Raw genomic sequence first — 260,593 nt, forward strand, 5'->3', positions numbered from 1 at the left:
CTGTGCCCTGCTGCTTCCTCGCGCAGAGCCCAGGGGGCGATGCAGCCTTACACCAGCGGGGATCTGGCCCGTTACACCAATGGGGCGATGCAGCTTTACACCGGTGGGGTCTGGCCCATTGACTCCAATGGAGCGATGCAGCTTTACACCAGTGGGGTCAGGCCCATTAACACCAATGGGGCGATGCAGCTTTACACCGGTGGGGTCTGGCCCATTGACGCCAATGGGGCGATGCAGCGTTACACCAGTGGGGATCTGGCCCATTGACTCCAATGGAGCGATGCAGCTTTACACCAGTGGGGATCTGGCCCATTAACGCCAATGGGGCGATGCAGCGTTACACCAGTGGGGATCTGGGCCATTGACTCCAATGGGGCGATGCAGCGTTACACCAGTGGGGATCTGGGCCATTGACTCCAATGGGGCGATGCAGCGTTACACCAGTGGGGATCTGGCCCATTGACTCCAATGGAGCGATGCAGCTTTACACCAGTGGGGATCTGGCCCATTGACTCCAATGGAGCGATGCAGCTTTACACCAGTGGGGATCTGGCCCGTTACACCAGCACTGGGGCAGGGCTGGCCTGAGCGGGGGGTGCGCAGCCAAATCCAAGGGTCCCTCATGTGAACGCAGCTCCCCTTGGCTAAGTAACCGCGCCGGCCCGGGGCGGGGCCCAACTCCCGTTGCTGCCGGCCCGGGGCGGGGCCCAACTCCCCCTGCTGCCGGCCCGGGGTGCTCCCAGGTGCAGTTTCTGCACCTCTCTGGCTGCAGGGCAGTGCACGGGAGCGGGCAGGGGCCTATTTTACTACATTACCGGGGGGGTCGGGGCACTGGCTGGGGGTCAGAGCACTGTCCAGGGTCCCATGCCCAGGGGGATAAGGGCTCTGGCTGGGGTCGGGGTGCTGGCCGGGTCCCATGCCCAGGGGTTGGGGTGCTGACTGGGGGTCCCATGCCCAGGGGTCAGGCGCTGACTGGGGCTCGGGGTGCTGGCCGGGGGTCCCGTGCCCAGGGGTCGGGCGCTGCCTGGGGGTCGGGTGCTGACTGGGGGTCCCATGCCCAGGGGTCGGGCGCTGGCTGGGGATCGGGGTGCTGACTGGGGTCCCATGCCCGGGGTCGGGCGCTGACTGGGGGTCCCATGCCCAGGGGGTCGGGGTGCTGGCTGGGGATCGGGGTGCTGGCCAGGGGTCCCATGTCCACGGGGGTCGGGGCGCTGCCTGGGGTCGGGTGCTGACTGGGGGTCCTATGCCCGGGGTCGGGGCGCTGGCTGGGGATCGGGTGCTGACTGGGGTCCCATGCCCAGGGGTCGGGTGCTGACTGGGGTTCCCATGCCCAGGGGATCAGGGTGCTGGCCGGGGTCAGGGGCGCTGCCCGGGTCGGGGTGCTGACTGGGAGGGGTCCCATGCCCAGGGGGTCGGGCGCTGACTGGGCGGGGCCCATGCTCAGGGGTCGGGGCACTGGCTGGGGATCGGGTGCTGGCCGGGGTCCCATGCTCAGGGGTCGGGCGCTGACCAGGGGTCCCATGCCCGGGGATCGGGGTGCTGGCCGGGGGTCCCATGCCCAGGGGGGTCGGGACGCTGACTGGGGGGGGTCCCGTGCCCAGGGGGGTCAGGGCGCTGACTGGGGTCCCGTGCCCAGGGGTCGGGCGCTGGCTGGGGATCGGGCGCTGGCCGGGGTCCCATGCCCAGGGGTTGGGGCGCTGCCCGGGTCGGGCGCTGACTGGGGGTCCCATGCCCAGGGGTCGGTGCACTGACTGGGGGTCCCATGCCCGGAGGGTCGGGCGCTGCCCAGGGGGTCGGGGCGCTGACAGGGGGGGTCCCGTGCCCGGGGGGTCGGGGCGCTGACTGGGGGGGTCCCATGCCCAGGGGGATCGGGGCGCTGGCTGCGGGGTCCCATGCCCAGGGGTCGGGGCGCTGCCCGGGGTCGGGGCGCTGACTGGGGGCAGCCTGGGGGCCGCAGCCCGTGTGCCCTGGGCTGCCCCAGCACCACGAGCCCCGGCCCGGTGGTCCCGACTCCCGAGCCCAGGTCGCCGCGCCCCGAGCGCTGAGCCGGGCAGGGGTCGGGCTGTGCCCGGCGTGGGGCAGGTCCCTGGGCTGGAGCCGCCCCCCGGGGCCGCCCGGCAGCGCCGCAGCCCCCAGCCCGGTTCCCGGCAGCGCCGCGAGGCTCCGCGCAGGTGAGTGCGGGACCCGGCGCCCCGGGCTGGCGGTGCCGGATAGACCGGGAGGGCGCCCCAGCACGCGGCACAGGCAGGTGGGGTGCGCGGGGCACCTCGATAGGTGCGGGGTCGGGGCTCACCCCAGCAGCAAGGGGGCTGGGGCTGTGTGTGGGGGGTGAACGCTGGCAGTAGGGGTTGGAGGGAGGGTGCGCGCCAGAAGCACAGGGGCTGGGGCTGTGTGTGTGGGGTGAACGCTGGCAGTAGGAGGGGTGGGGTGAACGCTGGCAGTAGGAGGTTGGAGGGAGGGGTGCGCCCCAGAAGCACAGGGGCTGTGGCTGTGTGTGTGGGGTGAACGCTGGCAGTAGGGGTTGGAGGGAGGGGTGCGCCCCAGAAGCACAGGGGCTGGGGCTGTGTGTGTGGGGTGAACACTGGCAGTAGGGGGGTTGGAGGGAGGGGGGTGCGCCCCAGAAGCACAGGGGCTGGGGCTGTGGGGAGTGAACGCTGGCAGTAGGGGTTGGAGGAGTGGGGTGCACCCCAGAAGCACAGGGGCTGGGGCTGTCTGTGTGGGGTGAACGCTGGCAGTAGGAGGGGTGGGGGTGAATGCTGGCAGTAGGGGGGTTGGAGGGAGGGGGGTGTGCCCCAGAAGCACAGGGGGCTGGGGCTGTGTGTGGGGGGTGAACGCTGGCAGTAGGGGTTGGAGGGAGGGGTGCGCCCCAGAAGCACAGGGGCAGGGGCTGTGTGTGGGGGTGAACGCTGGCAGTAGGGGTTGGAGGGAGGGGGTGCGCCCCAGAAGCACAGGGGTTGGGGCTGTGTGTGGGGTGAACGCTGGCAGTAGGGGTTGGAGGGAGGGGGGGTGCGCCCCAGAAGCACAGGGGCAGGGGCTGTGTGTGGGGTGAACGCTGGCAGTAGGGGTTGGAGGAGGGGTGCGCCCCAGAAGCACAGGGGCAGGGGCTGTGGGGAGTGAACGCTGGCAGTAGGGGTTGGAGGGAGGGGGTGCGCGCCAGAAGCACAGGGGGCTGGGGCTGTGTGTGTGGGGTGAACGCTGGCAGTAGGAGGGGTGGGGGGTGAACGCTGGCAGTAGGAGGGTTGGAGGGAGGGGGGTGCGCCCCAGAAGCACAGGGGGCTGTGGCTGTGTGTGTGGGGTGAACGCTGGCAGTAGGGGGGTTGGAGGGAGGGGGGGTGCGCCCCAGAAGCACAGGGGGCTGGGGCTGTGTGTGTGGGGTGAACACTGGCAGTAGGGGGGTTGGAGGGAGGGGGGTGCACCCCAGAAGCACAGGGGGCTGGGGCTGTGGGAGTGAACGCTGGCAGTAGGGGTTGGAGGAGTGGGGTGCACCCCAGAAGCACAGGGGCTGGGGCTGTCTGTGGGGTGAACGCTGGCAGTAGGAGGGGTGGGGGTGAATGCTGGCAGTAGGGGTTGGAGGAGGGTGTGCCCCAGAAGCACAGGGGCTGGGGCTGTGTGTGGGGTGAACGCTGGCAGTAGGGGTTGGAGGGAGGGTGCGCCCCAGAAGCACAGGGGCAGGGGCTGTGTGTGGGGGTGAACGCTGGCAGTAGGGGTTGGAGGGAGGGGTGCGCCCCAGAAGCACAGGGGCTGGGGCTGTGTGGGGTGAACGCTGGCAGTAGGGGTTGGAGGGAGGGTGCGCCCCAGAAGCACAGGGGCAGGGGCTGTGTGTGGGGTGAACGCTGGCAGTAGGGGTTGGAGGGAGGGGTGTGCCCCAGAAGCACAGGGGCTGGGGCTGTGTGTGGGGTGAACGCTGGCAGTAGGAGGTTGGAGGGAGGGTGTGCCCCAGAAGCATAGGGGCTGGGGCTGTGTGTGTGGGGTGAACGCTGGCAGTAGGGGTTGGAGGGAGGGTGCGCCCCAGAAGCATAGGGGCTGGGGCTGTGTGTATGGGGTGAATGCTGGCAGTAGGGGTTGGAGGGAGGGGGGGGTGCGCCCCAGAAGCACAGGGGGCTGGGGCTGTGTGTGTGGGGTGAATGCTGGCAGTAGGGGGAAATGGAGGGAGAGGAGAGGGTGTGCCCCAGCAGCCCCTCCGTCTGCCCCATGGGGAAGGGCCCTCTGCCCCAGGCAGCTCCTTGCAGAGCAGCTTCCTAGGAAGTCCTTCCCCCCGCTAGCCCGTGGAGGTGCTGCGGGGTCCCCGCTTGGCCGTTTAGGGAGCCCTGAGTATCCAGGCTCCCCCAGTCGGGATGTGCCAAGGGACAACGTGGCCTGTGCCCTCCCTGCAGCAGGAAAGGGGCAGAGCTGGCTCCGTGGGTGGCCCCTGGGGACCTGTGCTCAGCCCCACCTCCAGCAGCTCAGGGTAGGGCTGCTTTGCGAACCCAGGTGTGTTCTGGCCCCGCTAGCAGCGCAGACCCAGCAGCGCGGCCTGCAGCCTGTGGGGCACAAGGCCAAGCCTGCAGGGCAGCCAGGGGTGGATTGGGGCCGCTAACCCAGATGCCGCGTTAGCTGCCCCGTGCCAAGCACACACCTGGCGTTAGCGTGGGCGGGCAGGCCTCTGCCCCCTCGCCCTGGGAGCAGCTGCAGCCAAGGGGGGGACGCTATGTTTCCCGGACACTTCCTGCCCCCGGCAAGGACACGGCGTGGATGGCACTGTGGGGCTGAGCCAGGGCCCAGGGACAGCGCTCCCTGCTGGGGAAGCTGCCAGGGGAGCCGCTCGCCGCTCGCCGCGGGGCTGTGCCATGCGCTGGGACCTGGGGCTGAGCCCGCTGACGGGAGCTGGGTGGTCAGACCTGCCCCTCCAGCTGGTGTCTGCCCCAGCAAGTGGGTTGTGCAGGCGTCTGCTGGGGCTGGCTGAACTGAGCCCCCGCCCCAGTGTCCTCACCCAGCTGCTCCTCCCCCGGCCATGGCGACGCCAGGGGGTGCAGCCCTGCAGCCTCCCTCTCCCCCTTTGTTCCCACCTCCCGGTCGGGTTTTGTCCCGGCTGCCTGGCTCTAGGGCTGATCACTCGGAGCTGCTGCTGCTCTGACGCCCTTCCCCTCGGGATCCTGCCACAGCCGCCTTCTGCGGGGCACCCAGACAGGCGAGTGGATGGCGCCTGCCGCCCGCCCCCTGACATTGAGAGACAGCGAGGGCTAGTGGGCAGAGCTGGGGCCCTGAGTCCTCTTCCCAGCCCTGCCACTGCCTCCCTCAGCAGGGGGAGCGGCCAGTGTCTGGGAGGGCTGGGACGGGATGGTGGGCGGGGTGAAGCCATCTAACCCCCCCCGGGGCCCCTTGGGGCCCCTCTGCAGGGGGGGAGACAAACCATGACAGCTCATTGCTTTCCCTCCAGGGGCCGAGGAGTCAGGCTGAACCAGGAGAAACCTGCCCCGAATCCCGCGCCTTCCCAGCATTCCCTGCGCTACCCCCTTTGCAGAGGCAGGACTCAGCACTCGGCTGAGGGGGTCGGATTCTGAAGCTGCTTCGGCAGTTCTCTTGGCCCAGCTCCTTGGTGAGGCCCCCCGGCAGCCTGGATGGCCCCGAGCTCCAGCCCGAACGGCTCTGAGCCCCTGGGTGCTGGGGCCAGTGAGTGCCTGGGGTACCTGACTGCTCAGAACCGGTCGGCCCGGAACAGCATGGCGGGGGCCCACGTGACCCAGCCAGACCCCCAGCACCTCCTGATCAGCGCCCAGCAGCAGGAGCCCGCCTACGTGGCCATCCCCGTCACCGTCTTCTACAGCCTGCTCTTCGTCTCCGGGCTCCTGGCCAACGGGCTGAGCGTGCTGACGCTGCTGCGGAGCGGGCGCATGAGGGCAAGCGCCGTGCGCTTCTACCTGCTAAGCCTGGCCACAGCCGACGTGCTGATGCTGCTCACCGTGCCGGTGACCCTGTACCGCTACTTCTGGCAGTACTATCCCTGGGCGCTGAGCGACGCCGTCTGCAAACTCTACTTCATGGCCCGCCAGCTGTGCTGCGCCACCACCAGCTGGACCATCGTCGCCTTCACCACGGAGCGCTACGTGGCCATCTGCCACCCCATGTGGGCCATCACCGGCCTGCGGCAGTCGCGCATGGCCCACCTGCTGGCGCTCATTTGGCTGCTGGCCCTCGTGAGCTCGGCGCCCCTCACCTTGGTCTACGGGCAGGCGTCGGCCTGCATCCTGGACTACACCTCCACCCGCCGGGAGAAGAGTGTCTTCCTCTCCACCGTCTGCGAGATGCTGGAGCCCGAGCCCTACGCCATCTACAAGAGCATCATTGAAGCGCGCAGTGTCCTCTGCTTCCTGCTCCCGCTGGCCGCCATCGTCACCTTCCACCTCCTCATCTTCCGCCACCTCAGCCAGACCCGCCGGCAGCGGGAGGAGATGGGGCTGACCCAGCCCTGCTCAGGGGGCTTCTCCGTGCAGGTCAACCAGCCGCCCGGGAGCATGCCTCCATCAGAGAGGAAGGCCCGGCACCTCATGGGTGAGTGACAGCCTCTGAACGGCGCTCAGTGCTGTCCCAGGGCCCTGCAGCATTTCCCTGAGGCAGGGCAGGGTCTTCAGCCCATTTCACAGGTGGGAAGGGGGAAGACCCAACGCTTCCATACGTGGCCTCTCATCCCCAGTTCTAAGAGGCCATCTCTGAACACCTGGGGCCTGATTCTCAGAGCTGCTGCACACTGGGAGCCCCTGGTCAGCGTGAATGCTCGGCACCTCTGAAATCCAGGCCCCAGCTGGCTCAGACCGAGTCCCAAACTCAGAGGCCACCGGTCTGGTGGGCCTGGGATGCGCCGGTGCGGCTGGGGCAGTCCAGCGAGGCTGGGACAGTCTGGTGGGCCTGGGACAATGTGGGGGCCTGGGAGGGTATCCTGCACCTCCTCCAGCCCCTTTGAAAATCTAAACTGGTTTTGAGACTCGTTTTAATCAGTAAAATAAATAATTTGTATTAACGAACTGGAGGAGTGAAAAGCTGCATAAATCCGACTGCCACATCCAATATCCAGGGTGCACCTAGGAGTTAAGCAACCCCAGCGCGGGGAGAGAACGCCAACCCCATACATGCTCCTAGCAGAGTCATCCTGACAGCTTCAGCCGCTGACGCGCCGTTCCCATCTGCCCAGCAGGAAGTGCAGTCCTGACACTGCTATTCTTAGTGCTGTGGCATGAACGGCGCAGGCCTCCGTCGGGATCAGGCCCATTGGACCCGGCTCTGTACAGACGCAGGGAGCCGTGCTCCCTGCCCCAGGAGCTCACAGTCCATGTGCAAAGCCCAACGTACCAGCGCCTCTGGAACAAACAGACCGTCCTGGCTACGCGGTTAGTCAGACCCCTCCAGAAGGCTGAGCAGATGTCTCTGACTCCTTCCATCCACGCGCTCCATTCCTGGGTTCTGCTCTGCAGGTGGCTGGCGCACTCAGCGCCCTGCCCGCTACTGGGGATTGCCAATTCCCCCGAGCTCCCTTTGCAGGCAGGAATTCCTGCAGCCACGAAAGGAGTCGGGTCCGGCAGCAGCCTCTGTGCCGAGCACAGGGAACACTCTCTATGCGAACGCTCCCTTGTCGGTGGGCTCATCCCTCCTGGAGGCCGGAGCTGAGCGAAACCACACGGTCCAGTCCCCTCCCAGCCCTGTCTACTTCCCACATGGCCTTGCCCAGCCCATCCATAACCACGGCCCTGTGGCCCGTGCGGCATGTTAGACCTAAATGATTCAATAGGGACCCTGGAACCAGAATTAAGGGGCTCTGCTCCCCCAGCCCTCTCTCCCTTGCTGCCCCTACTGCCCAGCCCAGTGCAATCTGTACAGCAAGCCCGATCAGCTGGTTACTCAATCCATTCATTGTACGCTGCCCCAGGATTTTCACTGCGCTGCAGGTTTCTGTGTGGTGGTAAGCAACAGGGAGGTCTGGGGTATCTGGGCAAGGCTGGGGGGGCATTTGGCACTGAGGGAAGGTGTGAGAGTTGATTTGGGGGGTTGGCGCACAGGAGGCAGCTGAGGATCGCAGTGCTGGGAGGGGTTGCATCTCCCCATCCTGCCCTCAGCTGGGCAGGGCAAGAGGTGACATTAAATGTGGAGGAGGAAGGCTGACTTCCTCATTCCCCATCCCAGGAAACTGACTGCAACTCACGGCCCCTGAGCCCGTATCAGAACATCAGAACGGCCAGCCTGGGTCAGGCCAATGGTCCATCTAGCCCAGTGTCCTGCTTCACAGTGCTCAGTGCCAGACACTTCAGAGGAAATGAACAGAACAGGCCAATGATCAGGTGATCCATCTCCTGTTGTCCACTTCCAGCTTCTGGCAGTCAGAGGCTTGGGATTGTGGCCCTGGCCATCTTTGCTAATAGCCATTGATGGACCTCGCCTCCAGGAACTGATCTAGTTCTTTTCTGAACCTAGTTACACTTTTGGCCTTCACAACACCCCTGGCAAGGAGTGCGCCAGGCCGACGGTGCTTTGTGTGAAGAAATACTCTGCGTGTGTTTGCTTTAGACCTGCTACCTGTTCATTTCCTGGGGTGATCTCGGGTCCGAGGGGTAAATAACACTTCCCTACTCGCTTCCTCCACACCACTCATGATGAACAGTCCCAGTCTTTTTAATCTTTTCTTACGGAAGCTGTTCCATCCCCCTGACCATGTCTGTTCCCCTTTTCTGTACTTTTCCCAATTCTAATATATCTTTTTAGAGATAGAGCCACCAGAACTGCATTCACGGTGTGAGCGTGTCATAGATTTATAGAGAGACATTGTGATATTTTCTTTGTTATTATCTCTCTCTTTCCTAATGGCTCCTAACATTCGGTTAGGTTGTTTGACTGCCACTGCACATTAGCAGATGTTTTCAGAGACATATCCACAGCAACTCCAAGATCTCTTTCTTGAGTGGTAACAGCTAATTTAGACCCCATTGTATCATATGTATAGTTGGGATGATGTTTTCCAATGTGCATTACTTGGCACTTATCAATTTGAATTTCAACTGTCATTTTGTTGCCAAGTCACCCAGTTTTGCGAGATCCCTTTGTAACTCTTCACAGTCAGTTTAGGGCTTAACTATATGAGTAATTTTGTATCATCTGCAAATTTTGTCACCTCACTGTTCATCCCCTTTTCCAGATCATTTATGAATAGGTGGAACAGCTCTGGTCCCTGAACAGATCTTTGGGGACTCCTTTCCCCACATCTGTCCACTGTGAAAACTGACCATTTATTCCTACCCTTTGTTTCCTATCTTTTAACCAGTCACTGATCCGTGAGAGGTACCTTCCCTCTTATCCCATGACTACTTACCTTGCTTAAGCGCCTTTGGGGAGGGACCTTGCCAAAGGTTTTCTGAAAGTCTAAGTACACTATACCTAGGGCCCTACCAAATTCACGGTCCATTTTGTCAATTTCACGGTCATAGGATTTAAAAAATCATAAATGTCATAATTTCAGCTATTTACATCCGAAATTTCATGGTGTTGTAATTGCAGGCGGCCTGACCCAAAAAGGAATTGTGGGAGGGGTCGCAAGGTTATTGCAGGGAGAGTTGAGGTATTGCCACCCTTACTTCTGTGCTGCTGCTGGCGGTGGCGCTGCCTTCAGAGCTGGGCAGCTGGAGAGCGGTGGCTGCTGCTGGCCGGGATCCCAGCTCTGAAGGCAGAGCCACCGCCAGCAGCAGCGCAGAAGTCAGGGTGGCCTGGTATGGTATTGCCACCCTTACTTAACATAACAGTCCAGAGTCCAGTCTGCCGGCAGCTGGATGGGTTTATTGGGGCTAAACAATCAAGCATATTTCGAAGCTCTTTACACAGTCGGGCTATCGCTATACGCCGGGAGAGTTTCCTCTTTCCATCCCCCAACTACTGTTCTATACGCCACTAGAACCCCCTCCTTCTCCGCACGCCAGTGGAGCTCCCTCTTCCAGGCAAACTGAATGAGACTTGTAGGGCCCCTCCCCTGGTACCACCATGGTGATGTTCCGTTCTGGGGAGCCTGGGGGTGACGAGACCACCTCTTTTGTACCTGGTGGGAGGGGCAAGGAGCGGGGTTACTTGTGGCGTGGTCACTTTTTTTCAGACTTTGCATCTTCTTTTAACACCTTCCTGCTGCTCCATTAGCCCCTCATCTTCTCTTGTTACTGAAAGGCCAGGCTACCTGCTGGAGGGCAAGTCGTGCAGCCTTGTGCTTTCACTTACATTCTCTTGCTTGCTTATTTAGCTTGTTTAAAAGCAAGGCCAGAAGCAAGATTATTATTGTTTAGTTTTTATTTTATTTACTTCATATTTTTCTAACAATCACCAGCAAGATGGTTGAGTGTGGAGGCTTAAAATCTCCAGGAAGCCCTCAAGATGAAATCCAGGAAACATAAAAAACATTTTCAGAGTAATCTCTCTGCCCATTAGCACTTGGCTGATTTCTGTCGATTTACATCCCATTTTCCTACTTCTAAAATGTTTTTCTCTTCCCTGTTTCTACATGACATAGTGACAATACCTATACAGAAAGCATTGTCACATGTACAAAAGAAATACTGAAAAAACAGGGAAATTAAACCGTCTTTCTGATCTCTCTGTTACAGCAAGCTGAGGTGTTAACTGCGACTAGAGCAGGTTAAAAATATTCAAGTGGAGATGTGATTTTGAAGTTCATCGTGATGAACAAGGTGTAATTTTTCTCTTCCAGAGCTGTGGTTTCAGGCTCTTTGCAGACTCAGGCAGGTGTCACTGTGTTGGTCACAGTTGGGTCCCTTTTGAAAGTTTTCTTTGAAACCAAAAAGGCAGAAATAGACTTTTTAAAAATGAAATCTGACTTTGGGGGTGCAACTGTGCATCAGGTTCTAAAAGAGGGACAGTGCTATGGTCATTCCATGGCTGCAGAATCCCATTATGCAAGGAGCCCTGTGCAATGCGGCTGGGCATGAATCTCTCTCCTCTCTTCCATGCAGGTGCTGTGGTGGCTGCGTTTTTCTTTTGCAACTTCCCCGACACGGCGTCATCCCTGATGCACATTTACATTCACAGCTGGAGCACCAGCGTCCTGGTGCTCTACACCTGGCTGAAGACCTACCTCTCACTGCCTCTCTGGTACCTCAACAGTGCCCTGGACCCCCTCCTCTTCTGCATCTCCTCAGCCTCCTTCCGCACCGCCTGCCGCGAAAGTCTCCCCCCACTCCTGCCCTGGATCAGCAAGAAACTGCAAGGCTCCTGTGTCAGGTCAGGAGGGCAAGCGCCCAGGGCTGGAAGATCTTTGTGGACCTTAAATTCCACCAAAGGGGAGCCAAGCAAATCCTCCAGAGACTCTCAGCGCAGTGAGCCACAGCTCCTCTCCTGTGGGAAGAGAGCGGGCCCATGAGCCTCACCCGGCGCAAACCCAGCCTGTGCATAATAGAGAAAGCCGTGCACTATTCACAATGTCCTGGCACAGTCATGTGAGAGACAGCCTGGGGCACATGCATTCGTGCTTGCACACTTTCCCCTCCCTGTGGGTGCTAGGGGACCAAGTGGAAGCTTACTGCAGCAGGGATTGCAGCTGGTGTAACAGCTGACTAGCTAGCAGTTCCGCTGTTCAGTTGTTGCTCTTGTGTGGAAATCCGTTGCTGAGTTGTTTGTGGCGTGTTTGCTGTGGTGAGGCGCTTCGGTCACTATTGTGGTGCATGGCTCAGTCTGTGTGGCACAGTGTAGGCTTTGTACCTGCTTGAAGTCTAGTTGTGTATTCTCTTGGTGCTGGGCGGGCTAATATTTGGAGGGCCTTTGCAACAGGAGAAAGGAACAGACTTTGTGGAGGGCTAGGGCTCCCTCCCTCCTTCTCCAGTTAGGGTGTCCCCCAACCTCAGTTTGATCAGGTTTCCTTCGTTCCAAGAACGGATGCAAGATACGGATACGAATCCCAAAATCCTTTGGGACATGGAGTCAACTCCACAAAATAGCACAGAATCCCAGAGCAAACCCTGAGCTCCTTACGCTGCTACCTCCCAGTCCTTACTCAGACACAACTCCCACTGGAGCCTGGAGCCGGTATTTCCATGTAGGAGAGAATGGATCCCGAAGCCAAAACCCCGGCTACACAATGACAAGCTGGGCCTGGAGTCTCTGGCACAGTTCCTGGATTCTGCATGGCTCTGAGGCAGCAGGTGGGAAATTTGGCAGGAGTTTAATTTTAATTAAAAATAGAGTTTTTAAATTAAATCTGAAAGTGCACAATCCAATCAGCAGTGTCCTCTGAGTTATTCTGATATTACATGCCATTTATTTGATGCTGTCCCACACACGTTTGCAGTGAGAACGCGTAACTCATCGGAGTGGCCAGGGGAGCTGCAGGCGCATTTGAGAGAGACGCACAAACACTGGGGCTTTTGGGGCTTTTGAGGGTAGTGAAGAGGCAGCTGGAGATGGTGAGACTGCACATTAGCTAAACGATCGGCAGTGAAATAGTTACAAATATTGACATTTAAATAGTCTTTGGCATTAACACCCCGTGCGATGATGATGGAGCAGCCTGCCTTTCTCGGCCTGCTGCTTCTTGACCAAAACGCGGCTTCACTTCACCTGGCTCATGATTTCAAGGTTACCTGTACAACCAGAAGAGAGCTTGAGACCTTGTTGTTTGAAGTGGAGGCTGAGATTGAGGAACACAGTTCTGTGGCAGGGATGGATCCTGTGGCAAATCCCATGGGCACAGAATACAAGGTCATATCCACATGATTTTTTTTTTCTTAATATTTCAGCTTACTAGGGTCAGCGGTTAGACTTCAGTGGGGGTTTCCCTGAGTGAGGTCTGAGAAAAAACGCAGGATCTTATCAGGATCTGGCCTAATAACAGAGTTGTGTCTGTCTGTATTGAGGGCTGTAAGTCAGAATAGCAGCTTCTTGTTGCATGTCACGCTTCTGCTTCGGCAGCCCAAAATCAGGTTAGTTTCTTTCTGGCACAATGCATTGCAAACTGCTGCTTAATCCTCTGCCCACTCTCCTCATTCACTCATTTCTCTTTCCCAGATGGTTTTATTTTCCCAGATGCATCAGCTGCATTTATCCAAGTTGAATCTCATCTGTAATTCCCTGCCAATGTTTCTAACATATGTGACCTTTTGTACAATTTCTCTGTCCTCCATGGCGGATGCAGCTTCTCTCAGTTTTGCATCATCTGGAGATTTTATCACGACTCGCTCCCTTTTTCAGCTCATTTAAATAAGATAAGATGAGACCTACCACCCCAGCATGGGGCACCTCACTAGACTCACCTCCAAGTCAGTCCATTGCCATGGTCATTTTATGGCTCTATTGTTGTCCGTTATTTGTCGAGCAGTTTCTAGTCTATGTGACTATGCTCCTATCCGAGACAGCTGGAATTATTTATTTTAATATGATTTTGTGAATCACCATATCAGGTGCTTTATTAAGGCCAGAAACATGACACCTGCTGTGTTCTTTGTCCAAAGATTGTCCATTCTGTCAAAAAAAAACAACCCAGGTTTTTGGCATGACTTGTTCTTCCTACACCTCCAGTGTTGTTTATTGCTCATGTTCTGTCAGGCTCTAGGAGCCCGCTTTGTAAAGGTGGTGAGGTTTACGGATCACTGAATCCAACTGGTGATGTGGGTGTTCAGCACCTCTGAAAACCAGTGCTTAAATGTTGCAAGCCAGATTATCACCCTGAAAACTGCATAGCGGGGTCTCTCCACATGCAGACCTCTGCCTGCTTAGGTGGACGTTTGTATGTGTGTTGTCTCTGTGGCATGTTGTGACGCAGTAGGGAGCGGGGTGGACTGACCTGGGAATGTCCTCTGGTTTTACTGGGACTGTCTGCATGGGGGATGGGAGGGCAGGGGGAGACTTTACTTGAGCCTGTAACCTGAGCTGGGAGGTGCACGGGGCCAGGTGACACCTTAGCCTGGGAAACTGGACAAAGGCTGGAGGAGGAGCCGGGGAGAGGGGGGAATGAGATGGCTGCAGCGGAGTTTCAGTTTTGGGCTGGCTGGGGAATCGGAGGGAACCCCAAGGCTGGGGTCTAAGATCCCAACCCCCCAGAAGGACCTGACTAACGGGTTCTGTTTATGCCTACAAGCTCTAGTTTGGACTGTGTTCCTGTTGTCTAATAAACCTTCTGTTCTGCTGTCTGGCTGAGAGTCACGGTGACTCGCAGGAAGCCAGGGGTGCAGGGCCTTGTCTCCTCCCAAACTCTGTGACGCATGTTCCTCCCTTTCTCCTGCAAGGGAGCTGTGCAGGTTGGGAGGGAGTGGATTCTGGCTGGGCCAGTCATGGAGGTAATCAACATGAGCTAAGGGGACCCCGGAGCGAAGGGCCCAGTTTCCTCAGCAGGGGAACCAAGCCACCTCGGCAGGAATGCTAAAGGCACTCAGTGAGTTCCAGCTCCCTCGCTGCTCTCCCCTGCATCACCTAGGCCAGTGGTTCTCAAACTTTTTTTCCACGGACCACTTGAAAATTGCTGAGGGTCTTGGCGGACCACTTAATGATCGTTCCAAATGTTGTTTGTACTGTTAGCTACCTGTTGTAAAATGCTTTGGATAAAAGCGCTATATAAAAAAACCGTAATAATAATTAACATATCTTTGTTCTACAAATAAAAGCACACAGTCTTACCTTTCTAATGGGATGGATGTGCCCTCTCTCCCCCTCCACGGCAGCCCAACAGATGGGGCTGGGAAGGATGGGGGGAGTCTCTCTGTCTCTCCCCTGCAGTGGCAGCTCCCGAGCTGGGGCTGAGAAGGAGCGGGGTTCCTCCCCCACCACAGCAGCCACAGAGCAGAGGCTGGGAAGGGGAGGGGGGTCTCTCTCCCCAGCAGCCACAGCCCTGGAGCTGGGGAAAGTCGCCTCTTTCTCTGGCTGCTGGAGCCCTGCATGTCCCAAATTTCCTCCACCCCCTCTTCTCACCCCACTGCCCCCTCCCACCTACCCCTCTATTCCCCCAAGGCCACCACCTCACCTTACATGTGTATCTTCTCCAGGGTCCAGGCACCGAATTAATGGAGCCACGCCTGCACAGCTCCACTTACTACGTGGGTGGCCCCTCATTCCCTGGGGCGCGCACCTTAGAGGGAACTCTCCGCGGACCACCTGAATGGAGCTCGTGGACCACAGTTTAAGAACCTCTGACTCAGGCTAATGGGAGAATGGGTCCCACAGTGACTTCTCCTCTTACTGCTGATCCCCTGGTTTTACAGTCGTTATCCTCCCCAGCCAGACTCTCCTTTCAGTTACTAAGTGAACTGGGAATGAAGTCAGGCCATGCTGGGCTCTGTTACACCCGTGTAAATCTGGAAGAACTGCCTTGAGGTCAGTGGAACCGCTCTGCAGTTATGTGGGTGTAACAGCAGGGGGTGGCCCCAGGATAACGAAGCGGGGGGTGGGGGTTGGCTCCCCAGGAGGCCGGGGGTACGAGCAGTGTCTGAGATCTGGCTCTGACGGGGACTGTGGTTTGGGCAAGCCCTGCGCCCGGCCCCTGGCTGTGCAATGGGGATAAGGACCCCGACCCCCTTTGGAGGGGCCCTGGCCTGCCCAGCGACTGAGGGGGGGGCCCTGAGGTACCCCCCTGCCCCTGGCCACGTCCCCACTGCCTCAGCCTGGGCAGCTGTTAACCCCTGACCCCGCCCCGCACTGCTGCCTTCCCCCACCCCCTCCTCAGGCAGGGTCTGCTCCGCCCCCCAACCCGGCTACCCCACCCCGGGGCGTGTCCTCAGCCTGGGGGCGGGGCCTCCGGATCCCCTCCCACCCAGGAAAACTACAGCCCCCAGGATCCTTTGCGCACCCGGCGGCCCCGCCCGGCCAGCGCGCGGGTCGGCTGTTGATTATTCGAACAGGCCAATCGGGTTGCAGGGGCTGGGGTCCGGCAGGCCAATGGGGAGGCGGAGCGGCCGGTATGAGATGGCGGCGGGGAGCCGAGGAGCCGCTGAGCGGCGGGGCGGCAGGTAGGTGCGAGCCCGGGTCCGGTCCGGTCCGGTCCGGTCCAACCCCCCGGCCCCGGGCTGCCGCTGCCTGTCTCCGCGGGGGGAGGGGCGGGAAAGACTCTTCACCCCCCAATGGCCGCCGGGGCCGCTCCCCAGCACCGGCCATCGCCGCCCGCGCGGGGTCTCGGCCGAGCCCCGGGGCCCACAGCGCGGCCTGGCCGGACAGCGGCCCCGGGGCTGGGTGCCCTAGTACCCGCCGCGCCCTGCTCGGCCCTGGGGGGCCCTGCCTCGCAGCCTGCGCTGAGCGGCGGCTCTGCAGGGGCCGCGCCGCGAGCTGCCCGCCGAGCCTCCCTCCGCGTCCCCCGGCAAGAGAACAGCGCAGGGGCTCGCTCCTGCGGCGCAGCCAGCGGCCGCTCGGGGCTGGGAGTAGCGCGGCAAAGAGCGTGTCCGCACCGGCACAGCCCTGCTGCTAACGCTGGGTGGTGTGGACAGGCCTCTGAGCGCTTTCCCCAAGCCCCAGGAAGAGCCCTGCGGGGCTGGCAAGCTTGTCTGTGGCCAGCACCTTCCTCCAGTAAACCAGCGCTTCCAGGGGTAGCTCAGCTCCTCTGGGGGTTTGCCTGGTGTTATAACAGGCTCCATGAAACACTAGCAAAGTCAGTACGAGCTGAAACTTCACACCGACAATAGCTTGTTCATACTCTTCTATATACTGAAATGGAAGTACAGTATTTATAGTCCAAACAATTTGTTTTATAATTGCATGGTAAAAATGAGACTCAGCCATGGTTCAGTAAGGGTGTGCTGTGCCACTTCTGGGTTTCAGGGTCTGATATTGTAAGCAAGTAGTTTTTTAAGTGGGGCGACACTTTAGGTATGCAAGACAAATCAGACTCCTCACATGGGTACAGTAGTCTGGAAGGGCTGAGAACCACTGCAGTAAAATTCATTCACCCCCCTGGTGTCTCTCATATCCTGAGACCAATACGGTTACACTAACCCTGTGTACACATGCTTACTAAGAGACAGCCCCTGTCCCAGAGAGCTCATAGGCTAAACCAGTGGTCTCCAAACTATTTTGATCGTGCACCCCTGTCAGTAAAAAAATTTGAGCATGCACCCCCAATATATGTATATTTATTTATGTATAAATTATATACATGTACTAATATTATGCATATTATAAAACACAAAATAGAAATTAAAAAGATGAGATAAAGATGAAATACTTTTTTTTAAAAGAAAATGTTTTTATTAATGGTACAAAAAACCTTTTTGCTCTCACAAAAAAATTATTAAAGCAGGGCCCTGGCCGGCTGCTCTAAAGCCCCTTTCGGAATGTGGCCCTGCAGGTATGGGCTGGAGCACTCAGGAGGAGCAGGGGCAGGGGCTGCCAGAGAGAAGCGGCGCTTTCCCCTTCAGAGCTCCTCTCCAGCTGGCTTTGAAGGGGAAAGCACCGCTGCCCCTGCTCCTCCATGGGCCCGAGGACTCAGGGCTGCATTCCAAAAGGGGCTTTAGAGCTGCAGGCCAGGGCCCCGGGGCCCCCTTAGCCCAGGGCCTTGCAGCCCCTAAAGCCCCTGCGTTCCGGGTGGCCCTGCCTGGCCCGGGGTGGGGGGCAGCTTCTTCGCTCGCTCCCTCCTCCGCCCGCCCTTTTTTCTTTTTCCCTCCAGTGGTGCTCCTCCTGCCATGCCCCCCAATGGATCGTCTTGCACACCATGCGCGCACCCCACTTTGGAGACCACTGGTCTAAACAGCCAAGCCAAAGGGAGGGAAGTGCAATCGCTATCCCTATTTGAGGGGGAAACTGAGGCAAGGGGCGTTTAGGTGAGTGGCACGTGGGTCTGCTGGAAGCTTGTGGCAAAGCTCCTGCCTCCTGTTCAGTGCATCTTGTCTCTCTGAAAATGCCTTATCTGAGGGCAATCTAGATATCACTTGCCCCCCACCCTGGGCAGTGACACTTACTTAAAATCTAGTATCAGAGGGGAGCCGTGTTAGTCTGGATCTGTAAAAAGCAACAAAGGGTCCTGTGGCACCTTATAGACTAACAGATGTATTGGAGCATGAGCTTTCGTGGGTGAATCCCCACTTCGTATTCAGTAAATACTGAAAAAAAATCAGTTGCTTTTTACTTAAAATCTAGTATGGAGACAGACTTACTTCAAAAAAACCCACAACATATTCCTGTCCTGTTGGGCAACCCTCCAGAGCCAAGCCCCAGCAGGGTTCTTTCTGCAGTTATTTATACGATGGCATGTTACGCCCCCTCCTGCTCTTATCCAGGGCTTTGTTGGGCTTGGACAGTAGGATCCTTGTTCTTCTGCACTCCAGTACATTGTCTGCTCACAAGAGGGGGTGGGGGAGCATTACTTGCCCACACAATCCAAAGCAGCATCTAGGTACCTCTGTTTACCAGCCTAGCCAGTGTCCTTGTTCCAGTGATCATGTCCATGGCAGTGTGTAAAATGTCACCCCATGTTGTTCATGTTGTCTTTGAACTGGTTGTGTGTGTCCGTCTGTCACGGAGAGTGCGGGAGTCAGGGTCCTGCACCCCCAGCTTCCTGCGATTCACAGTAACTCTCAGCCAGCCAGTAAAGCAGAAGGTTTATTTAGACGACAGGAACACAGTCCAGCACAGGTCTTGCAGGCACAGATAACAGGATCCCCCCTGTTAGGTCCATCTTGGGGCCCCAGGAGCCCCACAGCCCCCATTGGGGAATCAGAGCCCTGTCTGTGCTTCCCTTCTTTCCCCAGCCAGCTCCAGTCTGCCCAGCCCCCTCCGGCCCCTCCTCTCTGCTCAGCTTCTTTCCCGGGCCAGGAGGTCACCTGACCCCTTTGTCTCCAACACCTCTGGTTGCACCTTCACAGGGGAGGTGCCCAGGCCATCAGTTGCTAGGAGACAGAGTGTCAGGCATTCGGTTGCACTGGCCTTTTGCTTTGCTAGATACTTAAGAACTGCACACAGCATTCCCAGCCCCCAGTACGAACAGTCCCACTTCGTCACACCGTCCATCCGTCCGTCCAGAGGTGCTAGTCGGGAATTGAATCCACATTGGGCTGGGCACTATGTGTGCAGGAAATAACAAGCCTTTACCCCAAAAAGCTTACAGTCTAAGCTAGAGGGTCCCCAAAGTGTGGGGTGCACCCTCTAGGGGGGCATGGAGGAATGTCTGGGGGGTGCAGCGGAGCCCAGGCAACCCTGCCCAGAGGCAGGGAGGGAGCATCACAAAGCCCTCCCTGCTCTGCTCTGGTCCTGCCCCTAGCTGTGTCCCCAGTCCTGGCCTTGGTGTGGTTCTGCTTCTGTCCCCACACCAGCCTCAGCTGCTGCTGGTGGCTCTATTCCCGGCCTGGGACCAATGCTGGGGGCAAGCAGGGACCAGAGGCGCACCTGGCCGCTGCCTGGCTGCAGCTCTGCTCCCACTCCTGCCCCCACCTCCAGCCTCGGCCCCGGTTGTGGCCGGGAGCCTCGGCCACTTTACCTCTGTTCCTCCTTCTCCTCTTCCCCCTCCCCCCCCTCGAGCTGCAACCCCTGCTGTGGGGACAGGGACGAATAAATAAATGTGTTAGTCTCTAAGGTGCCACAAGCACTCCTGTTCTTTTTGCGGATACAGACTGACACGGCTGCTACTCTGAAACCGGACGAATAAGTGGCAGAGGGAGTTTTTAGGACAGCTGATCTAAGCATATATCCAGTGGGGGAAACAAATGCGGGGAGGGCAGGGCAGCACACTGAAATGGCTGTTTGATGTTTTAAGTAGCAGTCACACTGAAGTCCACCAAGGCTTGGTGATATGACATATTTGGCCCCCATTGCTCCATTCCTGGCTGTAGCTGGGTGTCAGACACTTCTCCCTCCTTAGCAAATAGCCCTGGATTTTTTTTTTCAGCGGGTTCAGGCAGCTTTCTCTTAGTTACTTTGGAACCTATTCTCATTTGGTTCCTTCTCTCACCTCTGACTTTGGCTTCAGGAGATGGGTCTCTTTGCCTGTCACTCCCATTCTGTTGCTTTCAGGCATTGTCCTTTCTGTGATGCCCTTGCATAGAGCCAGTGTGATGTTATGAGTGTAATATAATATTTCATTGAAAGGTGACAGGGCCAGAAGGAGTTAATTACCTCCCAGACTGACCTGCCCCATGGCCGAACTTTAGAGACTGGTTAGAAAGATCTGTAAATGAACAGAGCTTTGAAATGCAGCCCGCGTTGTTAGAGGTAGAAGGGGAGGTGCTTGCTCAGGTCTTGGGATGTCAGCAAACAAGTCTTGTCTATTGCTATAGCTTTGATTCAAAGATCAAAAAAGGAATATTAACATTTAGGAAGACACTTGAGTGAAATAGTATTATTGTCTGTGTGTCTCTTTGAAGGTTGTGGTAACCTGTATCTGAACTATTTAATGGCTAAATTACCCTGTTCTAATTGCCAGGATGCTTAGGAGAAGGAAAGTTAAGCATATTGTTTTTTCAGGCCAAAAGGCTGCAGGAAATGTATAAAAACCCTGGAACACGATCCTGCTTCATCTCAGATCTGCTTTGGGTTTCAAGAGGGGGAAACCTTAAGCCATAAGGATTGAGATCCCCAGTCATTGGCTGGAGCCACCCTGAATATGGACATTGGACTATAACCTATGGACTATTTCTAAAAGGACTTTTGGCAACTACAAGCTCGTCTCTGCTGTGTATCTGAACCTCAAGAGTTGAATTCAAGTCTGTCTGTATATTGATCTTTTAACCAACACTCACTTTTCTTTTTTTAATAAATTTTAGCTTAGTTAATAAGAATTGGCCATAAGCATGTATTTTTGGCACGATCTAAGTTATCATTTGACCTGGGTCTGGGGCTTGGTCCTTTGGGATCAGGAGAACCTTTTCTTTTATATGATGAGAGAAGATTTTCAGTAACCATCATCATATCTGACGTGTGTCTGGATGGAGGCCTGAGGCTGGGTACTTTAAGAGAACTTAATTGTTTGGACTTCTGAGTAAGCAGTGAGGTGCTACAGAAGCTGTTTTGTGCTGGTTGGTAAATCTAAGTATTGGAATATCCCCCAGCGTTTGGGATTTGTTTGCCCCCTTTTGTTTGCAGTTCACCCTAATTGAGTGACCTCATCTGGCTCCTGCAGACAGCATCATCACAGCCAGCAAGCACACATCCTGGTTACATTGCAGAACTGGACCAAACTCGCCTAAACTGTTCACAAGGCACCTTCTCTGTTCCATACAGTGTTCTGTTCTCCAGAATCCAAGCTGTCTGTATGAATCAGTGTGGGGGAAGTAACTGGGAGAATGATGGCGGTTGTAGCAGCTCATCCATGTGATGGGTTTCCCCAACTGTTTGTTTCAAAGGCTTATAGCTTGACAGGATCCTCAGCCTCTGTAGGTTGCAGCTTTTGTCACAATGACATTATTTTATTATCTGCACTTGGCAAGAAAATTGCATCCTCTCTTCCCGATGCAGAGCCCTCACTCCAGTACTCCTGGCCTTCCCCACTTCCTGGTTGGATGGGGGCTTCCTCCTCACACCATTCAGAAACTGCAGTTTGTGCAGAATGAGGCAAGCCACTCGCTGAGAGCACAGCACAGGTGTAATTGGCTGCCAGCTGTCTCCCAAAAGATGTTTTAATGTGTTTGCCTTGGCTTCCTAGCAAGACCTCCCCTCTCTCCCTGTGTAATGACATGGCAGCTGTGACCCTCTGAGGCCATGGCTACACTTGCAAATTTGCAGCGCTGCAGCGGGGTGTGAAAACACACCCTCTCCAGCGCTGCAAATTGCGGCGCTGCAAAGCGCCAGTGTGGTCAAAGCCCCAGCGCTGGGAGCGCGGCTCCCAGCGCTGTACGTTATTCCCCACAGGGAGGTGGAGTACGGACAGCGCTGGGAGAGCTCTCTCCCAGCGCTGGCGCTTTGACTACACTTAGCGCTTCAAAGTGCTGCCGCGGCAGCGCTTTGAAGTGCAAGTGTAGCCATAGCCTGAGGCAGGAAGTTCTGGGTGGCTCTGGACCTAGCTTATCCCCCGGGCTTGCCAGAGCTCAGATTTGATCCTGACATTATTCTGCTTTGTTGTGGAGACTTCTCAACGTTTTGCTGGTGGAGTTGGTATCCTGCAGGGGACAGCTGGATTATGGGCTGGCTCATGTGCTTTAGGGTGGGAGAGGCCCTTTGAGGATGACCCTCCTTAGACTCACTTCTGTCTGGAACTTTTTGAACATGTTTGATTTAATGTGTGTAACTTACTTTTGTAAAAGTGCTGAGGGGATTAATGGTAGCGCAGGAATCTCAGTCTGTCAGTGCTCCCTGGGCTTGGTTGAGTACATGGAAGAGAAATCTGATGCATCCCTCTGGTCGTGGCTCAGTCAGGAAATGCATGTTTCAGAGTGGGGGAACCCCCCACCAATTTCCAGATTCTGAGGAACTCCCCTCCCCCCAACTGCCTTGTGTCCATACAAGTTCTTTTTTGATTTCTCTTGTCTTATCCTGCTTTCATCCTCTTTGCAAGCAGCAGAACACTCGTCTGGGATGAGTATATATTCTGCTATATGGTTCACGTGGATACATCCCCATTTTGAATTAACTACATCGCTTCAAGCAGTCCTCCTGCTATCCCACTCTGTACTACTTTCTACCTAGACTGGCCTGTCTGATTGCCTGTGTGCCCTCCACTGCTCCAGGGTCCTCTTGTCTGGATGTCACCTTCCAATTTAAATGCTGTTTGCAGTGGGGTTGTAGCCACATTGATCTCCCAATTTTTTCCATCTTCCCTCCTAGCTCATGTTTTCGAGATCTTTAATCATTTTTTTGCTCTTCTCTGGACTCTCCAATTTGTCCACATCTTTCCTGAAATGTGTCCAGTTCTGGGCACAATACTTCAGTTGAGGCCTAATCTGCTTTCATCCTCTTTGCAAGCAGCAGAACACTCGTCTGGGATGAGTATATATTCTGCTATATGGTTCACGTGGATACATCCCCATTTTGAATTAACTTTCTGTAAGGGGACTGTTGCCCCCTTACTAACATTCAGTGGGGGTGTTTGGTTGCTAGCTCCCAGCACTAAAAGGGGAGGGGTCGATGGGAAATCAGGACCCTGAGACTGACAGTCCCCAGGGGCAATGGGGAGAGGCCAGTGCTCCAGGTCAGCCTGATTGACAGGGCGGGCAGGCTAATCAGGGAGTCAGGAGGCCAGGGGGGTCCCCTCCTCCTTGTGAGCTGGAGCTGCCTGGGTCAGACATTGCAGGGCCGAGCTAAGGAGAGAGCAGGGGCCCAAGCTAAGCTGCTGGGAGCAGAGCTGTAGCCCCAAAGCCAAGGCACAGCCCAGGGAGAGCAGCCCTGCTCTGGGAGCAGAGCCGCAGCAACCAGAGCCAGAGGGGCAGCCCAGGAAGCAGGTCAGAGCTGGGAGCAGAGTCACAGAAGCAGCCTGCAGACAGACCTGCCCTGGGAGCAGAGCTGCAGCAACCAGAGCCAGAGGGGCCAGAGAGGCAGCCCAGGGGGCTGGAGGCAGAGCAGCAGCAGCAGCGGCGCTGAGGCAGAGTGGAGCTGGAGCGGGGGCTGGAGCAGTCTGGAGCCTGGTGTGGTGAGCAGCTGGGGAGAGCAAGGGGAGACCCCGGGCAGTGGGCCCAGCACAGGGGGACGCCTCAGCCAAAAGGCCCTGCAGGCCAGACTTGGGGGGGATCGTAGCCCTGACAGGGCGGGGGCGATGCTGGGAAGAAGGGTCCCGCCACCCAGAGCCTGGGAGAGTGTGGCCACCGCCAGAGCAAGTGTCCAACCCGCAGCGTCCCTGCAGCACGGCCAGGGCCTGAGAAGGCGGCCTGGGACCTACAAGGGACAGACTGTGAACTGCCCTGACATCCCAGAGACACTGTTTGTGATGGTCCCTGCCACAGAGCAGGGTGTTCTGTTTTCCTTTAACCGTTCCCATTTTTCCTTATTTTTTTTTAAAATTAGTTGTTAAACAACTTGTATTTGCTTTAAATTGTATGAAATGATCAGTGGGTCAGGAAGGTGCCCAGTGCAGAGAGAGTACCCCGGAGTGGGGACACCCTAGCCCCTGTCGAGCCCCCCAGGAATCCTGGGCCCAGCCTTGTTGGGGTTATGAGGACTCTGCCAGACAGGAGAGTGGAAGGGGAGTCCTCGGGGGCAGGGTGGCCTCTGGGTAAAGGAAGTGGGAGCGAGGACTCAGATCCTTTCGCTAGCCTGCTTCACCAGGGTAGTGCAGAAGCCAGGAAAGTTCCCCACAACAGCGGGACCATTCCCCCGCTTACATCTGGGGGGAGGGATAGCTCAGTGGTTTGAGCATTGGCCTGCTAAACCCAGCATTGTGAGTTCAGTCCTTGAGGGGGCCACCTAGGGAACTGGGGAAAAAAAAGTCAGGAACAGTACTTGGTCCTGCTAGTAAAGGCAGGGGGCTGGACTCAGTGACCTTTCAAGGTCCCTTCCAGTTCTAGGAGATTGGTATATCTCCATATATTATTATTTATTTTTAATCAGCGCAGAGTAGAGCGGAAGAATTACTTCTCACGTCTTGCTTACAATACTCCTGCTAATACAGCCCAGAGTGATATTTGCTTTTTTTGCAACAGCGTCACACTGTTGACTTGTATTAACTTGTGATCCACTATGAGCTGCAGATCCCTTTCCGCAATACTCCTTCCTAGGCAGTCATGTCCCATTCGGTATGTGTGCAATTGATTGTTCCTTCCTAAATGCATTTGTCCTTATTGAATTTCATCCAGTTTTGTCCAGATCATTTTGAATTTTAACTCTGTCCTCCAAAGCACTTGCAGCCCCTCCCAGCTTGGTATTGTGTACCCTATGCCATTATCTAAATCACTGATAAAGATATTGAACAGAACTGGACTCAGAACTGATCCCCGCAGGACCCCACTCTTTATGCCCTACCAGCATGACTGTGAGTCACTGATTACTCTCTGGGAACAGCTTTCCAACCAGTTTTGCACCCACCTTATAGTAGCTCCATCTAGGTTGCATTTCCCTAGTTTGTTTATGAGAAGGTCATACGAGGCAGTATCAAAAGCTTTATTAAAGTCAAAATATACCATGGCTACCACTCCCTCCCCCTGGCTTGTTACCCTTCAAAGAAAGCTATCAGGTTGGTTTGACATGATTTGTTCTTGACAAATCCATGCTGATTGTTACTTATCACCTTATTATCTTCTAGATGTTGGCAAATTGATTGCTTAAGTCATCATCATTGCTCCATTATCTTTCCAGGTACAGAAGTTAAGTTGACCGTCTGTAATTCCCTGGGTTGGATTTATTACCCTTTTTGTAGATGGGCACTATATTTTCCCTTTTCCGGTATTTTGGAATCTCTCCCGTCTTCCATGACTTTTCAAAGATAATTGGCAATGGCTCAGATATCTCCTTGGTCAGCTCCTTGAGTATTCTAGGATGCATTTCATCAGGCACTGGTCATGTGAAGACATCTAATTTGTCGAAGTAATTTTTAACTTGTTCTTTCCCTGTTTTAGCCTCTTCTGATCCTACCTCATTTTCACCGGCATTCACTATGTTAGACGTCCAATTGCCTCCGACCTTGGTGAAAACTGAAACGAAGTCATTAAGCACCTCTGCCATTTCCATATTTTCTGTTACTGTTTTTCCCCCTTCATTGAGTAACAGTCCTATCCTATCCTTGGTCTTCCTTTTGCTTCTAATGTATTCGTAGGATGTTTTCTTGTTACCTTTTATGTCTCTAGCTAGTTTGATCTCGTTTTGTGCCTTGGCCTTTCCAGTTTTGTCCCTATGTACTTGTGTTATTTGTTTATATTCATCCTTTGTAATTTGACCGAGTTTCCACTTTTTGTAGGACAATTTCTTGATTTTTAGATCATTGAAGATCTCTTGGTTAAACCAGGGTGGTCTCTTGCCATACTTCCTACGCAGTGGGATAGTTTGCTCTTGTGCCCTTAATAATCTCTCTGAAAAACTGCCACCTGTCAATTGTTTTTCCCCTTAGACTTCCTTCCCATGGGATCTGACCTACCAACTCCCTGAGTTTGCTGACGTCTGCCGCCTTGAACTCCAGTGTCTTTATTGTGCTGTTCTCCCTCCTACCATTCCTTAGAATCATGAACTCTACCATTTCATGATCACTTTCACCCAGCCTGCCTTCCACTTTCACATTCTCAGCCAGTTCCTCCCTATTTGTCAAAATCAGATCTAGAACAGCCTCCTCCCAGGAGCTTTCTCCACCTTCTGAAATAAAAAATTGTCTCCAATACATTCCAAGAACTTCTTGGAGAATCTGTGCCCTGCTGTGTTGTTTTCCCAACAGATGTCTGGGGAGTTGACGTCCCCCATCACCACCAAGTCTTGTGCTTTGGATGATTTTGTTAGGCTTTAATTTGCAGCGCTGCAGCAGCGCTGCAGCAGGGTGTCTGCACTGCAGCGCGTGCGCGCCTTACAAAGCGCTGTAGTAGTCAAAGCCAAGCCAGCGCGGGGCGCGCGGCGCTGCTGCTGTGTCCCACCCCCAGGACAGGGACAGGCGGGCGCTGGGATTTTTTTTCTCAGCTGGGGGCTGGGACTACTTGCATAGCGCTCAAAGCTGCCGCCGGGAGCTGCGCGGCAGCGCTTTGAAATGCAAGTGTAGCCAAAGCCTTAGTTGTTTAAAAAAAGCTCATCCACCTCTTCTTCCTGGTTAGGTGGTCTGCAGTAGACCCTACCATGATCCCTCCTACTTCAATCTCAACCTCAGGCCAAGTGTGAACCTTTTTAATATCTAAGGCAACACCTCCTCCCTTTTTTCCCTGGCTGTCCTTCCTGAGCAAGCTGTACCCTTCTATCCCAATATTCCAGTCACATGAATTATCCCACCAGGTCTCTGTGATGCCAAGTATGTCACAGTTGTGTTTGTTTATTGGCATTTCGCGTTCTTCCTGCTTATTCCCCATACTTCTCGCATTAGTATACAGACATCCAAGATACTGATTTGATTTCCCCCTGAGTTCTGTCTTGTCTCTCTTTTATCCCTGCTATAACAGCCCATGCTCCCCCCCGCCCAAATTGCGAACCTTTTCCCAGGTCTCCATGTTCTTCATATACTGGTGGTCTTTGGTCACCTACCCCCGTCAAACCTAGTTTAAAGCCCTCCTCACTAGGTTAGCCAGGCTGTAGCCAAATATGCTCTTCCCCTTCCGTGACGAACTGGGAATGTTCTTAATGTTTGCTCTGAATACTGGGTTGGTGCCTCAGTGTCCCCTATGCAGTTCTTAAGTATCTAGGTGGTGGGAGCAGGGGGTGTGGTTGCTGCAGAGCAAAGGGCCAGTGCACCTAAATGCCTGACACTGTCTCCTAGCAACTGATGGCCTGGGCCCCTCCCCTGCAAGGTGCCAACTGAAGGTGTTGGAGACAAATGATCCCTGCTGGCCCGGGAAAGAGACAAAGGCCAGAAAGGAGGGGCTGGAGGGGTTTTCAGTCTGGAGCTGGCTGGGCACGGGAAGTGAGGGCAGATGGGGTTGTCTGACTCACTGCCCCCCAAAATGGACCCGGCTGAAGGGTCCCGTTCGCTGTACCTACAAGCTCTGTTTTAGACAGTGTTCCTGTCATCAAATAAACCTCTGTTTTACTGGCTGGCTGAGAGTCACATCTGACTGCGCACCCTCTGGCTTCCCCAGGACCCCGCCTGGGCGGACTCACTGTAGGAAGCGCACGGAGGGGCAGAGGATGCTGAATGCTCCAAGGAGAGACCCAGAAAGGTGAAGCCGTGTGAGCTTCTTGCCCTGCAGACAGTCTGCTCCAAGGGAGAGGAGGCTCCCCAGAGTCCTGCCTGGCTTGGTGGGGAGCAGTTCCAGAGCATCGCCCGGGGACTCCGTGACACCTTCCTCGATAGGTGGGCCCCCTATCTGCTTAGCAATCCTTCTTCCTGGAACAGCATCCCGTGGTCAAGGAAGCCGAAGCCCTCCTGGAGACACCATCCTTGCAGACAGGCATTCACCTCCAGGATGTATCTCTCTGCTTGGGACCCTACCTTTGACCAGAAGGATCAAAGAGAGCACCACTTGCACTCCCAACCCCTTCACTCTTACTTCCAGAGTCCTGTAGTCACTTCTGATCTGCTGAGGTTCATACCTCACAGTATCATTAGTGCCTGCATGGGGTAGTAGTCAGAGGGCCAGATCACTGACAGTCCCTCCATCATGTCTCTGATACGGGCCCCTAGCAGGCAGCATACCTTTCGGGATGCCATGTCAGGGTAACAGATAGGTGCCTCTGTCCCCCTCAGAAGAGAGTCTCCAACCACCACTACCCTACATTTTCTCCTGGGAGTGGTGTCTGTGATCTTTCCAGCATTGGGGGTACATGGCTTCTCCTCCTCCACCTTTGGAGGTGATTCCTCATCACCTGTTGCCAGGAAAGCATATTGAGATGTGAGAGGATGGAAACATGGCCCTAGTTCTCTGTTCATTGGGCTTTTATGTCACTCGCCCGCTAATGATTCAGAACAGTGTCTGCACTGACAAGTTTATGCACAAAGATTATTTCCCTGAAATGCTGACTCCACCAATCATGGAACAACTGTGCTGGCCCCGAATCCCCTTCCTGTGCTGCTTACGACTCCCTCTCCCTCCCAGCAGACCCTCCCCTACTCCAGATGGCAGAACTGCAGTGGTTTTTATTTAAAAAAATAATAATAAAAAAGCATGGCTGGCTATTTTTTATTGTACCAGCCACTACAGAAAGAGAAATAGCAATAAAAAACATACTCTGCATCGCAGTTTGATCATTGCTCTGAAGTCTTCAGACATACACTGGAATGATGTAAATTGGTTAGCTATGGCTATATAGGCATTTCGTAATTGCCCACATGAGACATTTCATAAGCACAGAGCTATGGCATTTGTGACTACATAAGGACGTGATTATCGTCCTTTGTTTGTTACAGTGCACAGCACTGTTAGTCCCTTTGTAGCCAAATGGGTTCAGAGCAATCATTGCAAAAGTCCTGGTGCTCATCAGCAGGTATAAGAGAGAATGTATGGCAAATATACTGCGTTTTCACCTGTTCGTATAGTGCCTTGCACAGTGGGGTCCTGGCTGGGGCTAAGGCTCCTACTTGGTATGGTAATACATTCAATTAATTAGATAATGTGGCCTTTTTAGGGCTTCCTATAGATGCGGTGGTTTCCTTCCATTTCTACACAAGATGAAGTGGCAGCTTCCTGGTTTGTCCATTTGTTTTTTGTTTTTAAACAACAGACAGCATCCTTCTCTGACTCTTGGGGACATGCCTCAGAGTAACATCATCCAATGTAAGAATAGCCTGCAGAGGTACCCATACAATTACCAACCTGCTGCTTTCCCCCTACTTAGCAGTGGTACAGAGGTCCTGGGGAAGGGAGAAAATAAGGTGGAAAACCTCATACCGTCTCCAAGCATGTCCCAGACTGGGAAGGGAATTCCAAAATTGGGGTGCAGAGGAGTGACATTTTATCACTGTTGGCCCAGAAACCATACTTGGACAACTTCTTGTATTGTTTGTTCTCCTGGCACCTGACACACCACAGCCATGGCAGAAAGGAGTGTTCTCAATCTCTGAATGCCTGGCAAAAGTCTACGGGACGAGAGAGGGGACATGTGCCTGCCTAGTTTCTGCATACCAGCATGACAAAGGAGTGGAGGGAAGGTTCCACGTGCCTGGCTCAGAAGGAGAGAGGTCAGGGAGCAGTCAAGGGACTGCATGGCTGGGTCAAGGGACATTCGGGAAAAGATGCCAAATGTGATAGAACCAGACCAACCTACTGGAGAACACAGTTGCTCTCTGCACCCTGTCAAGGACACTGGGACTCCCCTGTCCCTGAACTCCAAGGGACAAGCCATTCCACACCCCTCGCCCCCAAGGCAGGGAGAGCAGTACAAGGCCATGTATGTGGTTTTGTGCCCGTATTGATGTATTCTCAGCACTTTGGGCAGGTCTGCCCCTTTTCTATTGGTTTTAACTTTTGCAATGTCAATACATGGTTTTTATTACAACTTGGCTGAAAAGAAATTCAACTAGGTCCTGCTGTACCTAAGAACATCCACTCCTACTACTGTCATTACACAAAGCATATTAATGTCCTTGGTTACATTACATTCGTTTCCCTCCACTACACCTCAGAGTGGGAGCACAGCACTTCCCTGACTAGTTGGGGGATTTTGAAGAGGCAGCTTCTCTGGTGTTCACAAAATTCCACAAGTCCTTCTGCCCCCCTGTCCTTAGGGAGGCTCTCTCACTTGCACAGAGATTGTGCAAATCATAGCACTTACCTGCCTTGTCTTATATTTCTCGGGTGCCCTCTGCCTTTGATGTCAGGCACCTCCATCTTCCCTTCAGTCTTCCAAATGCACCCTCCATTGTCATTCTGCAGCTACTCAGGGGAGAGTCAAACAGCTCCTTTCTCCTATCAAAGTGTCCACTAAAAAGCTTTATAAACCAGGGAAGCAGAGGGTAAGTTGGGTGTGTCACAGTGACTGGAGGAAGCACATCTCTATCATCACCAATGTGCATTGGTGGTGATGGAAGCAAAGTTCCATTTTTCATAAAGATCCTGGTACCATGGACCTTTCCAGACCACCCCACTTTATTATTGGTGAAGTTCATAGAATCATAGAAGATTAGGGTTGGAATAGACCTCAGGAGATCATCTAGTCCAACCCCAACTAAATCATCCCAGCAAGGGCTTTGTCAAGCTGGGCCTTAAAAACCAATAAAGATGGAGATTCCACCACCTCCCTAGGTAACCTATTCCAGTGCTTTACCACCCTCCTAGTGAAATAGTTTTTCCTAATATCCAACCTAGACCTCCCACACTGCAACTTGAGACCATTACTCCTTGTTCTGTCATCTGCCACCACTGAGAACAGCTGAGCTCCATCCTCTTTGGAACCCCCCTTCAGGTAGTTGAAGGCTGCTATCAAATCCCCCCTCTTCTGCAGACTAAACAATCCCAGTTCCCTCAGCCTCTCCTCATAAGTCATGTGCCCCAGCCCCTTAATCATTTTTGTTGCCCTCCGCTGGACTCTCCAATTTGTCCACATCCTTTCTGTAGTGGGGGACCCAAAACTGGATGCATTACTCCAGATGTGGCCTCACCAGTGCTGAATAGAGGGGAATAATCACTTCCCTCGATCTGCTGGCAATGCTCCTACTTATACAGCCTAAAATGCCATTAGCCTTCTTAGCAACAAGGGCACACTGCTGACTCATATCCAGCTTCTCATCCACTGTAACCCCCAGGTCCTTTTCTGCAGAACTGCTGCTTAGCCAGTTGGTCCCCAGCCTGTAGCAGTGCATGGGATTCTTCCTTCCTAAGTGCAGGACTCTGCACTTGTCCTTGTTGAACCTCATCAGATTTCTTTTGGCTCAATCCTCCAATTTGTCTAGGTCACTCTGGACCCTATCCCTACCCTCCAGCGTATGTACCCCTCCCCCCAGTTTAGTGTCATCCGTGAACTTGCTGAGGGTGCAATCCATCCCATTATCCAGATCATTAGTAAAGATGTTGAACAAAACTGGCCCCAGGACCAACCCCTGGAGCACTCCTCTTGATACCCACAGCCAACTAGACATCAAGCTGCCGTGGTGATCTGCACCATTGGAGAAATACCCCTTTCTGTTGGTGAATGCCCAGGCCCGATGTGGTGTATTTGGTCTTTTCTGAAGGGGTAGGAAATTACAGGCATATGGGTCCTATCAATAGCCCCTACATAATCTGGGAACCCTAACCATATAAATCGATCAACTCCTGTGCATTTCCCAGCTTTGTAACTAAGGCAGCAGCACCCTCTTAGCACCAGTGCAAACCTCCTTGACAGCACCCCCAGAAGTTGATCTGCCAACACCAAACTGTTTAGCCTAGGGGTCAATAACAAGTGGGGTGTGGGTGTGTGTTAATGTCCAGAGAATGATGGCCACGCACTTCTCCATACTGATGGGAACTGGCATGTTGGTGTCCTGCAGCTCAGCTCTGCACAGATCTCAAGGACAGTAGCATTCCAAATCCCGAAGTTCTGCCCCATTGGTGGTCATCCCAGTTCTGTGGCAATGTCCTGTCCCACCAGCTGGTGCTGGGTGGAGTGAAGCTGCTCTAGGAAAATGTCATGCAGAAGTAACTACTTCGTTTCTTCTTCTCTAGCAATATCTGCGCAACATTATGCAATGGCTGTCTCCCAACTCGTCCAAAGCCATCTGGCTGCATGACTGCCAATACATCTGGAGCACCCTGTTTATATTAATGCCTGTCAGGATTGCAGCGCTCAGCAGTGCTTCCTCCATGCTGTCTGACAAGTTTGAAAATGGTGCTGGCCTACCAAAACCAGATGAAATATGGGATACTAAGAAAGGAATCATGGGAGTTTGAGTGCCAGAATTTCTGTAGGTTCTGGTAGGTATCTCACAATACACTGCAAGAAAAATCCCAGAATGCATAGAATCTAGCACTGGAACATTACACCATGGGACATCTGACTGGCTATTTCAGAAGCAGTGCAGAATGGTGTGGACGCAGTTATTCACATGAGAAGTAGCTTAAACCAGCATAAGCAAAGTGGTGGAGGTGTAGTTTCAGGATAGTTATAGCAGAAAAACCTACAATACTGTATTGTCTGCATGAGAAAGCGTTTCCAAGCTCTGAGCCTGAAGGGGAGCTGTGAGCAGTCACCATTTTCTTTCAAAGGCTATGTCTACATAGCTGCCGGAGCCTGTCCCTGCAGCGAGGAAAGGCTCTGCCAGGGTGGAGATGGCAGGCTCTGGTAGCGGACTACCACATTACTAAAAATAGCAGTGCAGATGAGGGAGGCGCTGCTTGGATGTGTAGAAAGCTGGATAGGGTATAGACTCATAGATTCATAGACTTTAAGGTCAGAAGGGACCATTATGATCTTCTAGTCTGACCTCCTGCACAACGCAGGACATAGACTTTCACCCATCCACTCCTGTAACAAACCCCTGACCTATGTCTGAGCTACTGAAGTCCTCAACTTGTGGTTTAAAGATGTCAAGGTGCAGAGAATCCTCCAGCAAGTGACCCGTGCCCCATGCTGCAGAGGAAGGTGAAACCCCCACCCCAGGGCCTCTGCCAATCTGCCCTGGAGGAAAATTTCTTCCTGACCCCAAATATGGGGATCAGCTAAACCCTGAGCATGTGGGCAAGACTCACCAGCCAGCACCCAGGAAAGAATTCTCTGTAGTAACTCAGATCCCACCCCATCTAGTGTCCCATCACAGGCCATTGGGCATATTTACCACTAATAGTCAAAGATCAATTAATTGCCAAAATTAGGCTATCCCATCATACCATCCCCTCCATAAACTTATCCTGTGGGTTTAGACATGTAGCACACCCTACTTGCCTAAGCCGTGCCTCGCTGTCTACACTGCTCTTTATACCCGTGCTAGTTGGGCATGCAGTATCTGTACTCAATGTGCCACCACGAGTGTAGACACACCCCGAGAGTGCTAGAACAAACCATATTTTCTTTAAAAATTCACAACTTGAATTATTCATAGCGGTTCCAGCACTGAAGCTATGGAAATCCTGTTCCTCCGAGGAATGGCCTCTCTAAGGTGAGAGATTAAATCCTGTGACTGATGAAAACAGCCAGGGTTCTTATGTGTGTCCTGGTGTGTGATGCATGTCCCAGTGCCCTGGCTGCCTGCCCCTCCCTTCTGAAGGAGGCAGTATGTCTCCACATCATTTTGAGCTTGCAATTAGACGATGAGAGGGAGCGACTGCCACTGTTCCATGGAAAGAGATGTTTGGATGGATGTCTGTGAAAGCAGGATTGGGCCCAAGCCTGCCTCCCAGCTCTGCCTTTCTAAGGGTTTTAAATAAAAATAATTAGAGCCAGTTACAAAGATTGTGCAGCCCTGAAGGCTGAGGAAATTGATGCTGTTGTTTTTCATTTTTAAATGCACAATGTTGCACCACTGTGGTATGAAGGGTGAGACTTTAATTGCACAACAATCTAGGGAGTCAGAGTTAAGGTTCCCCTGGTAGCATTATTTTTGCCCCATCGCATGGCTACGTTACAATAAGGTTTTTAATTATCTGATTATAGCACATGCATGTGATGTGTGAACTACATCAGGTTACATAGAAAGGGAGCAATTAAGCATTAAACAGATTATTCACTGGTCAGTCTGGCTGGAGGAGCAGTGCAGTGCACTGTGCAATTCCCTCCCATGTTCTTGTTTTGTCTTTTTCCTTAGACTTTATTGATGTAACGCAGCTGCCTTTTCCCCCTGGGGACAAATGGACTTTTATTAACATTTTTCAAGAACTAATTAACTTCTGGGCTCAGACCAAACCTGAGCAACTTCACTCTAAAATGTAAATTTCTTTCAGAAAGTTCTAAGCACCTGAATAGCGGAGGTCAGCCGTAACCAGTCTTGCCATTGCAGTGTTAGTTGATACCCCGTGGTGTTGTAGTTAAAGAGCAGATTAAAGCAACAGACAATTTGACTTTCCCAAGTAAGGGCACTTTTCTTTACGTCTCTAGATCCACAGCAGTGTGTGGTCGATGATGCTTGTCAGGTCTGTTTGCTTTAATTGATGAAACTCAATTTGATTATGAGTGATTATAGCAATAACTTGAATATTCTGAATTCTGGGACTTTGTAAACTTTTGGGTGTTGGCTAAGATGAGTTACTGGTGAAATCTGAAGCCTGTACAACATTTTATCTTTTAAATTAGAGTATCCTAAATAAATGTGAGGAAAGCAGGGCAAGGAAGCATTTTCCATTGTAATGTATTATTTATATTGTGGTAGACTCTAGAAATACAAGTCGGGGATTGGCACCCCATTGTGCAAGGCATCTGGGGGACACAACAGAAAGCTTGTTCCTGTCCCAAGGAACTTATAAATATAATCCATGTAAACATTACTAAATATTTTTATTTTAAATGTATATAGAAAAATAAGTGATTCTATAGCAGGAGTGGCCAACCTGAGCCGGAGAAGGAGCCAGAATGTACCAGTGTACATTGCCAAAGAGCCACAGAAATACATCAGCAACCCCCCATCAGCTTCCCCCCTGCTCCCAGCGCCTCACACCCCCCCACCCCTCTTCCCACCCCTCCCGATCAGCTGTTTGGTTGTGTGCAGGAGGTTCTGGAGGGGGAGGAGCGAGGGCACGGCAGGCCCAGGGGAGGGGGCGGGAAGGGGTGGAGTGGGGGCCGGGCCTGTGGCAGAGCCAGAGGTTGAGCAGTGAGCCCCCCCCAGCACATTGGAAAGTTGGCGCCTGTAGCTCCAGCCCCGGAGTCGGTGCCTGTACAAGGAGCCGCATGTGGCTCTGGAGCCCCAGGTTGGCCACCCCTGCTCTATAGAATCATAGAAGTGTAGCTGCGGGCAGGCGGCCGTGCCTGCGGATGGTCAATGTAAACAAACTGTCTCGGGCCCCGCCAGCGGATTACCCTGACGGGCTGCGTGCGGCCTTGGACTTTGCGAGGGGACTCCCCTAGTGCCAGCTTTCAGAGTGGCCAGTTGGGCTTTTGGGATAGGTGGCGGTTTGCGCTCGTGTGGAGCCTGGCCTAGTGATCCAGCGTTGTCCATAAACAACACAAGGGGAATTAATGTGAGAGAGAGTGAAGGAAATGCCTCCCTCCCAGGGGGTCTCTCAAGCAGGTGCTCCCTTCCCTCAGGGGCTGCGAGTTGCAGGTGGGCTCTGTTTCCAGACCTACCCCCAGCTGAGCTGCTCTGCTCCCTGAGCATCTCTTGCATGTGGGGCAGGGCTGGCTGAGCCCAGAGCAGCTCCTTAACCCTTTGTTGGCCAGTGTGGGGTTTGCATACCCCATCACAGCATATTTTTGAGGCCTTCCCAAAACACCCTTGCAGTATCCTATTACCTATTCCTATGAACCCATCTGCAGTTCTTCCATTTTCTGTTCCCCGTTCCATGTTTCCCTGGATGCCTGGCCATCTCTGACTGACACAGCTGGAAACAGCCTCCAGTCTCCTATTCCTGCACTTCAGTAGGCCTTTTAATTTATAAAGGTAACTTTATTAGTGACCCTTCCTCGCACACAAAGGTGCCTGGGTATCGTTATTGCTAATCAAAATGCAAATGTAAAGCAGGACCCCATTTCTGCACAGAAATAAAGCCCTCAAAGGCATTTCACACAATAATCCTGTTCATCTGCAACACCGCAGAGTGTGTAACCTTCAGACAAAGCCCAGTCTTCCTGCCTGCTATACCCAGGGTAAACAGGGCGAATGGATGTGCCCCACCTACACACAGTTCACAGAACAGCAGCAAAGGGGAGACAGGCATTTGCTCAGACATGTTATTTCTATTTTCTGCCTTGTTTGTAATTAGGATTTCTTTCATCTCTGCTTTTATAGACCACTCATCACCATGGTATCTGAGTGCCTTACATCATATCAAAGTACACAATAAAGGAACAAATGGCTTGTTCTCCTTTCCCACTCCCCTCTCCCTAATTAGCCCAAGGTTTGAATGTTTGGTTGGGGGTGGTTTTGTTGTTATGGAGAAAGCTTGGACAAAGCAGTGGGCTCTAATTTTACTCAGAAGATTCATGGTGAGCCTAGCACCTTCTGGGAGTGAGTTCCACAGTGAGGGACAAGTTGCAGAAAAAGCTATCAGGCACACAAGCCTCACTCTAGGGGTAACAGTTCCATTATTTCAGTGGAGAGCAGCTGTTGTCAGAGGTCACAATCATGCAGGATGAGTTGATCCCTTGTGTAGCCTGAGTCAGTCCTATGGAGGTCTTTGAAGATCAGGACTAAAGTGAGACCTAAACTAGCAAACTATGGTTACTGAGTTTGTGGAAAGAAAGTTTGGGAAGCAAACAAATGGGATAATGTAGTAAGGAAGTGAATGGAAAATGTCTCCAGGAAAGAGATGGGATGTGTAACTGAGCATTGCCATTATAGTGGGATACACGAGAAGTAAGTTCTATTGACTTAATGGAGTTACATGAGTGTAAAATCTTTGTTTGTGAAGTTAGAAGCAAGCCCAGACAATGTAAAGCCAGAGCAGAACATCAACATGGGTAAATCAGGAACTGAGTGAGAGGAACCATTTGCAAGCAGTGATGGAAGGCATGGAGCACAGACCCTCCTGGCTGGGGGAGGGGTAAAAACTGGGATGCTGGAGGGCCAGAAGGAAGTTAACCACTTGAGTGCTCTCTGATGTACCTGGCAGATGGGGAAAAGTTCATCTCCAGTGCTATGCTGTGTACCTCCTACCTAGGTTCTTAATGAAGTGCCAGTGTTCCATCAGAGTCATTGCACAGTGGGAACGCCCTAACATTCAGCAGTAAAAGGGTTAACCTTTATGACACAATTAGGCAGAAAATGGAAGAAAGACTCCACATGTAATAACAAATTAGAAATGTTTAGAACATAGAAGACAAAGGTTAATGAAGGAAACGGTGAGGTCACTAGGAGATATCAAAGGTTGAGGGAGACGCAGACAGTACTAAATAGAAAAATGTAATGGATTCTTTGCCTGGGTCCTCACAAAGGAAGATGGGGACACAGATGCCACAAAGGCATATTTTTCAGGGAGGAAGAGGAAATATCTCAGAAAACTGAGATTGTGCCAGAACAAAAATCAAGGAATGAGAATGTCCGGAGACAAAGTTCCAGGGTCATACAGGATTCATCCCAGATTTTGGGGGGTGGGGAAGAGGGACCAAAAAAAAAATGGAGGAACCTGTAGTGAAATGATGTGAAGTACATTATCTTCTAGTCCTTTGGTACCTACATATATCTCCTCTATTTAAGAAAGGATTAGGGAAGCCCTAATGAACATTTATTATGGAGACATTAGAAATTACTCTATAATTTACCTTTGGCATTAATGTTATTAATAAAATTAATATTGAATTAACAGAGTTAACGTGTCGTCAGCATGGAAGCATGTCCTCTGGAATGGTGGCCAAAGCATGAAGGGGCCTACTGAATGTTTAGTGTATCTGGCACATGAATACCTTGCAATGCCAGCTACGAAAGTGCCATGCAAATGCCTGTTCTCACCCTCTGGTGACATTGTAAATAAGAAGAGGGCAGCATTATCTCACGTAAATGTAAGCAAACTTGTTTGTCTTAGCGATTAGCAGAACAAGAAGTAGGACTGAGTGGATTTGTAGGCTCTAAAGTTTTACATTGTTTTGTTTTTGAGAGCAGTTATGTAACAAAAAAAAATCTACATTTGTAAGGGGCGAACTGCGGCCACTTGGAGTTGCGGGCGGCCGTGCCTGCGGACGGCCAATGTAAACAAACTGTCTCGTCCCCACCTGCAGATGACCCTGACGGGCTGCATGCGGCGTGCAGGATGCCCACCACTGGTCCAAGGATATGGCTTTAGCGTGATTGAGAGACATGGTGACGGCTCTGTAATCACGACAAAATGGAACCATGCTTCAACCCAGACAGGGACCCTAGTGACATGGCTTCACTTGTCGTGTAGATGAGTTAAACTGGGGCCCATTTGGTAGGTTCCTGTTAGTTAGATTACTTAAGCCCAAAGTGTCCCTAATTCATATCCCTGGTTTCCATGCAGATGGAATTGTTTGCTATGAGACTCCAGCTACACTGACCTTTGGGAAGTGACATAATCAGTTTGTCCAGCTTTTCTTTTCACTTTTGTCTCTGTGTGACGGCTGATGCCCAGTGTGTGCCAAGGGGGCCCTTCGGACCCAATAATGCACCCTTGTGTCTTGTAGCATGCGTGGAATTTGCATAGGCTGTGCTGGGGCAGGCGGGTGTCTTTGTTGTTGGAAACAAGGAGCAAGTTCTTTTCTCAGTGTCTTTGCTTCCCAATGCCTCTCCAAAAGCTCTCGGCATTCATGTAAGAGATTTGGTTTTCTATCTGTTTTTGCATTAGGGATTATTGAATTTACTGAAACTAACCTCTGGAACATGCCTAGTGATCCTGTCGGTTGCTCTAGGTTGGAGAGATTTGATTTTAGCGCAGTGGGTTTTCTCTTTGCGAATCTAGAGATGTAATTAGCAGTGGAGGGAGCAGATAGTTTGTGCTGCTTGATGTAGCTGTTAGAAAGTATTTGCATATCTACTGTGTGGGGAACAAAAACTGCTAGTGAGCGAATAACAGAGCAAGGGTCATTGCAGGCAGGGTAGCTGGGTCTAAACATGAAACCATCTCATAAGGATGGCTGGACTGGGTCAGATCAATGGTCCAGTTAGCCCAACATCCTGTCTTCCAACAGTGGCTAGTGCCAGACGCTTCAGAGGGCATGAACAAAACAAGACATTTGAATTATGTATCCCCTGTCATCCAGTCCCATCTTCTGGTAGCCAGAGGTTTGAGGACACCCAGAGCGTGGGTTTGCATCCCTGACCATCTTGGCTAATAGCAATTGATGGATCAATCCTCCATTAACTTATCTAATTCTTTTGTGAACCCACTTACACTTTTGGTGTTTAACATCCCTTGGTAATGAGTTCCCCAGGTTGACTGTGTGGTGTGAAGAAGTACTTCCTTATGTTTGTCTTTAAACCTGCTGCCTATTAATTTCATTGGTTGATTCCCAGTTCTTGTGTTATGTGAAGGGGTAAATAACACATTTTCTCCACCTCATTCATGATTTTATAGACCACTATCATATCCCCCCTCAATCCTCTCTTTTCCAAACTTAACAGTCCCAATCTTTTTAATCTCTCCTCCTATGGAAGCTGTTCCATACCCTGATCATTTTTGTTGCCTTTCTCTGTACTTTTTCCAATTCTAATATATGTTTTGAGATGGGGTGACCAGAACTGCATGCAGTATTCAAGATGTGGGTATACCATGGATTTATATAGTGGCATTGTGACATTTTCTGTCTTATTATCTATCTTTTTTCCTAATGGTTCCTACCATTCTCTTAGCTTTTTTGACTGCCGCTGCACATTGAGTAGATGTTTTCAGAGAACAATCCATGATGATTCCAAGATCTCTTTCTTAAGTGGTAACAGCTAATTTAGATCCTACCATTTTGTATGTATAGTTGGGATTATGTTTTCCAATGTGCATTACTTTGCATTTATCAACACTGAATTTCCTCTGCCGTTTTGTTGCCCAGTCACCTAGTTTTGTGAGATCTCTTTGTAACTCTTCAGTCAGTAGGAGGACTTGTGTTGGATCAAAGTGGGTTGTTACGGATTTCAGGACAGAGCTCTGGCTCCACATTGTTGGGAAGAATTGGCACTTGTGTGTGGTTTTAAACTCTTGTAACATTGTGAGTATGGGGAGATCAATCAGCAGGTGTCTTTGGCAGTTGGTACTGAATTGCTCCATCTTGGTCTTAAGTCCTCAGGTGCAACAAACATCTGAGAAACCCATCAGGTGATACTGGAATCAGTAGCATGCTGCCTATGCTACCCTACAGGATGCAGCTGTGAACTCCTTACAGCTTGTTACTCTGAGATGATTCTGCCAGTCTCATCTGCCTTGTATCCTTTCAGTCTCCACTATTCTCTCAAAATAGCTCTCATCACGCCTGTGCAGTAGTGACAGCAGAGAGGGTTTCTGTTGGGATTCTCACTCAGCACAAATTGCAGAGTGCTGGCTGCAAGTCCGCGGTTTACAGTGATTCCAGCAAGTGTTTTCCACTGTGGAGTCGAAGTCCCAAGTCCCAAGTGGGGATTGGTCCTGCTTTGAGCAGGGGGTTGGACTAGATACCTCCTGAGGTCCCTTCCAACCCTAATCTTCTATGATTCTCTTGTCACTTATTCTGGTCACGTATCCTAGAAATGACACCACAGTCCTCCTTCGAGTGCTTGCTCATGTCGATTCCATTCTAGGTGTGTGCAGTCATCGGAGATTTTTGCCTCTAGTAGTATTCGTAGGGCCTGCTGTGATGCCCCCTTGAGTGCCATGCTCATGCGCCAGTATATCCGGCCCGCCAGCCCTATGCCCTCTCAGTTCTTTCTTACTGCCCATGGTGGTTAGTCAGAGCGCCTTTCCTTGCTTAGCAAGGGCTAGCAGTTTTCGTCTTCGGACTTCGTGCCTTTGGGCCTTGTAAATAGTTCATTCTTTAGTAGTTAGTGTTCAGTAGCTGTTACATGTTCATAGTTCAGTATCAGAGGGGTAGCCGTGTTAGTCTGGATCTGTAAAAGCGGCAAAGAGGCCTGTGGCACCTTATAGACTAACAGACGTATTGGAGCATGAGCTTTCGTGGGTGAATACCCACTTCGGCAGCTGCCCCGCTACAACTGCCACTTTGGCCGGATCTGCTGTCCCAGAACCACGTCAGTCTGTTGCACCCAAACCTGGCAGCACTGCACTTGACGGCTTGGCGGACTGCATGGCTAAGCATGGACGAAAGGGCACGCTCGACCCGTGTTCAGCAGGTCTTGCTAGGCATCAGGAAACCCTCCACCAGGGCAACCTATCTGGAGACGTGGAAAAGGTTCACATGTTGGACCTTGGAGTGGCGTATTCGGGCCTCGGAGGCCCCGCTGCAGGATATCCTGGATTATTTGCTGCACCTCAAGCTCCAAGGCTTGTCCCTCTCTTCGATCAAGGTCCACCTGGGTGCCATTTCAGCGTTCCATTCTCCATTCCAAGGCAGGTCTATCTTCGCCCACCATATGACAGCGTGGTTTTTGAAGGGTCTGTAGTGTCTCTATCTTCACAGCCTGAATCTTGTGCTGTCAAGGCTCATGGGATCTCCCTTTGAGCCTTTGGCTTCCTGCTCTCTCCTGCTTCTCTCCTGGAAGGTTTCATTCCTGGTCACGATAATGTCGGCCCGTATGGTGTCTGAGATCAGGGTCCTCGCCTCGGAGCCACCCTGTATGGCAGTGGTCCTCAACCTTTTCCGTCTGGCGGGTGCCAGACAAAGGACCGTGGCGGTGGTCGAGCATCCACTGAAATGCCGCTGAAATTCGGCGGCGACGCCTCTGGATGATGCTGCTTGTCGGCGGCAAGCGGCGTCATCCAGAGGTGGCGCTGCCGAAATGCCTCCGAATTTCGGCGGCATTTCAGCAGATGCTCGACCGCCGGCCAGGATGCAGGTGCACGCCTGAGGGCACCACGTTGGGGACCCCTGCTGTATGGTCTTCTACAAGGACAAGGTTCAGCTGTGCCCGCACCTGGCGTTTCTGACCAAGGTAATTTCCCAATTTCATACTGGCCAGGACATATACTTACCAGTCTTAATTCCAAAGCCTCATGCATCAGATGAGGAATGCAGGCTACACACTCTGGACATCCGGAGGGTGCTGGCCTTCTACATAGATAGAACAAAGCCATTTCATAAGTCAATGCAGTTGTTCATTGCAGTGGCAGACAAGATGAAGGGTTGCCCAGTGCCTGCTCAGAGGATCTCATCCTGGATCACGAGTTCCAGCTTGCATCCGCCAGCGATAGTAACGGCACGCTCAACTAGGGCACAGGCATCATTGGCAGCCTTCCTGGCACAGGTACCGAGCCAAGAGATCTGTCGAGACGCTACCTGGTTGTCCGTCCACACATTCGCGTCTCATTATGCACTGACCCAGCAAGCTCGAGTCGACGCTAGCTTTGGCAGAGCTGCAAGCCTGTGAACTCTGAGCCCACCTCTGTTGATGCTGCTTGTGAGTTGCCTAAAATGGAATCAACATGAGCAAGCTCTCGAAGAAAAAACGGTTACCTACCTTTTATAACTGTTGTTCGAGATGTGTTGCTCATGTCCATTCCATTACCCACTCTCTTGCCCCTCTGTCGGGGTTGTCAGCAAGAAGGAACTGAGAGGGCATAGGGCCGGTGGTGTTTAACACTCCCCACTGGGGAGTTAAATGTCTGCGCACATTTGGTGCTGTGCTACCATTTTGAAGCTTTGTGAGAGCTAGAGGAAAGTCTGGATATTTGTCTGGATGCTGACTGTCACACAAGTAATAGTTGCTCTGCTAGTGTGACTAGAGCCTTCAGGTTTAAAGTTTGGTTAATGATTAAAATAGCTGCTTTGGGGTCTTTTCCCCTCTCTCTGAGATTTAGTGATCTGAAATCTTGCTGGCAAGGTTTATTAGACAGAGTTGTGAGACAGTTGTACTGTTTTGTGCATCTTGTCTTGGGTACAGTTGTTAATTATAATGTTAAAAAACAAAACCGAGAAGAGCTGTTGTCCCAGCTCTGCTGAAGCTACGCATGCTGTTGATTCATAGCAAGCATGGGACAGGAGTGGTTCTGAAGAACACACTGGCACCTCCAGTGCGAGTAGATGTCTTTTCCAGAGTAAGGTTGCTCCAGAGGCCTTGATCTGGGATTTGGGGGGACACTGGCTGTACGAGTGAATTCTGGAAGAAATGTTTTACAACCTGTCTCCTTCTATTTCCCAGTGATGCCATCTGCAGGTTTGTCATCTGCAATGACTCCTCCCTCCGTGGACAAACAGTCATCTTCAACCCTGACTTCTTTGTGGAGAAGTTGCGGCATGAGAAGCCCGAAGTCTTCACAGAGCTGGTGGTCAGCAACATCACCAGGCTCATCGACCTGCCGGGAGCAGAGTTGGCCCAGCTGATGGGGGAGGAGGACCCCAAGCTGCCTGGTGGCATTGGCACAGCCTCTGGATTTTTTCGGTCCCTGATGTCTCTGAAGCGTAAAGGTAGGCACTGTGCTCTGCCTGGCAGCTGTCGCCATAGTCTGGTGTGGACCACCGAGGTCCTGAATCAGATTCCATTAGCTATACCACGTACCACACTCTCTCTAAGCATTCTTGGGAGCCAGGCACGTTGCATGTGCTCCTTGTTGCATCCAGCTGTTGTGTCACCTCTTCTGTTTAGATTGTAAGCTCTTCAGGACGGGGCCTGTCTCTCTGTGTTCATTCATTGCCTGGCACCCTGGGACAGTAATCCCAGACTAGGGACCCTAGCCTGAAGGAAGGAGCCAAACCAAGAGTGCATCTAATTAGCAGTCAGTGAATACAAGGTCGCCCTTTCTTTTGTTTCTGCTTGATTTGTGGTGTCTGACCCCAGGGGTAGCTGCAGGGAGATCGCTGCATCTGTTCTCGTCCTTCCCAAAGCAGCAGCCTGCCTTGGGGAAGTCGTCTTATTGAGTATTCAGATTCCTGTTGCTTCCCCAAGCCCCCGTGAGAAGGCAGCCCCCTTGTGCCAGAGTCCGTACAAACGTGGGAAGACGTGCTCCCTGCCCTGAAGAGCTGGCAGGCTGAGAATGAACGAGGTCAGTCTCTAACTGGATGGGTTATATCAGACTTGGGCAGGTCTACGCAATCAGTCAAATTGAAGGGGTCCAAGCGCCTTCCTTCTGCCTCTCAGGGTTCTGAGCTTCCGTTCAGAACTTGCAGAGTTCTCCTTGGTTTAGTTTCCCAGGCGCAGGAGGCCTTTCATATTAACAACCAGGCATTACTAAAGGCTGAGAAAATAGAAAGCCAGAGGACCAGTGTGACGTTGTGGACCTCGGGGGAATACCCTGCACCCCCATGTTCATCTTCATAATATGATTGTGTGGTGTCCAGTGCAAAGGTTTTCAGGTCGGGTGTCTTCGGAAGGCTTGTGATGCACTGAGCATTGTTGTTATAGTAATTGTTGTTACGGCAATGTGTTAGTAATGTTATAGGTTGTAATTTCATATATAAAGTTACGAGGCTGAAAATATATCCTCCTGGCTTAAAACAAGCCCAGGCAAAACTCTCCAGGAGCAGAGAGGCAGTTCACACCTCATCAGGGCATGTACGGGCAAACCCAGCCCAGCCTCACAGGAACAAAGGACACTGGCCTAGGGCTTGTCTACATTGGCACTTTACAGCGCTGCATCTTTCTTGCTCAAGGGTGTGAAAAAACACCCCCCTGAGGGCAGCAAGTTGCAGAGCTGTAAAGCACCAGTGTAAACAGTGCCCCAGCGCTGGGAGCTACGCCCCTTGTTGAGATGGTTTTTTTAGAGCGCTGGGAGCTGCAACCACACACGGCATGATAAAGCGCTGCCATGGCAGACTAGCCCCTAGGCAGCAACAAAGGATCTGTTGGACTCTGGAGGGAGTCACCCCCCTTCCCTATCGCCTAGAGCTGGAAGGGACCTTGAAAGGTCAGCGAGTCCAGCCCCTGCCTTCACTAGCAGGACCAATTTTTGCCCCAGATCCCTAAGTGGCCTCCTGAAGGATTGAACTCACAACCCTGGGTTTAGCAGGCCAGTGCTCAAACCACTGAGCTATTGGTCAGTTATGGGCTATGATGAGGTGATGCTCACCTGACCCTGAAAGGGGGGCGGGGGCAAAGCCGAGATTGAAGAAAGAACATGATAAAAAGGAGAGACGTTTGCCAGGCTCTTCCTCTCTCTTCCACCTCCATCTACAGACACCACCACCAAGCGACTGAAGCGCTGATCGAAGGGGGGAGCCAGGCTGAAGGGCAACCAGGCAGCCTGTGGTTAGAAACATCTGTTTGTAAGGGCACTGAAAGTGTTAAGAGCAGCTTAGAATGTGTTCTGCTTTTATTTCATTTGACCAAATCGGACTTGTTGTGCTTTGACTTATAATCCCTAAATCTGTCTTTTGTAGTTAATAAATCTGTTTATTTTACCTGAAGCAGTGCATTTGGTATGAAGCCTGTCAGAGCCTCCCCTTGGGATAACAAGCCTGGTACATATCAATTTCTTTGTTAAATTGACGAACTCATATAAGCTTGCAGCGTCCAGCGGGCATAACTGGCCCCTGCAAGACGGAGGTTCCTAGGGTTGTGTCTGGGACCAGAGATATTGGCTAGTGTCACTTGGTTGCAAGTAGCTGGGAGCAGCTTACACGCCAAAGGCTGTGCGTGACCAGCCCAGGGGTGGGGGTTCTCCCAGCAGAGCAGGGTCAGGCTGGCTCCCAGAGTTAAGGGTTGGAGTGACCTAGCAGATCACCGGTCCAGATAACACCAGGGGAATGTCACAGTGGCAGGCTGAGAATGAACGAGGTCAGTCTCTAACTGGATGGGTTATATCAGACTTGGGCAGGTCTACGCATTCAGTCAAATTGAAGGGGTCCAAGCGCCTTTCTTCTGCCTCTCAGGGTTCTGAGCTTCCGTTCAGAACTTGCAGAGTTTTCCTTGGTTTAGTTTCCCAGGTGCAGGAGGCTCGTTACTAAAGGCTGAGAAATAGAAAGCCAGAGGACCAGCTTTGTCGAGAAACAATAATTCTCACGCCCACCAGGCGCCACACTCTGGGCTGGAGGGAAGGGCCCGTTTCCGCTCAGGATTCCTGGAGTTAGGCACCTAAGCCAGATCAGCCCTTTCTGGCAGAACACAACCAACCAGAGTGAAAGAGAGACCATCCCTTTATAACCAGTAGCTGCAGGGTCTTGAAGTCAGCTCTCTCACGCCCCAGGAAAGGGCCCTAACCATCTGGCTATTGAGCATTCTGGGCTGGAGCTCTCCTGTTGACGCTGGTCCACTTTGTGTACGTAATTAAACATTCGTTGGGGGGGAGAGATTGACCCCGTATCCCACGGTCAGGGGACTGACCGCTGGGTGGGGGTAAGCCAGGTTTGAGTCCCTGCTCCAAGTCAGGCAGAGTGGAGATTACAGATCTGGGGGGGTTACATCTGAGGTGAGTGCCCTAACCACTGTACTGTTGACTCAAAGGGGGGAAAATACATGCCTGCTCCCCAGGCTCTCATCCATGCTGTCTTCTGGGGGGGGGTTAGTCCTGCTCAGAGCACACCTATTGTATCAGGCCACAGGTGGGGGAATGTCTGCTTTGAGAATCCCATCATGGCTTAGGCGTGAGCTAGGGCTCCGGGCAGCTCGGCAGCATCAGGACTTAGCTGGCTTTGCTCGTGCCCAGCAGTGGAAACTTAGGCATGTAGGGGACTTTACTGGCAGAAACGTAGGTGCCTGGGAAAAAGAGGGGCCTACAGGTTAAGTGGCAGCAGAGCTGGGGTTTTGTGAATTCCAGTAGTGCCAAAATGTTGGACTTATATGCCTGAGAGGCAGGTAGGTGCCCAAGTCCCTTTGTGAATCTAGCCCTTAGTCTTCAAATGTTCTGAGATCTATTTAAATGCTCTGCCTTTTCTTCCCATTGCCAGTTGGCACCCACAGCATGGTCTTGGCACTACGCCCTACTGGACTTGCCAGCCTTTCCAGAAGTATTTCTCTGTTGCCCACGTCACCCTCCCACGCGTCAAGGCAGGTCCAGACATTCCTCATAAGTTCTCTCTCTCCACCCAGCTGGGCAGAAACTAATGAACTCAATCTGTGCACCCCTGATACCCACTTACCATCAGCCATGGCACCCCATTTAGACCAGCTGCCTACTGAAAAGGCATAGCTGTGGGCTGCTGCTCTCAAGTAGCTGCAGCTGTAGCTGTGCCTAATTGATTTGAATTAACCTGCCTTTGAAGGCAGTGCTGCCTCTTTAAAGCTCTTATGATGCTCTCTTGAGAGAAGAGTTGTCAGCCTTTTAAGGAGGTTTTATGAGGCTTCCTCCTTCTTTTGTTTGGTGGTTTTATTCATTGTGTTCACCTAGAGCAGGAGTGGGCAAACTTACTGACCCTCTGAGCTGCATACAATAATCTTCAGATGTTCGAGAGCCGCAAGACACACACAGCCTGCCCCGTAGGGTGGTGCCTGCTGGGGCGTGGGGCTTCTGCCCCAATGCCCAACTGCTGGTCTAAAGCCCTGAGGCCCCCCTCCCTGCAGTGCAGAAGCCCCTAGTCCCACCACCCCGCTGCAGGGCAGAAGCCCTGAGCTCCCCCCTGCCCAGTCTTGTAAGCAGAGAATAGGAGGGGGGAATACGTGGGGGGCTCTGGGAGCTGCACTTTAACTGTAAAAGAGCCGCATGTGGCTCATGAGCCACAGCTTGGCCATGCCTGGTCTAGAGCATTGGTTCTTCGAGTGATTGCTCACTAGGCGTACGTGTGCCGTGTGCATGGCAGCCGGAAGGTTTTTCCCCTAGCAGTACCCATCGGGTCAGTCCAGGTGCCCCCTGGAGACACACTGCCGAATACAGGGCCCTGCCGACCCACCGCCACCTCAGCTCCTTCTTACTGCCTGTGACGGTTAGCCGGAGCGCTCGTTATCTCTTGCTTCGGCAAGCGCTTCTTTAGCAGTCTTGAACTTTTTCTGTAAATAGTTAGATGGTGTTAGTTGTTGTAGTTTTGGTTTGGGGGTACGCCCCCCCCTCCCCAGGGTTTGAACCCTGTGCAGCATGTGGCAAGTCTATGCCCAGGAATGACCCCCACACTTCCTGCTTGAAGCGTTTGGGGGAGAGCCACCAAAAGGAACGCTGCAAGATCTGCAGGGGATTTTGTCCTAGGACTCAGAAGGAGAGGGATCAGCGCCTCAAGATCCTTCTGATGGAGGCTGCCTTCCGTCCCCACTTGGGCCCTGGGTCAGCTAAGCCGATGCTGAGCACCTCGACGTTGGTGCGCAGTGTGCTGGCACCACCGATACATGAGTTGGCATCGAGGTAGGACTCTTCCAGAGACCCTCGGCACCAGCACAGTTCCCCACATAGGGGATCCATGCAGGGCAGTGGGCAGCACCGTTCGCAATCCTCAGTGCCCCACAAGAAGAGGAGACCTAAAAGGGGCCGCTCCCATGCCCAAACCGGCGCAGAAGTCCGCCGCCGTGAGAACCATGGCAGGCCACGTGAGTTTGAGTCCTCCAGCTAGGGTCCCATCGACTCCTGCCCCAGCACAGGACCAGTTGAGTCTGCGCCCCCAACACTCCCCTCTCCAAGAAGGCTGCGATCTACAGTTACCTTCCACGCTGGAGGTGTTTGAGACTGCCAAGGACCTCATCACCTTCCCGTCACCGCCTTCCCCTCCTAGGCGAGACAGGACACCGAGCTCTGTCTCAGCAGCACCTGTGAGACCCTCAGTGCCATCCAGAGGCAAGCCGTGATTGTACTGCGCCAGTCGCCATCCCCATGGCACCAGTCACTGGTACCATCCACCAGTGGACGGATAGGGGAGCCGCACTGGTCCCCGAGTTCCAGGCACCGCTGGGCACTGCTTCTCCATGGTCATCTTACAGTGAGTCCTCGGAGTCGGAAGTGGAGTTCTATAGGTCCAGGAAAAGCAGGCGGTCCAGGTCTGATAGACACAGGCAGCAGCTTCATCCAGGGCTGGAGCCTGGTCAGTGGCAGGCTCCCACCCAGTGGTCTTTCTGGACCCCCTGGGTGTTCTGCCAGAGCCAGAGGTCCCATTCGAGGTCAGCGTCGGTGGCCTCAGCATCATACGTGCCTCTGACACCTCACCCGGGGCAGGACCAATCATTTGCCATGCCGGGACTGAATGCGCCGGAAGACCAGGCACTGCGGGATCCCCTTGTTGCCGAGGGCAGAGAACAGGACCTGCTCCCATCTAGGCCCTCGTCCTCATCCTCGCCTGATGAGGCGATGGCAGGAATGTTGATGGCCCCGGCTGTGGAGGACAGCAGGGTGGCACAGAACCTGGGGATCCAGGCGGAGGAGGTCGCTGAGACATCAGATTCCGTGGTGGACATTCTCGCCCCCGCTGGTCCCTCCCGTATCACCCTGCCACTTATTAAGACCATACAGGACACCACTAAGACACTGTGGCAGACCCCTGCCTCCTTACCACCCACAGCGAAGAGGAATGAGCGAAAATACTTGGTTTCATAGAATCATAGAATCATAGAATTCAAGATCAGAAGGGACCATTATGATCATCTAGTCTGACCTCCTGCAAGATGCAGGCCACATAAGCCGATCCACCCACTCCTGAACTAATTCTTTCCCTTGACTCTGCTGTTGAATGCTCCAAATCATGATTTAAAGACTTCAAGTAGCAGATAATCCACCAGCAAGCGACCCCTGCCCCATGCTTCGGAGGAAGGCGAAAAACCTCCAGGGCCACTGCCAATCTACCCTGGAGGAAAATTCCTTCCCGACCCCAAATATGGCGATCAGCTGAACCCCGAGCATGTGGGCAAGACTCTCCAGCCAGACCCTCTGGAAAAGGCTAACAATATCCCAACATTGACCCTTTGTACTAATTACCAGTGTGGCACGTTATTGACCTATTGACTAAACCCGTTATCCTATCATACCATCCCCTCCATAAACTTATCCAGCTTAATCTTAAAGTCATGGAGGTCCTTCGCCCCCACTGTTTCCCTCGGTAGGCTGTTCCAGAATTGCACTCCTCTGATGGTTAGAAACCTTCTAATTTCAAGCCTAAATTTCCTGACTGACAATTTATATCCGTTTGTCCTCGTGTCCACATTAGCACTGAGCTGAAATAATTCCTCTCCTTCCCTGGTATTTATCCCTCTGATATATTTAAAGAGTGCAATCATATCTCCTCTTATCCTTCTTTTGGTTAAGGAAAACAAACAGAGTTCCTCAAGTCTCCTTTAAATGCGACAGGCTTTCCATTCCTCGGATCATTCTAGTGGCCCTTCTTTGTACCCGTTCCAGTTTGAATTCATCCTTCTTAAACATGGGAGACCAAAACTGCACACAATACTCCAAATGAGGTCTCACCAACGCCTTATATAATGGGACTAGCACCTCCTTATCTCTACTAGAAATACCTCGCCTAATGCATCCCAAGACCGCATTAGCTTTTTTAACGGCCACATCACATTGCCTACTCATAGTCATCCTACGATCAACCAGGACTCCTAGGTCCTTCTCCTCCTCCGTTACTTCCAACTGGTGCGTCCCCAGCTTATAACTAAAATTCTTGTTAGTCATCCCTAAATGCATAACCTTACACTTCTCATTATTGAATTTCATCCTGTTACTAATACTCCAGTTTACAAGGTCATCCAAATCTCCCTGGAGGATATCCCAATCCTTTTCCGAATTGGCAATACCTCCCAACTTGGTGTCATCCGCAAACTTTATCAGCCCACTCCTACTTTTGGTTCCGAGGTCAGCGATAAATAGATTAAATAAAATCGGACTCAAAACCGAACCTTGAGGAACTCCACTGGTAACCCCTCTCCAACCCGACAGATCACCCTTCAATACGACCCTCTGCAGTCTCCCCTTTAACCAGCTCCTTATCTACCTCTGGATTTTCATTTCGATCCCCATCTTTTCCAATTTAACCAGTAATTCCTCATGCGGTACTGTATCAAACGCCTTACTGAAATCAAGATATATTAGATCCACCGCATTTCCCTTGTCTAAAAAATCTGTTACTTTCTCAAAGAAGGAGATCAGGTTGGTTTGGCACGATCTACCTTTCGTAAAACCATGCTGTAATTTGTCCCAGTTGCCATCGGCCTCAAGGTCCGTAACCACTCTCTCCTTTAAAATTTTTTCCATGACTTTGCATACTACAGATGTTAAACTAACAGGCCTGTAGTTACCTGGGTCACTTTTTTTCCTCTAAGGGGTTCAAGCATTTGTACACCCATCCCTCGCCAGAGTCTCTAGCAGTAGCCGCGGCGAATGAGCGGGAGCCCCAAGGATACCAGGGCCCTTCCACAAAAAAATGGGAGGCTAAAAAGCTGGACCTCTTTAGGAGGAAAATTTATTCCACGGGGGGCTCCAGCTCTGAATTTCTAACCATCAGGCTGTCCTCAGTAGGTATAGCCACAGCTTGTGCGGAGCGATGGTGAAGTTTATGGTGCTTCTCCTGGAGGACTCCAGGGCAGAGTTCTCCTTGGTAGAGGAGGGTAAGCTCATTGCCCGCGCCTTGCTCCAAGCAGCCCTCGATGTGGCTGATTCAGCCACCCACACCATGGCCTCTGGGGTAGCCATGAGGAGGAGCTCCTGGCTGCAAGTCTCAGGGCTCTCATATGAGGTCCAGCAGACTATACAGGACCTCCCCTTTGAGGGCTCGGCCCTCTTTTCAGAAAGACTGACTCTCGGTTTCATAGCCTCAAGGATTCGAGGGCCACCCTTAAGTCCCTGGGCCTGCACGCTCTGGCTACACAATGGAGGCACTTTAAGTCACAACCCCTGCCTTGTTTTTACCACCCACAAAACAGGCAGGATTTTTCTCAGCGGCATAATAGAAACAACAGAAAGAGGCCTCCCCTTTCATCAGCTCTGGGCAGGCAAAACATCCTCAGGCCAGAAGCAGAACTTCTGAAGGTGCGCCCGGGGGCGACACACCAGTCTGGACTCTGGGTCCATTCCCCCCTTACCTTTTTGTGCCGACTGTCCTGCGTGGGCGCAGATTACATCGGATCACTGGGTACTCCGCACAGTAGAAAGGGGATACTCCCTCCAGTTCTCCTCCCTCCCTTCCACCCCTCTTCAGGGACCCTTCTCACGCACAACTCCTCACGCAGGAGGTGCACATTCCTAGCGCTGGGGACAGTGGAAGAGGTTCCTCAGGAGCTGAAGGGCAGGGACTTCTATTCCCAGTATTTCCTAATACCGAAAGCCAAATGTGGCCTCAGGCCCATCCTAGACCTGCAAGAGCTCAACAAGTTCATAAAGAAACTGAAGTTCTGCATGGTCTCTTTAGCCTCCATTATCCCTTGGATCTGGGGCACTGGTACGCCACCCTTGACTTGAAGGATGCTTACTTTCAGATTTCAGTATTTCCATCCCACAGGAGGTACCTCAGGTTCGTGGTGAACCACAGTCATTATCAGTTCACAGTCCTTCCATTCAGCCTGTCAGCAGCTCCTTGAATGTTTACTAAGTGTATGGCAGTTGTGGCTGTGTTCTTACACTAGCATCAGGTGCAGGTGTTCCCGTACCTCGATGACTGGCTAATCAACGGCGGCTCCAGGGCGCAAGTGGAGGTGCAAGTGAGCTTCATAAGGGCTACTTTTGACAACCTGGGCCTTCTACTGAATGTACAGAAGTCAACCGTACCCCCCCGTTCAGTGGACGGAGTTCATAGGGGCAGTATTGGACTCTACACAGGCGAGGGCATACCTCCCGGAGTCGCGTTTCCGGTCCCTGTGTGACATCATACGAAGTCTCAGGCAGTTCCCTACCATCACAGCAAGGAATTGCCTAAAGCTTCTGGACCACTTAGCTGCTTATACCTATGTAGTATTGTAACGGGTCCAACTCACCCCTGCGTTGCCTCCTGCTGGTGACTCTGGGGAATTAGCTCTTTCCAGCATTTGGAGCGCCCTCTGCAGGCCGGTGATCCCCCTGTCATCTCCTGGCCCCCGTGTCCCTCCCAGGACCCCGGTGCCCCTTTAACCTTTAACTGGGTTTCCCCTTCCCAGGGGAACCCCCACCAAACTGTTGCCGGCTCAAAGAGCCCGAGGCGGAGCAACAGCAGGGTTCGTTGCCCGGTGTGCGTCGCACTAATTATCACACCAGGGTGGAGAAGCAAAACCAGGTTTATTTGAGCCCAAAAAGGTGCCAGGGAGAAAAGCATTCTCAAATCCTGCACACAGATACAAAACAGCTCTCTCTCTTTTTATACATGATTTCAACTAAGCATTCCCATTACTCCTCACACTCCTCCTCTCCCCCCACCTTTCATTCCCATGCAGCAAATACACTTTGCAATAGCAATCACATGAAGCAGTTAAGTCATACTTGGCAAAAAACCACCTTAGCTCGTTAGCAACTCTTCTGTGATCAGTTATCTGTACTTTCCCACCGTGGGGGCTACCTTCTCATGCATATAACTTTAATTACAGCACCTGCTTTCCGCCTATCTTATTTAGTATTGGCTACATCTAGTATTAAGCAACCTTGCCACTGCCAGTAATTAGCACATAACACAAAAGGTTACAAAAGTTTAGCAAGGCTAACAAAAGCACTTTACATAAAGGTACTTTGGGTCACATAGGCCCAAAGCCATCCTCCCGAGTTACCTAGATTTATGCCTAGTGACACCAACACTACTATCCCCACTTCGCCTCAGTAGTGGCTATTGCCCAGTCTCTATCTAGCCCCCATTCGCTGGGGCAGACTGCAGTAGCCAGCACTCATCATCGGCAAAGGGGGTTTGGACTTGCTGCCTTGGCCTACCCCTAGGTTGCCCCCTGCAACTCCCCAGTACCTTTTGCCCTATGCTAGGCCACAGCCTGGAGTTTTCTAGGCTGGAGCTTCCCCAGCTCCTCAGCCTTTCCCCAGCCCTGCTTCACCCTAGGTACCTTGTCACAGTTCCCTGCAGCCAGGCCCATCTCCCTCTAGAAACAGAGAGAGACTGTCTGGGCTTCTGGCTCACAGCCTTTATAAGGGCCAGCTGTGGCCTGATTGGGGTGTGGCCCAGCTGCAGCCACTTCCCCCAATCAGCCCAGCTTGAGAGCAGCAGCTCTCAAACCCTGCCAGGCCGCTTTTAAACCCCTTCAAACCAGGAGCAGGGGTCCACCCTGCTACAAGTATAGCACGCCAGACTGAGACTCTGACCTCTTCAGGCATGGCTGGCTTCAGTGTATCGGCCTATTCAGGACAGTCTAGACAAAATCGTCACTTTACCTCGACCGGTCCTCAAGTCCCTCCTAGCCTTCTCTCACTGTGACAGTCTGAGGCCCTGTTTAGGCATATTGAAATCAGGCAATCTGGGGCTGCTAGGAAGGTGAGCCGATCTATCACCTCCAGAGAAAGGGAAGAGCCTAGAAGATGTAAAAGGAAACTTAGTTTAATAGCATCCTGTCTGGTAAGAACTCACTTATCAATAGCTGGGATGTGAAATCCTCATCTCTGTGTTGTTCTATCACTGCAGTCTCACTTCCCTATTGGTTGGCTGTATAATCTCGTCTGGTTCTCTGTGTGTTTCTGTCTGCTGTGTAATTAATTTTGTTGGGTGTAAACCAGTTAAGGTGGTGGGGTATAATTGGTTAAATAACCATGTTACAGTATGTTAGGATTGGTTAGTTAAATTTCAGTAAAATGATTGGTGAAGGTATAGCTAAGCAGAATTCAACTTTTACTATATAGTCTGCAGTCAGTCAGGAAGTAAGGCGGGTGGGTTGGGAACAGGGACTGGGGGTGGGGGAATTGGGATCATGTTTTGCTAAAGGGGGAAATGGGAACAGGAACAGGGACACAGGCAAGGCTCTGTGGTGTCAGAGCTGGGAAGGGGACACTAAGGAAGGAAACTGGAATCATGCTCGCTGGAAGTTCACCCCAATAAACATCGAATTGTTTGCGCCTTTGGACTTCGGGTATTGCTGCTCTCTGCTCACGCGAGAAGGCCCAGGGAAGTGAGAGGGTGAAGGAATAAGCCCCCTAACATGGAGCAGCCCGGCCCCAGCCCGCTCCACTTTGCCACCTCCCAGCCGCAGCGCTCCGCTTCCTGCCGCAGGTGAGTGCGAGGAGGTTGGGGAAAGGACGCCCCCCGTACTCACCTGCAGCGGGAAGTGGAGCATCCCGGCTGGGAACTGGCGAGTGGAGCTGGCTGGGGCTGGGCTGCTCCGCTTCTCGCCGCAGGTGAGTGTGGGGAGGTTGGGGAAAGGACGCCCCCCGTACTCACCTGCAGCGGGAAGCGGAGCATCACGGCTGGGAGCTGGCGGAGTGGAGCTGGCTGGGGCTGGGCTGCTCCGCTTCCCGCTGCAGGTGAATGTGGGGAGGTTGGGGAAAGGACGCCCCCCGTACTCACCTGCAGCGGGAAGTGGAGCATCCCGGCTGGGAGCTGGCAGAGTGGAGCTGGCTGGGGCTGGGCTGCTCCGCTTCCCGCCGCAGGTGAATGTGGGGAGGTTGGGGAAAGGACGCCCCCCGTACTCACCTGCGGTGGGAAGCAGAGCGCTGCGGCTGGGAGCTGGTGGAGTGGAGCTGGCTGGGGCTGGGCTGCTCCGCTTCCACCGCTGCTGGTGAGTGTGTGGGGGATCCCTTCCCCCAAGCCCCCTCCCCTGAGTGACATGGTTGGGGCTGGGGCGAGGGAAGCAGAGTGGGCTGCTACCAGCTCCCTGCTAATTCCCAGGGCCACTCTGGGACTGCGGGGTCCCCAAAGGTGTCTCCCCACAGCTCCTGCCTCCCAGACCCTGGGGGGGGAGCCCCTGACTGCCCCCGAGACTCTCTGCCCCTTATCCAACCCCCTGGCCCCGGCCTGGCACCCTTAACATGCTGCTCAGAGCAGGGTATCAGAGCTTTACCGTGTTGTATGCGAACCCGCGTTATAGCGGGTAGAGGTGTAATTAGGCTCCTAACTCAGGGCTGGCGGGAGGCATTTACCTCTGCTTGGGATTCACAGCTGTGAATTTGCCTTCATTTCTTACCCCTCATCAGGGGCAAATCTATCAGGCTGATGACTGACAACATGGCCTGCATGTTCTGTATCCCTGTGCACCAAAGCAATAATGTTGTGAATCTGGTGTATAGCCCATCAGATCCAAATTTCAGCCATCTACCTCCCTGGCGTTCAGAGCCCCCCAGCCGATACTCTCAGCAGGCGCTTCTCCCAGGATTACGAATGGGAGCTAGACTCTCAGATTCTCCATGGTATGTTCCAAAATTGGGGATTTCTAAAAATGAACTTCTGCTCTAAAGCTCCACGTGGAATTGGAGGGGAAGCTGTGTCTTGTTAACTTCCCGCTCCACTAGGGAGCCTGCTCCCAATGGGTCTGGGCTGTAGCTAGCACATCTTGTAAGGCTGAAGTGTCCCTGCCCTGACATGGCTTTTCTTACGGGGGTTCAGTAATGTGGTTTATTTAGCACATTGGTGAGAATTAATCTGCAGTTGCATTGCTATAAACAGCAAATTGATGAAAGCCCCTTGGAGCACGGCCATTGCAAGGTAAAAGCATTGGTTTGGGGTGCTTGTGATGTCAGAGCAGTAGGGTTCTCCTCTGACCTTTACCCCAACTCTCCTGGTCACTGATTTCCCAGCAACAGAACCCCCTGCTGGAAATCCTGGTCTCACAGTAGGAAAATGCCTGCTAAGCTCTGTGGCTCCTGCACCCAGAGGTGCCAGGCCTGAGTTGCTCCTGTCCCATGTGTGCTGACTGGATCGCTTTGTTCCCCAGATAAAGGGGTGGTGTTTGGCTCCCCGCTGACCGAGGAGGGCATCGCCCAGGTCTCGCAGCTCATCGAATACTTGCACAAGCGTAAGTGACTCTCAGCTCTCTTGCCAGCTTGCCATTCCCAGGGCTCCAAACCTGAGTGTTTTGCTTGGATTGTGTGCTGGTGCTGTGACCCAGAGTCACCTGTGGCAGCTCCTAGCCCTTCTATCACCTCTCTGATTTTGCAGGCATTCCTTCTGCCAGAGCCGTAGGGCACATGCTGGGCCTTGGGGTTGTAGATAGCCTGCTGAGTAAGGTTTTCTCTATGGGATCCCGTGCAGGTGGCTAGAAGGGAGATTGGGAGAGGGCTCCTTGTGTCAAAGGTCGGGAGCCCCCTCCTCACGATGAGTGATCTCTCTCTACTCCCTGCCGAGCAGATCTGCGAATGGAGGGCTTGTTTCGAGTGCCAGGGAACAGTCTCAGGCAGCAGATCCTGAAGGATGCTCTGAACAGCGGGGCCGATATTGACCTGGAATCGGGCGAGTTTCACTCCAACGATGTGGCCTCTCTGCTGAAGATGTTCCTGGGTGAATTACCTGAGCCCCTGCTGACACACAAGCACTTCCAAGCCCACCTCAAAATTGCAGGTGAGTAGGCAACAGGGCAGTGATAGACACAAGGGATGGGAGCTGAGCGAGCCTCCTCGAGGGCAGCTTATGTCAACTGGCCACACACTGGGATGTTCGTCTCTTTCGGGACCTGGGTCTTGTGACAGGGGAGGGACCCAAAAGGTGAATGACCCTGAGGATGTTTTTCTTGTGTACGTTTCAGCCCTGGGGGCAGGAGTTAACCTTACCCACCTGGGGGAGGTGGAGGGTTCCCGGGGGTGATGGAGCCAGGGTAGGCATGTCTGGAGAAGTACAATGTATGGGGGGGAGGGTTGGGTAACTGGCCAGTATGGACCTAGCTTCCTGGTTACGGAGACCTGAGGGGCTCCAGGTGGCTTCAGCTCCTGCGCCCTCTGGCTTGCAGGCCTGATGCAGTTTGATGACAAGGGGAACAAGACCAGCACGCCGGATAAGGAGCGGCAGATCGAAGCCCTGCAGCTGCTCTTCCTGATCCTCCCCCCGCCCAATCGCAACCTGCTCAAGCTGCTGCTGGACCTGCTCTACCAAACGGCCAAGAAACAGGACAAGAACAAGATGTCTGCCCACAACCTGGCTCTCATGTTTGCACCCCACATCCTGTGGCCCAGAAATGTAAGCAACGCGTCGCAGCAGCTGGGTTATACTGCAGGGCAGAACAGTGGGACTGGGGCCGTGGGCCAGGACAGGAGGGTGCTGGCCAGGCTGAGTGGGGAACACAGGAGTGGGAGAGGGTGGGGCTGACAGTCAAGATTCAGGGGCCTTGGCAGAGCTGTGTTGGGGGAGGCTGCTGCCTGCCATAGGAGTGCCAGCCGTGTATATTGCTTCCTCTTTTTCAATGCATCTGAAAAGTGACCAAACTCCTGCTGTTTCTAAGAATTGCCTTGTGAGCGATGCACGTGGCCTGGGGGACGCACCGCAGCCCTTTCTCTGCAGGCCACCCGAGCCTGCTGCTAAACGTCTGCTCTGAGGTGCAGGTGCTGAGAGCTTGGGCTGTCCTGGCGCAGGCTGTGGATCTGTGCAGCCTGCCTATGGGCGTGCTGTGTGTCCAGTGCAATAGAGGCCTGAGCAGAGGGACAGGAACTCCCCGGGGAGTCGGGCAGCACACCCAGCCTCCTCCCCTTCTGATGCTCGTGCTTGGCCTTCGTCCCTTCCCCAGGTGACAGCAAACGACCTGCAGGAGAATATCACAAAGCTGAATGACGGCGTGGCCTTCATGATCAAACACTCGCAGAAGCTCTTCAAGGTCAGTGCGCCCCATGGGGGCCTCGTACCCCTGCTCTCCCTTCCTGGAGGGGCTCACAGGGTGCTGCGGCTGGCTGGTGGCACTGCCTGAGAAGTGCCACGCCAGTGACCCAGCAGAAGCGAAGGGCACAGGTCTGCGATGCCTGAACTTGGCCTCTTCCTCCTTTGGCTGGTTGACAGCACCCTCTGCAGGCCAGTTCAGGCACTGGCTTTGGCAGGCTCCAAAGCATGTTTGTTTCATAGGGGACGTTCACAAGGGCCATTTCTGGGGAACTGAGGGTCCCTATGTGCAGGAGAACATCTCCTGGGGCTCTCCCGTGGTGAGTGCTGATAGGAGTTGAATCTGTGTGCAAGTGGGATGCCCTCGGTCTCATAGATATTCGTGCACATGGCGAAGCCTCTCCCAGGGCTGGGGCTGAGCTGGTATGCTGTGACCAGAGGAGAGGCCCAGCACTGCACACTCCAGGTGCAGGGTGGGTTGGTGGGACATTGCTGAGGGGCTCTCTGCCCCAGTCCAGGGCCTCTCGGGGAGGACAGAGTTCATTTGCAGGGTAGCCTGCGTCTTGGCCATCCAGCACGCTCGCCAGTCATGCTAAGGGTCTCCAAGGCCTGGAGCTGCCGTTTTCAGGAAAGCAGTTCTCAGCATGCCCGTTTTCTCTCTGCAAGGCCTCACCGTCTCTAGATGAGCATTTCCTCCTCTCTTAGTCAGGCTCCGGCTCGGGGTCCGCGGCTGGCTGAATTGTTTGCAAATGGAGAAAGCACTTAGACCCTTTTCAGGATATGTTGGGCTGGTTGTACTCTCTCTGTTCCACTGGGCTTGGTTTCGTGTCTCAGCAGAAACTCATTGTACCACAATCACTGTCACTGCATTGGCCAGAGAAAAGCGCTTGTGAAGCCACCGGCTCCTTGAGTGCAGAGGGGCTGGTGGGGTGTGCAGTGTGGTTCAGGGCCCATGGGAAATGCCAGCTCTCATCTGTGCTCACTGGCTGCCTTCCCTCCCTGCCCAGGCTCCGGCATACATTCGCGAATGTGCCAGGCTGCACTACCTGGGGTCCCGAGTGCACGCGTCAAAGGTGAGGACAGCAGATGAGTGGCTGCCCACGGGGAAGGGGCAGGTGCTGGGAGGAAGGTGTGTCACTCTGGTGCTGTTCGGAGGGTTTTACAAGTGAGAGAAGCTGAAAACTGAAACAGTGCCAAGAACAGGCTCTGCCCAGAGACCGGAGGGGGAGCCGCCATGGGACCATGACTCAGGATCACCCGGATGATGGCACTGGAGGGAGGAGCTGGAGCATGGACACCATGGCAGTCCCCAGGTCTAACACCAGGCCTATTCTCTGTCCCCAGGCACAGTACGTGTAGTGACTAGATACTTCTTGGCTGGGCTGCCGCGTTCAAATCGACCTGAGCCATTCACATTAGCCACTGCAGTCAGGCTGTTCTTGATCTGGGGGCTGCACAAGCTGCCGCAGCAAGGGGGGGCTTGGAGATCAGACCCTCCACTAGATGGGGAAAGAGAATTTCTCCCCTCGCTCTCCAGCAAGCCAGCTCTTCCCCGTGATGCACTGGAGGGAACACTGCACCAAGCCCTTGTCAGCCTGGGGGAGCTGCTACCCTGTGGTGTCCGGTCACCTTCTCACTGCTGCCCCCGCCCCCATGGGTTTGTTAGGGGACTGTTGCTGCACAACAATGGGTCTTGCACGGGAGCTGGCACAGCTGTTCCTGCGGGCCCCGAGACGCAATGGCTGGTTTGGGTTTTGTAACGAGTCACGTCACTCCTGGCATTGCCAGCATGCCCACCCTGTGGAGTGCAGCAGGCTGGCACTAGGGCAGGGAGTGACATGGGAACATGAACGTGCCCCTCTGAACTTTCCCAGGACGACCTGGATTTGCTGACATCTGCCGGGTCCAAGGAACTCCAGCCCCTGAAGTCTCAGAAGCGGAGCAGGCTGGATCCGTCCCACCGGGAGGAGACACAGCAGCACACGGAGGAGGCGCTGAAGGAGCTCTTCCACCACATCCACAGCATGCCAGACTCTGCTAAGAAGAAAAAGCTCATCCGGCAGGTAGTGTTCAGGGAGCAGGGGCTAGTCCGAGGGAGCACGCCACTGGCTGCAGGCTCCCAGAGGCAGGGCTCGCCCACAAAGCCACCCACAGATCCTGAGCACGTGTGGGGGTTGGGGTGCTGTGCCCTGGAGCTGAGCCGGGTAGCTGGCGGGGGTGACTGGAAGATAGCGGAGTTGTTGGTTTAACACCTAACATGGTGCCCTGCGTGTTCTCTCTAGTTCCATAAGCATCCCGGCACTCTCACTCCTGGGCCCGATGCGCCGACACCCCCGGTACAGAGGCGCACCCGCTCCCGCTCCTTCAGCGGCCTCATTAAGGTAACTGCAGCTCCCCTCAGAAGCTGTCTGCCGAAGCCCCCTGCTCATGTGCAGTGGTCAGAAGAGTAAACCAAGCGTTGAGGTGCCTGAGGAAAAGGGTAGAGAACAAAATGGAGACTATTCCAAACCTCTGCATCAGCCCCGGGCCGGCCACTCTGCTCCGGAACAGGCGACAAGCTCTGGAGGGACTGGAAAGCCTGGGACAGTTTGCTGGAGGCGGGGCCGGGAGAGGGATATGAAATACTGGATGGTGCAGAGAAAACAGACTGTGCTCTAGTTACCCTGCATAACGGCAGAGCAGTGATATTGGAGACAACCCATGTAAATCATAGAGTTAGAGGGGGCTGCAAGGATCATCTAGTTCAGTGTTTCTCAACCTTTTTGATACCAGGGATTGGCTTGCTGCCTTCCTAACCTGTGACAGGGAGATCTCAGGGACCGGCGCCGGTCCACAGACTGGTCGTTGAGAAACACTGAGTTAGTCTAACCCCTAGCTGAGATTCAAGATTTGTTGTGTCTAACCCATCCCAGAGAGATGGCTATCTAGCCTCCTTTTGAAAACCTCCGACGAAGCGGCTTCTACGACCTCCCTAGGCAGGCTGTGCCATTGGTCTACTGCTCTTATAGTTAAGAAGTTTTTTCTGAGCTCTAATTTAAATGTAAAACTGCTAAGACCTTTCTACACCATGCATAACAAGTTGGGGAACTCACTGCCCCAGGCTGTCGTAGCTAGTAAGATATGGGGTTAGCTGCTTCTCCAATGCAGGTACATTAGAAAGGGTAACAATAGTATCAGTGTGAGGATAGAAACATCCTGCACCAGGGCATGAGGCAGCCACCACCTGACAGCTGGGGAAAGAAACTTCCCTCCTGGTGGGTAAGTCCCCAGTTCCCTCGGGGGAGTTTCACACCTTCCTCTGGACAGCTTGTGTCAGCCACTGTCAGAGGCAGGATATCGGGCTAAATGGGCCCATTCTGGTCTCAGGCTCAGTGTTTGTGCCCATGCAAAGTGAAGTGAGTGTCTTTCATCCTTCTGCGACGCAGCCGTCTGATGGCTGCAAGCCAGTGGTGGAAGACAGACCTGTTAGCCCTAGAATGATAAAGACCCTTTTCCCTACCAGTTGAGAAGGGGTTACCTCAGGTCAGTTCAGGACACCTGAGTCCAAGTCAGGGCTGCTGGAGAGAGAGGGAGAGGAGAGCTGAAGGACTGACACCCCGGGGCCTACAACAGGACAACACCCCCCAGCCAGGGGGCAGGGGAAGGTTTGAGTTTGGGAATTGGTTTCTCTTTGTTTGGTGGAGGAGCACTTCTAGGGCCTGCCCCGAGGCCTACCTCCAAAATCCTGATAAGTAAACCCAGCGGGGGAGAGAAACACTGTCTGGAGTGTGGCTGCTTTACCCCAGGCTCTGCCACGGCCAGAGGGGGAAGTGCTGGGAGGAGGTGCCCTGCCACACCTTCCTCTGAGCAAACCTTGTTGGGTTGGATTTCAGGTTGGTCCTGTTTGCGGGGAATCCTTTGCTTCTTTTCCCAACATCCAGCTGCTGGCCACGTGAGGCTGTGACTTCAGCCCAGAATCCTCATCCTGTCCCGGCGCTCCCTTCCCCCATTAAGGCCTCTCTCCGCACTTACCAACAGCCCTCTCTTCTTTCTAACTCAGCGGAGGATGCTGGGGAACCCACTGATCTTGGAAAGGAAAAGCAGGGACTCCACACCGGAATCGGAGGGAGCCAGCAAAGAGAACCTCCACCTGGTAAGAGCTGTGCCTGGGGCTGCGTGTGCTTCCTGGAGGGGAGGTGGTACATGGGACTTCGCTTCTCCGGGGGAGTGTTGGCTGCGCTCTGCTGGAGTCTGGGCCTGTGGCTGATCTGTCTGCAATCAGACACAAGGCCAGAAGATGCCATTCTGAGGAATGGAGACAGCCCTGGAGTTCAGTGCTGGTTCTCGCCTGGGCGGTGCTCCTCTGGCTCCAGTCGTGCTGTGGGAGTTCTCTCCTGGCTTCTCTGCCCTCCAGTTTATGCCATTATATCAGCCTCACTCTCTCACTCCTCCTGAAGCTGCTTCTCCCACTTCCCCTGGATCTTTGCCATGGCGCTCTCTGAGGGACTGAGCTGAAGAGTCATGTTAGGAGCACAGGACCTCCTGGCCATGGAGTCCAGTCCCTGATATCGCAGGGAAGCCCTGACAGATTGTCCCTGTCATTGACTTATCAAGCTCCATCTTCAAACTAGTAGGTTGTTTGCTCCACTGCTCCTACTGGGAGGCTGCTCCAGATGGCTTCCCTGTGAGGGTTAGAAACCACCTTCTCATTTCCAGCCTTAGCTCCATTTGTTCTGGTGCCAGCAGCGTCCTTTAGCTGCAGCAGCTCTTCTCCCACCCAGGGTATTTATGGAGAGCAACTGATCCCCTCTCAGCCTGCACTGTGCTAGGCTGAACAAGCCACCGTCTTCCAGTCTCCTCTCGGAAGTTCGCTCTCCGTTCCCCTGATCATCCTAGGAGCCCTTCTCTGCACCGTTCCAATTTGAATTCAGATTATTTTCATATTGACCTCCAGACCAGCCCTGCATCTTTCCTCTCACTCCGTCAGTGCCAGGCCCAGGTCAGTTTGGTGGGTTAATCTAGACTAACCAGCAGCTAAAGGCAAAGGCATCTGCTCCCTGTAGAGGAGATCATTGTCCTTTGTGCGGTAACACCATGTCCAGTGCCCGTCGGGGTGAATTTGGACTTGGGTAAGAGACTAGCCATGTACTTAGCATGGTCTGCCTGCAAGGAAGATCTTGGAGTGTCAGTTCCTCCCCCAGCCAGTCCCTGCTTCCTCTGACCCTTCTGCCTCTGCCTCACTATTTAAACCGTGTCCAGTTACAGAGACTGCCTGATTCTCCAGCAAGTCACGGCACCCGAGCAAAGCTGAAATTGTCTGAGGGCAGGAAAGAGGTGAGAAATTCTGCACACACCAGGTACCATACACACATGTTGTCCTCCACACCACTCCAGCACGTGTAAACCCCTGCAGCCCATTGCAAGTCTGTGCCTGCCTTCATCTTGACTATGGACATGAGGCCTGCAGGATGACAGATCCCAGCATGCAATGCTCCATCTCCAGTTAAGTGGCCTGGATCATTGCGTACTGGAAGCTGCAGTGCCCTGGGGCTTTCTCTCTGAATTAAAGATGAGGGTTGCTGCAGTCTGCTGGGTGTGCTTGGCCCCTTTGGAAGTCAGGGCGGGACTGTCTCACGCTGGGCTTCCAAACGTTGTCACCCAGAATGAGTGGGGAGGATTGAACACATTGACTAGGTGCAGCTGGTGTGGTTAAAGTCGGGGCCTGGTTAAAAGCCCCCTGGGAAGGGAGTTCATCCCAGCTCCCAGTGCTGAATGCAAGCCCCAGCCAGGCGCTTCCCAGGAGGGGGCTGTCAGAAAGCACACACTGTCTGAAACGTGCTGGGCTGGCAGCGGGTGTCAGAGGGAGGCGCAGAGTGACCCGCAGCAGCAGCATGGTGGTGGTAGAGATGGGGCCTGCTAGGAGATGGGTGCTGGCTTGGCGGGTCCTAGGGGAGGAGAAAGGAGGATGACCAGTCACTAACCCTGTAGGGATTGTTCATACAGTGTGCAGCTTGCAGGAGACCCTGAATAGCTGAGAGACCCACCCCTGGGGCTGCCCTGAGACCTGGGCTTGTGGGGAGAGAAACACGACCTCTTCACGCTCAGTTCTACTCAGCGTTTTGGGCGTATTAACCGCTGTAATTCCTCTGGCCTAGGACTCCCGTAAACATCTGCAGGCCCTTGCGCCTTCCACCAAGGAGTCAACCCTCTGAGCAGCCAGGCACCAGCCCGTGTGTGTGGCAGACGTCTGGACTTGTAAGCTGTGAATAATGCCTGCTGCATCTCCAGCTGGGAGAGGACTGAGTGCCGCAGCCTCCGGTGATCCCTCTAACCCAGCTCACGGTCTTGGCTTGCAACGGGGCCTGCTGCAAGCATAGTGAGGACTCTGACTTCCTTATGTTAATATGGGCAAACCACTATCCAAGCAAGCACCTGCAGGGTGGCTGACCCTGGGTCTGAGGAAGGGCCGGAGAGCCCGTTGGAAGAAGGCAGGAGCTTTGTATTCACTGGTTTTGTTCAGTGCTCCGGGTTCTCGCTCTCTGAGCTTTTAACACATTTGTCTTGTTTTTACCCCCTGCCTCCCATCAACAACGAGAACGGTCAGCCGCTTCCCGGCAGCTAACTCTGTCTGACTAGCTCTTGTGCAGTGCTCTCTCCGTGGGGTATTGATGAGTGGGGAGGATGGCTGCAGTATCACAAATCCCCAACCCCAGGGGTCACTTCTGCCTTCCTGACAGGCTGCATGCTGGCTTGGCCATGTCAGCCCCTGGGCAGCTCCGGGGATGGGGGAATGGCCGTGGGAGGAGGGGAATTGGGGGGTGATTCTTCATGTCAAATGGCGAAGAAGCAGATTCCAGAATAAACTCTCGTCATCTTGATGTTAACAGAGCCCCTTAGCCGCAGTCCCTGCTACTTACAGGCTAGTCTGTAGAAAGCACACAGTGAAACCAGCCTCGGGAACAGACTGCCTGGTCTCTAACTAAAGGTCAGACATAATTATAGAGGGAACCTTGAGGATACTTTATGTGCTTGTTTAAGCAAGGGCCGTGTCTCGTGCCGGGGAGGTGCTGGAAGGCAGGTTGCACTGCGTCTGGAGTGGATTGTGTTTCCATGTACCTGTCACCTCCCTTTGCTGTGCTTCCTCTCCCATCACGGCTGATTGCCAAGACTTGAGGCATTGGAAGGTCTGTCTCCTTTCTAATCAGCCGCCGGCTGCCTGACGCATTCAGCAGTGCTGCAGCACCATGCTTGTCACCTCCTGGTTGTTTCCATGGTCGAGGTCTCTGGAGGACAAGTAGGGGACAGCTAATGGCCTTTCACAGTTTCTATCGAGTGGGTGCTGAGCCAGGCAGAAGCTCTCGAATGTGAAAGGGGATGTGGGGGGGCAGACAGGTTGTCTGGGGCTAACATGGCAATGTGACCTCAGAAGCACGTGGCCATGGCAGCCAGGCAGAGTCCACAGGGGCGAGAGTGTTGCTCGGTGGGTGCTGGAAGCTGGCGGCAGCTTTCCAAGTGATGGCTGGAGGTAGGTTTGCCAGGCCCAGTGCCCCGGGATACATACCTCCCTCTGGCAGTGGCACCGAAGACTGGCCTGCAGGCTGTGTATTGTAACCAAATGCTGATCACATACACCTTTAAGACTGGCAGGGACTTCAGACTGCCTGAACAGTCAGTTAGCAAGCTGTACCCTGAGACTGGATCTCGGCTCAGAGCTGCAGAACCGGGATGAAATCACCTAGACGCAGAATAAGCCCCCGTCCGTCACAGCTGGTCACTGGCAGCTGTCTGGCTCATTAAGCTGAAGTGCTCTGCTAAGCCGATACCTCAGGAGCACTGTGTTATACGGAGATACACAAGCTCACCACTGTGAAGTAAAGATTTAATCAGAGGGGGAGCCAGCTAAACACTTCTCAGCCCTCCTAGATGGAGCAAATAATCACTGAAATCCAATTAGAATTGTCTCCTAATCGTCAAGAGCCAGCAGGGGTAGGGCTCCATCCATGGCAGATTCTCCATGTCTGAGGAGTGGTGACATCAGGAGTGAACAGACCCGAGCAGGGATGTGAGCCCAGCTCTAGGCAAGGGGCAGAGCTGTGCGTGCAGGTCCCTAACCCCTGTTTGTCCAGCGTCAGAGAAGCAGCGTGACCCAGTGGGCAGGTGGGGGACTGTCCAGGGTTCCGTTCCTGGCACTGCCCAGGACACCACGCACAGGGGCAGAGGTGGGTATGGCCAGACCCCCAGTCCCCTCTTTGGATTCCTAAACCTGCCAACGGAGTCAATTGGAGATGCTGGAGTTGTGTGTTAATCTAAAATAACCTGCCCCCCCCCCCTTAATGGAGCAGTGAGTCACTTTATTCATAAAGGTTCAAAACTGCTTCATGTTCACAGGCAGCTCCAAGGGGCCTCAGCTAGCTGGGGCTGCTTGCCATTGCTCTGGGGGCCAGGCTGGCCCCAGCCCTCCCCTTGGCTGCCTCTGCCCTTGCCACCACTCCCACCCCAGGACGGTATTTGGAACAGCTCGGTCCCACGAAGGTGTTTCTCGACCAGCGTTCTGGCCGGGGAGAGGGAGGAAGGACACAGGTTGTGTGTTCAGTGCAGGGCCCACCAGCACGTGGACCCGGGGCTCGCATTGCAGCCAGGCAGTGCTGGGGTAAATGGGCCCCGTACAGACCCCCTCCAGGAACTTCTACCCTCTGCTTCCCAAAGATGGCTCCTAGGCTAACTGTTGGCCTGTGTGTTTAAAAACAGGCCCCCATGACTTTATCCGTGTATTGGAAATCGAACTCCCGTCGCAGTGTTAACCCTGACGCATTTTGATTTCAAAGTGACGATTTTATGCCACAAAGAGACGTTTTTAATAAAAATACAGATTTAGCTGCTGATGCTGCAAACACCTACGCCCATGCTTCCGCTTACACAGCCGAGCTGGGGCATTGAAGTCAATGGGGCTAGGCCTCAGGAAAGTTACAGGAATTGCGGCCTTAATTTCCACTATTTTGCTTTCTGCCAATAGTAGTTTTGTACATTCAGATGAGATACCCAGCCCGTCCTTGCACTGAGGGGAAAACCCCACAGCATTTATCATTTACTTCATAATACATTTTAATCTACATTTTTAACAGCACAAATTGTCAAATTAGTTTTACGAAACCTCAGCCTCATTTAAATCAATGATTTAAATTGCCTTGAATCACTTCACCCTGGTTTCAATTTGACGTGTGGTTTTCATTTAATCTCTTCTATGGTCATGTGGTGTTGCTGGGAGCTGTCAGACAGCTGCCGTGTTTCACCCCTGCACTGGCTGCATTGCGTTGACTGGAGACAGGATTATATCTATAAAATCATCTTCACAGCGTAGTTTGCCTGAAACAAGTGATAATTTTGGCTGGGCGAATAAATGACCAGTTTTGTTTTGTTTTTTTCTCATCCCCTCGGTAATGGGCATTAGATTTGGTGCTGGGGCTGCTAAATTGTGTATGAAGATAGATGCAGACAGCTCTGGGCTGTGTTCTCATGGAATTCGGGGCCTCGTCTGGGATTCCGATGTCTGGCTGGCAGCTCGCCTGCGGGGCCCCATCTCTGAGGCTGCATCGGCCTCCACCCTGCTTTGATCCTCTCTTAGCTGGAGGAAGATGTTCAGGGAGTTTAATTCCGGGGCTAATCTCTGTGAGGAGGCCAGATGGAAGCTGTGCCCAGCTCTATGCTCAGCCGGTGCTGGGCTCAAGGGTGGCACCTCTCAGCAGGAACTTCCCAGGGGCTGATTTTAGTGCAAACCATTCATGTCAAATGCAGACTGGGGAGCAGTGTGGGCTGCGACGCTCTGTTCCCCCGTAGCCAGCCAGTCAGTGCTTCCTTCTCCCAGATGCTCGGGCATTGGGCCTACTTGGAGTGCTCAGGTCTCTCCTCCCTGCCTGAGGGCCCAGGGCCATGCTGGGGGGAGCAGGGGAACTCGGAGCCCCTTGCTGCTTGGCAGTAGGCAGAGCTGCAGCTGGCTGGGCCTGACGCGATGTTAGCTTTGCCACTGGCTTCAATGGGAGCAGGAGCAGGCTTGTAATTAGGATACAGAGTTCTGGCCTCCAGCTGGTTAATTTCCTTTCCTCTTGCCCCCCAGACCCCCACCCCCGCCTGCACCTTCTCACCTTTCTCCCTCCAGTGTCGGAGACTGGTCTGTGCTTTGCTGGGGGAGGAGGCAGCCGCCTGGCAGCTGGAGGGCTGGCACTGCTCCGGCTGGGTGCATCTGAATCACGGAGCAACTTGCAAAGAACTTTGCCCCATCCTGTTTCGCACGGTGCCCCAGGAGCTGGCTGAGTGAGCGGCGTTTCCAAGCCTTCCACTGCCAAATGTCCAGGGAGGGTGTCTGTGATTCTGCTTCTCCCAGGCCTTTCAGTTAAGGGGACAGGACCCAGTTAAAAAGTCATTTGCAGGGGGTGGCGGTGTGCCTATCCCACTAATACCCTCCTGCATGAAAAGGGAAGAATTAAAACCCACCGTTCCTGCCCCCTCTAGGGGCAGCTTGTTCCTGTCTGGCCTGGCTCATCTCAGGAGTCAGCCTCCCTCCATGTGTCATGGTGTTACATTCCCTTTCTGGGGCTTATTGCCGTGTTTGGAGCTGTGGATGCTGGGCGGGAAGGTGGAGTTCTTCGAGCGATTGCTCATATCGATTCCAATGAATGTGCACATCGCTCTGTACAGAGCGCCCTGGCCTGTGACATGGTGCCGAGGAAGGAGTAACCTAAGAGACCCTCGGCACTGGTGCTCCCCTGCACTGCTCCTATTCACTAGTGCCTCACAAGCGGTATAGGAAGACCGACAGGGCGCTCCCCGTGCCAAGTACAGCAGGACCGGCAGACACCACCAGTGCATTCCGCAAAGGAGCACTCGGCACCCAAACAGCAGGAGTCAGCACCGTTGAGTTCGGTTCCCCTGAGGGACCGTCGAGTCCTGTGCCCGGCGACTCCGCAGAGCAGTGCCAGGTGGAGAAGCTAGATCTGCCCTTCACCCCGGACACTTTTGAGGCTGCCAGGGATCTTGTTGCCATGATAGCACCACAGCCCCCAGCGGTCAGGGACAAGCCTCCAGCACCGCGTCATCCGGCACCGTGTAGAGGTAAGCCGGCCATGCTGAGGAGATCACCATCGCCAGTCCGGCACCGTTCACCCTGGCGCTGCTCCCAATCACTGTTGGCAAGACACTGTTCTCCGGCACCGGGTTCTGGGCATGGCACCAGCAGGGCAACACTCTCCTTCCCTGGCACCGCGAGAGGAGCAGCACCGATTCCTGGCACCAGGTTCCAGGCATGGCTCCCTGGCACTAGTGGGGCGACACTCCCCCGCCACCACGAGGAGCAGCACCAGACCCTCAGCACTGATCACTGGTACTGGATTCCCAGCACGGTCACCTCGGCACTGGTCCCCAGCGCAATACCCTTCAGCACCACTGTGGTCATCACGATTGAGATCAGTCTCATCTGACTCTGACAGAAACTCCTCTTCCTGCCACAGCAGTTTTCCACAGGGATAAGGTGCAGCTCAGGCCTCACCCGGCCTTTCTTCCTAAAGTTGTCACATTTCCATGCCAGCCAAGACATTTTCCTGCCTGTTTTTTATCCTAAGCCTCATGCCTCGGCACTTCCCGCTGGCAGCAGGCGAGCTGCCTCTAAGCACACAAGGCCGTTCAGGGAACAGCTGTTTCGAAGATGCAGACTGGATGAAAGGGCTCCTGGTCTCATCTCAAAGAATATCCTCCTGGATCCCGTCCTGCATCCTCGCACGTGCATGCTCTGACCCACGGTCTGCTCTGGTGTGCCACCAGCCCTCGTGTGCAGGCTTTGCACAAGAAATCTGCATGGCAGCGACCTGGCCCTCAGTGCCTGGCCTCACTCACCACACCACCATCATCCGGCACACCAGCCGGCAAGGCGGCGCGGCAGAGGCAGAGCAGTGCTGCGACCGATTTCCCCAACCCACCGCCTGCATAGGGGGGCTTGGCGTTACTGAGAGAGCACAGGAAAAGAAGAAAAAGTTCCTCCCTCTCTCATCTTCTCTTTCGAGAGGTGTGTTGCTCACGTCCATTGCAACCCATCCCCGTCGGAGTAGCCGGCAAGGAGGAACTGAGGTGGGGCCGGGTTGGCAGGGGCCTGTATTCAGCGCCATGAAGGCGCCACTCCGAGGGGCTTCACAGCCGACCCGAGGGAGCTGCTAAGGGAAACTTTCCGAGTGTGCGTGCCGCGCATACAGCTCATGGGACTGGACGTGAGCAACACGTCTTGTGAGTAACCACCACACTGAATCGGGCTGGGTGTGCAGGGTGTGTGCACGTGTGTGACAGAGCGAGACCCCATGCACTTCCCTATGGGGACGAGCCTGACTTTTTGCAAAATGCTGCCTTGTGAAATGGAAACTCAGAGCCGGTGGTTCACCATGCCCGGGGGAGGGAGCAGCCGGGGGCCGCCCTCTGGAGGGTACCTGTGTGAAATCCGTCTGCTCCCGGCTGGACCACACCACACGCTTCAGAGACACGGGACCACCAGGGGGCGCTAGAGCAGAGCAGACGAGGCCCCTGGGACGTGGGGCAGGCCGGGGGGATGCGAGGGGCAGGGGCTCAGCTCAGGCCCCTGACGTGGGTTAGTGGCTGGGGTCCCGGCAGGGCAGGGAGGGAGTTTGGGCTGTGAATGGAACGGAAATGCAAAGAGCACGTGGAGGCGAGGCCCCAGCGGTGCCCCACGGGCAGTGCGGGTGGGTGAGGCCGCCGCCCTCGAGGGCAGAGCCAGCAGAGTCCCTTTAGCCGCCCTGGCGATTCCCCCCCCCCCGACGGGCCTGCTGCCCCCGGCGGGGAGAGCGGGCTGCAGCCTCCCTGGTCCTAGCAAAGGGCTGCGGGCCCCTGGAGCTGTGGACTGGGCGAACGTAGCACCAGCCTGCGGGGTGGGGGCCATGGCAGGACCTTTGTTGGACAACGGGGCTGGGGAAAATCCCAGCACTTGGCTTGTCTCTCGCGCTCCCTGGCTCAGAGCCCAGCTGGGGTGAACCTGCAGGCTCCACCTGAGTCCACGGGGCCTGGCTGATTTCCAGCTGCCGGGGTTCGGGCCCGTTCCCCCGGATCTCGCAGGGCTTTGCAAAGGCAGCTGAGCCTCACTCATTCCAGTACAGCGGGACTCCGGAAATAGGGGCAGGTTCCAGGAGGGGACCAGTTCAGCAACGCCTGGAGCTCACGAGTGCGCTGGGCCGCTGGCTGGTCCCCGGGGCTCCGCAGGGAGCCCAGGTGTTAGATCTTTGTCAGCTCCCTCCAGCACCGCCTGGTAGAACCCCGGGCCAGGCTCCTGTCTGCCCCCCGGTGCATCCCCTTGGGGCGCACGGGACCTACCTTCTGCACAACCCTGTTGGGTTGCACCACAGCCCCCAGCCACCCCCGCAAGCGAAGAGCCCTTGGCCCCAGTGGCCTGGTCCAGGTCTGACTGGACAATGACTTCGGCGTCTAAAGTTCTCCCAGGGTGTCCGTGGGATGCTGGATTCCTGCGGTCGGTGCTGAGCTGCTGGGGACCGCTGCTGTCTCCCTCCAGAGGGACCTGCCGGGGCAGAACTCGCTGCGCGTCCAGCGTGGGGTCACTGGACGGGGGACACGGTGTCAGTGGCCGTTACGGGGCAGGAGGCAAGAAGCAGCGTCAGTACCAGCGTGAGAACTCTGCTGCTGGCGCTGGGCATGGAACCGGGCGAAGTGGGGTTTGGCCAGCGGCCCCGGCTTGAGCTGAAGGGTTTGCGCCTCAGGCTGGGTCGAGCATAGTGGGGGCCACGCAGCACACGCTGGCCGGCGGCTTCCAGACCGTCCCGTGGGAACAGGGCTTGGCTGGCTTCCCAGAGCGCCTGCCCTTGGGGACCCCACGGGGCCGGGAAGCCCCTGCACTGAGACTCCACCTCCGGCTCTGTCATGTTGTGAGGGTTCAGAGCAGTGAGGGCTTGTGTCACCGCCTGCCCTGTACCCCTGGGTGCCTAAGATGCCCTGCGACTGTGGCTCACAGCCCAGACCCCAGCAGCCAAGGGCCAGGGCCCAGCAGAACTCGGCTCCCCCCTGCCTGCCTGCTCCCCCTAGCTTGGGAGCATGAGCCGGGAGGAACACATCTGCCACTCCTTGGTACTCAGCAGCGGGGGCATTTCTGGGGCTCCCTCAGGCATCAGGGACCCCCTGGCTGCTCCCCTCGTTTGGTGTGAGCCAGATCCAGCCCTGTCAGGGAGCGACAGGGCTCCCCCGGGACACAGCACCCCTGCCAGATCCATCCCCTGGGCAGGGCACCCTTCCTGCTCCGTGGTGCCCATCCCTCACTCGGGGCGTGGGGAGCCCTTCCCAGGATGGAGCAGGAAACAAAGGGCTGGATTCCTGTGATGGCAGCTGGCGATGAGGAAGGATGCTTGGTGTGCTGGGGCCTGGAGCTGCCCCTGGCAGAGAGGCTGCTGTTTATGGCACTGCAGAGAAATGCATCGGCTGCGCTTGCCAGCAGCAAATGGAGAGTTAGTCTATTAAATGGTAAATTATCCTTCTAACATGTCTTCACTGAAGAGGGTTAATGCCCAGACGTAGTGACCTTAATCTTCCATCAGTAGAGCTTTCCCCAGATAGACCCATTCGCCACTCACAGCCCAGGCTCCAGCGCGGACCCCTTCCTCCTCCCATGGGGCGGCCGCCTCCTATTCGCGTTCCTGTCCATCCCTCTCGGTCACAAGGTGCTCCTCAAGATTCGTAGGGACTGAGCTCTGGGGATATTGATAGCACCAGCCTGGCCCTGCCAGCACTGGTTCACATCGCTCCTGGAAATGTCCGTGGAAACCCCGTCACCCTGCCGCTCTTCCGGACCTAATCACGCAGGACCGAACCTCAAGTCGCTCCACCTCATGACATGGAAGCTCCATGGCTGAACGCAGTGGAGCTCTCTTGCTCTGATCAAGTCAGACAAGTCCTCCTTGGCAGCAGGAAACCCTCCACAAGAGCTACCTACCTTGCCAAATGGAAGACAATTTCAATCTGGTCGGCACAGCCCATTCTGTCTCGGACGCTCGCCTCGGTGCCACTTACACTGCACTGTCTCCTCCACCTCAAGCAGCAGGGACCGTCCATGTTGTCAGTAAGGGTTCACTTGGCACCATCTCCGCCTTCCACCCAGGCGCAGAGGGACACTCGGTCTTTGCTAACCAATGGTCGGCTGCTTCCTTAAAGGTCTGGACAGGCTATATCCGCAGGCCCGACAGCTGGTCCTGGCTTGGGACCTCAACCTGGTCCTTTCCAGACTCATGGGATTGCCCTTTGACGATGTGCCCTCTGCTCTCTCTCATACCAGGTTCCTGGTGGCGATAACCTCGGCCAGGAGGTGTCTGAGCTCAGGGCCCTAACATCAGAGCCCCCTTACACTGTGTTCCATAAGGACAAAGTTTGGCTCAGGCCACACCCTGCTTTCCTCCCGAAGGTTGTCTCCCAGTTTCACATCAACCAGGACATCTTGCTCCCTGTATTCTACCCTAAGCCACACTCCAGTGCCAGGGAGCAGAGACTCCGCTCATTGGATGTCCGCAGAGCACTAGCCTTCTACATCAAGAGACCAAACTGTTCTGAAACTCGGTGCGGTTATTCGTGGCAGTGGCGCACAGGATGAAAGGTCTCTCTGTCTCTTCTCAGCAGATTTCCTCGTGGATCACATCCTGCATCCGTGAGCGCTACAACCTGGTGAAGGTGCCCGCTCCCCCGATCTCTGCTCACTCCACCAGGGCGCAGGCCCCCACAGCAGCGTTCCTGGCATCTGCAGAGCAGCGACATGGTCCTCCAACCACACTTTCCCCACGCACGATGCGATCACCCAGCAGGCCAGAGACGATGCAGCCTTCGGACGAGCCGTGTTCCAATCAGTGAACGATTCCGACCCCACCTCCGGAACTTGGGAGTCACCTGATTGGCATGGACGTGAACAAGCACTCGAAGGAGACAAAACGGTTACTGACCTTCTCATAACTGTTGTTCTTCGAGTTGTGGTGTTCACGTCCATTCCAACACCCACCCTCCTGCCCCTCTGGCGCAGCAGCCAGCAAGAAGGAACTGAGGGGGTGGCGCGTTGGCAGGGGTCTATATTGGGCACCATGAAGGCCCAGGCCGACCCTACGGTTGCTGATAAGAGAAAAATCTTCCGGCTCATGCACGTGGGCGCGCACACACCTGATTGGAATGGACGTAAACAAAACAACACTTATGAGAAGGTGAGTAACCGTTTTCTCCACTATCCCCTCGGCCAGACCCCCCCGCCCTTAGAGATACCTCTTTATACCCCAATACAAACACATTGTGTGTTACCCCCTGGCGCGGCGAGCTCCCACCCATCGCCTTGTGCCTGTTGGTTAAACATAAGAACATAAGAACATAAGAAAGGCCGTACCGGGTCAGACCAAAGGTCCATCTAGCCCAGTATCTGTCTACCGACAGTGGCCAATGCCAGGTGCCCCTGAAGGAGTGAACCTAACAGGCAATGATCAAGTGATCTCTCTCCTGCCATCCATCTCCATCCTCTGACGAACAGAGGCTAGGGACACCCTTCTTACCCATCCTGGCTAATAGCCATTTATGGACTTAGCCACCATGAATTTATCCAGTCCCCTTTTAAACATTGTTATAGTCCTAGCCTTCACAACCTCCTCAGGTAAGGAGTTCCACAAGTTGACTGTGTGCTGCGTGAAGAAGAACTTCCTTTTATTTGTTTTAAACCTGCTGCCTATTAATTTCATTTGGTGACCCCTAGTTTTTGTATTATGGGAATAAGTAAATAACTTTTCCTTATCCACTTTCCCAACATCACTCATGATTTTATACACCTCTATCATGTCCCCCCTTAGTCTTCTCTTTTCCAAACTGAAGAGTCCTAGCCTCTTTAATCTTTCCTCATATGGGACCCTCTCTAAACCCCTAATCATTTTAGTTGCTCTTTTCTGAACCTTTTCTAGTGCTAGAATATCTTTTTTGAGGTGAGGAGACCACATCTGTACACAGTATTCGAGATGTGGGCGTACCATGGACTTATATAAGGGCAATAATATATTCTCAGTCTTATTCTCTATCCCCTTTTTAATGATTCCTAACATCCTGTTTGCTTTTTTGACCACCTCTGCACACTGCGTGGACATCTTTAGAGAACTATCCACGATAACTCCAAGATCTTTTTCCTGACTCGTTGTAGCTAAATTAGCCCCCATCATGTTGTATGTATAGTTGGGGTTATTTTTTCCAATGTGCATTACTTTACATTTATCCACATTAAATTTCATTTGCCATTTTGTTGCCCAATCACTTAGTTTTGTGAGATCTTTTTGAAGTTCTTCACAATCTGCTTTGGTCTTAACTATCTTGAGTAGTTTAGTATCATCTGCAAACTTTGCCACATCACTGTTTACCCCTTTCTCCAGATCATTTATGAATAAATTGAATAGGATTGGTCCTAGGACTGACCCTTGGGGAACATCACTAGTCACCCCTCTCCATTCTGAGAATTTACCATTAATTCCTACCCTTTGTTCCCTGTCCTTTAACCAGTTCTCAATCCATGAAAGGACCTTCCCTTTTATCCCATGACAGCTTAATTTACGTAAGAGCCTTTGGTGAGGGACCTTGTCAAAGGCTTTCTGGAAATCTAAGTACACTATGTCCACCGGATCCCCCTTGTCCACATGTTTGTTGACCCCTTCAAAGAACTCTAATAGATTAGTAAGACACGATTTCCCTTTACAGAAACTATGTTGACTATTGCTCAAGAGTTTATGTTTTTCTATGTGTCTGACAATTTTATTCTTTACTATTGTTTCAACTAATTTGCCCGGTACCGACGTTAGACTTACCGGTCTGTAATTGCCGGGATCACCCCTAGAGCCCTTTTTAAATATTGGCGTTACATTAGCTAACTTCCAGTCATTGGGTACCGAAGCCGATTTAAAGGACAGGTTACAAACCTTAGTTAATAGTTCCGCAACTTCACATTTGAGTTCTTTCAGTTCAATCAGAACACCTCTGTCCATCATACTGTCACCCTGACCCTATTTTTAAGATGGGTCAGCAGGTCCCTCTTGTCTCTGGGGAGTGCACTGGTGTCGGGGCGGGCTGGTCCTGGCTCTCTGGAACGCGTCTGAGTGACTGTTCTGTGCTTAGCAATTCGTAGCCACAGGGTGTTTCTGCAGGACCAGCCCCGTCCCTCCCAGCTTCTGGGAGCTTGCAGGCAGGCAGAGCCTGGCTTCTGCTCACTTTGCGTTACGTCAGCAAGGCAGGGCCACTACTTTAGTTCAGGCCTCAGGCCTCACACCAGGCCTCTGATACGAGGGCTTATGTCCCAGGCTCGCTTTCTGCTACAGTTCCCAGCTCCCAGGCCAGGCCCTTCCTGTGTTCGCTCTTCTCAAAATCACCAGCTGTAGCAACACACTCGTACTTGTGTATCGCTTGTCCACACAGGGTAACAGCCTTCTACCCCTCCTAGCTACGGAGTCACTCCTTCACCCCCCCCCCCCGAGGCAAGGCGGAGGCGGAGGCAGCAGCTGGCAATGGCTGCCAGCCCTACGTAAGTAGGTTCTTACATGGGTGCCATCACCGAGCCTCTGGGCGCCTGCGCACACAATGCATTTACCCTCCCAGCATCCGTGAGCCCAGGTTCCAGCGGGGAGCTGAGGCCCAGCGATTAAGTGACTCACCCATGGACACCCAGGAGTCTGTCTCAGAGCTGGGAACCGCTACCTGAGGCCCAGCCCAGTGCCTGACCCCTTCTTCCCCAGCCGCTCCTGCCCTGCTGAGTGGCTCCTGGCATGGCAGCGGGGACCCTCTGCACTGGCCGGGGGCCCATTCATCTCACACATCAGGAGGGTGCTCCCTGGCTGAGTGACTCTGGCAATGGCTCCTGCTCTGCTCTGCCCCCATGCCTGGACAGGGAGCCCCGAATGGCTGGGGGAGCTGGCTTCCCTCTCCCACCTGCAGGAGCAGGACCCCTCTGTCTGAGCAAGGGCTGGCACAGGCAGGCTGTCCCTAGGCCAGGGGCTCTGGGGCGCAGAGGATACGTTCAGCAGAGAGAGAAGGTAGAGCCCATGGGGCTCCCACAGTGCCCGGCCAGTCCCCTTCTGTGCCAGCTGGGACACTTCCTCCTCGCCTGGGGCCGTCCGCAGCTCCGGGAGGCTGGGAAGAAGTGCTGCTTCCCGAAGGTCAGGGCTTCTGCGTAGCAGCAAGAACCAGCCCCTTGTGACGCAGTAGGGAGCGGGCTGGGTTGACCTGGGAATGTCGTTTAGTTTTACCGGCTGGCGGAGAGTCCCGGTGAATCGCAGGAAGTGGGGGTGCAGGGCTCTGACTCCCCCACACTCCGTGACACCCCTTTCATGCATCTGGGCCTCGGCTCCCTTCCAGCGCTGGGGCCAGAGGAAGGAGATGTCACAGAGACACAGACGGCTGAGGAGCCTGTAACCGAGGCCTGGGGGGAGGATGCTCTGGTGAACCAAGTGTGTGTCCCGGGCTGGCTGCCTTCCCCAGAGCTGGTGTAGACGTGTGTCTGGTGGAGGAGCGCTGGCGTGGGGAGCAGGCTCCCGGCACCCGCCGCTCAGCCTCTGTGGAATATCAGCGTTCCTGGGGGCAGGGTCAGCACGAGCCCCCCGCACAAGGAGCAGGTGCAAAGAAAAAGCAGAGGGAGTCGGGAGGGAAGAGATGCAGGAAGAAAGAGGAGCCCCTCGATCCTGCTCCCCTGGCAGTTAATGGCGCGACTCCAATGGGACCAGGATCAGGCCCATCTTGGGGCAGGGACCAGCTCTTGTGGGGTCTGGCTGGAGGGAGACTTGGGGAGGGGAGGGGGAAGTTGGCACGGTGCCTCTGACATGCGCTAGGGGCTGCCCAGACTGCTGTGACGAGCCGGTCCCTGGGGCTTAGCAATGCGCAGCAGCCAGGAAATCACCACTGGCCTCAGAACGTCCCGTGAGGCAGCGCCCTGACCTAGGGGAGAAAGCAGAGGGGAAGGAAGCCCCCCCCAGGGGAGCGAGGTGGAATGGTACCCGGGGAGGGTATATATACCGCCCCTCCGTCGCTGTAAGTCACTCCCTCCACGCTGTCAGAGCCCTGCTCCGAATCCACCTCTGGCCCCCGACGCTGGCATGGAGCCGAACGGGGCCCCAGCCGTGTCTCTTTCAGTGGCAGCTGTTTTCTGGGCGTTACGCTTAGAACGGAGACGATCATTCACGGCAGCCAATCTCGGAGCAGCAAACACTCCTGATTTTATCATGAATCTCACAATGTTTGGTATTTTTCTTACAGCCCCAGCTTCGGGAGTCCTGGGCTTCTGAGAGACTCTCAGCTTTCACTGCAATGATGGACAGTTCCAGCCCTTCTGCTTGAGGGGAAAAGCTTGGAAATGACACCCCAGAGGCTCTAAGGGCAGCAGGTGAATAGAAAGAACCCCACTACTTGCAGTGTAAGATCCCATGAGTCTGAAGCCAGTCTTTTGGGAGGGGTGGCAGCCGTCAAAAAAGCAAACAGAATGTTGGGAGCTATTAAGAAAGGGAGAGATAATAAGACAGAAAATATCATATTGCCTCTGTATAAATCCATGGGACGCCCACAGCTTGAATCCTGCGAGCAGATCTGGTCGTCCCAGCTAGAAAAAGAGATATTGGACTTGGAAAAGGTTCAGAAAAGCGCAACAAAAATGATTTAGGGGGATGTGGGAGTCAGTTGAGGTCACTCAATTAGGGTGAACTGCAAACAGACCGGGGCAGACAAACCCCAAACGCTGGTGGATCTTCCAATACTGAGATTTCCCAAGCCAGCACAGAACAGCTTCTGTAGCACCTCCCTGGTTACTCAGAAGTTCAAACAACGCAGTTCCCTTAAAGTGCCCAGCCTCAGGCCTCCGTCCAGACACACCTGTCAGATATGATGATGGTCACTGAAAATCTTCTCTCATCATACAAAGAAAAGGTTCTTCCACCCCAAAAGGATCAGCCACACACCCAGGCCCAATTATAACTTAGATCTTACCCAGAATACACGCTACAGCCAATTCTTATTAACCAAGCTAAAATGTATTAAAAAATAAAAGAGAGAGAGAGTTGGTTGAAAGATCAGTCTACAGACAGACTTGAATTCAACTCTTGAGGTTCAGATACACAGCAGAGATGAGCTTGTAGTTGCCAAAAGTCCTTTTAGAAATAGTCCAGAGGTTATAGTCCAATGTCCATATTCAGGGTGACTCCAGTCAGTGACTGGGGATCTCAGTCCTTATGGCTTAAGGTTTCCCCCTCTTGAAACCCAAAGCAGATCTGAGATGAAGCAGGATCGTGTCCCAAGGTTTTTATACATTTCCAGCAGCCTTTTGGCCTGAGAAAACAATAGGCTTAACTCCTTCTCCCAAACATCCTGGCAATTAGCACAGGGTAATTTAGCCATTATACAGTTCAGATGCAGGTTACCACAACCTTCAAAGAGACACACAGACAATAATACTATTTCACTCAAGTATCTTCCTAAATGTTAATATTCCTGTTTTGATCTTTGAATCAAAGCTCTAGCAATAGACAAGACTTGTTTGCTGACATCCCAAGCCCTGAGCAAACACCTCCCCTTCTACCTCTAACAATGCCGGCTGCATTTCAAAGCTCTGTTCATTTACATATTTTCCTAACAAGTCTCTAAAGGTTGTCCCTGGATTAGGTCAGCCTGTGAGGTAATTAACTGTTTCGGGCCCTGTCACCTGTCAGTGATATATTAGATCAGACTCATATGTCTCAGGGGGATATGATCAAGGTCTGATGTGGAGAAAGTGAATAAGGAAGTGTTATTTACTCGTAACACAAGAACTAGGGGTCACCCAATGAAATTAATAGGCAGCAGGTTTAAAACAATCACAAGGAAGTATTCACACAATGCACAGTCAACCTGTGGAACTCCTTGCCAGAGGATGTTGTGAAGGCTGAGACTATAACAGGGTTCAAAATAGAACTAGGTAAGTTCCTGGAGGACATAAGAACATAAGAAAGGCCGTACCGGGTCAGACCAAAGGTCCATCTAGCCCAGTATCTGTCTACCGACAGTGGCCAATGCCAGGTGCCCCTGAGGGAGTGAACCTAACAGGCAATGATCAAGTGATCTCTCTCCTGCCATCCATCTCTATCCTCTGACGAACAGAGGCTAGGGACACCATTCTTACCCATCCTGGCTAATAGCCATTTATGGACTTAGCCACCATGAATTTATCCAGTCCCCTTTTAAACATTGTTATAGTCCTAGCCTTCACAACCTCCTCAGGTAAGGAGTTCCACAAGTTGGCTGTGCGCTGCGTGAAGAAGAACTTCCTTTTATTTGTTTTAAATCTGCTGCCTATTAATTTCATTTGGTGACCCCTAGTTCTTGTATTATGGGAATAAGTAAATAACTTTTCCTTATCCACTTTCTCAACATCACTCATGATTTTATACACCTCTATCATGTCCCCCCCTTAGTCTTCTCTTTTCCAAACTAAAGAGTCCTAGCCTCTTTAATCTTTCCTCATATGAGACCCTCTCTAAACCCCTAATCATTTTAGTTGCTCTTTTCTGAACCTTTTCTAGTGCTAGAATATCTTTTTTGAGGTGAGGAGACCACATCTGTACACAGTATTCGAGATGTGGGCGTACCATGGATTTATATAAGGGCAATAATATATTCTCAGTCTTATTCTCTATCCCTTTTTAATGATTCCTAACATCCTGTTTGCTTTTTGACCGCCTCTGCACACTGCGTGACATCTTCAGAGAACTATCCACGATAACTCCAAGATCTTTTCCTGACTCGTTGTAGCTAAATTAGCCCCCATCATGTTGTATGTATAGTTGGGGTTATTTTTTCCAACGTGCATTACTTTACATTTATCCACATTAAATTTCATTTGCCATTTTGTTGCCCAATCACTTAGTTTTGTGAGATCTTTTTGAAGTTCTTCACAATCTGCTTTGGTCTTAACTATCTTGAGTAGTTTAGTATCATCTGCAAACTTTGCCACCTCACTGTTTACCCTTTCTCCAGATCATTTATGAATAAATTGAATAGGATTGGTCCTAGGACTGACCCTTGGGGAACACCACTAGTTACCCCTCTCCATTCTGAGAATTTACCATTAATTCCTACCCTTTGTTCCCTGTCCTTTAACCAATTCTCAATCCATGAAAGGACCTTTCCTTTATCCCATGACAGCTTAATTTACGTAAGAGCCTTTGGTGAGGGACCTTGTCAAAGGCTTTCTGGAAATCTAAGTACACTATGTCCACCAGATCCCCTTGTCCACATGTTTGTTGACCCCTTCAAAGAACTCTAATAGATTAGTAAGACACGATTTCCCTTTACAGAAACTATGTTGACTATTGCTCAAGAGTTTATGTTTTTCTATGTGTCTGACAATTTTATTCTTTACTATTGTTTCAACTAATTTGCCCGGTACCGACGTTAGACTTACCGGTCTGTAATTGCCAGGATCACCCCTAGAGCCCTTTGTAAATATTGGCGTTACATTAGCTAACTTCCAGTCATTGGGTACGAAGCGATTTAAAGGACAGGTTACAAACCTTAGTTAATAGTTCATAACTTCACATTTGAGTTCTTTCAGAACTCTTGGGTGAATGCCATCTGGTCCCGGTGACTTGTTAATGTTGAGTTTATCAATTAATTCCAAAACCTCCTCTAGTGATACTTCAATCTGTGACAGTTCCTCAGATTTGTCACCTACAAAAGCCAGCTCAGGTTTGGGACTCTCCCTAACATCCTCAGCCGTGAAGACTGAAGCAAAGAATCCATTTAGTTTCTCCGCAATGACTTTATCATCTTTAAGCGCTCCTTTTGTATTTTGATCATCAAGGGGCCCCACTGGTTGTTTAGCTGGCTTCCTGCTTCTGATGTACTTAAAAAACATTTTGTTATTACCTTTGGAGTTTTTGGCTAGCTGTTCTTCAAACTCCTCTTTGGCTTTTCTTATTACACTCTTGCACTTAAGTTGGCAGTGTTTGTGCTCCTTTCTATTTGCCTCACTAGGATTTGACTTCCACTTTTTAAAGGAAGTCTTTTTATCCCTCACTGCTTCTTTTACATGGTTGTTAAGCCACGGTGGCTCTTTTTTAGTTCTTTTACTGTTTTTCTTAATTTGGGGTATACATTGAAGTTGGGCCTCTATTATGGTGTCTTTAAAAGGGCCCATGCAACTTGCAGGATTTCACTTTAGTCACTGTACCTTTTAACTGTTGTCTAACTAACCCCTCATTTTTGTTTAGTTCCCCTTTTGAAATTAAAGGCCACAGTGTTGGGCAGTTGAGATGTTCTTCCCACCACAGGGATGTTGAATGCTATTGTATTATGGTCACTATTTCCAAGCGGTCCTGCTATAGTTACCTCTTGGACCAGCTCCTGCGCTCCACTCAGGATTAAATCTAGAGTCGCCTCTCCTTGTGGGTTCCGTACCAGCTGCTCCATGAAGCAGTCATTTAAAGTATCGAGAAATTTTATCTCTGCATTTCGTCCTGAAGTGAAATGTTCCCAGTCAATATGGGGATAATTGAAATCCCCCACTATTATTGGGTTCTTAATTTTGATAGCCTCTCTAATTTCCCTTAGCATTTCATCATCACTATTACTGTCCTGGTCAGGTGGTCGATAATAGATCCCTACTGTTATATTTTTACTAGAGCATGAAATTTCTATCCATAGAGACTCTATGGAACCTGTGGATTCGCTTAAGATTTTTACTTCATTTGAATCTACACTTTCTTTCACATATAGTGCCACTCCTCCCCCTGCATGGCCTGTTCTGTCCTTCCGATATATTTTGTACCCTGGAATGATTGTGTCCCATTGATTGCTCTCAGTCCACCAGGTTTCTGTGATGCCTATTATATCTATATCCTCCTTTATCACAAGGCACTCTAGTTCACCCATCTTATTATTTAGACTTCTGGCATTTGTGTACAAGCACTTTAAAAACTTGTCCCTGTTTATTAACCTGCCTTTTTCTGATGTGCCAGATTCTTTTTTATGTGACTGTTTATCATCTGATCCGGCCCTTACATTATACTTCTCATTCCTCTGCTCCTGACTATAACCTGGAGATTCTCTATCATCAGACAGGTCCATCAATGGCTATTAGCCAGGCTGGGCAGGGATGGTGTCCCTGGCCTCTGTTTGCCAGAAGCTGGGAGTGGGCGACAGGGGATGGGTCACTCGATAACGGCCCTGTTCTGTTCATTCCCTCTGGGGCACCTGGCATTGGCCACTGTCGGAAGACAGGAGACCGGGCTAGATGGACCTTTGGTCTGACCCAGTCTTGTGACTCAGAATTACCGGCATTGCGGCACTGGCCACGCTGGCATTGGGTGGATTCTGCCTCCTTTCTTGTGGTGAATGGAGAGATTTTCGTTTGTTGAAATCATTCACCAGGTAACTGCATCAGGAAATACTGCACGGGTGGTGCCATTGCATAGATTCGAAACTCAGGTCCAGGACAGCAGTCATGTGACACTGTTTCTGTTCCCTGATTGGATGAGACAGGCTTTTGGTTCAGTTCATTGAGGCCAGCTGCAGAGCTTAGATACAGCCCTGAGTCTCCCCAAAGTTGGGGTGTTCAGATCTGGGCTTCCAGCATGGGCCTAACGTGATCCCCCTCTGGGAGCTGCACGCCCCCCCTCCCCCCCCCCGGACTAATTTCTCCATCCAGACACTAACCAGAGACCCGGGTTTGTTCCTGCTGCACCACAGACTTCCTGTGTAGCTTCGGGGGAGTGAACTGAGCTAACGGAACGGGACAGATCATCGGTGAATATTCTGATGCCAGTGTAGGAATCCCTGGTACGCCGTGAACACGGCCCGCAGCTCTGCTCGCCCGTCTCAGGAAGCTCTCTTAGAACTGGGAAAGACACACAGAAGTGCAACAAAGCTGAGGAGGAGAGCGACCAGCTTCTGTACAGGAGAGATTCCAAAGACTGGGACAGTTCAGCTGGGCAAAGAGACACCCAAGGAGGGGAGGGGGACTTGACAGAGGGCTCTAAACCCATGACTGGTGTGGAGGAAGTGAACAAGGAAGGGTTATTTACCCTTCACGTAACACCAGGCATCACCCAATGACATGAATAAGCAGCAGGGTTAAAACAAACACAAGGAAGTATTTCTTCACACAACGCCCAGTCAACCTGTGGAACTCCTTGCCAGAGGGTGTTGTGAAGGCCAAGACCATAACAGGGTTCAAAAAAGAGCTAGATAAATTCCTGGAGGATAGATCCACCAAAGGCTATTAGCCAGGCTGGGCAGGGATGGTGTCCCTGGCCTCTGTTTGCCAGGAGCTGGGAATGGGCGACAGGGGATGGATCACTTGGTGATTCCCTGTTCTGTTCACTCCCTCTGGGGCACCTGGCACTGGCCACTGTCGGCAGCCAGGACACTGGGCTGGATGGACCTTTCCTCTGACCCGGTCTGGCTGCTCCTATGAGCCTCTGAACGTGTGTGCGCCTTGGTGCCACCTGCACCGTGAGGGCCACAGCCCCGGGCCTGAGGCGGCTACACGAATGGTTGGGCCTTGGGCGGTGCCCAGATCCTAATGTGACGGGGGCTGGAGTCCAGTGCAGCAGCTCCATCCCTTTGTCCCAAGCAGGCTGGACTCAGCCCGTCCAACCGCTTCTGAAGCGAGGGGAGCTCCCCGGAGCCACTGGCCCCTGCTGCCCCCAGGAGCTGCCGCTGCCGGGGGGCGGCGCCCTTTGCTCTTCCCTGGGAGGAACCTGACTTCTGGACCCGGAGCCCCCAGCAGCATTTGGGCGAGGGGGCCCCCAGGCCAGCCCCCCGAGCCCCCCGGCCGCTCTGCTCGGCAGGGCGCTGCCCCAGGGTTCCTGGCAAGGCTGGACTCGGCAGCGCCACCCAAGGCGCTTTGCCAGGGGGCTCATGGCAGAGCTGATGCTGTGCCCAGGCCAGGCCGTGACCCCCATGTGGTGGGGCGAGACCCCCCCTGCTGCGACTGTAGCCTCGGGGGTGCAACAAGGGGCGCCAGGGCGCCGCGGGGCAGGAGCAGGAGCAGGGGGGCGGCGGCCAACCTGCCCCCCCGCCTCCTGCAGCCCCTCAGCCGCATGCGCCCCACGCCGGGCCCGATCCGGCGGCGGGGCCGCTCCTTTGTGTGCGCGGCGAGGGGCCGGCGCTGGGGGCGGAGCCGGCCGGGGCTGGGGGTTGTGGCTGCGGTTGATGGATGGGGGTGGGGGCGCGGAGCTCCGCATTCCCCCTCGCACCGAGCCCGGCGCTCAGACGCAGCCGGCTGCTGGCGGGGGAGGGCGCTCGGCGGCGGCGGCGCAGCTCCGAGCCCGGTCCCGGTCCGGTCCGGTCCCCGGCATGGCCCCGCAGGGCAGGTGGCTGCGAGCCGGCGCCTGGCTCCTGGCGTGGGCAGCCGCGTGGGGGGTGCGGGCCACCGGCTGCCCCGCGCTCTGCACCTGCAGCGGCACCACCGTGGACTGTCACGGCACCGGCCTCCGGGGCGTCCCCAAAAACATCCCCCGCAACACGGAGCGATTGTGAGTACGGACCCCCCCGCCCCCGCCCGCAGAGACCCCTGCGCTGCCCCTTGCCTGGCAGCCCCTGGGCGGGGGGCCTGGGCGCCCGCCTTTGCAGCGCCCCCCTTCCAGCCTGGCCTCACAGCTACTCGCCCGGCCGCCCATGGGTGGGGTGGGGCTGGGATCGACCCCCCCATGTGTGGGGTAGGGCTGGGCTGGGATCTATTCCCCCCCATGTGTGGGGTGGGGCGGGGCCGGGATCTATCCCCCATGTGTGGGGTAGGGCCGGGCTGGGATCTATTCCCCCCCATGTGTGGGGTAGGGCTGGGACCCCCCGATGTGTGGGGTGGAGCGGGGCCGGGTTGCCGGGCGGAGCGGGGAAGGCGCCGTGCAGCGGGTTTGCGGGGACCCCCGCGGGGTGACAGTCCCGGCGCGGGGCGCACAAAGGGGGGCGGGGGGGGGGAGCCAGACAGGGATTTTTGTCTTGACGCTCCTGAGCCAGCCTCCAATTGTCTTTGTTACGGAGCTGGGGGCGGGGGGCTGCGTCTGTGTCTCCGCGCGTGGGGCTGTGGGATGGAATCGGAGCGGGACCCCTCCGCGCACACGCGTGGATCTCCGCACTCTCTCTAGCCGCGCACACACGTGCGCCAGCCCCCCGGGCCGCTGTGTCACGCGGAACGGAGCCCGGCGGGGACGTCCCCCGGTGTCCGTCCCACGCTCCCTCCCCGCGCGTTCCCACGCCCTTTGCTCCGCTGGGGCTGGCTGGGGACGGGTCACGGGCTCCCCGCAGCCCCACGCGGCTCCGATTCAACTTTCCTCCCAGTAACCCCCGGACCAGCGCGGGGCGCATTGTCCGAGGCAGCCGCTTCCCTCGCTCGCTTCGCCAGGGACCCCCAGCCCGGGGCGGGCGGCAGCGGGCTGGAGGGCCCCCCCCGGGACATGGGGACCCCCCCCAGGTGACAGGGCAGCCGGGCGCAGCAGCGACTGGGGCCGCTGGCTGCGTTGGAGCGGGGCCGCCCCCTCAGCCCAGTTTGCAGCCCCCAGTCTAGACGAGCCCTGAGCCGGCGGGAAGGGGGCGAGCTCCAGCGAGCCAGCGTCGCCCTTTGTCCTCGGGGAGTTTCCCCCGCCCCTCCCGAGGACGCCCCCCGGGGGTCCGGCCCGCCCGCCCCCCCGCAGCACAGCGCAGGTTCTCGGGAGGGTGTTCCCTGGGCGAGCCCCGGCGGGGAAGAGGGGGGGCTGAGTCTGCACCCCAGTCACCTGCTGTCCCCCCCCCCCAGCTCTCGGGGGCCCCCCCATCCTGACGAGCGGCTCCCGTGCCAGCTCCACCCTAGGCTCCTGCAGCTCCGCTGGTCTGTGTGAGGTTCCAGCCCCGGGCCCCCACCCAGGCTGTGAACCCCAGTGGGAGGGGGCGGGGGCGGGAGCATGAACTCTCTGCTTGGCCAAGGAGGTTACTGCCATCCTAGACCTGCTGTTCTGCAGCGTTAGGCTGCTGACTGCCTCCAGCTGGGCTGCTCAGCTGCTCCCACTTAGCCAGGTGGCTGGGCAACCTCACCGGGCCCGAAGTCTGTTCCAGGCAGGGGAGGCTCATCCGTACTGAATGCACCAGGGGAAGCCCTGCCTGGGGTGAGCCAGTGGAGCTCGGCTGAGGATGACTCTGGCAAGCGTGGCAGGGAAATTTGTAAAGTGGGTGAAACATGTGAATGGCCAGACTGGGTCAGACCAAAGGTCCATCCAGCCCAGTGTCCTGTCTGCCGACAGTGGCCAATGCCAGGGGCCCCAGAGGGAATGAACAGAACAGGGAATCATCAAGTGACCCATCCCGTCACCCACTCCCAGCTCCTGGCAGACAGAGGCAGGGACACCGTCCCTGCCCAGCCTGGCTAATAGCCATTGATGGACCTGTCCTCCATGAATTTATCTAGTTCTTCTTTGAACCCTGTTATAGTCTTGGCCTTCACCACATCCTCTGGCAAAGAGCTCCCTAGGCTGACAGTGAGTGCGTTGGGTGAAGAAATATTTCCTTGTGTTCATTTTAAACCTGCTGCCTATTAATGTCATTTGGTGACTCCTAGTTCTTATGCATCAGCTGCGGGTGCCAGGCCCCCAGGAAATGGGTGTCTTGGGGCATCTCAACATCTCCACAGCTCCTCTGGGCTGCCCCTCTGCTCCTTGGCCACCTGTGGCTGACCCAGCAGGAAGTGACGGGAGACATGGCTGCTTTAGTTAATCTGCTCTGCATTGCACAAGGCAGACACCACCCTGGCCTGTCAACACTCTGTCTCCGTGCACAGCCAGTCCTGCCGCATCGGCACAGAGTCTGGGCTGGGGGGGGTGCATGTCTCTGCCCCAGAATTACAGCTTTGGTGTAAGATTCATATTACATGTCTAGCCTTGGCACTTGATCCCAATACAGGGCTGGGCCATGGAGTCTGCAGACCACGGGAAAGAGCAGCTCTGGGAGCTACCCACCCACCTCAGAATGGAGTGATAACCCTGGAACCTAATGATGGCAGTGGCATAAGTGTCATGGTTGTTAACATTTTAGCAGGAATGTCTAGTTACTCTGGGATCGTGACTCTTTCAGGTGTGCGTGGCCCCTGTGAGTCCTTGCTGGGGGGTGTGCTCTTCCTGTGACTTCCCACCTGTCTGCAGAGGCAGCACCTGTCTGGGAGCTCGCCAGCACAGGTGCAGAGCCAGCTCCCTGGGGCATCACAGTGAGGGGCCTCACAGGGCTGGCTCTGTCACTGGGTGAAGTGCTTTGTTGTTAACGGGCTCGGATCTGCAGCAGGAACAAACGAAGGACCTAGGCTGTGTGCGGAGGGGCTTAGAGTGTGAATAGCTGCAGAGAGCGGCCCCCGCATGCCCTGGGTGGCTACAGGACCTTTTTACAAAAGGCTCCAGAAGTGATCCCAGCAATTACAGGCCAGTAAGTCTAACTTCAGTGCCAGGAAAACTGGTTGAAACTATAGTAAAGAACAAAACTGTCAGGCACAGAGATGAACACAATTTGTTGGGGAAGGGTCAACATGGTTTTAGTAAAGGGAAATCATGCCTCACCAATCTACTAGAATTCTTTGAGGGGGTCAACAAGGGTGATCCAGTGGATCTAGTGTACTTAGATTTTCAGAAAGCCTTTGACAAGGTCCCGCAGCAAAGGCTCTTAAGCCAAGTAAGGAGTCATGGGATCAGAGGGAAGGTTCTCTCATGGGTCGGTAACTGGTTAAAAGACAGGAAACAAAGGGTAGGAATAAATGGTCAGTTTTCAGAATGGAGAGAGGTAAATAGTGGTGTCTCCCAGGGGTCTGTACTGGGCCCAGTCCTATTCAGCATATTCAGAAATGATCTGGGAAAATGGGTAACCAGCGAGGTGGCAAAGTTTGCAGATGATACAAAACTAATCCAGATAGTTAAGTCCCAGGCAGACGGCGAAGAGCTACAAAGGGATCTCACAAAACCGGGTGACTGGGCAACAAAATGGCAGATGAAATTCAATGTTGATAAATGCAAAGTGATGCACATTGGAAAACATAATCCCAACTCTACATACAATATGAAGAGGTCTAAATTAGCTGTTACCACTCAGGAAAGAGATCTTGGAATCATCATGGATTGTTCTCTAAAAACATCTGCTCCATGCGCAGCGGCAGGCAAAAAAGCGAACAGAATGTTGGGAACCGTTAGCAAAGGGATAGAGAATAAACCAGACAATCTCCTAATGCCCCTACAGACATCCAGGGCACGCCCACCCCACAAACACTGCGTGCAGGTCTGGCCGCGCCAGCTCCGAAATGATACATTCGAACTGGAAAAAGTACAGAGCAGGGCAACGAAAGGGATTGGGGGGATGGAACAGCTCTGGTATGAGGAGAGATTGAAAAGACAGGGGCTGTTCCGCTTGGCAAAGAGACGACTGGGGGGGATATGATCGAGGTCTATAAAATCCTGACTGGTGTGGAGCAAGTGAACAGGGAAGTGTTATTTACCCTTCTCATAACACATGAACCAGTGGTCGCCCAATGAAATTAATAGGCAGCAGGTTTAAAACTAATACAAGGAAGTACTTCACACAACACAGTCAACCTGTGGAACTCCTCGCCAGGGGGTGTTGAAGGCCAAAAGTATAACTGGGTTCAGAAAAGAATTAAATCAGTTCCTGGAGGGCAGGTCCATCACTGGCTATCAGCCAGGATGGTCAGGGATGCAGCCCCACGTTCTGGGTGTCCCTGCCTCTGTTTGCCAGAAGCTGGGAGTGGGCGACAGGGGCTGGATAACTTGATGATTCCCTGCTCTGTTAATTCCCTCTGGGGCACCTGGCACCGTCCTGTTAGAAGACAGGATCCTGGGCTAGCTGGGCTCAGCATGGCCGGCCTGGTGAGGCTTGCCACAGGCCATGGAGCGTGCTCTGTGACAGACCCGTGCTGGACCGGCGCTCCTCACTACCAGTCCTTCCCCAGACCAATTCATTTACTGGGATTGAGCCGAATTAGGTCAGGGGCCTGTCGGGAATGGCAGCCAGCCTCCTGCGCCTGCCCCGTGTGAGCACAGCCCTGCGGCCCTGCCAGCGCCCAGCATGTCAGCAGCACCACAGGGCGCCTCTTTAATGGGATTTTCTCTTCTGCTGCTGCAATGATCCTCAGAGCAGTGAGGATTACGCCGCGCGGTGACAGGGCTGCCGCAAGCTGTGGACACAGGGAAGCGCTAGTGACCAAACCCCCTTTTACTAAACCTTTGGGCAGGGGCGCGGGGCTGGGTTTGCACAGACACACAGGTCTGCTCCAGCCCCAGGCTCGTCCCTCTGGGAGCTCGGCAGGACCCACAGTGTCTGTTCTCTAGCCCCCCGCCCGTCAGTGCGCTCGGCTGACAGCCCCGAGAGGTGCGCCTGCTGGCATCTCTGGGAGCGGCCGGTCTCAGCGCCTCTCCGGCTGCTCCTGCTGCCATTTCCCCCGGCTGCTCAGGGGCGCGAGACATTCTGCTACGCGGGCTCTGACTCTGGAGCTGGAACCAGTCCCACGGGTGGAGTGAATCCAGCCCAACGTCCCGGCTGTGACCGGAGCCAGCACCAGCCGCTGCAGAGAACCCCTGGCACTTACGATGGATTCCGGTGTCAAAAGCTTGGACTCTCGCCACTTCTGCCCTGGAGCTGGCCACGCACAGCGTCTTGTCCTGGGGGTTCTTCCTTTGCTCCGAGCCCGTTGGCACGCTGGGGGCCTTGGGCTGAGCTGGGCTGGGAGCTCTCGTCTCTCCCAGGCGCGTTTGGGGGTTTCCAGCCCCACGCGTTAGGCTTTGGGGCTCCCGCAGCCAGACTCCTCCCTCTGCTCTGTCGCTCCTCGGCGTGTGGAGCCCACTCGCTGGAGACTGAAAACTCCATGGGGCAGCCTGGCCCCATGGGGCCTGGTTCCTGACGAGCCCTGGGCACCTGGGAGCTGTATTAACAGTGGGACAGGCCTGCCCCCAGTGGGTCGCCTGAACTCCCCCAGGAGCCTTGTGGGGAGGGGGCAGAGAGGGGGCATGCTGGGACAATGCCAATTCTTCACCAAAGTCCCCCACCTGACCGGCTGCCCTCCCCCCCACCACCAGATGCTTAGGCTGTGGGGGTCTGATGGAGCCCGATACGTTTTCCAGCACACGAGGCCAAGAGAAACCAGGAGCCAGCCCTGAACTGAGTCCTTGGGCCACATTAATTGCTGGGCTGAGCGTATAAACGCCCACTGGGCTCAGTGGCGCTGCGCCTGCTTTTGCCAGCTGTGAATTCGGCCCTAGGCACCTGCCATGGGCGGGGGGCACCTGCCAGCTCTCAGAGGGGACCCCTGTTGGCAGCTAATGTCACAACCGGCCGCTGGGGCTGAGTCTGGAGGGCTCCACGATGGGGCGCAGCGAGGCAGAGCCCCTGGGGGGCCCAGCCCCTCTCACTGCCTGGTGCAGCTGGAGGAGAGTCCCAGGGGTGCTCTGCTTGTCGGGTCTGGGAGTGGCAGGGGGAAGTGGAGGCGGGGGGCCCTGATGTGTGGGTCTGGGGGGGCACGCTCCCCGTCAGCACTCTACCCAGCACGCAGCACCTTCCGGTCGGGGGGGCTACTTTCATTCGGCGCCTGCTTCCCGTAATCAGTGGGCACTTCGGGTTTAATTAGTGAGTAACGAACTAGGCCAAATTGCTCCTCCCTTGCTCAAGGCAAATAGCCCCGTGTCCCCCTTCTCACCTCTCTCCCGGGAAGGCCCTTCAGGTAGTGGCTTCCCTGCTGTCATGTCATGAGCCAGTCTGCAGCCTCCTGTCCTGCTTGGCCTGGCATTTCATGGCCCATTGGTCCCTTTGATCTCTTGGGGGAGCCCTTAGCCTCACTTGGCTCTAGGATCTAATGCCGGAGCCGCCTCTCTGGACTGATCCTCAGCTGTAGGCGGCGGAGCCCCAAGGGTTTAGCCCAGCTGGAGATCTGGGCCGGTGACTTGCAGAGTTGTGAATTCTCCTGATCTTTCTTTCTTGGACTCCTGCCATCTGGTCCGGACCCAGCTGAGCCAGGAGCTGCGGCTGGGTGGAGAGCCGTGCCTGCCTTGTGAAAGCCTGGCGTGTTTCTAAGCCCTGTGTGCACCTCCTGGACGCTCCTGTGTAGAGACATGTGCGCCTAGTAATGTTAATTGGGGCTCAGGGACAGGGGCATTCGCTATGCTGCCCAGCGCCGCTGCGTGGCTCTATTCGATCTCCCTCGCCTTTGGGGAAAAGAAAGTTACTGTCCCGGGGTGCTTCTTGTCTGACTTTCCCCAGCGTCCCGTGGGGCAGGGACCAGGGTCTGCTCTGTGTTTGTGCAGAGTCTAGCACAGCAGGGTCCTAGGCACGACCATGGTACAAATCCTCATAAATCCTGAGCTCAGTGGGGGCTGCAGATGGCCAGCCCCGCTGAGAAACAGCCCCATGTGTGTCTAGCAGACGCCCCTCCGCCCAGCCCCGGCTGCGCTGTTCCATTCCCTCTGCCCCCGTCCAGTGCCTCCAGAGTGTGCAAAATCCTTCCCGTTTGCTGGTCACTCGCGTCCGCAGCCCAGGAGCGTGGGTGGCTCTCGCGGATTGGCAGCCTTCACGGAGCAAGAGTGCCGGGCAGCAAAGGAACTTTGTCCTCGGGTTTGTTTTTCCTTTGGGAAACGTTCCCAGCAGCTCAGCTAATGGCCCGGGAATCCCAGCCACGGTGTTGTGAGGCACCTGCCGTCCGTGGGGCCGTGGCTGTGCCAGGTGCGTGGCGGTGCAAGGTGCGTTGTCACCCATGCACGTTGCTCTTCTTTTAGGGGGGAAATGAGAGACCTGGGCGCTGGAGGCCTGCGACGTGCAGGAGCTCAGACTAGATGCTCATGATGGGCCCTGCTGAGTCTGTGAGCATCAGCCAAAGGGGGCGAGAAAGGCCCGAACGGCCCAAGTTGACTTTCCAGTGTCACGTTGCTCTCTCCCAGCGCAGGGCTGCTCCAAGCCGGGTGTGCTGGGTAGGGCTCTAGGAGCTCGCCTAGGCAGCATGGCGGAGTTCAGGCAGCCTCAGAGCCTCTTCAGCCTGCCCCAGCACGGAAAGGCCAAGTGGCCTGTGAATCAGCCTCTGGAGATGAAGCCGAGAGGTTTACATTGCGGAGGAAAGGATGCCCCGGAATCTTGAATTGGGATTTGCAAGGCTGCCTCCTGGCTTCTGCCCACGCCTTTGGCAGCGCTGCAGGCCCCGGGATCAACAATCACCAGCAAATGACGGCTCTTCTTTAAATTCTTCTTCAGTCGTGGACACCAGAACTGTGCAGCTGATTCTCCACCACTGCCCCAAATCTTTGTCAGAGTCGCTGCTTCCCGGGACAGAGTCCCCCATCCTGCCGTCTTCATTCCTACATGTATGACTTTGCATTAGCCCCATTAAAACACACGTTGTTTGCTGCACCCAGCTTCCCACGTGATCCGGATTGTACCCGTGACCTCTGCATTATGTACCACTTCCCCCAGCGTCGTGTCACCTGCAGACTTCCTCAGGGCTGGTTTTATGTTTCCCCCCAGGTCACTGATAAAACTATTAATGAGCCTGGGGCCAGGAACCCTTCAGATCCCCCTGGAACCAGACGGGGTCCCTGAGGAGTCCCCGTTGAGACCTCTCAGCCAGGCAGCTGTTCAGCCGTTGCGTGTGCCGTGTCGTCCCAGGGATGGGGTGCGGTACCGTGGGATGCAGCGCCGCTCCCTGGTCAGCCAGACGTGTAACCTCGTCACACAGTGGTAGTCTGACAGCGGCACCGTCTCCACGGGCTGGTTGAGGAGAGCTGTTGTCAGCAGCGTTGGGGCTGGCGCAGGAGACCTCGAGGGAGGAAATTTCCCCTTTCTCTTTGGGACCCGGTGAAGGGCCTGCAGTATCGTAGGCCGTAGCCAGCTGCCAAGGATCCTCTTGCTCTAGGCAAGTGCAGAGAGAGCTGGCGCTGGCCCCGCTCGCTGGACACGGGGATGCACTCGTGGGTGCAAGGGCTCGGCAGTGAATTGCCCCCGGGGGTATTTGCTGCCCAAGCGGATGGAGGCGCTCAGCGTGGTGTCTGCAGAGGGAGGTGCAGACAATGACTGGAGCCCTGTGGCTGTTTGTGGGAGTGCACACGCCAGCAGCACTCGAGCTGCCTCTCCTCAGGTGGCCTCAAGGGACGGACTAGGAGACCAGCTTCCAGCTGAGTGAGCACCCAGCATGGCTCCGCTCCCCAGGCCGAGCTGCCCTCCGGAGCCTCAGGCTCGCGGTGACGGGCAGGGCTCTCTCTGGAAGCCAGGCTGCTGCAATCTGGCTCAGTGGATTCCCTTGGAGTCGTCCTCAGGACTGAGCAAATTTGCAATTCTATTCCAATTTCTCCCTTCAGCTCCTTCCAAGGCAGATGCTGGCTATATATCGCCATGGCAACACTGGGCCTCTCTCCCCATGGAATCGCGTGCTGGAAAAATATTAGTTTAAAAAACTATGTTGTGTTTGTATTGACTGGAGCTGAGGCTGGTAGCTGAGAATCTATTGTCCCACGTTGGAAAAAGTCACCGATAAGAGACTTTAAAGCCTCTTGGATTGGCCCAGGGTGGCCACTTTTCATGCCAAGCAGCAATGGTTTCCCGGGAACGTCTGAGCCATCCCTGGTTATTGCACCGTTTCAAATACGTATTTTTGTCTTACATGTGCTGCTGCATTGTTTCCCCCGGAGTGGTGCTGCTCTGCCGCCATTGAGCTGATGCAGAGCCTGAGAGCGAGAATTGTCTGCCCTTGTAATCGGTAGGCCTGGGCAGTCGCTTCAAAACGTGCTTGTTATTTAGGCTCTTGTCTGTCTGTCGCTTCCCTGTACCGCACGCCCAGCCCTTGGCACAGCCTGGCTGCAGTTCTCACCAATGGCAGCACCCGGGCCCTCTGGCTCCAAAAGCACAGGAGCTGAGAGAATCCTCATTCGCAGTAGAGGGGCAGTGATGTCCGGTGGAACAGTTCAGAGTCCATCCAGCAGGGGGTGTTATTGTTTAGTGTTTGTAGGACCCCATCAGGCCGGGCGCTGGACAAACACAGAACAGAAAGTCCCTGCCCCAAAGAGCTGGTGATTTAAGTGTAAGACGAGAGATGACAAGTGGGTCAGATGGAGGAGTAGCAGGAAACAATGAGAGCCTCAGTCGGCATGGGCGGGTGGGCAGGGGGCTCGGTGCGGGCAGGCGGGCATGGGGGCTCGGTGCGGGCAGGGGGCTCGGGGCGGGTGGGTGGGCAGGAGGGCTCAGCGCGGGCGGGCAGGGGGGCTCAGCACGGATGGGTGGGCAGGGGGCTCGGGGCGGGCGGGCGGGCAGGCAGGGGGCTCGGGGCGGGCGGGCGGGCAGGGGGCTTGGTGCGGGCGGGCGGGCAGGGGCTCGGCGCGGCGGGCGGGCAGGCAGGGGCTCGGCGCGGGTGGGTGGGCGGGGGCTCGGTGCGGGCGGGCGGGCAGGCAGGCAGGGGGCTCGGCGCGGGCAGGCAGGCAGGGGGCTCGGCGCGGGCGGGCGGGCAGGGGGCTCGGGGCGGGCGGGCAGGCAGGCAGGGGGCTCGGTGCGGGCGGGCGGGCGGGGGCTCAGCGGGTGGGCGGGCGGGGCAGGGGGCCTGGCGCGGGCGGGCGGGCAGGGGCTCGGTGCGGGCGGGTGGGCAGGGGCTCGCGCGGGTGGGCGGGCGGGCAGGCAGGGGCTCGGTGCGGGCGGGCGGGCAGGGGCTCGGTGCGGGCAGGCAGGCAGGCAGGGGGCTCGGTGCGGGCGGGCGGGCGGGGGGGCTCGGCGCGGGTGGGCGGGCGGGCAGGCAGGGGGCTCGGCGCGGGCGGGCGGGCAGGGGGCTTGGTGCGGGCGGGCGGGCAGGGGGGCTCGGTGCAGGCGGCCGAACCGTTGCTGAGTTTTGTGCAGACATCGCAGCAAAGGAGAGTCTTGAGAAGGGATTCGAAGGAGGACAATGAGGTGGCTTTTCCGATGTTTCCAGAGAGCTTCTCCCAGGTGTGAGCGGCAGCCGGGGAGGAAACACAAAGGTGCTTGTTTGAAAATGGGACAAGGGGGTTCACGCGTGTACACACACACTCCAGCCAGCTCATTACGGTATTTGCATTTACTTCTAATTTCATGCTCCCTTTCCTTCAGCATTTTCTCCGTTTCTGTTTCCCCCGAAGCTGGGAAGCAGCAGGGGGCGAGGCAGACTCTGCCCGGTGTGTAATGAAGTGTCTGGAGAATCACAGAGCTCTGCCCAGGTTCCGGGGTGAGCCAGCTGTGTACAGAGACTGCCCCGAAGGAAGAGACGCCCACCTGTGGCAGGGGTTTCGTCTGGCCAGGGCCGGGCTCTGTTTTGGCTCATGGCTAGGAGCAGAGGAGTGTTAAAGCGAGGGGAAGGGGATGTGCATGGATGGGGGAGAACGGCAAGGTGGAAAGGCTGGAACAGAGTCTGCATCCCCGCGTGGGGCCCAATCCTGCGTCGCTGTGTGCCCGTCCGAGGAGTGCTCAGCAACCTCAGCCTAAATGGGGCCCTGCCTTTTTAACTCTCTGTAAACGAGCTTTCCTAAAGCCCAGGGGCCACAGAAACATTCCCAAAGATTCAAATAACAAGGAATAAAGCCAGTTGAGTGCCAGCAAGCAGCTCTTCCCCTGCAGGGTCTGAAACCCAGATTGTTGCTAAGAAGCTGAAAGTGCGACTGACTCTAAAGCAAATGAAAGTGTAGATGTGGTCTCCTCTCTCAAAAAAAAGAAATTTCTAGACTAAGAAAGAAAAAAAGAGCAACTAAAAATAAAGGGATTAGGGAGAGGAGGTCCCATATGAGGAAAGATTAAAGAGGCTAGACTCTCAGTTTTGGAAAAAAGAGAGACTAGGGGGACATGATAGAGGTATATAAAATGCTTTAATACACTACAAGAGGAGGGGTCAAAAAAAAAATAAATAGCAGGCAAAAAAAAATAAAAAAAAGAAGTTCTTTTTTCAGCGGCGCACAGTCAACTTGTGGAACTCCTTACCTGAGGAGGTTGTGAAGGCTAGTCAGGCACCTGGCATTGGCCACTGTGGGCCGACGGGCTCCCTGGATCTCTCTGTCCCAGCCGGGAGAGACGCTGTAAGTGACTCGCAGCAGCCAGAGTGACACGTTGGATTTCTCCCAGCGTTCACGTCGAGGGCCCATGGGTAACACAGGCAGAGAAAGGGGTTTGTCGAGAGCGTGGCTGTTAAATTCACAGTGTTGCTTTAAATCAGAAGATAAATCATGTAAGACAGAGACCCCTCGTGGTGTAAATCAGGGTAGTTCACTTGCACATGCTGCCGCCAGGCTGAGTTACAGTACCTGAGGATCTGGCCCAGATCCTGGCCTGTGGCCGGGGCCATTTCAGGCTTCCTGAGGCTTTGCTGAGAATTCTCTTTCCCGGCATGAATTTTGGATGCAAACGCTGATCCAGATAGCAGAGGCAGTGCCCTAGGGGACAGAGATGCTGCTAGGAACGGGTAGATCAGAAAAAGAGAAATGAATTTTTCAGGCCACTGGGCTCTGAAAGCAGAGGAATGCAAGCTCACCGCGCTGATGGCAAGAGCACCGATGGAGCCGGAGCTTGGCAAAGTGAGGATGAGTCACTGGCCTGGGGACTGGAGCAGAAACAGGGTCTCTTGGGTCCCTAACCAGAGCAGGGCGGAGGGGGCAAAGCTGGGAGACGTGGGGATTCAGGAGAGCAAATGGATGTGGGTCATTCAAGAGCCCCCATATCTCAGGGCTGAGGCTTCCTGCAGGAGTCAGTCCCAGCAGCCTTTGTGGCCGCAGCTCCCTGCCGCTCCAAAACCGGGGGTGACAGGAGTCCTGCTTTATTTCCTGTCTAAGTACTTCTGTGGCCCCATTGCCATAGCAACTGAGTACCTCCTAATCTTCCGTGTGCTCTCCGGACGCCCCCCTGCGAGGCAGGGCCATGCTGCTGCTCTCGCCTTCCCGATGGGGGGTGGGGCAGAGAGACTAAGTGATGTGCCCAAGGTCACACGGGCAGTCTGTGGCAGAGCTGGGAACAGAAGCCAGCTCTGAGTGCCATGGTAGTGCTCTAACCACTGGGCTATCCTTCCCCTGTATCTGGGAAATGGGTGCGGCAAAGGCAGTAACCGCAGGACTCAAATCTTTAGTGTGTCCAGCTGGACTAGTGGACGGAGCACAGGGCTGGTTGTCAGGACTCATGGGTTGTGTTCCTATCTCCCAGTCATTGTGCAGCGGGACAAAGTCATGTCCCTGCTCCGTGCCTCAGTTTCCCCATCTTTCGAATGAGGATATTGACAGTCAGCCATTATTGTATTAAATCAAGGGCTTTGAAATCGGAGGATGACAAATAACTCCTCTGTGTCTGTGCAAAGCCCACCCAGGGGGAGGAGGGGCTAAGAGCTGGGGCACGAACTCCCCAGAGGTAAGTGAGAAAATGCATAAAACTCTCCTGTTCCCCAGCACTAGTTTCGCAAGCCGGGCTGCTTGTGAGGCTTAAAAGTTTATTGTGGTGTCAGCCTGGTTCAATACTCTCCTATGGCCTGTCCTCTGCTCCCCAGCGTTCCCTGGCTGCTCCACCCTCGGCTAGGGGCTAGTTAATCAATGAGACCCACGAAAGGGCTCTGCTCCTTGGCTTGCTCCAGGAGGCACCTGGCCGGCTGGCCTCCTGGCAGGAGAAACGCTGATGGCAGCCTTCATCCCTTGTGCCTACTGTGAGCTGCTGCAATGGCGGTTCCTTGCCAGCACGAGCTAGGAATGGCGCCTCCTCACGGTGCAGGATCGGCATGGGGCAGGGCTGGGCCGACACAGGCAGGGCGCTGGGCCAGTGGGTAACGTTCCAGAAGCCGATGGGGCTTGGGGGGGTTTGCAGAATGCAATGGAAGGAGTTTGTGAAGTTGCGGTGGTGTCACCCAGTCTCAGGCAGGGACTAGGCCCATGGCGCCAGGCGCTGCACACACAGCTAACGAGAGGAGCTTGCAATCGAAGTGTAAGCAGAAGGGTTCCCCAAGCAGGTAGATAGTGGCTGGGGGTGAGGCGCACACAGTAACAATGGAGTGGCCAGGCAGATTGGCCATTGCAGCCCGAGTCGAAGCGAGAGCCACGTGATCACGTCTGACGGGTGACGGATTAAGCACCAGATCTTTCACAACATGCCTCTGTGTGCTGGTGCATGCACTCTGCATTGGCACACGCCCATCGGGTAGTGAGACGTCACTCCACTTCCACCTGCCAATGCAGGTTTTTCATTCCACGCCCGAATCTGGTGCAATTTCAGAGGCTGAATCAAGGCCGGCTGCATGCGTGGCCCCAAGAGCCCCATATCCATCGGGCATCGCAGCAAGAAAGCGAAACTCAGTGGGTCAGCACGGTGGCAAGAGCCAAGTGTGGGCCAGTGCCTGTCGTGGTGGACACACTCGGCATTCCTGGGCTTCAGGCCTGCACTGCCGGGAATTACAGACGCTTGGCTCGCTGGGTCTGCCTGCCTGCCTTGCGCCGCTTCCACATCCATCAAGTCCCTGGGGAACAGATCTGATTGTGACCGTGTCTAGCTAATTATCTGTCACCGTTTCCATTCCATTCAGTTGCTACAGGGTGAGCCAGCCCCCAAACCCTCCAAGTGGCTGGGGCAGAATCCAGCAAAGCCACAAGGAACTAATCAAGCCATCAAAATGCAGGGCCTTGTAAGCCAATAAACCGTGGGGTGTGACCTGCTACCCTGGTAACAAAGGGCTCATTCATCTGAACTGATTTCACCAAGGGATGTGGGGGATTTGCCATCACCTGACGCTTGGGCATTTCTGCCTCAGCTGTGTCCTCGCTCAGCTGCCAGTCCTGGGCTGAATGCGGGAAGCGCTGGGGCCGGGGGCGTCTCTGGCCTGTGTTGTATGGGAGGTCAGGCAAGACCTCTGGCCTTTCCCTCTAGGAACGCCAAGGAAGAGCGAGGCCGTGTGGTTATTTCCCAGCCAAGGAGATACAAGCAGGTGCCCAGCCAGGCCTCGGGCTGCGTCGCTGAGCTCTGGGAGCTGCATGGTACGTGGCTGGGGAGGTATTTTTTACTCTGCTGGAATAGGGCAGCAAGGCAAAGGGTTAGCTCCTGAGCAGCGAGAGTTTGAGGCCTGGGCCTGACAGGCTGTAATTTAGAATCTGAGGCACTGGGGGGGATTGCGGGGGGGAGGGGGGGGGGAGTGGTGTGAAGTGAAATCACAGCGTTGTTGTCTTGGCAGCATTCGAAACACGCTTTCACCTGCTGCTAATTCCCCTCTGGGCTCCAAAGGCGGCCGCTCCTCTGCACAAAGAGGTGAGCGGAGCGCGGGTGGGGGGAGGCTGAATGTTCAGTGGGATGATGGGCAGGTCAGTGTGCAGCTGTGAGCACGGCCCAGCCCCCAGACGCTGCAAATGGGCTGGGAGCTGGTGCACGAGGCTGGAGATGCTTAAAGTGCTCTGGGAGAAATGGGGGGGATCTGTCATCATGTGGGAGCTACAGGTCTGGGAAGACAGTGCTGAGAGCGCGCCCCTCAGCACCGCAGCTTGAGGAAAACACGGGGTCCCTGGCTGGGCCTTCGATGCCTGGCAGCTCACCCCCCCCACACACACACACTCTCTCACTTCAATCGCTGGCTGCCAGAGGGATGATTGAGCAGCACAAATGCCTTATGGTTCCTGGAGCGAGAGATGGCCGTGCTGCCCCGACTCACTGCGCCGTGCTGCCTGGTGGGTCTCTTGCCCCCTGCTCAAAATCTAGTCCTGAAATATCTCCTAAATTACCCCCAACTGCCCTGCAGCATCTGCAGTGACTGAGGCTGAAGCTTTTCTGTTTCACACTCTGGAGCAGGGGCTCTCGGCCTCTCCAGACTGTGGAACCCCTTTCAGGAATCTGACTTCTCCCCAAGTTTCACCTCACTTAGAAACGACCTGCTTACAGAATCAGAGCTAAACATACAAGTGTCCCAGCCCACTGCTCCTGAACCATTGCCGACTTGCTCATTTTTACCATCTAATTCTAAATACATCGATTGGAATAGAAATACTGTCCATACATTTCAGTGTCTAGTATATGGAGCAGTATGAACAAGTCATGGGCTGTAGGAACGTTTAGTTTGTACCGACTTCGCCAGCCTGCTGTAAAACTAGGCAAATCTCCAGTCGAGTTGCTGCTCCCCCCGCAGACCTCTCCGTAGCCCGGGGTGCACGAACCCTGCTTGAGAACCACTGCGCTGGAGGCAGTTTGGGGTAGGTGCTAGGGCTCCAGCGCACCCAGTTCCTCTGTGTGGCACTGACCAGCTGCTTGCCTTTGGTCCGCGTACGTCTCTCGTCAGAGCCTCTGCCTTCCCGCCTGCAGATCATGGCTCCAGCCTCCCTCCCTGCAGGCTGGGGCTCAGTGAAGTGCTTTGCCAGCCTTGCATTGTTGTTATCAGAGATTCCGAGGCCGAAGGGCCCATTGTGATCGTCTCTGCTGAGCTCCCGTGTAACACAGGCCAGAGACCTGCCCCACCATAATTCCAGAGCAGACCTTTGAAAAACATCCCGTCGGGATTTAACAGTGGCCAGTGATGGAGAATCCACCTGGCCCTGGGTAAATTGTTCCAATGGTTAATTCCTGTCACCGTTACAAATGGACACCTGGTTTCTAGTCTGGAGTGTGTCTAGCTTCAGCTTCCAGCCATTGGATCGTGCTCGACCCGTCTCAGCTAGACTGCAGAGCCCAGCAGGAGCTATTCGGTCCCCAGGTAGGTGTTTATAGACTGAGCAAGTCAGCCCTTAACTGTCTCCTTTTTAAGCTAATTACATTGAGCTCCTTGAGTCTGTCACTCTCAGGCAAGTTTCCTAATCCTTGAATTATTCCCATGGCTCTTCTCTGACCCCTCAATTTATCAGCATCCCTCTTGCACTGCGGGCACCAGCACTGGCCACAGGAGCCCAGCAGCGGTCGCACCAGTCCCAAATCCAGAGAGAAAAGAACCTCCCTGCTCCTTCTGCTGGGATCACATGAGCTCTTTTGGCCACAGCGACACACTGGGAGCTCGTGTCCAGCTGCTTATCCGCCATGACCCCCAGTGTTTTTCAGAGTCCCTGCTTCCCAGGGTGGAGACCCCCATCCTGTACGCGGGGCTGGCGCTCTTTCTTCCTAGCTGTGTGCCATATTAGCCGTATTAAAACGCAGATTGTTTGCTTGCACCCAGTTTACCAAATGACCCCGATCTCTCTGAATCAGTGATGTGCCCTCTTCATTATTTACCAATCCCCTCGTCTTTGTGTCATCTGCAAATGTCAGTGATGACGTGTTTTCTGCCAGGTAAAAATGTTAAAGAACCGAGGGCCAAGAACCGATCCCTGCAGGACCCCACTGGAAACACACCCGCTCAATGATTCCCCATTTACAGTGGCATTTGGAGACCTAACAGTTAGCCAGTTTTTAATCTGTTTAATGTGTGCCAGGTTCATTTTATATTGGTCTCATTTTTTAATCAAAATGTCCTATGGTTCCAAGTCAAACACCTCACAGAAGTCTAAGTATATTACGGCAAAACGTTTACCTTTATCAACAAAAGTTGTAAACTCTAGAAAACATTATCAAGGTAGTTTGACAGGCTCTGTTTTCCATAAACCCATGTTGATTTGCATTAATTGCATCACCCTCCTTTAGTTCTTTATTAACTGAGTCCCGTGTTGGCCACTCCATTTATCTTGCCTGGGATCGATGTCAGGCTGACAGGCCTATAATTACCTAAGGCATCCCGTTTACCCTGTTAGAGACTGGCACAACATTAGGTTTCTTCCAGTCGTCTGGAACTTCCCCAGTGCTCCACGACTTATTGAAAATCAGCATTAACGGACCAGCGAGCTCCTCAAAGCTCTTGGATTGCAAGTTGTCTGGACCTGCTGATTTAAGAATGTCTGACTTTAGTAGCTCCTGTTTAACATCCTCCAGAGATACCAGTGGAATGGAAAGAGTGTTATTCTCACTATATGAAGAGACTGCTTCATCTGGCTTTACCCCCAAATACAGATCAGAAATATTTATTGAACACATCTGTCTTTTCTGTATTATTGATAATTCTACCATTTCCGTCTAGTAATGGACTAGTACCATTGTCAGGATTCTTTTTGTTCCTGATATATTAAAAAAACTCCTTGTTGCCTTAAGTCTGCTGGCCATAGATGTTGCCTTGTGTCTCTTGGCTTCCCTTATCAATTTTCTACAGTTCCTAACTTCTGATTTATATTCATTACTATCAACTTCTTCTTTCTTCCATTTGTTATATATTATTTTTATTTTTTTACATCTGCCTTCACTTCCCCTCTAACCTAGGTTGTCTGTTTAACCAGCTCAACCTTCTTCCTCAATTGTGGCTTTTTGGTCATCTAATCAGGTGTTCTTAAATGATTTCCAGCTATTCACATTTTTCTGATTAAATTCTTCCTCCCAGCTGATTTGGCTCACAATCGTTTTCAGCTTTGTGAAATGGGCCCTGTTATATATACACATTTGGTTCTATTACTTGTCTAGACTTTATTCCGCTTGCACATTATAAATGTGACCATCATGATCACTTGTGCCTAGGCTACCATTCATTTTTAGGTCTGTGATCCGTGCATCTTTATCTGTTATGACAAGGTCTAACACAGAATTCACCCACGTTGGCTGCAACTCTTTCTGAGTTAGGAGATTGTCAGTTAGAATGTTTAGAAACTCCATGGATGTTTTAGTCCTGTCTGCATGATACCTCCAGCATATGTCACTCTCACTGATTGCACAGCTCTTTGTCCTACACACTATAGGTAGGTGTGTAAGGAGCCGGTTGTCCTGTTCCCTGGTGTGATTTGGGGGTCTGTGGGACACCACCAATGTCCTACGTCCTTGGTGAGTGGGCTCAGCAGGGGCAGAACTGGGTGTGACGTGGGGGCCTGGAGCTCAGGGATTGGGAGATGACTGGGTCTCTGCAGTCCGAGGCTTATGTCTTGTCTTTCAGAGTGGGAGCCCTTTGGGTCAAAGCCTGCCCTTTGCTTGGTGCGTGTGCGTGCCTTGCCTGGGACAGCGGGGCCCTGTTGGCTTGTGTATTCCAGCCATATAAATGTTACAGCAGTTTGAAATGAGATCCTGACAGGTGGGAGTCTGAACCCTGAGAAACCCCGAACCCAGAAACCCCACATGAGCACCATTAACTCTACCCCTGCTTCTGATGTTGCACAATCTGCATCCGTGGGTGCATTTTAGAGCACTTTGGAAAATCGGCACTCACAGAAAGTTCTGCCTATAGTGTGTGTGCGTGCGTGTGTGCGTGTGTGCGCGTGCGGGTGTGTGTGCGCGCGTGCGGGTGTGTGCGCGCGTGCGGGTGTGTGTGCGCGTGCGGGTGTGTGTGCGCGCGTGTTTCCTTCCTTTTAGCCCTGAGTCAGCTTGGGGCAGTCGAGTCAGGTAGCTGTGAGCTCTGTTTATCCATCTCTGCACCGTGCCCTGGCTCAGCCTTGCTGAATTGCCGCGAGGGCCCCATCCTGCCAGGGGATGAACAGCCTCTGTGCGCTCAGCGCCTCTGGAGTTACTCCCCTCCTGGCAGGATCGGGCCCTTGTTCCTGGGGGTGGGGGCAGGAATCCAAATGTCTCTGCCTGCCTGGTGCCTGGCTTGGCCTGCTGGGAGCTGGATGCGCTGCTGGGTTTCAGTTTAATCAGCAGGGCCGGGAGCGTCTGTTCATTCCCACCGAGCATTCATCAGTGTCCTGGTAACCTGCCCCCAGCCCCCTCGCACTCGGGCGCACACGGCTCCATAATGGACGGAGCCAGGCAATCTCAGCAGCTGAATGGGATTTTGAGCTGTGTAATTATGAGACTAACCGGTCGAGTTGGAACTCATTAGCCATTATCAGCCATTTCAGCAGCACAATGCCACCACCCCAGGCTGCGCGGCTTCAGTGTCTGGACATGCTGCCGAGGTGCTGGAGGCCGGCCGGCCTCTGACCTCGGCCCTCGCTCGGGCCCCACACTGCGTAGGGACCCCAAGGGCAGGGCCTGGCACTGCCACCGAAACAGCTGCCAGCTCCCGGGCTGGGGAGCAACAGGCAATGAATCTAGTCTCCATTCCCCGCTGTAGGGGAGAGGCCAGATCCCACTCTGCACTGGCCCCGTCTGAGAGTGCGCGGGCCCCGCTGCGCTGGCCGGTCTGACTGCGGGCGGGCCCCCCATGGTAGGACCCCGCTGCGCTGGCCAGTCCGAGGGTGCACGGGCCCCCCGCGGTGGGGACCTCGCTGCGCTGGCTGTTCTGAGGGCACAGGCCCCGCAGTAGGGATCCCGCTGCGCAGGCCGGTCGGAGGGCGTGCGGGCCCCGTGGTGGGGACCCGCTGGCCGGTCGGAGCGCGCGGGCCCGCGGTGGGGACCTCGCCGCGCAGGCCGGTCGGAGGGCGCGCGGGCCCCGCGGTGGGGACCCCGCCGCGGTGGCCCGTCCGAGGGCGCGCGGGCCCCGCGGTGGGGACCCCGCTGCGCAGGCCGGTCGGAGGGCGCGCGGGCCCCGCGGTAGGGACCCCGCTGCGCTGGCCGGTCGGAGGGCGTGCGGGCCCCGCGGTGGGGACCCCGCTGCGCTGGCCAGTCGGAGGGCGCGCGGGCCCCGCGGTAGGGACCCCGCTGCGCTGGCCGGTCGGAGGGCGCGGCCCCGCGGTGGGGACCCCGCCGCGCTGGCCGGTCGGAGGGCGCACGGGCCCCGCGGTAGGGACCCCGCCGCGCCGGCCGGTCCGAGGGCGTGCGGGCCCCCTGCGGTAGGGACCCCGCTGCGCTGGCCAGTCGGAGGGCGCGCGGGCCCCGCGGTGGGGACCCCGCTGCGCTGGCCGGTCCGAGGGCGCGCGGGCCCCGCGGTGGGGACCCCGCTGCGCAGGCCGGTCGGAGGGTGCGCGGGCCCCGCGGTGGGGACCCCGCTGCGCTGGCCGGTCGGAGGGTGCTCTCTCCCCACATCACCCCGGATTGAAAGGGCCAGATGTGCTGCCCCCAGTGTGGGTGCACAGACCTGGCAGCCCAGACCCTGCGCTGAAGGCTCTGGCCCCAGGCCCCCCTGCCCCGACCCCGGCTCTGGGGCCCCTCTGCCCCAGCCCTGGCCCCAGGCCCCCCAGCTCTCAGCAATCAGCAAGGGGGGGCTGAGCAGAGCGGTTCTTCGTGTCTGAGTTGGGAAGGAGGCGCTTTGCTCGCTGCCCTGCGTGCTCACTGCTCCGGGTACGTTCAGGGTGTGGCCACGCTGCCAGCAGCCGTGTAGCCGGCGCTTTTGAGCTGCGGCTCAGGCTGGCACTCGGGCTCTAAGCTCCCCGCCAGGCTTCAGAGCCTGAGAGCCAGCCTGAGCCGCAGCAGCCACACGGCTGTTCCTAAGCGCGGCAGCACGAGCCCAGCACGTTTGCCAGCCCGGCTCGGCGCTCGCTCCCCCGAGAGAGGCTGCTGCAGACTGGCAGGGCGGGGGGCTAGGATTTCTGAGCCCCCCCACCCCCCGCGTGGCTCCATGACCCCAGTACACCTGGGCGCTTGCTGATCAGGAGTTCCCGGGCCCATTGGCCCCTGCGCAGCCAAGTTCTGTGCGTCCCCATGTGCTCGATGGGGCCGGGTTGGGGCGCCCTGCAGCTGTTCTACCAGCCAGGCGGGGCAGAGCCGTCGAGCGCAGGGGTCGCAGGGGGAGGCAGGGAGATCGGTGCCTGGGGCCCCGTTTGCTCCTTAGCGCTGGGTGAGGCCCCAAAGGCCGGGACTAGCCGGGAGACAAGGCTCTTTGACCCCCTTGGGTAGCCTGGGGGATGGGCCGTGCAAGGGAGCTGTGTCCTGCCCGCCTGGCCCAGGAGTAGCGGGACGGGGCAGACGTAGCTGGGTCTTGTGGGGAAGCCCCCAGGCGGGTTGTAGTGCACGAGGGGGGCCCTGTAACTGGGGAGGGCTCTGCCCTGCTTGCTGGCCGGAGCTGCAGCCATGCAGGTCATTGATAGCAGTGGGGCAGGTGTGGCTCATTGGATGCCCCCTTGACTAGCAGGGAGGTGGGAGCAGCCCGGTGCCAGGGGAGCTGGAGCAGGTGTAGTGTTACCCAGGAGCGCCCTCGCTGCCGGGGAGACACTGACCCCGCAGGGATCGTGGGAGGTTGGCCTGGCTTCTCTGCGGCAGCCACACAGGGGCCATGTCTGCACCGGGAACCAGCCAGCCCTCCCTGACCTCCTAATCCCCAGTGGGCTGATTAACCGGCTCCCAAGACAAAGGGCCCGGTCCTAGCTGTAGGTGCCTGCCTACCTACTGCTCCTGCTCGGGGACTGGGCTCTTAGGTAGGGACGCTTCCCTCTGCCCACAGTTCTAGCGTGGCAGGGCCTGCCTGGCACTTCCTTCTCCAGGCAGGCGTTTGGGTCAGTCACACCAAAGTGGTGGCCGTATTAATTGGTGCAGTGGCTAATGACAAATAATTTGCATGCAGAAGGCCTTTCCCACCAGACTGTAGCAGCTCACTGGGGGTACGATTTTGGGCCTAGCAAAGATGATTTTGTCTGGGAAGCCCCCTGGTTCTACCCGGGCGGTGCTGAGTACGAACACTCCCCTTCTCTGCGCTGTGTGTGTCTCAGCCAGAGCCAGGCTGGGTGGGTGTTTGTCTGTCTGTCGCTGCCCCTCGTTCCCACACCCTCCTGACACCTGGGGATGAATCAGCACAGCCTCCAGACTTCAGGGGGAGCGGCTGAGCCCCTGGCAAGCCAAGCTTGCAGCTCCCCTCGGAGTTCTGGCTGGCTCTGAGCCCCATGTCTTTTGTGGGTGAAACCTGACTCCGGAAGAAACAATGGGGTTTGTGTTAGTGTCTCCTGCGTGGGAAACTTTAAACGCAGTTTATTTTCCAAACAGCCGTTTCTGCGAGCTGCTTTGATACCACTGAAAACAAACCTAGGGCAGTGGGCTGGGCCTGGGGGGCTCCGAAAGACCACAGTGTGTATGGGGGAAGGGGAAGGCTTCCATTGACTCAAAGGCAGTGGCTGCCAGCCTCCCAGTGCAGACGTCCCAGTGGTCCAGGCGGCTCTCCCTAGAGAGGCTTGTTCCTGGAGAGCTCGGGCAGGCTGAGAGCAAGGGGCGACGTGACTCGGGTTTTGTGCATGATGTAAACCTGGCTCTCAGCTGCGGATAGTCACGTTGGGGGGCCTCCCTGCTAATTTAAAGTTCAGAAACCGCCATGGCTCCGTGCGTTTGGGTCTCGGCAGACGCTCGATATTTGCTGCATCGGCGCAAGGAGACGGCATCCCAGGGCTTTGTTGCACATACAGCAGGCAGCTGTCGCTGTTCCTGAGCCGTTCATTGCTTTTGTGGCAGCGACATTATCCCCTCCCACCTGGAGAGCAGCATCTGGGGGGGCGGAGGGGGGTGCAGGGAGCTGCCCTGCTCCTGCCCACCCTGCATTCGATGTCATTGAAGGGGGACAGTTAAAAATGAATACGTGGCAATGCTTTTGCACACGGCCCACAAGGGGCCTGTGGAACTTGCTGCTACAAGATCTCACTGAGGCCAAGAGCCAAGCGCTGGCCATTGGCATGGAGAATGGGTGTGACGTTACAGTCCACATTCCTTAGGGAAATGTGCTTATGATATGGATATGACGTAACTGAGAGATACCTTTGTGCAAGATGGCTCATGTGAGATCTCACTGGAAAGGCTCTGATGTACTGAATGTGATTATCCAATCTGTGTGCCGGTATCATGGCTGTATCTGAAGTTAGGGATACTGACTATGTGTCTGTATTTCAACTGTGCTACTTTGGGTGACGCCCCCTGCCAAGATTTCAGGTACAACCATGGAAAAGCCAGACAGGGCCGATGGCCCATCAGCGAGGACAATGGACTGTGAAAAGCTTGGCCTTCCTGGGGACGCTCCATACTGCCCCTGCCTCATGGACGCTGTGATCCTACAGAGTCGCCTGATACTAAAACACACCTGGGACGACTTGTAACTTTCCACTGGAAGGGAAGGGGGGGGAGGGGTCAAGTTTGGGAAACAGGATTCTCGCCTTATGTAAACCCTGTTGAAGGGTGGGGAGGAAGGCAAGCAGGTCTCCTCCTCCTCTCCAGGGCCTGGCTGCCCAAGAATTAAACCTGAAGGGAAGGGAGAGTCCAGCCGGAGACAGGCGTCTAGTCTGAACAGGAATAGAACTGGGACGCTGAACCACAGAAACTTTGCAACCTGCCTGCAACACTATCTAGGGCAGTGATTCCCAAACGTTTGTCCTGGTGACCCCTTCACACAGCAAATCTCTGAGTGCAACACCCCATTCTAAATGCTGGAGGCGAAGCGGGGTTTGGGGTGGGGGCTGACAGCTCATGACCCCCCATGTAATAACCTCACGGCCCCCTGAGGGGTCCCGACCCCCAGTTTGAGAACCCCTGGTCTAGGGTGAGAAACACTATTGGTAACTGATTTCTTTAGTGAAACTAGCTTAGTTTGCGTGTTTGATTTCACTTGCTTAGTAATCGGCTTTGTTCTGTTTGTTACCCCTTTAATCACTTAAAATCTGCCTTTTATAGTGAATAAAATGTGTTTTATTTATTATCAAACCCAGTTTCTGTAATTTCTAACTGGGGGAGGGGCAAGCAGTGTGCACACACCTCTCTCCACATTGAGGGAGGGGGTGAATTTCATACTATCTCTTTGGGTCTGCACTCCCAGGGAGGGGGACCTCTGAGTGCTGGAGCCAGTCCCTGAAGCTGAGTCTGCCCAGAGCTGATCTGCGGCTGGGGGTGGCCCGGCCTGTGAGGGTTAGAGGAGGTTTGAAGAGCCTGGCTCAGCAGGACAGGTGAAGGGGGCCCAGGCTGGCAGAACAGGCAGACTCAGTGGTATCTCAGCACATCAGGTGGCTTCCCAAGGGGTCCCGCCCGTCACAGTGGGAACATCTAAAGCCAGACTAACAGCCGGGGTGTTGAGAAGGGCTGTAAACCCCCCTGCTCTGGGGCATTAGCTGGCCATTAACAACCGGCCATTTGGGGAAAACTTTCCCTGCAGGGGTCCTCGCACCTTCCTGGCCAGAGCCAGGAGTGTGGCCAGCTGCCTGTTTCCAGGTCCATGGAGAAGCCCTGTTCAATCTAGCTGTCCTCTGGCACCTGCCTGCCTCTGGGGGAGCTCAGCCCTCCCCGAGCGCTGGCTGCGGGAGCCCAGGGCTCCCACCCCGCCTGACATCCGCCCCGTTCGCTGACCGTCCCCTCTTCTCTCCTCAGGGAGCTGAATGGGAACAACATCACCCGGATCAACAGGAACGACTTCTCGGGGCTGAAGCAGCTGCGTGTCCTGTGAGTCCCCTGCCCGAGCGCTCGCCCCTCTGAGCAGTGTCTGTGACGGGGGCGGTGGTGCTGCCAGGCCTGCCTGGGGGGAGAGGCCTGCCCGGGCCAGGGCTGACCCAAATAGGACTCTGCCTCGGCTAAGAGAGAACTGGGGCACGCGGCGGAGGGGAACCCGGGCTCACCAGAGGGCCCCTGCGGTGGGAAACACGGTTGAAGGGGGAGGGGTCAGAGGCCATTGGCCCCCTTAGGCTGGGAGGGGGGCGACTCCTCTGACGGTAAAGGGGGCTGGGATGAAAGGGACGGAGGGGACGGGGGGGACAAGAAACAGGGAGCATGTGCCTGAGGGTCCTGCTCCGCGTGGCTGACCGGGCCACCCCCTGGGGAGGGGGCTGGGTCTGGGTCTGCTGCCTGGTGACCCCAGTATCCCAGAGGGACTTGGGCCCTCGCCCTCCGGCTGGCTCCCTGCCGGCGAGGCCTGCGTGCCCTCCACGGGCCTGGAAAGCGGGTGATGGAAATGGCTGCTGCTGGGAGCCAGGCCCGAGCTCTTAGCTGGGAGCTCCTCCGTGGGGCCAAGGAGGAGCCGTGTGACACCCGTGGGCTGGGGGCTCCCGGCTCAGGAACCTGGGAGCCCGGCCCCATGGCGGGTGCTGGAGGTGACCGCCAGTGGCCTAGCTGGGGCGCCGGTAGATGTCTGAACAAAGCAGCCCCTTCCCTGGCTAGCTCCCAGCCACGCTGACGGGGGTGGCTGGGGTCCCTATGAAGGGGAGCGTGGCAAGACCTCGGCCGCCCCTGACCTGGGCCCTTGCACCCCTGGAATGAGCATCTCCTGCCCAGCCAGTACCCGGGCAGGTCCCCAGGCTGCGGTGCGGGGGCTTCCCGTGGATTCCCCGGTGCCTCTTGACTCTGACCCGTTCTCTCTGCCTCCCTTTTCCAGGCAGCTGATGGAAAACCAGATCAACGTGGTGGAGCGGGGAGCGTTTGATGATATGAAGGAGCTGGAGCGGCTGTGAGTGCCTAGGCGCTGCGGGACGGGGAGGGGGAGAGGGGAATGGCCGTCACTGCTGCAGACAGCAGAAGGGTCGGTGGTTCGCGAGCTGCTGGGGGGGCCAGTGGCTGTGCTATCGCGTGGGGGGGATTTGGGTGCAGCCCACTACTCTCCCTGGAGAAGAGCGAGCCCCTGACTGCTCTGAAGTGAGCTCCCTCTGGCTGATCCAGGAGCAGCCTGAGCAGAGACCCTTGTGGGGATGGGAGGGGGTGGGGGTCTGGAGCAGCCCTTGTCCATCCTTGCTCTCCAGTACAATTCAGGTGCCAGCAGGCTAATCTGCGGGGCAGGACTCCTGTGGGAGTGGCTGAGGTCAGACCCTGTTTGAGGGCAGGGCAGGGCAGTGTCTCGGCGGGGTGCTGTGCTGGGGGACGGGCCCTGCTCTCTCGCTAACACAGACAGATGGCTGGAGGACAAACCTTTTTATCCCCCAGCCGCGGAGCTGCCCGCCGTTTGCACTCAGACGCGTCCCAATCTGCTCCTTTTCCCTCGTGGATCCCAAGAACTCCTCAGCGATGTGCTTCACGCGTCTGTGTGCAAAGCAGCCACAGGCGCAGCTGGGACCTCGCCTAGCAGCTCCTTCAGTGCAGTGCAAAACCTGCACCCGCAGGCAGGTCTCGGCAGCAGACGTGCTGCCTGCGCACACACCGCCCTGAGCTGTGACCCCACCCGCTCTCTCCCGGGAAGCAGAGTCAGGCCTGCCCGGGGCTGGACGGGGCAAGACCCGCGTGCTGATGACTCAGGAGCGGACATTCATCTCGAATCAGAACTGACTCGTGTTCCTGCAGGGCGCTGGGCTGCAGAGGGGGGCATGCGGCTCAGTGAGGGGGCTGCCCCCTCTTGGCATCCGCCTGCGCAGCAAAAAAAAGAAAGAAAGAAAGAAAGAAAGAAAACCCCGCGGCAGCATCAGACTCAGAACCTGGTCAGCTCAGTACAGGGCTAAAAATAACTGTGTGGCCCTTCCTGCTTGGGCTGCACCTCGGGCTCTGAGACCTCCCCCTTTCGGGTTCCAGAGCCCTGGCCCCAGCCCGAGTGGCAACATCTGCACTGCTATTTTTAGCCCCGTAGTGTGAGCCTAAGTCAGCTGATCTGGGCTCTGAGCCTTGCAGCCGCGGCTCTGGTTTCACAGTGTAGACCTGATTGAGGGCTGAACCCAGTATCCCAGTGGAGTGCTAGGGGTGCTGTGCTAAGGGAGGTGAGAGAGAAAACTGAAACTGTGACCATTAAAGATCCCACAGGGCTGTCACAGGAGTAGGGGTGTCCTGTCCAAAGTACAAGTTGTGCCATTATATTTTGCCTCTTTAAAATCCCCTGCAGTTTCAGTCAGAGGCAGCCTCCTTCGCTTTCTGTCCTAAACTGCAATGTAATGTTGCCATGTGCTTTTTAAACAGCTACTTGTCCTGCCCCAGAGGTGTCTGCATTTAATGGTGGAGGAAATAAGATACAACCGATACCAATATTGTATATGTAAAGCACTGCAAACAGGGGCGATACCTGTTCTAGTTCAGTCGTTGCTAAATAAAGACGGCAAAGAGTCCTGTGGCACCTTATAGACTAACAGACGTATTGGAGCATGAGCTTTCGTGGGTGAATCCCCACTTCGTCGGATGCAAGAGTGGAAATGTCCAGGGGCAGGTATAAATATGCAGGCAAGAAGCAGGCTGGAGATAACGAGGTTAGTTCAATCAGGGAGGATGAGGCCCTGTTCTAGCAGTTGAGGTGTGAACACCAAGGGAGGAGAAACTGGTTCTGTAATTGGCAAGCCATTCACAGTCTTTGTTCAATCCTGAGCTGATGGTGTCAAATTTACAAATGAACTGGAGCTCGGCAGTTTCTCTTTGGAGTCTGGTCCTGAAGGTTTTTTGCTGCAGGATGGCGACCTTTAAAATAAATAAATAAAGAGATGCTAATGCTAAATAAAGAGACTCTGCAAACTGAAAACCTGACTGGTTCAAGCTGATGGCGCAGACTGACTGAGCAGCGGGTCACCAGGCAAAGCTGCAGCTGACATTGTCCGTGCAAGCCTCTGTCAGTGGCCCCGCTCCCGAGCACCGCCCCAGCTCCGAACCTGGGCTGCACATGTCGTTGTACTGAATAAGGTGTAAATTTTTACCAGGGAGAGTAATTAACCATCAGAGCAGTTTACCGAGAGCTGTGGTGGACTCTCCATCACTGGCCATTTTTAAATCAAGCTGGGATGTTTTTCTGAACAATATGCGTTTGGTCAGGAGTCAGGGGCTGGCGTCCCGACCATACATCCGGCGGGACGCGGGACAAACGGCTGCATATCGGGACGGCGCTATCCAGGGGGTCAGACTAGGTCAGTGATTCTCAACCTGTGCAGCGCTCTGTTACATGGACTGCATCCACACAACAGATATCCTGCCTGTATGGCCCTGAGGATGTCACATGGGCTGCAGCTGACTGGGCTGTGGGTTGAGAACCAATGGGCCGATCACCATGGTCTGCTTTAGACACATCACTGCAATGCTCCTGTGTGGCCACTGCTCTCAAACTGAAACCGGTGTCCAGGCAAGGAAACAAAGTCAGTTTCTGAACCAGTTCCGTTAAACCAGGGCGACTTCTGTGCATGGATGAGGCCCCCGCTCAGCCGCGGAGCGCTGCCAGCACGTCTCAGCAAAAGGGGGGGGGTAACTCCTGCAGCAGGGAGGAAAGCCGCAGCAGAGGGTAGGGGTGAGCGCTGGTGGGAGGACGTACAGAGCATGTGGGTCTGGGGCTTTGTTGAAGAAGGAGCCGAGCGGATGCTGAGCGACAGGCTGAATTTAACTGCCCTTTGCCGGAGTCTCTAGAGCTGGCAGGAGACCGCTTGCCTTGGGCTGCACCACACCAAAGCTCAGGCCTGGCTGTGCTGACAATGATTTCAGCGCGAGCTGCTGAAAATCAGGCCACATACTTAGGTATCTAAAGGTGGACTTAGGAGTCCAACTTCCGGGGCCCATTGTCAAAGATCTCTTAGTGCCCAGAGGCTCCTGGGCAGGGTGTCCCACACACCCCTCGGCTAGCTATGGACTAAGAAGGCTGCCTGCGAAGGAGAGAATGTGAGTTTGGCCCAGTAACGCTGCAGTTACTCTGTAAGGGGAAGGCTAACGTCTATGAGAGACCCTGTATGGGCCCATGCAGCAAACCTTGATCTTTCCAGCTGCTGGCTCCTTCCACTCCCCATCCCACCCCCCAGCAGTCCGCTGTCCCAGAGGTTCAGAGCTGGGCACTGGGGGTCCTTGCTGGGCTGGGATCATTTGCCTTCCTCCTGGAAAATGTGACTCCCTGTAACCCTTTCTCTCCCTTTCCCCAGACGGCTGAATCGGAACCAGCTGCACACGCTGCCGGAGCTTCTGTTCCAGAACAACCAGGCCCTGTCGCGACTGTGAGTACCTTTCTTATCGCTCGAGGTTCCATCTCTGCCCTCGGACGGCTCCGACAGCGAGGGGCCCTGGCTGGGTGTGTCGGCGCGGCGAGCTCTCCCTGGGGGAATGCCGCAGAGTTCTAGGGGTTAGGTCCAGAGTTCTCGGCTGCTGCACTGGAGCCAACTGGGGTTTTATCAGAAGGGGAACTAACTGGGATGCGAGGAAACGTTTAATTGGAGTGACGTAAATTCATTACCCGACGTCTGCAGTATGAAAAGAAATCAGCCGTGGAAGATCTGAAGGATCAGCATCTTTAAAGGCTGTTAAATGTTATTAAAGAGAAGAGCAGTGGCTAACAAACTGCTTAATATCCGGGCTGGCTGAGCAATGTTAGTATTGTGACATGCAGGTTTGTGAAATGTGAAGGAACACAAACGCCCCAGGGCCCTGTCCAGCTGGACCTTGAAATGTGGCACTTTCAAACATGAAGCGAGGCTGTGAGCTCTGGCTTCTCCCAGACCTTTGCTATGTCTTTCACTTGTGGGCCTGATTCTAAACACACTTATACTGGTGTAACCCCAGCGACTTGGACAGACCCTGCTGTCTGTGAGAGAGGAACCATTCCGGCCAGCCCGAAGCGGGGGGGGATTATCCGTAGCTTGGAGATACCAAATGCAAACCGAGGCCAGCAGCAAAGCCCAGCTTTGTGTGCACCACCTTGCTGATTCTGGTAGAGCTGCGTGTGCTGTGTGACGCGTCAGGGCTGCGTGGACGGGATATCTGAGCTGCTGGGTTGATTGCATCAGAGCTAGACTTGCTCCTGAAGGTCAGGCTGCTGGTTTTCAGTTTGTGCTGCCATGCTGAACTCCAGCTGGCATTCTAGGAGCTGGTTTCCGGGCGTGACAGGTTCTGGCTGGCTAGCAAGGCCGCTGTGTTGGAAGCCGGTGTTTCTTTGGGCCATAGAGAAGCATGGCAGTGGAGGAACTGGGAGGAGAGGGCTGAGCTATTGGGGTGCACAGCCAGGTGTCAGACATGGGGTTTCATGGAACAGTTTGGTAGGGACACTTTCCCTGGTAGTGACGGGAGCTCTGATTGTGCCTGGAGAGCATTTCCACGTGTGTGTATATCCTGGTGTGTAGGGTGGAGCCCTTTTGCGTGGGGCGCGAGCTGGAGGAGACACTACTGCTGGATGCTGCGGGCTGGCAGTGCTTTCTCCGGCTCAGTGGCAGGCTTGTCTCGGAATCCAGGAAGTCTCCATCGTGCGCTTTTCTTTCCCAGGATGGTGGTTTGTTGGTGCAGCGTGTCTCTGGGTTGCACGACTTGTGAGTGGCTGGTCCTGTGTGAACGGTGTCATCGGGAGCTCGCGCAGGCTGGGCCTGAGCTCTGAGGATTAAGAATGGAATTTCGCGCACGTGCTGTTGTGGGAATCTTTCTGGGGTGCCTTTGCCCCTTGGTTCTTGCTGGGCAGGGACCGGTGGAGAAGGCAGCATGTGCTCTATGGAGACAGCAGTCTGTGCATTCAGCGCTTGCCAAGAGCTGGGGCAGGACAGAGCTGGAACCTCTCTTGGGGGGGATGTTCTCAGGGCCCCTTTTGGGTGGACACTGGGCAGCCGGGGTGTGACCTACATCTGCCATGGTTCCTTTTTCCACTTCTGCTCTGTGTGTGCACAGAGAGGGGAAGAGAGAGATGCCAAGTGCTTTCTGGGTGCTGGCCTGGGCCACTATCTAACCCCTCCGCCTGCACATTCAGCCTTGTTCCAGGGGTGCTGAAGGACTGGGGGACGCAGCCGCACTGCTGTTCTCCCCGTGTGGGAGACCTGCAGCCGGGGAGAACTGAGTGCCCATAATTATCTCTTCACCCTTTCCATCCCCAGACCGGCAGGTTCTCGCTTTGTTGGCCTGTGAAGTGTGCCTGGCCAGGGGGAGGCGGGAGATGGTGGAGGGAAGGTGAAAGGAAGGAGGCAGCTGCTAATAAAACAATAATGAATGCAAAGGCAGCAGTAACCGTCAGTCACCAATTAGCGTGTTGGGATGCATCTGGATCTGAGGCAGGGACTGCACAGCCTTTCAGAAGGAAAAAGGCCCTTGTATGATCGAAGTGTGGGGGTGGGACACAGCTGGGAGCCGCAGAAGGGGCACAGGAGAGGTGCCGGGGCAGACCCGCCATGGGGGGGGAGGGGTTGTTTGCCTGGCTCCCGTGTTGAGGTGGGAGGCTGGGGGCAGGGCGGCTGACTAGCCTGAGCTGGCTCTGCCCCGGCACCGCGCCCTGGAGAGCGTTCCCCGAACGGGCCCTTGGCAGGTTCAGTGCCCAGCGGCGCCCATGGCTGCTCTGGCCGGCGCTGGAGGGGTACGCTGGGCAGCGGGTCCTGACAAGGGGCGTCTCCAGGCCTGCCTCGCTCAGAGCACAGCGCTGGCCCCTGTTGTTAGGGGCTCCCCCGGGGACCGGGAGAAAATGCGTCAGGCCATTTCTCAGCACAGGCTGGGCCCTGCTCCCGTCCAGGTGCAGGGGACGGGGGAGGGGAAGTGGCTGGAAGATTGTTTCCTCCGCTTTGTGTGTGAGAGAAAAGGACAAGAGACGGGGTGGCCTGTGCCAAGCACCCTGAAAAGGGCCCGTTTCTGAGGCAGCCGTTACTATGGCACCAGATGACTTGATCTGGCGCTTTGCCATTGGTCAGCGACTGAGCTCCCATTAGCTCCTTTACCTTGGAAACGCCACGAGCGGTTGGCGGAGGGTTGATCCCCCAGCCCGGATTCTCTTCCCGGCGAGTTTCAGGCCTGCGGATGTCCTGGGAGTCAGTCCATGCTGGTCCCCACCCTGTGCAGGGCTCAGACTCTGGGCTCGACCCCCGTCTCCCCAGCCTGAGAGCAGGCTGATTCTTACCCCTGCTCTGGCTGGAATAACCCCCGTGCCACACGGGCTGATACAGACTTGGTGCAAGGAAACAGACTCCGCGGCCCTGAGCGCCGGGTAGGTGCCCAGATGCACAGCGAGTCCCCGTAATGCTGCAATAGAATCAAGCCAGGCCGGGAATGCTGGAGAACCTAGTTCGTGTTTTTCCCCGATTTGATTTGTATTTCAGCCAAGAGGAGCAGAAGATTAGCGGGGAGTCAGGAGCCGGAGTTCTAGCGGCTAGGAGGAGGGTGAGGAGTGTGGCCGTACGTTACAAGGGAGCTTGTGTATGTGCCTTGCGTCTCTTTATACAAATGTTCGATCTGTCCGTCCAGCCTGCTGTCCGGCACTGCGGTATCTGGGCGCCTCCACGGCTCATTTTTGAGGGTCAAACCTCTGCTCGAGGAAGAGTTTGTGCTTTTTAAACAGGTGTGAATTTTCTTGTGGTGGGTTGGTTTCTCCCCTGGCTGTGGTGGTTGGGGCGGTTTGGCCGTTCTGGGGGGCTGGGTTCTTGGTACCATTCTTGTGGGGGGGAATCTTTTAACAGCGCAATTACAGATTCTACATCATAATCCTCCCCTTGTCTCCATCCAACTTCCACAGCAAATGTAAACACCAGGTGCTGACGGGATTCTGGGCAGCAGCCTGGCCTGAAGGCAAGTTGGCTGTCTCTAGAGGCGGGGCTTCGAGGGCGGATGAGTCACGCAGTATGGTCCTGGACTGGCATCCCTAGGGGCAGCCCGTAGCCTGGAGCAGGTTCCTTTGGTGCTGCTGACCCAGTGATCTCCTGCAGCAGCTTGACTGGTTTGGACTTGGTGTGAGTGGGAAGAGTGGGCTAGTAGACAGGGCACTGGGCTGGGCCCTGGATCCCTGTGAGCCCTCAGGCAAGTCACTTCCTCTAGCCTATGTCTCAGTTCCCAGCTGTGAGCAGAGATAATAGTTCCTGCCTCACAGAGTGTGCGAGGGTAGAGCCCAGGGCTGAGGGCCAGGCAAGCCCCTAGACAGACGTCTCGGCAGCTCTGCAGGGCAGGCTTTGTTGGCACAGCCAGCAGGTTTGGAATAAGCTCCTGTGCCCACCAGAGAGCTGGTCCCAAGAATCCGTTCACAAATGTATTGTAAAGGGTTAAAACCAGGCTGGGGCTCCCAGCTTGGAGTGTGTGAAACGGTGGATCAGTGCCCAAAATTGGCATATGTCATGGCAGCTGATAACGCACTCTTCCAATTAATTATGGATTGGCATTTCTCTTGGTCTGCGGAGGTGGAGCATGAGGAAGGGCCATCCTGCTTCAAAGGCTCCTGTTACATAAAAAGAAAAAAACAATGAAGGTAATGAGTGTAAAACCGTGAACATTTTCATTTTAATCTGTGCTGGGTTTTAATACCGTCAGAGGGATACAGATGTGGGGTGGCCCCCACGGGGTCTGGGATGGTGAGAGCTGTCACGGCTCCCTCTGTGTCTCTTTTTATGGTGCGATTATTTATAGTCCATGCTGGTGTGCATGGAGCTGTGCAGACAGCTGAAAAGGGACCATCCCTGCCTTGAACAGCTCCTGGTCTAACGTGCAAGTGTCCGGACAAAGGGGGCTGCAGGAGAGATGCAAATGGGCAGCGGGGACAGCTTGAAATCCTTTCCGACCTTGCTTTGTGTGGTGTGTAGCTCTTAGCCCTTGGCCTGTTTCTGCTGTGGCCTCCCTGTTCTTATTTCATTTGTTTGTTCCAACCGTTTCCTTGATGAGTGTGTTTTAGCCCTTTCCTGGTAGGGAAAATAGCAGTTGCCAGGACTCTCTGAAATGTTGTTTTTTGAAACTGTGACTATGCCTGGATCCTGATTTTTCAGCTATCCTGGCTGCTCTTTGATGGTCCGAATGGCACCTCCTGCTGCTAACTCCACTGTCTCTGTGCTGGCTTTTGCATCCCAAGCTGTGCATGTTCTGTGTCTAATCCTTCGCCGAGTGAAGTGCTGCGGGGTACGTGAAGGAGGAAGGTGTGTGTGAAACCAAACACTCCCTTGCTGTAGGGTGTATTTCATAACAATTGCTGTCCTCGTTATGAGCTGGTACGTTCCAGCAGTAACCATGGAGCTCCGAGGGTTGGAAGGTATTCCAGGAAGGGTGTCTGCAGTGCTGTAATCCTGAATCCAGAGACACTGGGCCAGATTCTGCTTCTCTACACTGGCGTCAGTCCAGAGCAGGGGTCCCCAACGCGGTGCCTGCAGGCACCATGGCATCCATGGGGGCATCTAAATGCGCCCGCGTCCTGGCCGGCGGTCGAGCATCCACCGAAATGCCGCAGAAATTTGTCGGCGACACCTCTCAATGATGCCACTTTCCGCCGACAAGTGATATCATCGAGAGGTGTCGCTGCTGAAATGCCGCAGAAATTAGGCGGCATTTTGGCGGATGCTCGACCGCCGCCATGGTCAGACGAAAAGGTTGGGGACCACTGGTCCAGAGAAACTGCACTCTCTGTCTGTTAAATTACTCTGGATTTACTCTGCCGTTGCTGCCAGCCGAGCCTGTCCCGTGCCCTGCAGTGGTAAGTGCAAGCCTAGGTGGGTGCGGGGTGTGACTGGTCCCTGCAGAGCTGAGAGCATGGCACACACTCAGTGCTCCCATGTCTGTGCAGCCTGGAGCTCCAGAGGGAGCTGGAGCCGTGGAGGCTTTGCTGGGATTCCCACCTGGGCAGCAGAACGGGCTAGTGACCTGAGCACAGTCAGGAAGGCAGCGGCTGACTGAGTGGGAGGCTCAGGAGACTGATGGCAACACTCGCTGCCTGGGGATCCTGTCAGCCATTTCCCGTAGGGTGCCGCCTCGCCCTGGCACTCCCGGATCCGCACTGCTCCTGAGCGGGAGACTCTGGGTTTAAATGAGAGGGGCTGAGGCGGGAGCGGGTCCCAGAGCAGAGCTGCTCTATGTGCAGAGTCACACTGGGTTACCTGGAGGTGAGATTTAAAATGGATTTAGTCCAGCCAGTGCCCAGAGCCACGCGGATGCTCTTAGCTCCTGTATACGTGTCTCGGGCTATGTGGATATAGCTTGGCTAGGAACAGGTTTAAGTGAAACTAGGCCCGTCTGGAACTGAATCTAGAGTGTCAGCAGGGGGCTTTGCACCGATTTAACTAGAAACTGGTGCAGCCTGAGTGTGTGGACAAGGCGGTACGGCCCCTCCCTTCCCCGACCTGTCTGCCCTGCAGAGCAGCGCTGGGTTTTGTTGTCTCAGGCTGCCCTGCGGGGCAGGGAGATCCCCTTGGGGGAGCCTTGCGGATCGGGTTGTGGCTGTTCCGTTGGGACTGGCGCCTTTGATAAATGAAGGGGGCTGAGCCGGCTCTGCTGGGCTTGGGCGATAGTGCTACAGAACCCGCCCGCGTTCCCCGCGCTGCCCTGCCACTGAGCCTCAGCCCGCCCTGCAGAGACCCCCGGGCAGCCAGGGCCCAGCAAGAGCCAGTCATGGCATGGCTGCTTGCACCGGAACTCCTAGGGCACTGCCCAGCTGTCAGACTGCAGCAAGGTCAGTCTCACCTGGGGGGTGCAGCTTGCTGACCTAGAGGTGACAGGCTCCGATTGCTTCTCACCTGAGCCCTGCAATCCCCAGCACCTCCCTGCCTCGCTGGAGCTGTGGAGAGAGAGGCCGGTCTGAGTGCAGAAATGGTTTCTGGCTCCTGTGTCAGCAGGGACCGCTGCACAGAGGTATTGCCTGCAATGAGTGATAGGAGCGTGGGAGGGCCAGGTAACAGGGGTCAGCTAGGAGAGAGGGGAGGAGGCTGGGGGAGCTGCTCAGGAGAGAGGCGGCTTGGCATGAGAGCTGCCGAGAGAGGGAACATAATGCTCTTCCATCGCTGGAAATTCCCAAAACCTGAGCAAGGGAATAAACCTGCTTTTGTGCTGCCCAGGGGATTTCTTCTCCCCTGGCTGGCTCAGCTCTCAGTTCCACTGCAGAGAAATGCCGTTCACGCAGTGCAGTTCCTCGTCTCTCCACCCAGGAGTGGAGTCTGGGCCTCTGCCTCTGCCCCCTGAACAACCTGCTCAGGCGCGGCTTCGTCCTCCTGGCGGGGGGCCGGCTGCAGCTCCCCCAGGCGTGCTCCAGGGTAAGTCGGAAGCTAAATTCGCTGAGCTGGGTGATACACCTGCCAGGTGTTCTCTCCCTGACGGCTCCCCTGACGCCGCTGCTGGGTGATACACCTGCCAGGTGTTCTCTCTGGCTTGCTGCAGGGTGAGCCAGTCTTGGACAATGGCTCTCCGGCTCCCTGGTGCTGCAGGAATTTGTATGAAACTTGCTTTTTCTGTTAAGAGGTGACTTCCTCCTGGCCTACAAATCCCGGCCTGGGGAAGGATCGCTGAGAGCAGAGGGCACTTTGAGATCCAGCGCTTGGAAGCTGAAGCTAGACAAATTCAGATTTAAAATGCAGCACACGGTGGATTCTGTGTTAAATCGTGTGTAAAGCACCCGTGCGAGCTCAGCCAGCAGCTGTGGGCTGGAGGCAGGCGACGCTGGGGAAGGAGCTGTGGCTTGCGCCCTGCAGGAGGCCAGGCCGAAGGGTCGGTACCGTCCCTTCTGGCCTTGACATCTGTGACTCTTGGTTGCCATGTTAGTAAAGCACCGAGGCAGGTAGATGCTGGCACTGTACGGTGGGTCTCGAAGCCCTTCCCAGACCGCCCCCCAGAGCCCTGGGAGAGCGAGCTGGGGGAACGGCTGGGACCGGAGGCGTGCAGTGGGGGGTGAGCTGCCGGGGCACACGCTGGGTAGGTCGGAGCCCAGCTCTGCTGACTCCCAGGCCAGAGTATCAAATCGCAATCCACCCTTGTGGCACGTTATGGTCTGAAATCCCATTAGTCACTCGGCTCCGTGCTGCAGGTAGCGTTTCTCCATCCCCGTCATGGAGGGGATTGGAATTCGCTCGGAGCCTCTGACCTGACCTGAACTCTGGGAACCCAACGGAGACGATCCCAGAATGCGTGTGCCGGAGCCTCGCTCAGCCCGACCTCTCGGAACAGGCAGGACCGTCGGCTCCCCAAGCCTCACTCCCACCTCCCCTGACCGGCTGGGAGTGATCAGGGCCCTTGGCTTTCCCAGCCCTTCCCCGTCTGTACTGCTGGGGACAGCCCGGGCTGCCCACCCAGGCCCGGGTTCAGACGTGTTCTCTGAGGAGCCATTTCTTGGAATTAAGACCAAGGCTTATCTCCCAGACTCCCGCGGGGTGGCTGCCCGTGCCCTGGGCCCGGCCACGTGCTCTGCTCAGGCCTCAGCTGAGAGGGCAGGGGCACCTGTCTGACGCTACAGGACCCTCCCTCGGACAGGGTCCCACAAGGGCAACGATCAGGTCTGGGGCAGGGCACGGCAGGGAGCGGCTGGATATCCAGCGGCTCGTTCCTGAACTGACATGAACGGAGCTCGCCACGGGCAGTGAGTGCCTCGCTGCTGTGGTCTGCCCCCTGCGCAGGCCGCTGCACTCTGCCCTTGTCCCCTGCCTTCTCTCTCGCCAGTCCCAGCTGCATATGGGACAAAGCCGCCGCTCACGGGGTGGCCCAAATCCTGTGTGTCCATGCCAAGGTGTGAGGCAGGGAAGGATCCGGGGGCTGGAGGGCCCCGGAATAACTGGCAGAAAGATCCAGGCAGGCGAGTCAGTGTGTGGTGCTCCCTTGTTTACATCTCCGCTGGAACCAGGGGCTAACTCATTAATCGGCCCCGGTGGCTGGAAACGGGGCGATCTGAGATTTCACTGGAGGACGCACGACCCCGCCGACCCCGTCACAAACTGGGTTTAATTAAACTGTCAGTGCTGGACGGAAGAACAAAGGCCTGCGGTTTCCCTCTGCTAATGCAGTTGGGAGGACGGTGTCTCCTGCGAAACGCAGAGCTGTTAAAAATGGACGAGGCAGGAAGGTGACCCCGGCTCTCGGGCTGGGCTCTGCACAGCTAAACACATTTCCATTCGCTCGCCATGCACGCGGTTCCCGGCCCCCATCATGCATCTGTCAGGCTGAAGGGCAAGAAGGGGAGCGGGGGGCTGGAAGCTTTTCCCCAGCTTTTCTGAGAGCGCCTGATCCCAGGCCTGTGAGTGTTTTCCCAGTGGCTCCCAGAGTCCTGCACTGGGAAGGGGTTGTGGGATATTTCTTATAACTGCCCTGGATTTCTTCTTTCTCTGCTTCTCCACCCTGCCTTTAACCCTCTCTCCAGAAATTGCTTCCCTCTAGCAGCTGCCACCAGGCACTGTGCTAGAGAGAGATGGGAAAGGCCACAACAGCAGAGCGAGAACGTATGGTGGTAGCTAAATACGGCAGGAACAGTGTCAGGGAGGCAGGCGCGTGGGATGGAAAACTGGTAGCCAGAGGTGTTAAGAAATACTATAAATAAGGGGATGTTAAAAGGAAAAGCGAGCAAAGGGCCGGGGGAGGAGGAGAGCAATATGATCAGATGCCGCTAGCAATCCAGCAGCAGATGGTCCTGCAATGGCTGGGAGACAGCACCACTCTGTCAGAGGACGCTGCCGAAGGGAGCTGTGAGCTCCAGGGCAGTGTGAGAACACGTGTCGCATGGGGACAGACGGCTTAGGGATGGCCAGACCAGCATGTTCCAAAGTGGTTCCTGAGTCTGGGGGCGAACCTGAGACATCTTGGGGGTGTTGGAGCCCAGCGCCCATGAGCAGGGGCCCTTCCCGGTGTCTGAAGTGGGGCCGCCAGCCTCCCTGGGCACTGCCTCCAGGTCCGGGTCAGCAGGAGCAAGTAAAAGCCGCCGTCGGCTCTGCCGAGAGTGGGCAGCTCGGTTAGCCACCATCCGCCAGCCCGGCCCGGCACCGGTCTGAGAGCAGACAGCTGAGAGTGAGGAACTATGGACCAGTCTTCAACAAGAAGACATGGCCCGTTGGTTCGCCGAAGCTCTGCGCCAGCCAAGAGGCTGGAGTGGATTACAGGAGCCAACAGGAAGGGACGAAGCACAGGCAGGAATGCACAGCACAGGGCCACACTAGGGATCTGCTCCTGCTACCAGTGAGTCAATACAAAACTCCCAGGCGGTTCGGGGGCCAGCCAGGCCAGCCGCGCCCTGTCGCCAGAGAGCAGTAGAGGTGCCTTCAGATTGCGCCGATCGTGACCGGGAGCGCGGTGAGTGGTGCAGTACCAGCGGTGCCCTGCAGGGGTCGCTGCTGGGCGCGGGTTATTTGATGGACTCGAGTTGCAGGCGGCCGGCAGCTGGATGTCTTGGGAGCTCAGGAGAGGCTAGTGGGTAATACACTGAGATTAGCGCGAGATTCAGTGCGGGTTTAACTCTTACACCAGGACTGAAGGGGACCCAGCTGTGTTTAGCAGAGCAGGCAAGACTCACCCAGTGATGGCAAGTGATCTGGAGAAGGGCAAAGGATCCCTCCCTGCAGAGCAATACCCTGATGGGACGGCGCAGTGGGAGGCTGGTCACTGATTAGTAACAGCAGCGTGAGCCTGCCGCTCAGGTGGGCGGTGTCCATGCCGGGTGCAGCAAGGGGCAGAATGGGGCAGGCCTCCCCAGTTCCCCGGGGGGGCGGGACCAGTGCTACAGAACGGAAGGGATTGATCAAAGACAGCCAGGAGCAAACACGTGTCAGCGCAGTGCTGGGGTCCAGGCTTTAAACACAGCCCAGTCGGGAAATCCAAGGTTCGGGTTCCCACCGGAGTCAGAGCCCCCTCCCCTCCCCACGGACCCCACTTTGTGCTAGCATCCACAGGGTTAGCTTTGTGCTTTCCAATGAAATAGCCTGTTCTCCAGTAACCCCGGCGCTCGGATGCTCTCAGACTGTGGGTTCGGCTCCCAGAGGAAATGAGGGAAAGCCTGTCGCTTGGGTAATTTAACACGAGACGAGACAACGCCTCCCCCAGCAGAACAGGCTGCTAGGAACAAGCCTGCACTGACCCCTGGGGAAATTAACATGATGGGACTTGAGATACCTTTCCCATTTCCAGCTCCATCATTTCCCGTCCAGGAACGGGTTTCTATTCCAGAGCCGTCCCCTCTGGCGTCAGGGCCCCTCAGCTGCCGGATTGCTCCCTCCTCCGGTCCCTGTGCTGCTGCAGTGTGTCTCACCTGTGCTCAGCGGGCAGCTTGGGCGAGTGGGGTGGACCCAGCTAGAGGTTTCTATGCCTCTGTTTGTGTGTGGTGGGCTCTGATACCCCCCCCATCCCTCCACTCAGTGGCCCCAGCCCCTGCCTTCCGGCTCATGCATGACCCAGGTGCCGTGGAAGGGCTGATTGGGACAGGAATGCCATGTCTGCACTCAGCTGCCAGCAGGGCATTTCCTGGGTGCCAGAGGAGCTGGAGGCAGCTGTGATCAGAAGCACATGGGGCTGTTCGGAAGGCGAGGGGATGGCTGAAGCAGCCTCTCCCCACCTTTCTCGGAGGTCTGGATATGAGCGACCTGACATGTCTCCCAGCAGTGCGGCAGCGCTTCCCCGTGAATCTGGGCCATACAGGGAGGGGCAGAGGACTCTGCCTCCTCCCACGCTTGGCACTGGTGGCTGCTGCCCATCTGGAGGAGGCCTGCATGGAGGCGAAGGGCAACTCCATAGCCCCTAGAGAGGCAGCAGCCCCTGGTCAGTGCTATCCACGGGGACTGAGAACGGCCAGCTGCCAGAGCCTTGGCCAGCCAGGCGGTGAATCGGAGGGGTGCCGCAGGCCGGGGCGGAGCCAGAGGTGGTGACTGGGAGCAGGGCCTGTTTGGACTCTGCATCTGTGTGAAGTGCTCGCCTCGCCTGGGTTCCCGCACCCTTCTTCCAGCACCTCCGCTGGGAGGCCTGGTGCTGTTCCCCACTGCCCGGGAGAGCCTGTGTCTCTCCTCCCCTTTGAAGGGGAGTCCCGGGATTAGACATGGCCAGCGTGAACCCTGCCTCACCTCTGAGACTCGCCCCGAGCAGCCGGTCCCTGCCCGTTCAGCCAGAGCGCAGACTTGGGGAGCTTGCCTGGGGTCTGCCGCCTGTCCTACCCCAGCGTGAGCATCGCTGATGCCATCTGATTTACCCCGGGTCAGTACACGCGCACACTGCCAGCTCCACGTGCACCCAGACACCCCCCCTGCAGCCCAGAGGCATGGTGCATCCTTACACGCATCCCCCTGCCCCAGGAAGTGCACCGCTGATCTCTGATCTCATTACAGCCTCCCCGCGGTGACAGCTCAGCTCGTTAAAATCCAGCTGATGATCTTCAGCCTTTGTTGGCTGACGGGAATCTCTGCCACTGGGTTTGGTGTGTTTGGCCCCAGGGCCTGGCTCCTGTATCAGGCCCCCTCCCCTGCACCCCCCGAAACACATACAGAGTCAAATGAAGTCGGTGCTAAGATCTCCTGGGCACCTGGCTGCCAGCCTAAGGGCCGGACTCTGCATCCAGCTACACTTTGGTTTCCTCGGGCCTGATTCTCCACTGCCCTCCCCTCCTGTAGCCCTGCCCTCCGCCCCAGTCTGGTAGCGTCTTGCGCTTGCTTCACACACAGGCTGAGCAGCGAGTGGGTTTCCCAGCGGAATCTCATTGACTTGAGCCCAGAGACAAGCGTGTAAAGCGCTGGGACAGGTTAGCGAGAGCTTAGTCTGCCCGGGTCTGGGGCCATTGCCTGGTCCCCACTGCGGCTGCACCAGTGGAGCAATGCCGGGAGTGCTGTGTGCTGCAGGGACTGGTCAGGGCGCCCGAGTCCTTCCCACCCTCGCCGCCCCCCAGTCTGAGTGACGGGCCCTGCCCTGAGGAGCTCACCACCTGGGCCCAGAAAGCCTCGGGTCTGGGAGACGGGTCGCTCCCTGTTCTGGGGTCCGTCGGCTGAGTGGTGGAGGGGGAATGTCTCGACTGGCTTTTGTGCCTGCGATGTTCGCTGTGGCGCAGTGTGCCCCCACCCTCAGCCTCTCCCTCTTCCCCGCGAGGGCAAGGGGGCTCCTCTGCCAGGCTCGCACGCCAGGTGCTGCACCCCGACAAAGGCCCCTCTGTCAGGGACGGGTGAGGCGGCGTGGCACAGGGAGCCTGGCCGGACGGTGTTCATCGAATACCAATCAGGGGGAGGGGGCGTTTTGAGTCCCCCTCCGCCTGCTCTGCTGGGCGGGGGGGCGGGGGCCTTACGCTCTGAGAATGTAACCCCCCCCCCCCCGGGTGTCTGACTCCAGAGGGGGAGGGCTCCGCACAAGCCCAGAGGAACAAAGAGTCACTGTGGCCCGGTGACAGCTCCAAGGAAATGCAGGGAGACAAATGAGGCACTAATAGGTGGGGAGGTTACCTAGGAAAAGAGGGGGTCAGCCGAGCTGGCAGGCCGGGCAGGGCTGGAGGGAGGGCGCCACGCAGACGGGTGGGAGCATTGTGGCCAGGCCTGGAGGCTGATCCAAGGGGAAAGCAGAGACCCCAGGGAGGAGCCCCAGGGCTGCAGCCTGACCGCACTGGGGCAGGCTCTGGAGACGCGGGCCCCAGAGATTGGCAGCCGCCCGCTGTCCTGGAGTCAGGCCTGCCAGTGAGAAGTTGTCAGCTGCTTGTTCCTTCCCCAGGCTGCCTCCCCTGCCCCTGTACGAGGTGTGGGGCCCCTGGCCCATGGCCCAGCCAGCTACTGGTGAGCTGTAGGGAGGGAGAGGTGGCTTTGGGAGAGCTGGTCCATGGAGCCGAGGCCGGTGCAGAGCTCACTGGAGCAGGGCTTGGAAGGAGGGCCAGGCCCCCTCCCTGCTAATCGCAGACCTCCGCAGTCTGGACACTGTCTCGGCTGGAGCTGGCCGGGGCTTCCAGGAGGAGCCTCGAGCGGGGCAGGCAGGGAAGCCCCAGCACTCCTGCCCCCGGGCGGCTCTGCCTCGGCACTGGGGCACGTGCTGCTCCAGGCCTGGAGGCTGGGCCTGGGCCCTGTGGCCTGGCGGCAGCTTCCAGAGGCTGTTCTTACCCAGGCTCGCTGTAGAGGAGAGAGCCGGGGTCACCAGCGCTCGCAGTTTGGCTGTAAAGCCCCAGCTCCTGAGCCAGGTGGTTCCATGGGAAGCGTTTCTAGCTCTCGTGGTTGTGGAGAAGAGTCTGAAATGGGATCTACAGGCGCAGAAGCCAGAAGGCAAATAGCAAAAGACCCCACCCCCACCCCCACCCCCCACACACCCCCTTTTGAATCCAGTCTCCTGCCTGCCCTGTGGGCCTTAATGCCACTTAGTGCCTTCCTGCCACTGGCCGTGGGAAATGCCCCTGCGTCTCACCGAACAGAACGGTGCACAAGTCTCAAAGTCTTGTAGGAACAGTTTTTCCCACTGTAGTGCCCACCAGCCCCTGCCCTCTCCCTGGTTAGGGGCTGCGATGGGCCCGCGGCACAGATCCGGGGTGCAAATCTGAACCTCCCCCAGTCTGGGGGCATTCGGCTCTGGGGTTTTGTTTTGCTCCATTATCCATTTGGTGCATCTTGGGTGTCAGAAAAGAGAGAGACTGTGGCTGAGTCGGCTGCTTGGCGATCCCCTCCCCCGCCCTCTCACACAGTGGTGTCATTAATACGTCACACGTTAGCCTCCAGCATTTCCTCAGCAAGGGGCAGGCTTGAGCCCTATATCCCCTACTGTGGCCAGCTGCGCCCTTGCCTGCTTTCCTTGGGGCGGCTGCACTGGGGAGATTACGCAGCGCGGATGCACCAGGCCATGGGAGCTCCCCTACGTAGCTGCACTAAGCCGCCGGGAGAGACCTCGCCCGGGGTCGCTTGTGTCGCTGAGGGGAGGGGTTTATTCATCCCCTGAGCGCCAGACGCTACGCCGATGCCGACGCAAGAACAAGCGCACACACGGTTGTTACAGGGAGGAGGGAGGGAAATTGTTCTCGTTAACCTCTGAGGACAGGACGAGAAGCAATGGGCTTAAACTGCAGCAAGGGCGGTTTAGGTTGGACATTAGGAAAAACTTCCTACCTGTCAGGGTGGCTAAGCCCTGGGAGAAACTGCCCAGGGAGGTTGTGGAGTCTCCGTCACAGCGGGTTGGACACACCCCTGTCAGGGCTGGTCTGGATAATACTTAGTCCTGCCGTGAGTGCAGGGGCTGGAGTAGCCGAGCTCTCGAGGTCCCTCCCAGTCCTACGATTCTGTGATTCTAAGCTGCAGTGTAGACATAGCTTCAGAGATCCCCCCGCTTTCCTTGGCCTCTCTCTGTTTGCCCTTCTGTAACTGGTAGGTGATTTGGGGCAGGGACTTGCGTTTGTTCCTGTCTGGAAAGTACCCAGCACATTGTGGGCACTGCTGAAAGCAAGCGGTTAAGAACCAGGAATGTGGGGTTATGATTGTTCTAGCGCTAGTCAGAACGCTCGGATTTGGATTGAGCTCTGACGCAAAGAAAAAAAGTTGGCTTCAGTTTTCGGTTCGGCTGCATGTCCAACAAGCATCCACTACCCCTCGTATTTTGTACCATCATTTGCACCATTTAAATGGCACCTACTCGCCCCTGGAGTTCCCTTTTCATTCTAACAAATGGATATTTGCAGCTCACAAGACAATCACCAGCAAGTAGAAGCTTAATTTTCCTAACGCTGGGGCAGCGCTGCTGAATACCGAGCTGGTAAAACATGAAGGAACTCTTGTCTCCCCAAATCCCCTTTCAGCCCCTCCCCTACGTTACAGAATGTGTGTCCACCTAGGCCTGTTCCACCGAAAGAGTTAAACACGAGCGAATCCTTTGTTTATCCATGTCAGTAGCAGAATAAAAACACCTTCTCTCTGGTTTTCTTCAGTTCAGACAGTAAAAAAAGAAAAGATTCCTGCCCTTCCGTAACTGGGGTATAGGAAATGGAGAGAGAAGGCAACCGCCTGCCAACTCCTTACATATGCCCAGGCAGCCAGCAGGCAGGGGAATCTGCAGAGCCTTCGGATTAAACTTCACCTGCCCACTGATCTCTCACCAGCGAGAATACTTCTAACAAGCCAAACCCAGCAGCTGCTTCGAGCAGCCCCCTTTTGAAACAGCCTCTCGGAGGAAATGTCTCCTCCCCCCATGTCCTCCAGATGGCAAATTTGTCTCCATAAATTCCACCAGGATGAGGAGGATTCAGGCTTGCCCCAGTGCCGTGTGGAGCTCTTCAGAGCTGGGACTGGGTCGGACGCTGGGTTTGTTGCAGTGTCCTGTGCCGGGCTAGGGTGGGGGTCAGTCCTGATTCAGGCTTTAGGGCATGACCGTGATATACATCATAATCTCCAGTACATCACAGCCACCGGGGCTGGAACTGTGCTCTCTATCCCATCCGAAATCCTGCTTCCAGATGCTCTGTGCTCTGGATATTATCAACTATCAGACCTCACAAAGAAAACTGCTGTGATAATTTTCCTCCCATCCCGAGGCAGACCTGGGCCATTTGAATCTGGTGCTAAGTGAGCGTGAAGCCCTGTGCGGAAGGATGCAAGAAATAAACCCAGTGCAATTTAAAAAAATCCCTCGGAACCCTGCTTTCCGACTGGCTTTTCCGCCGTGCGTGGTGCGGGCTGAGTGCGGCATGATGTGGAGGCCAGTGGGCCTCGCTCAGGAGCTCTGAGGTCACGCCACGCTTGCTGGGAGTATTAATCCTTTGTAGGACAGCGGCGCCGGGAGATCCCGGCTGAGTTCAGGGCTGCGTCCCAGTGGGTGCTGTCTAGTCCACAGAGTCCTGCCGGCAGAGCGTACGGGCTGGAGACGCGCCGCTGAAAGGATGAATTATTATCCCTAGTTCGCATGTGGGAGCTGCGGCCAGAGAGACGTGGGGACTTGCCCTAGGTTATACAGGACGCCTGTGACAGAGCTGGGACCTGAGTCTCCCTGGGTGCCTTTAATCACGGGAGCAGCCTCCTGCCCCAGACCCAGCCGGGAGCTGGGCTCTCTCGGCCCGGTGTTACTCTCACACGTCCCTATGCCTGATGGCTCCCTTTGCCGCAGATGCTCTCCTTCCCTTGGCCTTAGGGACTGCGCTCGCCGGCTCCCCTCCTACCTCGCTGACTGCCTGCTCCTTCAAGGCCTCCTCTGCCGGCTCTCTGTTCTCCCCTCCCCTGCTGTCTGTCGGCTCCAGCCCTGGCCCTCCTCCCTTGGCACCGCTAACCGGCTGTTCTCCCTCCGGGCCGACCACGTACACGGTCTGGGTGCCACGTGGGGCCTTGCGCAGAATCCGCCTGGTGCCGTCGCGTTTTCCCCCATTAGCTGAACCACGGCTGCATCTTCTGCGAAACCCTGCCCACACACGCAGCAGACGTGCTGCCAGCTCCCTTACCCGTCTGTGGGCAGAGCCTCCTGGGCAGCTCTGCGGGGAGGTGGGGCCAGCAGCGACACGAGGAAGTGAGGGATGTTGTTACCACCCAGACACAGAGATCGTCTGCGGCCAGGCCCGCGTTGTGCTGTCCAGTCCCTACATCAGTTGGGGCCAGACTGCTTCTACGCCGGGAGCTAGACAGACGTGCTACGGAGGAAGTGGATCCATTGAATGCGGCCAGAAGGGACCAGCCTGACCCTCCATTCTGACCTGCAGAGCACAGGCCAGAGTCCTGCATCACTCACATCGTGCGGCTGAGCTAGAATGAGTCCAGTGCAATAACGACTGAATCCTTTTCTGTCTTTCTTTTTTATGTGAGGAAAATGTGCCTGTTTCACACTCGGGTGACTCGATAGCATTGCAGCTGGTGCTGTTGAAACAAAACCATTAGTCTGGAGAAGCACCGACTGAGCGGGGGACTGATAGTCAGGCTGGTTAAGCACTGGAATAAATTGCCCAGGGAGATTGTGGAGTCTCCGTCACTGGAGGTTTTAAGAGCAGGTTGGACACACCCCTGCCAGGGCTGGTCTAGTTATTCCGTGGCTCTGCCTCGAGTGCTGGGCCTGGACCGTGACCTGCTGAGGTCCTTCCAGTCCCACACGTCTGGGATTCTGATTCTTTGTGCCAGGCAGTGTGCCAGGCAGTGTGCCAGGCAGTGTGCCAACCGCCAGCCTGAGCGAGAGCTCACCTGCGGCATGCTCAGCCTAAGCTGGAGCGAAAGGCACTAGGAGTGTGTGTCTCTGGCAGTGTCCGGGCATGTGTGCTAAAAACCAGTCGTGGAGCGGGTTTGGTCTAGGAAGAAGGGAATTTGTTCCCCAGATTCTTGGCTGGGTTAAATTAATGATCATCCGTGCTTATCCCCACTTAGACACCTAGACACAGATGTCTGGTGTTAATTCCCCCTTGGCTGGAGTCTGCTGGAGTGTCTGTGCTATTAAACAGCCTGTGGATTACAGTGTCTCCTCAGCTGCCCCCCCACCCCTACCCCCCAGGCTTCAGTCCCACTTTGTGTGTGTTTTTCTTAAAGGCAGGAAAAGCTGGATGAATTGTTACTCCCCTGACAGAGCCGTTGGTTACTGAAGATGTGTTTTCTGTAAACTGGGAGGCAGGAACCAGCACTGGTGGTTTTCCGATGGGGTGTCCTCAGCGCCCCCCCCCCCACGTCTCTTCCTCACTGCCCAGCTTCCTCTCCAGTGGGGCTGGGGTGGGAGAGGGACAGTCTGGGGGAGGGTTTACCTGGAGGGAGTCCAGGTGCTTGGAGCTCTCCAGGTTAACAGCACTAGAGCAGAGAGGTTCTGGAGGGAAGGCAACAGCACGAATGGCTTTTGCTGATAGGCTCCCTCCCACCTATGCCTCTCAGAATGCCTGGTGGTAAACATCTTCCCAGCTGCCCGGGATGGTGGGAAATATTATACCCATTATATGGCTGGGAAAACTGAGGCACTACACTGCCAAGTGACTTGCCCAACCCCACGTTCTAGTGAAAGGGCAAGGAACAGAACCCAGGAGTCCTGACTCCCAGTTGGTCTAACCAGCAGAGCCCACTCCCCTCCCAGAGCTGGGAAGAGAACCCAGGCATCCTGGCTCCCAGCCCTGTGCTCCAACCACTACAGACTAGTGTTTCATATCCTAAGTAGCAGAGATGCTCTGAGGAAGCAGCGCTCGTGTTATTGAGGCTGCATGAAGGGCTCTGGGGGACAGTCCCCTTCCCAGCACCCACTCTGCGGCAGCGGAGCTTATCCATCTGTGATCCAGGTGCACAGCGCTGGAAACAGAAATAAATCAGTGCCCCAAAACCGGCATGAATGGGTGGATTTGCAGCCAGGCCGGGCCAGGGGCTGGGCGTCTCAGCGCAGCCGAGGGAGGGGGAAGCGGCAGGGAATGTTCTCAAAGACACTTTTCTTTAGAGCCAGCTAACACCTGCACAGGTGGGTGAGCGCTTCCGCCCGTCCTGGCCAGCACAACGCCGAGCCCCCAGTGGCCCAGGCAGGGACCGTGGTGGCGGCTTGGATCCCTACCTGGGCTTCGCGGGCAGGAGCCCGGAGCCCTCGTGGGACCCAGCAGCTCACTGACGAAATGCTGCATGTGCTTTTCCCAGGAGCCATTGTTCCCAGTTGCTAGGAGACGTAGGCCTTCAGGTGTCACCAGGGAAACAAGGACCTGAGTATTTGGCTGTAGGTCAGGCACAATAAAGGCCTTGCAATGGGCTGGGCGTCCCGGGCCCTCCTCAGTCGTTTGTCAGGCTCTCCCAGCTCCCGCTGTCTGCCGCAGAGCCTGGGCCTGGCGCGGGCGCTGGGGATGGGCAGGAAGGAGGGGAGGGGATGGAGCAGACTGCCTGGCAGCACGTGCCTGTGCCAGCTCACTAGCCCGCCTGGCTCTGCAGCCATGGGCAGAACTGCTCGGGAACAGTCCTGCCCTACCGGCCCGGGTGGGACCCCAGCGGGATCTGGTGTCTCTTTGTTTCCTTGAACAGATCTTAGCCTAGTGGATTGACCACAGGCCTAGGAGCCAGGACCTGCTGTTTCCTGATCCTGGCTCAGCCACCAACTTGCTGCGTGACCTGGGGAGAGATCCTTCTGCGCCTCAGTTTCCCCAGCTGTGCAATGGAGGAAGAGTCCTGACCTACCCCTCCGAAGGCTGTAGGGATTCATTAGTTAAAGGTGACCTCCAGGGGCATTTTAAAGTTGGATTTGTGTCCTGAGTTGCTTTGTTTTGATGGATGAAAGAGGCCAGAAAGGTTGCTTTGCTATATTTTATTTTTTTAATTTTTTTAAATGATATTTTCTGCTTTTTATGACCATAAAGTAATCTCTGGAATGTGAAGTCCTGTGCTGCCCTGGCTTTGCTGCAGGACTCCGGAGGGACTCAGCTGTGGATTGCCCACTCTCAAAACGTAATTGGTGGGATGGGTTGAGATTTTAACAGAGATGTCCTTTCTCCAGTGAGTTCTTGGGCTCTAGAGTTAAATGGTGTTAAACGAACAGCAAGGGGGTTAAAATTCTCTTCCCCTCTCAGCTGCAGCAGCTTCACTCTGGGCTCTTGCTGTGTCCTCTGCTCTGCCCCAGGGCAGGCCTAGCCTGGATTTCTAACGGAAAAAGAAGCTGGAAGGGAGAAAACTGTTTTTTGATAAAATCCCTTTCATGCCTCCCTCGTGAAAACAGGGCCGAGCCCAGTTTCTTTCTCCCATGCAAGTCATTTTTAAAGTGCAGATATTGATGTGTGATGTACAGGGAGAGGGACAGGCCACCTGCCAGCCCGCTACAATGCAAAACCCTGTCAGAAGAGAGAGACGGGGAAAAGGGCCTGATCCTGAGCCCCCGCAATTCCCACTGGCGTCAGTTCAGCCCTTAGTTACCATAAGAATCGTTCCATCCGCGCTGGCCCTCAGCGCGCCCAGCGTCACTGGGTGGATGTGACTCCCTATCTGCTCAGACTCCAGTCCTGTTCACACCGTGGTGCCCAGAACGCTGGAAGTGCTGTGCTGATGTGACAGCCGCCAACACTGCGTACCCGTGTCTCTGCACCTTGTCTGTAGAGACAGGCTCCAGTGCTGAGGCTGTAACAGACTCACATCCTCTGTGGATCAGGCCGGGAGGGGGCTGCGTAACGCACACGGACCAGGGGTGACACAGCCACATGTGAAGAGACATGAAGGAGAAGGATGGGAGAGGCAGGCCCTCTGCTAAGAGCAGCCCTGGCTTCGCCGCCTTCTTGACCCATAGCTGCCCAAGGAGAGGGGAGCTGGTCCAGTGGTTCGAGCACTAGCCTAGGGTTTGGGAGCCCAGATCCAAGTCCTGCCTCTGCCACAGACTGCCTGTATGACCTTGGGCAAGTCACTTGGGACAACAGATACCTTTGAGGATCTGGGCCTTAGCCTCTCTGTGCCTCAGTTTCCCCTCTGTTAAATAGGGATAACAGCTCTGCTCTGTTGTGAGGAAAAATACATGAATGAGCGTGTGGCGCCAGATATTGCGGTGATGGGGGCCATATAAATACATTATCTAGACTAGCCAGATAGCAATTGTGACTGGCCCTGTTAATTACTGTTTGCTTGTCTGTATCATCTAGATGCCCTACCTGAGACCCAGGGGAGCGGGAGAAGGCCAAGGGTGATGCACACACAGTTAATGACAGGCCATGCCGCAAAGAGTTTACAGGGCTCGTGGATGGGGGGACGCAGTAGATGTGGTGTAGCTCGACTTTAGTAGGGCTTTTTGATACTGTCCCACATGACCTGCTTGTAAACAAACTAGAGAAATGCAGCCTAGACAAACCTGTAAGGTGGTGCGCAACTAGTAATCAGCAGTGGTTCAGTCAAGCTGTGAGGACCGGCAAGGATCTGTCCTGCATCCGGTTCTATGCAGTGTCTTCATCAATGACTTGGATAATGGCATAGAGAGCACACTGGTAAAGCTTGTGGACGATACCGGGCTGGGAGTGGCTACAAATGCTTTGGAGGACAAGATTTGAATTCAAAATGATCTGGAGAAACGGGAGAACCGGTCTGAAGTCAATAGGATGAAATTCAATCAGGATAAATGCAAAGTACTTAGTTTAGGAAGGAACAATCAGTTGCTCACATACAAAATGGGAACTAGAACTGGAGGACTTGTGGCACCTTAGAGACTAACACATTTATTTGAGCATAAGCTTCCGTGGGCTATAACCCACTTCATCGGATGCGTAGAATGGAACAACATACAGTAAGAAGATCTTTATACATACAGAGAACATGAGACGGTGGAAGGAGCCAGACCAACTGTGAGAGGCTAATTAATTAAGATGAGCTATTGTCAGCAGGAGAAAAAACTTTTTGTAGTGATAATCAGGATGGCCCATTTTAGACAAGCATCCGACGAAGTGGGTATTCACCCACAAAAGCTCATGCTGCAAAACGTCTGTTAGTCTATAAGGTGCCACAGGATTCTTTGCCCCATTTTAGACAGTTGACAAGAAGCTGTGAGGATACTTAACATGGGGAAATCGATTCAATGTGTGTAATGACCCAGCCACTGGGAAATAGGAAATGGCTGCCTGGGAAGGAGTCCTGCGGAAAGCACAAGCTAAATATGAGTCACCTGTGTAAGGCTATTGCAAAAAAGCAAACATCATCCTGGGCTGTCTTAGCAGGAGTGTTGTGAGCAAGACAGGAGAAGTGATTCTCCCACTCTACTCTGCGCTGATAGAGCTCAGCTGGAGTATTGTGTCCAGTTCTGGGCACCACATTGCAGGAAGGATGTGGACCAATTGGAGAAAGTCCAGAGAAGAGCAACACGAATGATGAAAGGTCTAGAAAACATGAGCTATGAGGGAAGATTGAAAAAACTGGGTCTGTTTAGTCCGGGGACGAGAAGACTGGGGAGCAGGGGGGACGGACCCCAGGGAGGGGGTGGAATCTCCATCACTGGGATGTTTAAGAGCAGGTTGGACACACACCTGCCAGGGCTGGTCTAGGTAACACTGAGTCCTGCCTCGGTGCAGGGGCTGGAGTAGCCGAGCTCGCGAGGTCCCTTCCAGCTCCACCCGTCTGTGATACTAACCCGATCAGAAGGGGAGTGTTACCTCATTAGACACATGGGGACTCCCAGGCCCCCCTTTCCCCTCCCCCCCATGCCAACTCAGCCCAGAGCACTGCTGTCGCTCTGGGGTGTTTCCTACTTCCATGGTCTCCTTGCCCTGTATCTTGCTGCTTCTTGTGCTGCTCATTCCGGCATCCTCGGATTTCACACCCTCTGCCGGGCCGTGTGCTAATGAGCTTAGACCTGAGCTGTAAGCTGCCCCTACCCGTCTGTTTGCCATTCACTCACACAGGCTGCCCAGTGTCTGCCTCTGAGCTGCGCCGGGTGCCGGCCGGCCGGGGCGCTCGGCGGAGCCCTGGGCGCGGCGCCGGGTGCCGGCCGGCCAGGGCGCTCGGCGGAGCCCTGGGCGCGGCGCCGGGTGCCGGCCGGCCGGGCGCCGGCGGAGCCCTGGGCGCGGCGCGGGTGCCGGCGACCGCCGGCGGAGCCCTGGGCGCGGCGCCGGGTGCCGGCCGGCCGGGGCGCTCGGCGGAGCCCTGGGCGCGGCGCCGGGTGCAGAATTTAAAGTGGAAATTAAAGGCCGGGGGTGGGCTCCAGTCGGGCGCCCCCACAGAATGAGAAGTGCTGTCTGGGGGCCGAGAAGGGGTTGGTGGCTGTGGGCTGCCCCAGGGTTTGGGGATGGGGAGGCGGGAGTGGCTTGGAGGGAGCGTTAGTCTCTTCTCTGCTGTGCTGGGGCCTGGGGCTTCTGCTGAAGTGTGTCCAACTCCCAGTGTCCAGGGCTCTGCAGCCACCTCCCCAGGGGCAGCCGTGCAGTGACCCCACCTCCTGGCCATCAGGGTCCCCTCTGCTCCGTCTCCCTGGGTCAGGCTGCCTGCCCCTCCGGCAGCCCTTCTAGGCCGTGACCGTCACTGTGCCGGCGGACATGGTCTGTAACAATGGACAGGCCCACGGCAGCTGCACAGGGACTGGGGAGCATGTGGGATGGGGGCAGGAGTGAAAGTAACTTACCGGTACTGCAGGAGTCCTGAGGGGGCGTGGCCTCATCCGGAAGGGGCGGGGCCTCTCAAGATTTAAAGGCCCTGGGGAACCAGCTGTGGCTGAGACACCCAAAACCTTTAAGTCAACCAGGGGCTCCCAGCTGCAGAGGTGGCTGGGAGCCCCCCAGGGCTCAGGGGCAAATTAAAGGGCCCGGGGCTCTGGCCGCCAGGGGGAACCCCGAGCTTTGCGGGGCTGGGGCAGGGATTTAAAGGGCCCAGAGCTCCTGCCACTGAGGGAAGCCCGGAGCCCTTTAAATCCTGGCCCCAGCCCAGCCACGGGAGCCACGGCTGGGATTTAAAGGGCTCTGGGCTGCCCGCAGCGGGGGGAGCTCTGAGCCCTTTAAATCTCAGCTGCGGCCGGGATTTAAAGGGCTCTGGGTTGCCCGCAGCCGCGGGAAGCCCAGAGCCCTTTCAGTCCCTGCCGTGGCAGTCGATGCGGTCCAGCATGGCGTACTGGCTCTTGCCGGTACACTGTACCGGACCGCACCGGCTTACTTTCACCTCTGGATGGGGGCCTCCATTCCCAGTGGTACCACAGCAATACTGAGCCCTCCTCCGGTGCCTTCTGCCTCTGGCTCGCATGGTGCTCTGTGGACGCGCATTCCTGACCTCCGTGGCAGCTCAGTGTCCTGAGACAGGAAACAGAGGCCCAGGGAGGTGAGGTGACCTGCCCGGTGCCCCAGCTCGGCTAATTTCCCTGCCCCTCGTTAAATCTCGAGAAAAGCTTCCGAACTGTCAGGTGCAGACGCCTCGGGAGGTTGTGGAAGCTCCTTGGCTGGAGGTTTCCAAAGGAGGCAGGCTGGGGCCATCTGTCTGGGGTGGGTTAGACACCACAAATCCTGCCTCTCGGCCAGGGGTCAGACTAGCTGACCCCCACGGGGCCTTCTGCCTCTGTGGCTCTATGAGGCCAGTGGAATCGCACCTGCTTATCGCTCTGGATGGAGGAGTCGGCAGCAAGCTGGGAATAGGCCGGGGAGCTCACCACTTCCTGCTGGGCTAGGCCACCCCGAGGGCCTGGCTGAAGCTGGCTGGGTCAGAAGGGAGCAGAGGAGACGCACCAGGCACCCCATCCAGCCGAAGGCCTGAGCTCGCTGCCCTCGCAGCCCTGGGAGTGCGGGGTTCTTCCGTTCCACAGCCACGCGTCCTTGGTCGCGATTTCTAACGACGCCGTGGCTTTGAGAGGCCCGCTGCAGGCTGTTCGGGCGTCTCGTTTGCAGCACGGCCACTGCACATGGGCTAAAACGCGCAGGAGCCGCAGTGCTGCTAGTGGCTGTGAGCTGCAGGGGAGCGATGTGGCTGGGCCTGGGGTGTATCTCCAGCAGCACTGAATGGCCTAGAGCCGGCTTGGGACAGAGGCTAGCAAGGCCACTGGCGCTGGGACGAGCGTTCCCAGGAGCAGGTTGTAAAGCAGCCTGTCGGTTTCAGTGTGAACCAAGGTCCCGCGATTCATTTTCCACCGAGAAGTCCTAAGGTGGAAGGTCCGTTGCTGGGTACAGATTGCAGGGGGCCAGATCCCACACACCCTTTTCCCCAACCCGGCACCTGACGCAAAAGCTCCGCAGCGTTTCAATTCTTCTCTTACATTGTAACAGCTGCTGGGGTTTGCGGCATGCCTGGCCTTTCCCCCGTCCATGTGGGGACCTGCAGCGCTTGCACCACGCTCGCTGCCTCTCTCCTGCACTGGTTTTCGCAGGACACTTCCTTTGTTGCTCGTCCCTTGGTCTCTCCCTCATTGTAGGAGCAGCATAGACGCCAGACAAGAACCCACCTGTCTCCCTTTCAGGGCAGGCCCTGTCCCTTGAAAGGACCTGGTCTTTTCTTCCCAGGGCGAGCCCCACTTTTTTGGCAATGTCTAGTTGTTTCGAAGAGCAGGATCCTGCGCCCAGGGGCTCTGAGAGCCCTGCGGCTGGGTGGGCTGGCCTGGAGCCCCCCTCAGTCGTGAGCATGCATGTCGGGGATATGTTGTGACCTGGCACAGCTGTTTTCACCCACGCTGTGTCTCCAGACACGCTGCCAAGGTACCGGCTCTGGGGACACAGCTGAGCGGGAGCAGCAGAGCTGAGGAGAAGGGCGTTTTCAGCTGTGGAAGCCAGAGGGAGAGTCAGTGCGATGGAGATGCAGGGTGGCCGTTCCCAGCTGCAGGGGCTGCGGAGCAGGAGGTGCTTGCGCCCGGATGATGAGAAGAGGCCGCCTGGGACTGGGCACTGGAGCAGCAGAGGGACTCGGGAGGGCTCAGAATGAAGCGCAGACATGGAGGGTTTTGTGAGCCGGGAGGGCTGGCGTCTGCAGTGAAAGGGGATCTGGGGGGCCTTCCTCACCCATAGCTGCCATGGGGGATGGGGCCCGACCTCCCGCAGACGTTCTGTCTGCGACCTGCCTGGGCCCTGGCCTCCCAGCCCCCAGCTCTCATTTCCTTCTACAAATATTGAGAAAACAGAGCAGCATGAAAAAGATGGAGGGGGCCCTCTCCGCACGCAGGCCCCCCCGGGAGCCGAGCAGGTGGTGACCCCTGACATCCCACTGCTCCAAGGCTTAACCTGAGAGAAAGCAAATATTAGCTTCTGGGCCTGCTCCTCGCCAGTGTCCCGTCCCCCCCAGCACATGGCTGGGACGCGGGGTCCCGGGTGTTTGGGGGGCCGCAGACGAGCCCATTGCCCTGAGCCCATCTGCAGGCCCCCTTGGGTGGGACTGGCCGCCTGGGGCGAGTGGGGGCCCAGCTCTCTGAGCGGATAAGCCTGGGCCCAAGCCAGGGGTTACGCCAGCCACAGATTTGGCAATAAACCCTCATGTTCCCGACATGCTCCCAGGGCTTGTGCCTCTCTCCCCACAGACCGAGGGGCTGGGGCGCGGTTCCAAGGGGGTCTGAGATTGGGCTCAGGGCCGACCCGTCGTTGCAGGATGTTCCCGGGGGGCTGTGGCTCAGAGGGTGGCAATTGCACGAGCTGGGTTGTTCTCACAGGGTTTGGGCAGGTCCTGCTGGTTTGCGTCTGAGCTGGCCCAAAGCCGTGGAGCTGGGCTGGATGCCAGTATTTGGGCTTCGGGGGGGTCAGTCGCTGGTTGGGCCTGTCGCTGGGCCCCGCCTGTGTGCGGCACCTTGCTGCGTGGCGTGCCCTGGGTCTCACTTCCCAAGGGGCGAGCGCTCTGCTCCCCGAGGGCTCCTGGGGCGCGATGCCCGGTCAGAGAGACAGTGGCACGTCCCGTGGCTGATTCCCAGGCTGGACGACTTCCCGCGGACGTCTCGGGCGGCTCCTCTCTCTGCCTGCTTGGCCCTGCGTGTGTGTGTGGCAGAACCAGGGAGGATGAAGCGGATGATTTGTGCTGGAGGAGTGAGCCGGCAGCTCAGCTCAGTGGTGCTGCGGCCTGAGATGCACTTCAGAGATAGTGCTGAGCAAAACCTCTGCTCCCTCTGGGCTGCTCTGACCGGAGCTGGGGTCCATCCCAGCGAGCGCCACCAACGCTCCTCGCCTGTTCTTGCTGGTACCCAGACCTTAGTCTCTGCTCCCGCTGGGCATCCTCGGTCTCTTAGCAACCGCCTGTGGCCAGCACCTGGGGCTTGCCTCTGCGGGTGCCACTTCCTGCCGGAGAGCCTCCAGGAAGGTGTTAACTCCTGCAGGCCTGGCTCGCCGTGCCGCAGAGCAGGCCGGGCTCTCGGAGGGAGGTGAAATGCGATGGAGTCTGCTGGATCCTCAGCAAGGTTTATTGACCCAGTGTCACAGAGTGAGGGGGAGTCCGGGCCCTGCACCCCCACTTCCTGCGAGTCACCGGGACTCTCAGCCAGCCAGTAACACAGAACAGGACACAGTCCCCAGCAGGGCTTGTGGGTACAACCAGGACCCCTCAGTCAGGTCCCTCTCAGGGTCAGGGAGCTTAGACCCCAGCCTGGGGGTTCCTGCCTCTTCCCAGCCAGCCCAGAACTGAAACCCAAACCCTCCAGCCGGCTCCCTCCCCCTCCTTCTCTCCCCCCTCCCTTTGTCCAGTTTCCCCGCAAAGGTGTCGACTCGCCCCACCCACTTCCTGGCTCAGGTCCCGTCCTTCACCTAAAGTCACCCCCTGCTCTCCCATCCCCCATGCAGACAGTGCCAGGTCAATCCACCCCCCTCCCTACTGCGTCACACCCAGTAACTATAGCTCCGCTAGTCTGACACCGACCCTGGGCAAAATCCTGGGAAGACTGATCTGGGATGTGCCCAGTGACGAATGAAACGAGAATTAACGCCAGGCCAAACAGTTTCCTGGACAGTTGGTCTTGTCAGACGTACCTGGTCTCATGTTTTTGACTGGATCACAGTCTGGTTGGTAACTCTGTCTGTAGTGACGTAATCAACATTGACTCCTGTGCGGCACGGGGCTGAGTCCTGCGCACAGGCCCATAAAACATTAGCACGATACACAGTCTGTGGAGGCAAATCAAAACACTGATAGACTCAAAAAAGTCACTGTGGATGGGAAGTGTCGTCCCGTGGGGGTGTTTCTAGTGGGGTCTGTGAAACTTTGGGCTTCAACCCAGATCAGTAAGCGGTTGTGTCATCAGCCTTGGGTGCCTGAAATGCTTGCTGCCAGGTTCACAGCCCTGACACTAATCGCCAGCCTACGAGCATGTGGTCGCACCCTGGCTGTCACCCCCAGTTACTGTTGGCAGGGTGACCCCAACACCCCCAGTCCCGAGTCTCCCCTGCGGTGTCCAGTCCTCTCCTGGGACAGTCACCGAAGTGAGGATGTTCACTGCTCCCTTAAAGAGAAAGCGTCCAGCAGCTTATTCCCTTAACTGGGGCTAACAGACACTTTGTTTTAAAACTGGCTTCTACCCAAAGTCAAACAAGTTTATTAGGGCTGTTGATTAATCGCAGTTAACTCATGCAATTAACTCAAAGAATCGCGATTAAAAAAATGAATTGCGATTAATCGCACCGTTAAACAATAGAATCCCAAGTGACGTTTATTAAATATTTTTGGATGTTTTTCTACATTTTCAAATATATTGATTTCAATTACAACACAGAATACAAAGTGCACAGTGCTGACTTTCTATTATTCTTTATTACAAATATTTGCACTGTAAACATGATAAAATAAATGGTATTTTTCAATTCACCTCATACAAGTGCTCTAGGGCAATCTCTTTATCGTGAAAGTGTAACTTACAAATGTAGCTTTTTTTGTTACACAACTGCTCTCAAAATCAAAACAATGTAAAACTTTAGAGCCTACAAATCCACTCAGTCCTACTTCTTGTTCAGCTAATCGCTAAGAAAAGCACGTTTGTTTATATTTGTGGGAGATAATGCTGCCTTGTAGCAGGGTGGACCCCTGCTCCGGCCCTGAAGGGGTTAAAAACAGCCCTGGAAAGGGGCTGTGGCTGGAGAAAGCAGCCTTTAGGCTGGGCTGATTGGGGAAGTGGCTGCAGCTGGGGCCACGCCCCAAACTGAACAGGGCCTTATAAGAAGGCCAGGGAAGCCAGAAGCCCAGACAGTCTCTCTCTGCCTTCAGAGAGAGAAGGGCCTGGCTGCAGGGAGCTAGAGATCAGGTACCTGAGTGGGGCAGGGCTGGGGGAAGGCAGAGGAGCTGGGGAGCTCCAGCCTAGAAAGCCCCAGGCTGCAGCCTAGCATTGGGCTAACAGGTACTGGGGGTTGCAGAGGGCAGCCCAGGGGCAGGCCAAGGCAGCAGGTCCAGACCCTCCTTGCCAGTGATGAGTGGCTGACACTGCAGTCTGCCCCAGAGTATAGGGCTAGACGATGATTGGCAGTAGCCTGATACTGAGGCAAGGTGGGGATAGAGGGTGGGGGTTCCCCGAGGAGGGGAGACCCAGAGAGAAAGGGGTTACTGCCAGGGGGCAGCATCCCATGTAAAAGGACACCGGGGTCCAGGGAGGGACCTGGGGCCAGAGAACAGGCGGATCACTGGCCTGCAGAGGGGGCTCCGTGCTGGAAAACAAGCTAATTCCCGGCGTCACCAGCAGGAGGCGCCGCAGGGGTGAGTCAGCCCGTCTACATGCCTGCTTCTTAATTACAATGTCACCTGAAAGTGAGAACAGGTGTTCGCATGGCACTGTTGCAGCTGGCATCACAAGATATTTACCTTCCAGATGCGCTAAAGATTCATATGCCCCTTCACAAGTTGGCCACCATTCCAGAGGACATGCTTCCATGCCGATGAGGCTTGTTAAAAAAATAATGCGTGAATTAAATTTGTGACTAAACTCCGTGGGGGAGAATTGTATGTCCCCTGTTCTGTTTTACCCACATTCTGCCATATATTTCATGTTATAGCAGTCTCGGATGATGACCCACCACATGTTCATTTTCAGAACACTTTCACTGCAAATTTGACAAAATGCAAAGGTACCAATCTGAAATTTCTAAAGCTAGCTACAGCACTCAACCCAAGGTTTAAGAATCTGAAGTGCCTCCAAAATCTGAGAGGGACGAGGTGTGGAGCATGCTTTAGAAGTCTTAAAAGAGCAACACTCCGATGCGGAAACTACAGAACCCGAACCACCAAAAAAGAAAATCAACCTTCTGCTGGCGACATCTGACTCAGATGATGAAAATAAACATGCATCGGTCTGCACTGCTTTGGATCGTTATCGAGCAGAACCCGTCATCAGCAATGACACGTGTCCTCTGGAATGGTGGTTGAAACATGAAGGGACATGACTCTTTAGCACGTCTGGCACGTAAATATCTTGTGATGCCAATTACAACAGTGCCGTGCAAATGCCTGTTCTCACTTTCAGTGACATTGTAAACAAGAAGCAGGCAGCATAATCTCCTGCAAATGTAAATAAACTTGTTTGTCTGAGCGATTGACTGAAGTAGGACTGACTGGACCTGTAGGATCTAAAGTTTTACATTGTTTTATTTTTGAATGCAGGTTTTTTTGTACATAATTGTACATTTGTAAGTTCAATTTTCATGATAAAGAGATTTCACTACAGTACTTGTATGAGGTGAATTGAAAAATACTATTTCTTTTGTTTTTTACAGTGCAAATATTTGTAATAAAAATAAATATAAAGTGAGCACTGTACAGTTTGTATTCTGTGTTGTAATTGAAATCGATCTATTTGAAAATGTAGAAAACATCCACAAATATCTCAATAAATGCTATTCTAGTATTGTTTAGCAGTGGGATTAGTCGCGATTAATTTTTTTAATCGCTTGAAAGCCCTAAAGTTTATCACCCAGAAGGTGGCAGGTTTCCGTGAGACCCGGGATAAGGAACAAAGACAGGAACGGTTATAGGCAAACAAAAGTACAACTGTGCTTCTAAGACTAAAACTTGGCAAGTGCCAATCTTGGCCTAAGCAGGTTTCTCACCTACGCTCGGTTCCCAGAGACTCCCGCCCCCTGGCTGAAGGATCCAACCTACTGTCATTCCAGGAGCTCTGGTCCCTTCGTCCCTCAAGTGACGGATGCCAGACTGGCTTTTTCTCGCTCCTTATATCTTCCGAAAGTTCCTTGCCCTGCTTCCCGAGGCAGGATGGCTTCCCGGGGGTGCCGTCTGCATCCCCGTTGAGCCTGTTGGGTGGTCGTCTTTCCCCTCTTGCTCTCCCGATGGCTTTGTTCACCTAGTGTGCAAATGTGTATTGCTTTGTGGTCACCATTGCAGCAGGCGGGTCCACATTCCTCTGCCTGGAGCAGCCATGGGGTGTGCACTGCTCGCCACATACACTGGAAGAACATGTCTCCAGCACAGTGCGATGCAGTCCTTTGGGGCTTACCATACAGACATCACGCAAGAATACTACCAGGGACCTGTTACGCCCCCTTTTCGGTGTCTATCAGAACACCAGTGCGCCAGCGGACTCTGGGGGCTCTCAGGGTCCCAGTACTAGTGACTATCGGTCAGGGAGCTGGCAGAAAATATCAAAGAATTGTGGGTAAAATCTGCAGATGACACAGAAATTGGTGGCGTGATAACCCCCTCCTGCACCCTGAGCCCCCTCCCAGAGCCAGCACCTCAACCCCCTCCTGCATCCTGAACCCCCTCCTGCACCCCGTTCTGGAGCCAGCACCCCAACAGTCTGCCCCAGCCCAGAGCCCTCTCCCACACTGCAAACCCCTCAGCCCCAGCCCAGAGCCTGCACCCCAACCCCCGGCCCCAGCCCGGTGAAAGTGAGTGAGGGTGGGGGAGAGCGAGCAACAGAAGGGGGGATGGAGTGAGTGGGGTGGGGCCTCGGGGAAGGGGCAGGGGACATCCTGGGTTGCCCTTAAATTCAACAAGTGATCTTGGGCATAAAAAGGTTGGCGACCCACTGGACTAGAGGATCCCGATGCTCCCACAGGTCCTTTAAATCTATGAATCTCCTGGCTCTTTCCAGGGGAAGCGCTGCAGGAGATGTGCGACATACCCTCACCTGCAGCAGCCTTTCCACGAAACATTTGTTGTTGTTTGAAGTCAATAGCAGGACGCCTCACGGCTGTCATGGGTGCAGGCTGGAGCCCAGGTTTCTCCAGGGCAGTGCCTGCCTCTGCAGTCATTTCTGTTTCGTTGATGTGCCTTGCCCTGCTCAAGTCCCCGCAGCAGGGTCATCGCCAGAGTGGCCCCGTGAGCAGCCGGAATGTGGCCCTGATCTCACCCCCCGAGCGTCTCAGATGTGGCCGGAGCCTGCGCCGGCATTGCCAGGGCCGTCGGAAGCACAGGCTGTGGGGAAGCTACGGTAACGTCCCAGGTGTGCGTGGATTCCCCGCGCACGGCGCAGATGCAGTGGATGTGCATGCTGACCCCTAAGCCCCGCGTGGGAGGGGTTTCCCAGCCCCGGTTAACAAAGGCGCCTGTTCTCCCCAGAGCACACGGTGGGTTGCCCAGAGCTCGCCCTGCACACTGGCAGGAGGATAAACCCGGCTGGCCGTGGGAGCGGCTTTCTTGTGTAATTCTGCACCACAGTGACCTGCCCTGGCCACCCACCGAACGAAGGGACCCTGAGGTGCCCCCCTGGGGACCACAGAAGCTGCCCCAGCCTAGAGCCCTGTGTGACAGCGAGGCCTCTGCCCAGGCCGAACCCGCTCCAGTCCCATGAGCATCTAGCGGAGTCGGCGGCATTCCTCTGAATTGTCCCTGGCGTAGCGCGGCCCCTTGTGCTCAGGCCAGGGGCGTTTGGCAGGAAGGCGATGGCTGCGTTCCAGCATCAGATGCATCCGGCCCCCGCAAGGCTGGAGCTGCCTGTGCAGGGCTGCGGGGATGTTCCTGCAGCCGCTCTGCTCGCCTAGACCATGCTAATGACTCTGTCAAACCAGCCCCCGGTCCCGGACACTGGCTCCGAGCACGCTGTTAAATATTTAGCCTCTCACCACGGCCCCCTCCCCCCAGCACAAGGGAGAGTCCCCGCCCCCATCCCTGCCCGTGACAGCTCCATTAGCATTTGTCCCGGTGAATTATTGATGAGCTAGAAGGTTGTTCTTGCTTTGCAATAAGAAGGAGAAGGCGAGAGCCGTGTGCATGGTGCAGGACGGGGCTGGAACAGGCAGCGCCTCCCTCCCATTTGTGGCTTTAAACCCCACGTCAGCTGGCCGGGTGGCTGATTAGCACGGCAGTGCAGGGCCGGCCTGGGCTCTCCTGTGCGCATTCAAGCCCTGGGCAGGCAGGGCTGCGTGTTTTCCCCTCCGAGTCCTGGACGGAGCTGCCAGCCCAACCCAGAGGCCAGGCCTCCCCACAGGCCCTTCTCAGCCTCCCTCCGGGTTGGGCTCCTGCTCTCCGCTCCGTTTGGCATCGCATCCTGAGTGCAGGCCTCGGGTCCCTTCCCGGCTCCGTCAGATCTCCAGGCCAGCCGCGTCGGGTGGGATCAGAGCCAGACAGGTCCTGCCCTGCCCTGCCCCGCCCCGGCTCTGTCAGAGGCCCTGGAGAGCTGGTGCCAGGGGCTTTCTACCCGGTTGTACAATGTGCTGGGCTCCGCTGGCTTCCCCTCTCGGCTCAGCAGAGCTGTGCTGACTGACAGCCGCCGGAGATCCCGCCCTGGGCCTCTGGCGTCGCCCACAGCCCCCTTTCTGGGTCGGCTGGGCTTGCAGGGCTGCCTTCTCTGCCTGGCCGCTCCGCGTTCCTCCCCCTTCCCCCAGCTCTCCCACTTAGCGTCAGCTGGAGCTGAGCTTTCATCCCAGAGCTCTGCGAGGAGCGGCACTGCCCCGGATCCGGCGAGCTGCTCCCTGATCCCACAGCCGTGCTCCGGGCGGCCGCTCCTTCCCGCTCCCAGGCTGCCCAGTGAGCGAGGGCAGGTGCCACACTCCTGCTAGCAGGTGTCCTCAGCCAGACTCCTCAACTGCCAGCAGCCGACCCGCAGTGGGGAAGCTTTCGGGCTGCTAGGAATGTGAGCCTGGGGGCGGGGGCAGCATGGCCCAGTGGCTAGGGCACTAGGCGGCGGGACAGGAGCCCGGAGATCTACTCTGGGCTCTGTCGCTGTGTCCCCTCCCGGGGCTTTGTTTCTCCCCTCGGTAAAATGGAGTTGATGCTGCAGATCCCCAGTGTAAAGCAGTGGGGGGACCCCTGGAGCTTCTGGCTACCACAGGCAGCGGGGGGAACCCTGGAGCTTTGAGCCCTCGTAGGTGGCGGGGGGACCCCCAGAGCTCCGAGACCCCATGGGCAGCAGGGGGGGACCCCCAGAGCTTCAAGCGGCCCCCGCAGCTGCCCACCTCTGCAGGTGGTGTGGGGACCCGCAGCGGAACTCCCTGTTTTGTCAGGGATATTTTAGTAAAAGTCGTGGACAGGCCGCGGGCTTCCGGGAATTTTTCTTTATTGCCGTGACCTGTCCGTGCCTTTTACTAAAAACAGCCCTGACAAAATCTTCGCCTGAGCTACATCCCGGGCCGGGGGTTACCCGCCTGGTGCCCAACCTGCCAGCGGGAAGAGGAGCAGCAAAGCCAATGCGAATTAGAGCTTATCCTGGAGTGCAGAGGTGAGCCCACCCCACGGCCGTGTCTTCACCTCCATCCTCCGCCTGCCTTCCGCCTGGCCTGGCAGCCCTCCCTGCAGCTTTTACTGGGATTCCTGCGGGATGGGCAGGTGGACACGTGGGCTTACGTGGCCAGACTGAAGCCAAGGCACCTAACTGCAGAGCCAGGCATGAGCCGGTCCCGGGGCCCGTCTGTCCTGCACAGCGCGTTGTCATGCCGTTGGAGCCGGCGTGATGCGCGGCTGTGATCCCCCGCCTGGGTCCCCCCAACTGGCTCCTGAGGATGGTTTTTATACAGCAAGTCCCCCTTCAGCTGTGATCACCCCCGGGCAGTGCTTGGAAGAGAGACCTCTGCTTGATGCAGGAGGCTGCAGGGACTGGGGCTGGAAAATCACTTCTCCTGCTGTCTGTACAGAACTAATGCCCCAGTGTGCTGTCAGGGGGTGCCATGCTGTTCTGCCGGATGCGCCATGCTGCCAGGGGGTGCCATGCTGTTCTGCCGGATGCGCCATGCTGCCAGGGGTGCCATGTTACCAAGGGGCACTGTGCTATTCTGCCGGCTGCGCCGTGGGGTCAGGGGGTGCCATGCTGCCAGGGGTGCCATGCTGCCAGGGGGCACCGTGCTGTTCTGCCGGATGCGCCATGCTGCCAGGGGGTGCCATGCTGTTCTGCCGGCTGCGCCATGCTGCCAGGGGTGCCATGCTACCAAGGGGCACTGTGCTATTCTGCCAGCTGCACCGTGGGGTCAGGGGGTGCCATGCTGTTAGAGGTGCCATGCTACCAAGGGGCACCGTGCTGTTCTGCCGGCTGCGCCATGGTGCCAGAGGGTACCATGGCGTCATGGTTTTCCTGGCTGAGCTGCCCCCTTCTGGCCACATGGCAAACCAGAGCCGCGGAGGGTGCCGCCCCTGCTGGCATGCGCCCACCGTGTGATCCATTGCTACAGGGAATGCCAGGCTTTGCTCCCCCCGCTGAAGCCCAGGAAATGGGGGGCTCCAGCAGAACAGACCTGCCAGAGGGAGTGACGCTCGTGAGCAGCCCAGCTCCAAGCCTCGAGCAGGGGCTCTCGCCTGATGCCAGCGAGTGCAGGGGGGCCTAGGGAGAGAGGGGGCCCTGGGCGCCTGGACTCCTTGCTCAGGTGCAGCACTGGCTGGCCTCCACACCGAGCCCAGCGGCTGGGAGAGCAGTCCTGTCCCAGCTGGTTCCCTCGCTCTGGGGGCACCCCCGTGGTCCCAGTGCTGTTTCATAGACTAAGGTCAGAAGGGACCATTATGGCCATCTAGTCTGACCTGCACAACGCAGGCCACAGACTCTCACCCACCCACTCCTGGAACAAACCCTTGATCTATGTCTGAGTTCCTGAAGTCCTCAAATCGTGGTTTAAAGACCTCAAGGAGCAGAGAATCCTCCAGCAAGTGACCCGTGCCCTATGCTGCAGAGGAAGGTGAAATACCCCCAGGGCCTCTGCCAATCTGCCCTGGAGGAAAATTCCTTCCCGACCCCAAATATGGCATCAGCTAACCCCTGAGCATGTGGGCAAGACTCACCAGCCAGCACCCAGGAAAGAATTCTCTGTAGTAACTCAGATCCCACCTGATCTAACATCCCATCACAGACCATTGGGCCTATTTACCTGCTAATAATCAAAGATCAATTAATTGCCAAAATTAGGCTATCCCATCATACCATCCCCTCCACAAACTTATCAAATCTGGCGCTGAGTGTGCTGCTTCCAGCTCTGTGCAGAGGAGTGCAGCGTTCGGCATGAACGTTTACAACCCCGACTGGTGGAACGTAGGCGAGAGCAGCTGCCCGCTGGCATCAGGCCGGCTGCGAGATTGATACCTGGGCACAGGCTTGGCATGCTAATGCCACGGGCAGAGCTGGTGCCAGAACCCCGCAGTGGGAGACCACGATCCCAGGCTCAGAGAAGGAGCGCTGGCCCTGCCAAGCTGTCTCTGTGGGCAGAGGCTGCAGCGCCAGCTCCTTGCGTTTGCCATGACGCCCAGCCAGCACAGATCTCCTGGGATACGGCCAGGAGCTGTTGCTATTCCACCGCCGGCAAGGCAAGGCAAGGCAAGGCAACGCTGTCCTGCCAGCGAGAGTGGCCACCGAGCTGTGGGGTGGTGCTGGGCTGTGCAAGGGGAGGGCAGAAGTCCAGGTGCCCCAGAGGAGATGTGCTGCCACACAGTCCCTCCGGGGAAAGCTCAGATGTGGATTCTGGATGGACGAGGCAGGAAACGGTCTGCCTGGGCTCCTGGGGCCTTCCCGACAACCGTCCCTGCTGGCCTGGCCTAGGAGGAGCTTTCCCAGCCGAATCCAGCTCCCCTTTCTCCCCAACGCCGCCTCGTCCTTGGGCGGGACCTGCGCTGCCCGCGTGCAGCCCCCAAGGTGACGGGCAGGTCGTTCTTCATGGTTCTGTTTGTTCACATGCTGTCAGAGCATCCGCGCTGGCCCCGCTGCCGAGGACCCGGCCTGGGGGAACTGCAGACTGGCCCTGGGCTGAGGGCTGTGCTCTGGGGTTCAGCTTGTGGGTCTGCAGATGCCAGTAACGATGTGCCTGCGAGCCTCCCGGTTCCCTGTCTGCATGGCTCCTCGTGGGACTCCTGCCGTCGGGCCGGCATGGAGATGGTCAGTCCAAGGAGCGGCAGTGCGAAGGGTTCGGCTGTGCCAGGGAGTGGCGGTGCGAAGGGTTCGGCTGTGCCAGGGAGCGGCGGTGTGAAGGGTTTGGCTGTGCCAGGGAGCGGCGGTGCGAAGGGTTCGGCTGTGTGTCAGTCAGCCCAGGGAGCGGTGGTGCGAAGGGTTCAGCTGTGCCAGGGAGTGGCAGTGCGAAGGGTTTGGCTGTGTGTCAGTCAGCCCAGGGAGCAGCAGTGCGAAGGGTTTGGCTGTGTGTCAGTCAGCCCAGGGAGCGGTGGTGCAAAGGGTTCGGCTGTGCCAGGGAGCGGTAGTGCGAAGGGTTTGGCTGTGTGTCAGTCTGCCCAGGGATCGGCGGTGTGAAGGGTTCGGCTGTGTGTCAGTCAGCCCAGGGAGCGGTGGTGCAAAGGGTTCGGCTGTGCCAGGGAGTGGTGGTGCGAAGGGTTCGGCTGTGTGTCAGTCAGCCCAGGGAGCGGTGGTGCAAAGGGTTCAGCTGTGCCAGGGAGCGGCCGGCTGTGTGTCAGTCTGCCCAGGGATCGGCGGTGCGAAGGGTTCAGCTGTGTGTCAGTCTGCCCAGGGATCGGCGGTGCGAAGGGTTCAGCTGTGTGTCAGTCTGCCCAGGGAGCGGCAGTGCGAAGGGTTCGGCTGTGTGTCAGTCTGCCCAGGGATCGGCGGTGCGAAGGGTTCGGCTGTGTGTCAGTCTGCCCAGGGAGTGGCAGTGCGAAGGGTTTGGCTGTGTGTCAGTCTGCCCAGGGAGCGGCAGTGCGAAGGGTTCGGCTGTGTGTCAGTCAGCCCAGGGAACAGCGGTGCGAAGGGTTCGGCTGAGTATCGGAGGGTGGGGATGGGGGCAGCACTCAGGTGCTATGGACAGGACGGCCGTAGGAGCCTCTGTCTAGACGGGGGTTTGCTGAGGCCTGACAATCCCTGTTGACCTCGGAAAAGAGGAACCCACAGAGGAAGCCAGAGACAGCGAGGGTGAGTGAGGGCTGTGCTGCCCTGCATGCTCTGCAGGGAAGTGGCTGTTGTATCTGCCTCCCTACCCAGGGAGCCTGCGTGTTTTGAGCACAGAGCAGGGGGGTGACCCCAGCAGTGCAGGCAGCATCCCCCGAAGGAGGCTGGTCTTGGAATGACATTAAATCAGCAGGGAGCCGTGGGAACCTGGCAGCAGAGCCCAGGGGGAGGAGATCGGCTTGAGGAAGGATTTCTGGTACCACTGATCCAGGCTTGTCCCTGGGCCAGAGGTAGTCCAGGGAGTGGAGCCCACCGGGGCCAGTGGCAGAGAGCCCTGGGCACCAGCCCAACCCCACAGCTCCTGGAGCAGTGGGGCCTGCTGAGACCAGCCAGCCAGGCTCCCCCAGACCCTGTCAAGGGGCAGCGGGCCTGGATCTGGATCAGGAGCTGCGTTCCGGCTGGCGCGCGGGCGGGGCTGAGATAACCTGGGCTAACCCCGCTCCCTCCCGCTGTGCTGAGCCGGGGCCGGACGCGCTTGGCCTCCCCAGGCCTGGCTTCTCTCAGAGCGCCTCCTTGACAGGATCGCCGAGCCGGAGCCTGGACGGGGAAGAGCCCTGTAGGCCAGTCTCCCGGGGGCTGTGCCCAGCGCTCGATGCCCCTGGGCGACGGGTCCCTGGCCAGATCTGTTCCCCCACCGGGGAGCTGCTGCAGCCTGAGTCCCTGCATCTTTCCCTCTCCGCTTCCTGCAGCCAGGACCCCGCTGGGGGGAGATCTTGGCTGTTGGAAGCTGGGAGCTGATAATGAGGAAGGAGTGTAAGTGTCAGCAGGAGACTGGCTTCAATCGGAACCGCCAGGGGTAATGGGGTGGAGCAGCTCCTTCCGCTGGGTCCTAGAGCCCCTGCTCTGCCGGCACAGAGCCAGCTGGATGCCGAGCGGGGATCGCTGTGTGCAGCCCGGGCTGAGAATCATCCCGGAGCCGCGGTGACAGGGGAGCTGCGCGCTGGGCCCTGTGAGTCCCTCCTGAGTGCAGCCGTCATGGTCTCAGCACTCTCCAGCTGGCTGGCTGCGCTTGCAGCCCCCGTTCCCAGCTGTGATAACACGACAGGCCCACCGCCCTTTACCTGGGGGAGCCGGACTCTAGCAGCTGATTAAAGTGACTCAGAAACAGCTGCTTTGAAGCAAAGTATTTATTCACCCAAAGGCCCCAGCCAGCAGAGCAAAGAGAGAGAATAGCAAAAGGCCTGTACGCCTGGGTCCTACCAAAACTGTGTCCCTTCCCTGCAAGGCCTGGGGCAGTTCCACTCAGCCCAGACCCCTACTCCTGGGCTGGGAGAGACAGACAGACAGCCCGGTCGTGTTCTCCCAGCGTCTCTGTCAGAGCCCCATCTCCAGCCACTGCTGCCCCCTAGGCTGGGGTCTTTCATGGGTTGGTGCCCCTTTGATCCTAGGCCTCGGAAAAGCGACCCTGCTAGCCTGGTTGGGCATTTCCCAGTTAACAGCTCCCCCCTTGTTCCCCGAAGGACCCTGGGTCTTCCCTCTGGAGGTACCTTCGCTCTGTCATCGTTTCGGTTCCTGTTTGTTTCTCCCCAGCAGCCTCCCCTGATTTAGCTCCGTGCAGTCTGGCAGTTGATGTTGATACATTGTAGAGGGGTCGGAGAAGAGCCACGAGATGGATCAGAGGGTTAGAAAACCTGCCTGGTAGCGATGGACTCAAGGAGCTCAATGTATTTAGCTTCGCAAAGAGAAGGTTAAGGGGTGACTGGATCCCAGTCTGTCAGCACCGACTGGGGCAGCAGATATTTAATACTGGGCTCTTCCATCGAGCCGAGGAAGGTCTCACACGAGCCAGTGGCTGGACGTTGAACTAGACACACTCGCACTGGAAATAAGGCGTCCGTTTAACAGAGCCAGGAATTAACCACTGGAACAGCTCACCCAGGGGCCTGCTGGATTCTCCAGCACTGACCATTGTTCCATTAAGACGAGAGGTTTTCCTGCAAGACCTGTGTGACGGAGCGATTCTGGCGGGACCCAACTGAGAGTGCCAAATCAGGACCAATTGCTTAAACTGGGCAGTCACAGCCCTAGGCTGGGGTTTTTCCACCTCTAAGGCAAACCAAACCAGCCAGACAAAAAGGACTTTGGTCTCACCCCACTGGCTAACCACAAGTCACACAAGCAATTTCCTTAGACACTCCTGTCTCCCAGTATCACCACCAGTGCACTCGTCCTGGGGATGAATGGTTATGAAAACCAACACCCCAATAAAAGAAAAAGGTTCTCTCGATCCCAAAGGACCAAGCCCCAGACCCAGGTCAATATACACATCAGATCTTACCCACAAATCACGCTGTTGCCAATCCTTTAGAATCTAAAATCTAAAGGTTTATTTACAAAGGGAAAAAGGTAGAGAAGAGAGGTAGAATTGGTTAAATGGAATCGATTACATACAGTAATGGCAAAGTTCTTAGTTCAGGCTTGCAGCAGCGATGGCATAAGCTGCAGGTTCAAATCAAATCTCTGGAACATCCCCCGCTGGGATGGGTCGTTCAGTCCCTTGTGTAGAGCTTCAGTTTGTAGCAAAGTCCCTCCAGAGGTCAGAAGCAGGATTGAAGACCAGATGGAGATGATGCATCAGCCTTATATAGACTTTTCCAGGTGTAAGAATCTCTTTGTCCCCACTGTGGAAAATTACAGCAAAATGGAGTCTGCAGTCACATGGACAAGTCTCTGCATACCTTGCTGAGTCACAAGGCGTGTCTGCCTCCTCTCCATGGGTCAATTGTGTAGCTGATGGTCCTTAATGGGCCATCAAGCCAGCTAGGCAGGGCTAACATCAGCTTGTCTGGGACACTTCCCAGAGGCAGAGCATAATACAAAATACAGACAGTACAGAGCCAATACTTATAACTTCAACTACAAAATGATACACAGACATACAGACAGCATAATCATAACCAGCAACCCAGAACCTGGTCTTAGACACCTTATATGACCCCCTTTACTTAGGATTTGGTGCCACTACAGGACCTTGGTTGCAACACATGTTCTATATGGTCCCAATTTATATCAATAACGTCACAACCTGTTACAGGAATTACTTTGGGGAAAGCCCGCAGCCTGTGTTCCACGGCGGCCGATGAGCTGATCACAATGGTCGCTGCTGGCCTTGGAATCTGTGACTCTAAATCGTTTTCATGCTGTAAAATCTCTCACACCTGGTCCCCACTTACAGTGACAGGCTGGGACACGTCACTCAGCCAGTTTTCAGTCCACTGAATGGGTCCTTTGAATGTGATAATCCAGGGTCATGCGGTGCCCAGTCAAACATCTTACTGAAGTTGGAGTGTATCACATTAACACTCACCTTTCTCCACCAATCCTGTCATCTCATCCAAATAAGAGAGCAAGGTAGTTTGACAGGATCTATTTTCCACAAACCTCTGTTGATTGTCATTAATTACATTACTGTCACGGAGTGCGGGGGAGTCCGGACCCTACACCCCACTTCCTGCGATTCACCGGGACTCTCAGCCAGGGTGTCACGGAGTGTGGGGGAGTCCGGGCCCTGCACCCCACTTCCTGCGAGTCACCGGGACTCTCAGCCAGGGTGTCACGGAGTGCGGGGGGTGTCCAGGCCCTGCACCCCACTTCCTGCGATTCACCGGGACTCTCAGCCAGGGTGTCACGGAGTGTGGGGGAGTCCAGGCCCTACACCCCACTTCCTGCGATTCACCGGGACTCTCAGCCAGGGTGTCACGGAGTGCGGGGGAGTCCGGGCCCTGCACCCCACTTCCTGCGATTCACCGGGACTCTCAGCCAGGGTGTCACGGAGTGCGGGGGAGTCCGGGCCCTGCACCCCACTTCCTGCGATTCACCGGGACTCTCAGCCAGGGTGTCACGGAGTGCGGGGGAGTCAGGGCCCTGTACCCCACTTCCTGCGATTCACCGGGACTCTCAGCCAGGGTGTCACGGAGTGTGGGGGAGTCAGGGCCCTGCACCCCACTTCCTGCGATTCACCGGGACTCTCAGCCAGCCAGTAACACAGAAGGTTTATTAGGGTGTGACGAAGTGGGACTGATTTTAATGTTCCCTCTGAATACTGTGGGCGGGTGGGGGGGAAGCCTCAGCTCTGGCCGACCCTCTGTCACCTGGCAACTAATGGCCAGGCCCTTTCCCCCTGCAAGGGAATAGCTAAAGATGATGGAGACAGAGAGATCAGGTGACCTCCTGGCCCAGGAAAGAGACACAGCCCAGAGAGAAGGGGCTGGGGAGGGGTTGGGGGTTTTTGGAAGCTGGCTGGGAAATGGAGGGGAGCCCCGAGGAGGCTTGGGCCTCCCAGCAGTGACGGCCTAACTAAGGGGGGGTCCTGCTGTCTGTACCAGCAAGGCCTGTTTTAGACCATGTTCCTGTCATCTAATAAACCTCTGTGTTACTGGCTGGCTGAGAGTCACGTCTGGCTGCGCAGTGGGGGTGCAGGACCCTCTGGCCCCCCAAGGACCCCGCCTGGGTGGACTCGCTGTGGGAAGCGCACGGAGGGGCAGAGGATGCTGAATGCTCCAAGGAGAGACCCAGGAGGTGAAGCCGTGTGAGCTTCTTGCCCTGCAGACAGGCTGCTCCGAGGGAGAGGAGGCTCCCCAGAGTCCTGCCTGGCTTGGTGGGGAGCAGTTCCAGAGCATCGCCCGGGGACCCCGTGACAGCCTCCTCATTATCTTGTCTGGGATCCATATCAGGCAGACAGGCCTATAATTTATTTACCTTTTTCAAACATTGGCACAACACTTGCTTTCTTCCAGTCGTCTGGAACTTCCCCAGTGTTCCAAGACTTATTGAAAATCAGCGTTGGTGGACCAGTGAGCTCCTCAGCCAGCTCCTTTAAAACTCTTGGGTGCAGGTTATCTGGAGCTGCTAATTTAACAATTTCTGACTTTATTAGCTACTGTTTAACATTCTCCAAGATACTAATGGAATAGAAAGAGCATTGTCATCATCATATGATATGACCACATCAAATACAGAACAGAAATCTTTAATGAACACTTCTGCCCTTTCTGCATTATTGGTAGTTCTACTGTTTCCATCTCGCAATGCACTAATATCATCGTTAGGATTCTTATTGTTCATAATATACTTTAAAAAACTCCTTAGTGTTCTGAACTCAGCTAGCCATAGAGGTCCCCTAGAGTCCCTTTGTTCCCTTATCACTTTTCTAGCTTCTCATTTATATTAATTTAGGAGGCACCTGGGCAGTTCAAACATTCGCCTGTACATTCCAAACCCTCTTTATAGGGATGCTGCATGGATGGGAACCTGTCAGGGAACCTGGGCCAAGAATTTCTCCTCCCCTCCCTCGCTTTTTGCCTATTTCCAAGTACGCCCCCCGAGTGTGGGGAGCCCAGAAGGTGCTTTCAATGCCCACTGAGGCAGCTCGTCCCTGCCACGCCCAGTGTGCTCACGGGATGAGTCTCTTTCTGCCAAGATGCTGGGCTCAGAGCTGAGTTTCAGAACCTGCATCCCTGGACCTGGAGGTTTGGTTCAGCCCATTATGGAGACTTGGATCTGGATCAGGGTTTGGCTGTGGGAGTTGGCTGGGGCCCGTCTGTACCTGGGAGAGGAGCTGGGTTGTGAAATGATGCAGTGACTGCGGGACGCTGAGCCTGCCAGAGGGCCCCAGTCTTTGCTGTTCCAGGGCTCTGGGCATGGGGTGAGAGCCTGTGGCCTCCAGCAGCATCACAGCATGGCTGGCCAGGCTGCCAGAGCCGAGCCCGGGGCCAGCTGGGACTCACTTCTCAGCTCTGCTCGGATTCATTCTCACCTGCCTTGAATCCGGACGGCGAGCGAGGCCGACTTCACACTTATTAGCAATTAAAAGCCCCAGAGCCCAGAAGTAAATTAGCTCTGAGCTTGGCCAGGACGCAAAGCCTCACTACGGAGAGCGGCAGCGGGGCCCAGCGCTGGCTCGGCAGCAAGGGCTGTTTGCTTTTCCATTTACACCTCAGCCGAGTGGTGCTGTGGGGAGACCTCTCAGCTGACAGCCCCCCTCCAGCCCCAGCCAGGGTCGGCAGGACGGGAGAGAGCTCGGGGGCTCCCTGAGGCACCGCACCTCCTGGCGCTGCCAGTGGGGCAGTGCAGCACCCATCTCATCAGGCACAGCGGAGCCCAGTGACTGAACCGCGTGGGGATCCTCGGAGGAATGGGGCAGTGAGGGGGGTCCCTGCACGGCTCCCCCCGCAGGTCAGCTCACCCCCCCCAGAACAGCCGGGACACTCGCGGGCTAATCCTTGTGCCCAGGGACCTCCCAGCACCCTGTGTTCCCGCCTGTGGATCACCAGCCGGCCGCACTTCCCTGACGAAAGGGCAGCGTGAACGGTACCTGGGAGGAGCTGGGTTGTGAAATGATGCCGTGACTGCGGGAAGCTGGGCCTGGCCGAGTTCTTGCTGTCCGGGGCCGCTCCCCTCCCAGCCTCTGTTGAGAGCCACGGGGTGTTTGACCGTTTTGGACAGCGGCTGTGCGGCACCGTTGTGCGGAGAGCCGGCCCGTGCGGACTCCTGCTGGGGGCTGGGGCGTGGGCAGTATCCGCCCCGACCCTTTGCAGTGCCCGGGGAAGCTGGAGAGGCAGGGGAGGAGGGTGTGAACAGAGCAGCGAGATTTGGGGGGACCATGGAGCACAAGGCCTGCCGGGCGGCATTGCTGGGGAGGAGTCGTCTCTGTGCGCAGGCTGCAGGAGAGGGTGGTGAGGGGTCAGGGCGCCAGGCGTGAAGTATCTGGCAACCTCTCGAACTCAGTGCTAAGCCCTGCTGCGCTGTCACTGCGTCCGGCTTGGAGTTTCTAGGCAGGGTTGTGCTAAGACTTCCAAGCGCCTGGTCCTGGCTCCTCTCTGCAGAGCTCGGGGGCCTGGTTTCAGGGGCGCTGAGCGTGGCGTCCGGAGGAGCGGTGCCAGCTCAGTGCGAGGCGCTCGCAAAGCGTGGGGCTGGGCTGCTCAGAGAAGAGCCGCCAGCGAAGGGAGTTTCCCCGCTAGCTCAAGTGGCAGAGGTCTGTGCTGAAGGTCCTGGGTTTAAACCCGGCTGACGGGCCATGGTGGAGGTCGGTACGTTGGCCTCTAACATCCCATGGCATTTCTGTCTGTGCCGGCGTTTGCAGCGGCTGAAACGCCCCCTCCTGTGGGGCCGTGCTGGAGGGGTTGCTCTGTGGGACGCTCTGGGAGGGTGGGGAGTGTTAAACTCACGGTCTGGCACTTTCATTCCCGGGGGTTTTCCTGGGGCTGCAAGCTGGGCTAGCAGCAGGCAGTTCTGCAGCCAGCCAGCCTAGGGCAAGGGGGTGAATCGTGCCTCTCTGGTTTAGGGAGCAGCCGGTTCTTGGGGGTTCTTATTCATAATCCCCCTGTGCTCCCACTCGCCTGGGTTTGGTGTAGCCTGCGGCCTCTTGTCTTACTCAGCGCGTGGGAGCGGCTCCGGGGCGGGACGCTCGTGGTGTCGAGGGCCGGGCACGACGGGGCTCTGATCCCAGATCAAGGCAACTAGATGCTCCAGCAGTGCCGAGCAGGGCGGATGAGGACAGTAGTGACAGCAATTACCCCTCTCATTTGCACAGGCTTAACGAGCTTGAGCCAGCCAGGCCTACTCCACCCTGGCCAGGTTGCTGCGGCATAGCTGGGCACTCGGCGGTGGGGATACTCCTCCCGCCCCTGCACCGGGCTGAGCGCTGCCGTCCCGCACGTATGCTGGACGTGCCCCTGAGCGTGCCCAGCCCCTGGGGGTGGGAATCGGGGGCGCCTGGGCTGTGTTCGGGCCATGCAGGCGGGAGTGTGGGTGACGGGCCAGCCTGCCAGACGGACCTTGCTTACGTAGCCGAGCCGCGAGCACAGACAGGAGCAGAGTGGTGTGGGGCCGGGCGAGGCCTGGGCTTCTGGACACAAGCTCACCCAGACTCCTGGTCCCAGCCGGCAGCACCAACCCTCCTGTCCACTGAGCTCAAGGGCCAAATTGCCCCTATGAACAGAGCTCCGTGCCCAGCGGTAGCTCCCGTTTACCTCCCTGAGAAACGAGTCCCTAGATGTCAAGGGCAGAGGAGACCTGCAGAGCCAGGCCAGAGACGCCCCCAACCCCTGCCGGGTCCTGCCCAGGGCTCCTGGCTGACTACAGCGTGGTCTGGAGAGGGTGACATGCGTGTGAGTGGGGGGGAGAGCGCACTGTGTTCCTGCAGGAGCAGCGCCCAGCTCGGCCACCCTCCCTGGGCAAAACTGGCACCGCCTTTCGAATCCGACTTCAGCTTCCAGCGTCTGATCCGTTCGGCCTGCGCCTGCTCCAGTACAGACCCCGCCGCTGTCCGAGATCTCCTCCCCGTCGCCCAGGGAGGAGCAAACAGCCGGGACACCTGCAGTCCCTGGCTCCCAGGCGGGTGGGCCAGAACCTGAGCCGTTCCGCTAGCTCTCCCTGAGCTCCTGGCCTGCGCAGCCCCCAGGGCTGGTCTCCCTGCCTCCCCCGTTTCTACAGCCCAGGGTTCAGTCCTGTGACTGCAGCAGCTCCGGTAAAGCGCATGTTCGCATGAGCCCACCTCACCCCGACACGAGGCCTGGCCACAGTCTGCCGAGCCTGGAGCCCCCGGCCATGTCCCAGGCGCCCTGGGCAGCACTCGGCCGGGGACAGCGAATGAGGGGCTCTGGCAGCGACCTGCTTGGAAGCAGAGCTGCTCATGGGATCTGTTCCCTGCTCCCTGCCTGGCACATTTCCACAGAGGGTCTTTGTTCTTGAGGGCTCTTGTGCTCTGCTCTCCCTGTCGGCCCAGTCCTCGGCTTGCAAGGGCCCAGGCCCATGCTCTGCTGTTAAAGCCGCTGCTCCGGGGAACCCCCGTCCCTGCCTGTTAGCCCGAGGGGAAACCCCACGGCGAGTCCCCACCTTCGGCTGGAGGGGCACTGAGCCGTGCAGTCCCGATGCCGAGTGCTACCAGGGGCAGGGCTGGCTACAGAAACGTGCAGACTTGGATTTTCAGACGTGTGCAGCCATAACGTGCACGGAGTGCTGCTGTGACTGCAGTACGGTCACCAGGAAGGTGCCCGTGCAATCACTTTAATTGTGCACGTGCAAGAGTGACCACTAGACCGGTGCATTGCAATGGGAGACGGGCCGGCTGGACGTGCAGTTACCGGGCCGCCAGGCACTGCTGCGGCACTTGCTGTCACACGTTTTTTTGTCACACCCACAATGCTGAGAATCTGGGACGCAGCATCCCACAGACTCAGCAGAAAACCCGAGCGCAAAACGCCGGCGTGTGACTCGTCTGATGGGGCTAGACGTGGCCTAATGCGAGTGCTGATTAGTCTATTGATTTCCGTTAATGCCGGAGCCTCTGTGCACCTTCCCGCTCCCTGCTGTCAGGCTGAGTGTGCTGTACCTAGCACTGCCCGCAGGCAGGTTCCGGCTCCCGCTCATTGCGCTGCTTCTACGCTAGGCTGGCTTGGATGCCAGCCAGGCGGCCCGAGTCCTCCATGCCCCCCCAGAGCACGGGCCTTGGCCTCAGCCTCGGCCAGTCGCTGCACGAGTCCCGCGGCGCTTCCGAAACTCCCTGCCCAGTTCAGTGCAGCCTTCTCCGGGGCCGTTCCGATTCGCTTCCCCGAGGGCTTGGGGCCAGGCCGTGCAGCCTTTCCCTGCAGGGCACCAGGCACCGTCCAGTCAGAGCATTCGGGGGACACTGTTCCCAGGGAGGGGGATTAAGCCCTGGGCCTCCGGGGTCTCTCCGGCCCCTGCTGCCCTCGGACCCTGTCTGGACGAGGTGCGTTGGGCACTCCCGAGTTGAGGGGCGCGCTCAGCCTGGGTGCTCGACTGGTCCCGTCTCACCCTGAACTCTCTGGAGCTAAGGGGTCGGCGGGCTGGGCCCATCCCCGCTGGAGGAAGGGGAGGCGGCTGAGGCTGACCACACGCTGGCCGGTGGCTGCTTGCCCCAGGGTTGCGGGAGGGACCCGACGTTGGCTGGGACTGTGGCATGGGAAGCCCCAGTTGTGTCTGGAATCAGGTGCAGGCGAGGCCTGGTCTGTCGCCCCCGTTCGCTGGGTAATTCCAGAGCAGGTGCAGGGCGAGACCCGCCCAGTCAGACGGCGCGAGGGTGCGAGCTGCCTCCACGTGCCCGCAGCGCCGAGCACGCTGCGATGGCGGGGGCCAAAGCCTTCTCCCCTCCCTCTGCCCGAGAAGGGGCCTGCTTTCACCCCGCCCCCACCCAGTCCTGCCAGCTGTTGCCTGCATCCCCCCCAGTAACAGAGGGAGACCAACAGCTGGGAAATGGCCTCGCACAATTGCTGGTGCAGCCTCTGTGCTAATTGCAGCGGCTCAGGGATGGGGGTGGGGGACGCTGGGGCAGTCGCTGGGTCCGCTGGCGGGGCCCAGACCACCCCTGGGGTAAGAGAGCATGACATCCCCTGCAACCAGCGGTGCTGCTCCCCCTTACGCTAAGGCTGCACTTGGCCCCCAGTGAATCTCCTTCCTCAGCCCCCTGTGCCGTCCCTGGGGGCCCCGGGTGCTGCGTCAGCCTAGGCTGCAGGAGACCCTGGCTTCCCCCAGCCCCTCCCCTGCTGCTGTGAGCCCCCCAAGGGGCAGGAGGGGTGTTCGGTCTCTGAGCTCAGCCCATGGCGGCTGGGCCATTGCACAGCTGTTAGACGCCGGGAGCCATTAGCCGTGAGTAACTGATGGCCTGACCCCTTCTCATTATAAACAAACAATGGGAAATCAAACAGCAGCTCATTTAAAACTGAGAAAACAACGTGCTTTTCCGTGCGTCGCACCGTTAGCCTGTGGAACTCACTGCCACAGGATGGCATTGAAGCCTTGGGATTCAGCAAAAGCCTGGACATTTCTGTGGATAATGAGACCATCTGATGGCCCGTTTGATGGGGCTGTAACCTCTCCTGCATCCAGCCCTGACTGGCTCCTCCTTAGTCGGTGATCCCAGACTGCCATGGCAGGGTTTGTGCCCTTCCTCTGCAGCAGCCGGTGCTGCCCTCTGGGGCTGGATGGCCTCTGGGCTGAGCCGGTCTCTGTTCTGGCAGTTTCTGGCCCAGTTTGGGCTAGTCACGTCTGTGCTGCTTGCAGCAGTTTGTGTGAGGCAGGCAGCCCGGGTGAGGTCCTGCTGGCCCGCACACCGCAGGGAGGCCAGTGCTACTCCACTGGCTTCTCTGGGGGTCACTGCGGATTGACGCTGAAGCTGCTGAAGATGGGATCTGGCCCCACTTCTGCAGCTAAACCCGGCAGATCCCCCTCTGTGGCGAGGGCGGGCTCCTGGGGGGAGCTGGGTCCCTCTCCCCGGACCGGCCCCACTAGCGGGAAGGATGGAAACCCCCCGCTCCGGTAGCATTGGCCGTACAATGGCAGGGCAGAGAGGAGCCGGGCGCAGCGGCCTGCTGCCGGGCCTGGGCAGTTCCTGGGGCACAGCTGTGCCATCCTGTCCCCGGCATGGCGGGCATGAAGGAGTTAAATCCCGAAGCTGGCAGAACCGGCCTGGTGCATTGAGCAGAGAGCCCCAGGAGCAGGAGCCTGGCGGCAGCGAAAGGGTTAACGCCTTTGATCTGCTGCGAGCGATGCTAACGAGTTCCCGGCACAGAGGCCTGGCGAGGCAGGAATTAACGAGCAGTAGAAATTCCATTTGCTTGCACTGACCTGGAGCCGGTGGGTGTGAAGGGCCCAGTGGAGGGGAGAGGAGAGACCCCGAGCGCTTGGGTGCAGGATGTGGAGCCGGCAGCGGACGACGTCAGACGCCAGCTGTGAGAGAGGCAAACTCCTGCCCGGCTCCCTGCTTGGCACCAGGCAGGGCAGCAGCGTGGGTCTGGCTGGGGACGGGGCACCGAGCGCTGGCAGGGAGGGCAATGCCAGGGGAAGGGAGGGATCTCACTGGGTCAGCGGTCAGGGCCTGATCCTCCCCTGCGCTGTGGCGTTTGGGGTCGGGGACGCAGCGGGAGCACCCTGTGCGCCAGCAATTCCTGACGGCCCCTGGAAGGCTGCCTGGCCAGGAGCTTGGTCCCGTCAGTGCCAGGCTGGGCCAGAGTGCGAGGGAGCTAGAGGTGGCATGAAGCCGTCTTTGTGTGTGTAGCAGGACCTGGTATCTGGTACGTCAGAGCCTGAGTTTCAGAATTAAGGGCGGGTGTGATCCCCGGCCGCAGCCAACCCCGAATTCACACACCCGGCCTCCTGCCCGTGCAGACGGGATTGCACTCGCTGGAGCGCCCCCACCCTGAGATCCCGCAGGAGCTGTCACCACCTCCCCTGCGGGCGCGCTGCCCCCAGGATCTCCCAGCACGCTCCGCACTGCGCTTTCGGCTAGCTGGGGGCCAGCGCGCAGCAGATTCCGCCGGCCCAGCCGCCCTGCTGCGGGCTCCGGAAGCCATGGCTTGTGCCTGGCACCAGTGACCCACCCCACCTGGCTAAGGTGCAGCCTGTGATGTGCTGTCTGGGGGGAGGGCGGCTGCCCTGAGCAAGCCACCCGCTCCGCACGTCTCAGTTCACGGGACCCTTCGCCCCAGGCTCTGGGCTTCCTGAGTGGGCTGCGTGCAGCGCCGTGGGTGGGGGGTTCTCGCTCCAGGCCCCGCAGGTCTGTCAGCTCTGCCCGCTGGGCGGCAGGGGGCAGCAGGTCTAGTCCCGTCCTGGGGTGCTGGGGGGGACTGGCCCTGCCCCTCCCGTTGCTCCCAGCTGGGCGGAGGCCGGGGAGGAGCAGGGCTGGGCCGTGGCCCCTGGAGCTGCCAGCTGCCGGGGAGCGCGCGGAGCTGTCTGGAGGGCTGGCACAGCCTGGGACTGCGGGGAGGGAGGTCGTGAGTCAGCGTGGGCCTGGGGTCGGCGTGGCGGGGGGGCACTGACCCAGGTTCAGCGTGTGCCGGAGGGGCTCTCCGTGGAGCTGCGAGCTGGGGATCTGGTCCCTGATTTCAGGGAGGGGAGCCCGCCAGGCCAGCTGCCCAGCGCTGGGAGACGGGCTGTGGGGAACTCCGTGCCCAAGGAGACGGCTCGCAGTTGCAGCCAGGTCTCTGCTGCCCGGCTAGCAGCCAGCGGGGGTCAGAGACGGCAGAGCCCAGGCCGCCAGGCAGCAATTACCTCCCTGCTGCGTCCAGCTGTAATCCCGCCGGCGGCACAGCGCCCATCGCCAAACAAGGCTCAATCAGGTTAAAGTGTGAAGGCAGGATTAGCCCGGAGCCGGAGCCGTGGTAAGAGCCCTGCCTGGCCTCGCCTGCCGCTCGCAGCAGGGGCCGGAGATTAACCCTGCCTGCTTTGTCTGCTGGAGCATGAGCAGTGCGCTGGGGGCTGCAGGCTTCCCTGCCATGTCCCGACCAAGAGCTGCATCCTGGGGCCGCAGGCCAGCAGCGAGGAGACAGGGCAGCACCCTCGGCGTGCAGCCAGGTGCAAAGGGATACGGCCCAGCTCTGCTCTCGCCAGGGCCGGCGCCTGGAGCTGCATGTGCCAGTGCAGGGCAGGACGTACTGTCGTCCCCCCAGGCAATGCAGGGGGGGAGCCTGTGGATCTGGGCCCACACTCGCACTCCTGAGTCCTGGCCTTCGCTGAGACACCGGAGCCCCACAGGACCCCACAGAGCCCCCTGGCCTCGGCAGGGAGCGCTGGGACCGGACTGGAGGGGAGGGAGAGCAGGGAGCTTTGCTGGTGAGACAATCAGGAGGCTGAAGGGACACTGCCTGGTCACCCCCTCCCCCTGCGCCGTGGGGCTCGGCTGCGCTCGGCAGGGCCGGGGTGCTGCGTGTGAACAGGCACTGGCTGGCCGGCGAGCTGCCCGTCCAGGGAAGGGAGAAGGCTTGGCTGGGAAGTGGGAGCCCTCCCCGGGCGGCTGGCTGTGGGTTGGGAGGGAGCCAGGGGCTAACGGGCAAGTCAGAACAGAGGCTGTGGGGGGCTGAGCCATTGGCTGAGGGTGGGATGGGGCGTGTGCACAGTGCAGACGGGACCCCCCCAGTGTCCTTGCAGGGGTCGCCCCGGGCCGTGGGGGCGGGGAATTCTACCCCCAGGTCTGAGAGCCCTGCCTGGCGCCTAGCGGGTGGGGGCAGCGTGGCCTGGGCAGCCTCACAGGTTGTGGCAAAGCAGCCAGGGGCACCCGAGCCGTCCCGGGGGCAGGCTGCAGCCCCGCCCTGCCAGAGTCTCGCTGGGAGGTTTCACTGCCCACCCAGCCAGCGCAGGGGATTAGCCGGATGTTCAGGGCAGTGAATTGTCACAGCTCCTTGGTGGCCAGAGCCGGGAGGCTGCTGCTCTCCTTCCCGGCCGGCTGCCGGCCAAGAGCCCTGCGGAGCGTTTCTGCTAGAAGGGTTATTTAGCGCCCGTTACAGCAGCGCCCGGGGGCCCGCTCCAGATCAGGCCCCATCCAGACCCCCTGGAATTACAGCCTGGCGGGTGGGCGAGGGGGGGAGGTGCCGATGGGGGCCCGTTTTGGGGGGTGTTTTGTGGGGGCAGGTTTCTCCAGTGGGGTTTACAGGCAGGATCAGTCCATTTGTTGGCGATTCCTCCGGCAGAGGAACATGGCCGGGGGCTGAGACGCGGGACTCAGTCTTTGAGCAAAGGCTTTGAGTGGCCTGGGCCGGCTGAGTGCCCACGGTGCCCGCTAGGGGCTCGGGCTGGGGCTGGGCGAGTCGGGGGGGCGTGCTGAGCACACAGCAGCTGTCTCTGGAGGTGGAAGAGAAGCAGGAGGGGAGTGTGTGTGCACAGAGCTGGGTAGGAAGTTTTTTCTGTGCAAAAAACATTTTCTTCTTCGTCAAATAACTGAAACCTTTTGGAAAGGGCTGAAATCAGTGAGGAAAAGGAAATGGGCCAGGAACAAGCCACGTTTCTCCCACCATTCCCGCCCGCTGGCCGGGGCAGTGTTTGTGGGCGTGTTGGGCTGGCTGGGGCCCCGTTGACACTGGCTCCCGTATTCCCGGGGCCCAGCTCCCCGTCCTGCCGTGGGGCATGCGAGAGCTGCGGGTCAGACTGCAAGCGGGTGATGAGCGTTTCCTGGTTATCGGGATGGCGACCTTTGCGCAGGGCGGTTCGAAAACAGCGGCCGAAGGACTGAAGCAACGAGATGAGAGGATTCGTCTAAGGTGAAGCCAAGTGCCGACAGAAGTGTCCCGCCCACGACGGGAAGGGTTCGTGCCCTGTTCCAAGGGCAGGAAACTGGCTTCTCCCCGTTCTTCGGGCCAGACGAGCCGGGGCAGGACTCGGTCTGACGAGGCGGAAGGGGTGAACGTTGGGGAGTTTGAGGATCCTGCAGGCAAGAGATGTTTTTATGTCCCTGTCATCATCAAAGCACAGCGGCGGTGACAGTTTCAGCCCCTGCGCTGGGCCTTGCAGCCGCGCTCCGGCTCCAGCTCTGTCCAGCCGCCACGGCCGTTGCTCTCAGTAGCCATCGTGCCACAGAAACGCTGGGCAGAGGGAGGCAGAGACTTGAGAACTAAAGTGCAGCCTTCAAACGGCCCGTCGTCGCTGATGGGCCGTTTGAAGGCAGGTTTCCTGCCCTCCCGCTCAGCAGTGATGCCTCAGGGAGCAGGGCGGGGGGCAGCCTCTAGCCGGCAGGGGCTGACAGCCCTGACCCGTACCAGTGTCCCGTGCAGAACAGCCCATTTTTTGGGGGGGGGGGGTGATGGTGCTGCCGGTGGGAGCCAGCCGAGGTCACTCAGTCAGGGCGAACTGCAAACAGACCGGGGCAGACAAACCCCACATGGAAGAGAACAGATTAGCAGGGACATGAGATCTGCCTTCAAACACGTGACAGGCTGCCCGAAAAGATGGAGAAAAGTGGTTCTCTCTGGCCACGGAGGGCAGGACAAGAGGCAGTGGGTTCAAACTACAGCACAGCAGATTTAGATTCAATCTCAGAGAAAATTCCCCAACCGTAAGAGCAGTCGGACAGTGGCCCAGACGCCTGGGGAAGCTCCTTCACGAGCCATCTGGCTTGGCTGGTTTAGACCCAATAAATCCTGCATCTCGGCAGGGGTTAGACTAGGTGACCCCTGTGATCCCGTCTACCCCGGGGCTCTGTCGTTTATTAGACCGAGGGCTGACGGTGAGAGAGACGAGCCCCCCCGGTCCCCGGGCTCTTCTCTCGGGGGACGCGGTAATGAACTTACCCAGATCCCTGCAGCTCCGGGACAGCCTGTCAGCGCCACCCCCTGGGCAGAACGTGAACTGCACGTCAGAGCTAGAAGCCCCTTTAAAACCCCACCTGCGCCCTTGGCCGGCTGGTGCGAGGCCTGGATTGGCTCTCGGCGCTGAAGGCCAATCTTTCCCCCTGCGTCACTGCTGGGGGACCGAGGCCGCCTGCCCCTTTCTCCTTGGGAGACCTGCTGCCTCAGTCCCAGAGAAGCTGTGACTGGCAAGGACCTTTGCAAATTCAACCTCAGGCAGGACCATCATTCCCATTGTACTGACAGGGAAACTGAGGCAGAGCACCTCCCCCTCAGTGCACAGCTTGGATGATTGGCGACATCCCAACAGGGGCGGGCGCTGAGCCTAGGGACAGTGCAGGCCAATCAGGCTCCCGTTCGGGTTGTCCCATCCAGATCCATTCGGACACGCCCTGCCCCGGCCCCAGGCAGCTCTGCCCTGCCCCTGAGCCACCCCTGACAGCTCACCCTGGCCGCGAGCCCGGGGAGGCTGCGACAGAGTCCCCCATGGCCGCTGGCTGCTTGGGGCCTGGGCCCAGCCGCGCTGGCTCTCTCCTGAGTGACTGGCTGTCCGGCCGTCCCCGCCTGGCTGAGTCGGGGGCAGCAGAGAGCTGTGGAGCCGCTCGAGGGGAGCTAGCGCTCCAGGTTGGGGCTGGGGAGATCAGCGCCCTAACGGGCTTAGCAGCTATAATACCCCTGCCCCCCCCACTCCCCTGCGGATGGCTGGGCTGGGGGTGGCTGCTGGGGCCACAGGGGAAGCTGCTCCAGGTCTCCTCTTTGGTTTGGAGGAGGGGGGCAGCCCCAGCCCCAGCCCCACGGGGTCAGGACTGCGGGAGGAGTAAAGTGACTCGACACTTCCTGAAACCTTTTCCTTGAGTCTCCCGGGGGAGCGGCATGGACCTGGCGGGGGCAGCCTGGCATGGTACGCAGGGCAGGGACTTCCACATAAGACCCCTGGGTTCTAGTCTTAGTGCTGCTCTGTGCCTCAGTTTCCCTAGGGTGGATGGGGAGGGGGAGGATCCAGACCACTTGTCCACGGATGTCTGGGGCCTGGGATCTGTGGTCCAGTGTGGAGGTTGTTCTGTTTTCTCTGTGCCGAGGGCCTCGTTCTCTGGAGGGATGCACCGGAGACCTGGCTGCTGCTGTGGCTGGCCAGGCAATGCCTGGATGCAAGACAGCCGCTCTGCAATGTAACCCGCCACCGAGGCGACCGCAGGCCCAGCAAAGGTTCCCTGCCACCGGTAACCCCTCACATTGTCTTGGGGGCACCCAGCCAGCCAAGGGCTCAGCTCTGGCAAAAGAGCAGAGAATTACCCTGTCCCTGGGCGCTGCGGCTCCCCAGGGAGCACCCACCTCCCGGTGCAGATCAGCCTGGATTAGCCGGCGTTTCCGTGATCCACCTGCAGTGGAGTGACCGGCCTAGACCGTGGGGTCACATCACTGACTGCAACACAGAGACTCACAACACGAAGCGGCTCCAGCAACGCCAGCTGCGTGAGCGCCGATGCCCTGCCAGGGGCCTGGCGCAGTGATCAGGCCGTCACGTGGCGAGACGCGGTCTGAGGAGCCCGGCGAGGGACCGATCCTATTTCTCTGTTCTCCGTGGTCAGCGCTGGGCCGTGGGGCCTGCGTGTCTCCCCTTTGTCGCCCCCCCGGCAGCCTCTGCCTCTCGCTGGCTCTCACCTGGTTGGTGCTGCCCGGCCCCCCGCCAGATCTGTGGTTCAGAGCCAAGCCTCAGAGAATTCAATTCTGATTAGCGTGACCCGGGTGGTGTCCGTGTGCTCTGGAATCCGGATCCCATCGCACGGGATGTGCTGGCGCTGCCCAGGGCTGCCCAAGGCTCTGTCCATGTGTTCCTGGTGCCCCTGTGTGATGGAGTAGGGACTGTTTGTGTGGTTGATAGGTGAGAGCCAGGTATTCAGCTGTAACATGATCCTGGCCTGGGGGAGGGGAGGTCGTCACCTCTGGCTGGGGCTAGACAAAGGGAAGGGTGGAGTGGAGTCAGTTTCGGTTTAGGAGCTGGGTGGTGGGTTTACAGGGGAACCCATGCTGGATTCCAGACACCCTGAACCCCCAGAAGGGCCAGATTGAGGGGTCCTGGCGCTGAACACGAGCTCTGCTGTATCCTATGCTCATGTTGTCCAATAAACCTTCGGTTTTACTGGCTGGCTGAGAGTCGCTGTGAGTCCCAGGAAGAGGGGTGCAGGGCCGGGCTCCCCCACACTCCGTGACACCCTGCCAGCCAGGAGAGCAGCTCCTGCCCCGGGGCCATTCGCTGGTATCTGCACTGAGCCCTGAATAGGCTTTGCTGCTTACGGGATTGAGCCAGAGCCTGGGGGTCTCTCCATTCATTGCAATGGGCATGGGCCCTGTCGCCAGGGGAGCCCCCTTCTCCCAGTGCTCTGCAGCGAGGACAGCTTCCCCCCACATCCCACGCAGTAGGGCCCGAGCAGCAGTGGCCGAGTTAGACGTGTGCATGCAGTGCCCGTGGGGTGTAGTAGTGTAGCTCAGACACAGCCCAGCAGTGGGGCCCGGTGGGAAGGTGTCTGCAGAGACTCGGCTGAGACCTCTCCCATCATGTCTGTGCTTGTGATCTGGCCTGGAGGGGTGGTCACCGTTGATGATTTGCGCTTCGTGGGAGGACAGTGGGTGCGGCAGCTGGCACAGGGCACAGCCCAGAAACCCAGGTCTCTCCAGAGTAGGGAGGAGTGTCTGGCACACTCGACACCAGAGAGTGTAGGAGTGCTACAGCCCCCTAAAGCTTGGTCAATGGTGGTGCTGCTGTGGTACCAGATAGTACACAGCACAAGGAACCCAGCCATGGGCTGCGCTCTGCTGCCCTCTGCAGGCTGGAGGTGTGGTTGGGGATAGTCTGCAAACCCGACAGTGCCGACAGAGCATTTTGTGATGTGACTTTTGATCATTAGCCCAGCCTTCGGCCCCAGCTGTTCCTGCCCCCTGGCCTGGCGATACCAGCCAGGGACACTGAGCTGACCTGACACGTCTCGGTTCCCCCAGCGCCTGCCCCACTCTCAGGGAGGGGACGTCGCTTTCGGGGCTTCGCTGATTTCACCGCCCACGTTTTGTTTCCCCAGGGACCTGAGCGAGAACCTCCTCCAGGCCGTGCCGAGGAAAGCCTTCCGCGGAGCCACCGACCTGAAGAACCTGTGAGTCGCCGTGGTCCAGCCGCTCCTCCGGCCTGGCTCCCCTTCCCCTCCGGGACGGGCCCCCGAGCTGTGCCAGGGGCTCCCCGGTGCTTTGCTCCAGGATCACGCACGCTGGGGGCGCTGGAGCGTGGGGAGTCCAGCTGGGGAAGGACGGGTCTCGGGATGCAGAAAGCCGTGAGGAGTGTGTGTGTGGGGGGGAATGTCACGGCCTCCCGCCCCCAGCTCGGGCTTGTTGCATTGGAGTCCCTGGGGCGTCCCGTGCTCTGCTGCTCCCCAGGGATGTAGACAGATGGGTGCTGCCCTGCACCACACGGCCCTTCCCACCAGTGCAGTGGGAGCGCACGGTGCAGCAGGACCCCCTATCCTGCCATGAACGATGGGACTCGGTGCCGGGCAGCGGGGGCAGGATGATCCACCGAGCGTGGCAATGGGGGGGCTCAGCCCGGGAGAGCCACGTCTCCATGGCAGGGGGGCGGCCCCTGGGCTCACAGCCAGGATGCACACCTGGGGCGATATCTGCTTAGTTCAGGCCAGGAGGGGGCCTCGTGGGGGCAGATACTGCGTAAGCCTCCCCCCACAGTTCTGCCAAGGGCCACCCCTCCAGTGCCAGGTCCCCAGCGCTCGCTGTGCCAGACAGGGCCTGGTGCTTACCCTGTGTCTGGAGAGTGCCAGGGACATTCAGGGCACTCTAAATAACAACTAATAATTGTAGTGCCGCTCACTCCCGACCCGCAGCCCCTGCTGTCTCGGCCCTGGGCTCCCCCAGCTCTGCCGGCGCCCCTCACTCCCGACCCGCAGCCCCCTGCTGTCTCGGCCTTGGGCTCCCCCACAGCTCTGCCGGTGCCCCTCACTCCTGACCCGCAGCCCCTGCCAACCCAGCCCTGGGATCCCCCAGATCTGCCGGCGCCCCTCACTCCCGACCCGCAGCCCCTGCTGTCCTGGCCCTGGGCTTCCCCAGCTCTGTCGGCGCCCCTCACTCCCGACCCACAGCCCCCACCAGCCCAGCCCTGGGCTCCCCCACAGCTCTGCCAGCGCCCCTCACTCCCGACCCGCAGCCCCTGCTAGCCCAGCCCTGGGCTCCCCCACAGCTCTGCCGGTGCCCCTCACTCCCGACCCGCAGCCCCCTGCTAGCCCAGCCCTGGGCTCCCCCACAGCTCGGCCGGTGCCCCTCACTCATGACCCACAGCCCCCTGGGCCCTGACATTCCTCTGCCCAGCTCAGGGCGCCGGCCCGGCCTGCAGACTGTCCTGGGGCCCGGAGTCTGTTCAGCAAAACGGGGTCCCTTTTGTTGTGCAGGCAGCTGGACAAGAACCAGATCGGCTGTATCGAGGACGGGGCCTTCCGCGCGCTGCGGGGCCTGGAGGTTCTGTAAGTGGGGCGGGCAGGGGGCTCGCCGCCTCTCCCGGGGGCGCGGGCTGGAGTCGAGCCGTGAGTTCGGCTGTCGGGGTGGGGAGCTCCCACCTGCCCGGTCTCCAGGTGCCAGCTCCGGGAACAGGCTGTCCGGGGCGGCCAGTCCGGCGAAGCCTCGCGGAGCAAACCGGGGCCAGAGGCCTGTCCTGGGCCTTGCTAGCCAGGGGTGTGACCCGCTCTCTCCTTGTCCCGCAGAGCGGGGGCCCCTTCGCGCAGCCCCCCCGCTCCCTGGCAGGGGGAGCACGCGGTGGGGGGGGCTCTGGCTGGTCTGTCCCGGCGGGGGGAGCACGCGGTGGGGGCTCTGGCTGGTCTGTCCCGGCGGGGAGGGGAGGCAGGCGGGGAGGAGGGGGCTCTGGCTGGTCTGTCCCGGCGGGGAGCACGCGGTGGGGGCTCTGGCTGGTCTGTCCCGGCGGGGAGCACGCGGTGGGGGCTCTGGTTGGTCTGTCCCGGCGGGGAGGGGAGGCAGGCGGGGGCTCTGGTTGGTCTGTCCCGGCAGGGGAGCACACGGTGGGGGCTCTGGCTGGTCTGTCCCGGTGGGGGCAGGTGGGGGCTCTGGTTGGTCTGTCCCGGCGGGGAGGAGGCAGGCGGGGGCTCTAGTTGGTCTGTCCCGGCGGGGGCCCTGCCCCGTCTCCATCGCCGCTCGCAGGACACTGAACAACAACACCATCAGCACCATCCCCGTGTCCAGCTTCAACCACATGCCCCGACTCCGGACCTTGTGAGTGCGGGGGGGGGCGGGGGGGGCTGGGGGGCTGGGATGGGGGAGGGGCCGGGGGCCTTGGGGGCTGGGGAGGCCCCCGTGGGGGTGGCCTGGGGGGTGGGACGGGGAGGGGCCGTGGGCCCTGGGGACAGGAGGCTGGGGATGTCCCCGTGGGGGGGTCTGGGGGGGAGGGACAGGGGAGGGGCCGTGGGCCCTGGGGAGGCCCGGCCAGGGATATCCCCGTGGGGGGGGGCCCGCCACTGACCCTCTGCCCTTCCCCAGCCGCCTCCATTCCAACCAGCTGTTCTGCGACTGCCACCTGGGCTGGCTGGCGCAGTGGCTCCGCCAGCGCCCCGCCATCGGGCTCTTCACGCAGTGCGCTGGGCCCCCCCCGCTCCGCGGCACCAGCCTGCCCGAGCTCCAGAAGAACGAGTTCAGCTGCTCAGGTGAGGGGCTGCGGGGGCCCTTCCTGGGGGGGGTCCGGGATGTGGGGGCAGGGCCCTGACCGGGGGGGTCTAAGATGTGAGGGGGCCCTGCCTCGGGGGGGTCTGCGCTGTGGGGGGCCCTGGGATGTGTGGGGGGGCTCTGGGCTGCAGGGGGACCCTGCCTGGGGGGCTCTGGGCTGCAGGGGGGGTCTGGGCTGCGGGGGGTTCTGGGCTGCGGGGGTGTGACGATGTGGTTCTGGCGGGACCCAACTGAGGTGCCAATTCAGGACAAATCGCTCAAACAGGGCAGTCACAGCCCTAGGCTGGGGGTTTTCCACCTATAAGGCAAACCAAACCAGCCAGACAAAAAGGACTTTGGTCTCACCCCACTGGCTAACCACAAGTCACACAAGCAATTCCCTTAGACACTCCAGTCTCCCAGTATCCCCACCAGTGCACTCGTCCTGGGGACGAATGGTTATGAAAACCAACACCCCAATAAAAGAAAAAGGTTCCCTCGATCCCAAAGGACCAAGCCCCAGACCCAGGTCAATATACACATCAGATCTTACCCACAAATCACGCTGGTGCCAATCCTTTAGAATCTAAAATCTAAAGGTTTATTTACAAAGGGAAAAAGGTAGAGATGAGAGCTAGAATTGGTTAAATGGAATCAATTCCATACAGTGATGGCAAAGTTCTTAGTTCAGGCTTGTAGCAGTGCTGGAGTAAACTGCAGGTTCAAATCAAGTCTCTGGAACATCCCCCGCTGGGATGGGTCCTTCAGTCCTTTGTTCAGAGCTTCAGTTTGTAGCAAAGTCCCTCCAGAGGTAAGAAGCAGGATTGAAGACAAGATGGAGATGAGGCATCAGCCTTTTATAGGCTTTACAGCAACATGGAGTCTGAAGTCACACGGGCAAGTCCCTGCATACTTTGCGCCAGAGGTTGGTCCTGGCGGAAGCCACCAGGGTCGGAGACCTCCTGGACTACGACCCGGGAGACTGGCTGGATCCCCTGACGCTCGCTCGGCGGATGGGGCTCTCCAGACCTTGTACTCCCCGGCGCGTACTACAGGAGGTGAGGGCCGCTTTGCCGCCCACTGCTCAGGCCTACCTCGACCGGGTCCTGCGTGAGGGCACGCCCCGCCCACCCCCCACCCCGAGCCCTCCGGACCTCTTCATCGGGCCTCTGCCCCGTGGACCCGACCGGCCCCCCCGCCCCTTCTCCGCCAGCCGGCTGCACAATCTGCAGCCGGTCCGTTTCGAAACCGCGCCAAGGAAACAACTCTACGCGCTCGTGCTCCACACCCTTCACTTCCTCACCCTCGTGTCCCGCCCCGACACCAAGTGGCGGGACCTCCTGCCACCTGTGGCGGGTGAGGAGCCCCGGTGGGCCAGCCTCTACTCCACCCTGGTCCCGAGGCCCGCCGGGGATATCAGCTGGCGGCTCCTCCATGGGGCCGTGAGCACAGGCGTGTACTTGGCGCGGTTCACCCCTGTCCCAGACACCTGCCCCTTCTGCGGTGTGAGGGAGACCCTGGCGCACGTTTACGTAGAGTGCGCCAGGTTGCAGCCCCTATACCGGCTCCTCACCAATCTCCTCTTGCGTTTCTGGCTGCACTTTTCCCCCCACCTGCTTCTCCATGCACTCCCTATCCGTGGCCCCACAAAGTCGCGGGACCTCCTGGTCAACCTCCTCCTCGCCCTGGCTAAGATGGCCATCTACGCGACCAGGGAGAGGCGGTTGGCCAACGGAGACTCCTGCGACTGTGGGGCCTGTTTCCGATCCTTAGTCCGCTCACGTCTCCGGGCGGAGTTCCTCTGGGCGGCGTCCGCTGGCTCCCTTGACGCCTTCGAGGAGCAGTGGGCGCTGTCCGGGTTCTCTGCTCGGTGTCCCCGTCAGGCTCCCTCCTTATGACCCTTTGACCGCACTCCTGTCCCTGTTCTTTTATTAGTTGTCCCCTGCAATTAGTGGGTTTCTGAGGCCCTGTGGAACCTCCCCTTAGGCTGCGGGGGGATCCGTTAGCATGGGGCAGGCTTTGCCCACCCCGTTTCCCGGAAACCCAATAGATACTTTGCTGAGTTACAAGGCGTATCTGCCTCCTCTCCATGGGTCAATTGTGTAGCTGATGGTCCTTAATGGGCCCTCAAGCAGGCTAGGCAGAGCTAACACCAGCTTGTCTGGGGTGTCACCCAGCAGCACAGCACAAGTTTGAAGCACAGACAGTACAGAGCCAATACTCATAACTTGACACCGGCACCCAGACAGCATAATCCTAACCAGCAACCCAGAACCTGGTCTTAGACACCTCAGATGACCCCTTTACATAAGATTTGGTGCCACTACAGGACCTTGGTTGGAACCATGTTCTATATGGTCCCAGATTATGTCAATAACCTCACAGGGGGACCCTGCCTGGGGGGCTCTGGACTGCGGGGGGGCCCTGCCTGGGGGGCTCTGGGCTGCGGGGGGCCCTGCCTGGGGGGCTCTGGGCTGCGGGGCCCTGCCTGGGGGCTCTGGGCTGCGGAGGGCCCTGCCTGGGCCTCTGGGCTGCAGGGGCCCTGCCTGGGGCTCTGGGCTGCGGGGCCCTGCCTGGGGCTCTGGGCTGCGGGGCCCTGCCTGGGGGGCTCTGGGGGGCCCTGCCTGGGGGGCTCTGGGCTGGCGCCCTGGGAACCGAAGCGGCTCTTCGGGGGTGCGAGGGGCGGGCGATGCCGCGTCTCAGCCCAGCCCGGCCCCAGCTGCCCCCTGAGCTCCCTGCCCCCACCCGGCCGGGCCCCCGTCTCACTCGGCCGCTGGTTCCCCCCGGCAGGACAAACGGACGCCGCCCGCGCCCACGTCTGCAGCCTCTCGTCCGGCTCCTGCCCCGCCATGTGCACCTGCAGCAACAGCGTGGTGGACTGCCGCGGCAAGGGGCTGACGGCCATCCCTGCCAACCTGCCCGAGGGCATGACGGAGATGTGAGTGCGCCCGTGGGGGGAGCACGTGGGGCGCGGGCACCCAGCTGTCACAGCCCCCCCCCTCGGTGCTTCACAACCGGGAGCCAGACCCCTGGGGTCCTCCTGCGCGGCCCCAGAACCGGGGAGCAGGGCCCCCCCCCACTTTTTACCGGCCGCGAGGGTGAGTGGCGGTGGCCCCCCCACACTTGTAGGGCGCTTCCCCCGCTCCTGCCTGCTGGGTGAGTCACATGGCTCCTTGTCCCGCCTCTTCCAGCCAGGGCCCCACCCACAATCCAGCCCTGCTCCGCCCCAGTCCCCACCCCCACCCGGCCCCCTCCCTGCTCAGCCCCCCCACTGCCGCGCGCTGCATCCCACCCCCAGCCTGCGCCCTGCGCCCAGACGGCCCCGAATGGTCTGGTCACCCCCAGCCGCGGGGGGAGGCACTGAGGCTACAAACACTCCCCTGCCGCCGGCCCTGCTCCGTCCAGCCAGGCGGGGCCTGTGCCCACGGGGCTGGATCCTGCCGTTAACGGCGCCGCGGTGCCCGTGGGGCTGCGTGACGAGGCAGAGCTGAGGGGTCACGGGCCAGGCTCCCTGCCTGCCGAACGCCCCACGGTGCACACGTGCACTGTCACACACGTCTGTGCACACACGTTTGCACACGCACGGTCTGTTCGGGGGGGCTGGCAGCACTGGGCAGGGGGTGAGGGATCCCCCTCGGGCGCTGCCGAGCGGAGCTGGGGCATTTCCCCCCGTGGAACGGGCCAGGGAGCCGAGTGGGGATGGCCCCACTGACCCTGCCTGCACCCTCCCCTGCCCCAGCTTCGGCAGGGTCCCGCTCATGGCCTGCCCCTTGCCGGCGATGCCCAGGGCCCCACACCAGAGGCCCCAGAGGGCTGTGAGCGCCGAGCAGGGCCCCTTGCTGCCCCGGCGGCTCCTGCTCAGCCTGGGGGTCCCCTCCCTCGGGAGCCGTCGGGAGCTGCCAGGGCCGCCCAGGCCCTGGGAAAGGGGTCGTGCATCAGGGCGGCCATAGGCAGCAGGAGGCTGGCGCCGGCCCTTGGACGCGCCAGTTGCCCCGGTTCCCCGGTGACCCCCCCCGGGGGCGCCGTGGCCCTGCTCGCCCCTTCCCCCAGGACTTCACCCAAACTGTAACTAGAGCGAATCTCCATCGGGAGCTCCAGCTGAGCAGCCCAGGGCGAGCCCACGCCGCTGAGAGCGCCCCCTGCTGGGAGAGGTGGGGCCGGGGCAGCCCCCCCCCAGCAAGCGCCCCACTGTGCCCCACAGCGCCCCCTGCTGGGAGAGGTGGGGCCGGGGCAGCTCCCCCCAGCCAGCCCCCCACTGTGCCCCCACAGCGCCCCCTGCTGGGAGAGGTGGGGCCGTGGCAGCTCCCCCGCCCCCAGCCAGCGCCCCACTGTGCCCCACAGCGCCCCCTGCTGGGAGAGGTGGGGCCGGGGCAGCCCCCCCCCAGCCAGCGCCCCACTGTGCCCCTGGCGCCCCTGCTGGGAGGTGGGGCCGGGCAGCTCCCCAGCCAGCCCCACTGTGCCCCACAGCGCCCCCTGCCTGGAGAGGCGGGGCCGTCGCAGCTCCCCCCAGCCAGCGCCCCACTGTGCCCCCACAGCGCCCCCTGCTGGGAGAGGTGGGGCCGGGGCAGCTCTCCCCACAGCCAGCGCCCCACTGTGCCCCACAGCGCCCCCTGCTGGGAGAGGTGGGGCTGGGGCCGCTCCCCCCCGCCCGCGCCCCACTGTGCCCCTAGCGCCCCTGCTGGGAGAGGTGGGGCCGGGGCAGCTCCCCCGCCCCCAGCCAGTGCCCCACTGTGCCCCACAGCGCCCCCTGCTCGGAGTGGTGGGGGCGGGGCAGCTCCCCCGCCCCCAGCCAGGGCCCCACTGGGCCCCACAGCGCCCCCTGCTCGGAGAGGTGGGGCCGGGGCAGCTCCCCCGCCCCCAGCCAGTGCCCCACTGTGCCCCCATAGCGCCCCCGGCTGGGAGAGGTGGGGCGGGGACAGCTCCCCGCCCCAGCCAGTGCCCCACTGTGCCCCAGCGCCCCTGCTCGAGAGGTGGGGCCGGGGCTGCTCCCCGCCCCAGCCAGTGCCCCACTGTGCCCCCATAGCGCCCCCTGCTGGGAGAGGTGGGGCCGGGGCAGCTCCCCCGCCCCCAGCCAGTGCCCCACTGTGCCCCACAGCGCCCCCTGCTGGGATAGGTCGGGCTGGGGCAGCTCCCCCCAGCCAGCGCCCCACTGTGCCCCCATAGCGCCCCCTGCTGGGAGAGGTGGGGCTGGGACAGCTCCCCCCACAGCCAGCGCCCCACTGTGCCCCACAGCGCCCCCTGCTGGGAGAGGTCGGGCTGGGGCAGCTCCCCCCAGCCAGCGCCCCACTGTGCCCCCATAGCGCCCCCTGCTGGGAGAGGTGGGGCTGGGACAGCTCCCCCCACAGCCAGCGCCCCACTGTGCCCCACAGCGCCCCCTGCTGGGAGAGGCTGGGCTGCAGTAGGCGGCCTGGGGCACGGGCAGGTTTGGTTCATTTTCTGTCTCCCCGCAGACGCCTGGAGCTGAACGGGATCAGATCCGTCCCGCCTGGGGCCTTCTCGCCCTACAAGAAGCTGCGGCGGATGTAAGTGCCCCGAGGCTGACCCAGTACTGCCCCCCACGCCTCTGCCCCGCGTCCCAGCAGCCGCCTCTGGGCTCTCAGCCCCCGAGGGGCACTGCTCCTGTCCTGGGTGCCCTGTGGTCCCTCAGCTCCCTGCCCCGTGGAGGCCCCTGGCACTGGGCCCCTCTGCCCCGGGCTCACACAGCAGGTGCCAGTGGGGCTAGGGTGCCTGTGGGGTGAACCCAGCCCTGACCCGCCAGCAGCAATTCCAGGCCCCAGGGCAGAACAGCCCCCAGGAAGGTCGGCCCGACACCGGGTGGTGCCGAGCCAGCTGCTTGGTGAGCTCTTCCGGCCCGGCCAGGCCTTCCACGTGCCCACCCGGCTGCCAAGACACGGTGCCCCCGGTACCCCGTACCTGCCGGAGAGTTCTAGCCGGTCCGGGGCACTGGAGAGACGGGGGCCGCATGGCGCCAGGCCAGCGGCTCCGCCCCCCGGACATTCACTCTTAACAGCCCAGTACATACGCTAACAAACCTAAACAAAGGCTTCGTTAGCGCACGTAGGGCTGGTTACGGTGGTCAGGCCCAAGGCAAAGGCCCAGGAGCTGGTGAAGACAGGCCGGCAGGAGCTTAGTTAGGACGTAAGGGAGGCACCGGGAGTGTGTTACCGGGAGGTGGGGTGATTGTCCTCCCCAGCCGTCATTCAATGGGGGTGCGGGCGCTGGGGTGGGGCCGGGATGAGGGGCAGGGGTTGGGGTGAGGGCTCGGCTGGGGTGGGCGCTGGGGTGGGGCCGGGACGAGGGGCAGAGGGTTGGGTGCAGGGGTGAGGGCTCTGGCTGGGGTGGGCTCTGGGGTGGGGCCGGGGTGAGGGGCAGAGGGTTGGGTGCAGGGGTGAGGGCTCCGGCTGGGGGTGGGCTCTGGGGTGGGGCCGGGGTGAGGGGCAGGGGTTGGGTGCAGGGGTGAGGGCTCCGGCTGGGGTGGGCTCTGGGGTGGGGCCGGGGGTGAGGGGCAGGGGGTTGGGTGCAGGGGGTGAGGGCTCCGGCTGGGGGGTGGGCTCTGGGGTGGGGCCGGGGATGAGGGGCTGGGGCGGCGGGCGGGGGCTGGGCATTTCCCCCTTTGCCTTGCAGAGACCTGAGCAACAACCAGATCTCGGAGATCGCGCCCGACGCCTTCCAGGGGCTGCGCTCGCTGAACTCGCTGTGAGTCCCCGCGCCGGCCCCCAGCCCCCCCCCAGCCCCCGGCCACGGGCTTCACCGCACCCCGAGCCCCGGGAGTCCGACCTCCAGCCTCACTAATCATCACGCTGCGCAGGGACCCCTCTGCTGCCCCTCACTCCCGACCCGCAGCCCCCGCCAGCCCAGCCCTGAGCCCCCCCCAGCTCCGCCGGTGCCCCTCACTCCCGACCCGCAGCCCCCGCCAGCCCAGCCCTGAGCCCCCCCCAGCTCCGCCGGTGCCCCTCACTCCCGACCCGCAGCCCCCTGCTAGCCCAGCCCTGAGCCGCCCCCCAGCTCCGCCGGTGCCCCTCACTCCCGACCCGCAGCCCCTGCTAGCCCAGCCCTGAGCCGCCCCCCCAGCTCCGCCGGTGCCCCTCAATCCCGACCCGCAGCCCCTGCCAGCCCAGCACTGAGCCGCCCCAGCTCTGCCAGTGCCCTCACTCCCGACCCGCAGCCCCCTGCCAGCCCAGCTCTGAGCCGCCCCCCAGCTCCACCGGTGCCCCTCACTCCCGACCCGCAGCCCCTGCCAGCCCAGCCCTGAGCACCCCCAGCTCTGCCGGTGCCCCTCACTCCCGACCCGCAGCCCCCTGCTAGCCTAGCCCTGAGCCGCCCCCCAGCTCCGCCGGTGCCCCTCACTCCCGACCCGTAGCCCGTGCCAGCCCAGCCCCTGAGCCCCCCCAGCTCCACTGGTGCCCCTCAATCCCGACCCGCAGCCCCTGCCAGCCCAGCCCTGAGCACCCACCCCAGCTCTGCCGGTGCCCCTCAATCCCGACCCGCAGCCCCTGCCAGCCCAGCACTGAGCCGCCCCCCAGCTCCGCCGGTGCCCCTCACTCCCGAACCGCAGCCCCCACCAGCCCTGCCCTGGGCTCCCCCAGCTCCGCCGGTGCCCCTCACTCCCGACCCGCAGCCCCCTGCAGGTTTGGTCCTTGACCTCTCTGGAGTGAGGGTGAACAGCCCTGTCTGTTGCCCGTCGCACGGTGAGGTGGGTCTGGTTTAGATCCCTGGCCAGGCCCGAGGCCTGGGGGTCCGTGCTGGGGTCGCTAAAGCTGGGGACTGGGGGGCTGAGGTGGGGGGATCGGTGCCCCTGTCTGGGGTCCTGTGGGGATGCCCGGTGGCTGGGCTGGGGGCTGTGGGGCCGAGGTGGGGGGATCGGTGCCCCTGTCTGGGGTCCTGTGGGGATCCCCGGTGGCTGGGCTGGGGGCTCAGCCGATGCCGGGGGGCTGCGTGCGAGCGACGGGCTCTCTCTTTTCCAGCGTGCTGTACGGGAACAAGATCACAGAGCTGCCCAGGGGCGTCTTCGGGGGACTCCACGCGCTGCAGCTTCTGTAAGGAGGCGGCGGCTCCGGCGGGGGCGGGGGGCTGCTCTCGGGACCCCGCGTGCCAGCCCCAGGGCCGGCCTGCGTCTCTGTCTGACGTCTCCTGCCCCCCCAGGCTCATCAATGCCAACAAGATCAACTGCATCCGCGCCGACGCCTTCGGGGACCTGCAGAGCCTCTCTCTGCTCTCGCTGTACGACAACAAGCTGCAGGGCCTGGCCAAGGGCACCTTCGCCCCCCTGCGGGCCATCCAGACGCTGTGAGTGCCGGAGCTGGGGGGGTCCTGCCCCGGGGCAGGCGCCTGGGCTGGGAGGGGGGCAAAGGGGCCTTCACGCCCTCCGGATCCTGGGCTCCCCCGGGGCCGAGAGGGGAAGCAACCCTGGAACCGGGTAAGTCCACGTGCTGCAGCCCCCCAGCAGGGCTCAGTGGGGCAGCATGGAGCTGGCTGGGGGGCAGGCCCCAGGAGCGGAGGGGGGCCAGGCCGGGGGTTGCTGGGATTTACCCTGGAGCCCTGCCTGGGCCCAGGGGCGAGCTGCGAGCCGGGGCCCTGCCCATGGGGCCGGCACCCCCAGCTCAGGCCTGGCCAGTATCGCTCAGCGCTGGGCCCAGCATCCCCCTCCTCCCCTCCCCAGGCACCTGGCCCAGAACCCCTTCATCTGCGACTGCAGCCTGCGCTGGCTGGCGGATTTCCTGCGCGCCAACCCCATTGAGACCAGCGGGGCCCGGTGCGCCAGCCCGCGCCGCCTGGCTAACAAGCGCATCGGCCAGATCAAGAGCAAGAAGTTCCGCTGCTCAGGTGCGTCCGTCCCTCCCTGCCCCCTGCGGCCGCGGGCCCCGGGGGTGGGGCTGGGCCCAGCCGTGACGGGAGCGAGAGGCCGGCGCCCCCGTGTGCCGAGCAGGCAGGACACGAGCCGGGGCACAGAGTCTCCACGCGGCCACAGGGAAGCTGGAACCGGGCTCCTGCTCCTCCAGCCCCGGCCCCTTCCCTGGGTCCCAGAGCGTCCGTCCACGCAGCCGCTGTCGCTGCCCCCCCCGCCCAACGCGGGCTGGGGGCTCCCCCTCGGGCTGCTGCCAGGGCAGCACTAGCCAGAGGCCTGAACCGAGCCGGGGGGTGCTGGGCCCTGCGGAGCCACCGCGTCACGCCCTGCCCTGCCCAGCTCCCAAGGGAGGAGGGGAAACCGAGGCACGGAGCTGGCGGGACCTGCCCAGTGGCAGTGGCAGAGCCGGGGCTCGAGCCCTGGTGCCAGTGCACCAGAGATCTCGCCAGGCCCCCCTGCCCCCGCTAACGTGCTTGGGCCTTTCTCTCCGCAGCCAAGGAGCAGTACTTCATCCCAGGTAAGCACCGGGCAGAGCTCTGCGGGCGGGAGCTGGGGAGCTGCCCAGGGAGTGTCCGGGGGCCTCTCTCGGACGGGCTGTGCTTTGCCATGTGACGTCCCTGGGTACGGGGCCACGCAGGACTCCCACGGCCCGGCTCTCCGGCCTGGCACAGATAGTGCCGCCCGCTGCTGGCACCCTGGCTCTGGCTCCAGAGGCAGCGAATGGCCCTAACCCAGCCTGGCCCCACACAGCCCCCCAGCGCAGTGTCTGGCTCCAGGGAGCGATTCCCACGCAGCCAGCGCCCCCCGCAGGCACAGAGCAGGAATCCTGCAGACACCCAGGAGCCGGCTGCGGCTCGCGGCCTCGAGCCTGCCAGGCACCCAGCGAGGGCAGGACGCCGGCGCCGGCGCGGGGGCTGGGATGGAGAGACGAAAAGCAGCCGCGGCCCCTCCCCACGCCCGGCTGCCGGGCCCTGGCTGGGCTTCTAGCAGAGAGCAGCTGGGGGCTGCGATTGGGGGATCTCGGGCTGGGGCAGGGGTGGCCCTGAACCCCCGATGGCTGCAGGGAAATGGCATCTGCCCCTAAACCTGGGGGAGCAGGAGGTGCAGCTCCATGCGCGGCGGGCTGCGCTGCCCCCTGCTGGCCTCGCTGCACTGGGGCCGGACCCCCCTCCCCAGCAGGGCGGTGGCTGGCGTCCTGCCCTCCCCGGCGTGTCTCTCGTGGCAGGCGCGGAGGATCAGCAGCTGAACAGCGAGTGCAGCAGCGACGTGGGCTGCCCCCCGAAGTGCCGCTGCGAGGCCAACGTGGTGGAATGCTCCAGCCTGAAACTCACCAAGCTCCCGGAGCGCATCCCGCAGGCCACGGCAGAGCTGTAAGACCCCCCCGCCCCCCCACGCTGGGCGTCCTGCCCCGGGTCTGTCTGTCGCACGCGCCCCCGCCTTGCCAGAGCCCGCAGACCCCCGCGTAACGCCCCCGCCCGGTTCAGTGAGGGGGGGCTGGGGGCTTCCTTATTCCTCCCGGGGGGGCGAGCACTGCCCGGGGCTCATCCGTTCCACCTTTGTTCTTCTCTCCCCGCCTCCCCCACCCCCAGACGCCTGAACAACAACGAGATCTCGGTGCTGGAGGCCACGGGGCTCTTCAAAAAACTCCCCCACCTGAAAAAAATGTGAGTATGACGCCAGCGAGGCCTCGTGGCCGTGGTGCCGGCGTGTGAGATACCACCCGCAGGGCCTGACGATGCAGCGTTAACCTGTGGAACTCACTGACCCAAGATGTCACGAGCCGAGCAGGAGTGGGCATTTCTGTGGCTAGTGAGGCCAGCCAGAGTTACAGTAAAGCTGCCATTCCAGGGCACAAGCCAGCCTCTCTCGGCCAGGGGCCAGGAGGACCCTCCCCCCCGGAGCGGTTATTCTACTCGTGCCCACTGGGGGGTGCCGTGCACCTTCTCCGCAGCAGCCGGGGCTGGACTGACGCCCCAAGCCGGCCCGTCTTCCCGCTCACGCAGGACGGGACCCCCAGGGGCGAGGGGGTGCGACCCAGCAGGCGATGGCCCACAGTGCACAGGGGGGGCTCTCTGGGGGGCTGCATCCCCCATCCCCTACATAGGCCCAGCCTGCCGCTCCCCTCTCTCCCCAGCAACCTGAGCAACAACAAGGTGACGGAGATCGAGGACGGGGCCTTCGAGGGGGCAGCGTCCGTCAGCGAGCTGCACCTGACGGCCAACCAGCTGGAGTCGGTGCGGAGCGGCATGTTCCGGGGCCTGGCGGGACTGCGCACCCTGTGAGTGGAGCCGGGCCCGGAGCTCGCGGCGGGGGCTGGCGGGGGCTGCGGGCGGGTTTCACCGGGGCCTGGGGGAGGCTAAACCCGATGCCTCGTGCTGCACCCTGTGCCCGCGTCCTCCCTCCGGGTGCCTCGTGCTGCACCCCCCCCCGCGCCCGCGTCTCCCCCCGGGTGCCTCGTGCTGCACCCCCCCCCGCGCCCGCATCTCCCTCCGGGTGCCTCGTGCCCCCGCGCCCGCGTCTCCTCCGGGTGCCTCGTGCCGCCCCGCGTCCTCCCTCCGGGTGCCTCGTGCCGCCCCGTGGCCGCGTCTCCCCGGGTGCCTCGTGCCGCCCCCCCCGCGCCCGCGTCTCCCTCCGGGTGCCTCGTGCCCCCCCCCGTGCCCACGTCTCCCTCCGGGTGCCTCGTGCCCCCGTGCCCACGTCTCCCTCCGGGTGCCTCATGTCGCCCCCGCGCCCGCGTCTCCCGCCGGGTGCCTCGTGCTGCCCCCCCCCCGCGCCCGCGTCTCCCTCCGGGTGCCTCGTGCCGCACCCTGCCCGCACGCCGCCTGCTCCTGCTCCCTGCAGCTCCCCCAGCCGGCGCTACCCACTCGGGGCAGCCTCCCGCTGCAGCCCTGCCCTGGCACAGGGCCTGATCATTGCTGCTTCCGGCTGCCTGCCGCCCGCACTCATCCCCGCCCTGGGGAGACCCCCCCACTTACCCCGGTGCTGTCGGGGCAGGAGGGGGCCTCGTGCTGCGTCCTCACCCCTGGGGCCGGGGGCGGGAGGGCTGGGGAAGAGCCGGGACGTGTGCAGGGGCGGCTCTAGGGATTTTGCTGCCCCAAGCACGGCAGGCAGGCTGCCTTCGGCGATTCGGCGGCGCCTGCGGGAGGTCCCCGGTCCCGTGGATTCGGCGGTGCCTGCGGGAGGCCCCCAGTCCCGCGGACTCAGCGGCGCCTGCGGGATGTCCCCGGTCCCGCGGATTCGGCGGCGCCTGCGGGAGGTCCCCGGTCCCGCGGATTCGGCGGCGCCTGCGGGAGGTCCCGGTCCCGCGGATTCGGCGGTGCCTGCGGGTGGGCCCCGGGCCCGCGGATTCGGCGGCGGGCCTGCGGGAGGTCCCGGGTCCGGCGGATTCGGCGGTGCCTGCGGGAGGTCCCCGGTCCCGTGGATTCGGCGCCACGCCTGCGGGAGGTCCCCGGTCCCGCAGTTCGGGCGGTGTCTGCGGAGGTCCCGGTCCCGCGGATTCGGCGGCCGCTGGCGGGTGGCCCCCGGTCCCGCGGATTCGGCGGTGCCTGCGGGAGGTCCCCGGTCCCGTGGATTCGGCGCCACGCCTGCGGGAAGTCCCCGGTCCCGCGGATTCGGCGGTGCCTGCGGGAGGTCCCCGGTCCCGCGGATTCGGCGCCACGCCTGCGGGAGGTCCCCGGTCCCGTGGATTCGGCGGCGCCTGCGGGAGGTCCCGGTCCCGTGGATTGGCGGCGTGCCTGCGGGAGGTCCCGGTCCCGCGGATTCGGGCGGTGCCTGCGGAGGTCCCGGTCCCGTGGATTCGGCGCCACGCCTGCGGGAGGTCCCCGGTCCCGCGGATTCGGCGGTGCCTGCGGGAGGTCCCCGGTCCCACGGATTCGGCGGCAGCCTGCGGGAGGTCCCCGGTCCCGCGGATTCGGCGGTGCCTGCGGGAGGTCCCCGGTCCCGTGGATTCGGCGCCACGCCTGCTGGAGGTCCCCGGTCCCGCGGAGTCGGCGGTGCCTGCGGAGGTCCCGGTCCCGGATTCGGGCGGTGCCTGCGGGAGGTCCCGGTCCCGTGGATTCGGCGCCACGCCTGCGGGAAGTCCCGGTCCCGCGGATTCGGCGGTGCCTGCGGGAGGTCCCCGGTCCCGTGGCTTCGGCGCCACGCCTGCGGGATGTCCCCGGTCCCGCGGATTCGGCGGTGCCTGCGGGAGGTCCCCGGTCCCGCGGATTCGGCGCCACGCCTGCGGGAGGTCCCCAGTCACGCGGAGTCGGCGGTGCCTGCGGGAGGTCCCCGGTCCTGTGGATTCGGCGGCGCCTGCGGGAGGTCCCTGGTCCCGTGGATTCGGCGGCGCCTGCGGGAGGTCCCGGTCCCGCGGATTCGGCGGCGCCTGCGGGAGGTCCCGGTCCCGCGGATTCGGCGGCTTGCCTGGGGGAGGTCCCCGGTCCCGCGGATTCGGCGGCGCCTGCGGGAGGTCCCCGGTCCCGCGGATTCGGCGGCAGCCTGGGGGCGGGCCCCGGGCCCGCGGATTCAGCGGCGCCTGCGGAGGTCCCGGTCCCGCGGATTCGGCGGCGCCTGCAGGAGGTCCCGGTCCCGCTGGATTCGGCGGCAGCCTGCGGAGGTCCCGGTCCCGCTGGATTCGGCGGCGCCTGCGGAGGTCCCGGTCTCGCTGGATTCGGCGGCGCCTGCGGAGGTCCCGGTCCCGGATTCGGCGGCAGCCTGCGGGAGGTCCCCGGTCCCGCGGATTCGGCGGCGCCTGCGGAGGTCCCGGTCCCGGATTCGGCGGCGCCTGCGGAGGTCCCCGGTCCCGTGGATTCGGCGGCGCCTGCGGGAGGTCCCCGGTCCGGCGGATTCGGCGGTGCCTGCGGGAGGTCCCTGGTCCCGCGGATTCGGCGGCAGCCTGTGGGAGGTCCCGGTCCCGCGGATTCGGCGGCGCCTGCGGGAGGTCCCCGGTCCCGCGGATTCGGCGGCGCCTGCGGGAGGTCCCCGGTCCCGCGGATTCGGCGGCGCCTGCGGGAGGTCCCCGGTCCCGCGGATTCGGCGGCAGCCTGCGGAGGTCCCTGGTCCCGCGGATTCGGCGGCAGCCTGCGGGAGGTCGCCGGTCTCGCGGATTCGGCGGCGCCTGCGGGAGGTCCCCGGTCCCGCGGATTCGGCGGCGCCTGCGGGAGGTCCCCGGTCTCGCGGATTCGGCGGCGCCTGCGGGAGGTCCTCCGAAGCTGCGGGACCAGTGGACCCTCCGCAGGCATGTCGCCGAAGGCAGCCTGCCTGTGCCCTCGTGGTGCCGGCAGAGCGCCCCCCACGGCTTGCCACCCCAGGCACGCGCTTGGTGTGCTGGTGCCTGGAGCCGCCCCCGGTGGTGCCACCCTCAGGTGCTGCCCCTGCTGTAGGCAGCGTTGCTGCGCTGACGTGGGGCGTCGGTTTGCTGCTCGTCTGGGCCAGGCCCCAGCTGGCCTGAGTCCCTGGGGTGCTCCCGGGGGGTTCGTGCGCCCAGCACCCCATGCGTGTGGCAGGGTCCCTGGCGGGGCGGGGCCGAGTCTCACTGCACTGAGGGTCCCTGGGTGCGAGGTGGGCAGAGGGCGGGTGCGGCTGTGGCGACAGGCGCTGCTCGCGGAGCCGTTAACCCTCCCGCTGCTCCCTCCCCCCCTCCCTCCCTCCCAGGATGCTGCGAAACAACCGCATCAGCTGCATCCACAACGACAGCTTCACAGGGCTGCGCAGCGTGCGCCTGCTCTCGCTCTACGACAACCAGATCAGCACCATCGCGCCCGGCGCCTTCGACACGCTGCAGTCGCTCTCCACGCTGTGAGTCGGGGCGTCCCCACGGTCCCTGCCTCTCCCAGCAGGCTCAGCCCGGCCTGGGGACCCGGCCCTCCCCCTCCCGGCCCCCTGGCGCTGGGCTCTGGGGTGGGTGATGCTGTAACCATGTGGGAGCCAGCTGAGGCCACTCAATTAGGGTGAACTGCAAACAGAACGGGGCAGACAAACCCCAAATGCTGGGGGATCTTCCAATACTGAGATTTACCAACCGGCACAGAACAGCTTCTGTAGCACCTCCCTGGTTACTCAGAAGTCCAAACACCGCAGTTCTCAGCCCTCCATCCACACACACGATATGATGATGGTTACTGAAAATCTTTTCTCATCATATAAAAGAAAAGGTTCTTCCACCCCGAAAGGATCAGCCACACACCCAGGCCCAATTATAACTTAGATCTTACCCAGAATACACGCTACAGCCAATTCTTATTAACCAAGCTAAAATGTATTAAAAAAGAAAAGAGAGAGAGAGTTGGTTGAAAGATCAATCTACAGACAGACTTGAATTCAACTCTTGAGGTTCAGACACAGCAGAGATGAGCTTGTAGTTGCCAAAAGTCCTTTTAGAAATAGTCCAGAGGTTATAGTCCAATGTCCATATTCAGGGTGGCTCCAGTCAGTGACTGGGGATCTCAATCCTTGTGGCTTAAGGTTTCCCCCTCTTGAAACCCAAAGCAGATCTGAGATGAACTAGGATCGTGTCCCAGGCTTCTTATACATTTCCAGCAGCCTTTTGGCCTGAGAAAACAATCGGCTTAACTCCTTCTCCCAAACATCCTGGCAATTAGCACAGGGTAATTTAGCCATTAAACAGTTCAGATACAGGTTAGCACAACCTTCAAAGAGACACATAGACAATAATACTATTTCACTCAAGTGTCTTCCTAAATGTTAATATTCCTTTGTTGATCTTTGAATCAAAGCTCTAGCAATAGACAAGACTTGTTTGCTGACTCTCCAAGCCCTGAGCAAACACCTCCCCTTCTACCTCTAACAGTGCGGCTGCATTTCAAAGCTCTGTTCATTTACAGATCTTCCTAACCAGTCTCTACAGTTCGGCCCTGGGGCGGGTCAGCCTGGGAGGTAATTAACCCCTTCTGGCCCTGTCACCCTCCCATGAGAGATTAGCTCACACTCAGGCTCGGCTCAGGCCCTGCTGGCTCAGGTGCTGGCAGCCGTGGGGACTCCGGGTGCCCGGCCCTGCTGCCACCACGTTAGCCCCGCGCTCCCCTCTGCGGCGCAGGAACCTGCTGGCCAATCCCTTCGACTGTAACTGCCGGCTGGCCTGGCTGGGCGACTGGCTGCGGAGGAGGAAGATCGTGACGGGGAACCCGCGCTGCCAGAACCCCGACTTCCTGCGGCAGATCCCGCTCCAGGACGTGGCCTTCCCCGACTTCAGGTGTGAGGAAGGTAACTCACAGGCGCCATGGGGCCGAGCAGGGGCGGCCGACGAGGGGGACCCCGCAGCAGCGTCCCCAGCGGGTGCTTCCGGGCTGGTCCCGTTGGCACCGGCGGTGCTGACTCTGCCCACATCCAGGCTGGGCTGGGACACAGAGCCTGGCTGAGCGGGGGCTGGGCTGGGACATTTGGATTTTTAGCCTTGGTTTGGTTTCGATTAAGGCCACATGAGACTGAGGAAACCTGCCCTGTAGTGCCGGCCCGGAGCCCCGTCTGCTCGGTGAAGGGGCGACTTGATTACAGCCCACAGGTATCGCCGGGGGACGGCGCTGCCGGCCAGTCCGGCCGAGGAAGGTCCCCGGCCCGGGGCTGGAAGCTGGAGCCAGACGCGCTCAGGCTGGGAAGCAGCCGTGGATCTGCACCGGGAGTGGGGGGGGAGTGACTGTTGGAACAGGTGACCCGGGGGCAGGTGGAGTCTCCAGCATGGGCGGATGTTTGTCTAGAGTCTGCGCTAGGGGCTGCGGGCGCGGCACAGGGCCCTTCTGGCCTTGGAGTGTGGGACTCTCTGCCCCCAGGACAGGGCAAGAGCCCGGCTCTGGATGGGCCCGTTACTAGCTGTGCCCCCCTTTGCAGGCCAGGAGGAGACAGGGTGCGTCCCACGCCCACAGTGCCCTCAGGAGTGCACCTGCCTGGACACGGTCGTTCGCTGCAGCAACAAACACCTCAAGTCCCTGCCCAAGGGGATCCCAAAGAACGTCACTGAGCTGTGAGTATCCCGGGCTCTGCCCGCCCGCCCCGGGCCATGGAGCCTGCTGGACACAGGGAGAGCGGGTCAGATTTCCCAGCAGGGGCTGCGAGGCGGGAGGGGGTGAGTCACAGACCAGCCGAGCCCTCGTCCCCCAGAGTCCAGGGTCACCCCCTGCACACTCAGGCCAGCTGATCCGCCCGGCCCCGGGCCCAGAGCTGTGTGCATCGCACGCTGGTGCAAACGCTGCTCTGTTACCCTGGTGTAACTCCAGAGGGACCCCACTGGCTTTGATGGCGAGCGGAGCTGGCCGTGGGGCTGGAGGTGTGAATTCCCGCCCCGGGAGAGGTGCCCACGCCAGCTCTGGCCCATCGTGAGGGGGGCTAGCCCTGAGCCAGAGGGGATTCCCCCTCCGCGGCGGCCCGGGAGAGCCCAGCCCTGTGAACCTGCCCCATGGTGCCCCGGGGCTCGGCTGGGCTGAGGCTGCTCCAAGGGGGGGGTCAGGGTAGCACCACCTCACTGGGCCCCAGAATGCCGCGGGGCGACCAGGTGAGTGACCCGCCCGCCGGGAGACGGGGGGCAGGAAACGCAGCTAACGGGGGCTGCACATTACAGTCGGGGGGGTTAATTGTTCACCCTCCTGTGACCCCCCCACGCCCCATCATTAAACAGAAGCAGAGCAAACCCTGGTTAGCAGTGGGCCCCCCCATGCCCCGGCTGGGCCGGCTGTCACCAGGCGTTCGTGCAGCACCCGCCGCACTGGGGCCCTGAGCTCGCCCGGTGCGGCACCCACGGGCCCTGCTCCCAGCAGGGGCTGCTGAACCGGCACCAGGCCCCGGCACCTGTCTGCACCGCGGGGCGAGCGCCCGACCTCAGGCTGCCGCACTAAACTGAACACGCTGCCCCGCCCCCTGCCCCGCCTCTCCTCTGAGACCCCGCCCCCTCCGAGGCCCCGCCCCTCTCACTCCATCCCCCCTCCCTCTGTCGCTCGCTCTCCCCACCCTCATTTTCACTCACTCGCTCATTTTCACCAGGCTGGGGGAGGGGGCTGGGGCCGGGATGAGGGGTTTGGGGTGCAGGAGGGGGATCCGGGCTGGGGGTGGAGCCGAGGGGTTCAGAGGATGGGAGGGCTCCGGGCTGAGGCAGGGGGTTGGGGTGTGGGAGGGGTAACGGGCTCCGGGCTGGGAGTGGAGCCGAGGGGTTCAGAGGATGGGAGGGGGCTCCGGGCTGAGGCAGGGGGTTGGGGTGTGGGAGGGGTAACGGGCTCTGGGCTGGGGGTGGAGCCGAGGTTCACAGGATGGGAGGGGCTCCGGGCTGAGGCAGGGGTTGGGGGGTGGGAGGGGTAACGGGCTCTGGGCTGGGCTGTGGGGGGGTGAGGGCTCCGGCTAGGGGTGCAGGTTCCAGGGTGGGGCCAGAAATGAGGGGTTCAGGGTGCGGCAGGGGGCTCCAGGCTGGGGAGGGGTTGGGATGTGAGGCGGGGTGAGGGCTCTGGGGTGGGGTCAGGGATGAGGATTTTGGGTGCAGGAGGGGCTGGGGCTGGCGCTGAGGGGCTCAGGAGGCAGGAGGGGGACCAGGGCTGGGGCAGGGGGTTGGGATGTGAGGGCCGGGGGGTGAGGGCTCCGGCTGGGGATGAGGGATTTGGGGTGCAGGAGGGGGCTGGGGCTGGCGCTGAGGGGTTCGGAGGGCAGGAGGGGGACCAGGGCTGGGGCAGGGGGTTAGGGCCTGGGAGGGGGTAAAGGGTTCAGGCTCCGGGTGGCGCTTACCTCTGGCAGCTCCCGGAAGCAGGGGCATGTCCCCCTCCGGCTCCTACGTGCTGCCCCCTCCTGAAGCACCAGCTCTGCAGCTCCCATTGGCTGGGAACCACGACTAGCTCGCACACACTTCCAGCCAGCCCACCTGGAGTCTCAGACAGACGCCACACACACGTGCACACTCACACACGTGTGCCCCCCCGCGGTCAGAGCGGGACCCCGATCCCCTGCATGGCTCTGGCAGTGCTCCGCTCGGTGCGGTGTCAGGGGGGCTCTGCACGGACGGACCCCAGGGCCGAACTGGGGCGGTTGGTCCTGCACCCCCACGTGAGCAGCGGCTTCCTGGGCGCAGCCCCGATGGGTGACGGGCCTTTGTTCTCTCCCGTAGTTACCTGGACGGCAATCAGTTCACGCTGGTCCCTGGGGAGCTCTCCTCCTTCCGATCCCTGCAGCTGGTGTAAGTATCCTGGCCCGGCCCCGGCGGCTGGGATCCCGGGGGCTGGGCTGGCTGAGACTCGAGCCGCAAAGGCCGGGCAGTGGGGGGGTCGGGGCGGCGAGCTGGCCAGTGGGCCGCACAGCCTGGCAGCTGTGACAAAGCTGGGATCAGCCCTCGGGGCTCCTGGCTGCGTGTGCGGAAGGTTTCTCAGCTGCTTTCCCGCGGGGGCCGGGACCGCGGGGGCCCTTCCAGGCTCTGGCAGGCCCAGCTTCTTCTGCCCACTCACCCCCAAATTCACCCCCTCTGCCCCGTCCCCTCCAGCCTGTCCCTGTCCCAGTCCCACATCCCGCTGCACTTCCCTGTTCAGGGCACAGCCCGGCACCTCTGCCGAGCAGCCCCCGGCGGCTCACGTCCAGCACCCAGAAACCAGGCACACACCGTTAGTCGCCCCTTTACGCGACTGGCCCAGCGTCTCACAGGAACTCTGTGGCAGAGGCAGGGACAGACTCCGGTGCTCCAGGGCAGCATTCGACTGCGTTAACCATGGACACCGAGCAATGGTGTAATCCCAGACCAAGAGGGGGGCCCCGGGGGCCGGCGCTAGCCCCCGCGCTGTGGCCAGGAACAGGAACGGGGTGACGGGCCCCACAGGGGACTGTGGGCAGAGGGCAGGCAGAGGACGTGCTCCGGTGCTGCAGGGATCAGGGCCGTGCTAGTGCTGGAGGGAAAATGCGCCTGTACATGGGGTGGAGGAGGGTTGCCGGGCTCTGTTCTGGCCTTTCCTAGCGACTCTGCAACTTTCATATTGTTCTTTTAATCCAGTTTTTAGCCCTGCCAGTCCCAGGCTCCTGCCAACCAACAGCCCCAGTCCTCTGGGGCCCGGCTCAGCAGCCTCCTTCCCCATCTACTCCTGGGCAGACCGAGCCTTGTTCTCCAGCCTCGGTCTCAGAAACAGCTGAACTGCTTTGGCTGAAACGTTCCCCGAAAATTCAGCCCGAGGCAGCCACCCGGCGAGGAAAGTTTCAGCCCACGTGGCTGAAGTTTTGGGGACCCTTCCTGACAGACGGTGCTCCCAGCCCCTGTCGAGGAAAGCCCACTCCCTTCTCTCTGGAGCCCCGGGAGTGCTTGTTCCCCGTCGCAGACCCTCCCCCTCCCCGCAGGCCCCGCGACGAGCTTCTCTCATCGGAGCTGAGAACTAAAACTCGCTGGATTTGCCAGTGGGCTCTGCCCCGGGGATGCGAAGCCGCCAGACGGAGGAGCTCTGAGGCAATGCCCAGTGGCTGGAGCCCACGGCGAATCCAGCCCACTGGCTGCCTCTGTGCTAACTCAGTGGTTTGCTGGGCAGAATCCCACCAGCAGCCGGACAATTCACTGCAGTAGCTCAGAGCCGTCCCCGGCTAGTGGCCCGTCACCGGCCACGGGGGTATTTGCTACTAGCCGTCGCCGACTGGCCGTTGTGGGCAGCCCCATCACACCGTCCCCTCCACACACGTGTCAGGCTCAGGCGTGAAGCCGGTTTGGCGTCTTGCCCCCGCGGCTCCCCTTGGGGGGCTGTTCCAGACCCTCACCCCTCTGGTGCTTAGAAACCTTCGCCTCATGTTGAGCCCAAACTTGTTTGTTTCCATTTGTCTGCGACGAAGCAGCGAACGACTTACCCAGCGTTGCAGCCCCGCTCGCCTCCCTAGGGCGAGTGGAACCTGCGTCACCCCCACCCCCCCCCGCAAAAATCACACCAGGCCACAAAAAGTCGCGACTGGCTTAGCACCCGGAGGGGGACCAGCAAGTACATGTGGAGCCTTCCCTTTGCCTCCTGGCGCCGGCACGGGCAGGGCTGGAGCCTAGCGTGGCAAGGGGAACGCTCAGCTCAGCGCCTGACTCGGCAGCTGGGGCTTACACGAACCACCAGCGGCCAGGAGACCTGCCAGCGACGTGAGCATTGGCAGCACTCGTTAACCGAGTGACACGTGGTTAAACTGCGACAGGAAACAGCTTCCTCCTGGAGCTGCCGGCGCGCAGCGTCCGGCCCCCAGTGGCCGAGGGGAGCCCGCAGTGGCAGAGGAATCACCACACCACCTGTAAGGCACCCAGGGGTGTCCTAGACTGGCCACAGGGGGCGGCATCTCCTGCAAAACCACTGTTCCCTCGGGGTGCCAGCCAGCGCCACCCCACGGGCTGGGGGGAGGCCGGGAGCCCAGCTCCAATGACCCCCCTGCTGCGCTTGTGTTTTCCAGTGACCTGAGCAACAACAAGATCAGCTCCTTGAGCAATTCCTCCTTCACCAACATGAGCCAGCTCACCACCCTGTAAGTCCCGGCCCGGGGCCGCGGCTCCTGGCCCAGCCGAGCGGAGGGCGGGCGAAGGCCGGGAGACAATAGGCCGGGCTTGCTGCTGAGGCCTCTGGGCTGTGCAGGCCAGCGGCCGGTGCCTGTACTAAGAAGAACCGTAATTAGCGGCCCTGCTGGAGGGCGCCCGAGAGGCGGGGTGCCCGGGGTGCGAGTGAGACGCCCGTTAGGGGGGAATGGCGCGGGAGCCGCCCAGGGGAGCCTCGCCGGGTGCGTGTCGGCGCTCAGGGGACGTGACCACGTGTTGTTTCCTCCTCTGTCTCCCCAGGATCCTCAGCTACAACGCCCTGCAGTGCATCCCCCTGCTCGCCTTCGAAGGGCTCCGGGCGCTCCGGCTGCTGTAAGTGCGTGGCCGTGCCCGGAGTGGTGCCCTGCCCTGCCCTGCTCACAGCACGGGGCCAGGGCGGGGCACAGGTGGCACCTCCGGGGCCCTGTCAGTGGCCTGCTTTGGGGGAGTGCTGAGCACCCACAGCTCCGGGGGGTGAGGTGTACGGTGTCAGGACGTGTGTCCCGGCTCGGCTCTGCAGCAGGAGGCTGGGGACGGTGCCGCCGGGCGGACGCTGTGCAGTGCAAGTGAACGGGGGGCTGGGGAAGGTGCCAGGCAGACGTGGTGCAGTGCCAGGGGACGGGGGGCTGGGGAAGGTGCCGGGCGGACGCTGTGCAGTGCCAGTGAATGGGGGGCTGGGGAAGATGCCAGGCAGACGCTGTGCAGTGCCAGGGGACGGGGGGCTGGGGAAGGTGCCGGGCAGACGCTGTGCAGTGGCAATGCCGGGGGGGGGGGGAAGGTGCCAGGCGGACGCTGTGCAGTGCCAGGGGACGGGGGGCTAGAAAAGGTGCCGGACGGACGCGGTGCAGTGCCAGGGGACGGGGGGCTGGAGAAGGTGCCGGGCGGACGCTGTGCAGTGCCAGGGGACGGGGGGCTGGAAAAGGTGCCGGGCGGCCGCGGTGCAGTGCCAGTGAACGGGGGGCTGGGGAAGGTGCCGGGCTGACGTGGTGCAGTGCCAGTGAACGGGGGGCTGGGGAAGGTGCCAGGCAGACGTGGTGCAGTGCCAGTGAACGGGGGGCTGGGGAAGGTGCCGGGCGGACGCTGTGCAGTGCCAGGGGACGGGGGGCTGGGGAAGGTGCTGGGCGGACGTGGTGCAGTGCCAGGGGACGGGGGGCTGGGGAAGGTGCCGGGCTGACGTGGTGCAGTGCCAGGGGACGGGGGGCTGGGGAAGGTGCCAGGCAGACGCTGTGCAGTGCCAGGGGCTGGGGGGCTGGGGAAGGTGCCGGGCTGACGTGGTGCAGTGCCAGGGGACGGGGGTCTGGGGAAGGTGCCGGGCTGACGTGGTGCAGTGCCAGGGGACGGGGGGCTGGGGAAGGTGCCGGGCGGACGCTGTGCAGTGCCAGTGAACGGGGGGCTGGGGAAGGTGCCGGGCGGACGGGGTGCAGTGCCAGGGGACGGGGGGCTGGGGAAGGTGCCGGGCGGACGCTGTGCAGTGCCAGGGGACAGGGGGCTGGGGAAGGTGCCGGGCTGACGTGGTGCAGTGCCAGGGGACGGGGGGCTGGGGAAGGTGCCGGGCAGACGTGGTGCAGTGCCAGGGGACGGGGTCTGGGGAAGGTGCCGGGCAGACGCTGTGCAGTGCCAGGGGACGGGGGGCTGGGGACGGTGCCGGGCGGCCGTGGTGCCGTCCCCGGGACGGGGGGCGGGGGAAGGTGCTGGGCGGACGCTGTGCAGGGCCAGGGGACGGGAGGCTGGGGAAGGTGCCGGAGGACGCTGTGCAGTGCCAGGGGCCGGGGGCTGGGGAAGGTGCCGGGCGGACGCTGTGCAGTGCCAGGGGACGGGGGGCTGGGGAAGGTGCCGGGCGGACGCTGTGCAGTGCCAGGGGACGGGGGGCTGGGGAAGGTGCCGGGCGGACGCTGTGCAGTGCCAGGGGACGGGGGGCTGGGGAAGGTGCCGGGTGGACGCTGTGCAGTGCCAGGGGCTGGGGGGCTGGGGAAGGTGCCGGGCGGACTCTGTGCAGTGCCAGGGGACGGGGGGCTGGGGAAGGTGCTGGGCGGACGCTGTGCAGTGCCAGGGGACGGGGGGCTGGGGAAGGTGCTGGGCGGACGCTGTGCAGTGCCAGTGAACGGGGGTGGAGGTGGGCGAGGGGCGGGACTGCTGCTCCGCTGACTCCATGTGGCTATAGCCCGAGTGTCTGAGCTGCCTGGGTGTCCCTCCGGGCACTGCGCTGGGCGGGCGCGTGCCTGGCTCTGATGGAAGTGCACCGGCTGCCCCGGTGGCACACTCTGGCCCTGTGCTGGCATCAGCCTTGATCCCAAGCTGCCGGCGCCCTCTGGCCTCAGAGCCTCTTGTTCCCACAGGTCTCTGCATGGCAACGACGTCTCCGGCCTGCCAGAGGGCATCTTCGCCGATGTCACCTCCTTGTCCCACCTGTGAGTAGCTCCCTGCGCCTGGCTGCCCCGGGAAGGCCGCACGGTGCCAGGCTGGGCTCCCTGCAGAGCCCAGAGATCGCAGACAGGCCCCAAAGGGCAGGAGAGAATCACTGCCGGGTGTGGGGGGGTCTTTCCTTCTGGGGTCAGCGCCATCGGGCCACACCTGGGGCCGGGTTCCAGCTTCTCTCTGCAGCCTGGCGGGCGCCATGTGGCCGAGGCCTTGCCGTCACCGCCGTGCGACCTGTGCCGCGAGTGCTGCCCCGGCCATGCCCCCGGCTCCCTGCCGCGTGATGTGGGGCTGCAGCTCCAGTGCCGCTGACGCGGGACCCAGCAAGTGCAGAGGGGACCCGGCTGCTCCGTGCTGCTGGCGGGCGCCATCCCTCTGCGCTGCGGGGCCGGGCGGCTTCTCGGCTTTTTAGCTACGATCCCACTGGCCCAGGCCAGCCAGCCCCTGATGGGGGCACCGCAGCAGGCGGGCAGCCAAGGGCCGAATCCCCGGGGAGCAGGACGTGCCCTGGGGCAGCGGCGTCCGATTGCTCCTAGGAGGGGGGCTCCGGGGGGGGCGGGCAGGACTGCCTCCTTCCCAGGGCACCGTGGAGCAGGCCGGGACAGGCCAGGACGCCACTCGCCTGGCTCTGGGGAAGGGGGGGCTCCCGCCTGCCCCAGGGGCTGGAGCTGCTCCCGGCTCTGCAGCTGGCGCTGGCTTTGTGGGAGCGGTGTGCCCCCTGGAGGAGGTGCCTTGGCACTGCACCCTTGTGTCCCCGCACCCGCGGGTGGGGGGCACCTGCAGCCGCCATGGAGCGCCGGCCCTGCCAGCTGGCCTCGCTCAGCCCAGGGGCTGCGAAGGGAGTAGGGCCAGGCGGGCTCGTCCCGCCCCGGGCCAGGGGCCAGGTCTCGCTGACTGGCCTTTGCTCTTGTCTCCCCTGTGCAGCGCCATCGGGGCCAACCCCCTGCACTGCGACTGCCGCCTGCGCTGGCTCTCGGGCTGGGTCAAAACGGGCTACAAGGAGCCCGGCATCGCCCGCTGCGCCGGCCCGCCCGACATGGAAGGCAAGCTGCTGCTCACCACCCCGGCCAAGAAGTTTGAGTGCCAAGGTGAGGGGCCCATTCAGCGCCTGGGCACCGACAGGGTCCCATGGATCTGACCCCTGCCCTGGCTGTCACCCCCGCGGGCTAACGCCGGAGCGAATGGGCCGGCTGGGGTCGCTGCAGGCAGGGGATCGTGTGCTGCCGTGGGTCACATGCAGAGCTTGGACCCAGGGGGTCCTGAGCCCTACACCCAGCTCTGAGACACCTTCTCCATGTGGCAAAGCCCCGCCCCAACCCTGTGCCTCAGTTTCCCTCCGCTGATCCTCCTGGGCTGTTGTGAGCGTCAGAGACGTCAGGGCCACGAGGGACCCTGCCGAGCAGCCCATTGGACGTCCTGCACAGCACAGGCCGGGGAACCTGCCCTGGATTCTGCCTCCAGCCCTGTCGCACTGGAGTACGTCTACCCCTGGCCGCAGCGGGTGGGCTCAGCCGACGGGGGCTCGCAGCGCTAAGCTCGGCTGTGCAGACGTTGCGGCTCAGGCTGCAGCCCGGCTTCCGGGCCCCAGAGCCCAGACGTCTCCCCAGCAGCTTTCCCCGAGGATTGGCAGGGACTGAAACGGAGCCGCTCCGCCGCGCCAGGCTCCCGTTCGATGGGCTAGTGGCCATTGCAAACGAGACCCCCACAAAGCGGCCTTGGCACACGGGGAGCGGGGCAGGAGCTGGCTGGCTGAGGGGGGCTCGGCCTGGGGCGGGCGTGTGGCCAGTGGGGGCCTGCGGGGAGGGGTTCTTGGCCCTACGCTGTGTAACGTCTGTAACAGGGACCCACAAACAGTCACTAGCCCCAGGTGTGCGGTGACTTGGCGAGCTGGGGACGCTCGGAGGGGTCGATACCCGGAGCGCTGAGGAACGGCTGAAAACGGGGGGTGTTCAGGCTGGAGACGGCTGCGGGGGGGCCTGAGAGCGTTCTAAAGGGGACGGGGATCCGGTCCCCACGCCCACTGCAGGCCGGACAAGCAGCCGGGGATTTCGGTTTGGTGTTCGGAAAACGAAGGCTCAGGGCAGCAAATCTCTGGGCCAGGCTCCCGCGGGAGGCTGCGGGATCCCCATCGTGGGGGTTAGACACACGCCTGGCAGGGCTGGTTGGGGGACGGCCTCGCTGCCTGACAGGGCCGTGGCTCTGCCTGCGTTTCGTACGGCTCTGTAACGAGCTCTGGGCACAAGCACTCGCCCGACAGGGGACGCCGTCCTGGGAAGCACGAGGGTCAGGGTGGCCACTCAGCTGAACAGGAGCTCCCAGTGGGAGGCCAGAAGGGCCAGTGCGACCCTGGGCTGCATGAACAGGGGGCTCCAGAAGGAGCAGGGAGGTTCTTTTACCTCTGGGTTGGGCACTGGTGTGACCGCTCCTGGGCTCCTGTGTCCAGTGCTGGTGCCACAAAGCCAAGAAGGATGCGGGTAGATTGGGGGGTCAGAGAAGAGCCACGGGAAGGATTAAAGGGTTAGAAAACCTGCCTGATCGTGTGACTCAAGGAGCTCGCTCTATTTAGCTCAACAAGGAGGTGGCTAAGGGTGGCTGGAGCCCAGCCTGCCGGCACTGCCTGGGAACAGGTGTTTAACCCTCCGGCCGAGGAAGGTCTCCCACGGGCCAGTGGCTGGATGTGCAGATGGGAAACAGTGTTTCTTTACCAGTGACAGTCACTAGCCACTGGAACGCGTTACCCGGCCTCGGGCGGATTCTCCATCACCGGCCATTGCCGAACGGAGCTGGGCGGTTTCTGGCCTGGTGCAGAGCACAGTGACTCCAGGGCCATCGCGTGGCTCGTGCTGGGCACAGCTCAGATGAGGTGATCACAGGGCTCGTGGCCGTGGCCGCGCTGAGTCTGGTTCAGGGGCTGGAAACCTGCCGTAGGGCAGGAGGCGGCTGGAGCTCCGGCTGCTCAGTGTCTGCTGGCTGGGAGGTGGCTCGATCCCGGTCTGTGTGTGTCGCCCTGGGGAGGGGAGGTTTGGCTAGGGACAGCCCTGCTGGAGCCAGACATCCCCATTGAACAGGGAGGACAATTACCCACTGGCCCCTCGCAGGGCACGGGGCGGGTTCCCCTCGCTGGAGGCTTTGCAGCGGACGGCTCTCTCTGAACCAGTTCCAGGAGCTCGGGGCCGTGGGGAGGGTCCCTGGCCTGGGTTGTGCCGGCGGTCAGACGGGGCAATCAGACTGGCCATAGACCCCTGCTCCTGCGCCCCGGGCCCCCAGCCCATTGCAGCTGGGGCGCTGCCCTGCTGTGCTCCAGGGACAGTCATGCTGCGCTCGGCGCCGGCTGCCGGGCACGGTGGTCGAACACCTCCCTGCGTAGCCCGGCCGTGGCTTAGCCGGCCCTGGGAGTACGGCCCCGAGCACGAAGCGCCGTGGCTCAAACGGCGGCTGGGCCTGTGCCTCCGCGTCCCCCCACACGGTCACACGCTGCCAGCGGGCTCCAGGGACCCTCCCTCGTAACTCTCGGGACCTTCCCCCCGCCAGGTCCGCCGGCCCTGAGCATCCAGGCCAAGTGTGACCCCTGCCTCTCCAGCCCGTGCCAGAACCAAGGCACCTGCCACAAGGACCCGCTGGCCGCCTACCGCTGCGCCTGCCCCAGCGGGTACAAGGTGAACGGGGGGGAAGGGGCTGGGCATTCGTTCGCTGTCGCTGCCTCCCGCTGCATGTCACAGGCAGCAAGACGTGAGCAGGAGCCCAGGGCTCTGCCAACACCCCAGATCGAGGGGGGGCACTCGCACCCACTGCCTGCTGGGCTCAGCTGCTGCCCCCCGAGCCTGCCTGGCGGGGCACCGCGCCCCACAGGATGGGGCTCTGCCAGGGGATTGCCCATGAAAGGGTCCAGGGACTGTACGGGGACCGCGCAGCCCGTGCTGTGACCAGCTCCTAGCGTCCAGCTCTCCGTCCCCAGGGCAAGGACTGCGAGGAGCCCGTGGACAGCTGCTCCAGTAGCCCCTGTGCCAACGGCGGGACCTGCCAGCCCCCGGAGCGGGAGGGAGCCGGGTTCACGTGAGTGCGAGCGTGGGGGTTACGGCTGTGGGACCCCTGGAGATGGGGCGGCACTGGGTGCCTAGCGCAGGGTCGTGTGACGCTGCACCGTGGCTCCCAGGGTGGATCTGGGACTCGCCTGCCGCCGGCATGGCTGGGGTTCCCGGCTCCCCACCCCACGCACTCTGGGCCGGAGCAGAGTCTGGAGACCTGCCGCGGGACGGCTCAGTGCGGCGGGGGTGGTCTGTGCGGCCGGCTCCCAGGGCGCATCCCCCAGAGCTGCGCTCAGTGTCTCTCCGAGGGGCTGCGAGCACCTGGCTGGGAGCGAGGGGGGAACTCCTGCAGCTTGAGACCTGGGCCCAGCTGCCGTGCAAGCTCAGAGCCCGGGGGGCTGGGACCCCGCGGGCCAAGGCCGGGTGGGGCTGGCTGGGGGGCGGGAGCAGGGAGGTGCTGGAGACGGTGCAGCGAGGGACTGGGGGGCCGTGCTGCAGCCCACGGGCCGTGGGGCAGGGATACTGGGCGCCCCCCCATCCCTGCATGTGCTCTGCTCTGTCCCTCAGACAGGAGCCCCCCATGCCGCCGGGCCCAGCCGCTCGCCCTGTTCCCCGGCGATGAGAGCTCAGTGCCAGGGCAGGTGCCCGGGGGCGATTCCCCTGGCAGGTCTGTGTGCCAGGCCGGTCCCTGCAGGCGGGGGCCCAGCCGGGCCCAGCCGCCAGCCCTGGGAGCGGGGCTCACGCACTCCCCACGGGACGCCGGAGGCAGCCTGGTCTCTTCCCGCGCCCCAGAGAAACGTCACTGCGGAGGGAGGGAGCCAATGGGCCCCAGGAAGCGTGGCACAGCCAGCCCTGCCCCCACGTGCCCCCCCCGACACCAGCGCCCACGCTGGATGGCCTCAGCCCGTCGCCACGGCAACCCAGCCTCCGCGCCAGCCAGCCTGGTGTTTGGGGGTTTGCAGAGCTCACCAAGCAGCCCCGACCCCGGGGGAGGGCAGCACGGCCCTGGGCCCACAGCCAGCCACCCCCAGCCTCCTTTGCACACACACGTGTGTACACATGTAACACGCACATGCATGCTGCACCCATCTACGCATGTGCAGTGCGTGCACACACCAGCAACACGCACACACGTGCACATGCACACACAGTCGCACACGGCACTTGCACACACACTCACGCGCACACACACAAACTGTGCACATGCACACACACACTCACACACGCACACACACACACTGGCAGAGACGTGAACTGAGGCTGAGCAGAGATTTCAGGCCAGGCAGGTTCTTGGAACTGCTGGGTTTGGTGCGTCCCAGTAATTCATCCGTAAGGGCTGAACACGGGCCCAGCTCATGACGGGGCGTCCTGTGAGCTCCCGCCCCTTTACAACACGGGACTCACAGCTGGCCCTGAGCCTGGCCCGGGCCTGGGTGCATCCTGGGCTGGGCCTGTGCAGAGCCCGTCCTGGGTTCCCGCTGATCCGCGCGGTGCCGCAGCCCTCACCCCGGTGCCCGCGCTGCAACGGGCACCAGGCCTCAGGGCGCTTCCTGCAGCAGGCGAAGCCCAGCCCAGTCCTGGAGCCTTTCCTGGCCTGATCCTCTCTGCAGCTCTGCGCCAGTTCAGAGCTAGCGGGCACTGGGCACAGGGTTTAATCACCAGCATTGCCACAGCCATGCCCGGCTCTGGGCGGGAGGGGGATAGAGCCCAGGACTCCTGGGTTCCACCCATGCCCGGCTCTGGGCAGGATGGGGACAGAGCACAGGACTCCTGGGTTCCGCCCGTGCCCGGCTCTGGGCAGGATGGGGACAGAGCACAGGACTCCTGGGTTCTGCCCGGCTCTGGGCAGGAGGGGGATAGAGCACAGGACTCCTGGGTTCTGCCCGGCTCTGGGCGGGAGGGGGATAGAGCCCAGGACTCCTGGGTTCCGCCCGTGCCCGGCTCTGGGCGGGAGGGGGACAGAGCACAGGATTCCTGGGTTCTGCCCAGCTCTGGGTGGGAGGGGGACAGAGCACAGGACTCCTGGGTTCTGCCTGTGCCCGGCTCTGGGCGGGAGGGGGATAGAGCACAGGACTCCTGGGTTCCACCCATGCCCGGCTCTGGCGGGAGGGGGACAGAGCACAGGACTCCTGGGTTCCGCCCGTGCCCGGCTCTGGGCGGGAGGGGGACAGAGCACAGGACTCCTGGGTTCCGCCCGTGCCAGGCTCTGGCGGGAGGGGGACAGAGCACAGGACTCCTGGGTTCCGCCCGTGCCCGGCTCTGGGCGGGAGGGGGATAGAGCACAGGACTCCTGGGTTCCGCCCGTGCCCGGCTCTGGGCGGGAGGGGGATAGAGCCCAGGACTCCTGGGTTCCGCCCGTGCCCGGCTCTGGGCGGGAGGGGGACAGAGCACAGGACTCCTGGGTCCCGCCCCGAGGGATTGCGCGCCGGGGGCTAGAGCAGGGAGCTGCCGGGTGCGGCTGGTTCTAGTCCCAGCCCTTTCGCTGCCTTGGGGCGTCTCCTCGGAGCTCTGGGTGTCGGTTCCCCCGGGGACAGGGGGTCCCCCTCTCCCAGGGGGGTGCGGGGTCCAAGGCAGCCGTGTCTGCAAAGGGCAGGCGGTGCTGCCCCTGGCCCCCTGGGCGTCGCTCGCTCCATTGACTGTCCCGGGAACGCGAGCGGGGGCGGGGGGTGTCTGGTGACAATTGCTGCAGAGCCAGCAGGGGGCGCTGCGCAGTGGTTTTGGGGCTGTTTGGAGCCAGCCCAGCCGTGGGGTTAGCCGGGCGGCTGGGTCTGTGGGGTTACCTGTGGGCTGTTCTCCTCCCCGCCTGGCAGGTGCCTTTGTGCAGCAGGATTCGAGGGGCCGACCTGCAGCGCCATCACCGACGCCTGCCGGGACCAGGACCAGGCCTGTGCCAACGGGGGCACCTGCGTTCCTGGGCTCGGAAACGCCACCTGTCTGTGCCAGCCCCACTACACAGGTAAGGGGCAGGAGGGGCCCTCCCAGGGCTGCCAGGGAATCGGCCTCCGAGGGCCCCAGCCGGGCAGTCTGGGTGGAAGGGCCAGAGCCCCTCCCCAGGAGGAGAAAGCTCTCCCTGTCCGCCTGCCCCCACTGCCAGCCGTGCCAGTCCCGCCCTGCTCCCCTGAGCTGGGCCCTGCCGCTGGGCAGATGGTGACATCCGGTGTCCCAGCCCATGCCCATGGGGGCTGGGTCCTGCGGCTTGTGCCAGGGGGACATTTCACAGGCCAGGCCTCTCCCTGACCCGGAGCCGAATGGGCGGGGCGGGGCGGGGCGGGGCGGGGCCGGGAGGCCTGGCTGGGCACCGGGGGGGAAGCCTGGAGAGCACATGGCCTGGGGACCTTCTCTGCCAGGCTGCGGTGCCCTGTGCCAGCCTCCCGCACAGACCCGCCTGCATGCTCCCCGTGGCCGTGGGGACAGCTCCCCTCCCTCCCGCCCGTCTCGCTGAGCCGGGCCCAGGGGGAGCTCGGGGCAACAGGCTGGGAGGGGGCCGTGCTGGCACTGCCCACCCCCAGCAGCGCTGCCCGCTGAGCCTGGCCTCTCCCCTCCCTTGTCCAGGACGGGCCTGCGAGGAGCTGCTGGATCTCTGCTCCATGGAGCTCAGCCCCTGCCAGCCCCGTGCCCAGTGCGTCGTCACCGCCGAGGGGCCCCGGTGAGTACCCGCCCACGAAGGGTTAAACCCCCCTGTTCCCTGCCCGTGTGGCTGGGCACAGGGCACCTGGGGCTGCCCCAGACATGGCACGGGCACGAGCCCAGAGACCCCCAGTCCTCAGGCATGGGGGAGGGGCAGCGCCTGTCACCGCAGTGTCTGAATCGGGACCCCGGGGCTCCCCTCCCTTGGGCCGCAGCGGGCAGCGCTGGGGCTGGGGCACCGGCTGCACGGACCCGCAGCCGGGCGACACCGGGGGGCCAAGTGCCTTTGGCCTGGCCCCTTTCTGGGCGTCCCTCTGGGGCGGTTTGCCCTGGTGCCGGAGGGCCCGGGCACAGACCCCCCGGTGCTGGGAGCAGGGACGTCCCAACAGACACTGCCCGACCTGCTGCCCGGTGGCGTCCCGGTGCTACCCTGTGCGCCCTGGCGTCTCGCCTGCGTCCCAGGGCTGGGACTCACGCTGCTCGGGGGGCAGCCAGCGCCTAGCGCTCCGGGGCGCTGGGACCCGCCAGCGCTGAGAGTCAAAGGGTCCCCTGGCGCGGAGTGGGGAGCCCGGCCGAGCCTGAGGAGCAGATTGTCCCAGAGTCCCCGGGCGATGCTCTGGAACTGCTCCCCACCAAGCCAGGCAGGACTCTGGGAGCCTCCTCTCCCTCGGAGCAGCCTGTCTGCAGGGCAAGAAGCTCCCACGGCTTCACCTCCTGGGTCTCTCCTTGGAGCATTCAGCATCCTCTGCCCCTCCGTGCGCTTCCCACAGCGAGTCCGCCCAGGCGGGGTCCTGGGGAAGCCACAGGGTCCTGCACCCCCACTTCGCAGTCAGACGTGACTCTCAGCCAGCCAGTAACACAGAGGTTTATTCAATGACAGGAACAGGGTCTAACACAGAGCTTGTAGGTACAGAGAACAGGACCCCTCGGCCGGGTCCATCCTGGGGGCAGTGAGCCAGACCCCCACGTCTGCACTTCACTCCTCGTCCCCAGCCAGCCCCAGACTGACACCCCCTCCAGCCCCTCCTCCTCTGCTCAGCTCCTTTCCAGGGCCAGGGGGTCACCTGACCCCTTTGTCTCCAACACCTTCAGCTGGCACCTTTGCAGAGGAGGGGCCCAGGCCATCAGTTGCTAGGAGACAGTGTCAGGCATTTAGGTGCACTGGCCCTTTGCTCTGCAGCAACCACACCCCCTGCTCCCCCCACCTGGATATTAAGATCTGCAGAGGGGACACTGAGGCACCAACCCAGTATTCAGAGCAAACATTACGAACAGTCCCAGTTCGTCACACAGATTCAGCTCCGCCATGTCCCCACGGGCAGGAGGGGGAGCGGGGCTGGCACAGGGCGGGGGCCAGGCAGTGCCCAAGCACAGGGACAGTGGGACCTACCCCTGCCCTGGCCCAGAGCTGGGCTGGGGGGGGCCAGAGGATCTCTGGGCTCGTCGGAGCTGGGCTGGGGGGGCCGGAGGATCTCTGGGCTCGTCGGAGCTGGGCTGGGGGGGCCGGAGGATCTCTGGGCTCTGCCCGGAGCTGGGCTGGGGGGGGCCGGAGGATCTCTGGGCTCGGCGGAGCTGGGCTGGGGGGGCCGGAGGATCACTGGGCTCGTCGGAGCTGGGCTGGGGGGGCCGGAGGATCTCTGGGCTCTGCCCGGAGCTGGGCTGGGGGGCCCGGAGGATCTCTGGGCTCGTCGGAGCTGGGCTGGGGGGCCGGAGGATCTCTGGGCTCATCGGAGCTGGGCTGGGGGGGCCGGAGGATCTCTGGGCTCGTCGGAGCTGGGCTGGGGGGGCGGAGGATCACTGGGCTCGTCGGAGCTGGGCTGGGGCGGAGGATCTCTGGGCTCGGCGGAGCTGGGCTGGGGGCCGGAGGATCTCTGGGCTCGTCGGAGCTGGGCTGGGGGGGCCGGAGGATCTCTGGGCTCGTCGGAGCTGGGCTGGGGGGGCCGGAGGATCACTGGGCTCGTCGGAGCTGGGCTGGGGGGGCCGGAGGATCGATGGGCTCGTCGGAGCTGGGCTGGGGGCGGAGGATCTCTGGGCTCGCCGGAGCTGGGCTGGGGGCCGGAGGATCACTGGGCTCGCCGGCGCGGGGCTGGGGGGGGGCCAGAGGATCCCTGGGCTCGTCGGAGCTGGGCTGGGGCGGAGGATCTCTGGGCTCGTCGGAGCTGGGCTGGGGGCCGGAGGATCTCTGGGCTCGTCGGAGCTGGGGTGGGGGGGCCGGAGGATCTCTGGGCTCGTCGGAGCTGGGCTGGGGGGGCCGGAGGATCTCTGGGCTCGTCGGAGCTGGACTGTGGGGGGCCGGAGGATCTCTGGGCTCGTCGGAGCTGGGCTGGGGGGGCGGAGGATCACTGGGCTCGGCGGAGCTGGGCTGGGGGGGCCGGAGGATCTCTGGGCTCGGCGGAGCTGGGCTGGGGGGGCCGGAGGATCTCTGGGCTCGTCGGAGCTGGGCTGGGGGGGCGGAGGATCTCTGGGCTCGTCGGAGCTGGGCTGGGGGGGCCGGAGGATCTCTGGGCTCGTCGGAGCTGGGCTGGGGCGGAGGATCTCGGGGCTCGTCGGAGCGGGGCTGGGGGGGCGGAGGATCACTGGGCTCGGCGGAGCTGGGCTGGGGCGGAGGATCTCTGGGCTCGCGGAGCTGGGCTGGGGGCCGGAGGATCTCTGGGCTCGTCGGAGCTGGGCTGGGGGGGGCCGGAGGATCTCTGGGCTCGTCGGAGCTGGGCTGGGGGGGGCCGGAGGATCTCTGGGCTCGTCGGAGCTGGGCTGGGGGGGCCGGAGGATCTCTGGGCTCGGCGGAGCTGGGCTGGGGCGGAGGATCTCTGGGCTCGTCGGAGCTGGGCTGGGGGCCGGAGGATCTCTGGGCTCGCGGAGCTGGGCTGGGGCGGAGGATCACTGGGCTCGGCGGAGCTGGGCTGGGGGCGGAGGATCTCTGGGCGCGGCGGAGCTGGGCTGGGGGGGCCGGAGGATCTCTGGGCTCGGCGGAGCTGGGCTGGGGGGGCCGGAGGATCTCTGGGCTGCCGGAGCTGGGCTGTGGGGCCGGAGGATCTCTGGGCTCGTCGGTGCGGGGCTGGGGGGGGCCGGTGGATCTCTGGGCTCGTCGGAGCTGGGCTGGGGGGGGCCGGAGGATCTCTGGGCTCGGAGCTGGGCTGGGGGCGGAGGATCACTGGGCTCGGCGGAGCTGGGCTGGGGCGGAGGATCTCTGGGCTCGTCGGAGCTGGGCTGGGGGGGCCGGAGGATCTCTGGGCTCGGCGGAGCTGGGCTGGGGGGGGGGCGGTGGATCTCTGGGCTCGTCGGAGCTGGGCTGGGGCGGAGGATCTCTGGGCTCGTCGGAGCTGGGCTGGGGGGGGGCGGCGGAGGATCTCTGGGCTTGGCGGAGCTGGGCTGGGGGCCCGGAGGATCTCTGGGCTCGTCGGAGCTGGGCTGGGGGGGGCGGAGGATCTCTGGGCTCGGCGGAGCTGCACGTGGCACCTTCCCTTAGGCTTGTTTCCGGGGGAGCAGCTGCCCCCTTGCAGCGGCAGGACGTGGCGGCTCTGAGCAAGGTGCCTCTCCCCCCAGGTGTGAGTGCGCCCCCGGCTACGGGGGGGACAACTGCAGCCTGGACGATGCCTGCCGGGACCACCGCTGCCAGCACGGTGCCCAGTGCCAGGCCGAGGGGACCGGCTACTCCTGCCTCTGCAGGCAGGGCTACAGGTGAGGCCGGCAGAGCCGCGTGGCGCCGCGGGGAGAGGGGGCTGCCCGCCCTGTGGGGGGGGCGTGCGATGCCCAGCGCCGCTAGGCGGGTGCCCGGTGGTCTCCCCAGCACCCCGTCCTGCTCCCTGCACACGTCCCGGGCGGGGCCCAGCATGGGCCGTGCAGCTGGGGGTGAGGGGCCTCGTGGTCCGGGGAGTCTGCCCCAGTGCGGCCGAGGGGGGCCAGAACCTGCCTAGCTTTGCTCTCGGGGGTTGGCTGTGGGGGCCGTCGCCCTCAGCACCCAGCGCCCCCTGCACCTGCTGTGTGGAGGCTGAGCCGGGCCTGGCCCGGTGCTCCAGCCCCTGCTCCGGGAGGGGCCGGCCGCCCGGGGCGCACGGGCTCCTCTCACCACGGTGCCGGCCCGTCCCTCTCCCCAGCGGGCAGCTGTGTGAGCTGCCGCCTCGCGCCCAGCCCGGTCTCTGCCCGCGGGCCGAGTGCCAGAACGGGGCCGAGTGCCTGGAGCTGGGCAGCCGCGCCGTGTGCCGCTGCCCCCCCGGCTTCGGGGGCCCCAAGTGCGAGAAGCTGCTGAGCGTCAACTTCGTGGACCGGGACACGTACCTGCAATTCACCGACCTGCACAACTGGCCACGGGCCAACATCACGCTGCAGGTACGGGCCTGTGCCGGCCCCGCCACACCCCTCAGCCACCGGGCACGGCCCCTGCCAGGGCTGCCCCGGGGCTGCTGCAGGGCCGGCGCGTGGGGCGAGCAGGGGGGACTAGGTGCTAAGGGGCAGAGCTGGGTGCCAGGGGGGTGCAGGGAGGTGGGGCTAAGGGCGGGGCTAAGAGCAGGTGGGGTGCAGGGAGGTGGGGCTGGGGGGGTGGGTCTCAGTGCAGGTGGGGTGCCGGGAGGTGGGGCTGGGTGCCAGGGGGATGAAGGGAGGTGGGGCTGGGGGCGGGGCTGGGTGCCGGGGGGGGTGCAGGGAGGTGGGGCTGGGGGCGGGGCTGGGTGCCAGGGCGATGCAGGGGGGCGGGTGCCGGGTGCCCGGGGGGTGCAGGGAGGTGGGGCTGGGGGCGGGGCTGGGGGCAGGGAGGTGGGGCTGGGGCAGGGCTGGGTGCCAGGGCGTGCAGAGGCGGGTGCCGGGCGCCAGGGGGGTGCTGGGGATCTGCCCAGGCTGGCTGCTGGGCCGTGGCACCTGGTCTGACGCCCCCTCCCCCCGCCGGCCAGGTCTCCACGGCCGAGGACAACGGGATCCTGCTGTACAACGGGGATCGGGACCACATGGCCGTGGAGCTGTACCAGGGCCACGTGCGGGTCAGCTACGACCCCGGCAGCTACCCCAGCTCGGCCATCTACAGGTACCGCCCCCGCCCCGCCAGCCGCGGCGCCGGGGGGCAGCCCCTTGGGGGGGCAGCCTGAGCCCCCCGCCCCTCCAGCCCCCGCCCCTGCCCCTGCCCCTGCCAGAGCCGTACCCGTGATGTGGGGCCTGGGGCACAGCCCCTGCCCCCCTGCCCCTGCACCGGGCCCCCAGCCGTGTCCCACAGGCTGGCCGGAGAGCCTGGCCCGTCCCCGGAGGGCTCTGCCAGGCCTGGCACTGTCCCACCCGCCCCCAGCGCGGCTGGCCGGAGTGGCACTGACGGGGAGCAGCCTGGCATGGATGCCCCAGTGTAGACAAGGTCAGCGCCCCCCAGCTCAGTGCAACCGCACCCCTGACAGCGGTGCCAGCCCTGAGCCCTGACCCCCAGTCTGTGCGCTGGGATAGCATCCCCGCCCCCCGGGCCTAGGCACAGCCCCCCACGCCAGACACTGACTGCTGCGAGTGTGGGCAGCTGGAGGGGTGGGTGGGGCTGGGCTCCGTCACTAACCCCGGGATCTGGCCCTGCCCCCAGCGCCGAGACCATCAACGACGGGCAGTTCCACACGGTGGAGCTGGTGACGTTCGAGCAGATGGTGAATCTCTCCATCGACGGGGGCAGCCCCATGACCATGGACGGCTTCGGCAAGCCCCACACGCTGAGCAGCGAGGCGCCACTCTACGTGGGAGGTGGGTCCCGGAGCTGGGGCGCCCGGCTCGGGGGAGGGTTCCTGGGGCTGAGCTCGGCCAGGGGAGGCCTTGGGGAGGCTGGCACAAGGGGCTTGGCAGGGGGCGGGCCCAGGCTGGCGGTCAGCCAGGGCGGGTGGGGGAGGCTTCGCTGGGCCCAGGAGGGAGGGGATGGCGGCGCTCGGATCTCTCTGCGCTGTGGGGGCTGGGTGCCCCGTGTGCCCGCCTCACGCCCGCCTCACCCGCTCTCTGCCAGGCATGCCGGTGGACGTGAACTCGGCCGCCTTCCGCCTCTGGCAGATCCTCAACGGCACCAGCTTCCACGGCTGCATCCGCAACCTCTACATCAACCACGAGCTGCAGGACTTCACCAAGACCCAGATGAAGCCGGGGGTGGTGCCGGGCTGCGAGCCCTGCCGCAAGCTGTACTGCCTGCATGGCCTGTGCCAGCCCGACGCCGCCCACGGCCCCGTCTGCCACTGCGAGCCGGGCTGGGCAGGGCCGCACTGCGACCAGCAGGCCCACAGCCCCTGCCAGGGCCACAAGTGAGTGTGGGGCCAGCCCCTTCCCCACGGGCTGCCAACGCTGGCCCCTCGCGGCATCAGCAGCAAAGCCCCCAGCTGGCGCAGCAGGGGCTGCAGGTCGGGAGTGAGGGGCACCGGCAGAGCTGGGGGGGCAGAGATGGGCTGGCAGGGGCTGCGGGTCGGGAGTGAGGGGCACCGGCAGAGCTGGGGGGGCAGAGATGGGCTGGCAGGGGCTGCGGGTCGGGAGTGAGGGGCCCCGGCAGAGCTGGGGGGGCAGAGACGGGCTGGCAGGGGCTGCGGGTCGGGAGTGAGGGGCCCCGGCAGTATTGGGCTGGCGGGGGCTGCGGGTCGGGAGTGAGGGGCCCCAGCCGTATTGGGCTGGCGGGGGCTGCGGGTCGGGAGTGAGGGGCCCCAGCCGTATTGGGCTGGCAGGGGCTGCAGGTCGGGAGTGAGGGGCCCCGGCAGAGCTGGGGGGGCAGAGATGGGCTGGCAGGGGCTGCAGGTCGGGAGTGAGGGGCATCGGCAGAGCTGGGCTGGCAGGGGCTGCAGGTCGGGAGTGAGGGGCACCGGCAGGGCTGGGCTAGCAGGGGGCTGCGGGTCGGGAGTGAGGGGCCCCGGCAGAGCTGGGGGGGGCAGAGACGGGCTGGCAGGGGCTGCAGGTCGGGAGTGAGGGGCCCCGGCAGAGCTGGGGGTGGGGGAGGAATGAGCAGCGTACGGGGCAGCGGGCGCATGCTGCGTATGTGCCGCGCTCCCGCTGGTGCTGCCAGCTGCTCCCTTGCATGAGCCCCGAGGCCACACGCAGCCAATGACGGGCCTGGCTGGGGATGGGCAGCGCGGCCCCGGGTGGCTGAGTCCGAGCCGGGCCCGGCAGGACCGTTGCCAGGGAAGGAGCAGGCCGGGAGTAGCCGGCGTAGCCAGCTCGGATCTGCTGAGTTGCTGGGGGTGACGTGCCAGGGTTGGTACCAGCCCCGGGGGAGGCGGGGGGGAGGTGTTCGCCTTCACGCTCTCTGCTGCCAGGGGCTGCTCCGTGGGCGCTGTCCCGGTGGGTCACTGAGGCCGTGATGGGCTGCCTGGCCTACGGCTAAACCCCTGGGCCAAGGCCCCTGGCAGACAGAGCGCCCGGCGCCCCACGGTCCTGCCCGCAGCACTTGGCTCTGCCCAGGTTCGTGTCTCTGCTCCCGCAGGTGTGTCCACGGGGACTGCGTGCCCCTCGATGCGCTCTCCTACAGCTGCCAGTGCCGCGACGGGTACCGCGGCGCCCTGTGCAGCCAGCCGGGGGAGCCCCACAACCCCTGCAACAGCCTGCCGTGTGTGCACGGGCACTGCCAGATCTCGGCCCAGGGGGAGGCGTCCTGCGAGTGCCAGAGCGGCTACGCCGGCCAGCTGTGCAACCAAGGTCAGAGCCCCGCCCGCCCTGGGCCCCCAGTGCCCCTGCCCCGTCACGGCCTGCTCCAGCTTGCCCCAGGCGTGGCTGCGACGGCAGAGCCCCACGGACAGGCCTCCCCCACCCACTGAGAGGTGCCCAGGGCCCTGGCGTAGCGCTGCTGCCCGTGGTGGGTCTGGCCCCACGTCCCTGGAGCAGGGCTCCCGGTGGCGATTGCTATTTGGTGCTAGCTCCTGCCTCGTGGTCTCCTCCGCAGGGAGCACTCAGCCCCCTGCCTCGGGCTGGGCCTAGGCAGAGTCTCACAGCCAGCAGGTGCCACAGAGCAGCGCGCCCAGGGCCGGGGCCTCGCCCGCGCAGGGGGTGACATGCCAGGTTCCTCGGCGGGCGCCAGCCTGCGCCCTGCCCCCGGGGGCTGACTGCCTCTCTCCTGGCCCTGCAGAGTCGGCGTGCCGGGGCGAGCCGGTGCGGGAGCACCCCCAAGTGCAGCGGGGCTATGCCATCTGCCAGACCACGCGCCCCATCTCCTGGGTGCAGTGCCGGGGCTCCTGCCAGGGCCAGGGCCAGGGCTGCTGCACGGGGCTGCGCCTGAAGCGGAGGAAGTTCACATTCGAGTGCAGCGACGGCTCCTCCTTCGTGGAGGAGGTGGAGAAGGCCAGCAAGTGCGGCTGCGCCCGGTGCATGTAGCGGCCGGTGGCGAGAAGCGGCAGAGCCGGGGCCCGCCGAGGAGAACGCCGCTAGAGACGGGGGGCGGAGCCGCTGGAGGCACCGCCCGTGAGCCGGGACTCCCACAGCCCACGTCGCTGCCCGGCCACCCTGGAGCAGGGGCTGCCACGTGCTGCGAGCCGCCGCAGAACACCCGTGTCGATAGGGAGGGGGTTTAAAACGGCAGCTCCCCAAATGTATTTATAGTGGGGGGACATGGGAAGCAGGCCCAGACCCCACCCTGTGTTTGTACAGCCCCAGAACCACGCGCCCCCACCGGCCTGCGGAAATTCCCGTGGGACGGGGGCTGTCAGGGCGGCCGAGGCACCGGGGGCCTGGCCACTGGGGGCTCTGACCCTGCTGCCTTTGCCTAGGGGTGGCTGGCCGTGCCTGGCTCAGCGCCGTGACGTTGGCTGTAACGGCAGCCATGTCAGTTCATGGGCAAGGCAGGAGCCGTGGTGGCCAGAGACCTGGGCTCCCCCCGCCCCCCCTCGCCCTGGGAGTGGTGAGCCCTGCGCTGTCCACAGGGCATGAGCCCCCCTGCTGTGCCAGGCCCCCGGGTCAGTGTTTGGGCTGGAGACCTGGCCACGTGCCCCCCAGGCAAACGCAGGGTGGCCGTGGGCGTAGCAGTGTTGGGCCAGCCGCAGGCAGCTCTCCTGCCCCCCTCCCCTCGGCTGGCACCGGCGGCCTGGCTGCAGTGCAGGAGTGCCCGTGGCCACTGGTCCCCGGGCCGGGCCGCGTACCAAAGGAGCTCCCGTGTCGGCTGTTGGGTGCCACGGGGGGGGTGGGAGCTCCCCGTGGCTGCTGCACCCCCCCCCAAGTTAACACAGGGCCGTGTCACTGCCCTAGTGTTTGTGTGCCATGGGGTGGGGGCAGTGAATGGTTGGACAGCTGGGCTATTTAACCCCCCACTCCCGAGCCAGGCTCTGCCAGCGCAGGGCCCTGCATGCTGCGGGGGGACCCCACACTGCCCTGCGCCCCATGGAATAGGGCACTCGAAAAACCAGGGGGTGCCCGTGGCTGGGGGCCCAGCAGCGAGGCTGATGGCACCAGCTGGCGCACTGAAGGCCTGGCTGGGTCCTGCTCTGGCGTGGGCAGGAAGCAGCCCCACGGCGCTCTGGGGTGGAGCCAGGGATGAGGAGTTCAGGGGTTTGGGCTCCGGGGGGGGGGTGAGGGCTCTGGACTGAGGGGGATCAGGGCTGGGGGGGGCTGAGAGCTCTGGCGGGGTATGTAGACGCTGGGGTGGAGGGGGCTAGATGTGAGGGGTTTGGAGGGTGGGAGGGGGATCAGGGCAGGGGGTGGCTCAGGGGTGCAGGCTCGGGGCAGTGCTTACCTCAGGCAGCTCCCAGAAGCAGCGGCAGGTCCCCACTCCAGCTCCTACGCGGAGGCACGGCCAGGTGGTTGTGCACGTGCTGCCCCCGCAGCACCCATTGGCCATAGTTCCCAGCCAATGGGAGCTGCGGAGCCGGCGCAGCATGTGGAGGGCCCTGGATGACCCCACACGTAGGAGCCGGAGGGGGGAATGTGGAGCCACGTGGAGCCAGGGTAGGCAGTGAGGTGCCTTAGCCCTGCTGCGCCACTGACTTTTAATGGCCCGGTCAGTGGTGCTGCCCGGAGCCGCCAGGTCCCTTTTCGCTGGGACGTCCTGGTCAGAACTGGGCAGCTGGCAGCCCTGCACGGGGGCGGCCCAGGGTGTGTATTGGGGGGGCCTGAGCGCCTGAGCCAGGGGGGTGCAGCCTGGATATAATGGAACCCAAGTCATGCCAGGGGGTGCGACAGCCCCCCCCCCCAGCATCCCCTAGGGGCTTTGCGAGGGGAGGGGGGTGGTTATCCCAGGCCAGGCACTCGCCCTGCTGCCAGCACAGCTCCCCCCCGCCTCCCCCAGCTGGGGGCCAGTGCGCCTGTGACATACCCCTGCTGCTCTCCCACGCCCTGGGGGTGCCTGGTTCCTGGCCCATTGAGACACCCCCGCCCGGTTCTACACAAATGTACCAGGACCCAGGCTGACGGCTCCAGTTCACGGCTCCCGGCTGCTGTTTGCCTGGGCCCCGGCCCTCCCCCCGCCCTGGGGCATCGGGGCAGTTTGCAGCAAGTTCTGTCAAGAGCTTTAATTGATGCTGGCTTCACCCCAGCCCAAGCCACCAGCACCCGGGCACCCCCCGTCCTGAGCCCCCCCGCCTGCTGCTGGGTCTGGCTGGGCCGCGCCATTTCGCCCGATGCCAAGGCTGGGGTCATTGTCTGTTGCTCGTTGTAAGCTAACCTCTAAAGTATCTCTTTCTACAGAATACTTACAGATTCTAATATATATTTGTATTTCAGTTTGTTATAGTATTTTTATACGTTCCGGGCAAGCCCGCGGCCGGTTCGGTTCGGCTGCAGCCGCGGTGCCGCAGCGAAGGACAAGGGCTCCGTTTCACGCGGCGAGGTGCTGGGTAGCGCCGGGCAGGGAGGCGCCGTGCGTGGCCAGTGGCTAGCAGGGGCAGTGTTGTTTTAGAAGCTGTGTGGTCGTGTCGCTTTGTCTTCCACGTGAACATGACATTGATTCATTCAGAGGTGCCGGCCTGGTCTTGTCTTTCCTGCTAGCAGCATGGGGCCTGGCCCCTTTCCTAGGACACCCCCAGGGCCCCGATGCTGGGATCCCCCTGCAGGAGCCTGCAGGACGCCCCCTGCTCCATGCGGAACGCTGCCCACTTCCCGGCGCTTTCCACGGGCCGCGTCCTTGGCACGCGCTGGGTGTGCACACGGCGGGCAGCCCAGACACGGCTCCCACTCGCGCCCAGGGCTGGGGTGAGAGGAAACGGGACCTCCAGAGCCGCACTCGCCTGGAGGCAGAAGGCTCCAGGGACACAGGTCACAAAACAGCCCCTGCCCCACGGGGCGCGTGGCCGAGGCCAAACGAGGGGCTGGGAGCAGGAGTCCAGGGCTGGAGTAGCTGAGGTGAGCCAGGTGCAGCAGCCCGTGCGCCCGTTCAGGAGGGGCGAGGACGAGCCGCGTAGGTGCCAAGGGTGGGGGGGGTTCAAGCCTCGGGAGCTGGGGGTAGAGGATGGGGTGAGGCACAGAAGGGGCCCTGGGAAGATGACCCACGGGAGCACCCTGCAGGCTCCCCCCAGGACAGCCCCAGTCATTGAGGGTGGGCACTGGAGCTGGGCCCTGCAGAGACCTGCCCCGGTGCAGCGCTGAGCTGGGAGCAGGAGCCTGGGCCCTGAAACTCCCACCGGCCCAACCGTGACCTGGGCAGGGCTTAGTGTGAATGCCAATGGCTGTGGGTCTGCAACACCTACCTGCGCCAGCCCCTATTGCCCCATAGAGAACCCTGCAGGCAGGGCCGCGCCGCTCGCAGGGGGTTGTTCACAGCTGCACAGAATCTCAGGGTGGGAAGGGACCTCAGGAGGGATCTGGTCCCACCCCCTGCTCAAAGCAGGACCAATCCCCAACTAAACCATCCCAGCCAGGGCTTTGTCAAGCAGGGCCTGAAAAACCTCTAAGGAAGGAGATTCCACCACCTGCCTAGGGAACAGGACCAGCTCTAGGGTTTTTGCCGCCCCAAGCAAAAAAACAAAACAAAAAACAAAAAAACCCTCTGAGAGTGCAACTGCTGAAGCAAAAAAACAAACCATAAAACCCAGCCGGAATGCCGCCCCTGGCATTCTGCTGCCCCAAGCACGTGCTTGGTTTGCTGGGGCCTAGCGCCGGCCCTGCTAGGGAACCCATCCTGTCCCTGGTCGGACACTCCCGGCTCCCACCCCGTGTCAGCTCTGGAGGCTCAGGCTGAGAGCAAAGCCCGCTCAGGGTAGGGCTGGAGCGGGAGTCGAGAGACGCTCGGCTCGCTGACGGCAGAGGGACCCTTCCGCTCAGGCATGTTTAAAAACCCCAGCGCTCGGGCCCCGGGTGCTTTACTGAGAAGCTGCAACGTTCTCTCTTCATGCCCCGCTGGCAGGGGCCTGGCACGTCCTCGGGAAGGAGGCCCCGCTCCCACGGGGGTTACATTGGACACTGCTGGCGATCCAGGGATCGCCTGCCGAGCAGCCTGCCATTGCTGTGGCCTGGGCTGGCCCCAGGTACTTCCCGGGCCATTCGCTCAGGGTACCAGCACCGCTCCCAGGCGGGACGCGTGGCTGACGGGTGGCGAGAGCAGGAGACCTGCTAGGAATCAGCAACGTCAGCGACTTTAAACACCCACAGGCCCATTCACTCGCCCCAGTTACCACACCAAGCAGGCTTCGATATCAAAGGGAAGTTTAATAAGCTGCAATAAAATCAGGACTTTTAGAAAGCTCGTTGGGTCGTTATCAATGTCTAAGGAACAAAAGAAAACAAGGTGGTGGGAATCCGGAAGGAGTTTAACCAGTAACAAGAACACAACTTCTCCCAGAGTCTAACAGGAATAAAACACAGGAGCACAGAGTTCACAACGTCACTATTCAGAGACTTGAGACAGTTCAGATCACTCCAGCTCTTACAGTTACACGTATTGTTTTAAAGCAACTCAATATAATTTTATTTTGTTATATACACTTTCCAAGGTCCTTCAGGTGAGGTATGTAAACATTAGCGAATGAAAACCTTGTTCAACACTCCGACCCGCAATTCACAGCAGACATTTCATTTTCTCCGGTCACACTGAAGTCGTTCCTAATACCCAGAACAGAATGGAAATGCAGATCCAAGCCAGATCCTCCAACCTATACGGGCACCAGCCTACAGGCCTCCTAGCTGCTTCTAAAGTTCACATTGGTTAGGCTCATACATACAGTACCAGACGGGGCGGCAGGGGACTCGTGTGGTCCTGGGCTTCTCAGATCAGTGTCACAGGGAAACTACAAAGTTCTCCAAGGGCAGCAGATGTAGATGCAGAAAAACCTTTTTGTTATTAAAAGGAACTACCATTGGAAAGTTGACACACACTTTAAAAGAGAAAATTACTGGTTTCTACAATGTCCCAAAGGAGGAAGTTTGAGGGGTGCAGGGGAGAGCCCTATGTGACCAGGAAACCAACATCAGGAAACAAAAGATTCCACTGGCTAAAAATCAGAAGTTAAAGGACTAGAAGCACGAGACGCTCCAACGCAGACAGCTTGGGGCTAGGTTTGCTCTTCCTGAGGGCTAGAACCAAGACACGCATCAAGCACAAAAAGAGTGAAAAAAATTCTGAGCACATTTATAAAGACACAAACCCTAGACCAAAATCCCAGAAAGCTCCGAGCAAAGAGCCAGGGAGCATTTGGGAGCCATCCTGGGCAGGTCCCGAGGAAGTCTGGCTAAATGCCTTAAGAGCATCAGTGCAAGAACCCGGCGGGTAGGTCACCCCCTCTGTGGCTGTGGAATTACGTTTTCCACAACCAGAAGAGCAGACACATGATGGGGACATTAGTTAAAAGGTCCTAAGTTGCAACAGGCTAATAAGTAGCTTGGTCCATCCTGGCCATTTTAGGGGATTCCTAAGTTAATCAGGGGCTTTGCCCCAGTCAGATGCACACTGGAATACAAGCCCGTTGGCAGCTTTCCTCCCCAGACTCCCCAGCTGGTGTTGGGTCCAGCCCTGCCATCGGGTCCGTGATTTCCTGTCCTAAGGAGACACGAGAGCGCACAGACCCATAAACGGTGGTTCTAAGCTACCAGGTCCCTATGCAAAGGCAAACCAATCTGCAGTGAGATCCCCCACCCCCTCCATGGGCCCTGAAGACTCAGTTTTACTGACTTGGAACTTATTACTACAAACCTTATTGCTTACGGTGCCAGGGCCAACGAAGGCAACCAGGTCTTGCCGACCAGCTCCGACCAGCTTTAAGAAGATGAGATGAAGAAAAATATTTAATGCTTTGACTTTTTAATGTTGCGTCATTAAAAAATAAATCATCCCACCAGAACAGGCCACTGGCCTGGTGTGTGCCTTGAGCTGTGTCCAACGTGAGGCAAACGCGGCCACCCACTGGCACCAGGAACACTGAGCTGCAGAAAGTACACAAAATAAATATCAAAACTATTTACAAGCGTAGTTTTGGTGAACGCCAAGTGGGAGGAAATGCCTCAGCCTGCCCAGAAAGCTTATCAAGGAGATCCGCATTTCAATGGCTAGTCCCTGGCTACCCTCCCCAGCACCCCCAGAGCGCGGTACTCCTACACACAGATGCTTAAAAACCAACCACATGTGCTGAACGGGTCAACAGAGGCCATCAAAACCTTGCAACTCAAGTTCTCAGAATGCCAGGTCTGGAAGCTGCCAACGTGCCCAGAGACACGCCCAACACCCTGCCCCCCGTCCTAAAGGGAAGGCGACGGATGTGCTCCTGATGAGGGTAAGACCAATATGGTGAGGAGGAGGAGACCATGACTTCTTCCAAGCCTAGGGATGATCACAATGCAGATTACAGCTCCTGTGAACACCTTAGCTCGGATGGACATTATGCCGAGCCAAGGGGCTGGGCCCAGCTAACCGTCCCTGGTTTGCAGAGCTCCGAGCTGCATGAACCCAGGACTTTCTACAGACCCGCACGTTCAGCCTCCGGGAGGCCCTGCCTGCATTTTGGGGTGCAGTGTGTGGACGCCTGCGTTCAGGTGTGCAGACGCCTGCGTTCGGGTGTGCGGACGCCTGTGTTTGGGTGTGCTGTGTGTGGGCGCCTGCGTTCGGGTGTGCAGACGCCTGCGTTCGGGTGTGCAGTGTGTGAATGCCTGCGTTCGGGTGTGCAGACACCAGCGTTCAGGTGTGCGGTGTGTGAATGCCTGCGTTCGGGTGTGCAGTGTGTGAATGCCTGCGTTCGGGTGTGCAGACGCCTGCGTTCGGGTGTGCAGTGTGTGAATGCCTGCGTTCGGGTGTGCAGACGCGTGTTCGGGTGTGCGGTGTGTGAATGCCTGCGTTCGGGTGTGCAGACGCGTGTTCAGGTGTGCGGTGTGTGAATGCCTGCGTTCGGGTGTGCAGTGTGTGAATGCCTGCGTTCGGGTGTGCAGACGCGTGTTCGGGTGTGCAGTGTGTGAATGCCTGCGTTCGGGTGTGCAGACGCCTGCGTTCGGGTGTGCAGTGTGTGAATGCCTGCGTTCGGGTGTGCAGACGCCTGCGTTCGGGTGTGCGGTGTGTGAATGCCTGCGTTCGGGTGTGCGGTGTGTGAATGCCTGCATTCGGGTGTGCAGACGCGTGTTCAGGTGTGCGGTGTGTGAATGCCTGCGTTCGGGTGTGCGGTGTGTGAATGCCTGCATTCGGGTGTGCAGACGCGTGTTCGGGTGTGCGGTGTGTGAATGCCTGCGTTCGGGTGTGCAGACGCGTGTTCGGGTGTGCGGTGTGTGAATGCCTGCGTTCGGGTGTGCAGACGCGGGTTCGGGTGTGCGGTGTGTGAATGCCTGCGTTCGGGTGTGCAGACGCGTGTTCGGGTGTGCGGTGTGCGGACACACTGGCATCGAAGGCAGCTGAGTCCAGCCCATTTTGGACACGCAGGCACGAGTGCACGCACACACCTACGCAATCAGTAAATGGGGCTGGGAGGCGCCAGTGATGAGGGGAATGTAGCTCAATGGGGCAGTGACCCATTCTCTGCCCCGTGTGGGACTGGCTCCGGCGGGGAATGGACCTGTCACTACCAGGGATAAAAACAGCCCAGCGCAAATGAGGTCCCCCCCTTTTCCGATTGTTTTAGTTCCTCACAGCTCCACCTAGTGGTGGCGACAGAGCTCTCAGCGCTCAGAACTGACAGTAATTCCAGTCGTTCAATCTACTGGGCCAAAGAGCTGAAGGCTTTGTTCACCTGCCAAGGGTGCAAAGATACTCGGGGGCCGAAGACAATCTCCATCCCATCGAACGTTTAACAGCCAGGGAACAGCAGGGAAAGAAGATTTTCCCTTGGGGGGTTTCCAGGACAAAACACGGCAGTTGGGAAAGTTTGTTCCTAACAGTGAATACACGACTGGCAGCTCTTCCCCAAAATTCCTGGTAAATCCGTGCTACCGACGTGGCCTGGGGGGAGGTGTCAGCACAGAGCAATCCCATTCTTAACACAGTAAAGCTAACCTTAGAGCGGTGGGTCCAAGTGTGTGGGGGGGAGGGGTGCACACACAGATCCCCCACCCCCGCCGGCAGAGACCATCTCCCAGCTAGGAGCAGCTGCTGGAAGCAGTTCAGAGCTCTAGCTGCACTTTCAGGTCTGATGTCAACATGCAGGACAAATCTCACTTGAATTCGGCCCAGTGCACGCCCCACACTGCAAACCAAGCCGCTCGCAGAATTACCTGTGAGATGCCACGTTACAGATGCAGCGGGGCTAAAGACGCTGCCTGGAGACCCAGGGGAGGGCTAGCCACAGAAGAGGGATTTAAAGAGATTTGACCCAAACTGGCCAGTTGATGTGGTGGAAACATCCCGGGAGGCTGTTCCGGACGGATGGGGTTGCAGAGAAGTGTTATCTGACGGGAGCTGGGAAGCGAGGGAGGCCAGGGAAAGGTCCAGGAGGTGGTCTGGGGCCAGCCGAGGAGGGTGTTTGTTGGTGAACCCTAGGATGGCCATTGAATGATGGATCCCGACCTAAGGAGAGTCAGGGTGGGGTCTGAAGATGGGGGTGACGTGGCCTTGTGGCAGCCGCAGCATTCGGGGCTTGGGGAAGATGGGAGAGCAGGCCGCGAAGATGAGGAGTCCAGCAAGGCTGGAGAGCCGAGAGTGGCCCTAGAGCAGATGGGAGAGGAAAGCGCAGAGCCACAGGCCAGGCCAGGCCAGGCCAGGCCCGAAGGCAGTAAAACACACTGCTTCTCATCCTCCATTAACTGCCAGCCGCCTCGTGTCTTCGCTCTGTGAATGCGGCAGGGATCTGGAGCTGGTGGCCCAGCCACGTGCAGTCAGGCTGCGCAGCAGAGACAGGAGCAGCCCGTGTACAGTTACCAATAGGCAGACAGGTTCGGACAGTATCATCCGGGTGCACGTCATATCTCCAGCCCACAGCAGTAAGTGACAGGCCTGCGCCGAGGGCAGATGAGGAACAGTGTGATGCAAAGATGGCTGGTGGGGGCAGGGGGAGTCGAACACCTGAGGCCTGGCTGCCCACACAGCTCTGCCCCACAGGATAAAACAGACCCTGCGGTTTCTAATTCGTCCCTTCCCCGGAATCAGCAAGGAGCCCAGTGCCTGCCGGACGACGAGCTCCACCCTGCACTTTGGAAGCCGTGGTGGCTACAGGTGTAATGTAGTGACGCAGGAGAGGTGGACGGGGAGCGCGGCTCCCCCCAGAGCACTGAGCCGTAGCAGGAGTCCACGACAATGGGTTGGAGAAGCCTGGCGGGTGTTTGCTGCCCCAAGAGCCCAGCGACCGTGCCGGTGTCTGCAGCTCAGGGACCAGCAAGGGGATGCTTAGCAAGTGCTAAGCCACAGCGTTGGGTGGCCTGTAGCCATCATGGCCACCTCCTGACAGGCCAGGTCCCCCCGTAACCCTTCCTGGCCATGAGCCCAGGGTCTCGCTGGCCTTCCCTTCCACAAGGACATGATGCTCCAGGCACCCACTGCGCAGACATGCCCAGCTCAGCCCGGGGGCCTAGCGTCTCCGGCCAGGGCCAAGGGGGTGCTGAGCCAGCAAACCAGCTCCTGCCCTTTGAGCTGAGAGCTGCCCCAGTCACACAGCACTAGGCGCCCGGGCTCCAGCGCCGGCTCGCGGCGCAGATGTGCTGGGAGTGGGCGAGCAGGGGCTGGAGACACAGCACCTCCGGCTCTGAGCGGGAGGGTTCATAGTCTCCCACACAGTTACCCAAACGAGCGCAAGCTCCCAAATGAAGCTGCCTGGGGCGGCTGCGGCGTCCCCGGGCCCCTCAAACGAGGGTGGCGTGGGTAGGGTTAAAGCAGCGAGAAGCCAGCTGCGGGCCCTGCCTGGCACGGGGACGGGCGCTTCCATAGCAGAGGCACCAGGACGGGGACCGGTGCAGCCTGGCCCCTCCCCGAAGGCGTGGAGCAGTCCTGGGCCCCACCTGCTGCCCCACACGCAGCGTTCGACCCACCGCGGCCCAGTCGCACTCACATCACTCAATCAATCCACAGGGTTTGCTTGGCAGCAGAAAGACCTGAATTGCATCCTCTCCCCTGCTTTCTACAGACCCACCCGGGGTACTCACCCCCCCTTCCCCTGCACTGTCCCTATAGGCTAGAGCCAGCCACTCCCGCACTCAGCTCCTGCTCACCCCAAGCAATGGGTGTCTTGCCCCTGCCGGCCCCGGGCGCTGGCTCGGGCCCCTCCTTTGAGCACTTCACAGCTACTGGGGACACCAACACCTCCGCCGCAGGAGCTGCTGGGACCCACGTCCAACCCCCTGCACTCCCAGCCTGTGCTGAGCTGCGTGTCTGACCCACCTGCCCCCTGCAGCAGGCGCCCTGCCCGGTGATGCCCGGCTCAGCAGCTGCCCCAGCGGCGTCTCCACGGCTGAGGGCCGCGTTCTCTGGCCCGGCTTAGTGCTCTGACCTCTCAGCAGTGAACACACACACACACTCCCCTGGCTCACCAGAGGGGGAGGTGAAAGGACGCAGGCAGGGGCCTGCAGGGGGGACAGGAAGATTTTCTTTTCTTTTCTCAATGTAGCCTCCTGGGAAGAGTCTCCCATTTCCAGGGACTGTGTCCTAGCTGGGCACCAGTGGCAGGTGGGCACGGTTGCCCCCTTCCCCGATGGGCACACTGGCCCGTCTCTCACCCCAGTCAGACTCTGATCCAGACGTGCCACGAGTAACGTGGCAGCCCCTGGGTGACGTCACGCAGCGCCCCAAGAGTGCAAACGCTCCCTTCGCCCGCAGAAGGGACACTTGCTCCAAAGGCAGGGCAGACAGCGAGCGACCAGCTACGCAGGAGCCGTCAGGGCGAGACAGGCCCTAGAGCCCACCTGTCATGGCCCTGCCACAGCCCTGGAGACCTAGCAGGCAATCTGCAGCACGCGGCTGCCCAGAAGTGCTATTTCAGCTCATGGTTATTCTCAGATTTCTGTCACTCCCCAGCCTGAAGCTGGACGTTAAAATAGCCCCCGGTTCCTTGCAGGTTGTGAAGGACAAACCGGCCTAGGAGAAAGCTTTGAAATTCTAAAACCCCACAGAAACCGAACCCCTTTTCTTTCCACTCTGGCATACACACGAAAGCCGATGGGGTGGGTGGGGGAAAGGTTTGATTGGCATGACGTTGGGATAGGGGCTCCATTCAGAGACAGCAAAGGTCCTTGCACACGTGCGCACACACATACACACTCACTATTTATGAAAGCAGCCCAGACTACAGGAAACAAGAATATTCTAGATCAGAATTAAAAAAAATCCAGCTTTTCCTTTTAACATCTGAGGACCAATCCTCCACCAGCAGGTACAGCCCCCCCCCCCCTTAAATGCCTTTAGAGCTGTTCTGGCGGAATGCTTGACATATTTAATATGCACAGTACAATTAAAGTAATAGATAACTGCATATTAACCAGTGCAGGGCCGACAGGCCTGGCAGCCACAAAACAACTGTCCAGCATTTACTTTATTCAGCATGATTCAAAAAATAACAGTGCTTTGAAGATCACTGATTTCCAAGTCCCCCTGCCCCTGGGCTCTGGCTGTAGCAGCGCCAGTGCGGGTGCCCGCCTGTCTCAGCGCACGACACTCTCCAGCACACAGGGAGCGAACTGCTGCACTGGGAAGAGTGCTGTGGAGTCTCCAACGCTTAGTTTCATCCCCTGTGCTAAATGGATCCAGCAAGAGATTGAAGACAATTAATTATCCACTTTCTGCCTCCAATAATGAGCTTTGGTATCTGAGGTTCAGCGCTAACCGTGAAAATCAATCCCTCTGCAAGGCCGCCCTCTCCACGCCCCCAGAGGCATGTTCCTGTAACGCTCTCGGAGGGGAGAGCCTCGTTGAAGCTGGTTGGTATAACACAGATCTGTATGTATATTCCGATCGCGCCAGGACAATGGCGGCTGGAAGCTATTCTCCAAAGGTCAGGAGATTTCAGAGCCTTCACAATCACATTTCAGGTGTTGAACCTAGTGAATGGAAGGAAGTTTGCTTAGAAACTTATGCAAACAGCCCTTCTTTTGTACCGGCTCGGAGTGGAGCTTTTGAAATAAAATGAGTGGCCTTGAGCTTTTAAACTTGGGCACAGAGTGGGAGCTGACGCCATCATCTTACAGCTGCTTACACAAGGGGCGGGCGGAAATTTTCAACTCCCCACCCCCACCCCCACCCCAATTAGCTCCACCGCCAGTGTCTGCAGTGGGAATAGGATTCTGTGAATTTCTAACAGGTTTTCCTGCACGTATCAGCTGTTACTCTTCGTGATTCTCCACTGGAAACTATTGCTTGACCTTTAAGCCGTGCAAGGTTTGTGGTGATTAGACCTTCAAGGATATGTTTGCAAGGCGGGGTGTACAGAGTGCCTGGGCTGCTCTGACGATGAAGGGAACTACCCGCTCCTAGACTCCACAGCACACCACAACGCTGGCTGGAACCAAAACAGCTTCACTTTATTTTAAAATGAGATTGAAGTTAATAAAAAAAAGGAATCAGAGACTTTAGATCTCAGCATTATTCAAAGACGACATTAAGAATTTTGCCTTAAAATACAGGTGTTCTGTGTGGGTGGGGGAAGACAACGTGGGGAGGGTAAAAATATCCCTTTCACACAGACTGACTAAATAACAAGTGGAAATCTGCCCTGGCTTTTCACAGGAAGGAAAATACCCGATTATTAGTGAAAAGCTACCGTCCGAGAAAGCAGAAATCAACATGGATCCAGGTGCTATGAAACAAAACGCTGATTGGAGAGGGCGTTTTGCCCAACAGTAAGGCACCGTGGGACCAATTCATCCCTGACATACCGGAGAGCCCCAAGGATGAGCTTAGCCCACTGTGCCTGCAAACAGCTGTAGATGCTACAGAACTAGCGGCAATATGCCAAGCAGTGACCCCTTTGCCCCGGCGGTTTAGATCAGACCACACCACCTCAAGGCTTAAGAAGCAGCAGAGCAGAAATCGCTGTCTAACCCTAAAGACCATAAATTACACGCAAGTAGCCAACAATTAATATCTTTAAACAGTTACCTGCCCACCACCTGCTGCTAATGAACGGCGTAATGACCAATTCCCCCTTCCCTCTCTGGCTCCAAGAGAAATGCTTTTGGTTTTGCTTCCAATGTCACTCACAAACACACAGTCAGGATGTTTAATGCAAAGGGAAGGGTTTGTGTGCATGCCCCTCAAGAGGCTGCTGAAAGCTACTTTATGTGCATGAAGGTGGTTTCCTTTCTGCTACAGTACAAGTGCTTGTGCATCAAGTATAAAATGCAAGCCTTTAAATCACACAGACTAGCTTTTTTCTTTATTTGTTTAAAAATGATAAATAAGGCACTGTACTTTCAACTAAAACTGCCTGGTTCCAAGCTTAAAATCCAAGGAACATTCGAATTGCAGTAACTTCCCTCAACAGTAGAGACAGACGGCTCTCCTCTCTGTCTGAGACACACCTTCCGATGCCTAAAATCCCAGGTGTAATCCTTTAGCTGTGGATTTTTGAAGGCTTGCTACAGCTTATAAAAGCAGCTTCAGTTAATGCATGATCAAGGGTTACTACTATACAACAGTTTTTCCACGGCTACCATTCTCTTGGTTATTTTGCATCCAGTCGTGTTCGCTTGCTGTGTGAACAGTCAACTTTTGCCCTTAATTTTCTCTTGCCCTGGGACGTGCTGCTCTCTTGAATTTTCTTCATAGACCTGGTCAGAGTTTTCCCACTGCTGGGCTTCTTATCGGCTGCTTTCTGTGACCTGGTAGAGGGCTCCCCCGCAGGCTTCGGCTTTGCAGATTTTGTGAGCCCTTCCTGGCTGGGTGGGGCTGCAGCTCTTTTGGTGGGGTTCTCTCTGACTTTCGGGATGGGGAGTCTGCCTTTGCCAAGCTGCCTTTTCGGGACTCTCTTCTCTTTCAAAGACACCTTTTTCTCGAGCTTACTGCTTCTTTCCATGGCAGCCTGCTTTCGGGTAGCAGGAGCTTTCGGAGGACCCTCGGAATGTTTTACTTTGCTGCCCTTCTTAGCTGGCAGCCTGTCTTTACTGGAGGAGTGAGACGGCTCTGGCACAGCGCTGCCCTCCCGCAGCGTTCTCTTCTTTCTGCCTGGCTGAGGGTCAGCTTTGGGCAAGGAGTCCTCCTGGGACCTGCTTTTCCCTTTTCTTCCCTTTACCGCTGCTTCCGCTCGCATGGACTTAGCAGGAAACACATCTGCTTTGACTTGCAAGGCCAGCTTTGGAGACATCAGCGGGTTGATGCAGACGCTCTTCCGGCTTTGCTTACTTTCCACGGAGGGATGATCAGCTGCACTCTCCCCCTTTCTCTCGTTCTTTGCCAGGCGGTGCTGGGCTCGCAGTTTGCCCCGCAGATTGGAGTATTTCCGCAGAATCCTAGTGCTGGCCTGCGTTGGCAGACTTGGAGGGGGCTGCACGTTTCTGTCTTCACCAGCTTCTTCTGAGCTCGTCTCACAAGGAGACATCCCGTTGGGACTGGCGGCTTCCCCGGGCTCCGTACTGTCAGCGTTCTCCCGAAGCCTGGCCCATAACTTTTGATTCTTCAAGTTATTTTTAGCAGGGGTAGTTGCAGCAAATTTCTTGAGGTGTTTTTTCAAGCGTTCAGCTTGCAGTGAGCTGGGATACAGGCTGGAAGAACAATATTTTTGCAGGGGGATCTTGATGGGGGGCACATCTCCGGGGAGACGGGTATTGAGTTTCTTCACAATGACTAGCGACCTGGTTTCAGTTGTCTCCAAGAACCAACGGCAAATGTTGGATAACTTGAAGGCCTTCATAAACAGCATCTGGACAGGAGAAAGCTTCTGAACTTCGAGAGACGCCCTGCATTTCCGGGTTCTTTTCTTGCTTTTCCAAATCTCTTTCAGCTTGTCAGCTTTGTTCTTTACTTTGGGGGCTGGCTGTACTTCTTTTTCCAACTGAATCCAGCCTTTCTGAACTTTCATATACTGGGCATTGAAGTCAGCAATAAGCTCCTGATTCTCTTCCTCAGCACACCACTCCACAAACTTTGGTTTGTCCTCAGCCACTGTGTCCACCTCCTTCAAATCTATGGTGTCTTTGTTCCCTGAACTGCGTTCTTCCTTCTGGCTCGGATTTGCTTGCAGAACTTCCTTCCCTGGAAGATTCTTTTTTGCGGTGTCCACAGGTGTAGGGGTGTGTCTCAGGTTGTAAACGGGGAGGGCCAGCTTTTTATGCTTCCAAGTCTTGGATGGGACGTGTTTGCTTCCACTTTTGCTACTGGGACCTGTAGGCGAATCAGTCAGATCTTTATACTGTACCTTTCCAGCATCTACAGCATTGTCTGGGTTCTCCACATCACCTGGTTTCTCATCCGATCGCTCTGCATCCTGTACACCTGTTCCACTTTCCCTAGGAAGGAGAACACTTCTCTTATCAGAATTAGCCTCTACACAGATCTCAAGCATCTCCCCTGACTTACTATGGCTGGCTTTAGCAGGGGGGCCATCTTTTGATGACCCTTCTCTCTCTGCTGCACCCTCTTTTGCCAACATGCTTTTATAGGTTTGCCTAGTAGTAATGCCATTTTCATCTCCTCCCCGCTGCACGGGCTCTCTCTCTAGGGCACTCCCGGTGCCTGGGCCCTGGATGTTCTTCAGCAGTGTTTTGTGGAAACAATCCTTTGGGAAGCACACGGATGCTGCTCCATCAAGGTGCACCTCCCTCCTAAAACGCTTTGCACCGGGACTTTTAGAAAGCTTAATCTGAAGACAGGGAAGCTGCAGAGAGGTGGAAGAACCAGACTTTTCAGCACTGCCTTCTGTGGGTGGTTGGGATTGCTGGCTGCGGAGACGCCGGTCTGATGCTACGAGCGCTCTCCTGCCTTTCTTTTGCTTCTTCTCTGGGCTTTCTTTGGACAAGCCGGTCCCTTTACCATCTGTTTCCGAAGTGTCAGGTCCTGGTGGCATTTCGCCATCGCCGTTCTCTCTCTCACACAGCCTGCTGCTCTCTGGGGCAGTCTCGCCTGCCAAGATTCCACTGAGCTCTGCAAGAGTCGGCATGGCCTCCCCTGGCTCAGGTGGGCTTTCCTGCACCTCCCTTACGGCAGCTTGTGGGTCAGCAGGAACGCTTGTGGTCACATCGGCAGACTGCAAGCTCGCCGGGGGCTCCGTCTCCAAGCTCGCCGGGGGCTCCGTCTCCAAGCTCGCCGGGGGCTGCACAGGAGGCTCCAGGTCCATGCTGGCAGGGGGCATGGCAAGAAGCTCCAGGTCTGTACTAGTTGGGGGCTCTCCAGGAAGTGCTCCAGCCAGCTCTGGGTCTACTCCAGCAGGAGGCTCAGGGTCCAGGCTGGCAGGAGGCTCTGCATGGTGCACCAGCTCTGCACTGGTAGGAAGCTGCAAAGGAGGAGGCTCTGCATGGTGCACCAGCTCTGCACTGGTAGGAAGCTGCAAAGGAGGAGGCTCTGCATGGTGCACCAGCTCTGCACTGGTAGGAAGCTGCAAAGGAGGAGTTGGGTCCAGGCCGGCAGGAGGCGCCGGGTCCAGGCCGGCAGGAGGCGCCGGAACAACTTGTATTTCTGAGCTTGGAGAACCTTCCTCCCTACTAGCAGCTTCTGGCAGAGAAAGAGGTGTCGAATCTGTAGCCTCCCTGCTGCTGTCTTCTGTGGGCTCACAGTCTCCAGACAGGTCAGCACTGCTGCTAGCTTGCTGGAGAACATTTGCCTCCAGCTCTTCCAGCAGCTGGCACATCCTCTCCTCACTTCCTTCAGCAGCAGAGGGGCCGATGGCTAGAGGCTGCGTGGTGGCCGAGCCGCCTTCTGGTGCATTGTCAGGGCAGGGGGGAGCAGAGAGAGCCAGCAGTGGCTCAGTGTAAGCAGCTTCTCTTGACTCCAGCGAGCCGCCCTGGCTGGGCTCCTTTTCGGCTCTCTCGTTAGCTTCTCTGCTGGGGGGAGCCCCTTTGGACAGGAGCCTGAGGGAAGCTCTTTTGTCAGCCTCTTCCCGCCCAGCTGGGGCTGCCCCCGAAGGCTCGCCTCCGGAGCGCGCCGGGCTCTGCTTAGCACTCAGCAGCGCTTCCGTCCTCAGTGCCGGCCCCACTCGGGAGCTTTTCACCAGCGTGCGGACAGTTGGCAGCTCGCAGCACTCACCGTTGAAGTAATACCCGCGGGTGCTCTTCCGAGCTGTCCTCCGGGACGACACTGACCGCTGGCTCTCCAGGTGGCATTCAGTTATTGGCTGGCTGATGTAGACAACGTCACACTGGTTGTCATAGTCGTTTATTCTCAGCCCCGATGCCCTTTTGTTCTTCCGAGCTGTTCTGACGGCTGAGGACCCTGCCTTAGCTCGTGAGCGCCCACTGGAGGCTTTGTGCATCACTGGCACTGGGGCAGAGGCCACCCATCCGTCTCTGGCATGCTCACGTGGATGCTTGTCGCCAGCATGCGGGTGGTAGCCCCCCTTAGCCTTCCCCAGGGCATGGAGATGGGTTTCTTGCTTTGGTCTGGCATCTTCTTCGTTTATTTCTAAATCCTGGTGCAAAGAGGCTTTGGAGCTGCACTGCAAAGCGTTCTCCTTGTCAGCTCTTCTAGGAGAGTTCACTGGAAACCCTGAATCCCAACCCTCTTCTGGGAAAGCTTTGGAAGAGTTCTTCTGAGAGCCTAGGCAGCTGTCTGACTTGTCCTCACTGCCGTTCACATGGGCCACTTTGACAGCAACGTAGCCGTCTGCTAAGGCCTTGCCTTGGATCTGGTCTTTGTCATCCTCACACTTTCTGACACCAGCCTCTTGCTCCTGTCCAGGGGTTTGTCCTTCCGGGCTCCTGGTGCCAGGATGGAAGTGAAGTGAGGAAGAGTTCGAAGTGGTGAGGTATCCTGGGGTGGAACTATCCTTTGGACTAACAGAACTACTTCTAGTAGCAGAGTGTTCAGAGAAGTCTTTTTTGAAAGCAGTACTGAAATTCTCCATCCTGTTCATGGATTTCACCTCTGCGTGCTGCTCCAAGGGTTGCCCTGCAGCACGCAAAGGGCTATGAAGACCCACTGGGTCTCTGTCTGAGTCTGAGGAAGTAAGGGGCTTCAATTCAGAACAGGGAGCAGACTTCTTCCAATTTTCAGTGCTTTGCTGGCTACAACCAGAGCTGCAAGTAGCTGCATCCATGTTTTCGGATTCAGGTAACGGCCGGCCCTCGCAGCCTGGCTGGACTTCCGTGTAGATGTCGTTTAGCACACGAATGAATTGCTTCTGGTGATGTGTACACAGTCTGACCATAAACTTTTCCAGGGGAGACTTTGGCTGATTGTTAGGCTCTATTGCTATTGTCTCCGCTGTATCCTCACTAGAGAGACAAAGAGAGAAACAGTCAGTAAAGCAGAGGACAGAGAATTTAAGCTGTAAAAGCTACAGAAACCCTCCTCCTCCCCTTAGCAGTATATCCTCTCAAACGGCAACTGGTCTTAGCACCCTTGATACTCAGCAATCCACCCAGGAAGGCAAAGCGTTATCCATTTGCCAGAGCAAGGGGCCTATCGCCATGTTTGGCAGCTCCCTCTCAGCGCCTCGTGGAGATTGGCACTTATCTTCTATGCACGTTTGGACCCAGACTAGCATTTCACTTTTGTCTATCAGCTGGGAATCCGCTCCCCTCAGACACACCCCCCCCCCACAATCGGAAAGGGAAGATTTCAAGTTGTGGCCATTCGGCGGAGGACGCCTGGACGAGGCCCTGCACAAACCGACAAATACCAGCCTACAAGACACCGGGCCCCACAAGCGAGTTCTTCACTGCAGCTCACTGCCACTGACAACCCCTGCTGTGCCACTGACAGGGCTGCCGTCCAGGCCCAGCCACGGGCTGCTGGGCCCTGCGGCTAGACACCCTCCTCTTGTCTCTAGCCAGCTCGAAGGTGGGGGTGACCATACTTCCCTGCTGCACACAGGCCACTAGCTGGATTAACCAGGGGCGAGGTTAAGGGCTCATTAATGTCTGTCCTCGTCTTTGACAGTGTATTATGAAAGCCGTGCTAGTTCTCAATTACAGCTCTTTGAATTTCCACCCGAATGTCCTTCGACCGAGCCTGCAGCCTGGGCTCCAGCATATCTCCGGGGTCAGAAGCGAGGGGAAGTGGCCCGTAGTTCCTTTGCTAACATCTTTCTCCCCTTTAAAAGCTGGAAGTAACAAGTCTCCCCCCAGCCTTCTGCCAGCCAGTTGCACACCAAGGACAGATGTGCCACATGCGCTAATGGAGGCATCGCATCCTCCACAATCCCTTTACATCTGGGTATTAACTGGCTAGGCTGGATGATAGTTTGGTGGGCGCAATCCAAGGGGGGGCTACGAACCTCCTAGCCCCTTTGGTCCTCCCTGCACTAATGCCCCTCTGACGTCTCTGCACCTGCTCTCCGGCCCCAGCGAGAACGGCTCTGGAACGCTTGCTCTCACATTCTCCCTGGGGCCTGGCTCAGACCCCTCTCTCACGCTGCAGCACAGCAAGCCGCGGCAGAGCTGGGAGGAGAACCGGGTCTCAGGGCTTCAACCACTAGGCAACGCTGCATGGATGTAGCTCCAGCTGTTCTCCAGCACTGACAGACGTTACCCCCTACGCTAGACTGAACAGAGCTGACTGTCGCTCCAGGCACATGGCCCCCTGGTATATACAGTTAGACCCTTAGCTCCTTAGCCCACCATGTTTCAGTATCTCATTTTAGAAATCAGGATCACACCTAATGTGAGGAGCAGATTACGCCCCCTCTCCCCCCGAGGAGATCTCACACCTTCCCCCGCAGCAGCTGTGCTGGCCACTGTCAGAGACATGATACTGGGCTAGAGAGACCTGGGGTCTGCTTCCATCTGCCTATGTTCCTGTGTCCCCCCTGCAAGCCCTGGGAAGAGGGAACTGCTGGATTCCACTCAGCACACCTGCTGTGCCCTGGTGTCTTTCCTGGGGAAGATCCCACAGCTGTGCCACTGGACACTGCGCTCTTTTCACTCCCTCAAAGGCTCTTCACATGGCTGCAAGACGGAGCTGAGCGCCACAGGGTGTAATGGGTAACACCCCTGCGGGGCTCCCTGTGTTACAGAGACCCCAAGTGACTGGCCCAGCCGGGGAATCAGGGCCACTGGAGCCAGGCTAGCCCTGGCCCCTCTCGCTCAGCCTCTGACTGTTTGGAGGGCAAGGTGTGTTGTTATCCTGGACTCCCCACATTTAACCCCCTTCTTCCCTCCCCACGGTCCGAGCTACAGCCAAATCACTTAGGCCTGTGAGCTGAGAGCGCCTGGGTTAACCCTTGCACGGGAGCGCTAAGGGAATGCTGAAGCGAGGCTGGTGACGGGAGGCAGTCACTACGGACTAACTGCCCCTGTGCCGCACTTGGACTCGGAGCCTCGACCGCCCGGGATTGTTAACAACCCACGGGAAATGGCTGGCCAAGCCCTGGCCAAGTCACTCCCCAAGTTCCACCAATAATTTCAGTTGGATCCAGGCTCTTCGCTGCCTCCTGTCTGAAACAATCAGGTCGTGTGGCTGCTAGACCGTGGCTGGGTTTCAGAGCAGAGAAGGCTGCATAAGTCAGTCCTGTACAATGCACCACACAGTGTTATTAGACGGGGGCAGGCACTGGTTCCACAGCAATGAGAATGAATAATAATAATGCCTGTAGCTTCTCTCTTCCTCCTCACTCCCTTTCCATGCTAAATAAATAGCCCTGCTCTTTTTAATCCTCTCTTTAGAAGCCCCTCCCCCCCAGGCCGTTCATTATTTCGTTACCATTCCCAGCTCTTCTCTCTTTCTGCTGGATCCTGTTCTGGGCTGAGTGGTCACCACTCACTGCGGGATTCGAGGGAAGGGCAGAGAACAGTAATAATGGCTTATCTGGAGAGAGCCCAGAGAAGAGCGACACAGATGATGAAAGGGCTGGAAAACGGGAGCTCTGAGGGAAGATTGAAAGAATCGGGTTTGTTTAGCCTGGAGAGGAGCAGACTGAGCGGGGGCATGAGAACAGGTTTCAAGTACATAAAAGGTTGTTACAAGGAGGAGGGAGGGAAATTGTTCTCGTTAACCTCTGAGGACAGGACGAGAAGCAATGGGCTTAAACTGCAGCAAGGGCGGTTGAGGTCGGACATTAGGAAAAACTTCCTACCTGTCCGGGTGGCTAAGCCCTGGGAGAAACTGCCCAGGGAGGTTGTGGAATCCCCATCACTGGAGGTTTTGAAGAGCAGGTTAGACAAACACCTGTCAGGGATGGTCTAGATCAAGGGTTCTCAAACTGGGGGTCAGGACCCCTCAGGGGGTCGTGAGGTTATTACATGGGGGGTCACAAGCTGTCAGCCTCCACCCCAAACCCTGCTTTGCCTCCAGCATTTATAATGGTGTTAATACATGAACAAGTGTTTTTAATGTATATGGGGGGGTCACACAGAGGCTTGCTGTGTGAAAGGGGTCACCAGTACAAAAGTCTGAGAACCCCTGGTCTAGATAATACTTCATCCTGCCATGAGTGCAGGGGACTAGACTAGATGACCTCTCAGGGTCCCTTCCAGTCCTATGATTCATACATGTTTCCCGCAATACATCCTAGCATTCTATTGCCGTTGTTATATTTTCAGTAACACCCACAATGCCCTTGGCTTCTTCCCGACATACAAGAAGGCAATGCTCCTGACCCGGAGAGCTGACACACAGACAAAGGTAGGACACGGGGAAAGAGGAGGTCAAGCTAGAAGATCTAGTGTATTGCTGACACAATGAGTGTCTGGTCTGTGAGAGTGCTAGAGAGCACTCCTCAGTTAGTATCACACAATTACTTGTGGGTTCCTAGTCCCTTTTCTAAAGCTACTAAACACTGGGTTGGTGTCTTCAGTGATCTCTCCCCAGGGACCCTTAGGGTCTGATCCAAAATCCACTGGAGTCTGTGCAAACACTCCCAATGGACTGCAAGTGCTGGATTCAAAGCCTATTTGGGTATTTGCATTCCCACCCCTCGAGATGTTATACTGAGGCCAATCAGTGTGCAAGCTGCTCACACTACTCTTCCCAGAATGCATCACTCTGCACTGGGCTAGGCTGGATTTCATCTGCCATCATGTTTCCTAGTTATCTCACGTTGTTAGATCCTTCTGAAGCTCCTTGCTCTCCTCCCTAGTCTCAGCCACCCCTCAGAATCATTTCGTTTACAAGTTCAAAATCTTACAACCATCCCTTAAGAACATAAGAACGGCCAGACTGGGCCAGGCCAATGGTTCATCCAGCCCAGTGTCCTGTCTGCCGACAGTGGCCAATGCCAGGTGCCCCAGAGGGAATGAACAGAACAGGAATCATCAAGTGATCCAGCCCGTTGCCCATTCCCAGCTTCTGGCAGTCAGAAGCGAGAGACACTCAGAGCATGGGGCTGCATCCCTGCTCATTTTGGCTAATAGCCATTGATGGACCTGTCCTCCAGCAACTTATCTGGCTCTTTTTTGAATCAACTTATACTTTTGGCCTTCACAACATCCCCTGATAGAGAGTTCCACCGGTTGGCTGTGCGCTGTGTGGAGAAGGACTTTCTTGTGTTTATTTTAAACGTGCTGCCTATTAATGTCATTAGGTGATGCCTGGTTCTTGTGTTATGAGGAGGAGTAAATAACACTTCCCTCTTCACTTGCTCCACACCACTCATGATTTTATAGCCCTCTATCAAATCCCCCCTTAGTCGTCTCCTTTCCTAGCTGAACCGTCCTAGTCTTTTTAATCCTCACTCCTTCTTCCAGCTCTTTAATATTTTTCAAACAACTGATGCCTGGGCACCCCAGTATTAACCACTGGCTACTTTTTACTTCCCATTTCTCCGCCAGCTTTGAATTCATAACAAGACTATCACACACCCTGGTTACAAAGGGTCCCTACCAGGGTTTCGTGTAGGGCTTTAGCAAAGACTTTTGAAAGAGTGAGTACATGACACTTAGTGGGTCTCCTTCAGCCACTGCTTTAGCTCCTTCAGAAAATATCTAACAGGTTAGAGAGGCACCATTTCCCCTTACAAAAGCCAGTGATATCATTTTACTACACACAGTTTTACTCTCCTTTATCATTCTATCTCCAGTGAGTGTCTGAAAGGTGTTTGCTGAGAGACAGCTTGGAATTCCTGAGACAACGTTCTAAAGGCACAGGTACAACGCTGGCATCTCTCCACGGCTCTGTATAGTAACTGTTTTCACTGCATGTCAGAGCAAATCCCTCCCCCAGTCTGCAGAGTAACAATGGAGAAAACAAGCCTCAAACCCCACTAGAGAGAGGAGAGGGGGGGTTTCAGCCTGACTGTTCAAAGAGACGGGGCTCAGCAGTAACTACTCCAACTGGAGGCGATTGCCATTTTCCCAAGGGAGAGGCATGGGTTCTTTTACCTGTTGGAAAGCCCAGGTTCTGAGGATGGCAGCCATTTTCAAGCAGTTGGCCAGCAATCTGGCCTGACTTTATAGCACACTCAGGGATGTGGCTACTGACTAGCCCCCACCTGTGTGACACACTCCTTTGCCTACTGTGGAATTAGCGAAGTAGGCTCAAAGGAATGCTGGAACGATGGCGGATCAGGAAGTGGTTATGATGGCAAAACACTGAACGTCTTCCTTGTTAGGGCTGGTCGGGGGGGTTCAAGCAATGGGGTTTGTGAAGGCAGACCCTAGGCAGATACAGGATTGATTTGGATCTGCTTGATATAAGGAAAAGCATGTTGTGATCTGAACAGTTTCTTGCCAGGGACAAGGTTATCAGTCCTCAAAGGCCAAATCTGGGGGCCCCAATCCTGGGAAAGGAAAGGTGGTGACTCTCCCCTGCTTTACCTGGACCTGTGCAGAGAGTGTGCAAGGCAGGGGGTGGCACTGTACAGCCCCTTTGCACAGGCGTGAATAACTCTCTGGGCTCTAGGACGGGGAAGCAGCAAGTCCACAGAGCCCACGTTCCACTTGCGTCACTAAGATGATACCAAGCTCCCATTCTTAACAGCTCGCAGGGCATGTCTCTCTTCTGCTTGTGCGTAGTTTATTTTATTCCTGGTGTGCAGGCTGGGGGCCTGATTCTGATCTCATTTACACCCCCATAACTCAGCTGGTACCAGTGGGGTTCACTCCTAGCTCCATTAACTTGAAGATTTACAAGGGAGGAAAAAGTTTGCATTTTGTAAAGGAAATAAGGGGGGGGGGGTTATCATCAATGAACTGACAGCCCCCCCCCCCAGCGACCCAGAGCCACTCAGCTGTTTCGGGGCATCCTTTGTTCAGAACTCTCTGGTTTAACACTTTCAGTCCTGGGGATTTATTTCAATATCTCATCTCCAGTTGACCCATCCCCTCGTCAGCTGGAAACAGTAGTCCTGCCTCTGGCTGTGCCTCATCTCCCTGGGCTGCAGAGTGACCTCAGGGGAGAGATTTCTCCATTACCTGCAGCAACATTCTTCTCTTCCTCAGAGCACATCTATCAGGGTAACCTGGTCTTTTGGGTTCCCCTGTAGTTTTCAGTGCTGAGTGTAGGGTTATAGGTGTTATGGTGCAGATGAGTTGCAGGCTGCTACTTGCTTCCATTCTCAGGTCTACTGGGGACAGCGGCTCTCAGCAGCTAGCATTCCTCACCAATTTGTCTCTGTTTTGGCAGTACTGTGAACCGGGGATGGTACAAGAAACAGACTGGGCATATGGCTCGCTTTGGGATAAATGGTGTTGGGGGGCTCTTTAAGGCACCCAGTGTCCTTTAGGCAGGGTTCCCTACAGATTATGTAGATTACTGCCTAGAAATCATTCACCTGCGTGGTTTATAAAAAAGAAGGAGGGGTGACTTGTGTGCAGTGTATAAATACCTTCCTGGGGGTATTAGAGGGCTCTTTCATCTAGCAGAGAAAGGCAGAACAAGAGCCAGGAGCTGGAAGCTGGAGCCCAGTACAATTAAGAATCCAACCCACATTTTTAACAGTGGAACGAACTCCCGAGGGAAGTGGCAGATTCTCCACCTCTTGGTGGCTTCAGACCCAGACTGATCACTCTCTGGAATTCATGCATTAGCCAAACAAGTTAATGGGCTTAACACATAGGTAACGAGGCGGACCGTAATGGCCTGTGTTATACAGGAGGTCAGATTAGATGATCTAATGGTTCCTGCTGTCCTTAACCTCTATGACCTGCTCTCCAGTCTCTTCCCCACTTGTCCTCTTTCCCTGGGGATGGAGCTCAGGGGTTTCTTACTTGGATGCACACACAGAATCTATCACCCTATCAAGGCGGTCTCTGGAGAAGCTATGGCCACACAGTTCTGCTACCAGGGTACAGGGGGGCTGAGTATCTGCTGGGAACACAGGAGCTTCATGTGGATCTGTGAGGATCACCCATGTTTGGGGGCCTGGTCAGGAACGCAACAAGGGGATCTTCAGCGAGATTTACTCCTTGGGGGAAGGGCTGCTCCAGCACTAAGATTGCTAGTCTCAGCCCAGAAAGTTACCGCAGTACCTGTGATGCGCAGGTCCTTGCTGCCAGTCATTCCAGCTTTGAAGCCACTCACGCTGAGCTGTAACTAGCTGTTTTAATGACCCCTTCTTGCACATACTCCACTAGCTGACTGGTCTACACCACCTCAATCCCCGCCTCGCCCTATGTCCCAGCCACACATGCGACTCCAGTTCCACTGCTGCGTACACAATTTCACGGGTACTCAGGGTAGCCCTAGTAGATTCCCTGGCCTGACACAGGTGCTCTTAGCACCTACTAGCTTTCCTGGGGACAGCCCCCTTCTTTTCAATTTGTCACTCAGGGTGGCAGAGAAATTCAGGGGCAGTAGCTGTCAGCTGTACAAATGCAGCTGTTGCTATGCAACAGTCCTGGTGTAGCAATTAATGCTCAGCAAAATGGGCTGTGCTCTGAAGCTATTTGCATAGCTGGATGCTGTAATCCATTTGTTTGCATTGAGCCTCCACTATTTTGTAGAGTTCACAATCATTCCTTCCAGCTCTCACAAAATCCAGGGGCTCTTACATAAGTGATCTAGTCCATAAAAGGCACTTCTTTATTTCTCAGTAAGAGCCAGAGCCTGCCGGGTATGGGGCACGGCCGTGCGGCCCGGGAGGAACCACCAGATTATCTGCAGTGCACGTGGGAGCTCTGTGGGCTCTGCCGTTAACTCATTTTGCCCCTGCCATTACTGGTTATGGAATTACCCTGCTCCTCCGGGGTGGTGCCCATCACTCTGGGCAGCCCCTTGCCGAACGAGCCCGGGAGCCTGTGCGTGTCTCCTGGGGCCAGGCAGGGGAGGAAAGGGGGAGTGTGACTGTTTCACACCAACCTACCTGGAACGCTGGTCTCCAAAAACCTGTCCCTCGGAATAGTGCGGTGCCAGTTTCCCCACCCCAAGAGTCTTTTATTGAGCGTGAAGCCTGGGTCTCTGTTTTTTTAAGCCCCTGAACATCAGTTTGATAGATTATAAGTTTACAGATACGTTTTGTACCTCAGAGGCACAAGAAGCAGCAGCAGAACAGAAGTTCAAGGCTAAGTGTTTCTGTTCCTTTCAGACCACTCTAAGCACCACGATTATATAGTTCCTGAAAAGAAACAAAACATAGCTATAAACTTATAAAATCCAACTGAGTATTGTACTGGGCAGACCTTCCCCCTCCCTCTTCTGCCATCACGCAGATGACTGTGCTGGGCAGGAGCACACAATGTACTACGCCCCGCCAAGGCAGGTTCGCCTTTCAAACCCAATTAAAGGAACAGACGACATTTTTCAGGCCTCTCTATACCTGACCTGAATATTTCTCTAGCAATGTGTCAATCCAAGACACGTTACTGTACAAGTATTGTCATTGTGATCTGTGCTGAGATTCCGGGTTGGTCTACGTTTAAATGTTTTGCCCCCACAGCTACGGCCGTTAGGAGTGTGAAAAAACCAAACCAAACCCCTGCCAACTAACAGAGCTATGCTGGCAAAAGCCCTAGTGTACCTGCAGTTACACCACCAAAAGAAGCCCTTTGGCGGGTATAGCTTATTTCGTTCGGGAAACTGGCATACGTTCTACCAACAAAAGAATTCTTTTGCACCCAGTATAAGCTGCATCTCCACCAGGCGGGTTTTTTGGTATAGCTTTTCTAGTGTATACAAGGCCTCAGTAATTAAGTTTGGTTTGGATGAACCAGTTTAGTTGTAACACATTTCAGTGCTCAGCATAGGCTTTGAACGTAATACTCCCCAGTAGAAGAACAGGGTAGTTTACAGCTCGGTTGGTGCTGCAGTGATTCTGTCCGACTGCAGAGGAAAGAGACAAGCAGTGCAGACCGAGGAGAAATTCAGTGCAACAACTAGAAGTGAGAGAATGTTTTCTTAACTTAAATTGAAAGCTTAAGTGCTGCATAGCACAAGCAAAACAGCTCCAGAAAAAGACCACAGGCCCACTGAATTTTCAAGGCCCCTGGATTTCTGCTGTCCCTGGTGACCTGCTTTGGGGATTTATAAAGCGTGCGTTTAAACTAAAAGCAGAAAGAAAAAAAGTTATAGGGATTTTTTTGCAAAGTGCACTTGTTCATCAATTTACTTGGGATGTACAATGAATCAACTGGCTCAGATAAACAGCAGGCACCCAGCCCTGGGTCAGACTTTTAACCCTTCAGAGTATTCATTGTGTAGAGGGATTACACATTTAAAGCAACCTTCTTCCCCACCTGTATCCAAACAAAGCCAGGAAAGGCCAATGTCGCTTATACACAATTAAAACCAAACACAATCCATAATACACTCTTGTTTCTGCAGTGTTCCTCCCGCCTCCTGTACAGGGGTTTATCACCAGTTGTGACACATCTAACATTAGCCTCGCTGGGGGTAATTAAAACCTTGCCATCGAGCCCATGTCTTTAAAACCAGGGGAAATTTATCAAGCTGCAAACATTGCCCCACGTACTGGCTTTCAAGGGCTTTTCACAATTGTCCTGACTAATTTCTCTAATTACTAAGGACATTTGGGATTTTTCTTTTAAGAGGTGGAAAAAGAAATTAGCATGAGTGCTCCTGTGTGAGATGGTTCGAACAGCATCAGCGCTGAGCATGGCATTATGGAAGATGGTGGTACCTAGCTACTACAGTGAGGTGCATATTATAAAGCCAGAAGACAGCTGGCAAACCACACCAGTCGTGCAGAGCTCTTCAAAGGCCTTTCACAGCACTGCACATTTTTTAAATGTAAAAGCACCTGGACACACCACTAGAGGAGGACATGCAGGGAACAATCCCATTGCTAAGCAAGAGGATGCACTGTCCGATTGAATGATTCCATGAACACAGAAGAGGCAAGTGGCATCTGAATCTCCCCATAGGAGGGTACTATGTAGACACCTCTACTCTCCGTTTCCGAACACATCATTGCTGCTACCTGGCCTGGGCTCTGGTAAACCAGGAACTGCAGCTCTAAGGCCCAGATCCTGTAATCAGACCCCTATGCCCAGACACTGAAGTCAAGGGGGTTAGTTGCAGGATGGGGACCTTATGGCTTGTGTTCATTAGGGATTTTTGCACCACTGTAGCTACCCCAGCACAAACCCTCACCGGAGATGCCCTGCACTAGGGTCACACAGGCCTTACGCCAAGGCACGTCTCATGGACGAGACCCTCACTTTAACATCCCCCGAGTCATTCCAGAGTCCTCCAGCCCTGGAGCCCAAGCACTAAGCACTGCCACCGTCCAACACAGGGAAACTTGAAGGGTTTTAGTCTCATGAATCTTGCAGAAACAGGCAAAAGTGAGGCAGGGTTTTTTGCTCTGAAGATGTAAAAGATCAGATGCAGCAATTAGCTATAGCACCTTCGACTGCTAAATATACGAGCAGAACAATCGCAATTATCCAAATGTCCGGAGGGACATGCTGAATAAGATCGGAGAATAGTGGGAAACTTCGGTGTAATTAACTGACGTTTGGGAATGTGACCTCATTTCGGAAAAAAGGGAGTTTAGATAACTGAGCGTTGGACAGACAAGGCTGTACTGTAACAGAAACACTTTTGTAAACTCAACTTTAGCATTCTCTACTGACAAATGCTGAAATTTACTGCCTAAGACTATATTTTGAAATATGAATGACCCGTTTCAGAAATATGTCAGTATCTCCAGCTAACTGTTGTCCTTCAATTGGCAACTGACTGTTTGCTAATAGTCCTGCAGAAGGCCTGCCGCTTGGGAAGTAGCTTAAGACAAGGAAAATGCATTTCACCGTTGGAATGCCTGGGGAATAAGAGTGACTCAAAGTTGATGGTAAAGTAAGTTCTATTTTTAATGTGAGTTAATTTAGCTGTTGTTCAACTGCTATTAAATGATACAGGTTAATTTTGCAGTAGACAGACAACTTAAAACAAAAAAATTAATAGGAAATCTTTGAATTTCTCATGCATTCCAATGAAGAGGGACATTTCCTGTGTCCTAACATACCTCGTTCCCTATTAAGATCAAGCTTCTTATCCTCACCTTCAAAGCTCTGCACATCTTCATCCTACCTACATCTTCGTTCTTGTTTCTTATTACTCCCTATATCTCTTTAGCTTCCTACGCTCATCCTTATGTCTTACAGATTTTGCTCCCCTGTCCCTGAAGTTTCCTTCTCAGCTCACTGGCCGAAGAGCGCCTGCACTCTCCAGTCATATCTCTGGACAAAATTCAATGCTAGCGCAAGGCTCACAAACCCCAATCCTTGTCCAGAAAATGCCATCTCCCATCCCCCTAAGCAAGCACTTCACCCCAAGTCTCCCAGGGTGTTTCAGTGTCCAATTTTTGCCTAGGTAGACTGTGTGACGAAGTGGGGACTGTCTCACTGAAAGGGGCCCCCCTGTCCACGGACCGCATGGAGCCAAGAGCGGGCACGATCTGTGTCCGTGAGAGAGTGTAAGCTATTTAAAGCATGAACCGTGTCTTTAACAGTACTGCCCATGCTTTCATCACTTAAACAACTCTTTATTATATTTAAAGCAGGCAAACTCCAGCCAGTGCCTATGACACTGACCAATATCATCTCGTTGTTTTCTTGTGCTCCATGGCTAGGACTCCTCAGTGCCATGGTAATACCAATAAATAATATTAGATTTTAGCAACTTACTCTTTGCAATTAGATGTTGTGGTTAGAATATATTTTATATTTCGGTGCAGTTTTCATTTAAGCAAGAAAACGGTTCAGTTTAAAATTTACAAAAAAACCTGAGTCAGAAAAACATCAGTTGCCTGTTTGCCATAAAAAATAAGTCAGAATTCATCCCCACTAACTTGTACCTTGAGGGGAATCGAACTCTCAGAGAAGTGAATATGACCGGCCACTCGACACCCAAGGGTAAAGACAAACGAAGAAGCCAAAATAACACCAAGGCTGCATTTCCTAGACACATTTTCAGAGATTCTCTCACCATGCAGTTCCACTGGTGCTACCAACTAGGAAAACATTCCCCACCCTTCTCACTGCAGACAAAGCCTACGACAGCCAGTTAGCATAGGCTGATCATCAAATGCTCGTGGGTCTCTTCTGCCAAAGGTGTTTGTAACTCCTTAGTGGGAATTGCAAACCCTGAAGGCCCTGTCTCTGCTAGAGCGATTAGGACCCCTAGGTCACTAATTGCTGACAGCATTGTGCCAGCTCCAGTCTTTACAGGGCACCCGCATTTTGACTACTGTGGTCTAACTTCAGATCAGGTGACTCCAGATTCTGACCATCTTTAGGACACACAGCAAAGCCTCGCTCTTGCCAGGGCCGGCTCCAGGCACCAGCTTAGCAAGCAGGTGATTGGGGCGGCCACTCCGGAGAGGGGCGGCAGGTCCAGCTATTTGGCGGCAATTTGGCGGAGGGTCCCTCACTCCTGGTCGTAGCGAATGACCCTCCCGCTGAAATGCCGCAGATCGTGATCGCAGCTTTTTTTTTTTGGGCTGCCTGGGGCAGCAAAACCCCTGGAGCCGGCCCTGGCTCTTGCAGAAAGCCCTGCCATCATTAGTGACTCTCACAATTCAAACACCCCTTTTATTCCCCAACTCCTACAACTCTCCTTCCTCTGCCGCCAGAAGAAGCTGAGTTTTGATGCTGTCACTCACACTTCCACAGACCATGCCATTGTTCAGAGTCCGAGCTGTCTCTATGGGCTAGTCTACTGGCAGCGTTACAGCCATTTCTAACTGAAATTGTGATTTTTAAGCCGATTATGTTAAACTGTTGTAAGAGGTTGTGTGGACACGTTTGTTTGGATTAAACCAAGTGTGACACCATACCCCATATTCTTCATAGAAATATTGTTATAATACGATTATAGCCTAACGATGATATACGTTGTGCAAGTTAAGGCAGGTGAGATATCATTGGAGAGGTTATAATCTACTGAATATGATTATCCCATTTGTATCATTTTTGCATCTAAGGTTAGTAATATCCACTGTACATCTGTACTACAGAAGTGTTTGCACCTGGGGAACGCCCACCAGACAGAATGCAACCAGTCTGGCTGGCCAGCTGGGGACAAGTCAACGAACCATTAGGGAGAACAATTGGTCTTTGAAGATGCCAATCTCCCACCTTCCTGAGAAGCTGTCCTGAGATGCTACGAACAACCTCTGACTCATGGCTGCTTTGATACTGCAGGATCATGTGATTAAGTCACCTGATACTGGACTCCATGATAGAATACCAGTATTTTTCCACTGGGAGCAGTGGGGGGAAAGGGGTGTGCCACACTGGAAAACAAAGGCTTCTGACATATGTAAAATCTGTAAAACAGAGGAGGGACTTAATCAGGGTTCTTCACTGAATCCCCGCCCAGAACGACTGCGGCGAACATCTAAGAAACAAAGACAAACGAGGGGAGAAGGACTGAGCCCAGGCTGGGAAGGGATCTGGCCTGTGACAGAAATACCTGGAGTTTTAAGCTGCAAGTAAGAGCAGCTGGTCTTCAAGAACCTCTGCAATCGGCCTAAAACAACATTAGGATGAGGAATTGCTACTTGTAACCAGCTTCTTCAGTATTAAGTTTGGTTTGGGTGTTTGTTTCAGTTGCTGAGTAATCTGCTTTGATCTGTTTGCTAACCTTTACAATCACTTACAATCTATCTTCTGTAGTTGTGAAACTTGTTTTTGTTTTCCCTACAACCAGTTTGTGGCATTCATAACTAGGGGGTGAAAAGCTGTGCAGATCTTCCTCCACCCTGAGGGAGGGGGCGGATTTCATGAGCTTACGCTGTGCAGTTCTCTGCAAGACAACACAATTTGGGGTTTACAGCCCAGAGGGGGTGAGCACTTGCGTGCTGAAGGCTTCCCAGGCAGAGCTGATCTCAGTGTCTGTCTGTCTGCAGCTGGGTGTGTCCCTACCTGTGTGTGCTGGAGAAGGCTTGAGGGCTGGCTCAGCAGGACAGTGTGAGGGAGCCCAGGCTGATGGACAGGTGGGTTCAGTGGCACCCCGGGGGGAACCCGGCACACCAAGCTTATTTCAGCTGGGCTCAAGTCACTTAGGAATCAAGTTTAAGATAAAACACAATAAGCCAAACGAGGAGTGTCCCCAGAGGCACGGTACAGTTCAACCAGGGCAAGTGTGTATGTAGGCAAAGCTTATGTTTAACTGCCTTTTCCTCCTGTGTGCTCTGTAAAGCCGACTCAGCCGCAGAAATGGGAGCTGGAGTCATAGAAATGTAGGGCTGGAAGGGACCTGGAGAGCCCATCTAGTCCAGCCCCCTGTGCTGGGGCAGAGCCACGTAAACCTGACAGGTGTCTCTCTAACCTGTTCTTAGAAACCTCCCGTGATGGGGATTCCACAGCCTGCCTTGGAAGCCTGTTCCAGAGCTTAGCCACCCTTAGAGTTAGAAAATTTTTCCTAATATCTAACCTAAATCCCCATTGCTGCCAATTAAGGCCTTTACTACTTGTCCTACCCTCGGTGGCCATGGAGAACTACTGATCACCATCCTCTTTATAACAGCCCTTAACTGATTTGAAGACTGTTAGCAGGTTCCCCTCAGTCTTCTTGTCTCAAGACTAAACATGCCAGTTTTTAACCTTTCCTCAAAGGCTGGGTTCTCTAACCTTTTATCATTTCTGTCGCTCTTCTCTGGACTCTCTGCAATCTGTCCACATCCTTCCTAAAGTTTTGCGCCCAGGACTGGACAGAGAACTTCAGCTGAGGCCTCGTAAGTGCCAAGTACAGCAGGACAATTGCCTCCTGCACCTTACATACCACACTCCCCAGCCCTGAATCAGAGCTCTGTGTAAGCTTGGCTCTCTCACCAACAGAAGCTGGTCCAAGAAAAGATATTATCTCACTCACCTTGAGTCTCTAATACGACACTCCTGTTAATACACCCCAGACTGATATAAACCTTTTTCTCAGGTGCACTGCATTGTTGGCTCATATTCAATTTATGATCTGCTATCACCCTCCAGACCCTTGTCAGCAGTACTATCACCTAGCCAGTTAGTCCTCATTTTGTAATGCATCTGATTTTTTTCTTCTTGAGTGTAGCACTTTGCACTCGTCTTTATTAAATTTCATCTTGTTGGTTTCAGACCAATTCTCTTATTTGCTAAAGTCCTTTTGATTTCCAATTCTGGTCTCCAAAGTGCCAGCAACCCCTCCCCGCTCAGTGTCACATGGACAGTCTATAAGCAGGCTCATTGACTTTAGCCAGAAGGGACCATCGTGATCATCTAGTCCAGGCCTGCCCGTGGGGGGTGAGTAGACAAGTGGTGGGTGAGGGAGGGGGGCTGAAGAGGCAGGCGGGCAGTGGCGGGGGATGAGGAGGCGAGCCGGGGGGTGGGGGGCTGAGGTGGCGAGTGGGCGGGCAGTGGCAGGGGGTGAGCCAGGGGGGTGGGGGGCTGAGGAGGCGAGCCGGAGGGGTGGGGGGCTGAGGAGGCGGGCAGGCAGGCAGTGGCGGGGGCTGAGGAGGCGGGCAGGGAGGTGGGGGGCTGAGGAGGCGAGTGGGTGGGCAGTAGCAGGGGGTGAGTAGGCGGGCTGAGGAGGTGAGCGAGGAGTTCTACTGATCTGGGCTGGCTCCCAGCCCCTCTCCAAGGGGTGCAGCTGGCTGGAGGTGCTGCCTTCCACGGCTGCCTCAGCCACACCTCAGTCACTCAACAGGGCGACTGATTACAAAGTGGGGGGAAGATCTTATTCTACTTTTAGTAAAAAGACATTTTTCTTTTACCTTAATTATACTACCTTAGGGGCCCGCTATAACATATTACCAAGGTTCGATACCGCTGTTTCGGTGGGGCAGCGCTGGGGAAGGAGGGTTTGTTTCCACGGGGCAGGCGTTGCTGGGGGGGGGGTATCTCAGGGGGGCTGGGCAGCACTGGGGGAGTTGTGTTTTGGGGGGGCTTGGTGGCACGGGGGGGGGGGGCGGCAGGGCCAGGGGATTCAGCCCTCAGCTGTTTTCTTTGGAGTAATTTGGCCCTCGCCGCTTTACAAGTTGGGCAGGCCTGAGCTGCTGCACACTGCAGGCCACAGAACCTCACCCACCCACTCCTGTGATAGACCCCTAACCTCTGCTAAGCTACTGCTGGCCTCAAATCATTGTTTAAAGGCTTCAAGTTACAGAGAATTCACCACTGACGCCAGTTTAAACCTGCAAGTGACCCGTGCCTCATGCTGAATAGGAAGGTGAAAACCCCCCAGCATCTCAGCCAATCTGATCTGGGGGGAAATTCTTTCCTGTCCCCAGATGTGGACATCAGTTAGCCCCTGGGTATGTGGGCAGGACCCAGAAGCCAGACACCTGAGAAAGAATTCACTGTAGTAGCTCAGAGCCCTCCCCATCTAGTGCCCCATCACTGCTCATTGGGGGATATTGACTACTAACAGTCGCATATCAGCTACATCCCATTGTAGGTGGTCTCATCATACCATCCCCTCGTCAACTTAGCAAGCAAGCTCAGTCTTAAAGCCACTTAGGTTTTCTGCCCCACACTGCTCCCCTTGGGAGGCTGTTCCAGAACGTCCCTCCTCTGGTAGTTAGAAACCTTCATCTAATTTCAAACCGAAACTTGTTGACCAGCCAGCACATGTATCTCTGCTCAGTTATCCAAGTCAGTACGGGTTTTCAACCAGTTGCGCAACCACCTTATAGTAACTTCACCTGAGATCAACTGCTGTGCTTTATCTACTTTTTCAAAAGCTACCACGTCCTTTTGCTATTTGTAATGTGATTGCCTGAGCTGAAGAAATGTTTCAGTGCCAGTTCCTTGAGCTGGGTAAAACTATCAGTAGCCGGAATGCCAAATCCTGTCACCTTCCATAAACCTGTTCAATAGTTTGCTTATGAGTAAGCCTGCGAGTGTGTCATGGAGGTCACGGATTCTGTGACTTTCCGTGACCTCCGTGACTTCTGCAGTGGCCAGTGCACCTGGCTCAGGGGCAGCTCAGGCAGTGAACTGGCTGTTTCTGGGGCAGTCTTGGGCCACTACGCCCTCCCACCCCCCAGAAAGTTTGGGTGTAGGAGGGGCAGGGGGTTGGGGCACAGAATGGGGTGAGGCGGGCTCCGGGCAGCGCTTACCTAGGGGCTCCCCAGAAGCAGCGATATCCCCCTCTCTCAGCTGCTAGGCAGAGGCGTGGCCAGGCAACTCTGCGCACTGCTTCCGCCCAGAACGCTGGCTTTGCAGCTCCCATTGGCCGCGAACTGTGGCCAATGGGAGCTGCGGGAGCGGTGCCTGCAGGCAGAGCTGCCTGGCCACACCTCTACATAGCAGCTGAGCGAGGGGGATGTTGCCGCTTCCGGGGAGCCCCCAAGTATTGAAGTTAGGCTGACTGGTCTATAATTCCCTGGGTCCTCTTTGTTCCACCTTTTAAAGATAGGTACTGTGTTTGCCCTTCTTCAGTCCTCTGGGACCTCACCCGTCCTGCCTGAGTTCTCAAAGATAATCACTAACAGATTGGAGATTGCTTCAGCTACTTCCTTAAGTACCCTAGGGTGAAATTTCACCAGGCCCTGCCAACTTGCATACATCTAACATATCTAAATATTCTGTAAACTGTTCTATTACTTTTTGTGCATTAACAGAATTGTTTACTGAGTTACAGCAGTGCAAACCTACTGTCAGCAATGGGGTTATACGTCTGTATCCAATAATCTAATTTGCCTTATGGAAAGTTTATCACTGATGAATAAGGTTGCTATAGAAAAACCTAGCTTGATTTTCAAATCCCCGGCTGAGATTGAAGGGCTAGAGAGTGCATGTGCTGTGGAAATTACACAAAAACGGGAATCCCCAACACCATTTTACAAAGACAGTTTTCAATGTTAAAGTGCATTTTAAAACACTTTAAAAGCAGCAAAGAATCCTGTGGCACCTTATAGACTAACAGACGTTTTGCAGCATGAGCTTTCGTGGGTGAATACCCACTTCTTCGGATGCAAGCTTGCATCCGAAGAAGTGGGTATTCACCCACGAAAGCTCATGCTGCAAAACGTCTGTTAGTCTATAAGGTGCCACAGGATTCTTTGTTGCTTTTACAGATCCAGACTAACACGGCTACCCCTCCGATACTTTAAAACACTGCTAATATCTCACAAGTGGTTACACTCCTCAAAGATTCAGAAGTAACCACACTCAGGGACCATGGGGACAGTATAAAAAGCTGAAGAGAACAAATGAGATGTCCAACCACAACAGCGTACTACTAATGTAGGAGGGGCCGAAACTCCAGTCTGAACTTCACCTGTTGCAGGAACTGGAAACGCCTTTCTGGTATGTGTAGCTTGAGGATATGCAGAAAACAATGTTTCTACACAGAGCAGTGCAGAGCTTTATAAACAGGTCAAAAAGGGAAATGAAATCACCTCCTCACTACCTTAGCCATAACTGTCCCACCTGCCTCTTCCACTATCACCATTCCATCAAGCACCATAGTGGGGTTTTGTTAGTGGATATAACAACTGTAAAGTCGCTGTTGGATTTACAGGACAATATTTCCAATCAGTGTGATAGAAAAACCTCACCATGCACTGCCCTTGGAAGAACAGTATAAGTAACAAATACAAATTCAATGTATTGCTAAATTACAGAGGGCAGAGACACTCTACATTCAAGACCCTGGTCACCATGTCCGTTTTATTGTGCAGTCAAAGAAAAACCCATCAGGATTCTAAACTACAGTTGCATTATTTGATCCTGTACGGAAGCATTTTAGATTCAGGTTACAACAAGGTTCCCAGCAGGAGAATTCATCAGATACACGAGCACCACATCTTAAAACTACATCGCATGTGCATTAGTCACAGGAGAAAATGGCTGGCTGACCTGCATCTGATAGACTCAATCCTCTCCTCACACAACCCACTATTAAAATTTAACAATTAATGTCAAAACCTGCTTCATGAACTGCTCGGCAGTGCTGAAGTAAAGCATTAAAGCTTTGGGTTTAGAGAGAAAGCAATTCTTTCAAAAAAGGCAGCCTCAGAATCCAGAGATTTCATTCTGAAACAAATTAAGGCAGTTGAGTCACTGAGGCTCTGGCCAGTCCTTTGGGAAGATGCAAAGCTGCATTTTAATGCCCACAATCTTTGAACTTTGAGGAAATGGCATTTATGTAACTTAGCTTTGAAAAAAATGTGTTCGACATTTTCTTCAGTTTGTCTGTGTTGTTGATTCCATGAGGCTAGAAAAAGCAACCCAATTGAAATCCTCTATGCCGCTAAATATTCTCTGCACTTGAGACACCAACTCTCACCTTTAATTTTTGGGATCAACTGCTGTGCTTTATGTATCTTTTCAAGAGCTATCACGTCCTTTTGCTGTTTTTAATGTAATTGCCCGAGCTGAAGAAATGTTTTAGTGCCAATTCCTTGAGATGGGTAAAACTATCAGTAGCTTGAATGCCAAGTCCTGTCACCTTCCATAAACCTGTTTAATAATTCTTTGCTTTTAAAAAGTTATTTTCAAAATTGTTCCCCAAGAAAGAAGAAGAGTCCAGCTAGGGGAGAACAGACACTTATAAAGTAAGCACCGTAGAGACTTTTTGAACAGCACATGGGGAAACATGGAAGAAAAGGCAATTCTAAGAGATTGAAGAAATCATTTTAGTGGAACACTGCTAGTGATTTTTATTTAATCAAATGCTCCTGTGTATTGAGTATCCCTATAACATTTCTATCAAGTTGAAGTAGGCCTGCAAAGAAGGAAAATAGAGTTTGCACTTTTCTGATGCTTTGTTATGGACAAAGGCAACTTCAAAAAGTTAGAATTTTTCCTTTGTTCCTTCAGAATAAAAGGGTGAGATGCTGTTCTCCGATACTAGAAATTCAGGTCTTGTCTACTCAATTTTTTCGTGTAAGACTATGGACAACTGAGAACTTGGTAGGCTTATGACTAAGGCTGTGAGTCTGTGACTTTCCGTGACTTCTACAGCAGCCAGTGCTAGCTCAGGGGCTGCTCAACTCTGGCAGCCCCTGGGCCAGCAGCAGCAGTTTGGGTGTGTGGGATAGGGGCTCAGGGTTAGGGGGAGGGGGTTGGGAGGTGCGGTGGGGGGCACTTACCTCAGGGTTGGGGGCTCCCCAGCTCCCACTGGCATGGCCCTGAAGCTCCTAGGCGGTGGAGGAGCCAGTGGGCTCCGCATGCTGCCCACACCCACAGGCCATCCCCGCAGCACACACTGGCTGTGGTTCCTGCCAATGGGAGCTGTGCAGGCGGTGCTTGTGGTGGGTGAGCAGCACGCACAGCCCCTGGCCCCTCTGCGGCCTAGGCGCTGCAGGGACACAGAGCTGGGTAGGGAGCCCCTGCCAGCCCGCCCCCACCCCCACCCCCAGCACGTGCGGGAGTCCCGGGCTGTGCACCACAGCCTGGTCTCCCCCCAGCATAGGTTCCAGGCCACACACCACTCCAGCACCTGCGGGGTCCCACTCCCCAGCACCCCCCCCACACACCCCAGCACCAGCGGGGGGCCTGGGCCACCTCCCCCAGCACCCAGAGGCCCCCCACCCAAGTTTTAGTCACAGGCATTTTTAGTAAAAGTCATGGACAGCTCATGGGCTGTGAATTTTTGTTTACTGCCTTGACCTGTCCATGACTTTTATTCAAAATACCCGTGACTAAAACGTAGCCTTAGTTTTGACGTTTGGAAACCAGCCTGAGAGAAGTGATTTTGAGTCAGACTGTTTAATACCAGGCTTTGCTCCAGTTCCTCTGTCAGCCCAACAACTCTTTACTTCAAATGCTGGGGGAAACTGTTAGCTGAAAAGATGTCACTCCTCAGTTTTAATCCCTCCTACTTTTCCACTGCATCCATTTCAACTTTCTTGGATTTGCCTTGAAGGAGCCACATACTTCGCCCCACCTCACGTATCCATCCTCGCCAGCTGCAGCTGCAGCTGCAGCATCCCCCGCCACCTCGCAATGGCAGCAGCCGGAAGGCTCCATTCTTCTTCAAGTGATTGTTCACATCCATTCCAATTAGGCGTGTGTGTGTTGCACGCACGGACGTTGGCAACTTTTTCCCTTAGCAGCTCCTGTCAGGAGCTATAGTGGGGCTCTTATGGTGGTGTATATAGAACCCTGCCGGCCCAAACCCCCTTCAGTTCCTTCTTACCGTCCGTGACGGTGTTGAAACGTTCTCTCTCGCTCGCGAGTGAGCCCTTAGCTATTCAGTCTTCTAGTTAGAGTTGTTCTACCACTGTATGCAGGTGTCGGGAAGCTAGCTCCAGCACCAGCCTTGGGCTGCAGGGCATGCTGCAAGCCCAGGGTTTCACCACGTGCCGCAAGTCTATGCCTAAGACCGACCCCCACGACTCCTGTCTCCGGTGTCTGGGAGAGGCTCATCAGGCCGAGTGCTGCAAGATCTGTAAGGCCTTCAAACCACGCACACGAAAGACTTTCGTCTTCAGCAGTTGCTCATGGAGGCCACGCAACAACCACCGGCCCCAGACCGCCCGGCACTGGGCCTAGGTTCCTCAGTGCAAAGTGCCCCAGCATCGGTGTGCGATCCAGCACTGCCCAGGCACCGTAAGAACGGCCAGACCGGGTCAGACCAAAGGTCCATCTAGCCCAGTGTCCTGTCTGCCGATAGTGGCCAATGCCAGGTGCCCCAGAGGGAGTGAACAGAACAGGGAATCATCAAGTGATCCATCCCCTGTCACCCATTCCCAGCTTCTGGCAAACAGAGGCCAGGGACACCATCCCTGCCCCTCCTGGCTAATAGCTAGGGCCCTACCAAAGTTATGGTCCATTTTAGTCAATTTCACAGTCATAGGATTTAAAAAATCGTATATTTCATGATTTCAGTTATTTACATCTGAAATTTCAGTGTTGTAATTGTAGGCGACCTGACCCAAAAAGGAATTGTGTGTGCGCGCGTCTGTGGGGGGGGAGGGGGGGTTCGGAAGGTTATTGCAGGGAGGGTTGCGGTATTGCCACCCTTACTTCTGCGCTGCTTCTGGCGGTGGCGCTGCCTTCGGAGCTGGTTGGCTGGAGAGCGGTGGCTGCTGGCCAGAAGCCCAGCTCTGAAGGCAGAGCTGCCGTCAACAGCAGCGCAGAAAGAAGGGCGGCATGGTATGGCATGGCCACCCTTGCTTCTGTGCAGCTGCCTGCAGAGCTGGGCCCTCAGTCAGCAGCTGCCACTCTCCAGCTGCCCAGCTCTGAAGGCAGGACAGAAGTAAGGGTGGCAATACCATGACCCCCCCTAAAATAACCTTGTAACCCAACTCCCTTTTGGGTCAGGCCCCCAATTTGAGAAATGCTGGTCTCCCCCGTGAAATCTGAATAGTAGAGGGTCAAAGCACACCAAAGATCAGATTTCACAGTGGAAGACCAGATTTCATGGTCCGTGATGCATTTTTCATGGCCACGGATTTGGTAGGGCCCTACTAATAGCCACTGATGGACCTATCCCCCAGGAATGTATCTAGTTCTTTTATGAACCCTGTTATAGACTTGGCCTTCACAACATCCTCTGGCAAGGAGTTCCACAGGTTGACTGTGCGTTGTGTGAAGAAATACTTCCTTTTGTTTCAAAACATTGCCCACTTCTCCCAAATCATCGCTGCACTTTCTTACATGCTGCCCCTCAGCGCATAAAATGCCATTCCTCAGCTTGTCTGTGGGCTGCTCCTCTCTGCTCATTAGTGCCACAGTTTAGCAAGGTACCTAACCTTAGGCATGTGCTAACACATGCAGAGTGGGCTAAAGGTAGCCATATACTTAAGTACCTGGGTGAACCAGGGCCTAACTCCCTCCTGAACAGGGCTTTGGAGCGGAGCCCGGAGCAGCTCCAGAGCAGTGGAGCTGCAGGTTTTTGTCTGGAACTGCAGTGGAGCTGGAGCACAGCTCCAAAGCCCTGCTCCTGAAGACCCATTTCTAGCATGATGCCTGCATGAAATGAGTTGGCTAAATATAGCCAGGTACAGAGGCCACTGGGAGTTGGCCATTTATTTAATATGCATTGTATTCTCCTCTTGTAGTTTTACAATATAATCAGTTCAGGGCATGGATGGTGTCTGCTTAAGTTTTACTAAGTGCCTGGCATACTTTGGTCACTGTTGTTGTATAAGTAAATTCATAATAATAAATAGCCCTCATTGAAGAGTCTACACCTCACTCTTTTAATTAAAGGCTACAAAACCTCTCAATCCACATCTCCGAGACTCCCAGTGTGTTCTCCAGCAAAACAAGACTTGACATTCCTGATAGTCCTACAGCAGAAAAGTTTATTTCATTAAAAAAAAATGATGAAAACCTTTCAACCCTTTATACATTTTAAAGAACCCCAAAAGGGGACAAATGTATCACCTTTAAAAGGCTGGACACCTACATTTTACAGTGCTGGGTGCTCTAGTCATGCATAAAGATATGGAAAAAGACCGTTACTCACCTTTGTAGCTGTTGTTCTTCGAGATGTGTTGCTCATATCCATTCCAATTAGGTGTGCGCGCGCCGCGTGCACGTTCGTCGGAAGATTTTTACCGTAGCAACACTCGGTGGGTCGGCTGGGCGCCCCCTGGAGTGGCGCCGTTATGGCACCGGCTATATACCCCAGCCGACCCATCCACCCCTCAGTTCCTTCTTGCCGGCTACTCCGACAGAGGGGAAGGAGGGCGGGTTTGGAATGGATATGAGCAACACATCTCGAAGCACAACAGCTACAAAGGTGAGTAACCGTCTTTTCTTCTTCGAGTGCTTGCTCATATCGATTCCAATTAGGTGACTCCCAAGCCTTACCTAGGCGGTGGGGTCGGAGTGAGATGTCGCAGAATGTAGAACTGCTGAGCCAAAGGCCGCATCATCTCTGGACTGTTGTACCAATGTGTAATGTGATGCAAAGGTGTGAACCGAGGACCAGGTAGCTGCACGACATATCTCCTGGATGGGTACATGAGCCAGGAAGGCGGCAGATGACGCCTGAGCCCTAGTAGAATGGGCGGTGAGGTGGCTCATCGGAACGTGAGCCAAGTCATAGCAGGTGCGGATGCACGACGTCACCCAAGATGAAATCCTCTGAGAGGAGACAGGTAGGCCCTGCATTTGATCTGCCACCGCGACGAAGAGTGGGGTGTTTTACAAAAGGGCTTTGTTCGATCGATATAAAAGGCGAGAGCCCTACGGACGTCTAGGGAGGGCAGTTGCTGTTCCCGGCGCGATGAGTGTGGCTTCGGGAAGAAGACCAGAAGGAAGATATCTTGATTGATATGAAAGGCCAATACCACTTTAGGGAGGAAGGCCGGATGTGGTCGCAGCTGTACTTTGTCCTTGTGAAACACTGTATGGGGGGGTCCACAGTGAGAGCCCAAAGTTTGGAGACTCGTCTTGCCGATGTAATGGCTACGAGGAATGCTGTCTTCCAGGACAGGTACAGCAGCGAGCAGGTTGCTAGCGGCTCGAAAGGAGCAGCGATAAGCTTGGCTAGAACTAGATTGAGGTCCCAGGTTGGGGCGGGGCGGTGGACCTGTGGGTATAAACGCTCCAAGCCCTTGAGGAACCTAGAAACCATGGGGTGAGAGAAGACCGAACGGCCTCTCTCCCCTGGGTGGAAGGCAGAGATGGCCGCCAAGTGCACCTTTATTGATGAAACCGCTAGGCCATGTTTTTTTTAGGGACCAGAGGTAGTCCAAGATGGTAGGAACTGGTGCCTTGGTGGGAACAGGGTTACGCTGAGTGCACCAACAGGAGAAACGCTTCCACTTGGCCAGATATGTTAACCTAGTGGAAGGTTTCCTACTACCCAGGAGTACTTGTTGGACCGAGGCAGAGCAGCGTAACTCGGACTGGCTTAACCATGCAGCAACAATGCTGTAAGGTGAAGAGACTGCAGGTCTGAGTGGTGAAGTCTGCCATGGTCCTGAGTTATGAGATCTGGCCAAAGAGGTAGGGGGATTGGGTTGGCCACCGACAGGTCGAGCAACATGGTGTACCAGTGTTGCCTCGGCCACGCTGGAGGGATCACGATCAGGTGGGCTCTGTCTCTGCGGAGCTTGAGCAGGACCCTGTGAACCAGCAGGAACGGTGGAAAGGCGTAAAGTAGATGGCTCGTCCACGGTATCAGAAATGCGTCTGAGAGGGAGCCCGGGAGTGACCCTGGAAAGCGTAGAACACTTGGCATTTCCTGTTCTTGTGGGAGGTGAAGAGGACTACGTGGGGAGAACCCCACTTCCGGAAAACAGAATGGATAACGTCCGGACGAATCGACCACCCGTGAGACAGGAAGGATCTACTGAGGTGATCCGCCAGAGTGTTCTGAACCCCTGGGAGAAAGGACGCTACCAGGTCGATCGAGTGGGCTATGCAAATGTCCCAGAGCTGGATGGCTTCCTGACAAAGGAGGGAGGAATGTGCTCTGCCCTGCTTGTTTATGTAAAACATGGCCGTTGTGTTGTCTGTGAACACTGAGACACAACGGCCTTGTATATGCTCTCGAAACACCTGGCACGCGAGGCGGACTGCCCTCAGTTCCCGCACGTTGATGTGCAAGGTCAGTTCTTGAGCTGACCAAAGGCCTTGAGTGCGGAGATCCTCGAGGTGGGCACCCCAACCCAGAGATAGCCAGGGCCATTGAAGGTTGAGGCGGGTGGAATGGCATCCCTGCACAGACCAGGGTGGGAGTCAGCCACCAGGCCAGGGAGCCTAGGATGCTCGGGGGAATCGTGAGGATCGTGTCTATGCTGTCTCGGCCTGGCTGGTATACCGAGGTAAGCCAAGTTTGAAGGGGATGGAGGCGTAGCCTGGCGTGTTTGGTCACGAACGTGCAGGCAGCCATGTGTCCTAGGAGGCCGAGACAAGAGCGAGCCGAGGTTGTCGGGAAGTTTTGTAGGCCTTGGATAATTGTTACCATCGCCTGAAACCGAGGCTGTGGTAGGCAGGCTCTGGCGATATTGGAGTCCAGGATAGCCCCAATGAAGTCTATTCTCTGTGTGGGAACCAGAGTGGACTTCTTTATATTGATCATCAGGCCTAATCGCCTGAATAGGTCCTTGACGATGGCCACATGACGGGTCACTTGCGTCTCGGAGGTCCCTCGAATGAGCCAATCGTCTTGTGCCTCTTCATCCTCCAGGAGAGGGATCCATGCTGAGCGGACGTCGGAGCCAGCGACGGCCGGTGCCGAGAGGCCTTGGCAGTACCGGAGATCCGGTGCCGAGGGAGCGCTTCTTGAAGACTAACCAGCGCTCGGTGCCGAGAGCGGAGGAGCAAGAGCTGCCTCCCTCAGGAGCTGCTTGAGACGAAAGTCCCTCTCCCCTTTTGTTCTCGGCTTAAAGGCCTTACAAATGCGGCACTTATCTGTTAGGTGAGATTCCTCGAGGCACTTAGGAGAGGATCTCTTGTCGGCATCGGCTTGTGGTCGGCTGAGCATTGTGAAACCCTGTGAACCGGGCATCGTACCCGGCATCGGGTGCGGGGAAGGGGATAATCCCCGAACCCCTGTGAACTAAATACACTAACTATACTTGCATCCGAAGAAGTGGGTATTCACCCACGAAAGCTCATGCTGCAAAACGTCTGTTAGTCTATAAGGTGCCACAGGATTCTTTGCTGCTTTTACTAACTATACTACAAACGAATAAAGTTAACTACAACTATATAAATCTGAACTATATACAAGAATTAACGAGAGAAACTACGAGTAGCTAGGGAAGTGGAGGTCAGCTAAGCCGCGCTCCACTGTTCCAACGACCGACACGGGCGGTAAGAAGGAACTGAGGGGCGGATGGGTCGGCAGGGGTATATATCTGGCGCTATAGCGGCGCCACTCCAGGGGGCGCCCAGCCGACCCACCGAGTGTTGCTAGGGTAAAAATCTTCCGACGAACGTGCACGCGGCGCGCACACACCTAACTGGAATGCATATGAGCAATCACTCGAAGAAGAAATGGATATTTCTAAATTATATAAATAGAAAGAGGCTTATTGCTGGCTTGAAATGAAGTGTCACCTCCAATCAAAAGCACTTTGATTTTATTGTGAAAGGATTATTTGGAAAGTAACTGCTAGTCTAACGTTGTCAAGTAACTTTGCATTTTCTGTTACTTCATAGTACCAGGGTTAGTAAAACATTGAGAGCAGGCTATTGTGCACATTTTAGCAGTTACTTTTCCAGGATTTTTAACTGTGAATTGAATGCAAAGTTACCAAATGTGGGCCCTCATGTACCCAAGCTTAGCTAGCATGAACTATAAATAAGAAACTTCAGGTTGATAAGGGGCAGAAAACAAATGCAGGGCATCACATTTTCCATAGCACTAACAGAATTTCTCCGCAACAGGGAGATTCCTACTATCTGTTGCCTTCACCCAATCTAGGTCCAAATAAGGAATTTTAGCAGAAACAGCTTGAAATTATGTGGGTTCCATCTCTTTGTACAACTTGTGCAGTAACCTACTTTTCACGAGGGAGCATTTCCAATATCAATAATGTATAACATTAAAAGTGGTACACATGAAGTATGGGTAAAAGAAGTATCAGAGGGGTAGCCGTGTTAGTCTGGTTCTGTAGAAGCAGCAAAGAAT

General features: G+C 58.0%; 5 protein-coding genes across 13 annotated transcripts; 3 read left to right on the top strand and 2 right to left on the bottom strand.

Moving 5' to 3' along the window:
* Positions 1–2,142: 2,142 nt before the first annotated feature.
* On the top strand, positions 2,143–15,423 carry LOC120409104 (neurotensin receptor type 1-like). 2 transcript variants are annotated; one of them, XR_005601124.1, is made up of 4 exons: positions 2,143–2,171; positions 5,417–6,528; positions 10,971–12,155; positions 14,988–15,423. XR_005601124.1 is itself a non-coding variant. In XM_039546552.1 (3 exons), the coding sequence occupies exons 2-3, from the start codon at positions 5,598–5,600 to the stop codon at positions 11,375–11,377; spliced, it is 1,338 nt and encodes a 445-aa protein (XP_039402486.1). In that variant the 5' UTR covers positions 2,143–2,171; positions 5,417–5,597; the 3' UTR covers positions 11,378–12,230. The 2 variants fall into 2 exon arrangements, 1 of the variants encoding a protein (XP_039402486.1); XM_039546552.1 differs by lacking the exon at positions 14,988–15,423 and having other exon boundaries at positions 10,971–12,230.
* Positions 15,424–15,837: 414 nt separating this feature from the next.
* ARHGAP19 (Rho GTPase activating protein 19) lies at positions 15,838–65,122 on the top strand. Of its 4 annotated transcripts, none has more exons than XM_039482784.1 (12): positions 15,861–15,947; positions 43,193–43,458; positions 56,657–56,737; positions 57,070–57,279; positions 57,665–57,891; positions 58,436–58,522; positions 59,529–59,594; positions 60,396–60,584; positions 60,804–60,902; positions 62,561–62,653; positions 63,760–63,834; positions 64,656–65,122. In XM_039482784.1, the coding sequence occupies exons 1-12, from the start codon at positions 15,877–15,879 to the stop codon at positions 64,710–64,712; spliced, it is 1,521 nt and encodes a 506-aa protein (XP_039338718.1). In that variant the 5' UTR covers positions 15,861–15,876; the 3' UTR covers positions 64,713–65,122. The 4 variants fall into 4 exon arrangements, with proteins under 4 accessions (XP_039338720.1, XP_039338718.1, XP_039338719.1 ...); XM_039482785.1 differs by lacking the exon at positions 56,657–56,737 and adding an exon at positions 32,043–32,291 and having other exon boundaries at positions 15,933–15,947; XM_039482783.1 differs by lacking the exon at positions 15,861–15,947 and adding an exon at positions 32,043–32,291.
* Positions 65,123–85,890: 20,768 nt separating this feature from the next.
* SLIT1 (slit guidance ligand 1) lies at positions 85,891–214,830 on the top strand. Of its 3 annotated transcripts, none has more exons than XM_039481907.1 (37): positions 85,891–86,036; positions 110,626–110,697; positions 111,623–111,694; positions 115,044–115,115; positions 172,406–172,477; positions 173,774–173,845; positions 174,534–174,605; positions 174,870–175,033; positions 177,822–177,969; positions 180,482–180,553; positions 181,656–181,727; positions 182,996–183,067; positions 183,174–183,317; positions 183,691–183,854; positions 184,370–184,393; positions 185,102–185,246; positions 185,466–185,540; positions 186,011–186,154; positions 189,511–189,654; positions 190,913–191,079; positions 191,701–191,833; positions 193,952–194,020; positions 196,231–196,302; positions 196,610–196,681; positions 198,685–198,756; positions 199,688–199,851; positions 202,295–202,419; positions 202,719–202,816; positions 205,599–205,744; positions 206,341–206,434; positions 209,959–210,093; positions 210,510–210,741; positions 211,299–211,429; positions 211,961–212,115; positions 212,369–212,657; positions 213,821–214,032; positions 214,460–214,830. In XM_039481907.1, exons 3-37 carry the CDS (start codon positions 111,630–111,632, stop codon positions 214,702–214,704), a joined length of 4,332 nt encoding a protein of 1,443 aa, XP_039337841.1. In that variant the 5' UTR covers positions 85,891–86,036; positions 110,626–110,697; positions 111,623–111,629; the 3' UTR covers positions 214,705–214,830. The 3 variants fall into 3 exon arrangements, with proteins under 3 accessions (XP_039337841.1, XP_039337840.1, XP_039337838.1); XM_039481906.1 differs by lacking the exon at positions 85,891–86,036 and adding an exon at positions 100,407–100,478; XM_039481904.1 differs by lacking the exon at positions 85,891–86,036 and adding an exon at positions 101,957–102,175.
* Positions 214,831–218,941: 4,111 nt separating this feature from the next.
* Positions 218,942–226,723, bottom strand: LOC120369017 (mucin-3A-like). Its single transcript, XM_039481890.1, has 2 exons — positions 221,699–226,723; positions 218,942–221,649 (listed from the first exon to the last, which is right to left on the bottom strand). The coding sequence occupies exons 1-2, from the start codon at positions 222,239–222,241 to the stop codon at positions 221,218–221,220; spliced, it is 975 nt and encodes a 324-aa protein (XP_039337824.1). The 5' UTR covers positions 222,242–226,723; the 3' UTR covers positions 218,942–221,217.
* A 1,266-nt stretch (positions 226,724–227,989) lies between these two features.
* On the bottom strand, positions 227,990–241,196 carry LOC120369015. Of its 3 annotated transcripts, none has more exons than XM_039481887.1 (2): positions 241,127–241,196; positions 227,990–233,004 (listed from the first exon to the last, which is right to left on the bottom strand). In XM_039481887.1, exon 2 carries the CDS (start codon positions 232,935–232,937, stop codon positions 228,306–228,308), a length of 4,632 nt encoding a protein of 1,543 aa, XP_039337821.1. In that variant the 5' UTR covers positions 232,938–233,004; positions 241,127–241,196; the 3' UTR covers positions 227,990–228,305. The 3 variants fall into 3 exon arrangements, with proteins under 3 accessions (XP_039337821.1, XP_039337822.1, XP_039337819.1); XM_039481888.1 differs by lacking the exon at positions 241,127–241,196 and adding an exon at positions 240,969–241,037; XM_039481885.1 differs by lacking the exon at positions 241,127–241,196 and adding an exon at positions 238,048–238,072.
* Positions 241,197–260,593: the final 19,397 nt, after the last annotated feature.

The sequence above is a fragment of the Mauremys reevesii genome, linkage group 7 (genome assembly GCF_016161935.1).
Source record: "Mauremys reevesii isolate NIE-2019 linkage group 7, ASM1616193v1, whole genome shotgun sequence".
In the NCBI taxonomy this organism is placed as follows: domain Eukaryota; kingdom Metazoa; phylum Chordata; order Testudines; family Geoemydidae; genus Mauremys; species Mauremys reevesii.

Excerpts from the sequence above, each read along its gene's own strand:
- ARHGAP19 (XM_039482783.1), top strand. The coding sequence starts at position 32,203 with ATGGTGCTGGCCTACCAAAACCAGATGAAATATGGGATACTAAGAAAG. Across the intron at positions 57,280-57,664 it reads AGCCCACCTCAAAATTGCAG|GCCTGATGCAGTTTGATGAC; the intron begins GTGAGTAGGCAA and ends TCTGGCTTGCAG. Across the intron at positions 58,523-59,528 it reads ACTCGCAGAAGCTCTTCAAG|GCTCCGGCATACATTCGCGA; the intron begins GTCAGTGCGCCC and ends CTCCCTGCCCAG.
- LOC120369015 (XM_039481887.1), bottom strand. The coding sequence starts at position 232,937 with ATGGTCAGACTGTGTACACATCACCAGAAGCAATTCATTCGTGTGCTA.
- LOC120369017 (XM_039481890.1), bottom strand. The coding sequence starts at position 222,241 with ATGGGTCACTGCCCCATTGAGCTACATTCCCCTCATCACTGGCGCCTC. Across the intron at positions 221,650-221,698 it reads GTCTGCACACCCGAACGCAG|GCATTCACACACTGCACACC; the intron begins GCATTCACACAC and ends ACCCGAACGCAG.
- SLIT1 (XM_039481907.1), top strand. The coding sequence starts at position 111,630 with ATGGAAAACCAGATCAACGTGGTGGAGCGGGGAGCGTTTGATGATATG. Across the intron at positions 172,478-173,773 it reads GCCACCGACCTGAAGAACCT|GCAGCTGGACAAGAACCAGA; the intron begins GTGAGTCGCCGT and ends TTTGTTGTGCAG. Across the intron at positions 181,728-182,995 it reads CTGCGCTCGCTGAACTCGCT|CGTGCTGTACGGGAACAAGA; the intron begins GTGAGTCCCCGC and ends TCTCTTTTCCAG.
- LOC120409104 (XM_039546552.1), top strand. The coding sequence starts at position 5,598 with ATGGCCCCGAGCTCCAGCCCGAACGGCTCTGAGCCCCTGGGTGCTGGG. Across the intron at positions 6,529-10,970 it reads GAAGGCCCGGCACCTCATGG|GTGCTGTGGTGGCTGCGTTT; the intron begins GTGAGTGACAGC and ends TCTTCCATGCAG.